This window comes from Gopherus evgoodei, chromosome 1 (assembly GCF_007399415.2).
Source record: "Gopherus evgoodei ecotype Sinaloan lineage chromosome 1, rGopEvg1_v1.p, whole genome shotgun sequence".
Classification (NCBI taxonomy): Eukaryota; Metazoa; Chordata; order Testudines; family Testudinidae; genus Gopherus; species Gopherus evgoodei.
Window position 1 is genome coordinate 303,206,313 of NC_044322.1, and position 288,358 is coordinate 303,494,670.

The 288,358-nt window shown below is 42.7% G+C and overlaps 3 protein-coding genes and 1 pseudogene across 14 annotated transcripts; 1 reads left to right on the forward strand and 3 right to left on the reverse strand.

Moving 5' to 3' along the window:
* Window positions 1-18,317: 18,317 nt before the first annotated feature.
* TBC1D30 (TBC1 domain family member 30) lies at window positions 18,318-114,890 on the reverse strand. 10 transcript variants are annotated; one of them, XM_030548825.1, is made up of 15 exons: window positions 107,336-107,408; window positions 65,157-65,219; window positions 64,663-65,069; window positions 58,603-58,664; window positions 58,095-58,160; window positions 55,441-55,566; window positions 52,620-52,805; window positions 49,164-49,332; window positions 47,219-47,387; window positions 40,146-40,251; window positions 23,478-23,590; window positions 23,132-23,271; window positions 21,083-21,289; window positions 20,803-20,859; window positions 18,318-19,348 (listed from the first exon to the last, which is right to left on the reverse strand). In XM_030548825.1, exons 3-15 carry the CDS (start codon window positions 64,820-64,822, stop codon window positions 18,567-18,569), a joined length of 2,343 nt encoding a protein of 780 aa, XP_030404685.1. In that variant the 5' UTR covers window positions 64,823-65,069; window positions 65,157-65,219; window positions 107,336-107,408; the 3' UTR covers window positions 18,318-18,566. The 10 variants fall into 10 exon arrangements, with proteins under 10 accessions (XP_030404685.1, XP_030404681.1, XP_030404689.1 ...); XM_030548821.1 differs by lacking the exons at window positions 64,663-65,069; window positions 65,157-65,219 and adding an exon at window positions 114,398-114,890 and having other exon boundaries at window positions 107,336-107,500; XM_030548829.1 differs by lacking the exons at window positions 64,663-65,069; window positions 65,157-65,219 and adding an exon at window positions 106,555-106,562 and having other exon boundaries at window positions 107,336-107,460.
* A 6,389-nt stretch (window positions 114,891-121,279) lies between these two features.
* Window positions 121,280-153,270, forward strand: GNS (glucosamine (N-acetyl)-6-sulfatase). Of its 3 annotated transcripts, none has more exons than XR_003998497.1 (15): window positions 121,280-121,616; window positions 123,603-123,662; window positions 124,350-124,556; window positions 125,494-125,559; window positions 125,996-126,094; window positions 132,068-132,235; window positions 138,669-138,751; window positions 139,481-139,599; window positions 140,184-140,287; window positions 140,801-140,902; window positions 144,290-144,397; window positions 145,564-145,674; window positions 147,814-147,974; window positions 149,239-149,373; window positions 150,888-153,270. XR_003998497.1 is itself a non-coding variant. In XM_030548832.1 (14 exons), the coding sequence occupies exons 1-14, from the start codon at window positions 121,461-121,463 to the stop codon at window positions 149,309-149,311; spliced, it is 1,617 nt and encodes a 538-aa protein (XP_030404692.1). In that variant the 5' UTR covers window positions 121,281-121,460; the 3' UTR covers window positions 149,312-153,270. The 3 variants fall into 3 exon arrangements, 1 of the variants encoding a protein (XP_030404692.1); XR_003998498.1 differs by having other exon boundaries at window positions 121,281-121,616; window positions 149,239-150,964; window positions 152,439-153,270; XM_030548832.1 differs by having other exon boundaries at window positions 121,281-121,616; window positions 149,239-153,270.
* Window positions 153,271-155,388: 2,118 nt separating this feature from the next.
* Window positions 155,389-168,032, reverse strand: LOC115645105 (annotated as a pseudogene).
* A 13,029-nt stretch (window positions 168,033-181,061) lies between these two features.
* Window positions 181,062-253,729, reverse strand: RASSF3 (Ras association domain family member 3). Its single transcript, XM_030548833.1, has 5 exons — window positions 253,443-253,729; window positions 191,441-191,548; window positions 186,654-186,921; window positions 184,474-184,589; window positions 181,062-182,499 (listed from the first exon to the last, which is right to left on the reverse strand). The coding sequence occupies exons 1-5, from the start codon at window positions 253,548-253,550 to the stop codon at window positions 182,350-182,352; spliced, it is 750 nt and encodes a 249-aa protein (XP_030404693.1). The 5' UTR covers window positions 253,551-253,729; the 3' UTR covers window positions 181,062-182,349.
* Window positions 253,730-288,358: the final 34,629 nt, after the last annotated feature.

The following is a 288,358-nucleotide window of genomic DNA, read 5'->3' on the forward strand; positions in this document are numbered from 1 at the left end:
AAAATGCTTCCCTGCAAAATCTATATTTGCACTTTGCGCTTATTTTACTATTAATCTAGTTAATCTTTATTGCATTAAATTCACAACACCAGCCCTCCTCTCTTAGATGGCAAGCCTTACGCACTATGTAGCGAAACAGACCTAAATTATGTCAGAAGTGCTCTCACCTCTGATTTAAAAGGCAAAACTGCAATGAATTCTGCAGCCACATTAACTGATTACAAGTTCATTAAATAGTCTTTGATTTTACTAAAATAATTTTAAAACTGTACCAGAATACGAAAATATAGAACTATGCATATTGTTCACTTGCATTCTAGCAGAAGAATATAGAGCACTGGTGGCTGCATGGCAAGGGAAGGCACCAGCTACGCAAAGCTCCTAAAATTTGCAAAAGTTGAGGTTTATTCATGTGTACTTTGGAACTTTGATACTTCCTGCCTCATCTGTCTCAATGAGACTGGTTACTTCCTTGCTGCCCTGAATTATGAATGATCTCCAGCTCCAACCTTTCAAGGACAGCAGTATAGTGTTGCCAACCCCAAATGTTCAAAAGTCAGCCATTCAAAAATCATGAGATTAGCTTAAAAATCATGGGATTTTTTAAAAAATCCATTTGGGGTTCTTTTTCCCTTCCGGTGTCTGACCATTTAGGGGACACATATGCATATCTTTCCCCTCAGCCAGGAGAGCTAGAAACTTTTGCTATTTATTTTAAAATTAAAGCTGAGATTTTCAGGTAATAACCTTATTTCAGTACTCCAAGAAAAACACCCAAAATTGCAGTACTCATAATCTGATTGGGAGAGTTTGTAATGTGGGGCAGGCCCAGGAAATATGGTGGAGGAAATAAAAGAGTCATGGAGAAGGAAAGTAAAATGGTGACTGTCCCAGTGGAGGAGGAGGACAATGGCAGGCAAATGGCCTGTTTTGTACACATTAGGGTGACCAGACAGCAAGTGTGAAAAATCAGGACTGTGGGGGGTGAGGGGTAATAGGATCCTATGTAAGAAAGACCCAAAAATCAGGACTGTCCCTACAAAATCGGGACATCTGGTCACCCTTGTACACATATACAATGCAAACAGATTCTTGTAGAATTTTGGAATAAAGCAAAATGATATAGCCATTTGCTTGGATCCATCATTGCCTTTGGGGCCCTAGAGGCATATCACAAATCTCATACTTCTGTGCAAGAAAAAGCAGCAGCCATGAAATGCACAGCTAGGTAAAGCAGATTTAACTCTGTGACAGCTACCACTGTGAAATTCTGTTGTACACAATGAATAGTCATAATGCTGTTCTTGGTAAACAACACCCCAGAGTATGGCATTTTATGTAAAAATTGAGTTGAAGAATCACTGAGTTCCCTTTCATGCCTTTACCAAAAACTTTTCCAACTCCTGAGATCCAAAAGACTGAAATAGTCTCTGTAGCTTTTGCAGCATTTTTTGACCCTCATATAAAAAGGGGGAAATTATATCTAATTTCAATAGGTATGACTGAGGGCAGGATTAAGAGGATGGAGACTGAGAAAAGGTAAAGGCAGGTGATCAGGCAGCTTTAATACTTAACATCTCTGCTCTGCTTTGAGTTTGATATGAACTAAGCAGCATTATAATAGATGAATTGTTCAAATACCTGATTGAGAAGTTGGTCTCACAAACGAAGATGGCTAAACACAAGAAATAGGACATAAGGGCCTGAAAACAATCAAACAAAATAAACAGGACATGGACACACTGAGGAGGCGGGCAAAGAAACCATCTAAACTGCATGTGTAAATGGGCATTCAAGTCTAGTTCATCACAATACATCCTATTGCCTTCTGGATAACTCTTTATATTAACATTCCACTTATAAATGGTTAGTAAATGGTTAGAAGCTGTTAGAAGCATGTTACAAACAGGAGTAGTGTGTGTTATAGACAATTATAAACACACTAGTAGAAGGTGTTAATATATTGATCATTATACACTGTGATTATATGCAATTAATTAACAATTTTAAAAAACATCTGTTAATCATCTCTTAACTCTTTATAAATGATATACAAAAGGAAGCTTAGTATAAAGGGTGATGGCCTTCTGAGTGTGATTCTGAGGGCAAGCATACAAGCTGTATGATGTGACTCAAAACTCATCATGAGAAAAAACACAAGGGTTAGTGACATTATATACAGTGCAAATCATCTATAGATATAGATGTAGAGAGGGAAATAAAGGGTTAATATCTACAGAATATAGAATGCCTATGGATATAGAGTTAACTACCTTCATTTTTTCCTTCTCCATAATTTTTCAATCATGTAACATAAAAGAGTGTGCATTCTTGTCCTCAGACTTCACAGATGGCAATAGCACACACTGCAGGGAAACAGTCACGTGTTAAAAATTAAAATAGTAATAGCAGTTTTCATTTATATTTGTGGGGTGTGGGGCAGGTGAGCAGTCACTTCTCATCTTCGTGTGTGTGAGGGAGTGAGCTGAATATTAGATTTTATTTTATGATGCATCACAGCAATGAATAAGATATTCTGGTTTTTGTCAGTTTTGATACACACCATTTAGAAAGTGACTGCAAAGGCTTCCATTTCAGTATAGATCATAGAAACAGATGCTGATTGCTAATACATCATGGGAAACTGCGAAAACAAGTAGACTTAGAAACAGCACGTTTAGTGATAGTGACAATTCAGAAAAAATAAACTAAGAGTATCACTCAGCGCAACTAGGGTGACCAGATGTCCCGATTTTATAGAGACAGTCCCGATTTTTGGGTCTTTTTCTTATATAAGCTTCTATTACTCCCCACCCCCATCCCGATTTTTCACATTTGCTGTCTGGTCACCCTAAGTGCAACACAGCACACAAAACCTAACTTTGTAACAAATTATGTTTAGGACCTGCAACATCCCCCTAGTGGGCTCAGCCCACTTGCACAGTTCCAGGACAATCCTCCAGTAAAGCACTGAATTTTCACTATGAAGTTTTTCTTTTGGTAGATTGCAGAGTTTTCAAATCTTAACAGTTCAATAAATACAAGAGGAGCTAAGAAAGAACCACAGGAGTACTATAGGCTGGAAAGAAGCCCAGCAGCCTAACAAGTACAGCACTTTATCCATAACAGCTGTATAATATTTCCTTCTAAGAAAATAGCTAGTACTTTTAACTAGTTCTTTTGAAACACAGTGTACTAGTTAGTCTCCACTGCTGCTCTTGACAAGAGCTTGTGCAATTCACCGCTAATTTTAAAGTCAAATTTTCCCTGCTGCTAATTTACCTTTAGATTTTGTCCACTGAGTCCAACGTTAGATCCAAAACCTTACTTTGTGTGGGTGAAATTCACCCATCTGCAGAGAATCCTTTTGAAGTTCTACACTGAACAGAACTGACCTGAGAACAGCAATTCTATTTAGTGATAACTCCACGTTTTGAAAATTGTTTTGCATCCACATAGAAACCAAAACAAAACCTTTCAAGCTTTCTGTCATTTTATTTTTCTTTCTTACCCCTTGTCACCCAAACAAACAAGCCTTTTCGAAGAAGTCTTAGTTGAAACCAAAATGTCTCTGCAAAATATCTTGGCTTTGAGAAAACAGCGTATGCCACCAAAATTTGGTCAAAAATGTTCTGATTAGCTGTAATACTAACAGCACAAAGGCGCTTTGCTCCTTAAGGCCTATTTGAGGGCTTAAGTGGAATGAAAGTGGCACATATCTAACCCCTTACTTGATTTTTCTTAGGGAAAATGGGTGCTAAGAAACGATACATTTTCTTGGCTGCAGTTCTGTCCTGCATGAGTATAAGCACCACCTCGTGTGAGCACTGAAACAAAACAAGCACTGGGCACATAAGAACTGTCCTTTTACCATTTATTTTTTGTAAGAACTACTGAAATTATTTGTTTCCAATATTCAGCGAATACAGAACTCATATGTGTGGGGAGCAGCTGCCACTGGGCAGCAAGGATGTGGGGGTGTGGCTTCAGAGACAAAAGGTCATCCTCCATTTTGGAAGGCGAGGTTCTGGACTTCAAGGAGCAGACCAGACCATGGCAGACTGTAGCTTGTTCCAGGCTTTCATTGTTTGTGTTGTGCAGTGTCTGAATCAAAATAATGTAATGGTTGAACAGATCTCATTATAATGTAAAGAACAACATGTGCAGTACAGATCAACAATACTTACTTTAAGATAATAAACATAACAGTTAAATGCCATACATATTAAGTTCTTGAAGGAAAATGGCACCATTGCAAAAGTCAGTATATTCAAAACAGATTAGAACAGAAATTTCCTGTCTACTTCACCCTGCAATTACTCCTAGCAAACCTCACACCGCAGGCAGCAACCACTGTAGCTCACCCAAAACAAAACAACAAATTCAATCTTTTCCTTGCTCCAAAATAGCCCAAATCGCTTGTCTTTCAGGATCCGTTGCAAGGATCACCTTTCTTCCCCCCCTAGACATTTGAAAATGGGGTGGAGGAGAAAATTGTTCATTGCAGGGCTGAGGATTTATTCCAGTGGGAGGGAGAATTGTGGTAGATCATTTTAAACTGCTGACACTTAAGGTGTGAGTTTTAGGGCCAGTGTACATGAAGAGTTAGCATGCAGTAAGTTGAGGTGTAAATCTACAGTGCTCTAGCATGCTGTACGCTAATTGCTGTGAGGACACCCCTACTGCACACTAAAATTCTGTGGTGTGCTTTGACCTACTGCGGTCACACTATGGAACTTACAGTGTGCAGAAGCAGAGTGTGCATGGTAACTTAGTGTACTGCAGGCTACAGTGCTGTAAATTTACTTTCCAACATGCCACGCACTAACTCTCTATATAGTTAAGCACTAGATAGTATCATTGGCACTTACAGAATTTAGGTGACCACCTTTCCTAATAAATCTAAATAAATAAATAATCCCCAGGCTGAAGTTACCCCCCCAACACAGCCTCTCTCTCCTTCTTCCAGTGCCCTGCATTTCCAGACTCACCGCCAGATGGAAAAAGGGAAAACTAATTGTCACGGGCTCCATTTTGATGACTCAAGCACATGACATTTCACAGAAGAGCCACATGAACAGGCAAGCACCATGGCTCCCACATCACTCATCTCATTTTAAAGAGTATCTCTTCTGCCCCCACATTATGCTTATCCTTTCCCTCCTTCCTTTCTTCAGATGTTCTGAAAGCTAATGCTCTTAATCCTTTGGTCAGCCTCCTCTGGACTGTTCAGCCTCTCTCCTCTCAACGGCTTTTTGTGGTCTTATGCCCCACATTGAATCAAAATGTGATCTCAAAGCTTTCACAGATTTTTAGATTAACTAATTAATGCTAGTAACAATATTTAAGATTTCATCCATCTAAAGCATGCCGAAGTTGAAAAATCCCATGTAAGTGCTGTCATTATTTCTAACATATTGCTTATGGCCCAATAACCTGTTTGTCATTCTGACTGCAGTCACAAATTAAGCTGATGGTTTCAGGGTTCTAAGCCTTTCAATTTCATTGCTCACTTTTCAGCAGATAAGCATGAGTATCCATCTGGACTATCCATGCAGAAAATGGTTCACTTTCCATCAGTTTATTGAGTGCAGTGGAAAGGGGACCAAGGCCATAACCCTGCTCCTCACTGTACATATGCACTGTAGAAATTGCCATTACCTCACTGGCTGTAGGTGTAGAAATCTTTACCCTTACAATCCTGGCTCCTTCTAAGCTGTATGCTTGTTGGGTAGCTAGGAAATACAAAATGAAAAGGCTGGCTTGCCTGATACAATATGAGCAACTGCACATACTGCTCTGCTGGGCTCTCTGCACAGCATATCACTAGTTTGAACGTTATTGCTCTGATTGAACACTGCAACCTTAACCTTAAAGTTGACTTTTGTATTCAGTTGTCATCTCCGCTGAAGCTCACAGTATTAGAAACAGAGGGCCAAGATCTTTTGTATTTATTTCCAAGCAGCCCCATTGACATTAGCAGGATTGCTCAGGGAAACACAAGAGAGTAATTTGGCCCAAAGGACGAATCAAGATAAAGCTTGGTGTGCTCAGCAAGAACAGAAAAATGGTTCTAAGATAATGGTGCAAAGTAACTCCATCATACTTCTGGTTTTTGATTTGCCTCATAGACCCAGAAAAATAAAATCCCTTTTATTGTACAATTAAAAAATATCAACTAATAGTTTAAAACCATTAAAAAGTTCTGTATAACAAGAGCCAGATCTGCAGGAACTCATGCCAGGTAACCAGCTTACTTAGCTTGTAAGCCAGGGCTGGACTTAGGGAAAATGGCACCATGGGCAAACTTATATTTTGGCACCTCTGGCCCTGCTGCCTCTCCCAGCCCCCATCTAACCTCCATCCCTCCTGGCCCCCACTGCCTCCCCAGGCTCCCCACCCCCTGCATCACCCCTAGGCTCCACTGCATCCTCCCACTCCCATTGCCCTGAGCTCCCTTCCATGGCCTCAGACCCCAGGCCCAACCTGCTCCTTGCCTCTTGGCCATGAAGCTCCAGGCAGTTGCCCACATCACCCACCCGTAAGACTGACTCTCCCTGTTCTAAGCTCTATGGGGCAGGTCTTTTTGGTCTGTTTACACAGCATCTACCACAATGGGGTCCTGGTCCTTGATTGGGGCTCCATTGGGCTACTGCAATACAAATAATAAATAAGCAGCAGGGTGGGATGACAAGGATCCAGCCTCTTCAGGAATGGGGGGGAAGCAAAGTCCCAGGTTTTCCCGTGGAAGCACTGTCTGGACAAATATATAAGCTTAGGTATTATTTAAGCAACATACAGTGTTCATGGAACTTTTAAAAAATTATTTTACCCTTCAGAGTGAAGTTGGTTAATGCTCGTCACAGAGACTTAAGTCAGGCAAGTTGTAAGCAGCCGCTGTGTGTTGCTATGTACCTGTCAGTACCCCTTAATTGACTCATCTCCTGCATTATACCAGCTATTCCATAGCTGAGTCCCTCTTAAGTAAAAGACAACATGAGTATTCACTGGACATCCAGTTGACTCCACCAAGCTTATTTTACTTGTGCCCTAAATCAGGTTTGCAAGCTAATCCTTCAAAGATAAGAACTTGCTTTGGGTCTTCCACCCTTCCGGGGCATCTGGTTATCTATCTACCCAGTATAAAATGTGAAGCACTGACGACATCCTTCTCTGGTATTTAAGCTATTAGACTGTCTTCATCCTGTCATCCCCAAAATGCTCAGGTTTAGTGGCCCTTTTCAATAGAAAGACTCACATAGGCCTCAGATGCTGCAACTTGAAAAAAGGGACCATGATTATTTTGAAAGCTGTTCCTTGCAGAGTTGAGGATCTAGGGAGAAATGTCCCAGCCACCTGTGTTATTTGCATACTTCGTTCCCCAAGAAATTACAGTGTTACTCTTGGAGGGAGCTGCCTCTTCAGCAATTTGTGAGTAGAGCAACAGTGGCATCTAGTGATCAGGCAGGAAAATTACCATTATTTACAATTAAAAAAACTACTCTTTCAGTAACTGTTCTTTGACATGTGGTGCTCGTGTCCATTCCATGTTAGGTGTGCGCACACTGCCTGGACCATCACTAGAGATTTTTTTCCCTCAGTGCTATCGGTCAGGCTGGCTCTAGTACCCTCTGGTGCCATGCATTGATGCACCAGTATATGGGCCTGGCCGGCACTGCAGCATCTCAATTCCTTCTTGCCAGCTAACTCTGATAGATGGGCAAGAGAGTGGGTCGTGGAATGAACATGAGCAACACATCTTGAAGAACAAAAGATACGGAAAGGTTAGTAGCCGTTTGTTTGTTTCTTTTTCTTTTTTGAGTGCTTGCTCATGTCTATTACACATTAGGTGACCCTTAAGCAGTACCCAAGGAAGTGGGCTTGGAATTCATGGACATGTGGATTGCAACACTGCTCTCCCAAACCTGGCATCATCTCAAGCCTGCTGAGTGATGGTGTACTATGAGAAGAAAGTATGCACTGATGACCAGGTTGCTGCTCTGTGGATGTCATGGATCAGGACCTGGGCCAGAAAAGCTGCTGATGAAGTCTGAGCCTCACTGTTCTTGGCCAGAATTGCTCCACCAGAACTACTGTCATGTATCATATTGTGTGCTGATTTGTTGCTGCCTTCCATCCCTGAGATGAAGTTTATACTTTGCGACATGCTTCAAGATCTTTTGGAATAAAAGGAACTCTCGCTTTCTCTCTCTCCCTTCTGCTGTCTTCATTTAATTATAATATATAAACTATTATGGGCAGAGGGCAGCGGATGAGTAGATTTCTTCTCAGGGTTGAAAGAATGTTTTTGAATGATTGCTGACATTTCTGCAGCCATAGTGTCAGCTGAAGCATGGATCAACACTTGACACAAGCATTAACTCATGATCAGCACTTCATCAATTCAGGATCAACACTTCATCACAGTGGGATTCAGGGACACAAGCCTTCCTCCACTCATCAATGTTTCAAGCAGGATTCTTCAAAGACAAATACCATGTCGCTGAGCAGATCCAAAGCAAGGAATGTTCAGAAGCCAGTGAACCTGAGAGAGTGTTTGCAGTGCAGGTCAGAGTTCCAGCGTAGTGCACAGAGGGTCAAAACAGGGAGATAGGAATACAGTGGAGGGAGTACTATCTCCTAACTGTATGAGATTCAGACTCAATTTGTTCTCCCCCTGAAGTCATAATCTACACCTCTCTCTCCCTTCTGCCACTATCTACACCTTATCGCTAGTCTTCTCTTACTCCCCAGGTTTTGGCCTACTGTGCTCTCCAGGGGTCCCATCCAACTCCTAATGGAGATAATGAGTTTTTCCACTGATTTTAATGAAATCAGATTGGGCTCCTAGTCTTCTCCTATAAGCAATTCCAAATTTTGTTCACACTGCCCTCTCCCACCATAACAACTTCCTTGACATTTTATACCACCCTCAAGAGTCACTGCTGGTGATTAGCATTCACATCTTTGGCTTCCACTTCTGCAATCTTTGGCCAATTTTGTTCCCTTGATCCTAAATCTATTATAACTAGGGCCCTACCAAATTCATAGTCCATTTTGGTCAATTTCACGGTCATAGGACTTTTTAAATGGTAAATTTCATGATTTCAGCTCTCTGGCCACCCAGCTCTGAAGGCAGCAACGCAGAAGTAAGGGTGGCATGGTATGGTATTGCCACCCTTCTGCACTGCTGCTGGCAGGGCACTGCCTTCAAAGCTGGGTGCCTGGCTAACAGCTGCCGCTCTCCAGCTGCCCAGATCTGAAAAGAGCACAGACATAAGGGTGGGAACAACACAACCCCGCTAAGATAACCTTGCATCCCCCCTGCAACTCCCTTTTGGGTCAGGACCCCCAATTTGAGAAACTCTGGTCTCCCCTGTGAAATCTGGTCTTTTGTAGGCTTTTACCATATACTATACAGATTTCACAGGGTGAGACCAGATTTCACAGTCTGTGACATGTTTTTCATGGCCATGAATTTGGTAGGGCCCTAATTACAATAACATAACTGACAATGTTTTCACAGTTTACACAGTGCATTGGTATTTAAAAACAAAACAGGAACTAACTACATGTGTGTGTGTGTAATATACACAAAACATTATCTCACTGTTATAACTTTCATCCTTTCTCAGACCTCCACAACACTTTGGATGTTACCATCCTTTGTTGTGCTATGTCTGAATCAGAGTGCAAGCTCCTCCAGGCAGGGCCCTGTCCTGGAAAGTAACATTTCTGACACTTTACAAATAATTCATAAGAGTGAAAGCAAATTATGACCATTGAGTTGTACCTATATTACAGGTGAGAGATCAAAGGAAAGAAGACAATGGAGGTTTGGGACGTTTGGCTTCGTATCAGGAACACCACTTAAATCCTGCTGTGGTTATTGACACTAAAAGGGTAACTGTGGAATCCAGGTGGAGGTACTGAATTACAAATATAGGGGGTTCCTATACAGCACCTTGCAACAAAATGACAATTCAGTGGGAATGAGGAAGCAAAGGCCTGAGTGAATCCTGACATTTACCATTTCAGTGTCTTTCATCTTAATGTGTTTATTGTGCTTTTTACCCTTCACTTGTCTGTGTCTCCATTTTATTTATTTTTCATTGAGTGAAATAGGAAGTGCTGCAACTGAGCTGCTGTGAATGAAGCTATGACCACCATCAAGCTAGCCTGTTCTAGATTCCTGCACTGAGCTATCAAATTAGCAGACCCACTCCCCCATCCCTCCCACACATACACAGTGAAATGTGCATAACTAAGGAAAACTCTCAGCAAATATATTATCGGTTAGTATATGTTGGGCCAATGGTGCACCAGGGCTCCCCTACTAAGAGCGGAAATCACTGAAAGAGCTGAGCTAAGAATCACTGAGTGCTGTGTTAACTAGTGAGGGAGCCTCAAGACCTATAGTTAAGCGACTGGCAGAGCGGAGCAGTTTGCAGTGTGTTGGAGCAGCCCATGGAACAGTGAGCGGAGTGAAGCAGTTTGCAGGGACAGCTGGAGGAGCGGCACAGCTGGTGTGGTGGAGCTGGTAGTGGTGAAGGCTGCAGCAGAACTCCATGGAGAGGCAAAGCAGTTTGCCCTGGCCCACGTAAGGTGCCCCTTAACACCCTGTGTGGAATTCCCTCCCCCCCATTTCCACCCAGGCTGGGGGGGGGGTAAAACTCTGCAGCTACAAAGAAATTGGGGATCCCAGATCTGTCAAAATAACCATCCCATGTTGCATTTCTGGTGCACGCCTACAACGCCACAAAGAACGATGCTACAGGAGTCACCCTATATCTCTTGATGTTTGGGCGAGAACCAAGATTACCCATAGATCTGTGCTTTGGTGTATCAGAGGATGGCGATAGCTATGAAACCCATCAGCAATATGTATCCTGACTACGAAAAAAGCTGCAGGATGCTTATCACTTAGCTACGTCTGCAGCTCAGAAGAACACAGACCGCAACAAACATCTATATGATGCTAGGGTGAGTCTTCAAGAGCTCCAGCCAGGGGACAGAGTCCTGCTGCGAAATTTGGGTATTGCTGGCAAACACAAGATAGCTGACAAATGGAAGGCAATACCTTACTTGGTGATGGAAAAGCTAGGAGACCTGCCGGTCTACAAGATCAAACCTGAAGAGGGTCCAGGGCAGACGAAACCCGTGCATAGAAACCTTTTGCTCCCTGTGGGGGAATTGGTAGGCAGCCCTTATGAGATGGACCACAACAGGGCAACTGGTCAGGATGAAGGTGCTGTACCAAAGCCGCCCTCCAATGTGGACAGCCGGCCTCCTGCAGCTAACTTACCCCTACTCAGCACATCTGACAGTGAGTCTGAGGATGAAGACACAACCATGGTGTATCCTGGGATGAAAACAAGATTTCACTCTCAATCAGCTGAATCAAAAGGCAGTACTTCCTCTTCCGCCCTAAACCCTATAGCAGAAGTATTTAGGCCCATTCCTGACACTCCGGAGCCACTGGTGGAACCATGTGATGACATACATAGGTTACTGGACAGTGGCGACATACAGACGGAGGATGTCCTGAGCACCTTCGACCCTCCACTGTTAGAACTAGAAATGCAGGGACCTATGCCAGTATCCAAGGAGAAAACTCACAGGAAACCTCCCCATCCATCACTCAAGAGGATGTCCCCCCTACCACACCAACAGCGATTCTCAATAGGCGAGACAGGGTAATAAGACCAGTGAAACGGTTAATTTACGATGCACCTGGGATGACTAGTGAGGAGCCAATACATTTAGCACACAGGTTTATGAAAGCTAAAGTGGGCTATCTAAGGCTGTCATAAACAGATAAGTAAGAGTTAATAGAACAAAACTGCTTCATATCTCTTTTGCCTGGAAAGGGTTAACAAGAACAGTGAGCCTGTCACCTGACCTGAGGACCAATCAGAGGACAGGATACTTTCAAATCTTGAGGGAGGGAAGTTTTTGTGCTGTGCTGTTAGTTTTGGTTGTTGTTCACTCTGGGGGCTCAGAGGGATCAGATGTGCAACCAGGTCTCTCTCCAATCTCCCTGATACAGTTACTTATAGATCCAGAATAGTGAGTACGAGGTAGATCAAGCGAGTTAGGCTTATGTTTGTTTTCTTTATTTGCAAATGTGTATTTGGTTGGAAGGAGTTCAAATGTGCATTTGGCTGAAAGGAGTTCAAAGTGGTATTTTGCTGAAAAGATTTTAATTTGTACTTGTATAATTAGGCTGGGAGAGTATTCCCAGTGTCTACAGCTGAAAGACCCTGTACCTATTCCATTTTTTTTAATTTACAAAGATAATTTTTACTGTTTTTTCTTTCTTTAATTAAAAGCTTTTCTTGTTTAAGAACCTAATTGTTTTTTTATTCTGGTGAGACCCCAGGGGACTGGGTCTGGATTCACCAGGAAATTGGTGGGGAGAAAGGAGGGAAGAGGGAGAGAGAGGCTGATTTCTCTCTGTGCCAGGATTACTTTCTCTCAGGAAGAGTCTGGGAGGGGGAAAAGAGAAGGAGGGAGGAAGATGAATTGTCCTCTCTGTTTTGTGATTCAAGGAGTTTGAATCACACAGTGATCTTCCAGGGTAACCCAAGGAGGGGAAGCCTGGGAGAGACAATGGTGGGGGAAAGGGTTTACTTTCCTTGTGTTGAGATCCAGAGGGTCTGGGTCTCGGGGGTCCCCAGGCAAGGTTTTGGGGGGACCAGAGTGTACCAGGCACTGGAATTCCTGGTTGGTGGCAGCGCTACAGGTTCTAAGCTGGAATTGAGCTTAGAGGAATTCATGTTGGTACCCCATCTTTTGGATGCTAAGGTTCAGAGTGGGGAATTGTACTATGACAAAGGCCCTTTGGAGGGGACCAGTGAGTTGGTATAGTAGGAAATGTGATTTGTCGGGACAACAAATTCTCGGCCGGGAGGAGGATGTAAGCAGAGTCAGGATGAGCTCTACCCTGACATCTGGTGGTGAATTATGGGAAGTGTGGAAAGAATGTCAGGAAGTCAGATATTTGCATGGGCACACCCAGCAAGGCAGCCTGGGATGGTTATTTTGACAGATCTGGGATCCCCAATTTCTTTGTATTGGAGCAGGATAAATAAAGTGTTGCCACCTGATTATGTGAATGAGGAACTAGGAGACTGCTTTATGACAGAGATGTCTCAGTATAAATTAAATGACACTTGCTAGACCAGGGACATGGGTTCCAACTCCCAGTGAATGGGGAGAGGTTGGAGACTGGTGTGTGTACCTGATGGCAAGGGCCCCCTTTGAGGCCTGGAACACCAATTGCACATCCTTCTCTCTCCACTGTTAAAGAGTAGAGCTAATTTTGATTCCATTAGGAGTCCATCCAGAGACTGCTGACCTGAATTCATGTTGGGCCAATGGGGCACGAGCACCAGGGCTCCCCTACTAAGAGCTGAAATCACTGAAAGAGCTGAGCTAAGAATCACTGAGTGCTGTGTTAACTAGTGGGGGAGCCTGAAGACCTATCGTTAAGCAACTGGCAGAGTGGAGCAGTTTGCAGTGTGTTGGAGCAGCCCATGGAACAGTGAGCGGAGTGAAGCGGTTTGCAGGGACAGCTGGAGGAGCAGCACAGCTGGTGTGGTGGAGCTGGTCGCAGTGAAGGCTGCAGCAGAACTCCATGGAGAGGCAGAGCAGTTTGCCCTGGCCCACGTAAGGTGCCCCTTAACACCCTGTGTGGATTCCCCCCCCACCCATTTCCACCCAGGCTGGGGGGTAAAACTCTGCAGATAAACTCTTGAATTCTGGGGTGGCACTGACCAGAGACTTTTGGATTGTTGGACTTCAGGGTGATTGGACTTAAGACCCTAAGGGGGAAAGGGCATTGCCAAACGTACTTGGAGGTGGGTTTTTGTTTATGGTTTGTGTTATAATCCTGTTTGTGGTGTTTCTCCAATGGGACGCCGCATTGTTTCCTTCCTTTATTAAAAGGATTTTGCTACACTCAGACTCCATGCTTGCAAGAAGGGAAGTATTGCCTCCTAGAGGCGCCCAACGGTGTGTGGTAATTAAGTGTCCCAGGTCACTGGATGGGGGCTCGAGCCGGTTATGCATTGTGTTATTGAAACAGAACCCCTGGATATTGAACCCCGCCCTTGTTGCTGCCAACTCAGAGGGGCAGAAGGGTTACATATAAATTAGAAGTGGACATTGGTGGGACACAAAACATAGTCGAAACCTAAAGAGGGACGAGTGTGCAACAGATGGTAGAGTGAAACAGACACCACTTCAGTGTCTGAAAAGTGAGAGTGTGAGAAAAACAATATCTCAAATGATCAGGAATCATAACAGATGTCTCATTAATGAGCAAGAAGGAAAATCTATCTGGGAGAAAGGAAAGAGATGGCATCATGCTGTGTTGCAGCCAAGCACCCGGTAACGAAAGGCTACTGCTGAGAAATGGACACAAGGATCAAACTCAAGACCTGTTCTGGATGGATCATGCCTCATTCTGACCAATATCTGGATGCTCTGTCTCTTTTTGGTTTGTCATGGCAACAAAGTCTCATAACTGAATCATACCATTTTAACTTGTCCTCTCCTCTTTTGCTGTAGTATTCTGGGAGTGACCACATGGCTAAATGGTCAGGAATTGACATCACAGAATGGCAACACCCTGAAATTTGGGCAACATCTTGGCAAGGCAAGGATTTTTTTTAAAGCATGTAGCATAATAGGAAAATGGGACTTTTGAGGAGAGTCCTTTCCTATGTTAAGACTTCTGTTTAAGAGCTATAGGAGAAAGGAAGCAATGCTTTTGCACCAGATGGTAATAAAACCGCTTATTATACTATATACATTAATTGTCCAAGAGCTGTTTAGTACAGTGTAATCTAGAGTTTTTAGTGTCATTTCACTTTCTCAGAGTAATTTTTATTGCCCTTTCAAGGCCTTTATTGCTCGAACAAATCTACTTGGTGTCCATCTAAGTTGTTCCACTACTTGACTATACTGATTCAAGAAAAAAAGACTTGAGCCCTCCTCATCCTGCAAAGGAAAAACAGAGATTATGCAACAGAGCCATCCCCAGGTTAGACTTTTGAGTCAGATACAGCGTGAACTTTACTCACTACTGAAAACTGGCTGAGGGTGCAACGCTGGTGGCACTAGGCTCACTTGAGATGATCACATACTGAAATGAGCAGCCCACAGAATCAGCTGATCTTTTTGGTCCTTCTATTTTCTGCCTATAGCAGTTTCACCCAGGAGGGAAACACAAACAAGCAGCAAGGAGTTCTTTGGCACCTTATAGACTAACAGACGTACTGAAGCATGAGCTTTCGTGGGTGAATACCCATTTCGTCGGATGCATACGACAAAGTGGGTATTCACCTACGAAAGCTCATGCTCCAATATGTCTGTTAGTCTATAAGGTGCCACAGAACCCTTTGCTGCTTTTACAGATCCAGACTAACACAGCCACCCTCTGATATTTGACAAATAAGCAGGAGATTTACCTTGCCCTTCAAAAATCCTTCTCACCTTAATTGCCACCGCCCCCTCCACACACACCCTGCTTATTTATGGAAACAAATATAGGTTTATCAAAAAGATATTTTGAAAGGTGACAAATATTTTTTAAAACCTGTGGTGAACCCTGTGACCATTGGATGTTGCTGTTGCTCTAGCTGAAGCTGAAACAGCATCTCTGACAAAGGAGCAGGGGAGAGACAGAACATACCGAATCATTTTCGTTCATGTTGCAATCTCTACATTCAAGCAGTCCTGGTCTTAACATTTATTAGCCACTCACATTTGTAAAGATGTTTCATGAAAAAGAGTTCACTTTTCATTGGCATCACCTCTTCAGAATAAAGCATTTTGAGTTAACATAGATGTTTTTGTACAGATTGCTTGGGAATTTATTTGCCATAGAAGACTGAAAATTGCAATCTTAAAACCAACTAGAAAGACAAAGTTTTGTCTGGACAAAACACAGTTCCACAGACTTAAAAGCCTGACTTCATAAGAATTCACAGCAAGCAACTGTTCAGAACAAGCATTTGGTTTATTACTACTTAAAGTGTACCTACTTCTATTACTGAGGAGGTGAAAGAAAATAAAGGTGGGGAAAATCTCACTAATTCTATGGCACAGATTGAGTCAGGTAAAGCAGAAGTGACTGTAGCACAGGGATACGCAACCTATGGCACGAGTGCCGAAGGCGGCATACAAGCTGATTTTCAGTGACACTCTCACTGCCCAGGTCCTGGCCACTGGTCCGGGGGGCTCTGCATTTTAATTTAATTTTAAATGAAGTTTCTTAAACATTTTAAAAACCTTATCTTTACATACAACAATAGTTTAGTTATATATTATAGACTTATAGAAAGAGACCTTCTAAAAATGTTAAAAGGTATTACCAGCAAGCAAAACCTTAGAGTGAATAAATGAAGACTCGGCACACCACTTCTGAAAGGTTGTCGACCTCTGCTGTAGCAAGACAACAGAGACTATGAGGAGTCTACTCTGAAGCAACATAGTGGGGAACCATGGCCAATATGTCCATAATGGTAGAGTCAACATTATAGGAGCAAGCTGAATTTTTTTTAGAAGTTGAGTGCTTGAGTTTTCAGCCTTGAAGTTGAATTATCCCTAGGGTTTTACATTTAGTTTCCCTGTTTGTCTGTTTGAATATATATATATATATATATATATATATATATAATGTGGAAAGAAATCTAGAGTTATTTGGCTCGGAAGAGACACAGTATTCTGGGCATTTGAGAAAAAATTATGAGCAATTGGCAAAAGAAATTAGAATAGAATTAATAATTAATCTTAAGATTCCATATCCTATACCACAGGCCTATTTCTGAATCCATTTTAGTCAACTGGAGTGGGCCCACTTGCTTAAATGGGTGGGTTGATTTCCAATGAGACCTAGGTTCCTAAATCACTTTTGCAAGTGGGGCTTAAATTCCTAAGTCACTTGAACACTTTTGAAAATTCTGCCCACTGTCAACAGTTAATGTTAAATTTGACTTACCTTAAAATGACAAGAAACTACCGATTTTATTTTTTAAATCCATTGTATTCAAGAAGTTTACCAATAAATCAACAACTCTCTCTATATATCGCTAATCTTACTACTCTATGACTCTCCACAGCTTTTTCCTTTGTAGTAGCAATTTGCAATGTCATGAAAGGGAGGTATGTTTTTCTTATTTTAGCTTAGCTGACCAGCTTCAAACTGAAAATTGAAAAGAACTAACACCAGCAGACAAGACTTGCCACAGGAACAGAAACATTAAATGCTGCTGAATAGTTTTTGAATCACCATCCAGCTGGTCCCATATGTTAGTGGTAATTTTCTGCACTGCAAGAGATGCTTTTGATTTCTATATCTGCCTGATTTATTGTTGTTTAATTGCAGTTCCGCCAGCTAGTTAGGGAGCCATATTGATGAGATCTAAAGGCAGTTCCACTTAACCAAAAGGCAGGTAGTCATTGTGACAGACCCAGGCCAGTGGGGTGCAAGAGTCTGGTAGAGAGCAAATATACTGGTCACCAGGTGAGTAGTTTTCTGTTCCCTGAGTGACTAGAGCAGGGTCTGCACTAGAGTAGCCAGGAACTTGCTAGAACCAATTAAGGCAGACAGGCTGATTAGAACACCTGCAGCCAATCAAGGCAAGCTAATCAAGGCACCTGGGTTTCAAAAGGAGCTCTCTCCAGTCAGATGGGGAGGAGCCAGAGGAGAGGAAGTGCGTGTGACGAGCTGGGAGCAAGAGGCGCGAGGAGCTGAGAGTGAGAGGGTGCGCTGCTGGAGCACTAAGGAGTACAAGTGTTATCAGACACCAGCAGGAAGGTCCTGTGGTGAGGATAAAGAAGGTGTTTGGAGGAGGTCATGGGGAAGTAGCCCAGGGAGGTGTAGCTGTCACACAGCTGTTACAAGAGGCACTATAGACAGCTGCAAATCCATAGGGCCCTGGGCTGGAACCCGGAGTAGAGGGCGGGCCCGGGTTCCCCCCAAACCTCCCAACTCCTGATCAGACACAGGAGGAGTTGATCCAGACTGTGGGGGAGATCACTGAGGTGAGCAAAGCTGCCAATAAGCGCAGGACCCACCAAGGTAGAGGAGGAACTTTGTCACATCATACAGAATGCTTTGTAGATGGGTATAGGCAACTAAGATGGAAGTTTCAGAGTAGTAGCCATGTTAGTCTGTATCCGCAAAGATGGAAAATTTATCTTCAGAGCCCTCACAGAGACATGGAGCACCCTTTGAAGAGGGGAAGGAGGCAGCCCTACAGTTTCTCCTACATTAGATTTAAAAATTAGAAGCATGCTTCACATTGCAAATCAATGTTTATTTTACCACAGAACCATTATAATCTACATGGTGAGCCACAGTGCATCTTCCCTAATCTATCCATACATTACAATAGCACAATTTTCAAGGATACATATTTATACATCTGTTAACCACTTTGTCCCCATTATTTCATTTAAAGAATTAAACTATTTAGAAACTTTTTTGGACACATATACACACAACAACAATCAATACATATTTATTTTCAGAAATATAAAGTGCTGATGGTACATCATCGTTTTTTAGTCCCGCTGTTCCCGTTGGCAGACTTGTTGAAACTTTTACTCATTTGTGGAAAGTGCACTGTTGGAGTTCTTTCAGTAGGGCCATATAAACCTAAATTGCGGGCTGCAGTTGACTTTCGAAGCGGTTTGACACTGGGGAAAGGGCTAAACACTTGTAATTTAGGATTGCTGGCTTGAGAAGATTTAGCCAGTGTTCCACTGTCACTGGATAAACTAGGTGATTCTGATAAGTGTGTTGGGCAGGACTGATTGGACATTGGCTCAGCATCAGGTTTGTTATTTTGGGTTAGTTCCAGTGCTTCTAATTTCAGCTGAACCACTGACATATTTGCATTGGTGTCCTTGTAAAGTGCCTCAGTTAACTGTCCATCAGCTTTCCGAATAGTCCTGTTATTCAAGCCACTTCCCTCTCTTTCCCCCAAATCAGAATTGCTTGGAGGATCCTCCTTTGCACTGCAGCTGTTTGGTTTGCAGCCTTCACTCTGCTCTTCTATGAGTCCTATGGTATCCCCATAGCTCATCTGGCATTTGGCTCTAGCTATGTTCTTTCGATGTACTCGGATGTGAGTGCGCCAGGGAGAGTTGAGCTTGGTTTTAAGATCTTCATGGGGAATGGGTGACATTTTGCCCCCTGTGTGACTTGGGATATGAATGACCGCATTCTTGGCAGCTCTATTAGTCACCCTCATCTTCTTTCCTAAAAGAAGGTGGTTTATCACTGGAGAATGGTTTACCTGAGAGGGGAGAAGACTGGTAACTGGCGCTTTGTCTGAAAGAAAAAGTAAAAAAAAAAAAAAAAAATGCAGTCTTAAAGAACAAAAACAAATCATTACATCAGTGATCACCCACCAATCAAACAGTCGCAATGCTGTTTTTTGTGATGATTTGTAGGACTGACCCTAGTGGAAACTGAATTCCTCTAACACTGTAGTATATCTTCAAGTCAAAAACAGAGAGGAAAAGTATGGCAAAAGCTTTCCCTCATCCCACCTCCTTTCTTACTGTTAATTTCTAAACCAGTAACTACTACTAAGATAATAGATAACTGGAAACTGGTTCCATCATTTTAGGAATTGCAGGTGGGAGCTTGACAGTAGGTGGGACATTGTAGAAATGTAGAAAGTATTGCCATTATGGTTTTGCTTTGTATTTGTTTAGAGCTGAGCATAGCCCTGCACAGGGCTTTTTACTCTTATAGGGTATCTATACATGCTACAATACAAAGGTTAACATTAACCTTGGCCTTAGCGAGTCCCTCATCTCTTAGGTTCTTCCTTCAATAGCAAGAGGCAATTCAGTCTCAACACTAGGTCAGTCACACAGGCCTCTCCTTGAGCAGAGGTCTGGAAAATGCACCAATTTATTTTTAATAGACATCTGTCCATGCTGAACTGGAACCAGGACAAACTAACTTATTATTTTCATCAGAACTTCCGATTTTACCAGAGTGACAGACTCAGAATTAATGTGTTAAAACTATAAATTAGCCCATTAATCATGATTAGCAAAATCAGAAAGGGTTTGGCAATCATTGGAAATGAGGATCTTACTATTGCATTGTTTCAGTTTGGCCAGAGCTTCTGTTTGCACTCGATGTATCACCAGTATTTTAAAAATCAATATTTTTTTTCTTTTCATGTGAATGTAACAATCATGAAACCTGCTGGACCGACTGTTCTGGGGACTAAAATCCTCCATGTACAGAACAGGTATAGCACTAATGGAACAAACTTCCCACAGTGGCCTATCAATGTGTTTCGACTGTGACTTGGAGGGAGCACCTCTAGCGGTGATATGGGAGTTTAGTCTCCAGGCCTATTAAAATCCTCACCCTGTCTGCTGATGCTGCCCCCATGGTTGCCAATCGGTGCCAATTGTGGTAGTAGTTTTTATCATGTGGATCTCTCTCCATGAGGAAATGGACTGGGAACAAACTCATTTCCCACATACTCACTACCATCGTGGACTGGATTTGAACTGTCAATCTTGGAGCTACAATTGACTATTTGGTGGCACAGTTCCCTTGACTTCAACAAACTGATTTAAATGGAGCTATGGCAATTTACACCAGCTGAGGATCTACCCCTTGGTTCTTAAAGTATATTATTGTCATTTCTTTAACAATGTATAAGTACTGTCAAGTCCAAGGATGCCGCAGATTTTAACACATTCAGCAGTGAAACCAATGTGATATACCCAGATAGCAAAGACATTTTTAGATACCATTATTCAGCTGGTCCCTGGGACCTAACAAGATCCCAGGGTCGTCATCTTCAGACCCTGATAAAAGAAAAACAAAGAAATCATCTTATATACGATTTGTTTGTACAAAATTGCTTCTGCCATATCACTAATGTATTGTACTGCAAGTTCATTCATTCTCTTTTGTTCTCTCTCTACATATGAATAATTTAAAGACACAAAAAACATTTTTGCCTCTCCTTTCAGATAGTGAAGTTGGCTTGTAAAGAATAAAGGGGAAGATCATGTTCTGATACATTACCTGCTCTGATATACACCTGGTGAACCTGCTGCTGCTGCTTCTTCTTTATTCGGGAATACTGCCTTTTCAATGCATTAATGTCAGTGGTCATACGCTCCATCATCATACTGTTAAAAGCAGCATGGTATTCACTTCTACAGGAGTCTATTGCCCCTGGACTTAGTTCTGCAATGTTACTAGAGCCCAATCTCTGTTCTTCATTCTGATCTGTACACAGTCGGAAAAAGTGAGGGGGAAGAATACATCAGAATTTTCTGTGCTCTACTAATCATTAACCAAGGAAATGCACGAGGAAATTGCATGCCGAACTCCTGTTATTTTAACTACATTGTGTAATAAAAACAGCTTTTATAACTGTATTGTAAGTCTAAATTTTTAAACTTAGTATAATTTATTAAAACTTTATTAAACATATAAACTGAAAATCTTGTTTGCATAAAAAACATACACAGCAGTCACTGAAGTGGGCATTTCACATGACCAAGTAGTAAACAAAGATTCTCAGTTACAAAGTGATTAGAAGTTGAGGCCACCACTCCATGAACAGATACATAACTTTGTTACAGTCAAACTAGTCATTTGGTCAAATGAGACTGACTATCTGACAGAGATCAGCAAGGAGGGAGGGAGCAGCAGAATCATCAGGCGTAGGGGGAAGCAGAAGAGGCAGGCTGCTAGGGAGTTTGTATGATCAAAGAGTGGCAGAGCAACAGGAGCAGCGCAACTTATTTTCCCAGCTGTTTCTGATGTGCCGCTAAAATGGCAATTCAGAGTCAAAGGGATAACTTATTTCATAGGATGTTTGTTTGGATTAGGTCTAGTTAATGGTTTAACATTCTGAGTAAGTGTCAGTCTGAGGCAGCAGCTGGGGACTTGCAGTCCTCCAGGAAAAGAAAGAAAACAACATCAAACAGAGAATTCTAGCATACAGATCTCGGCAAATACAAGCAGAAGGAATGGTGAAATTAAATACAACAGAAATAGTTTCGGGTAAAGAGGCAGACAGCATAACTGTAACCATTCCACTTGAAGGCAAAGGTCTGGGAGATCCAAGGAAGATTTTTGGTGTTACCCGAAAAATAATAAAAATTAACATTATTATTGGCTGCCAATCAGGGATACCAAGAAGGTTTTACTTGTAACCACTCCTGTGCATCTCAAGAACTATTGAAAGAAAATGATATAAAACCTGAGAAAGTTGTATGTTTGAGATAAAATGTTCAGAGAGAATCCTCCAGTGGGGATCACAAAAATCAGACTCTAAAGCTATTATATCACATATAGGAAAAGTATCAGAGGGTAGCCGTGTTAGTCTGAAGAAGTGGGTATTCACCCACGAAAGCTCATGCTCCAAAACCTCTGTTAGTCTATAAGGTGCCACAGGATTCTTTGCTGCTTTTACATATAGGAAAGCTATTTTAGATAAAATTTTAGGTTTCTAAAATGTATTAGAATTTTGCTCTCTTTATGAGGCTTGTACAGTAGGACTCATGATACTGAGTGAAAGATTGGGGGATATGAAAATAGGATCAATGAATTTTTGTATAACACTCTGAAACATATCAAAATAGTTTTCTATAAAATTTGTTATTTACAGAGTAGATGATGGTGTGGAATGGTATAAAGATTTTACAAGGGTAGGGTGGGGATGACCTGCATAACTCACTCATGGATTCTGATGCTATATAAACACATGGTACCAAAAACAGGATTTTTTTTTAACTTAGAGTCTTAAGGCCATATTTCATTATCTTTGGGATTCTCAAAAGTGCTAAGCACTTAACAGCTCCTATTCAGCTTAGTTTTAGGATTTTTTGGGTAATAATCGTGGCTAAAATCTTTATTCCACACCATCAAGTATTGTACACACACAGGCGTTCAATTTAGTAGGCAGAGTATCTAAAGATTGTACAGCAAGTTACAGAAGATCCACAATGGTCTCTGAATACAATTCAAACTACAACTTTCATAATTTCAATTAATCTGCAGGTGAATCAAGCTCACACAAATTGGACTGCATAATTCAGAATGAACTCAAGTTTCATTTACCTTTGATCTGTTTTTGGTACTTCTGTAGCTCTGGTGCCAAGAGCCCACTGAATGGTCCAAGGCAGCCAACTGTATTGGCAACCGAATCTTCATCATCCAGGTCATTCTCCTCATCACTATCTCTGGTTCTGCCTGGCCTTCTGCCAAATGAAAACAAATGGAAAAGAAAGCAGATCTTAGATACATCAGTGCATTAATTACTAATTGATCATTACTAAATGCCTTTATCTATTTTAGATGTGCAATGGAAAAAGCAACTGTATTAGCCTCTCTGCTGTACAGATGAATAGTGGCTATATTAGACTACAGGGAATAAAAGATTTTTCTGGATGTATTACAGACTTACCCTGAAACCGAAGTTGATTTTACTGCTGCAGGGAATGGAGTAATGTTGTATGTATATTTCTCCCTTAATTCTGCCAGTTGTGGAAAAGGAAACTGAGCCATGGAATAAACAGTCTAGGAAAAAAATGCATCTTTTAAAATTGTGCTGTTAACAATGGTCCCACTAAAAACTGCAGCACTGTACAGATTTCATAGGCTTGCAGGATTAAACACTGGACATTCACATGTAGAAAAGGAAACGTGAAAGGTCTGATTTTATGATGCAGTCGACACTTCCTCAAGGAAAAACAAAGAATGACTCACTAGAAAAATACATAGTCCAAAGAAGAAACATACATAACTGGTAACATGAGAGCTAGTGTATAAGCATATGCCTGTACAATGGTTTGTGTGTCTCAAAGAAATACCTCCAGGGTATATAGGATATTTTGAAAGAGACAGTTTATGAAAATGTGGTTTCTGACTCGATTGTTCATTTGCCCTAATACAAGAAGGTCAGAACCTTTCAGCTACTGTATTTATTTAGCATCACTTCTAATCCACTCACTGCCAGCAACTTACAAAAACCTCACACACTGATTTACATTAGAAATTACTAAAAAAACTGTCATTAAAACAAAAAGCAAACAAAACATATGGCACGTCACACACTTAGCAAGAGCCTGCAGGTGCTTTTGTAATACAAATAATAATTATAGCAGACTTACAGATGTTGTTTGCAGAGGCGGTGGAGAATAAATACAATGGAACATTTATAATGCATTTTAACCGATAGCACAAAAAGATTGGAAAACAAAACTTATGGAAAGTTACCCACAACAGAAATTCCACTTGTAAAAGCATCAAATTCATTATCTATATTGAGGCTGAGAAAGACACTGAATAGTTAATTAGTTTTCAGTGCTCCTCTTTAACTTCTGTTTTTTCCACCTGCCTAGATAATTACAGTTTCTCAATCCTGGGGGTGAAATTCTGCCTCCACTCAAGTCACTACGAGTTTTGCCATTGACTTCAATGGGACCAAGATTTTACCCCTATTTATTATTAATGGATTCCGAAGGGGAGCATGGGATCAGCATTCATGCCATGCTCCCCATCAGTACCCGGCTCGGGCTGGGGAAGCTAACAATCTAACCAGTGGTGGATGAATCCTGGTCATGTGCCACCTGAGGCAAGCTGGGGACATTCTAAGAAGAAGAATGGATTCCAACTACAAAAAACGGTTACTTACCTTTCTGTAACTGTTGTTCTTCGAGATTGTTGCTCATATCTATTCCAGTTAGGTGTGTGCGCACACCGCGTGCATGGAAGTCGGAAACTTTTTCCCTAGCAGCTACTCATCAGGCCGGCTGGGGAGCCCCCTGGAGTGTCGCCGATATGGTGTTCTATATAAGACCCTGCTGGCCCAACCCCCCTTCAGTGCCTTCTTGCCGATTACTCCTACAGAGGTGAAGGTGGATAGGAATGGAATAGATATTAAAAACATCTCGAAAAACAAGAGTTACAGAAAAATAAGTAACAGTTTTTTCTTCTTCGAGTGATTGCTCATATCAATTTCAGTTAGGTGACTCCCAACTCTTACCTTGGAGGTGGGATCGGAGTCAAGGAACCACAGATTGGAGGACTGCTCTTCCAAAGGCCGCATCATCCCAAGAGTGCTAGACAACAGCATAGTGGGACGTAAAGTGTGAACCAAGGCCCATGTGGCAGGCCTGCAGATTTCCTGGAGAGGGATGTGTGCCAGGAAGGCAGCTGACGATGCCTGAGCTCTCATAGAGTGAGCTTTAACAGCAGGCACAGGGACGTTTGCCAGGTTATAGCAAGCACGAATGCGCCCGGTGATCCACAAAGATATTCATTGAATGGAAACTGGAGCGCCTTTCATCTGCTCCGCAATGGCGACATACAACTGGGTTGTTTTACGAAAGGGCTTTGTTCAGTCTATATAGAAGGTGAGTGTCCTTCTAATGTCAAGAGAATGAAGATGCTGTTCACGAAGGTCAGCATGTGGTTTTGGGTAGAAAACCAATAGGAAGATATACTGACTCACATGGAAGCGGGACAACACTTTTAGTAGGAAGGCCGGGTGAGGTCTTAGTTGAACTTTATCTTTATGAAAGATGGTATAGGGCGGCTCACATGTGAAAGCCCATAGTTCGGACACCAGACGTGCAGAAGTGATGGCCACTAGGAAGGCGACATTTCAGGAGAGGTAGAGAAGTGAGCAGGAGGCCAGCAGCTCAAAAGGAGGCCCATAAGGCAAGAGAGGACCAAATTAAGGTTCCATGCAGGCACAGGTGGCTTTACTGGACGATGGATTTTCTCCAGGCCTTTGAGGAAATGCTGCACGACCAGGTGTGCAAACACGAAGCATCCGGCTGTGCCTGGATGAAAAGCAGAGATAGCTGCAAGGAGGACTTTAAGGGATCCAAAGGCTAGGTGCTGGTCCTTTAGGAACATCAGGTAGTCCAAGATGCACGGAATTGGAGCCTGAAGCAGGGGCACATGCCACTGAGCGCACCAGCTGGAAAACCTTTTCCACTTGGCTTTGTAGGTAAGTCTAGTTGACGGCTTGCGACTTTCGAGAAGCACCCGCCTTACCGAGTCCAAACAGGCGTGTTCAGCCTGGTTTAGCCACAGATCCTCCAGGGGATGAGGTGGAGCAACTGAAGGTCTGGGTGCAGGAGACGACTGTGGTTCTGAGAGATGAGGTCGGCACTGAGAGGGAGATGCAGGGGAGCCTGGATTGACAGATCCAGTAGGGTTGGGTACCAACACTGATGCGGCCAGGCAGGGGCTATCAGAATTACCTCTGCCTTGTCCCGGCGGACCTTGAGGAGCTAACCTTGTGTACTAACGGGAACAGAGGGAAAACATAAAGCAAATGACCCGACCATGTGATCTGGAAGGTGTCTGCTATTGAGGCCGGACTGTGGCCCCGGAAGGAACAGAAGGCTGGGCACTTCCTGTTGGTCCGCAAAGCAAACAAGTCGACTCGGGGAAACCTCCAGGTGCAGAAAATAGAATGAATGATATCCGGAAGTATCAACCATTCGTGAGTGAGAAAGCGCCTGCTCAAGCTGTCCGCCAGAATGTTCTGAACACCTGACAAGTACGAGGCCTGGAGACTGATGGAGTTGGCTAAGCGGAAGTTGGGCTTCTTGGCAGACTGGCAATGAGCAGGCTCCGCCTTGCTTGTTCAGGTAGCAGAACATGGCTATGGTATTGTCTGTTAGGACTGCCAGGCAGTGTCCCTGAAAGTGAAGGAGAAAGGCTTGGCACGCACAGCGAATAGCCCTGAGCTCTTTGATGTTGATGTGCAATGACATCTCGCTCTCGTGCCATAAGCCCTCCATTGTTAGACTGCCGAGGTGGGCTCCCCCTCCGAGGGCAGATGCATCTGTGACTAGGGTAAGGGTGGATTGGGGGAGGATGGAACGGGACCCCGGCACCCAGCACCCAGCCACCATTGCAGGGAGTCGAGTATGCACTTTGGGACTGTGACGACTATTTCTAGATTGCTGCATCCAGGCCAATAGGCTGAAGCCAACCACGTCTGTAGCGGTCTGAGCCGTAGTCTTGTGTGCTGCACCATGTACGTACAGGAGGCCACGTGACTCAGCAACCTGAGGCATTGCCTTACTGTGGTGGTGGGCAACTTGCAGAGGCTGGTAATTATGCCTGCTATAGCCAGGTGCCATGCTTCCGGAAGGAAAGCCCTTGCTTGGTTTGCGTCCAGAACTGCACCTATGAACTCTATTGTTTGAGTGTGTGCGAGGACGGATTTGCTGATGTTTACCATGATATCCGAGTGAACATGTCCATGACTAGACGTACGTGGGACTGGACATCATGGTGAGACCGGCCCCGTATAAGAGAGTCGTCGAGGTACGGGAAGACGGGCATGTGTTGATGTCGAAGAAAGGCTGCCACGACTGCCATGTACTTGGTCAAGACGCGAGGGGCTGTGCACAAGCTGAACGGGAGGGCTGTGAACTGATGGTACGTCTTGCTTACCATGAAGCGAAGGAAACGTGAGAGACGGGAGTAACTGAAATGTGAAAGTACACATCTTTCATATTGAGGACGGCATACCAGTCTCCTGGATCCAGTGAAGGAATGATAGTGGCTAAGGAGACCATACGGAAGTTTAGGTTGACGATGTGCTTGTTGAGCTCCCTGAGGTCCAGAATGGGCCTTAGGCCTCCCTTTGCCTTGGGGACAAGGAAATAGTGGGAATAGAAACACTTGCCCTTGAGCTCCTGAGGATCTTCCTCCACTGCCTCTAGGGCAAGGAGGGATTGAACCTCCTGGATGAGGAGTTGCTCATGAGAAGGATCCCTGAAGAGGGACGGGGAAGGAGGGTGGGAGGGCGGGATGGTACGGAAATGGATAGAATATCCCATCTCCACCGTGTGGAGGACCCAACAGTCCAATGTGATATGGGACCAGGCATAGTAGAATCAGGATAGACAGTTCAGAAACGGGTAACTGTCCGGGATGAGAGCTGGCAGTCCGTCCTCGGGCACACCTTCAAAACTGGTGCTTAGGGCCCGGGGGAGGCTTAGACTGTCCTTGACCCTGTCGGGGGGTGGGGGATAAGACGGTGTATGTTGGAAGTATCTGTTTCTCCGATGAGAAAAGTCCTGCCTCGGTCTAGGCGGGAAGGCACACTGCTGTGTGGTCTGAGGTTTAAATGCCTTTTGTGGATTAGCCGGGGTATGCATACCTAAAGATTTGATAGTGTTTCTCGTGTCCTTTAAGGTATGCAAGCGGGAATTAGTTTTCTCTGCAGATAAGCCCTGACCATCAAAGGAGAGGTCTTGGATGGTGTTTTGGACCTCCGGCAGGAGACCTGAGGATTGTAATCAGGCATTTCGTCACATAGCAATGCCAGAAGCCAGAGTCCGCAGCATCAACGGAACCCTGGAGAGAGGTCTGGGCAACCAATTTACCTTCCTCAGCAATGGCCCTGAGTTCCGTACGGAACTCCGCTGGGAGAAGATCTTGGAATTTGAGGACCGAAGACCAAGAGTTAAAGTTATATCTACTGAAGATCGCCAACTGGTTAGTGATCCTAAGTGAGATACCCCCAGTAGAATAAACCTCTCTCTCCAAAAGGTCTAAGCGTTTAGGGTCCTTTGATTTGGGCGCAGGCCCTTGCTGGCCCTGTCTTTCTCTGGCGTTTACCACATCCACTACAAGTGAGCATGGAACGAGGTGAATGAAAAGGTACTTGTAGCCCCTGGTGGGAACAAAGTATTTTCTTTCTACCCTCTTGGCTGTGGGAGGGATAGAGGCAGGGGTTTGCCAGAGAGACTTGGTGTTACTCTGAATAATCTTATTCATGGGGAGGGCCACCCTGGAAGGCCCCTCCGGGCCTAGAATGTCCACCATTGGGTCCTCTTCCTCCACAGCCTCCTCAACTTGGAGGTTCGTGTTAAGGCCCACATGCCGAAGCAGTTCTTGGAGGACCCTAAAGTCCACTGGGGGTGGACAAGACTTGGATGTGCCAGCCACAGCCTCATCAGGGGAGGGCAAAGACGACTCCACCGGGAGAGCGGCAGCAGGGACAACCTCTTGGTCAGCCACAGGTATCTCCTCTGGGGCCTCCGGGGTAGCCTCTACCATGGGTGCTGACTCCTTGGGTAGATCCGAGTCCGGAGGAGGGCTGCTGAGGGTTGCCTCGGGAGGATGGGTGTCCGAACGTGACAATGGCTGGGCCCCTGGAGGGGCACCTTGGGCCTGATAGTATGCCCAGGAAGTCCAGAATTGCCACTGATGCTGTCAATTGGGCACAGGGGGGTTTGTCCAAGGCTTCCCGGTCCTGACCGGGGAATATCTGAAGCCCCTGAAGCTCTCCCTGACCTCCCAGAGGGAGACTGGGACCGCAACGGCCAAGGAGGAGCAGTGCATGAGTGTAGTAAGGGGGGCACTGCACCCCTTGCTAGCTGAGGGTCATAGGGTGACCAGCGCCGTGAAGCCGATCACAATCGAGAGCAGTGCCACAATGAAAGGCGATGCCGTGAGGAAGAGCAGTGCCGTGTTGTAGAGCAGTGCCGCGATGGGAAGCGGTAGTAGGCCGTGGACCAGTGCCGTGGCAACAGTCGGCTCGGTGATTGGTGTTCCATGCGGCAGTGGTCCGTACGGTGCCGCGAGGTTGCTGAGCGAGATCCGGACCTCAAGCAGGACCGTGTTCCAGCAGTCAACCGCGACCTCGAGTGGGAGCAGCTCCGAGGGTCAGGGCTGCGAGACCAGTGCTGAGAGTCAGACCGGTACGTGGGATGGTGCCGGAACTCAGAACAACGCCGGGACTCCGAGTGGCATGGAGATGCTGATCTAGGGGCCGAGAGCCCGACCATCGCCAGCTTGCCCTTAGAAGGTACCGGAACTCAGGCCAGGGCCGGTGCTGGGGCTGTAGGTATCGGGGCTGTCATTTCAATGAGGTTTCTAGCGGCCTCGAAGGTATCCAGAGTGGAGGGCAATGTAATCTCCTCCACTTGAACAGAACCCTGTGCTGGGCTGGCATGTTGCTCAGCTGGGGCTGGAACAACTGCTTCGATCCTAACTGGGGGTCCTCCCAGAGGCCTGCTTCTTTCCAGCAACCAGGGAATGGGAATGGTGCCAAGGCAGGCGTTTCTGGGGCCCGGGAGATCGTCGGTCCCGAGGTGGGTGCAGGATCTTCTGCGGTGCCGGAATTGACACTGCTGGGGGAGCACTACACACTGAGGCGCTCAGGCCTGCGTCTTGAGAGGGCTACAATGCAGACTCCATGAGGTGTTGCTTGAGATGAATTTCCCTGTCCTTTCTTGTCCGTGGCTTGAAAGCCTTACAGGTTTTACACTTGTCAGCCTGATGGCCCTCCCCCAGACAGGAGTCATGGAGGTCGCCCGTAGGCATGGGCTTGTTGCAAGACTTGCAAGGCTTGAAACCCTGGGACGGCATGCCCCAGGGCCCCGCAGGGCAGTTGAAGAGTGCTAAACTGCCCTCAACAATTAACTCCGCTTAACACTACAGAGGAAAAACACTTAACACTAACTATTAACAATTAACTAACAATGATTGAGTTAAGCTAGGGATTAGTGGAGCACTTGGGAAACCAAGAGACCACTGTTCCAACAACCGTCACGGGCGGTAAGAAGAAACTAAAGAGGGGTCGGGCCGGTAGGGTCTTATATAGAACGCCATATCAGCACCACTCCAGGAGGCTCCCCAGCCGGCCCGACGGGTAGCTGCTAAGGAAAAAGTTTCAGACTTCCGTGCACGCGGCGTGCGCAAACACCTACTGGAATTGATATGAGAGATCACTCGAAGAAGAACTACTGCTGATGGAAGTGCAAGTGCTCAAGTGACAAACAAGGGCTGACCCCATCAGAAACACCCTGAGGTAGATCCTCAGCTAAGGTTGCCAGCCCTCCAGGATCGTCCTAGAGTCTCCAGGAATTAAAGATTAATGTTTAAATAAATAGTACATCATGTGACGAAAGTTCCATGAATAAGTCCAGCCAAAATTGGCAACCCTATCCTCAGCTGCTGTAAACTGTCACTGGCCCATTGACCTAAATGGAGTTATGACAGTTTACACCAGCTGAGGATCTGCCCCCATGAGTCTCAGAGAAGGAAATCCCAACACTTCCTCAGCCATGAAAACCATAGCCAAACAGGAAGATCTTTGGCAACACAAGTTTTATCAGAGTCAAGACAAACTCTGATCTTGTAACATATCATAGCATAAAACTTCTCAACATTAACATAAAGTGAAGCTTAGTAGAGTTCTACTACAGAGTGACCAGAGAGGGGCTGAAAGAATACAGATTTTTAAAACAGACAAGGAGTCACATTAGTAGGAATTTTACTTTGAAAGGTAACTGCTTCTGGAGGGTGATAAAAGAATATGGTTGCAGTGTGGACTGATGACAAACTGGCAGCTATTAAGTTATCTTTGACAGTAACTAAGGACCTGATCCAAAGCCCACTAAAATCAATGGGAATTTTTCCAGTGACTTCAAAAAGGGGTTTGGAACAGGCCCTAAGTGCCTGATCCTGCAAGATATTGAGAAATTCCTGTAAGCTGCTGAACATCCTCTACTCAAAGTCTTATTAATAGTAATGTTGGATCTGCAAGTATGTTTGGCATAAATAGCAGATACAAAAGAATGGTACTGCACTTCAATATAAAATCTGAAATAGAAGTTATTTGGCAAGCTAGCATTATTCTGTCTATTCTGCAATTAAAAAAAAAATTCTGTAAACACTTGTTTTTAGTAAAACCAATAATCCCCTTGTGTGTCTGATATCCAAACAGAGCAGTCCTTAAGATTAGAAATAAAGGTGACTGTAAATCAGGGGTAGGCAACCTATGGCACGGGTGCCGAAGGCAGCACGCAAGCTGATTTTCAGTGGCACTCACACTGCCGAAGTCCTGGCCACCAGTCCGAGGGGCTCTGCATTTTAATTTAATTTTAAATGAAGCTTCTTAAACATTTTAAAAGCCTTATTTACTTTACATACAACAATAGTTTATATGTTATAGACTTATAGAAAGAGACCTTCTAAAAACATTAGCATATATTACTGGCACAGGAAACTTTAAATTGGAGTGAATAAATGAAGACTCGGCACACTACTTCTGAAAGGTTGCCGACTCCTGCTATAAATAAAAGTTAAATGGATTTTATTGATTTCGTTGCCCAAGTGGAGATAAATACAAGTAAACAAACCATAATGACAAGTGCACTGAATTTTAAAATTCTTTCACTTTTAATCATTTTCTGATTAATGGGATTTGTGGTAGACACATTGTATGGTGGCATCTGTCACATTCTGGGATGCAATCCAGACCACTGAGAGGTTGTGTCACCACGTGCCCTACAACCTTGGGCGTCCCACAATGCTCTGTTGTTGTAGCTCCCCTCCTGGGCTGCTCACAAAGAGCTAAACAGCCTACAGGTCACACCCTGAGTGTCTGTGTAAAGCTGCAGTCCTGGTCCAGCAACAATGACTCCAGCAGCCTGTCAGCAACACACCAGCCACACTCTGGCTTCCACCAGACTTGGTTACTATCTGCAGGGTGACCTCAACACAGGCCATGTCTACATCTAAAATTTTGCAGCGCTGGTTGTTACAGCTGTATTAGTACAGCTGTATAGGGCCAGCGCTGCAGAGTGGCCACACTTACAGCAACCAGCGCTGCAAGTGGTGTTAGATGTGGCCACACTGCAGCGCTGTTGGGCGGCTTCAAGGGGGGTTCGGGGAACGCGAGAGCAAACCGGGAAAGGAGACCAGCTTCGCTGCGGTTTGCTCTCGCGTTCCCCGAACCACCCTGCAAACCGCAGGGAAGGAGACCTGCTTGCTCGGGGGTTCGGGGAACGAGAGAGCAAACCGGGAAAGGAGACCAGCTTCACCGCGGTTTGCTCTCGCGTTCCCCGAACCACCCTGCAAACCGCAGGGAAGGAGACCTGCTTGCTCGGGGGTTCGGGGAACGAGAGAGCAAACCGGGAAAGGAGACCAGCTTCGCCGCGGTTTGCTCTCGCGTTCTCCGAACCACCCAGCAAACCTCAGGGAAGGAGACCTGCTTGCTCGGGGTTCGGGGAACGCGAGAGCAAGCCGGGGAAGGAGACCAGCTTGATTACCAGAGGCTTCCTCAGGTATGCTGGGATACCTGCTTATTCCACGGAGGTCAAGAAAAGCGCTGGTAAGTGTCTATACTTGATTACCAGCGCTGGATCACCAGCGCTGGATCCTCTACACCCGAGACAAAACGGGAGTACGGCCAGCGCTGCAAACAGGGAGTTGCAGCGCTGGTGGTGCCCTGCAGATGTGTACACCTCCTAAGTTGCAGCGCTGTAACTCCCTCACCAGCGCTGCAACTTTCTGATGTAGACAAGCCCACAGTCTCAGTCCCAAATTTTCCCCAAAACATGTGTTCTGCACTGTCCAGTCCCCTTCTGGACAGTCCAGATATTAGAGGTTCATTGCCCTGTAAGATGTCAATAGCCAACCACCAGCTACTTTGAATGGAGTTACCAAACAGCTTTGTTTAAATACAACATTGGATCAGCTTAGCTTGAAAAATAAAAAGTTTATTTAACTACAAAGAGATAGATTAAGTGAGTATAAGACACTGAACTCAGAAAAGCTTACAAGAGAAATAAAGATAAAACGCTATGACCGAATGCACCCTACATGCTATTGTAACCATCTTTGTACAAAATATGATATGTGAGGTATCATTTGAAAACTAATAACTCGCTGGTTAACAATCTCCTGGTGAAATGTATGTACAAAATGCCTACTAAGAGTTATGAACGTAAACTGAAATTATGACTCAATGTGTTTACTAGCCAAGTCTGGGGAGTGGATGAATCACAGTCTCGAAGACAAAAGACAAGCTGACACCTCTAGTCAGGTGTCATCAAAGCTGATGGGAAATCACCTGTCAAGTGGCCATTCTTTGGCAACCAAGGGGGGCAGGAACAAATAAATCTGCATTTTAGCAAGCAACCACGTGGAACCTCTTTCACCACGAGACTTCATGTCTCCATTCTCACAGCAGGAAGGAACTTTATCTAGGGCAATGGTTTTCAATTTTCATTCATTTGCGGACCGCTAAAAAAATGAAAATGGAGGTGTGGACCCATTTGGAAATCTTAGATATAATCTGCGGACCCCAGGTTGAAAACTATTGTTCTATGGTAATGAAAACTTTTTGCCGACTTCTTACACATAGTCCACGGACCCCTCAGGGGTCTGCAGACCACATGTTGAAAGCCACTGATTTAAGAGGTAACCCTCAGAAAAATGCATTTCAAAGGGTGACTTGATTATAAAAGTGGAGTGCAAAAACACCTCAGGGTCTCTCTATCTTCCCCCATCCTTTTACTGAAGACAACAAAGGAACCAGCCTTTTGACTTCGGGGGGGGGGGGGTGTCCCAATCTGATAATCTGGTCAGCAGTGTTGCTGGGAATATGTGCAGTAGCATAGCTATGGGGGGAGCAGGACAGCGGCCACTCTCTCACTGAGCACAAGTGGCGCCTTTTCAATTTCTTGGAGCCTTTTTAATTTTTACTCACCCGGCGGCACTCCATGTCTTTGGCAGCACTTCAGCTTCGAGTCCTTCAATTGCTCTGGGTGTGTTTAGCAGCACTGAAGGGCCCGCTGCCAAAATGACACCGAAGACCCACGAAGTGAGTGAAGGACCCACTGCTGAAATGCCGCTGAAGACCCAGAGCACCGCCCAATCAGTAAAAGCGCCACCGGGTGAGTAAAAGAGCCACAGTGGGTGGCGCCTTTTTTTGTGATCGCTCCCCCTGAATATGTTGTGAGGATTTTACCTTGAACTAAGTCTAGCCTATTAAGTTTAGCTACTAGAAAGTGTTTATCACATTCCCAGGTATTGCCAATCAACTTTGATACCACCTGGCTAGAGGCGTTAGCTTGTCCTTTGTCTTTGAGAAACTGGTTTACATCCTCTTGCTGTCCTGAGGACCCTGTTTCCTACTTACATGTAAACTCAGGTAAACATATATTCCTTTTTTTAGGACAGACCTGTTTAACAATCTCTGCTACCAACATCATACAGAGGAATTCATAAACTTTACATATAATGTTACTACATACATTCTACCATGATATTATTGGCCAGTGAGTTATTAGTTTTCAAATGATAACTCACAAGGCATGTTTTGCACAAAGATTATTACACTAGTGTGTAGAATGTGAATACAGAGGTGCATTCGGTCACAGCATCTGTACATCATCCTTTGCAATGATATTGCTCAGTTTGTAACTACCTAATTCAGCAGCAGCTAAAGTTTCTCTGCTTTCATGTGTACAATTATTCAGGACTTCCATACTCCATTAGAAACTGATATTAAAAGTAAGAGACTGTAAATGAAACATTGTTTCAGAGCATTTTTAAAAGTATGACTTTTACCCATTTTGAAAATAAGTGGCTTCTCAAAGCCAGGAATTTTGAAATTTCTCATTAGCTCTGGGAGGAACTCTTCGTTTGTATGTTTTTCCTGTGCTATAGTCAGTGACATTTTGATCTGAAGGCAAAATGGTCTCAATTAAGATAAAAGTAAATTCTGAATGGTTTCCAAATATCTGTTCATGACTCTGTGTTTAATGCACAAAGAATGTCACAAAAATTGATTCAATGCCAAGTCCTTCCTGACAGAGGAGGAAAAATATGTTTGTCCAGATCCACTGATGCAAGCAATTAGAAGCAGGAGTTGGAACATTCATAGCTGGATTAGAAAAAGAGGACAAGTGGTGCAGTAGACCAGGTTTTGACATTAAGAAACTTTTAGAGCTTGAGGTATGTGCACATACCTCAGGTCAGAAGAATGCCTCCAAAATCCCACAGAATGAAATGAAGCTTTCCCATTAGATGAAACTACAGGACCTTCCTGCAACTGTGAAAGAGAATGTTCCCTGGGCCCCAAATAGTGATACTGCTCAAATCTACCGGACTAAGGCTATGTCTGCACTACCACTGGATTGATGCTCTGGTGATGGATGCACCAGGGGTCGATTTAGTGAGTCTAGTGAAGACCTGCTAAATTGATGGCAGAGTGCTCTCCGGTCGACCTCGATACTCCACCGGAACGAGAAGAGTAAGTAAGTCAACGGGAGAGTGTCTCCCGTTGACCTAGCACGGTATAGAAACTGCAGTAAGTCGACCTAAGCTACGTTAACTCCAGCTATGTTATTCACGTAGCTGGAGTTGCATAACTTAGGTCAACTTACTGCAGTAGTGTAGACATAGCCCAAGAAATTTTGTGGTGTGGGTGAGGGGGGAAATCATCTCCAGCCCAACATACCTACCCATTTTTGTTTGATCAGCATCACACCGTTCTGCTTCTTCACGATATCCCTCAATCCCCTCCCCATGAAGAAAGAACTCTAGATTTGTCTGGAATTTATCTTTATTCTTTATGTCAGTAATCTTTCCAGGCAACATATTCCATATGCTTGTTACCCTTTATGTGAAACAGTTCTGCTCAACTCCTCCATTTGCTCCTAGTTTCCAAAGTTTTAATTTATGCCCCATGATACACACTCGCCAAGTCCCCTCCCCTTTTTCTATTATCTCCTCTTCTCCTTCCAGAATAAAATGTTTAAAAAATACCCCAGAATTTTGTATGAATTTCACTACTTTCAAGAAGCAAGCATTGTTATAAAGGTATTAAGACAACTTGGCAGGCTAACACAAATTGTTGCAGATACTTGGCATGCAGTCTTGTGCCCAACCTCAGAACTAAGGTTTTTATTAACAGACCAATAATATTGTATTTGTTTAGCTTCTAGTCCTAAAAAAACTATTTTTGTCTATTATTTAAAACTTGTGGAACTGATGCTCACTCTCCTAAATTGTTTAATCTGAAAAAGGAGTTACTTTGGGACTTGTTTGCTCCTCCAGTCTAGCTCCTTCTACCACCACCAGACAAAAACCTCACCACTGAAGAGTCAAATTTCCAAAAACTTTCTTACGTGCTGAGTGCTATGTGTATTCATATTCTTCATGCAAGGGAAATAGTTTTTGGGTTTTTTTGTTTTTTTTTTTTAAAGGAGTGGCTGGGCATACACAGAATATGTGCATATGAAAATAGGTGGAAGAATACAGTGATTCTCAACCAGGGTTCACAGAGGTTCTCCAGGGGTACATCAACTCATCAAAATATTTGCCTAGTTTTACAACAGGCTACATAAGAAAAGCATTAGTGAAACCAGTACAAACTAAAATTTCATACAATTACTCGTTTATAGTGCTCTATATACTATACACTGAAATCTAAGTACACTACTTACCATTTATTTTATTATATGGTAAAAATGAGAAAGTAGGCAATTTTTCAGTAATAGTGTGCTCTGACACTTTTGTATTTTTATGTCTGATTTTGTAAGCAAGTCATTTTTAAGGTGAAATTTGGGGGGATGCGAGACTAATCAGACTCCTGAGAGGGGTACAGTAGTCTGGAAAGGTTGAGAGCCACTGGAATAGTAGGTGCAGAGAATGGCTGTCCTTACTGAAATGACTGGGAAAACCAAACAGATTACAGTACTATAGCCCAACCTTTCCCTTCTCCCCCCGTCAAAAAAACAACCCTCAACATTTGTTAGACTGGTGTTCACTATATTTTCAATTTTGTAAAACACCTGTCAAGAATGTAGGAGCATCACTCTCAAACATACTTCTGGCTGACTCTTTTGAAGATGCTGAAAACAACCTGCAACATTGATTCTAGTTAACATTCTTGGTCCTTTCAATACACTGGTTCAGGAACGCCTGCAAAAAAATTTCCACAGAGAACAGCCCAGGACTCCCACCACCTCTCTCTTGGCAGGCTCCCCCTTGTGGGTATATACCACCACTCCTGAAGCTGTCACAGAGTGAGTTCTGTGGGCAGAGCAGAGGGGACACTGGCTACTGGAAGAGGAGTGAAGCTGGGCAGGCCCCAGAGGTGATGGGGGAGCCCCTGTTGCGGGAACTGGCCTCATAACAACGGCAAGGAAGGGCAGCACTGGCCATTTCACTGCCACTTAGGTTTGGCCCTGCAGCCCTCTGTCCAAACCTGACCAGCACTGAGCAAGTTGCAATATCACTCAGTTTTGGCACTGTAAACCCCAATCCCATCCTGATGGAGGGGCCCTGGGGCCAAAGCTGAGTGGTGCTGCAACCCCCTGTACCAGGTCACACCACCACTCACTCAGATTTGGTCCCATGGTCCCCCTGTCATGATGGAGGGGCCACAGGGCCAAACCTGAGCAGGCGGTGAGGCAGCCAGCACTGCTCCTCCTCACTGCTGCCATTGGGCAGGCTCAACGCTGATGATTTGGCATCCATTGCAATGGTATGCACCATACAGGTGCCAGTGCACTGGTTTACTATTGTTTTCCATTTCTTCGTCTGTTTAGAGAAAAAATAGTTCAACAAGTGCATTGAGACATAAGACCAGGTATGCTTTCTTTAATAGGTCATGGGAAAATTACACATGCTATTTACACTTTTGAAGGGAAAAGTATCAGAGCCTTGCTGCGAGACGCTACAACATTAGCCTTTCCTAATGATTATCAGTGCAACATAAGTATACACTTCACACTGTTTACCACTTTAGCTGAGATCAGAAGAAATTATTAAGTAAGTTAAATATAAAGGGAGAATACCATTAATAATTACAACAGTTAAAAGACTCTACCATCCCTTCCTTTCCCTTAAGTCTAGTTACCTGTGGTTTGTCTTCTGTTACGCACAAACAGAAAGGAAAAGAAAAATCTGTTGCTATGAGTCACTCTACCCACTTCAGGTCCACTGTTATTTTTGTGACACATGCCACATCTCGATTTTGTACTGCGCATCAAGCCCAGAATTGAGACATAATGAATATAGAGAAAGCAACAGCTTGAACTGGCATTCATCATTTCCTCTTCAGTATTTGACTTATGTTGAGAGGATCTGTAAAATCTATTTAGAAATATATGGTGGCAATTCAGATAGTAAATTATCACTTTTTTTTTTTAAAAGGACACTAAAGCCAAATTATTCATCTCCTCCATCTCTAACACTTTCACAAGGAAAAAAGGAAGGCAAATTGTTCAAGATTACATATTGTTACAGTAATTCTCTGCTTCAACACTAAATTGGAGCTTGAAAGATGATTCTACTGTATAGTCAAGAAGAACTCTCCAAATGAGTGCACTGGTTAGAGAGTGACAAAAATTTACCATAGGCTTCTTATTTTGAGACAATCTAATTTAAGATATTTAGAACCAGAACTTTTAAGTTAAGCCTCAACACAGCCTCCAGTATTACAGTTGAATTATTCAGTCCCATAACTGCACCTATTTAGTCATTGAGGCCCTGATCCAGTATCATTAAAGTCAATGGGAGCTTTGCCACTGAGTTAAATGGTGTAGGATCAAGCCCCTAGCTCCCACGTTTATGAGTGCACACAAGTACTTAGGCTTCTAAATGAGTGCAACTGCAGGGGTAAGAAAAAAAGGTGTCTGCAATTTAGTGCTTGAACTGCAAGTGTAAAACTGCACCTGCAATACGAAAGGCCTTTTTTAAAAAACACACTTTAGGTTTCTGTTTATCATTCAATGACTTGAAGTTTAAGAAGGTAATTAGAGCAATCATCTACATTTTGTTTATAATTCACAACTAACAGTTCAATGGATTTCATTTATTTATTTTAAACAGAGGGATTTTTTTTTCAGTTGATGAGCAGTCAGCCACCCACAAAGTCTACTGAATACAAAGATTACATTGTAATGAATATAATGTAAGACAGAAAAATTAGAAATAAAATACAGAGAGCATTATATAACTCATAATTTAGATAATCCCACTGAGTGTAATGCACAAATATGTAATTGTTGACACTGCAGAAAGCAATTGACTGGCACCTTCTTGTCAAATGAGGTCTAGCTGTTTTCCAGATCTAACTTACAATTGAGTGGTATTTTAGCTTTGACCACTGATAATGTTTGTGTATCTGCTCCACTGACAGGTTAGTTTGACACTAGGGTGTTATCTTAATTTTTCTTCTTGAAATAACATTTTAACAAAAATCTCATCCTTTAGACCCAGGAAGCTGAAGACTGTGGACAATATACAAATACACAAACAAGAATAAAATCATTAAGCGTTGCTTACTAACCTGCATGAGTTCATTGCTGTCAATCAGACTGTCTTCCAGCATCTCCTGGGTTAGTTTGCCCATAGTACTGTAGAATTCATCTGCAGTTTCACAGCATTCAATCTGCCTGTATCAGAACACAAATTCTTCTGTGATCTAAACTAAACTAATTTTACATTTCAAAGTGAACTGTATTCTCTATAGGGTAATCATACAGAACATCCCCTATATTACTGACTTAATACCTTTGGTTTATTGCAAAGAAAACCACCATTATAAAAATCAGCAGATCCCAAGAAGTTCTATATGATAAGAGGGATGAGTGTGCACAGTTCACAATACTGAGATAGTAGGCCACTCTCACTCTGTGTTAGTGCATGTCAGGAATTCAAATACGGATTAACATATGAAACCCTTGATATGCTAGGAATGGCTGCCAGAGTCCAGTAGCAGAGCAGAGAAACAGGGTATTTTTGGTAGGGAGATTATTTTTGTAAATTCAGTCTAAACACTGTGGATAGTATGGAGTGGAAAAGAAAAATCTGCAGTGCTGTAATCAGCCCTCACTAGTGTTACGCACTCTTAAGACCCTATCAAATTCACAGTCCATTTTGATCAATTTCACAGTCATAGGATTTTAAAAATCATAAATTTCATGATTTCAGCTATTTAAATCTGAAATTTAATGGTGTTGTAATTGTAGGGGGTCCTGATCCAACAATAAGTTGGGGAGGGGGGTCACAAGGTTATTGTAGAGAAAGTTGCGGTACTGCTACCCTCACTTCTGTGCTGCTGCTGGCGGCAGCGCTGCCTTCAGAGCTGGGCAGCTGGAAAGCGGCAGCGGCTGGCTGGGAGGGAGTCCATCTCTAAAGGCAGAGCCACCACCAGCAGCAGTGCAGAAATAAGGATGACATGTTATGATATTGCCACCCTTACTTCTGTGCTGCTGCCTGCAGAGCTGAGCCCTCAGTCAGCAGCCTTCCCTCTCTGGCCGCCCTGCTCTGAAGGCAGCAATGCAAAAGGGTGGCATGGTATGGTATTGTCACCCTTACTTCTGCCCTGCTGCTAGGGGGATGCCTCTTTCAGAGCTGGGCGCCTAGCCAACAGCTGCCACTCTCCAGCCATGCAGCTCTTAAGGCAGCGCAGAAGTGAGGGTGGAAATACTGTGACCCCTGAAAATAACCTTATACCCCCCCCTGCAACTCCCTTTTGGGTCAGGACCCCCAATTTGAGAAACATTGGTCTCCCCTGTGAAATCTGTACAGTATAGGGTAAAAGCACACAAGAGATGTGATTTCATAGGGGGAAACCAGATTTCATGGGCCGTGATGTGTTTTTCATGGCCCTGAACTTGGTAGGGCTCTACACATGTTATATGGAAAGTTGTTGAATGTTACAGGTGTGAAGGCTATAAGGATTACATTTTTTACTTTTAAAGTTCCACAGACCTGCACTTTGTCAGCACAGCAGCACATACTGCATAGAAAGCTTTATATTTTAATGGCAGAATATGAGTCAGGCCTGTGACTAGACCCAAGTGTTGCTGTAATTACAGCAGTAGAAACCAAAGGTGCCAGGGAGCAGATTTTCAGGCTCACTTAATATATGCAGTCAGGACTAAATCACCTTAAGCAGTGTAAGTCCCCTGCAGAGACAGCAGCTGTCCCAGACATTATATACCTGTTGTGTAAATGGGAGATGTATTCTTCCTGTGTGAGAGAAATTATGTGGAAAGAAAGGTAGAAATACACTTAACAGAAATATGAAGAGAAAAGAAAATGAATATGTGGATTTAAGTCACCAAGACAACATCAAAGAAATAGTTATAGGCGAATATTTTCATAAGTGACCAGTGATTTTGGATGCTCAACTCGACACACCCTGAAAGGGCCTGATTTTCTAAGGGCAGGTGCACAATGCTTTCTGGAACGCAGGCCCTTTGTCAAGTGTCTCAAATTGGACACCCAAAATCACTAGTCATTTTTTAAAATCTTAGGCACTGTTTCTACTAAGTTTAGTTTATTTTATATTACCGTTAACCATGTCAAAGTTAAACAAACAAACAAAGAGGACTTTTACAAATGCCCTTACAAGCTGGCTATAGTATAGACTTCCCTGGCTTTCTAAAGAATATAGACACACTCACTAAATTTCAGTCTTATAGGGCTCGTCTATGAACAGCACTATAGCAGCGCAGCTACACCAGTGCAGCTGTGCCGCCGTAGCGCTTTAGTGAAGATGCTCCTAAGCCGACAAGAGCGCTTCTCCCCTCAGCACAGTGAATCCACCTCCCCAAGAGGTGGTAGCTATGTTGGCAGTAGAAGCTCAGCCACCAACATAGCGCTGTCTACACCAGGGGACTAGGTTGGTATAATCTCACTCAGAGGTGTGGATTTCTGACACCCCAGAGCAACACAGTTATACCAGTACAGGTCTATAGTGTACACCTGGCCTTAGCCTCCGTGCTACCAATTTAAATCTATTGACATTGAGGGGCACAGAGATGGTACTGTTTGAGAAGAATTGTGTCAATGGAAGGCATCCAACCCTGCAGAAAGCGACTTCCATTGGTCGGTAGAATCAAGGTCTCCTGGGCAAGCATGGAATAAGTAGTATCTTTCTAGCAACTCTTGACAGAAAAGGTATGGTGGGGTATCCACCCCACACAAGTCTGGAGTGGGTTAATGTGGGCCAGAAGGGACCAATTCATCTTATATGCTGCACCTGGAGGGAAAACAGAGCTTGATAAGCACTGATTGCAGATGAAGCCCAGTGTGGGGGAAGAGCTGGGATAGGAGTATAAGGCCAAGAAGTGAGAGCAGGAAGAGGCTGCAAGAAGGAGCTCTTCAGTTACTCCCTTGAGAGGAAGGGAATTGGCCAAGGACAACGAGAAGATCCAGGGGAAGAGTAAGCTCTAGGGCCCTGACACACACCAGGGATGTTTACAAGAGGTGCAATGTAGCCACACTTTCAAGCAGAACAGAAGTTGCATGTTGTGGCTCGAGGCAAAGGAGTCTAATTTGAGAAAGTGCTCATCTGGATAACATGCTATTGAACATCTGCTGATCCAGCTCCAATTGGTCAGTGACAGAATTCCTACTGAGCCAGTCTGTCTAGGAATTCAGTTCACTGACAATAGATCCCACTTTGAATGATTCCTTTTCATTTCTAACAACAACAAGACTTTTTCTGCCTCCTGGCTCAGCAAAGAACTCCAGGTATCTTCTTATTTGTTTACATAGGAGTTGTATGTAGTGCTCCTTCTGATATGAAGGAGAATCTTTACTGCCTTGACCTTCACATTTTTTCTTTCTACATTGTTGAGCAGGAGGAAGAAATCACTTATGGAGTGGTATTCCTGGAATTACAACAAATGAATCTTTCCAAGATCATCTGTGACTTCCAGCAGCCACCGAAAACATTATAGCCTGCTTTCTATAAAGGAGAATGAGTATAGAAAGAAAACCTGAGTCACCTACTGTGGGTGTCTAAGTTCAGGAGTTGTCATAGGACTCTGGAGCTGCTACTTCTAACTGAAATGTCAGGACATGTTAACTGAAATGAAGGCCGATCAGTACAAAAGAATAAAGACAGTAAGTTTTTCATACAGTGTTCATAAGTACACGTTCAGTACATGCATGTGATATTATAGCAAGGCTTAACAGCTACTTCGGTTTCCAGATACTTGATTCTGACAGTTTGTATCTGACGTTGATCTATGTATGTACAAGATCAGAAAAGCAGTGCTCCATTTCCTCCAAAACAGCACCTCCATGAGCTCATGAAGACTTGAATGCAAAAGGCTGACATTACTCACTTTTATTTCCAGACATTTCTTTTGTTGTTACTACTACTACTAGAAAGTGAAAAATTCTCAAAGAGAAAGGAGAGAGACAGTTATAGTCTAAGGGATTAAATACAAGACTGGAAACCTGCCTGTGCTCTTGGGGAAAAGTCATTTCACTTATTTCAGTTTCCCAATCTATAAAGTGGGGATAAGACATCCCCTGCCTACCTTACAGGGTTGACCAATTCTTACTATAACAACTACAACTATGGGTTAAATGTATAATTATACTTCCAATGAGAAGCACCAATCTCTGCAATCCATCACGGAGCTTAGGGCAGCAGTCCTACACATTTACAAATTAATTCATTTTAGACAAAAGCAGATCATCATGAGTCTCTGCATTATTTCAAAAGAAATTAATTTGTGAAAGATCATTTGAAACTAGATTGCAGAAGTGGGCTAAAACTGTCAAAGATAAGACCATAAATAGAATTGTGACTATAGTATACTGTTACTGAGAGTGGTAATCTATTAAAAATTGCTTTCCAGATAACACCTACCTCATGGGAAGGGAAAATAATATGTTCTCTTCTTCCAAGGAAAACTGCATGTGTTTTATCCTCCTCCCTTATCAGTGACACTGAAGTTTCTTGCCTCCCTTCCTTCTCTAACCCTTCACCTGCTCCTGTCAACCCATCTCCTCCTGCCTCATGATATTCCTTTTGCCCATTCTCCATACCACCCCTTTCTCCTTAACCTCTCACTCTCATTAGGTTCCTTTCCCTCAGAACACAAATATGTTATAGTCTCCCCCATCCTAAGTAAAAGCACCTCCTTCTCCAACTAACACTCCATCTCTTTTCTCCCTTTCACCTCTAGATTCACTGAATGTCACACATCTACAATCGTGGCCTCAAGTTCCTCTCCTCCAGCTCCAACCCTGATCTATTACAATCTAATTTCCTCTCTCTCTACATACTACTGAAATAAAAATCACTAACAATCCCTCTTCAGCCAAGTCTCAGAACCTCACTCTCTTTCATCTCTTGGCTGCCTTTGACACGGATGCTCAGAATCTCCTTCTTGAAATCTGGTCATTTGGATTCTGTGACTGTCCTTTCCTGCTTCTCCTCTTATATCTCTGGTCACTTCAGTATCTATTTCTGTGGAAGTCCCACAGAATTCTGTCCTTAGCCCACTTCTCTTCTCCCTCATGCCTCTTCTCTAGGTGACCTCATTTTCTCAAACAGCTTCAACTACCACATCTGTGTTGATGACTCTCAAATCTGCCTTTCAACTACTTGTCAGTCCTGCATTGCAGCCTACCACTCTGACATCTCCTCCTGGCTGGCAACTGTAACTTAATGTCCAGGCCAGGCCAAAATCTTACAGTTTGTTCCTCCATCTCTTTATCTACCCAAAGAGAACTCATCCAAGTCCTCATCATCTCCTGTCTCAGCTACTGCACACTCCCCTGTTTGGGCCTTCATGACACCCACTTCATTTTCTTTATGTCCACTCAAAATGTTGCGGTTAATATCATTTTCTTGGTCCATCATTCTGACTATGTCACTTCTGTCTTTGAGTCTTTCACTTGCTCCTCCTCCAGTACATCAAATACAAGCTTCTGGTCCTTACCTTTAAGGCCTTTCACAATATAGCTCCTCCTTGTGTATTAGTATCTTATTCTCCCAATCCTTTCTACTCCTATTTAGGCAGAATCTCTTGCCTATTTGACAGTTTCTCCCTCGAGTACCGTTGAGCTTTGTTCCATGCCCCTTACAGTTGGAACACCCTGCCCAAACTAGCCCAGAAGTACCTCATCACAACCTACTTCCACATAGCAAGATGGGGCTCTAATCCTGACTGAGGCCTCTAGAATTCCAGGTGAAGTGGGAAGTCTGTGCACAGAGGTCCTGTGGGACTGGGCCCATTGTCTGTAGATAACATAATGCGAAATAATAATAATCCTATGTCTAGTTTATTCTAAATGTAAACAGCTCAATTCATGAATAAAGCCTGAGTAAGAACAGGTCTTAGCTAATTATTCACCATTTGCAAGTTACAAAAAAAAGTAAGTATTTTTCAGATTAAACATGCAAGATACAAAACCAAATATAATACAAAAGCACTTGCCTGTGGTGCTGAAGTTTTAAGCGGTAATTTATTTTGCAAATTTAGAAGATCTCTTGGGATACTGCTGAATAAACATTTTGTCAATATCTTTAATATTTTAATTTTATATTAAAGGAAAAGTTTTGTTGCTAGGAAGGTAGGCGTTGCTGGGTATCAGAGGAAAAGATTGAATGCAGCTGCTCAATCCAACAGAGTTTTCCAGCTGACACTAGTAGATACTTGGCCTGCTCCTGCTCACATTTCACAATGAAGTCAGTGACAAAACTCTCATTAACTCCACAGGGATTTGGCCCTCTGTTTGGAATGTAAATATTTGCAGTGACAAAAGTAGTAGTTCAGAAAAGTCATTCCATTCCAAGTGTTCTTTTAAAAAAAAAAACAACACTTAGATTTGTATTCAATGATTGTTCCCTTACAAAATGAGACAGCTTGCATGATGTAGATTTCTTAGCACCTACACATTATCCTTAATAAAATCTTGGTTAAAAATGTTCTTTAAAGCAATTGCTTCCACAGATAGTTTCTAGAAAACTTGTTGGTTAACACCCATTCATCAGGCAATGCATTGTACAGAAGAATAGATTGAGGCTTGTAATGAGCTGAGCACTACTGTAACTACACTTTAGCAACATATGTTTCTTCCTGAAAATAGGCACAAATTTTAACAGGGAGAGTAATTAACCATTGGAACAATCTACCAAGAATTGTGGTGGATTCTCCATCATTGGTAACTTTAAAATCAAGATTGAGTGTTTTTTTCTAAAAGATATGCTCTAAACAAACGAGAATTAATTCAGAGAAGTCCTACGGCCTGTGAATCTAATGTGCCTTTCATCTAGTACAGACAAGGAGCCTCTATGCACAGAACTCCCATTAATTTCACCTAAAATTGTGTGTGCAGTGCGCTTACAGAATCAGACCCAACATCTGAACATATATATTATATATGCTATGTAATTAAATATAGAAATGTGATAGGGTGAAGACCAATAAGTCATCCCGCCCTTCTTTCTGCCATTGGCAGATGGTTTCCTAGAGTACATTTTATAGAATGCTATATTGCAAGGCCATTCTTGTTTATATCTGGAATTTTCACATCAGAAAAATAACACGTATTAAAACCATATATCTTGCATGCATTGCACAAAAAGGAAGAAAAGTCACTTACTCGCCTAACTTTGCCCAGATAGCCAGCGCTACTCTCAGTATAACTTCAGAACCTTCAAAGAATACAGAATCCCAGATCTTTAAAACTGTATGATTAGGAAGGCATGTAGCAAAGAGGGTCAGGAACCATTGCATTGTGAAGACATTGGTAAGCGGGGGTTCATAGCCTCCTAAAATGGAAAAATTAAGATAGCAAGTCATTAACAATTCATTATTCCCCAAAGTTACTTTATAATGTTGTGTGAACTGGTGCAGTGCTGCATTCTGAAGACTGCCAATAGTTCCAGGCCCTCCGCTGCTGCTCAAAACTTTCCCCATCTGCAGCTGTTTACAGGGTTCTGAATAACAGAAGTGAAAAGTAACATGTCAAAACACTCTACTGCAGTGTAGGAAAACTCAGACTATGCCTACACTAGAGACCTTATAGTGGCACAGCTGTACTGATGCAGCTGCGTTGCTGTAAGATCTCCCATGTGGCCACTCTCTGCTGATAGAAGAGAGTTCTCCCGTTGACATAATTAAACCACCTCCAACAAGCAGTGGTAGCGATGTTGGCAGGAGAAGCTCTCCTGCTGACATAGTGCTGTGAGCACTACCACTTATGCCAGCGAAATTTATGTTGCTCAGGGGTGAGTTTTTTTTCATACCCCTGAACAACATTAGTTTTGCTGACATAAGTGGTAGTGTAGACATGGCCTGAGCAGCAGCAGAGGTGCTGGTGATGTCTGTAGATCCCAGAAGGTAGCACCACTTAATTAAAACCCATTTCATATTTGGAAGGAGGGTTTTTTATTGTACCCTGCAATCACAACAGCTCGATTTTTTTAAAAATAAAACTCAAATTCTGCAGAAGTTGATGACAATTGTCCAAAAAAACCCCAAAAAAACACCAAACAAAAAAAACCTCCTACTTGCCCAATGGGGAATTGCTCTTTTAAGTCCTGTCTATTGTATTAAAATTCTAGTGTCCTGCCTCAGCAGATACAGCTGTAATGTATTTGGTTTTCCTTTTGGTTTGTTAGCACTTTCAGAAAATATTTAATCCTTCAGTTTGGAATTCTGAAGTTTTACTTTCTGGCGCTTGGAGCGTGTTTCATGGATTTTGGTAGTGAGGACTGCTTCACAGGAGGTCAGCAACACTCCCCATCACCCTCCAAGATTACTTGATCACCGAGCCAGCAAACATGAATTAAATGCTTTTTGTTTATCTGTTTTTATACTATTCAGGCCCCACAAGACTATCTCCTAGAAGACTCATTCTTTACAGGGCTCTTCGTAATGTTCAGGTTTGGAACTTAAGGGGCATTCAATTGTAGAACAACAAAAAATTAAATCTTGTTAAGTAAAGAACGTTTTGAGGAGTGTTACGCCTTAGAGCTCAGGGTGCAGAGCCATTTTCAGAGAACAAAGATCAGCTGTCAGATTCAAGGACATTTTACACCCTGTGTCACTAGGCAGCTAACCAGAAAAGTAACAACCAGACATGATCTACTGCCATGAATCAGTCTTCCCATAAGAATAACATAATTCAAATACAGATTCCACCAAGAAACTGAAGAGGACATCAAAGGCCATGCAATTAGGCACGGAACTTTCCAGGACATCCACTGTACTATGCTATGTGATGTAGTATTGTCAGATACATAATTTATGGCAGTCAACCCAATTCTGTCCACAGCTACTTATGGGGCTAAAGTATCTCCTCATTTGCTTCATCTGAAAGAGCTGTTGGTTCAAGATACGATTACCAGTATAAGAACAATTTCCTCTCGTGTTAACTATGTTAATCAATTAGTAAAAGGTCAACTGTATCCTTACACAAATTTTAAAAAATGCTGTTGTTCTCAAAGTTTTAAGATATACATATTTAAACCACTGTGTTTTTTAAAAATGATGCTCAACGAGGCAAATATGAAAATAATTTAACACCATTTTTGTGAACCCACCTCTACTTTCCCTGTTTGCAGCCCTCTGAAGTGTATCCAAGTGCTGGGACAGTTCAGGAAGTTTCATTCTTAAAAGATCTCGGAAAACAGCCATATCCACAGACAATGCACGAAGATTATTGACAAAATAGCTATCAGGAAGTACTTTATCGATTAGGTAAATCATGATCTGTAAGAAAATGAGAAAAAGATCAGTCAATCATTTAGGATTGATAAGGAGAGAACAAATGATCTTCCAGGAATAGCAAAAACTCTTACTCTAAAATGTAAAATGCACTAAAATATTCTGTTCCATTGAGCTATAGCTTACACACCCTGGCAAGATGTGCCTTAGGTGTCTGATGTTTAATTCAAGAAGGCAACATTACTTTAAGCAGGACCAGCTCCAGGTTTTTTGCCACCTCAAGCAAAAAACAACAAAAAAAAAAAAACCAGAGTGCCGCCCCTTGAAAAGTGCTGCCCTAAAGAGCCGGAATGCTGCCCCAAGCACATGCTTGGAATGCTGGTGTCTAAAGCTGGCCCTGCTTTAAGGATCCGGAGACATTCCAGGTGCAGAGCACCTGTAGGATTGGGTCCTAAGTGTCAACTCTTTAACAGCAGCTTGCACTGCTAATGGAGGAGTCTGGATAACTTCAAAAAATAACAGGATGTAAAAGACTAATAGAAACCACACCGCACAATAATTGAAGTAATATTCTATTAATCAAAGCCAATTTTTGATACTTCTGTTGTTGTATGTGCTAGTGAGAGGCTCTGAATTATTCAGGAAATTCTTAAATCCATTAAGTCTGTGCTGTTTAAAAGTTACAGATGGAAGACTTGCTATCCAAGTCAGCATCTAAATTACTGGCAATGTACGTGATGCTGCTTTTTAGAATGCTTTTCCTGCATTTTAGCTGATGTGATGCATTATTGTACATTGCACTTCATCTTATCATTATACAAGGTAATAAACTGAGCAATATAACAATGTGCAGTTCAACAAATATGTTTAATTATACAAAGAAGGCAACTATATTGACAATAATTCACCAACTGATTATGGTGAAATATTTAAGGATCATAAAATGAGACAAATATGATTGCTACCATCTCAATGGAAATTGTTATATGCAAGTATTTAGAGCACTGATGTAACACCTGCCCCTGCAATTTACATACAAGATGTTTTTGCACTGAATGACTGTGTCTTCCCTGCCTGTGACTTTTTAAGCATTAGAAATTTTTACACTTCTATGGATTTCATAGAATTAGTAGAAAAAAAGTGCTATATGTATATAAATATGTAATATATATACACATGTAATATATATAAATTTTGCAGCAATGCATTATTTTTGTCTGCATGATTCTCAGAACTACCTCTACTCTTTCTTTGCAATATAATTAAGAGTCCTTTATTTCTCAAAATACTTTTATCAGTCTTCTGTTTGCATTAGGATTTTTTTCTCCCTTGTGGAAAAAAAAACTGTGCCTTCTTTCTTTATCCTGTTCCCAAGCCTTTGGAACAAGTAATCTAACATTAATTAGAACTGTAATAAATATCTTTGCAGTTCTGCTAATTTCTTATTACTTCAGTTGTAAAGCACTATATTTAACAAAACCACATGCACAATGGGTTCTATTCCATGATGGATATTGCTTTAAATCAGGAGTAGGCAACCTACGGCACGGGTGCCGAATGCGGCACGCCAGCTGATTTTCAGTGGCACTCACACTGCCCAGGTCCTGGCCACCGGTCTGGGGGGCTCTGCATTTTAATTTAATTTTAAATGAAGTTTCTTAAACATTTTAAAAGCCTTATTTACTTTATATACAACAATAGTTTAGTTATATATTATAGACATATAGAAAGAGACCTTATAAGAATGTTAAAATGTATTACTGGCACATAAGACCTTGAATTAGAGTGAATAAATGAAGACTCGGCACATCACTTCTGAAAGGTTGTTGACTCCTGCTTTAAAATACTCCAGACATGAAACAGAGAGCTAGAAAGAAAACAAAGCTTTTTATAAGCCTTAAATATTCACTTCTGACTACTTCATTGCCATCAAAAGTGTTTAAGAGTGGGATTTTTTTAAAATAGGTGATGTACTTTATTAGCATCCTGTGGTACATTTTTCAGCAATTGGGATATTTCTCACTGGTGTTCAATTCTGTAATTTCTTCCCCATGCCAATCTGTTGTTTAATCTGTTTTTATAAAATCTCTTTAGTATTTTTTTTAAACTAGATGAATCACGTGTGATTGCTTTTTTCACACAAACTATGGCACTCATCTACCATATCCATTTCTACTTCAGTTAGGTTAATTTCATTTACTGAATTTATTAGCAGGTTCTATCCTATTGAACTGGAGATTTAACATTAACGTGCTTACTTTAACTAGTGACGTGTCTTTGGAACTGCTCCTTTAATAAAATGGAGAACATGTGGTTGTCATAAAATAAAAGCAATTATAATTGTAAATTATTTAGGCAACCACACAAGGCAATTATGTGGGGAGAAAATTATACAAGGCAAATTTTACTCCATGATATATAGTGGAACTATTCTAATATTCTCCTAATGTTACAATTCTCTCTCTATAATAAAGCAACATATCAGATATCTATCTAGAAATGTATACATGCTGGACTTTGACTCTGAGAGCTGTTATTCTGCCCACAGTTTCTAAGACTTAAATATCTATATAATAATACCTAGAGCAAGGTAAACACCTCATTATCTGAGAGAGTCATGATCTTTAACAATTCAACCCCCACAGTAAACTCCTCATTTACATGAACAAACTGTACTTTTAAGAAGATCATGCATAAACACTGGCAAATCTTGGTCCTGGTGCCCTGTAGCAAGGCAGGCCTCAGTTCTGTGGCTTGGACTCTGGATTCTGTGGCACTCTGGAAATATAGCAGCAGCAGCAGCTTTAAATTAAGATGGGAGGGTTTTAAACAATTAAACATGAAAATGAGTAATACACTCAGTACAACAGCACCAAGGATAATTATTTCGATATTCAATTCTACTTACTTCATGCTGATCTCAGACTTTGTTTCAAAGTGCTGCAGATTTTTGGACTGACATCACACAAATTCATCATAGTAGTTGTCAAGGAAAGTCGGAAGCTTGGGTTGCTGGGAAAAGGGCCAGTTGGTGCTTTGGGGGCACTTTGGGATTGGCTGAAATTCTGGCCCCACTGAAGCCAATGGGAATTTTGCCACTGACTTCACTGAGGCTAGGATTTTACCCATTATCTGGGTATTTTTGCAAAAATGGTCACCAGAGGATGTTAACAGGGGTGACATTTAAAATGACCCATTGAGATAGATCAGTTCTCTGTGAGCTGCTGTTTTAGGCTGTCTGCAAACTTACGTATTGTTTACACTAAGTTCACCTTTTAAAGGTAATCCTCACTATCACAAGGGTTAGAAACACAGCACGTGCTTTTACTCACTTTCAGGGCATCCCCTTCATTGCCTTCCATTACTTCTAAGATGAGAGCAGCTAGTATATTAAAGCCTTGGCAATATCCAACTGATTTGTTCCATCTAGCATAAGCCAGCAGAACTCGTTTCAACACAACTCGGTCCTGCTCTGCCTCCTGGCCACAGTAAGAACTGCAACCAGTTCGGTGAAGATCCTAAAATACGAAAGATATTTGAGATGTTCTTCTATTCGACTCCTTTAGTTCTTGTCTCCCCATTCCTGCCAAACACACACACACACACACACACACTGATGTTCCCACTGTTCGAAGAGATAAATTTTTATTTTAAAATGTTTAGCTTATTGAAGGAATGACATCGCTTGAGCAAAGGGTTGGTATCCAGGAAAGCCCTGAGTTCTAGCAGGAACTGAGCCACCAGCTCACTTGACCTCCTTGATCCCGATCAACAGAGCAGGAAAATTGGGTGTAAAGACGACCACGCTGTAAACCAGATGGTGCGTCTGAAACTGTCCTAGATAAATAAATTAACAAAAGTATGCCGGTATCTGACTGTCCCTGAAATATCAATAAGGTTACAAGCTATCTTTAAAGAGATAAAACATAAATAGCTGCAAAATTATTTTTAAAACAAACAAACAAAACAAACAAACATTCTCATTTGTAAAGTGTTGTTTACTTCTGAAAAATTATGAAATCCAGAAAAAAGTGTTAAAAGAAAGTTGTACCCATATCTTAACCAGAAGCCTAAAAGAGAAATATTACATATCTCCTTTTTTCAAACACTTCTCTGCATAGAGAATGACTAAAATTCACTTTATAATTCTATGGAATATCGTGATTTGTTGCCACTATAAAGTATGGAGCAAGGCACTAAACTGGGTGGTTGTAGGCAACTAACATTAAAATTAGCAGCTACAATTTCAAGTTCAGATCTAGAGCTGAATATAAATTTTATGCTGGCATACATACTATTTTCTAAAGACTCTTTTTAACACTGTGCATGAGCAAACCATTAGTCCTTTAGACGTTAACAGTGGCATTCTTTGTAATTGCACTTGTGTTAGCAAATGATAAAGCCAACATCTTTTTGACATGCAAAGAGAAAACAGGAATAATTTACATCAAATTGCAAAATATTGCCAGATTCCTTATTTTTTATGCCAGCAAAAAACACACATTGTTCTGGAGGTTGTAACTCATTTGTGAGTGAAAGGCACAAACATGTATAGCACTTTTAATGTTTAATAAGGCACTGTACAGGCAATATCTATAATTTAGTGTTACCAAGCTGGGTAGTGTTTTTCAAACAAATATTGAGAAATGTAAGCATCATCACTTAGGTATACTGGTGCTAAAGCAAAGACAGAATTTAGAAGATATTATTTTCATGAAATGATCAATGTAAAACAGACTAATCTGCAAGACACTAGAGCTATGTAAAACCATAATTTGAACTATGATATTCTCTTCCCAAAACTGGCTCTTATTTTAAAAAGAAATGATGCAACAACTGAAACACATACAGAGTGTAGGCTATTTCACTATTGTAGGCTACGTGACAATACGGTCAACTTATTACATCATAGCACGGTTGGATACCAGCAAATATTTTATTTATAGAATACAAAAGTCCACCAAAACCTTAATCAGAAATTTGCTAAACCATTATTAATTCAGCAAGTATGATCCTCAAGCGAGCAAACAAACATCACTTTACATACATATCAGAACATTACATCATCTCTAGGAGGTCTAGAAAGTTTCTTTACAAACACAACTAAAACAACTCTGAGCTATAAATTTTACATGACTGACAGTACAGTGGACAATTGAATGTAGACAAATGTAATTTACTGAAGGAAAAGATGAATTACCCTATAACAGCTGGTTGTATCTCTGCTAGTAGATGCAAACAAACAAGTATTTTGCAAAAATTCTCTCTTCAATACAGGCTCCTATTGTGCCCCCTACATCTCTGCATAGAGGGTCCCCTCCATACGCAGATCTCCCCACTCTCCCGAGTGGAAGAGAGGACTTAACTTCCTCCCTGGCACCACTCCCCTCAGGCTTCTTCACAGAGCCAGAGATATGAACTGGGGAAGGACTGGAGACTGGGTGGGCCAGAGGGGCTGTCTCCCAACCAGCTCCACAGACTTTGGGTAAAAATATTATCCAGCCCCAAGATATATATCATCTTTTCCATGTATCCCTCCCAACTGTTGCCAGGGTAGCACAGGACCAGAGGCAGGAGACCTTTAAAGGGAGTGAACTGTAAAGGTTCCAGGATTTCCTGCATGGACGTGCCTGGAGATCTGCAAAGTTTAGAGGTAGGTTATTAGACCATTTCTACAAGATGCTGAAAGAAGCAAATGGGCCCCTCCAAATAGGGTGATGTGTGAGGACCTCCACAAAGAGATCCCCACAGAGATTTCCTCCCCCAGCCCAACTCTGAGTGTTGGGAGGGGACAAACTGAGCAGATGGCATTACTGGCCAAAGCAACAGCAAAATATGTGCCTTTCATTAACCTTCTCTCCATTTACTTCTCTCTGAATAACAGGACGCTGGAGGTGGAAATCAGGCAAAAGATTTTCTCCAACAGCAACAGCATTGAAACAAATTATTTTCTTAATTTCAACAATTAATATGCAAGAATGCCCAGAGGAACAGTAACATTTGCCCAACGACCAAGGAGAAGTAAATTTTAGGAATGCAGTAGCAGAAAAATTAAACAATTCAACACCTCCCAAACAAACACTTATTTTCCACAGAGAAATTTTAAAAATTGTATTTTATGCCACATAACATATCAGCTGAAATGCCAATTACCTTTACAATCTGAATGCCCATGGAGTCATCATCAGGATTACTTCTGTCATTGAAAGTGAAGCGCATAGTTTTATCCCAGTCAATTGCTATACTATGTAGGTAATGATCTGCTAGGGTTAGCCAAACCTAAAGATACATACAACATGACAAGAAGATGCATTATTCCATTTCTACTTTAAAATAAGAGCAGTTTATACATACTGTTATGTAATTCTATGAATCTCACCAGTTTCAGCCAGGTGCGATTTTCCTTTAGATACAACAAATACAGAAGGAAGAAAAGAAGGATGTAAATCTTTTCTGTTGTCTAACAATTTCTATATAATAAAAGCAATATCCCCTGCTTTCTAAAATGCAAAGAGAGGGCCCAATCTTGAAGGTGTTACTCAGGCAGAACTCCTACCGACTTCCAGGGAAACTCTGTGTGAATAAACCCAAGGCCCCACTCATTTCCTGCAGATCCTCCTTGTGCTGTCTTCTGTGTACGAGAAGAACTGGGGGTGGTAGCTATCTTCACTATCCCACACAGATACTGGGGTCAGGAATCCAAATATAAGGGAGAGTCTGATCTGCAAGACTGGTAAAGGTAGGGCCAGATGTACTGCTCACACCATCCCTTCCACCACATGGTCATCAACAGGGAATCTGTTGAAAAGATAACATAGCCCCAAGCTGCACATTCCACAAACTTTGTCATGGAATGATCTGCTGGAAAACCTGCAAGAGAAACCTTGTACAATTTCCCTCTTCTGGTAGCTCTTTTCAGAGGAGGGAGGGTTCTGTTTTTGTTTTGTTTGTTTTTCAATACAAAGGAGAATGTGATTTGGCCCTGAGTAGGGACTTCAGGGTTGGATCCAAAGAATTATTTGGTTTATACTAAGCTACTGTGACTGTGGCTTCATGAACTGCTGGCATTCAGATGTTTCATTCCACTTGCTCCTCCAGCTAGCTAAACAATAAGTGCATGAGCAACAGCATGGATATGGTCTTGGTGAGGGGGAGGAAAAGAGTCTGTACATTGCGTCACTCTTTGCAGAGCTTCACAGAACAAGGGAGGGAGCAACAGCAGACTAGTTATTAGGGGGAGCAGGGAGAAAGACTTCATAATAGGGAAGAAAATGGCAACTGAAAGACTCCAATGTGATGCAAATGGATTACTTATTAAAAGAATTAGGGGGGAATGATACCCCTATGATTGTTTATTTTATTCTCTCTTAATCTGAAAGAGGAAATGGTTTGGGTTGGAGCAACAGGGAGTGCAGGACTATAGGCCCACGTGAGACCTAAGTGGGCTATAGTTTTAAACTGAGTTAGGATATTAGCAGGAGCAATAGGCCCAAAGCCTGTGACCAAAAAGAATGAGATCATGAGAAAGAAGAGTTGTTGTGTTAAACCTGTAGTGACTCTGTGAAATACCAGTCTTAAGATAGATAAGGTTTGGGTTGAAATAATAGAAATAAAACACAGTTAACTGGGCATGTGCAGTAAATAACTGTAAATAACGGTAAACAACATGTGCAGTAAATAATTGGCTGTATGAGAAACTACTTCATACAGCGGCCTTAGCTAAGGTGCGATAATTCGCAGTGACATCACTTGTTTGTTAAAGGGTATAAAAAAGTAAACTCTTAAAGGGTTCATTGCTAATACCTGCCTGACCACATTGGGAGTCAATCAATATGGGTCTAAGCATCCTTAGCCCATCTGTAAGTAATTTTGATCACATACCTATAAATATTTTGTTACTGTTTGGCTGGAGTAAATTGCTATTATTTAGGCTTTGCAGGCATATTTAGAGTAATTGTTTGCTCTTTGGATTTACTAAAGGAATTTATGGTTAAATTAGTGTCATGGTAATACCCAGCATAAATAATAATAATTCCAACAGGGAGTAAGAAAGGAAAAGGAGAACGATCCCAACACACAAAAGTTATATTAAACCATGTACATATATTACGTATGTTTTAATCCTTCTCTAGGGTTGCTTGGATGAAATTGAGGCCACAATATGTCCCACATTTAGTCCATACAAAAGACTATTTTAAATCTTGGGGATATGGCTTCAAATCTTATTTAAGGAAGCATTAAGGTGGATTTAGTGATCTCAGTGTAATTCGCAGTGGGTACATTTCTACAGCACTAACCCAGTGCTGTTTCACATTAATAGCAGTCTCTAATGAACATCATTCCTTACCCTCAGCTCCCCTATTATTCCAGCACTCTGCCTTTCCCTAACCAAATGTTTATGTGGGAATTCTTGTCAGCACTATGCCTTGGTGACAGTAGTTATCAACTTCAACTTCATAAATGTAAAGGCTTGCCTTCCCTGGAGATTTGCCCTGATTTCAGGCATTAATGTTCAGCTATTGGGAAAGATTCATCAGTGCAAACTCTTGGTGTAGACGGAGTAAAGTGGTAAAAGCCAAAATCTGCGCTAGTACAGCTTACCTGAGTTTTAAGAATGAGCAACACCACTAGTGTAAACAGCAGCTTTGCCTGTCTGTGCAACGTGCAGCTCCACAAGTGGCTGGTCCTTGATAGGTTTGAACCAGCAAAAATCCCCAGTGCATACAAAGCTTAAGACTCTCAAATTCATACAATCTCTAAATCACATGTGACTGCAATTATCTTGTGACGTGTACAGATATACCTACCTTCCTCCTCCACTCCTTTGGTATTCCTGTTGGCAGTCGGGCCACTGCTTTGAGAGCATCATACCACTAAAAGCAAAAACATCCAGCACAGAAAATATATGGAAATAGTTTAATTCAGAAATATGTGAATATGTGCAATACTGCAGGTAAGAAACATTCATTTTATTTCCCATGTTTAAGAAATTAAATGCTTAGCCATAAAATGGGCCAGTGCCTAGTGTTAATACATAAACCCTAATTAAAGGCAAAATATAATCTTATAAGACTAATAATTTATATATATAACAAAAAATAGGACTCTAACATTATGAAAATTCTGAGATGTCAGGAAAAACAAAGGAATTGCATTACAATTTCCAAAATGTTAGTTGGAACAAATATTTATGTAGTGGCAACTAATATACTCACGTTAAGATAAAAACAAAACAATGCACATTTCAAGTAACACAAGTAGAGTGAAAAGGAAATTTCAGTCTTTTAAAAACAAGTGGAAAATAAATGAAGTTACCTGCTGAAAACCATTTTGACCTAAAGATGGTTCAAGAGTGAACTTCAACTTTGTATCAACCCCTAGAGACAATAGTAAAACAAAAGAGAAAAAAGACAAAACCAAAATCATGATCACTATTTAGAAAAGGAAAAAAATTAAATCAAGTCAAAAGAAAATATAGAACTCTAAATTGAACTACTGTATGTAATTCTGAATGACTGCATTCTATTCTTGTTTCCATCAATTCCTGTTTTCAAAGTAAACTGAAGGAGTATGTTAAAAAGTATACATATAACGCTTTAAAAATTGAGTAATCCGCTGTTCAGTATATTACTGTGGTTCAGCATAACACATTTTGCTAAGAACACTGCAGACTGAGGGATCTCCTACATTGGCATGGTACATTGTATGCACATTGTGAGAAAGTCAGAGCTCTTTACCTTCTGTCTTTTCTCCAGTGGACCTTTCCATTACCACGGGTTTTATAATAAATAAAATGTTGTAACGGAATGTTATATAAATAAAACAAAAACTTGTTGCATTGGAAAAGTCCACCAGAGAAGACAGGGAAGGTAAAGAGTTCTGACTTTGTACACTGTGCATATATTGTGAAAATGTCCATGTAGGGATTCCTCGGTATGCAGTGAGCTGCATGACCCTTAACAAAAGTATCTTATGCTAAACTACAGTAATATACTGAACAGGGGATCATTCCATTTTTAAAGCATGATATCCATCTATAAAAATATAAAATACCTTTTCTTTCCATGTGCTTTGATTTATGGATATTAAAACACTAGATGCTCACTTTTATTTTGTTACATTAATAAAATCAGTATATTGCTCAGTATGTAATATTTAATATCTTATTTATCCATATTCTGGATAAGTTTGGCTAGTACTCCCATTTAAACTTAAGAGTTTCTTCTGGCTATAAAAGCAATTAATGTTAATTAATCTTTTTAATATAGATGACACATTTTTCAAATGCAAACTCAGGTGTGAAACTAGGATCTCAGGTTTGGCCTGTAATAGATTCTGGTTATGGCATCTGGATATACCATGATACATATAATCTGATTTATGTCATGCATGTTAGATTAAATTAGTCCTCTATCATTCAGAATGTCGCTGTCCAAAACCAAGGTGCTGAAGAGTCCAATATTTCATTCTTCACATTCTCTTGGACTAACTGTTATCAGAGGAATGCATACAAAAGAATAAAGCTCTTCTTAAAGACATTTTTCCAGTAATATTTGATTAATGGTATCATGTGTGCTCTGTATTTAAAATGTTTCCATATGAAGGTGGTCTTTCCTAAGATACAGATTCATGGATCAACACTTTGTATATAATTTTTATATCAATGTAAAGAGTTCAGTGCTGCAAGCTGCCAAATCCCTTAAATGTACGGTAATTCATCAGAAACGCGCCACATTTTACTAGATTAGGCCTTGTGTGTTTGGAAAACGATGTAGTGTCATATGCTAATGCTTGGCAGTTAAGCTTTGACAGTATTTCCATCTGAAACTGATTATGAGGTGTTTAGAACATGACTGGAGGGGGTGAGGAAGGGGTGGTATATAAAGGTTTAGACTGAAAGCAAAGTTTAAAAAAAAGCAAACAATTCTCTACCCTAGATTTGGCCATTTTAAAACTGTATCAGGGAATTTACCATTTGGATGCTTTTATCTGCACCGTTCAGCTAATAACAGCCTTACTGGGTTTGGGGATAATAAAGCATTTGTCTATATGAATATTTTCAATATTTTAAAAAAAGGAGATGTTTTTGAACATTTTGGCACTTACACCTGGCAATAATTACTTATTAGGATTCACCTCTCACCCCCCAGCACGCAAAAGGAGCCAGATCACATTTGCTGCAAACATGAGTCAGTACAACAAAACCAGGTCTCATCCGTAAACTGTCTATTACTGACTGCAGGACACAATAAGGACATGCAGCAATTTATGTAAATTCAGGCCAATAGCTAGCAGCAACTTTTGTTAAAGTGTAACTCCAGATGACACTTTAATGTAACATGTTCTGGTATCAGCAAAAGTTAGATGGAAGCAATAGCCCTCCAGAATATTCATGCACTTCCCCCCAACTTAGTAATCAAATACAGAGAGCATTCCAGCTTTCCAGAGCTTAAAGACCCGCCTAATACCAAGGCCTCTGTATTCCTGCAATTTACACAAGGAAAATACCCACTAGCAAAGCCAGCCAGGAGTAGTGAAGGGTGTGTCTGGACAAATACAATCTTGAAAACAGGCAGAAATGTTATCCACCTGGTGTTTGAACCTCAAGATCGAAGACCCCAGACATGGCAGCAGACACAGTGGAGACTTGTTCTGAATAAATGAGATCTAAGGACTACCAGATCTCAACTCACAAATGTCTTCTAGATGATGGCATTGAATTAACAAAGGTGTGATGTCACTAGGCAGAAGAGACAGAGAGCTGTCTGCAGATTGCCCAGGGAGATACACTGACATGGCCATCCTAAGTTAGACCAATTGACTGGGCATCTCTCTAAGATTAATTAAGGACTCCTTACCATATTGTTTTGCCTTACATAAAAGAGCCACAGATCAAAATTTGGAGGCACAGAGGAGGCATCATCTCCAAGGTGAGTGCCAGAATGAGGCCTACCAGGAACCCTAGCAATCCGCTCACTAATCCACAGCACGCCAAAAATTGCTGTAGAGAAGCCATTTGACATAGGAGAATCTCCCCTTCCCCACTCCCCACTAAGTTAGTCAACCAGAGGAAAGCTGCCGCCACATGTTCTAACAGTGGATTACTACTGGAATGATATCCATCCTTTCAGGAGTGTCAAAACCTAGTACAGCCCTCCATTTTCTGTCTCATGAGCATCTGACACACATCAGGGTCATTGCTGAAATTGAGGAATGGGGTTTTGATTATTCCACCAAGACTTCTTACTTGGCTACCATATCTTTCTGTGCTCAAGTAGCCACGTAAGAAGTCTTGGTGGAATAATCAAAACCCCATTCCTCAATTTCAGCAATGAACTACTTCACGGAGACAGAAATATTGCACCAAAAGTTTGGGAACTCTTCAGTAGCTCCAAAGGAAGGATGCACAGGAAGGTTGTATGTTATGACCCCCATGTTCTTGGTGGCATGGATTAGTCAACTAGCCCTAACCCACCCAAACATTTCCAATCCAATCACCACAGGCTCGGACTGTACCTTCAGACCAGCTGCTGGAACCTCTTCGACTGATAGTGTCTGAAAGTGAGCAATGCTAGAATCAACGCCTAGGCTGTACCTAACCAGAAACTGATTTTGTGTCCTAAACAAAGGAGGAAAAGCCCTACAGCAGCTGGGCTCTCAAAATTTAGTGATGCAAACTTCAGTCTAATTGTTGGTTCAAAAACAAAAAAGCCATGCAGTTTTGTCCCACAACTTGTTTTATAAAACTTATATTCACCCATGTAAAGGGTAGTTAAAGCAGTATCCAAAGCAATCCTCTGTACAATCCACTACCGTAGCAACCACCGGGCACACCAGGACATAATGAAGTATGCAATGAAACTGGCCCCCAGAGGCTTCCCAACACATATGGATATCAGCAGATACATACAAAGCCAGAATGAGACCCCTTAAGTTTATTCAACAATGAGGCACAAAATGTTCAAATCCTCCCTGATCTCCAGGATGATGATGTGGTAGCAGGTAACCCCAGCTATGGCATCACTGTGCTTCCTGCTAGCAGCTCACTTTGGGACTACAGAAATCCCACACCACCACTTAATCCACTGCTGGATGTGAGATGGTGATGTGCTTCTGGTATCAGCTCCTCTACCCTGCCCTGGGGATGAAGGATGGGTGTCACAGCTGCAGGCAGGAATCTCTGTGCAATTTATCTACAAAGCTTGACAGAATAATGGCAGTGTCTCCAATATTAGGAGGCTACTGCATGAGCTGGAGTCAGCTGGGGGCAGGACCCACAGAGCAGTTGGGACCTTGGGGCATATTAAAAAAATATACAATGTCTGTTAAAGAACCCTATTTTTGGTAACCAGCAGCCCTAAGAAACAGGTTATCCACAAGAACTTTGTAATATAAATATATTAAGCAACCAGTTCTCCAACATAACCAGAGACCACCCAGAATTGCTCTCAAATACAGAAGAAATCTTGCTTAAGTTATCAGCTTACTCACTTTGCACTTGAATTCTCATAAGGCACATTGTATATACACAATAGGAAACTGCACTTTGCAAAGTACGGTGTATTGCTTTAAATTTTAATACTCATTCATGAGACATTAGTTAAAAATAATTATGTTACAGTTTTACTTCATGTTCATGATAACCTGCAGACAAATTAATGTCTCAGCTACAAATGAGTGTTTATACATTAAACATCTATTATTAAGTATATGTATTTTGAGTATTTTATAAAAATAAAATTATTTAAATATAAATATTTTCAGTGTTTTATAAACAAAACAAAATTTTGGAATCAAATAACTGAGTCCACTTGGCTTTCTAGTAAGCTGCAGATCCACCTTTGTTAAAGGCCACCTTCTTAAAAAACCTTATTTTGTTGGTCCCCTGAGCAGCCACTTAATAAAGGTTTCACTCTATTTGAAAGGGAAGTAGTTTCTAAGAAAAAAAACAGAGGTGCAAAGTTGATGACTGCCCCTTTAAGAAAACAGTCTTCTTCGTGCATTTAGGCAATATACTTCTTCAAAAAGCAGATAGGCCAAGGGAATTTCCCCAGGTCAAGTGCTCCCAGTAATGGTGGGGAAATGTGGAGAGCAGGGCTCTGAGAGCATGGCTGAGTAGTACAGAAAGTGGAAGGGAGGGAGGGAGAAGATGAGATTGCTCAGCTGCAGGGAGCTCTGCCATGCAGAAGGGGATGAGTGATACAAAAAGACCCACCCAGCTACAGTGTGGCTGAACTGCTTTCACAAAGAAGGATGGGGTAGCAAAGCCGTGCAACGCAAAGAAGAAAGAAGAGGCTAGGGGGAGGGAGAGCAGGCACAAGCCAGATGGGCGAAGAGCCAGGGCAGGGCAGCTGGGCCAAGAACCGTTCCGAGAAGGTCGGGAAATGAGCGAGCAGAACTGCGGGTGGCATGGCCCAGTGGGGCAGGCCTCCCGATAGACCGCACACTGCTCGTGGGGCTGCTTCCGCCCATCCACGCCCAAGAGAGGGGTGGCAATCTTCCCTTCTGGGAGGGCCCGTTGGCCGGTGGGTCCTGCCATTGCTCCCAGGCGGTGAGGTCAGCCCTCAGGTACCACCCCCGCTGCCATGGCCCCACGTTCACGTAGTGTCTCTCCCTGTCCTGCTGGGTTGCCCAATGGGGCCCGTCACGCAGGGGTGGCAAAGTGCCCTCAGCCATTCCCCACAGAGCTGAGGACTCTCATTCGGCGGCAAAGCGCTGCCAGTGCGGGCAGGACCTGGCCTGGCCTCACCCCCGCCCGCCCCGCAGAGCGGCCTCAGCAGGACACGGCGATTCGCTGGCGCGTCCCAGGCCGGCCGGCCGGACCGACCCTCAGCAGGGCAGGAGCTGCGTGGCCGCTGCCCAGGGCCCGCGCCCGGGAGCTTTACGCGGAGTGGGCGGGGAAGGGACCGTCCCCTCTCGGCAGCCCGACGCAAGCGGCACGAGGAGGATTTTAATGCAGACGCCGAGTGCAATCGCTGCATCACGCCAAGGGGCCGCGCCGCCTCTCCCGGCACAGCCCTGCAGAGGCTGCGGCTGACAGGGAGCGGCCATTTGCCTTGGGCACGTCCTTGGCAGACACGCCCGAGGCACCCCCGGTCCCACATCCCCCCCCAGCCCCGCGAGCGGCGCCTACCCGGGGATTTCATCTCCGTCCTGCTCCCCGGCCGGGAGACGCGCGTGTCCGTGACGGGCAGCGGCCGCCCGCGCTCCTCTCCGCCGCCCCACACCGCTCCCCGGCCGGGGTAAGCCTGGCTAAGAGCATTAGCCGAGCAGCTGCTGCACAGAAGCGCCACTTTCAAACCCAAGCCCAGGGGCCCGCGGAGCAAAGGGAGCCCGCCGAGGTCCTTCCCCCGCCCCGGCCCACGCCCACGCTACCTGGCTCCAAGGTGCAGAGCAGGCGGGGAGCCGTCCTGGAAATACAGCTCCTCTTCTTTAACACATTGCTCAGGATGGTGCCCACGCCGCCGCCTGTGTTTTGCCTCTTTAAGCATCTTCCCCCACGTCTCAGGGAGCCCGTCAGCTTGTCCTGTCTCATGGGTGCCCACGGGGCTGAGACGAACCATCCACGCTGTGCCAGCAGCGGCCTCTCCCCGGCAGGCGCAGCCCAGCTCCCCCCGTGACGCAAATTCAGCTGGAGTTCTGCGCTATTCCCCGCTTTGCAAGGCTTTCCTTTGGGGCCGAAATCTCTCCCAACCAAGGCATTAGGGCAACAGGCGGGCCGGTCTGCGAGGCACTACACGGAGCCAGGGTGCAGGGCAGAAGCTCTCTTTGCTGGAGGACATCTGCAGTGCAGAGACAGCACAGTCGAGGTGCCGAAGAGAAGAAGGGGGAAGCGAAGCCCGCCCACAATCCCTCCCAGCATCACTTACTGAAAACCCAGCGGAGTTCCCTCCGCCTCCTCCGGCACCACCTGGGAACAAGCAGGCAGCAATCTAAAGGAAACAGGAGCTTGGTTTAAAAACAACATGGATCTCAAGAGTAACTGGATTGCAGCATCTATCAAAGAGCTTATCACAGTAACATAGGAAGGGTTGGGAGGAGCAGCACCACTAAACACTTGGGTACATTGGTGTGCTATGCATAAGCACTTTAATAGTGCAGGAAGGCAGCTGCTACTGTCTCTGCTTTGTAAACAGATAGCCAGCACAAGCTATAATGACATGTCTAAGAATCTATATACCTATTCTTTTTCAACAATGGTCAAGACTGATATTTCTGCAAAGGATTAATAGCAGTTACACTCTTACAAGCCCAGCTTAGAATGTTTTAAAATCACTCTCAGCATTAAATTCCAACCTAAATGCATAGAAACACATATGGTATGTGCTGTATCATCACCCACTGATGACAGCCCTCCTGAGAAAGAGGCTTATATGTGCTGCAATCCCCTGACACAATGAGAGGAAGGATGCTACAGCTTACTCCTTTCACCAAGTACTCCAGTCCAATCCTGGAGGTAGGGAGCCTGCCCAGAATGTCAGCTTGAAAAGGTTCAGCTCCATTTCTTTGCCTTTCTATGTTTAACACAATTATTTTGTTTCAGGAGAAGATCTTTATAATATCAACCTCCATGTATCTGAATTGGAACAAAGTTTACTACTACAGTGATACATCATATGCTAAATTCAAAAACTGTACTCTACCCTGTAAGCGTTGTTAAAATTTAAATTTGAAAATTTAGCTATTTCCAACAACATTTTAAGAGGGCTTGTTATACACATAAGGAGTAACTCCACAGAATTTCACTTCAAACCAGATTTTGATATAATGGATAGGGAAAAAGCACTTCAAACAGGGGTAGTTTTTACAATTCTTGCTGTTCTATTATTCAGTGAAAGGTTAATGGATTTATGTCAGTTTAATTGCATGAATCTCAAAAATTGAGTTACAAGTCATTCCAGATACTAACACCTGCTTCTGATTGCACCTGCCAATTTTTGTTGTTTAAAAACTTAAGTTTGCTATTTTTTAAAATACATTTTTATCTCCCTTGTTTCTTTGTGAAAGACATACAAATAACAGGCAAACTGACACAGTTAAACACACAGGTGAGTGAGGTAATATCTTGTATTGGACCAACTTCTGTTGGTGAGAGTGGATAAGCTTTTGAGTATACATAAAGGTCTTCTTCAGTTCTTCCCAGACCTGAAGAGCTCTGTGTAAGCTCCAAATCTAGTCTCCCTCACCCGCAGAAGTTAGTCCAATGAAAGATATTACCTCACCCACTTTGTTTCTCTAATATCTACTCCTGGGGGAATTCTGTGCCAAAAAACATAAAAATTCTGCAGATATTCTACGTTATAAAATTCTGCATATTTTATTTGTCAATATAACACAATAAAATCCCTCTGGTTTCACTTATTTCGGTAATTTATTTAAATTGCAGTACAATGGATAGAGAATGGGAGTGGGGAGCATTGGAGGAAATTCCCAAACCCCCTCACCTAACAGTAATATAACGAGGTTTGACCATCTATTTCTAGTTAGTAATGAACAAATATATGCAGCCATATGCTCACTGTTACATTATAGGTAAGGCTGTGAGTTTGCCAGTGGGAGCTGTGAAGCCAGCTCTCTGGGCAGAGACTGCACGCAGAGCTGCCTGGCCACATCTCTGCCTCGCAGCTGAGTGAGGAGGATGTCACTGCTTATGGGGAGCCCCCTAGTAAGTGCCTCCCAGAGCCGCCTCACCCCGTCCCGTTCCCCAACCCCTTGTCCCCTCCCACAACCAAACTCTGCTGCTGCTGCTGAACAGGGGGGAAGATCCAGAGACAGGTAGGAACCCTGCCAGCCCTGCCAACCGCTCCCTCCCCCTGCCCGCAGCACCAGCGGGGGTCCTGGGACAGACACTGCCCCCACACCCCGCAGCACCCAGGCCACCCTCCCTCAGCACCCACTTGCCCCCAGGTAGCCCCGCTCCACATTTTAGTCATAGATATTTTTAGTAAAAGTCATGGACAGGTCACGGTCTGTGAATTTTTGTTTACTGCCCATGACCAGTCTGGTCTTTTACTAAAGATACCCGTGACTAAAACATAGCATTAATTATAGACAACTGAAGAGCAAGTGAGGGCTGGAGAATTAAACTCACAATTTATACTGGCTACTGACCATCTCCAGAAAGGTCAGTAGCAAACAGTTTATGGAGCACAGTCTGATAGGAAATTATTTCAGTCCAAAAATTTAGACCAGTTCTAATTACTAAAGCACCATAAGAATTTATAAGGCCATACTGTCCTTTACACCACTCTGGTAATGTAAAGGAGCCTTAAACTTTTACACCTGTTTTAAACTCCTGAGGGAATTCACAAAGAAAATTGGAACAATTCACTAAGCAGGCAGGCTGCTACATTCTGCTCTGCCTGAGGGGACAGTGCCTGTCCCACGCCTACCTCCTCAGAAACACCCTGAAGCCCTGCTCCTCCATGCCAAGGATGCTGAACAACGAATGAGAGGGATAGAGTTTCTCTCTCCTTACACACACCCACGACTGCACCTCAGGTGGTGATTTACGTCTCTACTGACTGCTCTAGTGCCTGAACCAACCCGCCTGTGCTGCCAGGGAGAGAACCCTGACCGCTCTTGCAGCTTCCCTTTGATTCCACATCAGAAGTCATTTTTCTGCAGGGAAGCAAAGAAATCTGCTAGGGGACATGAATTCTGCGCATGCGTAGTGACGCAGAATTCCCTTAGGTGTAAATATCCCAGGACCAACACAGCTATAACACCACGCATACCACAATGTAGTTAAAAAGCAAAGCCAATTATACATAAAATGCTGTCAAAGCAAACAAACTAAAACAACGGATATTTTTTCTAAATTTTCAGCATAGTCATTTTACGTGTTACTATTAAAATTTCAGAGAAGTGATTTTTCATCATGTTCCTTTAAATAGTTTGGTTTTGTATTAAAAAAAATGCTACATCTGTGCTACAAGCTTATACATTAAGCAGATAATTAAATCTATACATTGGTGGTTCTTTTTAAAAAGTGACCCTTCCCTACCGATATAATGGATGACTCAGAGTTGCTTTTTATTTCAGTGCCAGCTGGAGGAGATGATTTAGTGGTCAAATCATCAAGTCTTAAATTTATCACACTAACTAGGAACTCAGATACCACAGAGATGGTAACGCTAGGAGTGTCTCAAAAATAGAAATAACTAAAAATCTCTCACTTGCTTCCTTTCCTCCTCCAATCCCTGGAGCATCACATCAGGGTCAGTCTTTCATCCTTCCAAAGTAGGTAAATTAAAGACCATTTAGTTTTACTAGGACATCCTTGGCCAAAATGTATGGGACCTGGCTTGGGCAGATAGCCTGGCTAATCTGTAGGGAGAATTAGTCACCCTATAAAACTGAAAATATATTTATGTAACACTCATTTTTCAAACAATTACAAACTGCATCCCCTAAAAGTATCAATATTTAATTTTTCTAGGCTAGTCAATTGTTTTGCCAACTAACTCAGACAGTGTCATTTTAACTCATTTATTCTCTGGGTCTGTCACTAACAACCACGGGCAGTTGGCCTCCATGAAGACTGGGACCAGAAACAGGACATGTATTCTATGGGTCAGGACTTGGCCACTTCTAAGGATGGGGAAGCCATTCCATTAATGTCTGCCAGCCCACTTCTCTTCCCTGCTCCCCAGAAAAACACAACAGCAGCCTTTAACAGCAGCAGACAGATAAAATGAAGAATAGTCATACTTAATGGGTTTGATGACTTGGTGGACCAGTAAACAAAATGCATTACAGTGATTCAGTTAAGCCTCTCGCCAAGCATATAATTTATTTTAAATGAAGCTTAGATTCTACAGGAGTGGATGGCATTGGTCCCTTCCCACACACCAGGCAAAGCTGTTTACTTCCCAGTGGCAAGGCCTGCTCTTTACTGTTCACTGATTGGGATTAAGGCTGCGATTCTCTCAGGAGGTCGCAGAAATCACAGATTCTGTGACTCCACAACCTCCGTGACTTCCGCAGCAGCTGGTGTGGCTGACTCCAAGGCTACCTGAGCAGCTGATCCCGGCGCCAGCTGCTCGGGCACCCCATGGTCAGCCATACCAGCCACTGCTGGAATGTACCAGCCACTCCAGCTGCTGCTCAGGAGGCCTGGGCAGCTGGCTCAGGGACCACCTGAGCAGTGGCTGCTGTCTCTGGTCCTGCGCACTGTCCAAGCAGCAGTCCTGGGGGCAATCCCAGGGAGTGCCTGAGCAGTGGTCTCAGGTGGTACCCCAGGGCCAGCCGCACTGGCCGCTGGCTCCGGGAACTGCTTGAGCAGCAGCCAGTGCAGCTAGCTCTGGAGAGTGCCCAAGCAGTGGCCCTGGGGACCACCCAAGCAGCAGTGGTCCCAGGGCAGCTACAGCAGTGGCCCTGGGATGCCTAGAGGCCATTCAGAGATCAGTCCCCGGGAGCAGTGGCTGGGGCAGTCAACCCCCAGCAATGGAGCAGGGCCCCCCAAAGCCGGGGCCCCCTGAAGCAGCGGGGCCGCAGAAATAGAGATTTAGTCAGGGGTATTTTTGGTAAAAATCATGGACAAGTCAGGGACTGGGAATTTTTGTTTTTTATTTTATTTATTGCATGTGACCTATCCATGACTGTTACCAAAAATACCTGTGACTAAATCTCAGCCTTAATGAGGATCCTTGTGGTTGCAGACACTTTGAACCTGGTACACTTCTGCAATAGAGCATATAATCTGCTGGCCTGCTCCACACCAAGGCATACAGATTTCCTGTGTTTCTCAGACTTCGCTGCTTTGCACATACACTGCAGCATCCCAGTGAGGGGATAAGTAACAAAACTTTGGAGGAGAGAGAGACTCGCCTATCAATGCTTTTGGATCCCACTGGTGGTGAAACTACTCAGAAAAATATACCCCTTAATCTTTATTTGGCAATTTCTGGGTTAGAAGACCAGCACTTAAAACAGAGGCCGCCAACCTTTCAGAAGTGGTGTGCTGAGTCTTATTTATTCACTCTAATTTAAAGTTTTGTGTGCCAGTAATACATTTTAACGTGTTTAGAAGGTCTCTTTCTATAAGTCTATAGTATATAACTAAACTATTGTTGTATGTAAAGTAAATAAGGTTTTTAAAACGTTTAAGAAGCTTCATTTAAAATTAAATTAAAATGCAAAGCCCCTGGACCAGTGGCCAGGACCTGGGGACTGTGAGTGCCACCGAAAATCAGCTCACGTGCCGCCATCAGTACGTGTGCCATAGATTGCCTACCCCTGACTTAGAATCTCTCCCACATTTAAACATCTGATGAAAATACCTACACACAGAGAAAATATCTGATATTAGGAGTTCTTAAATCTAGTGGCCAAAGGCATAGCAAGATCCAGTGTCTGGAAGTTGAAGTTAGAAAAATTCAAATTGGAAATAAGATGGAACTTCTTAATATGGGGGCAATTAGCCATTGGAACCAAGGAAATTGGTAAATTCATATAATTTTACACAGAGATTGGATAGCTCTTTCTCAAAAGATGTACAGACAGGTATTGGGCTTGACAGCATTCACTGACATGATAGGGAAGAATAAAATTTTCTATTATTTATATTATAGTAGCATCTAAAAGCTCCAACCAAGATCAAGGCCTCATTGTGCTAGGCACTGTACAAACACAGTGAGAGACAGCATCTGCTCTGAGGAGATTACATCTAAATAGTCAAGACAAACAGAATGTGGGAGAGAAAACACTGAAGAATTACTGGATGAAATTCCATGGCCCACGTTATGCCAGAGGTCAAACTAGAGAATAATGGTAGTCCTTTCACATCTTAAAAATCTATGAACATTTAATTGCTGAGCACTGGCTAAAAGCAGCAAATGAGATTTATGCTGATTCCCTCTTAATTAAGTAGCAGTAACTATTTGTTTCCTGGGAGATGCCATTATAAAGCAGCTGTCACAAGCAGCACTTACTGTAATAATATTTTAAATTTCTATAGCACCTTTCATCCCAAAGCATTTTACAAATTCTATACATACAGCATCACTCAACTGCACTTGCCTCTGAGAGAAGAACAGACAATGGACACACAGCATGGTGTACAACAGTGGAGGGAGGGGAAATTCTGTATAACACCAGGGCAAATTCTGCTTGTACAAAATACACCATAGGCCCTTTGGTGTGCACAGAGAATGGAAAGAATTTCAATGTGAAATCATAGGCCCTCTGAAGTCATTGGCAAAACTCACAGAGATTTCAACAGGGCCAAGATTTCACCCTAGTTTTTGTGGTTTTGTCTGAGAACTCTACATAACAGATTGAATGGAACTCAGAAGAAAGAAGGGGTACGCCAATCTGAGGCTGCCAGGAGACAAACTATTTGAAATGTGATATTTAAACCAACCTCTTGATTAGATCATAAAATGTTTAGCATACAGAGATCTATATATACTTCTGCCAAATATGTCTCTTTCCCAGAACCCTGTCTTCTTCTCAACTCTAAAAGCCTCCCTCCCTCTCACCTGTCCATGCTGTGTGGAAGACAGGAAGCTAGGATAGAAGGAACAATGTTTGCTCTCCCCTGTGTAGTCGTATTTCTTCCTCATACAAGCTGTAGGGGCACCTGATAATACTTTAATTAGTATTGATACCATGTCTTAAAACTGTAATCTTCTTATTTCCCCTATGAGGGTAGATATCTCCATTGTACAAATGTCAGGACTCTTGTATTGAACCCATGTCTGCAGATGAGGCTAGAGACACAGCCAATGTGCCATGGCGATGAGCTGACCCCCCACCCCGACCAATAGCCTTAGTGCTAAAGGCCTACAGGGGCCACACCCCAAACCCCTGATTAGATGGGCAGTCAGCACTCTCACTGGGTACCTGGACTGTATCAAGGCCCCAACAGGAAGCAGAAGCTGAGTAATAGATCAGTGCTTACTCCCCAGACTGCCTTGCCAAGCTGCTTCACCTGACTCTGCCTTGTTAATTGCTGCCTCATCCGACCCAGTCCCTTGGAGTGGATCTTCTAGCTATGGACCCCTGCGAGAACTCTGACCATTGCCCCAGACTGCCCCTGATATAGACTGACCTGCTAGCTACCTGACCATCTGCACACACTTGACTACTGCTCTGGACTGCCCCTTAGCCACCTGGCATTACAACAAGTAAACTGAAAGACAGGTTTAAGGATTTGCTTGAGGAAGGTCATTGTGGGCTAGCAGATTAGAACTTAGTTAATCTTGGTTCTGCCACCAAGTTACTGTGTCCTTGGAGGCCACCTGCCCTAGACAAATGCCCTGAGGGAGAATCACTGCATGATTTCCATTGCTTCAGCATGTAGCTGTGGGCTTCTTCTTCCCCCATGGTCATCTTGTTTGACTGACTCAGGACGCGGTTCCCTTCAGCCTGGACTGGAAATTTCGTAGCACCAGCTTGACTGCTCTTAGCTCTAGGGAGGGTTACGCTGTGGGTCCTTTCCTCTAAGTTCCAGATGCCTTGAGCTGTTTGGGTCTCCCCAGGTGTGCTCGTCAGCCCTCTAGGCTAGCATCAGTTGTGACAATCCGGGGATCTGGAAGGCATATTGGCATGCCCTCGTGGACACTGCACTGGGCTAACCACCCGTGCCGGAAACCTCACTTTATCTCTCACACATTCCAGGAAGTGGTCCCATACCTTTAAAATGAAGTCTTGAAGGTGCCTGTTGTGAGAATGAGCCTATGGAATGATCCCTATGCACAGTATTAGGAGATTGAAGTCTCAGTGCTAGCAGTTCCAAATCAATGCAAGGAGGTTTTGAATCTTCTGGAACCTCTCTAGAGACGGATATATCCTTGCTATCAAGATGCCTGTGTTCACTTCCAAGTGAGTTATTTGGGTGGATGGAATCAAGGAGCTTTTTTTGATGTTGATAATAAAGCCATCCACCTGCAGGAGATTCAAGGTCAGGGACGTAGCTCTGCGTGTCCTTGCTGGGGTTGGAGCTCTGATTTAGATTTCATCGTGGAAGTGGTACAGGAAGATCTCCTGTGACCTGAGTCTGACTATGATTACCACCAACATCTTTGTAAAGACCTGGGGGGGGGAAGGGGTGTCGAAGGACAAGCCAAACGTGAACATCTGATATTGATAATGCTTATTACTATAGGCAAACCTTAGGAATCTGAGATGGCAGGGTCTGATCAGGATGTGGACGTATGTATCCACCAGATCCACTGATGTCGGCAAATACCCCTGGGGCAAGAATGACACTGTAAAGACTAGGGTCTCCATCCAGAATTTCATTTTCTTCATCTGCTTGATGAGCTTTTTGAGATCTAGAATGGCTCAGATTTCCCCCTGAATGTTTCTGAACAAGAAAGAAAATGGAGTAGAACCCTGAGAATCTTTCTTCTGAGGGAACACTCTATTACGCCGATATCCAGCAGGTAAGAAATGTCATTCTGGATTAGACTATGCTTTATGGGGTCATTTGGGAAGGGAGACTCAAAGAAAAACAGATGGGGTGGAGCCTGTAACACTAGGGAGTATCCCTAAGTCGCCACCTCCCTGAGCCACTGATCCAAAGTCAAAGCAAGCAACCCATTCCTCTGGGAAATGGGAAATCCTGCTCCCAAACTTCTGCTCCGAGTAAAAACCTGTGCAGTCTTTGTTATAAAGCAGCTTTGGGAGTGACAGCGTTGCCTTGGGACTCTTCTTCTGAGCCGTGGTACCATGGCTTTCCATTGGAGATCCTGCCATCTCTTTGCTGGTATTTTTGCAAGGATGAAGGCCAAAAGAAATGCCTGTCTGGAGGCCAGTCTGTATGCTCTCTTAAAGGGCTGGTGTCATGCAGGGAAAGACAGTTTAGATATTGCAACATTGTTCTCTACTATCTTATCTAGTTTCTCTCCGAAAAGCAGGGCTTCTGTGAATTTAGCAGAGCACAGCACCTGCTTTGAGTGCCAGTCCACCTTCCAGGGATGGCGCCATAGGTGGAGCCTAGTCACTGAGCCAGAGCCAATGCCTTTAGCTTAGAATCTCATCATGTCCATTGAGGCATCAGCAATGAATGCTGTTGCTAGGGGAATTTTCTTTAAAATAGAGCCAAAGTTAGCATGATCTCTATCCTTGAGGGCTCTGAGGTTTTCCAGCAAGGAGAACGATGACCTCACAAAGCAAGCAGCTGCTAGGGACACCTCGAGGGAGGCTGAGGAAGCCTCAGAGTGTTCTTTGAGAGTGGCCTTAATTTTTCTCTGTGGGGTTCTTAGGATAGAACTCCCCTTCTAAGGGGATAACTATATCTTTAACCAGGGACAGTACATCAACATCAGCCTTCGGTATCTCAGCATGAAGGACTTTTAGCTCCGGAATCCTATAGAACCTGAGATCATTTCTACTAATGTGCTTGCCCTTGTCTGGATTATCTCACTCATCCCTGATTACATCCCTGAAGGAGGACTATAGGAGAATTGTGGCTTTCAGGAGAGGATTTTCAATTTGCTCAGAAACTTGCTCATGGGATTTTGTTCAGGTTGAATTGGAATAGTAGATAAAACTTTATTGCACATGGCCTCAAATTTCTCAGAGAGTGGAAAAAAACAACAAACAAACTGAGTCTTTCTCTGGTCTTGATCAGAATCAGAGCCTGACAATTCACCACCATCCGTGGAAGAGGAAGTGGAATCAGGACTTATACCTCCTAGATCTTTTATGAATTTTCTTCTCCCTTTTCACTTTCTTTGATTTTTTTTAAGTTCACCAAGAGTGGATGAGCTCCATTATGGCTTTGGTGAGGCCTTTTGTGGCTAGCTTTGCTGAGGGCCTGAAGTCCTCTTGCAAGATCTTCTGAGCCCTCACCTGTTGGGTCCCATTTCTTCAGAGAGAAGGGAGGGGAAATCCTTCCACAGTCATCCTGGACAAATTTGGAAGGCGCAGAGGATGCTTATGAGCCCTGCTTCTCTTCCCAGGGTGCTCAGAACACATATTAGGACTTGTGGGGGATGGATTTGTGACCCTGCAAGTCAGCTCTAAAAGCCCACTGGGGCTTATCCCCTGAGTCAGCTGCGTGGGAACCTCCTCGTGTTTGGCGACTCTCCCTGCTCTGCCCAGAGACTCCTGGTCCACATTTACCATGTCAGAGTCACGCTGCTCTACTGGACAGAGGATCTCATATGCCTGTGAAACTCATAACCCTTGAACCTCACAGAATTAGGGACAGAAGGCTGGGTGCAGGCTGGGCACAACTCACTGTTTGCGCTGAGTCTGGTAGGACAGTCATGATGGAGCACCATTTGGAGTTCATTTGGTGCTTTTTAGGCTGTGTTGCCATACCTGGAAGCCAGCAGGGAGGCATTGCAACTGAGGGTCTGGGGGGTTTAACACGTGGCTAAAAAACTGTGCTGGGGGAAAAGGGGCTAATGAAATCACTGCTCACCACTGCCCCAAATTTTGACAAAAAATGTTGACCATCAACAGATGTGAAGGTGGGAGCTGTAAAAACCACGATCCGCACATTGCCATAAATGCAGAGAAACTGAAAACAAGGAGCTGAGGGTACATGGCAAGAGCATGTGGCTCCAAAACTCTGATCTGCCTCTATAAGCTGCAAACAGAGGAGAGCAGCCTAAATGTCAAGAACTGTGGGAGACGCTGGGCTGCAAAATGCAAATATTTTTGCTGGGGGATCATTAAACAGAAGAAATCCTGAAAGAAGCCCTGTATGCAATCAAATTTTTGCTCAAAATCATGAGCATGAATATTAAGAAACATCCCTTTGTCTTGACCAGTGTTGACCAATGAGATGTCTTGACCAATGTTCAGGTCACAGAACACTACTTTAGCTAATGTCATACAGTCTTTATTAAAAATAAATAACCACATTAACAGAACAAGGAGCACCACATGTGCAAAAAAAACCCACAAAGAACCACCATTTTGATAGTTCCAATTCATAATTAAATTTAAAAAGGTATTTACACTGGGATGGGTCACAGTTATAGATCTTCAGCTCTAAAACAGAGCTATTCTTCTATTCCTTTAATTTGATTATTTGCTTGACAGCTGGTGTAGAAATTGAATTTTACAGCTAACTTAATTAGTTCTGGACTACTGTCACAAAAACAGTGAGGCTTTAATCCCCCCCAAACATAACAAATGAAAGCAAAACCAAATCATGTCCCCCAAAGCGTATTACAAGATCTCTCCACAGAGAGCACAACTTCAAAAGGCAGCCAGCAGTACATTTTAGACTTCTGATTAAAAAGTAACAGTCATAGCTACAGAAATGTTAGGACACCTTTCCACTTGCCTGGGAAACAAGGAAAGGAACTTGTTTAACATGCAAGTTTTCATATGTTATTTACTATTTGTACTGCAGTTGCTCCAGGGGCACCAATCAAAGATCAGCACCAAATTAGGCTAGGCACCTTCAGATACACAATCAAGAGACAATTCCTGCCCAAGAGAACTCAGTTTCTAACATGGAGCAAGATCATCCCTTTCCACAGTAAAGCAGTGGAAGGGAGGGAGCAGTAAGGAAAATTCTGCAAGAGTCCATTGGTGTGGTTTTTTACTTACCTATCATTCCAGATAGGAGAGGGGTGCATCCCAGTGCAATAGGCTGCAGGACCCACCTACAAGCCCCAGGGATCCCCAAGAGAAATCTTGCAGGAGTGGAGAGGGATCAGCATAGAGGATCTGTACCTCTATGCTAGCCCAAAGCTCCAGGCACCCTGGTCCCAGGGGAACTCTTCTGTCTAGGGCTGCCACTAGGACCCCGAAAGGAGAAATCCAATTCCTCTCAGCCTACCTAGTCACTGCCCCCATCCCCATATGGGCCACAGACCATCAAAGCACATTCTATAGTGTTTGGAAGAGCAAGTGACTGCTATGGAAAAAGCTGAGCCCCCACCCCCCAACCTTTGCAAGAGGGGAGATCCATGGTTGGTTCTAGGGAGCACAACCTAACCATCCCCCAGCAATTTCACTAGTCAGTGTGTGTATAGGGCCAAAAACTGGTTAGGCCAATCCATGTTGGATGGGATGCACTATACTAAACTGGGTTACAATAAACTGTTTTAACTTTGGGTTCTGCTGAAAGCCTCAGCTGCAAAGAAAACAGACATTATTGGCTTTTGGTGGAGGGGGACAGAAGGCAATGGGAGAAAGACAGACAACATAAACTTACAGTCTGACTCAAAATCACTCTGGTTTGCTTTAGGGTGACTCTCTTGAAACTATCAAAGTAATGACCCCAGAGCTGCACTGAGAACTTGCACTGAAATATTTACAATAGTCACAGGTGGAACGTGCTCATGGAACATTAGATTACAAATGAGTTTTACAACAACATTACAGGACAAATGCATTTTACATGTTAGAGTGGTGGTGGCTCTTGGTGAGTGGCTCTCTTAGTCTTTTGGACTGGTAACTGAAAGAAATTCCAATGCAATCTTTTCACCTCTCCATCTTTGCTATTCATTTCTGTTTCTCTCAGTCACTTCCGACTGTGTATAATGCATCTCTCTCACTTTTGGGTCAGATTCCATAATTTAATGGGATGCCAGAATAAAAATTTGTTAGCTTGCCTCTAGATTACTATAGAGTAAAATAACTTGTTCACTCAATTTTATCTTAAAAAGGTCATGATAGCAGAGGATACATTGATTCACCCTTTATCTGACTTCGCAGGATAGTAATCTAATGGATTATATACTACACATAATCAGAAATGAAAATGTGAAAGTTTCCCTGATCCTTTTTAAAAAGGGAAACTGCCACTTCAAATAATCAAACATCCTCCTCCAGGATATTAATCTTATAGTTCAGCAGTCAAATTCTGCAGGATTAGATTGGATTTGTAGACCACATTGACCACTATTCTCTTCTGTAAAATACAGCCAGCAATTATTCAGCATTGATCTGATACAAGACTTTGTATGATCTTAAATATGCAATTTGGAGGACCTTAATTAACAGGAATAGACTGCTATACATCTAAATGTCAACATTATCTTGCTAAAGAAGATCTATTTTAGATTAACCAAGTACATTTCTAATGTGAAGGGTAATTAGATTTTTACACCATGGCTAAGAACAAATACGTACCTAATGGCTAGTGGAAACTTTCAGAGCAATAAATATATTAAACAGCTGGAAACAAAACCAAGTTGGACCAACAGACAGATTCTTGGTCTATGTATAAGAATAGCATAGGATAATAGGTTATCATGATTACTCTTTTTATTCTGGCTTAAATTCCTGGGCAGATGAAACAAGACTCATGTTCTCCTTTTATAAGGCAAGTTTACTGATGTGACTATTCTGAAATCCAAATGTTGAAAATTAAATAGTTGTTAAATTTATGGTTGCTCAAAAGCTAATCAGCTACAGGTTTTACTATATTCAACCCACTGGGTTTGTCTGTACAGCACTTTGAACACGTACAGTAGTGCATAAAGTGCTAAGTATTATTATACACTCCTGTCAGGTTTTTCTATACGAAAGGATATCCCTCACCACTAGCACCTAGAACTACTGCTACAGCAAAATGGAGGACTTGCAGATAATTCAGTTCTTCTTGCTTCCAGAAATGGGAGAGATGGAGATATTTGACAGTCAAAAGACACAAAGTCAATACTGCAATTTCATTAAAAGCTACTATACTTTGCAGAAAGCTGATGCCAGATTTCTTTAAAGGGACACTGAAAAAGCTTTAGCCTCAACAAGATATACCATTTACATCTGCCTGTGGAATCCAATACATAACCAGAGTGCTCACAGAATCCTACTTTAATCATCACAGAGAGGGAACAAAGCTCATCAGCTACAGGTTTTGATCACTGGAAAACACAACATGCAGTTACCAGCCTCACAACAAGAAAGATACAAATAAATAAAATAATGTGCTTGTATGGATTTTTGTTTGTAAATAAGCTTTCTATAAAATGCATCTTCAAACTAAATGCAGCCTTCACATTCCTACCAAGTTGTGAATGCAACCCACAGCAAACAGTGTTCAGACATACACACTCTACTCTGCAAGTCCACTGCAGACTCAGTTAAAATGACCAATCTCAGAGTCATAATGCAACTACAGTGACCATAATATTTTAAAATCTAATGGTCACATTTTTCATCATCTCCAGAGCTTCTTTAGTAAAGTTATAAAAAGAAACTGATCTGAGTGGACTAAATTTGATATACAGTTTTCCATCACCTTGTTTTTAACGACAAATCTATCTTGCAAAGCTGCAATTCAGTAGCTGCTAGCACTTCCTGACTCTCCATAAATTAACATATTCCTTGTGCTAATTACCCCAACAACTGTTCCTTCCATTTGATCTTCAGGATCCAGGAAATCTCTCTTTCACAGAATAACTCAAACAAGCAACTTATACAAAAAAAGCCTGTTACTAACCTTTCTGTAACTTGTTCTTTGAGGTGTGTTGCACATGTCCATTCCAATATAGGTGTGTGTGCGTGCCCTCGTTGCTGGAATTTTTTTCCCTAGTGGTATCCATCGGTTCAGCTTCAGCACCCTCTGGTGCCATGCGCTCATAGCACCGGTATAAAGGGCCTTGCTGACCCTGCGCTCCTTCTGTTTCTTCTTACCAATAAGAGGTGAAGGAGGGCAGGTTTCGGAATGGACATGTGCAACACACCTCAAAGAATTGTTACAGAAATGTTAATAACCATTTTTTCTTTGAGTGCTTGCACATGTCCATTTCAACATAGGTGACTCCCAAGCGATTACACAGGAGGTGGTCTCAAAGTTCAAGAACAAGCTGACTATAAGATTGCACGGCTGAAGCTGGCATGATCTCTGGCCTGCTGGCTGAGGGCATAGTGCATTGAGAATGCACCAAAGACCAGGTTACTGCCCTGCAGATGTCTTGAATAGGGACTTGCACAAGGAAAGCAGCTAAGGAGACTTGTGATCTTGTAGAATGAGCAGTCAGATTAGCTGCTTGCCAGCAAGCTTGTAACACATACAAATGCATGATGTAATCTAGAACGAAAACCTCTGGGTGGAGATAGAGAGGATATGAGCCTTCCTATCACTATGAACAGCTGGGTTGATCTGCAAAATGGCTTGGTTCTTTGTATATAGCAATGGTTCTCAAACTTTAGCAACCTGCGGATCCTCATTCTGATTTTAAAATGTTTGGGGACCTCCAAGCCACCCCGCTCAGCCCCAGGCCCTGCCCCTGCTCCAGCCCTACACCTCCTCTTCCCACCCTCTGCCCCGAGTGCACCCAGTCCCTGCTCTTCCCCCTCCCTCCCAGCTGTTCCCCAGTGTGTAGGAGGCACTGGGAGGGAGGGAGGAGGGAGAGTTGATCAGTGGGGCCTGTGGACCCTGGGGGACCGCAGACCCCAGTTTGAGAAACGCTGGTATATAGAACACGAGGCATGTCTACAATTCATAGATTCATAGATCCTAGTACTGGAAGGGACCTTGAGAGGTCATCAAGTCCAGTCCCCTGCCCTCATGGCAGGACCAAATACTGTCTACACCATCCCTGACAGACATTTATCTAACCTACTCTTAAATATCTCTAGAGATGGAGATTCCACAACCTCCTAGGCAATTTATTCCAGTGTTTAACCACCCTGACAGTTAAGACCTTTTTCCTAATGTCCAACCTAAACCTCCCTTGCTGCAGTTTAAGCCCATTGCTTCTTGTTCTATCCTTAGAGGCTAAAGTGAACAAGTTTTCTCCCTCCTCCTGATGACACCCTTTTAGATACCTGAAAACTGCTATCATGTCCCCTCTCAGTCTTCTCTTTTCCAAACTAAACAAACCCAGTTCTTTCAGCCTTCCTTCATAGGTCATGTTCTCAAGACCTTTAATCATTCTTGTTGCTCTTCTCTGGACCCTCTCCAATTTCTCCACATCTTTCTTGAAATGCGGTGCCCAGAACTGGATACAATACTCCAGTTGAGGCCTAACCAGCGCAGAGCAGAGCGGAAGAATCACTTCTCGTGTCTTCAAGGAGTGTAGTTATTGCTCCTCCCTGTTCCCATGCAGCTTCGGGAAAAACAGTGGCAGGAAGATTGCTTGAGAGCACTGAATTGTGAAACCACTTTCAGGATGAACACCGGGTACAGATGCAGCTGTACCTTATCCTTAAAGATCATATATGGAGGCTCCAATATGAGGGCACATATTATCGAAACCCTTCTAGCTGAGATGATGGCAAAAAAAAAGGCCACTTTCCAGTATAGGTGAACCAATGAGCATGTCCCCAGCAGCTTGAACAGGGGACCTGTAAGCTTTGACAAGATGAGGTTTAGGACCCAAGGATGAATAGGCTCTCTTACCTGGGGGTATAACCTCTCCAGACCTTTAAGAAAACAGATAACCATCTCATGTGAAAAGATAGACTAGTTGTTGACCCAGGGATGGAAGGCCGATATCACTGCTAGGTGGATCTTGAATGAAGAAATAGCCAGACCTTGTCGTTTCAGATGCAATAGATACTCCAATATGAGTTGCAACGAGGACTGCATAGGCAGAACACTGTGTTGGGAGGACCAGGTGGAGAATTGCTTCCACTTTGCAAGGTAAATGGTCTTGTGGAGGGTTTTCTACTGCCTAGCAGGACTCTACAGACTTGCTCCGAGCAAGCTTGCTCCTCAGGATTCAGCTATGGAGCTTTCAGGCCATCAGATGAATACAGTTGAGGTTTGGGTAGAGCAGCTGACTGTCATCTCAGGAGATCAGGTCTGGGTATAGCAGGAGCGGGGTCTCCACCAAGAGGCCTAATAGGATGGCAAATCAATGCTGCCTGGGCCATGCTGAGGCTATGAGAATGACCTGTGCCTGGTCCTGCTTGATCTTCATCAGAACCTAGTGCATCATCAGGATGGGAGAAAGGCATAATACAGTGATCTATCCATGATGGCAGGAAGATGTCCTTAAGACACTCCGGGCTGTGGCCTTGCAGGGAACAAAACTGGTGGCATTTCCTGTTATCACAGGTAGAAAAACAGGTCGATAAGGAGAGTCCCACACTGTTGGAAAATGCCCCTTGCAATGTCCAGCTGAAGGGACCATTCGTGGTGAGAGGAGAAAGACTTGCTGAGGTGATCTGCCAGCTAGTTCTGTGGTCTCAGAAGGTACAGCATCCGGAGATGGATTGAATGCATTACGCAGAACTCCCACAGCTGGATTGCTTCCTGGCATAGGGGGGAGGCATGAGTTCCACTCTTCCTCTTGATGTAGAACATGGCAGTTGTGTTGTCCATGAGAACCAAAATGACTTTGTTCGTAACATGCGGCAGGAATTCTTTACAGGCTAAATGGACCACACCGAGCTCCCTGACACTTATATGAAGCGAGAGCTCTTCTGGGAACTATAGGCCTTGAGTCTTGAGGGACCCCAAGTTGGTTCCCCAGCCCAGCGCTGATGCATCCAAGACCAGAGACAAGGATGGTTGGGCTGCGAAAAGGGCACTCCCTCACCACAGACCATGTGGTGGTTCAGCCTCCAAGTCAGTGAAACAAGGACTTGAGCAGGCACGGTGAGCACTGAATCCAGATGATGCCAGGTAGGTGAATACACTATGGCCAGAAAAACTTGGAGAGGTCTAAGACACAGCCTCCCGTGTCACACTACATAAGTGCATGACACCATGTGGCCCAGAAGACTCAGACATTTTCATGCAGTTGTGACTGGATGGATCTGGAGAGACCCTACCAAGCCCGTGATTGCCCAAAACCAGTTTTCCAGGAGCAAGGCTCTTGTCTGAATGGAGTCAAGGACTGCGCCAATTAACTATCCTCTGCCTCAGGACAAGAATGGATTTCTGTTTGTTTATCAGTAGGCCTAGGGTCTGGAAGGTCAATTGGATGAGATGGATGTTGGATTCTACCTGAGTTTTGGACCAACCTTTGACTAGCCAGTCATCAAGGTACAGGAAGACATGCACTCCCTGTTTCCTGAGGAAAGCCACCACCACTGTAATACATTTGGTGAAAACCCGCAGAGCAGCCAACAGACCAAACAGAAGCCCCACAGACTGGCTGCCTGATGTAATGTACCTGATTCATGATGAATCTTAGGAACCTTCTGTGGCTTTGGAAAATCAGTATGTGGAAGTATGCCTCATTTAAATCAAGGGTGACATACCAAGTAGGTCCCTGGCTACTGCAAATGTCTCCGGAGTCAGCAGCACTGTGAACTGATCGGTGTGTTGTCTGTCTGAGGATGGCGTCTCTAATATTGGAGTCATTGGGGCCTGCTGGTCCTGATTGTTGCAGTGCCTGACGCAGGTCTCACTTTAAACCTGTCCCCACACCTGCCTGACTTCAGCACCGGGGATAGACTCTTCTCTGGCAGCTTCCTGTTTCTTCTTAGGCACCGGAGATGGGGACCAGCGCCAAGACCCATGATTGTTGAGGGAAGTGCTCCGCACCATAGCTGAGGTGCTTGGTGCCAAGTCTGAATGCGGCTCTGAAGAGAGTCTCAGGGCTGCCTCCATGAGCAGGACCTTCAATCTCACCTTCTGGTCCTCTGGTGGGAGGTCTGAAGTCCTTGCAGATCTGGCAGTGGTCCCTTTCTATGAGACTCCCGCAAGAATTTGAGACAATGCAAGTCCGGGTCACTCAATGGCATCGACTTGCTGCAAGAAGCACATGGCTTGAAGCTCGGTGACCGAGGCATGCCCTAGCACCTGGGAGTGGACCAACCTTGGTAACTAAGCATGAAGTAGTCCAACAAATATATAACTAAAAAAAACTGACCATCACTACTATAACAACTGCATATACTGAAAAAGAAAAGAAATAGCAGAAAAACCACTGGGAAGTTTGCCTGAAGCAATGAGAGAAGTTCCAGCAACCGTCCATCACGTCACATGTGGTAAGAAGGAACTGAAGGGGTGCAGGCTTAGCAGGGTCCTTTATACTTGTGCTATGAGTGTGTGGCACCAGAGGGTTCTGGAGCTGACCCAACATATATCACTAGGGGAAAAAATGCCAGCAACTGTGCAGTCAGGGTGTCCACTCCCCTACACTGGGATGGGCATGTGCAAGCACTCAAAGAAGAATATGCAGTTTTCTGAGATTAAATTCTTCAGTATAATTTAAAGCCCCAATATCCCAACATAGTTTGTTGGACATTTTCAGTTTTATTCAATCAACAGTCTCTTCAAATTTCACCTACGGAAAAAAGAGCTAGTCAGGAGTTTTTGACAAAACATTTTTTCATTGGCAAGGTTTCTTAGGTTCAGGAAGGAATGTCTAGTCAAAAAGAGAGAGAGAGAGAACAGCCAACAGTCTAGTGGATAGGGCACAGCCTGGTTTAGAGCAGGGACTTGAACTGGTCTCCCGCAGCAAAGCTGGGTACCCTAATCTCTGGGCTATTGGCTATTCTGGATTGGGTCTCTCAATCTCTCTTGTTGGAGCTTTTCTATTTTGTATACATAACTCTAACCCTCACATTAATCCTAAACTCTAGCCCTCAAATCTGTCCCTCATCCCTGTATATTGAGTGACAAAATGGTGACTTTACTGAAAAATCAGGCATTTCTGTTTTCACATAAATCAACAGGGTTCTGTCCACTGATGCCTTGAACATTCCTTGGAAGACAAGGTAAGTGAGGTCATCTCTTTTACTGGACCCACTTCTGTTGGTGAGAGAGACAAGCTTTCAAGCTTATGCAGAGCTCTTCTTCAGGTCTTGGAAACTAACTCAGGCCTGGTCTACAGTACAGAGTTAGATCAACATAAGACAGCTTATGTCAACCTAACACTGTAAGAGTCTACATTACAATGTTGCTCCCATTGATATAAGTCACTGTGGCATGGTGATGACTCACCGACATGGTGCCTCCTGCTGGTTGTCCAGGGAATTAGCTCTTTTCCAGCTCCAGAGCTCCCTCTGCCAGCTGATGCCTCACCTGCCGCTGGTCCCCGTGTCCCTCTCGGACTCCGGTGCCCTTTGCCCAAGGGTTCTGCCCACCACAGCAACCCACAACGTGGGTCTCCCCCATTCAGGGGAACCCCCAACCCCCTATCCTCACCTTGCCTCAGTGGCTACTGCCAGTCTCCATTTAACCACCACTTACTGGGGCAGACTGCCGTCTATAAACCACTCATCATCAGCAAGGGGGGTTGGACCAGCTGCCTCTGCTTATTCCTGGGCTGCCCCTCTGCAGCCCTAGTAACCTTTTGCGGACCTTTAACTTGGCCTGCAGCCTGGAGATTTTCTAGGCTGGAGCTCCTCAGCTCCCTCTGCCCTTCCCCAGCACTGCTCCACCCAAGGCACCCCCTTCAGCTTCCCAGACAGTCAGGTCCTTCTCTCTCAAAAAGCTAGAGAGAGAGTGTGTCTGTGTTCCTGGCTCACAGCCCTTTTATAAGGCCAGCTGTGGCCTGACTGGGGTGTGGCCTCATCTGTGGCTGCCTTTCCCAATCAGCCTTTCCTCAGCCACAGCCCCCTCCAGGGCTGCTTTTAACCCCTCTGGGCAGGAGCGGGGTGACCACCCTGCTATAGTCACTCACTACATCGATTTAATAACTCCATCTCCGCAAAAGGCATAGCGCTTAGGTTGGTGTAGTTACGTCGATGACTGTTCTAGCTAACAGCCAGAGCCAGGTGGTGGCGTTCCAGCAGTCAGAGCCCCACAATGACAGTTGGTGCAAGCACTCCTGGTGAGATGCACACTGCCGACAGAAGGAGCTAGTGTGGACACACAAAACTGATTTAATTTAAGTCGACTTAATTTTGTAGTGCAGACATGCCCTCAGAATGTCACTGCTAAATACAAGGTGGACCAGATTGTTTAGAATAAGTAGCTAACACAGTTTAAGGGGCCATTCAAGGTGAAATGGCCTGATAAGACACCTCTAGTCATAAGGAGGAAAGGAAGGTCGGTGGGGAGCAGCTGCAGGGGTTGTTAGTGGATTACAGATGGTTGTAACAATAAGCCATAAGTCCAGTATCTCTATTCAGTCCATGATTTTTCATGTCTAGCAAAGTTATGAATATAAGCTCCTAGGTTCATCTTTTGAAAGCGTTGTGCAGGTTTCCTTTGAGGACAAGAGGTCAGATACACCTTTGTGAAAAGTATTCACCTACAGGTGACCCGCAGGCATCTGACAAAGTGGGCATTCACCCACAAAAGCTTATGCTCCATACATCTGTTAGTCTTTAAGGTGCCCCAGGACTCTTAGTTGCTTTTACAATCCAGACTAACTCGACTACCCCCTGATACCTGTCAACATGTGGTGTACCTCATCCAGTGCTATTGTGGCATCTAGTGCAACTATGTGGGTGAAACCAGACAATCAGTATGCTCTCAAATGAACTCACGCAGGAAAATGGTACACAACACCTCACCTGTAGGTGAACACTTTTCACAAAGTGCTCACTCTATGTCTGACCTCTCAATCCTCATCCTTAAAACCTACACAACACTTTCAAAAGATGAACTGCGGAGCTGAAACGGGCCATCGAGTTGAGTGTTAGGCCTCACTGCATCTGGCTAACTAACCAACAGGTAGAAATAGTACTTGAACCAAATGCTGGTAATAGTCTGCTCCATTAAATATTAATACAAATATATCATATAACAAGTACTATATATCAGTTTATTAAGACACACTCACTTATATGTTTCACAGCAAATATATTAAAATTCACATGCATCAGATGAATCATCATAAAAAAAAAAATGAAGTCAACCATCAGCTTGTACCAGTACCCAATAATTTGTTCAGACAGAGGAATCTGGAACAGAAGTTAAGCAGTCAAACCGTGAGTGGTAATTCCACAAATGGATATCTAAGATAGAAAGTGAATAGATAAAATAGAACCTAATTTGCCATTTCAGTGTTACCATGGTAGCTAACAGACTGACAAAGAAAATAATGTTCATGACTGCCAGTCCCAAAAGTGCAAGGATATACATTTGGCAGAGATCCAATAATTCTAAACTGACATATGCTTAATGACCGGGGTACTCCACAACACACTGGGCCTAAACTCTGCAGCAAAACATACCAAATTCTGGAGGATTTTATTGAATTAAATATTCAAATACACAGCAAGCACTGTAGCGTCTTATTTATTTTGTTATTAAATACCATTTATTTTACTGTGTATCCGCATTCAGCTTTTGATAGTCAGCCAACTTTTGTATAATGCATAAGAGCACTGCAGATGTTTTCAGGGAGAACTGGAAATTGTGACAACTGGCTAATGCTTTAGCACCTCAGGAGATGGAGGCAACTTGATATTGTGGAATAAGCATAGAAGCTGGATGTTTCTAGTAAAGTGACCAGCACTGGAATGTTAAATTTAAGAGTCATCACTAGGATCCACAGTTAACAATCCATTGACATGACCTGAATGATTTGCACTTCCCAGGAGCTATTGTTTTGGGCAGTCTGCAGACTCATGAAGACAACTTGGTCATAAAAAACGTTAAACGTAAGTTAAGGTTTTCTTTATAACGATAAGGACCAAAAAAGAAATATTAGATTCTGGAACACAGTTCTGCAGCCAAGGATGAACTGTACAGCCACAGAATCTCAGAATATATCGGGTCCTACACAGTGTTCCCTCTAATTTTTTTCCATCCACGTGCGGAATGAATTTTTTAATGTGCACCATATTGAGGTAATATGTAGATGTGAGCCATCAGTAGAAACCAAAAACCTAGATATAATATACATTTTTTAAAAGTTACCATAGGGATAATTACCAGCCAGAACAGGTTAGGCATTTTAGAACTCACTACTCAAAGAATTAAATTTAAGCAAAAGAGAGTAATAAAAGTTATGAAATGCACAGACCAGTCAAAAACTAAAATAAACACACTTTGAAAGTAGTATGAAGAAACACCACCACCACAAGTATGTGTTGGGAGGTGAGTGTGAAAGAGTGTGTGTGTGTGTGTGTGAGAGAGGCGCATTTCCCCTTTAAGTACACTGCCCTTTTAAGTAGATAGGCACGTTCAGACACAGCAGCAGCTACTAGCAAGCTTCCTCCACCCTGAGCCCTGTTGTGTCGTTGTCCTCCTGCTCTGTGAAGATGGGGTATGGGGCAGGGACAGGGGGATATGCTGACATCAGCATGCCCCTCCCCCTGCACAGCAAGCAGGAGGCTCCCAGGAGCAGCTCCAAGGCAGGATGGCAGTGAGGGGAGGGACACCTGAAGTGCGTGGCACTTGATAGCCTGCTGGGCAGACGCCCAGCTGTGCAGCTTAGAGGGAATTTAGGACCTGCATATATTTTATGTTCAGTGGAAAAAATAGGGTGCTGAGCCACATAACAGGCAGTGTTATTGCATTAAACAGAAACAATTTATTCTTCAAATTAGGTAAAGTAAGTGCACACATTCTAGTTAGAAATTAAAGCACAACCGGGAAATTTTCCTGGGGAAGCAGGTCTCTGGGCAGGACATAACCATGCGGGCAACACATTTTTTCATAGTGCAAAGTAGAGCTATTGCTGACAGTCACAGAGGCAGTAGAGCAAGGTGCACTTTAGGGCAGGGTAGACCGAGGCTTTAGCAAAGGGCCAGGGATCATGAGGAGGGTGGAATGGAGCTCTGTGAGGAGCATGCTGTCCAGTCCCCCTCAGCTGCACAACCCAACAAAAATCTCATGTTACAAAGCAGAGACTTGCACAGGATTGTAAGGGATTTATGTAGGGCTATGCTGATGAAGGGGTAGGTGGGATGAGATTTATTAAGGTGGGCAAAGGAGCAGAAGCAGGAGTATCTGTAGAAGAGGTTGAAATAGGAGAGGTTCCAGAGTCTAAGGATATGTCTACACAGCAATTAGACACCAAGAGGGTGGTGCGTGCCAGCTGACTTGGGCTAAGGGGCTATTTAACTGCTATGTAGATTTTCAGGCTTCTAGTGAAATCTGGAAGCCCAAATCAGTTGGCATAGGCCAGCTGTGAGTTTTTCTCTGCAGTGTAGACATATACTGAGAGATTTGGAAAAGAGACACTGGAGCAGGGGGAGCTGGGGCTTATATGAGGAACCAGAACTTGGGGGCAGCCCAGGGGGATGTTGCACAGGAGAGTAGGAGGGTCATCAACAGCCTGAAACAGGCAGCAGGAGCACAGCTGGCTCAAGGAACAAAGTTTGGTTCCTCAGCAACCCGAACCAGCCAGGAAGTCCCAGTGCAGAATTACTTAGGGTATACCAACACTGGGGGAAAAAACCCAACACCACAGCAAGTCACTGTCTATGTCTGCACTACAGCCAGGACCAATGCTCTGAGATCGATCCACCAGCGGTCAATTTAGCAGGTCTAGTGAAGACCTGCCAAACTGACAGCAGATCACTCTCCAGTCAATCCCTGTACTCTACCCTCAATGAGAGGAGTAAGGTAAGTCGAAGGGAGAGTTTCTGCCATCAACCCCGCACGGTAACTCAACCTAAGGTACGTCGACTCCAACTACGTTATTCACACAGCTGGAGTGCGTAGCATAGGTCAACTTACCGCGGTAATGTAGACAGCCTCAGAGCCAGGGTCTACAGACTCGGGCTTGAGCTATGGCACTAAAAATAGTAGTGTAGACATTTCTGTGTGGGCAGGTGCTCAGGCTCTAAAACCCAGCAAAAGGTGTGGGTCTCAGAGCCAGAGCTCCAGCTTGAGCAGGAATATTTACACTGCTATTTTTAACACCATAGCATGAGCCCACAAATCTGAGTCTGTACATCCAGGCTATGAGTAGGACGGCCAGGTGCCCAGTTTTCAACCAGAAAGTCCAGTCAAAAAGGGGACCTGACAGTGTCCAGTCAGAGCTATTGACCAGACACCCAAAGTCTGGGTATGGCAGGCAGGGAGGTGCCAGGTCATCACATGTGCTAGCCCCTTCTCAGCCGGGGCCGCTTCCTACTTGTGTCAGGTGGCTGCAGCTCCCAGTCCCACCTTCGCAGACAAATCTATCCTGACCCAGGCGGGGGGAAGGGGAAAAAGCAGCGAGTGACAGGGCCACCCAGAGGATTCAGGAAGTTTGGGGCAAAGTGGGGGAGCTGCAGCACTTGTACTCACCCAGCGGCAGTCTGGGTCTTCGGTGGCATTTTGGTGGCAGGGGGCCCCTTCAGTTGCTCCACATCTTTGGCAGCACTGAAAAGCCCCCCGCCACCGAAATGCCGCTGAAGACCCGAACCGTCGCTGGGCCAGGGCTCGCGGGGACCCTGTGGGGCCTGGGGCAAACTGCCCCACTTGCTCCCCTCTCTGGGAGGCCCTGGCGAGTGATGGGGGGGCAGAAGAGTGAATGGAGTGGTGGGACTTTGTGGGAGGAAGAGGAGGTTCTGGCACTCCTGTTGGAGTATCTAGTTTTCAAACATTATAATAAGTTGGCAACCCTAAGAGCCATGAGACTTGCCGCCACCTTTTCTTGTTTGGTTGGTTAGGGTTGTAGGCTGTTTTTTTTTGGTTTGGTTTTTTTTGCAGAGTGGACGTACCCTAAGAGACTCCTGGAAATGAGCTGCAGAGGGAATCGGTTCTTTACTGACAGGAAGGCCACTGGTAGACCTGGCCCTAAATTTTCCAAAGGAACACTTTTTCATTGTAAAATGCTGATTTGTCAAAAGTGCAACATTTTGCAGAAACAGGTCATCTTTGACAACAATTAATTCTAAACAACAATTTAAAAAAGTGGTTTTATAAAATCAAAACATTCCACTTTTACCTTTTCAAAACTTTTTGATTTTCCATTCTGAAACGACTATTTCTTTTTTAAAATTTAATATTATAAAATGTAAACTTAAAAAGCCATAATCAGAACAAAATCTTTCATATTTTATCAAAACAAAAAATGTTTCACTTCACTGTTCTCTTGGGATGGACTTCACCTGAGCAAGGAGGGAAATCGACTTCTAGGATGGAGGCTCGCCGACCTGATTAAGAGAGCTTTAAACTAGAAATTTGGGGGAGATGGTTGGGAGATGGTTGGGAGATCTCCACGCCGGAATTTAACCTTGAGAGGGAAGTAAAGATGGGATACAGCCGTGGACAAAAGAATTGGCATAAGGAGGAAGGGTAGTGTAGATAACAGACTAACAGGTGATGTTGGTGGTAGAATGTCTGTGCCTAACAGGGTACAGAATGTTAGTGAAGCCAAACGGCAAAAATTAAGATGTCTGTACACTAATGCGAGGAGCCTAGGGAACAAAATGGAGGAACTAGAGCTACTGGTGCAGGAAGTGAAACCGGATATTATAGGGATAACAGAAACGTGGTGGAATAGTAGTCATGACTGGAGTACGGGTATTGAAGGCTATGTGCTGTTTAGGAAAGATAGAAATAAAGACAAAGGTGGTGGAGTAGCATTGTACATCAATGAGGAAGTTAACTGTAAAGAAATAAGAAGGGATGGAATGGACAAGACAGAGTCTGTCTGGGCAAAAATCACACTGGGAAAGAAAGCTACCAGAGCCTCCCCTAAGATAGTGCTTGGGGTGTGCTACAGACCACCGGGATCTGATCTGGAGATGGATATAGACCTCTTTAATGTTTTTAAGGAAGTAAACACTAATGGGAAATGTGTGATCACGGGAGACTTTAACTTCCCAGATATAGACTGGAGGACAAGTGCTAGCAAGAATAGTAGGGCTCAGATTTTTCTGGATGTGATAGCTGATGGATTCCTTCACCAAGTAGTTGAAGAACCAACAAGAGGGGATGCCATTTTAGATTTGGTTTTGGTGAGCAGTGAAGACCTTATAGAAGAAATGGTTGTAGGGGACAACCTTGGTTCGAGCGATCATGAGCTAATTCAGTTCAAACTAGATGGAAGGATAAACAAAAATAGATCTGGGACTAGGGTTTTTGATTTCAAAAGGGCTAACTTTAAAGAATTAAGAAAATTAGTTAGGGAAGTGGATTGGACTGAAGAACTTGTGGATCTAAATGCGGAAGAGGCCTGGAATTACTTTAAGTCGCAGCTGCAGAAACTATCGGACGCCTGCATCCCAAGAAAGGGGAAAAAAAACATAGGCAGGAGTTGTAGACCAAGCTGGATGAGCAAGCATCTCAGGGAGGTGATTAAGAAAAAGCAGAAAGCCTACAAGGAGTGGAAGAAGGGTGGGATTAGCAAGGAAAGCTATCTTAGTGAGGTCAGAACATGTAGGGATAAAGTGAGAAAGGCTAAAAGCCAAGTAGAGTTGAACCTTGCAAAGGGAATTAAAACCAATAGTAAAAGGTTCTATAGCCATATAAATAAGAAGAAAACAAAGAAAGAAGTGGGACCGCTACACACTGAGGATGGAAAGGAGGTTAAGGATAACCTAGGAATGGCCCAATATCTAAATAAGTACTTTGCCTCAGTCTTTAATAAGGCTAATGGGGAGCTTAGGGGTAATGGAAGAATGACAAACGGGAATGAGGATATGGAGGTGGATATTACCACATCTGAGGTAGAAGCCATACTTGAACAGCTTAATGGGACAAAATTGGAGGGCCTGGACAATCTTCATCCGAGAATATTAAAGGAACTGGCGCATGAAATTGCAAGCCCGTTAGCGAAAATTTTTAATGAATCGGTAAACTCAGGGGTTGTACCGTACGACTGGAGAATTGCTAACGTAGTTCCTATCTTTAAGAAAGGGAGAAAGAGTGATCCAAGTAACAATAGGCCTGTTAGTTTGACATCTGTAGTATGTAAGGTCTTGGAAAAAATTTTGAAGGAGAAAGTAGTTAAGGACATTGTGGTCAATGATAATTGGGACAAAGTACAACACGGCTTTACTAAAGGTAGATCGTGCCAAACCAACCTGATCTCCTTCTTTGAGAAGGTGACAGACTATTTAGACAAAGGAAATGCGGTAGACCTAATTTACCTCGATTTCAGTAAGGCATTTGACATGGTTCCACATGAGGAATTATTAGTCAAATTGGAAAAGATGGGAATCAATATGAAAATTGAAAGGTGGATAAGGAACTGGTTAAAGGGGAGACTACAACGGGTCATACTGGAGGGTGAACTGTCAGGCTGGAAGGAAGTTACTAGTGGAGTTCCTCAAGGATCGGTTCTGGGACCAATCTTATTTAACCTTTTTATTACTGACCTTGGCACAAAAAGCAGGAATGTGCTAATAAAGTTCGCGGATGACACGAAGCTGGGAGGTATTGCTAACAGGGAGAAGGACCGGGATATCATACAGGAAGATCTGGATGACCTTGTAAACTGGAGTAATAGTAATAGGATGAAATTTAATAGTGAAAAGTGCAAGTCATGCACTTAGGGATTAATAATAAGAACTTTAGATATAGATTGGGGACGCATCAGTTGGATGCAACAGAGGAGGAGAAGGACCTTGGGGTATTGGTATATCACAGGATGACTATGAGCCGCCAATGTGATATAGCCGTTAAAAAAGCTAATGCAGTTTTAGGATGCATCAGACGAGGTATTTCCAGCAAAGATAAGGAGGTGTTAGTACCGTTATATAAGGCGCTGGTGAGACCCCACCTGGAATACTGTGTGCAGTTCTGGTCTCCCATGTTTAAGAAGGATGAATTCAAACTGGAACAGGTTCAGAGATGGGCTACTAGGATGATCCGAGGAATGGAAAACCTGCCTTATGAAAGGAGACTCAAAGAGCTTGGCTTGTTTAGCCTAACCAAAAGAAGGCTGAGGGGGGATATGCTTGCTCTTTATAAATATATCAGAGGAATTAATATTAGAAAGGGAGAGGAATTATTTAAGCTCAGTACCAATGTAGATACAAGAACGAATGGGTATAAACTGGACACTAGGAAGTTTAGACTTGAAATTAGACGAAGGTTTCTAACCATTAGAGGAGTGAAGTTCTGGAACAGCCTTCCAAGGGGAGTAGTGGGGGTAAAAGACATATCTGGCTTTAAGATTAAACTTGATAAGTTTATGCAAGGGATGGTATGACAGGAGAGCCTAATTTTGGCAATTGATCTTTGATAATCGCCAGATAAGTATGCCCAGTGGTTGGTGATGGGATGTTGGATGGGATGGGATCTGAGTTACTGCAGACAATTCTTTTCCGAGTGCTGGTTGGTGAGTCTTGCCCACATGCTCAGGGTTTAGCTGATCGCCATATTTGGGGTCAGGAAGGAATCTTCCTCCGGGGCAGATTGGCAGAGGGCCCTGGAGGTTTTTCGCCTTCCCCTGCAGCGTGGGGCATGGGTCACTTGTTGGTGGATTCTCTGCAGCTTGAGGTCTTCAAACCACAATTTGAAGACTTCAATAACTCAGGCATAGGTTAGGGGTTTGTTATAGAAGTGGATGGGTAGGGTTCTGTGGCCTGCTCTGTGCAGGGGGTCGGACTAGATGATCACATTGGTCCCTTCTGACCCTAGAATCTATGAATCTATGACCCAAACCAGATTTTTTTCAGAATTCTGGTTTGCAGGAAATTTCTAAAAATGGTCTTGTTCTGTTCCAGAATAGAAGAAATTTTGAAATCGCAAAACTTCCCTCCACCTCCAAAAATAAAAAAGCTGTTTCCCACGCAGCTCTAGTCACTGGTTTCTGACACCTTTTGTGTTAGGACCACCTTGGCAAGTACCGAGACTACAGGAAATGTTTTAGGTCTCATATGAATGACCCAGGCATAGCACACATTTGTGCCTTTTCCTTTTTGACTAGACAGAGGGAAAGAGTAAAGTATTTAGCTCCAAAAACACAAAGAACCTTTTCTTCCTCTTGATAGCTAAGAAACGAAAATTAGATCCAGAGCCTAAAGTGATCTCAGAAGAATTCCAGATCTACCGTTGCCCAACAACAGAATTTCATTAGTATGTAACAAAGTGAGAGAGGTTGGATAGATTGTCAAATTAAATTTCTATTGATATTGCTTCCTTTAAAAGGAAAATATTAGATAGCAGAAGAATAGCCAGTGGATGTTCTAAATTAGCCAGCCAGGGTTTGTTATACAAGGATATACTTCCCTCACCTGAATTAGTAATACTGCTCTTTGCTAGAGGACTGAAAGTCAGAACAAAATAAACCTATAAGATTCATTGCCAATCTGAACTGCACACAAAGTACATACCCAGGACACATGCCCCAGGCAACATGCACACATTATAGTACCATTGATGGGAATGTTATGTCCTGAAACAAAAGCAGAAAATTCTTACAGGGAAATCCTCCAGGAGATATTTTGACGATTCACCTCTATGTTTGCTGGTCAGGGAGTTGTACTTGAGACTGTTAAATAACTGCCTCATAGGCAACGGATTCACCTCAGTTCTCAGAGTCCTACCTGTACTGTGTACACGCTAAAGATCTCAGGATACTTTTGATAAAAATAGGAAATAACCCTGGCATCTCTGTTGCCTAAATGTTCCCCTATGCTGTTCTGCATACTAGCTGGCCACCACCCCTGAGTACTGAGGGGGCTGTATTTCAGTGGTGTAGCGTGCACTGAGACTGTAAAATGCTCCAGCACCCTCTAAAGCACTACTATAATGTACTCAGCTTTCAGCATTTGTGAGGGCAAAGTGAGGTTTATGAACAAAAAATGTTGGTCACACAGAATTTATATTTTATAGTTCCCACAAGTGACCATCTTGTTGCTGAATATTCTATACCTCCTTCTAAACTTTTATGTTGTTGTATAGTATTCATTCTTCTCTTTCCTCTCCCACTAACAGTGATATTTAGCATTCCCAGCATAATTTACATTGTCAAGTGTTATAAATATAACAAGCAGCTGTTCACTGCAACACTTCCCCACGAACAGCTATGCAAGGAGTAATGGTGTAAGAGTGCTGCTGACAGTCCCCTAGGTCACAGAGTCACCATAACACCTATTTTGTGTTTCAATTACCTTCTGCCTGGTGTCAAAGGAATAATATACAAAGCTCACTTCTTATCACAGGAGCCCAGGCTCTAACAGCAATAGAACTGGTGAACAAAACGTGCTTTCAAATTCCCTGAAGTCTGGGATAGCTATAGCCATGGCTTAAGGAAATGTAATACTCCAATGACATTTTATTTTACAGTACTGTGTTTGTTATAGTAGTTGTCTCTTTTCAAACTTTTTTCCTTACTGTTTTTAACTACTGCACAATTTAGTACTTGTTTCTATGCTAGATAACATTGTGTGTTACTTTTGCTTCATTAAATATTTTGCACACATACAGTTACATTCACTTCAACCACATACAGTTTGAGTAACTGGACCCAATACCATCCCCAACACAGGTACAGACAGCAGAACTACAGCCTATAGGCCAGTACTCACAGTTGCCAATTGCAGTATGTTTGGGGCCACTAGATCTGCTTAAATATACATTTCTATGGTCCCCTTTCTTTCGCTGCCCCAGCACTCCACTCCTTATCAACCCATGTGGGGATACAGAAACTCTCTCCATGGCATTCAGGGAATGTAGAAGCCCAGTAGTGGCCACAGATGCCCTACTTAAGCCCCCCCCCCCCCCAGCTCTCCCTCAAGTAGCCCCAATGCAACTTTTAAAAAGTGGTGCTGAATGCCATGACCTTCCTTCTGTACCAGGGTTACCTTCACCCCTTGGAGAGAAACCGAGTGTTTACTACAGAGAGAGAGTAATGAAAAGCATAGGAGTGTAACAACATTCCATTTTCATTTTTTATTACGAACAGGCAACCGATCCTGAAACCCAAGGGAGAGGGGGAATAAAGAGTAAGAGCAGACAGCGATCGTGATAGCCCATCATCAATACCAGTCAAATAAAGTAACTAAATATGATTTTTTCTGTATGTGAGGTGTATGAGTCTTTCTGTTCCCCATTCTTCATAGACCCATATAGAGGACAGAAGATCAATAAGAATTAGAATAATAACCAGCCATTGTGACGGAAGAGAACCAAGCACACTCAACATTAGTTATGTCCGTATTTTTAAAGGACACAGGATCTAAGATATGAAATTCATAATACCTTTGAAGTGCAGGTGATTGGAATTTAACTGAATACAAATGGATAGAAAGGGAAAGGTCAGACAAACTTAACCAACTGAATCATTTGAAGATGCCTCATCAGAGATCAGTTTCTGTAACAAACAGTCTACTATAATTGCATCAGAAGATAATATGTTTTTGAATAGTTCAATTAATTTGTTTCTGTAAAAAGTTACTACAGAGAATTTGCTTTATTTCACAGATCAGAACTGCGTGTGTTTGTTTCGAAGTTCATTAACCAAACCCCGAGACAATAAGGGATGTTTTTCAAAGTGAGTGATCTGCTTCACACTCACGTGGACATCTAAAGAAGAATTAGACGCATCTACTAATCTTTAACTCACATTTGTGGAGGAAACAGCAAGAGAAAGACATCATGATCTTCTAGTCCTGAGGGCACTTTGTGCCAAAAAAATAAAAATTATGTGCACAATATTTTAAAATTCTACAAGTTTTATTTGTCAATTAACAAATGCAGAGGCTCCAGCATGGCAGTGGGGAACACAGGCCACTGGCTGCACGAAGGTGGGAGATCACCCTGCAGCCTCCCCAGCCCTGGGACATGGACTCAGTAAAGAGACTGCACTCAACCCTGATACAGCACAAGGCCTGGGCCTGCCCCAGAAACACCCTGGGGCCCAGCCCCTCTGCGCCAGGTGCAGGCACCGCCAGGCTCCAGGGGTTTTGCCGCCTCAAGCAGCCAAAAAAAAAGCCGCGATCACAATCTGCGGCAATTCAGTAGGAGATCCTTTGCTCTGAGCGGGACCGAGAGACCCTCTGCCAAATTGCCGCCGAATGCCTGGAGTGCCACTCCTCTCCGGAGTGACCACCCCAAGCACCTGCTCCTAAAAGCTGGTGCCTGGAGCTGGCCCTGGGAGCAGGGCAGGCAGGCTTAACCAAGCAGGATCCAAGTGTGGAGGGGCTCAGTGAGGGGGGATCCAGGCATGGGGTGAGAGGATTCTGAGTGGGACAATCTGGGTGCAGGCAACTCAGTGGAGGGTCTAGGTGTGGGAGGACCTGGATGCACAGAGGCTCACTGGGGGCATTGCAGGGGCAATGGAACTCTGCAGGGGGCTTCCAGGTGAAAGTGCTTGGGGTTCAGCGGAGGAGTCTGGGTGTGGGGGTCTCAATGGGGGGGTGTAGGTGCTGAATGAGTGGGGCTTGTTGGGGTGAGGGTTTGGGGGCTCCAAATGCAGGGGTTGAGGTTCAATGGGGTGGGATTCAGGTATGGAAGGCTAGGAGGGTTCTGGGTGTATGGCGTGAGGCTTGGTGGGGGTATCTGGGTATGGGAGGTCTGGATGCGCAGGGGTTGGGCGGATGGAGGGGGGAGCAGCTTCCCATATAGTGACCCCTCCCGCTGCAGCTGAGGAGCGATGGGGGCAGGAAGCAGGGGAGGATGCTGAGCTTCCTGCAGCTGAGGGAGGTTTCTCAAGGTGGGTCTGACACAGCCCCAGCCACTCCTGGCAGGGGAAGTAGTAGTCCCATCCTCTTCTGCCTCCAGATCAGCTGAGACTATTAGCTAATCCTAACTATCAGTTCAGGGTAGGAGCCACCTGCTGCTCCAGATGCCTGAAATGATGTACCTGGGCAGCTAGGGAGTGGTGCATGACTGCTCTTGCAGTTTCCCTTTGCTTCCCTGTCAGAAAGTCATTTTTCTGCAGGGAAGCAAAGAAATCTGCAGGGAACATGAATTCTACACACACACAGTGGCGAAGAATTCCTCCAGGAGTAATCTTACTTTTCTAAGGCCTTGTCTACACTATACATTTAAGTTGACCTATGTTAAGTCGACTGACAGCCACTGCAGAAATTACTGCGGTGGTTCATGTCCACATTGACTTTTTGTCGGTAGTGCATGTCCTCACCAGGAGCATTTCCACCAACTTAAGAGGGACAGTATGGGAGGCTGAGAACCAAGGCACCCAGCTCTGCATGCAGCTCCCTGCCAGCAGCCTGGCTTCCCACCCCCCCGGCTGAAAATGGGACAGGGCCCCCTCATCCACGTTCTCGGCTCCCAGCAGCCAACCAGCTTCTGGGCATGGAGCTCTTCACTGGGCATAGCTGTGCTCCAAGTAGGGATTGGGGAGACAAGAGCCTGGGGGGACAGCCAGGCTCCTGGCAAGGAGAACCGTGCCCAGAGTCCAGTCAGCTTCCATACTCCCAGTGAGCAGGGAGCTGAGAGCCCAGACAACAGCCCAGCTGCAAACAGGGACCCAGGACCTGGGAGAGGTGGGGCCAGGAGGGCTCTCTGTGGGGAGAGAGGACCCCAGGCAGCAGATTGAGCCTGAGTAACATACCAAGCCTGAGTGGCAGCCCAACTAGGGAGCTGGTAGCCAGCTTTCTTGTCAATTTCACAGCTCCAGTGGTGACTAAGACTAAGAATGACAGCTCATAGATGTAAGTAACGCAGTCTCTATAGGGACTCTGTGTCGCCCTAACTACAACGACATAAGCCCTCTGCCTCTTGTGGAGGTGGAACTATTATGTTGGAGTAGTTGGACACTTATATCAGTAGGAGCAAGGCTGCAGTGTGTACATTGACATAATTAGGTCGACGTAAGTTGTTTTACCTCAACCTAATGCTGTAGTGTAGACCAGGCCTTTAACAGAAACTTCTCTCTCTTCAATGAAGAGGCAGGAACATATTTAAACAAGTATGATATAAAATGAGGGTTTAAAATCAGCCACTAGCCTACCACAATGGAGACCAAGCAGAGGTGAAAGTAAGCCGGTAGGGGCCCGGTACGGAGTACCAGTAAAAAAAAAGGTGCAGTGGTGTACTAGCAAATAAGTGGAGCATTCAGTACTGGCTTACTTTCACCTCTTTTGGCTGCAAAACAAAAAGTTCAAACTCAAACCTAACAAAAGTTTGGAAAGGGAAAACTCACTGTCAAATTTGTTTGCTGTTTCTCTCCCTCTCCTCCTCCAGCCAGGCTGCCCGATGCAGGCTAGGCTCCGTGTTCCCCCGACCCCTGCATTTAGCAGGGGCTGCAGCAGCTCCCCTCTAGCTTGAAGCCTCCTGAGGTAGCCTGCTGCCTGCATAGGAACAGTTTAAACTTAGCTGTTCACTCCGTGGTCTGAATTGCAGGGTTCGGGGCTATTTCCGGCATCCTTATTAATTTCACTCTCAGCTATTGGGGAGGGTGGGGGTGACCAAAGCCGGAGCAGTTCATTTATATTCAATTTATATTACTGAAGAACGCCTCATCCAGGGGGCAGAAAAGAACTGCCACACACCCCACACACCCCAATAACCAAGAGTGAAATTAACAAGGATGCCAGAAATAGCCCCAAATCCCACGGTTCAGACTGCAGAGTGAACAGCTAAGTTTAAACCAGGTTTCTCAAACAGGGGTTGACGCTTGTGCGCTTGTGTAGGGAAAGCCCCTGGTGGGCGGGGCCGGGTGTTTACCTGCCCCGTCCACAGGTCAATCACAGCTCCCACTGGCCGCCAATCACTGCTCCAGGCCAATGGGAGCTGCTGGAAGCAGCGCCTCTGTCATAGTATAATTCCCAAATCTGAACCTTAGCGTCCAAAATATGGGTACTAGCATGAAATTTCCCTAAGCTTAATTACCAACTTAGATCCTGTACTGCTGCCACCAATCAGGACTTAGAGTAGAGCGCCTGATAGACTCTGGTCTCCCCCAAAACCTTCCCTGGGGGTCCCAAGACCCAAATTCCTTGAGTTTCACAACAAAGGGAAATAAACCATTCCCTCCCCCCTCTTTACCTCCTCCCAGATCTTTCCTGCCTGGGTACACCAGGAGATCACCCTGCTTCCACTCCTTGAAACACAACCCAGAGAGATCAGGTTTCTCCCTCCCTTCTCCCAGAGGCAATACAGATTCAGTTCCGTGAATCTAACACAAAGAAGAAATTTACCTTTCCCTCCCTGCTCTCTTTCCCTTCTCCCCACCAATTCCCTGGTATATACAGACTTAGTTCCTTTGAGCCTTAACTAGGAGAAAAAAAATCCGATAGGTCTTAAAAGCAAAACTTTTAATAAAAAAGAAAGAAAAAAAAGTAAAAGGTTTATCTCTGCAATTTAGATGGTAAAAAGTTACAGGGTCTTTTAGCTTATAGAGAATGGATAAACAGCCTTATCCAGAAAAAATACAATTTAAACTATTTCCAGCAAACTACACATTTGCAAATACAGAAAAACAATGTAAAAGCCTATATTGTCTTTCTACCGTTGTACTTACAAATTGGAAACAGAAGATTAGAGAGCCTGGAGATTCGTGTGGTCACTCTCAGAGCCCAGAGAGAGAACAGCCCAAGAACAAAGGACCCACACCCAAACTTCCCTCCACCCAGATTTGAAAGTATCTTGTCTCCTGATTGGTCCTCGGGTCAGGTGTTGCAGGTCACTCTTTGTTAACCCTTTACAGGTGAAAGAGACATTAACCCTTAACTATCTGTTTATGACAGCCTCCGGCGATCGGCCGGACCTGTGGACAGGGCAGGTAAATACACCAGCTCAACCTGAGAGGGGCTTTCCCTACACAAGCGCACAAGTGGCAACCCCTGTTTGAGAAACCCTGGTTTAAACTGTTCCTATGCAGGCAGCAGGCTACCTGGGGAGGCTTCTCCCTCAGCCAGTCCCCCTGCTCCCTGCCACAAGCTAGAGGGGAACCCCTGCAGCCCCTGCTGAGTGCAGGGGTCAGGGGAATATGGAGCCTAGCCACGTCGGGCAGCCTGGCTGGAGGAGGAGGAGGGAGGACAAGCTGAAAAATGTGACAGTGAGTTTTCAGTTTTTCAGGCTTATTCCAATAGTAAAGTTTTATTACAGACAGTACTGGTAGTAGTAATAGTAGCTTTATTTTCTGTATCTAAGTCATGTAATGGGAGGGATCCATGAAGTATGTAGGAGAGGTGGGTTGCTTGTGTTTGGACTGTACAGGTAAGAAATGTAACTTACTACCACCCCTGACCCCACCCCTTTCCCCTTCCAGGGGAGCGGGGGCAGAGTGGGACCCATACCGGTAAGAGTTGTATTTTACTTTCATCTGAGACCAAGGTTTCTTGAAGGCCACACCTGCACAGGGAGCAACAGTCATTGAGTACAGATTCCTCCTCACAGAGAAAGGAAGGAAATGGGAATTGTGCTTTGTACTATACAAGTCTAAGTGCTCTGAAAAAAAATCAAGTACTAAGTGTCTTAAATTGGGCACATAAAATTAGTGGATACTCTTGACCTTAATCATTCTGTCCCTCAGCGCCCATCTGTAAAATGGAGACGGTACCACCTCCTCACTTCACAAGGGTGTTGTCAAAATAAATTCATTCACGTTTATGAAACACTTAGATACGATGAGTGCCACAGAAAAGCTCCCATATATGGTGGCTTTATATCAGTTTAAATCAAACTCAAAGAGATTACCAGTACTGCAAGTCAGCAGATGAAGAAGCCACTGTGTAACCATATAGTCTGAGTTGTTCAGTCACTGAAATCCAGAACTTCTGAATACATCAGCAGCCGTGCTGAACATGCACAATCCAGTCAGCACTAGAAACAGTGGGAGATGGAGCATGCTCAGTGGGAATGGACTGTTTGGAAATTTTTAGCTGCTAAACCCAACGAAGTCTGTACTAAGCATGTGCAAAGAGATTTTTTCCCACCCCCAGAGGCTTCCAACTCAGCCATCTCCAAAGAGCAACTCAGCATGCTCCAAACCAGGACTGTAGCGTGAAGCCAGACTTTTCCAGGACAGGGTGATGCCAGACACCAGAACTGAGAGCAGGAAGCCCATCTCTCCAGTGCTCTCAATGATCTCCCTACTGATCCACAGGCAATATGGAGGAAAAAATCTGTCTGACTCTAATGGAGAGAAGACATGAGCCAGAACAGCGAGAATGGAAAAGAAATAGATTAGGACATGCAGCTTGGTCAGACTGTGACTGGAGAGAGGGGATAAAGAAACTGTGACTGGCAGCTAGAAGGTGAAGACTGGGACTGATTGGGCAGGAAGACTAGGACTGGGAGCTGGGATGTGGTGGGGAGAAGGAGACAGGGAGCCACTGAGGGAAACACAGACACTGGATAAGGAGCTGGGGCGGGGAGACTGGTACCAAGAACAAGTGTGGGGTGGAAGGTTATGTGTGTGTGAATTCACCAGCGTCAGCTATAAATTTAAAAGACATTTTTCTATTATTTTTATACCTGTTTTATACCTTATTTCTGGAGCCGAATACACTCTCCATTAATACAATTTAAAAATGTCAATCTATGCCTAATACTTATCAATGTGGTTCTTGTCTGATCACATATTTCAGACCAATCTAAGAAATATCATATTGCAAGTCATTTCTAAATCCTTTAAAAACAAAAACAAGGGACAATATAGCCATCATTGTAATTGGGGGGAGGGGGAGAAAAAAAAAAGACCACCACCTTTAAGTCTCCACTTCTTCATGAAATAAAATATTATAGCTCCCCTTCTGGCTCAGCAGTTCTATACTGTCACTTGACAGAGGAGGCTGGATAGGAAACCAGGAGAAGTGGGGGTGGTGGGGTGGAGAACCTGAAAAACTAACACATTTATTATGTCTTTAATGGAACCCTGCAGGAAAAAAAATGTTTGCAACACTGATAAAATAGTTTATTTTTAAGTTTCTAAAAAGGTGTTACAACAGAAAATATTTAATATTTTTTTAAAACCTATCAAAAGAAAAGTTTGTAACTTCCTGAATAAATTTATTCCCTATTAAATCTCATAAAAACATTCACAGAAAGGAAATTTCATTCATCTAGTTCTGCTAAGAAAGTATATTGCTTCAAGGGGAATAATACAAAAAAAAATGTTTGTATAAATTTCAATCCAGTTTATGCAATTTTCATTTTAAACATCCCTATTAGGAAACCAAATTAAATGTATGGAAATCTAACTAATGGATGGCTAACCCTTTATTTATAAACAAAAGTTAAATGGAAATAAAATTAAGCCACTCAAACATGGAGCCATTATATAAATATGTAGGTTTAGGCAATATTTTAAATGACTTAATTTACGTTTCCAAGCAATTTTTTAGCCCGTCACTAAGAAAAGCTTTTAGACATTTTTTAGAGAGCGATGTGGTTTGTCCAATTTTCCTTAATGAGTTCTTGACACAAACATTAGTAATACAAGACACTGCAATACTAATATGGAGCAACACATTAGAAAGCTTTACTGCCCATAACAAAAACATTGCAAGAATACATTTTTATTATAAATCTTTTGTGATGCTTACCAACATTTTTCTTTAAATACTTTAAAAATAATTATTGGCTCCTCTATCAGAAACTGGATATTTAAAATCTTAAGTTGAAAAAGAAATTCAGTGTCCATTAGAAACAACATCTGAACTTGCTGTGCACTTGGCTTTCAATTACAAGTACTTTTGATGAGTTTCAAAAATAAGTTAGGCTTCTAATACAATAATGTCCAGTGATTTCTACTAATATTTTAATAGGTACGGAGGCATGTAGACAAAAGATGCATTAATAAGCGTGTGTATAGCTGGAGCGCTATACATTAAAATAAATGATGACATTTTATTTTGGTTATTTCATATTATGCATTTATTTCAAGGTCATCACAATAACTGTGTATTCTAAAAAGTCTCTTTAAAAATTGAAGACAACCGGAAAAATCTCTGTTAATACCATAACATTTATGAGATTTTAGATGCACAAATGTCAGAACATTTAAAGTTATATTCCCACAGCAAATATAATTCTGTACATACATGGTGTTAGTATTTTTACATTAAGGCATAAAAATGAACACAGTGTGGACCTGCTCAAGAGCCCATTTAAGCCGACAAGAATCTTTCCACGGACTTCAGTGAGCGCTGGATTACATCCTAAATGCACAAGATGACTAAATTACAATTGCTTTGGGATACACAAAAATCAGGAAGTTCAGAAGTGTGTATCTAGATGTTAAACAAGTTTTACTAAATATAAAAGCCTAATTTAAAGAGATATAGCTAGGGCCCTACCAAATTCATGACCATGAAAAACACGTCACGGACCATGAAATCTGGTCTCCCCCCATGAAATCTGGTCTTGTGTGTGCTTGTATCCTGTATTATACAGATTTCATAGGAGAGACAAGCGTTTCTCAAATTGAGGGTCCTGACCCAAAAGGGAGTTGCACGGGGGGAGGTTGCAAGATTATTTTAGGGGAATCATGGTATTGCCACCCTTACTTCTGCGCTGCCTTCAGAGCTGGAGGCCAGAGAGCGGCGGCTGTTGGCCAGGGGTCCAGCTCTGAAGGCAACACCTGGCCAGCAGCTGCACAGAAGGATGGCAATACTAGACCATGCCACCATTATTTCTGCACTGCTGCCTTCAGAGCTGGGCGGCCAGAGAGTGGCGGCTGCTGAGGGCCCAGCTCTGTGTTCAAAACTGGGTTCCTGGCCAGCTGCCACAGCTCTCCAGCTGCCCAGCTCTGAAGACAACGCCACTGCCAGAGCAGTGCAGAAGGAAGGGTATTTGTAGACAGTATTTGGTCCTGCCATGAGGGCAGGGGACTGGACTCGATGACCCCTCGAGGTCCCTTCCAGTCCTAGAGTCTATGAGTCTATGAGTAGCAGTACCACAACCCCTACCTACAATAACCTTGCGACCCCCCGCCCCATCCCAACTGCTTTTTGGGTCAGGACTCCTACAATTACACCACCATGAAATTTCAGATTTAAATAGCTGAAATGATGAAATTTACAATTTTTAAAATCCTATGACAGTGAAATTGATCAAAATGGACCATGAATTTGGTAGAGCCCTAGACATATGCATGCCAATAACCAGACTTCAAACGTACACACTCACACACACACGGCTGTTAAACAATAACTGCATGTTTCAAAACTGAAATTGCTTTCTCAGGGATAGCTAGCTGTTTTTCTTTCAAACAACAGTGCCACTTTCCAACAGTATGAATAAAAACAAAAAATATCTAAAACTCAGATTCACAGTTCTTTTACACTCAGGGTGAGAAATCCTGAATTTAGTAAAGTCAATGGGAGTTTTGCCATTGATTTCACTGTGGCTAGGATTTCACTGTCAGAATTTAGGACCCAATCTTGGGACTACTCACAAGGTTAAAGTTATGTTTGTGCTTAAGCATTTACAGAATTGAGGCCTAAAGATTTTTCTGGGGGGGGAAAGGAGAGATTAGAGGAAGAGCATGTATTTTAAGTACTATATGTTGACTAAAAACTCGTTTGCTAAATTTCACATAGAGCACATCAACATTTATAAACTCTCAAAGATTTAATTTTACAATAGGACCAGATAAACCCTTAAACACACCACATTAGTATATATATGTCACTACAGTAAGTTTTTAAAATAAATCTTTTACATGCACCTCAAAGTTGCTGCAGGCATTTTTTTAAGTGGTCATGCTTATATTTACTTTACCTGAACATTTACTGTACCTGTCATGCTGCGTGTTAATAAAAAAACAAGACGGAATGTTAGGTAATTTTCATAATTGTTTCTAAAGCTATGATAAGGTTTTAGATATGACATTTTACAGTTTCGCTATACTAGAACCTACCGAAAGTATTTTAGTGCCTTTCAACAATGATGAAAAATCAAATACAAAAATATTCTGTTTAGTCAGAGAAAAAAACTAACTCAGAAAGCAACATTTCTCTTCTTCCCCACAGCTCCTATTTTGAAACCCTTGCATAAATGACAGATGTTGATATTCAAGCTTCCTAACAATACCTATAGTTCTGAATCCACTTAGTAAAGAAATGGCATACTAAAATACTATTCTGGAATGAAAAACATACATACATACACACAGTTACTAACGAAGAGAGAATAATGGTACTTACTATCTTCCCCCAAGCCATACAAAAGTTTACAATTAAACACAGCAAGCAGAATCAACATGTTTCCCCTATGCTAAGTTGAAAAAGCATTACAGAGCGTACTCTGTGAGAGAGACAACTTCTTCAATGCATTCATCTTGGACTATTATAGCATCTCTTATCAATTATTTGGACCAATTCTTTTTAACTGATTCACATGCAACTCCCATTGACTTCTGTGTGAGTTAATTATATGCATCTAATAGCATAAACTAGCCTTTTGATTTTAGAACTTGTTTAGAAGTCTCATACTATGAAATGCAAGGGTTTATTGAAATACTGCCATATTAATTAAAGAAACTACTCACAATACACACGTACGCAAAACAGTACTTACGGCGTTTTTGGGAAACAGCCTGCAAACATGCTGTGACAATATCACAGTTCTTCTGCACTTTATGTAAAAGCCTATCTTTCTGCTTCAGATGACGAAGCAGCTTTGCTGACTGAACACAAATTCTGTAATTCAGTTCTCGTACTATAGTTGCCAGTTCATCAGCATCTGTCAATAAGCAGAACACAAAATTATTACAGTCCAGCCTGAAACACATATGACTTGAGTTCAGTGTGTCATCTAGGGCAGTGCTTCTCAAACTATCTGATGTGGCGGACTGGCAGTTTTTTTTTTTCCCCCAATGTGCCAGGAACCGGTACGATATTTCCCAGGAACCGGTACCATATTTGTGCCATATTATCATCATTTTTGCATAGGCATGTAGTACATCAGATCAGAAAACCTAACATTCTTCACTGTATTAATTGGAATGGGAATGTGGCGTACATGCGGAGATGTTCCCATTTAAATACACTGAAGACTGACTGAAAGGCTGTGCACCTGGGCGGATAATATAAAATGACTAGATCCAAGAAAATATTATTTGAACATCTGTAGTAATATTAATTTATATCAGAAAAAATGAATAAAATAAAAATTGGCAGACATTTTTTATTTTATTTTATTTATCAGGATCAGGGCCAAAGTCAATAATTAACTTGCACACACACTAAAAGGGCAGAATTTTAATTTTTCTAATTTATAAATTTGTTTTTATTGTGATAGATGTAGCCAAAAATATTACTAGTTATGCTGTTACATGTATGCCTTAAAATATGGTTCTCTCTGAAAACCATGTATGGAAAACAGAAACATTCTTATTTGTATATCTAATCCCTGTATGTATTCAAAATCACGTTCATGGACTTAGAAGTAAGAATTTATTTTTTTTACTCTGGTTACCATGTAGAATCAACAGAGGGAGTGAGCTGGATTTTATTCTTTCTTGTGTATCAGAGACGTTCACTAAGTCACAGTTACATTCATGCAAACCCTGACAAGTTTTGATTCATTAAACATATTCTAGACTGAACTAATCATATGTCGAAATTGCAAGTTTCCACTAGAGCAATACCACTTTAATAGGCCAGAGACAGAAGCAAAAAGCTCTTTGCACAGATTTGAAGAAATTGGCAGGTTTCACTTCCTGGTTTTTTCCATGTCAACAACAAGACTGATTTAACAACAGGAGACAAGTGGCCTTTGTACAGTCCTCCTTTTCTTAATATCTAGTGTCACGGTTGCTTAGTTTTCATGAACATTCTTGGATAGATTCATTTTGCTATTGTCTGAGTTCAAGTTTTCCGAAAAGGCAAATGGTGTAACAGCTTTACTTTTTACATTTAAAAATCTGTTTTTTTCCCCCCTCAAACTCAATTTATTTCCAAACAAGCTAATATGTCAAAAACTTCATCAGAAATAAAAAAAAAAGTGATCCAAATATTGACTACTTTTAACAATATGGAATCTGTAATGCATGACCAAGTTTACAGAGTTATTATGCTTCGCTGGTTTAAAACTATAGAAATTGTGCATAAGGTCACACAGAGCTAAATAAATTCACAAAACCGGTTTCCTGAAGGCGTCCTCTATCTGGCAACATTAAAGTTAACAAATCTTTCAGGAACAAGTGACAGCTGGTCACTATTTGAGATTCATGTAATTTCATAAAGAGAAAAAATCTGGAACCCATGTTTTGTGTGACAGATTCCAGAAAAATATGAACATATGTAACTGAAAATAAAGGCCCAACACACTCATGCTGCACCTGACATTATCACCATCCAAGCACTGAATATTTTGATAAAATCCTGATTATCCCACCCTCCTTTCCCAAGAGCTATGCAGGTGGAGGAAGGGGCAGTTTCTGGGAGAGGAGAAACAGCTCTGGTTTGTTGATTTGTTTGTTTTGGCAAAGGTGGGGGGAGGCTGCAGAGGTAACTTTTGTGCAGATGGAGGAAAAGGTAACACTTGCACAGGCAGAGAGGGTGAAAAGGTGGGTGGACAAATAAATCCAGGATAATAGAGAGGAGGAGATGGGAGTGCAGGGAAAGGAGACAGGCTCAAAGAAGGTGTCATTCATATGCAAATGTGAAGGATCTGAGTGATATCACTGTGCCTCTGTACAAGGAAGAGTTTGACGCAGATCAGGGAAGGGGTTTACAGAGGGCAGGGAAAACAGGCTCGAGGGAAACGGACAGAATAGGTTACTCCCTGTGAAGTTGTGGATAATTTTGGAGAAATGTAACCTCCGTGTTGATGGCTGGCCAGGGATGAGTGCAGCTCAAGACACTCCCAGTGCCAGTGGAGCGGCTACACAGAGATAGACTCATAGACTTTAAGGTCAGAAGGAACCATCATAACCATCTAGTCTGACCTCCTGCACATTAAAAGCCACAGAACCACATCCACCCACTCTTGTAATAGACCCCTAACTCTAGCTGAGTTACTGATGTTCTCAAATCATGATTTAAAGACTTCAAGTTACAGAGAATCCACCATTTACGCTAGTTTAAACCTGCAGGTGACCCGTGACCCATGCAGCAGAGGGAAGTGAAAACTCCCCAGGGTCTCTATCAATCTGACCCAAGGGTTGAGGCTGGGGTGCACAGTAGGATACTCTTTGTGCCGGTGGAGTGATGGGGCAAGATGCTCCCCATGCCAGTGGGGCAGGAATTCATAGATTCGAAGGCCAAAAGGGACAATTGTGATCTTCTAGTCTGATCTCCTGTATCACACATGCCATAGAACTGCCCCCTAACTATTCTAGAGCATAGTTTTCAAAGCAAAATCCAATCTTGATTTTAAAATGGTCAGGGATGAAGAATCCACCATAACCCTAAGGAAATTGTTCCAATAGTTAATTACCCTCACTGTTAATTTTTGCATATTATTTCCAATTATGAATTTGTCTAACTTCAACTTCCAGTCATTGTATCATGTTATATCTTTCTCTGCGAGACTGAGGAGCATTAAATATTTGTTCCCCATATAGATACTTCAAGATGGCAATCAATCACTCCTCAAGCTAAACAGATTGAGCTCACTGAGTCTATCACTGTAAGGCAGGTTTTCTAATCCTTTAAACATTCTTGTAGCTCTTCTCTGAACCCTCTCCATTTTATCACATCCTTCTTTAACTGTGGATACCAGAACTGACACAGTATTCCAACAGCAGTCCTACTAGGACCAAATATAGAAGTGAAATAACCTCTCTACTTCTAATTGAGATTCTCCTGTACGTCTCCAAGGATCACATTAGCTATTTTGGCCAAGGTGTAACACTGGGAGCTCATCTTCAACCTATTGTCCACCGCAACCCCCAAATCTTTTTTCAGAGACACCACTTCCCAGGATAAAATCCCCAATCCTGTAAATATAGCCTACATTCTTTGTTTCTATATGCAATACATTTACATTCAGCTGCATTAAATCTCATGGTGTTTGCTTGCATGTAGTTTACTACATGATTCAGCTCATTCTGAATCAGTGACCTGTCCTCTTCATTATTTACCACTCTCCCAATTTTCATGTCTTTTGCAAAATTTATCAGTGATGATTTTAAGTTTTCTTCCAGGTTACGGATAAAAAAAAATGTTAAATTGTGTAGAGCAAAGAACCAATCCCTGTGGGACCCCATTAGAAACACACCTGCTTGATGATGATTCCCTGTTTACAATCACATTTTAAGACCTATCAATTTTTTAGGTGTACCATAATTTTATATCATTCTAGTTTTTAAATCAAAATGTCATGTGCTACCAAGTCAAATGACGTGCAGAAGTCTAGGAATATTACATCAAAAGTACATTCAAACTTGTAATGTCATCAAAATAAATATCTAGTTAGTCTGACAGAATCACTTTTCCATAAACCAATGTTGACTTTCATTAATTACTTTACTCTCCTTTAATTCTTTATTAATTGAGACCTGTATAAGCCGCTCCATTATTTTGCCAAGAATCAACATCAGGCTGACAGACCCAGAATTACCTGGTCCTTCTTGTTTACCCTTTTTTAAATATGGCACAAAATTAGCTTTCTTCCTGTCTCGTAGAACTTCCCCAAAACTCAAAGTCTTATTGAAAATCAGCATTAATGGTCCAGCGAGCTCTTAAGCCAGCTCTTTTTAAAGTCTTGGATACAAAATATCTCGACCTGCTGATTTAAAAATGTCTAATTTTAGTAGCTTTTGTTTAACATCTTCCAGAGATACTAGTGGAATGGAAAGAGTGTTATCACTTTATGATGAGACTATACTATCTGTGCTTTCTCCAAATACAGAACAGAAACATTTACTGAACACTTCTGCCTTTTCTACATTATTATTGATAATTCTACCATTTTCATCAATACCAGTATCAGAGTTCTTTTTGTTCCTAACACATTTAAAAAACTCCTTCTTATTGTCCTTAACTCAGTTGGCCACATATTTTCCCTTGTGTCCCTTTGTTTCCATTACCAATTTTCTACAATTCCTAAGTTCTGATTCATATCTTCCATTTGTTACATTAAAAAAAATTATAGCTACTTTCGCTTCCCCTCTAAACCAGATTTAAAAAAAACAAAAAACAAAAAGCAGCACAGCCTTCTTCTTCAATTGTGAGAGTGTCAAGTATCAGAGGGTAGCCGTGTTAGTCTGGATCTGTAAAAGCAGCAAAGAATCCTGTGGCACCTTATAGACTAACAGACGTTTTGGAGCATGAGCTTTCGTGGGTGAATACCCACTTCCTCAGATGCATGTAATGGAAATATCCAGGGGCAGGTATATATATGTGTGCTAGCAAGCAAGCTAGAGAAAACGAGGTCAGTTCAATCAGGGAGGATGAGGCCCTGTTCTAGCAGTTGAGGTGTGAAAACCAAGAGAGGTTGCTTGCTAGCACACATATATATACCTGCCCCTGGATATTTCCATTACATGCATCTGAGGAAGTGGGTATTCACCCACGAAAGCTCATGCTCCAAAACGCCAATTGTGAGAGTGTGGTTTTTGGAGCATATAGTATGATGTTCTTAAAAGATTCCCAATTATCGTTCACATTTTTCAGATTAAATCCACTCTCCCAGCTGATTGGGCTCATAGTTGTTTTCAGCTTTATGAAACTGTTGCTTTAATAGGGTCATGTATACATGTTGCTGGTCTGGACATTATTCTGTTTGCAGGGATGAGTTTGGCATGCAGGCAGCAGTGGAAGGGCCGGGCAAGAATGAGGCTGGCATAGGGGGAAGGATACTCAGTGCTGATGGGGTGGCCAGGCAGGGATGAAGTGGGGGTGTGCTGCAGGATACCCCCAGTGATGGTGGGGTGGAACAGACAACATGAGATGGGGGCCAGAGCTGGGTAGGGATAAGGTTGGGGTGAAGGACAGATGTTCTGGTGGCTGGGTAGGGCTGAGATTGGGCTGCAGGGCAGGAGACTCCTACTGCCGTGGTGTGGCCACAGTACTGGGTTTACAATGGTGCCAGTGGTACCAGACCAAAATTGGAAGGGGCCCATAACAACAACTTAGAGCCCCACAAACGGTTAATCCAGCCTAGCCACAGCCAAGCAATGTGTTGCAAGGTGTAGGGGGAGTTGTAGTTCGCGTGCCGTTGTCTTCCACTGGGGCCTTGAAACTGCGTCGCCAGCTACAATAGTAGTCCCATAATGACCCGCTCTGTGCTGTGAGCTTCTGCCCCAGTTGAAGTGAGTAGCAGCGCAGTAGACCAATTTTAAAAAAAAAAAAAAAAAAAAGGAAATGGTGCAGGGAGAGGATTCCCAGTGCTGGGGCACTGATCCTTCCCATGGAGCACAGGGGGCTCAGCCCCTCTGCCCTCGAGTCTCCCCCGCTCTCCTGGGATGGCAGCAGTGTTGTGACTCCCGGCATTCAGCCCCCCCGTCAACGGGCTCCTGGGCACTATCTTGACCCTGCAGTTTCGCACCGGGTGTGTGTATGTGTGTATATTCATCTCAGCTGCCAGAGGGGGGCAGTGTGGGGGAGACTGGTTGTCAGTGACCCTCAGGGCCTGGAGGAGAGGGGGCAGTGACAGCAGGGCTGGCTGCCACCCTCCCACCAGTGGGAATGCCCAGAAACTTCTCCCCTGCAATTTTCCTTCCCACATTCCACTCCCGTAACTTTATTGTTTCACTTAGAGTCACAAGGGATGGTGAGGCAAACGAAGAAAAGGGCTAAAGAAACTAACTTTAAAAAAAGAAGTTTTTAAACATTATTGTACCAAAACAAAAAATCTAGCTTTAAAAAAAATGTATTTACAAAACATACATGGAGGAGGAGGAGATGGTGATGCAGGTGCAACTCCATTGACTGCTACATCCAGGCTTTAAATAACTCATAAATGTGAAAATTAAAAACGTGTATTCATGTCCCCAAGCGGGCCCTGAGTGTTTAAACACAAAAGACAAAACTAACAAACAACCCCCTCCCACACAAGTAAACCAAATTCAAGAATATTCTGGGTGTATTGATGCTAGCCCAGTTTGTTCTCTATGGGCTATGGGGAAGTCTCAATCAAGCATGGCTTCAGATATCTTATTTTGGTTTTGAATAAATGTTTTCATCCCCATCCCAGCAGTACCGCATTTACTATGGCACCAAGGCGTCATCGTGCTGGGCCCATAATGACTACATGGGGCTCAGAAATGTTTAATGCGAGGCCTACAAAAGGTTAATCCAGCCCTAGGTGGCTGGGCAACATTAGGTGGGGCCTTGGAGCAGGGTACTCCCAGTGCAGTGGGGTGGCCAAGCAGGGTGGAGATGGAGGTGCGGAATGGGGTATACTCAGTGCCAATGAGGTGGCTGGGCAGAGGGGAAATGGGGGCATGGGGCGGGAAACACCCAGTGCCTTGGGGTGGCCGTGCAGGGCACAGATGGAGGCATGAGGCAGGAGACTTCTGGTGCCTTGGCGTGGCCAGGCAGTGAGGAGATGCGAGCCAGGGCAAAGTACTGCCAGTGCCATTGGAGTGGCTGGGTAAGAATAAGGTTGGGGTGAGGGCCAGGATGCTCCCAGTGCCAATGGGGTGGCTGGGTAGGGCGGAGGTGGGTGCAGGCGGTCCGGTGCCTTTACCTTTCTGGCCCAGATACTCGATCTGGTGTCGCTGGCTCGGCCGCTGCTGCAGCTCCTGGAGGAAGCGGGACTCGGCGCTGCTGCCTCTGCCCCCGGGGAAGACATCGGAGCCCGCAGACGCCTCGGTGGAGCTGTCCACGCTGTCCCGGTGCCGGGCGCGGCCCCCGCAACTATACAGCTCGGTCAGGAGGCCGCTCACTAGGGACGAGGTGCTGCGGTATCTGCCCGCGGGATCCTCCTCTTCCTCCTCCTCCTCCTCGGCCAGGCTGTCCGCGCTGCTGCCGCCCCTGCCCCTAGCGCCCTGCCGCTGCGGGCTGGGGCTCCCCGCTCCTGCCGCGGGTTCCCAAGAGTTCCCGCCCTCCAGGTCTATCTCCAGCAGCTCCATCCCCCGGGGCCGCCGGCCGGCCGGGCACAGCCTCGCCTCGCCCCGCGCCCCAGCTGCTGCCCAGCCATGCAGCACTGCTCGCAGTTCCTGCCCCTGCCTGCGGCCGTCTGGCCCAGTTCCGGGTTGAGTCTATTCTACACCGGGCAGCAGGGGGAGACTCTGTACCCGTCTGCCTGCAGGGGCTGCCGGCCAGACGCAACACCCCCCGCTGAGTGGTACACGCCACCATGGTACAGGGTTCGGGCATTGCACCTGCTGCGTGGGACCTCGTCTGGGGACATTGCACCTGCTGCAGAGGGGTGGAGACCCGGACTTTCCCCCTCCCCCTAGCACACTGCAGCTGCTGATGCGGGGAGGCGGGGGGGGAACTTTCGCAGGGCCTGTTCTAAAGGAGGGGCCTGGCCACAGGGCCACAAGCCCATCACCTGTCAGAAAAACATTATGGATATTTGAGTTTGATTAAATGTTATTTATATAAATCTGGTGACAGTAGGTTTGTACCTATGTATCTAGCTGTGTGGGATGGGGTGGGGTCTGATGAATTTGCTCTGGCCCCAGTGAAATGTTATTTGGGTCTACTGTGGAAACTCATCACTGAAGCACCAGGAGAAAAAACACACTCACTTTCAGTACTGGCTGTGCAGCTAAATTCTCCCCGGAATGAATGGCCTGGTTGGAGAGAAAATGGAGAATGAGTAAATAATGTTAGAGAGTACACTGATTTCTTTATTCTAATACAGTTCTTTGTTCAATATTAGAAGGAAGCAATTGTTTCTGTGATCTTTTCGCAACTGACACATGACATGACAACACAGCACCTGATTACCTTTCTTTTTTGAACAGCCTGCCAGATGTATACATTTGTGCTACTGTACCTGAGCCAGACATGAGGGGAGCAGCAAGCCATGTCCACTACTCTCTCTTTCCCTTACTCAGCAGTAGCAAGCTGCACAGATGGCATTGGCCTTTTTAACTTAATAAGTAATATTACGTTTTGTTATAATAGAAATTGTGATTATTTTCACTAGCTCTGCTATACTGGACTTCAGCATAGTGCTAACAAAGTCACTTTAAAAATTCTCTGTGTAGTATATTTCTAGGCTAGGCTCCTGTATAATTTTCTCAGTTCATAAGCTGCAGACTCACAAGACTGCACCTACATTTCATCCAGTCCTCAACTCTGCCTAGTCATTCATCCAAGTTATTGTTTTTCACAGTTAACAAAACAATTTTATTTTCAAAAGAAAGCAAAAGTTGCTGAAGATGACCTGTTCTACTGTACAGTTGTCCCCAGGGGGGAGCCATTGTAATAGCAACCTATTCCAAGCCTAACACAGTAATAGAAAACAATGCAAGAAACTGTCTTTTATGACAAGAGATCACCCACAGCGCATTTGCCTCAGCTGTTCACAACAGCACCCACTCCATACAGTATTTTTCCAAATGTTTTTTATGTTTGGTTTAATGTATTAATTACAACATACTGTGCAGCAACCCAAAATGTCCTAAGTTGCCCGTCACAGGCATCATCTGTAAGTTCTGTGTCTATCCATATTAAATGGTTAATGAAGGTTTCTATATTAAGATGTCTCCCACCTTTGTTATATCTTCACTGTAAGATGCACTGCTGAATCTCTCATATGCTTCTTTCTTCAGTGTTGTTAGTTATCTCAAAGGCAGACCAGAGAAAGGGAAATTTACTGACAAAGTATACCAATATATTTATACTACTATAGTTGTGGTTAAGTTTAAGATTTTGTCACGGTTAATAAAATCACGGACAGGTCACAGGCATGAAACAAAAATTCACGGAAGCCCGTGACCTGTCTGTGACTTTTACTAAAAATAACCATGACAAAATGCGAAGGAGGGTCAAACACCTACTGCTGCTGCAGCTCCAGGGTTCCCAAAGTGCCTGGAGCTGCAGCTGGTGGTTTGAAGATCCAGGGTCCTCCCGCTGCCCACAATGACTGAGAGCACCAAGATCTCTCCACTGCATACAGCGGCTCAGAGCTCAGGGATCCCCTCACTGCCTGCAACAACTGGGAGCTGCAGGGACCTCTCACCATGGCTCGGAGCTCTGGGGCCAGCGGTTGGGAGCTGCGGGTGCCCAGCTGCCTGTGGTGGCTGAGAGCTCCAGGGTCCCCACTGGCTGACAGATCCAGCCCTACTGCACCATGTTACCAGATTTACCTGTTACTTTGGGGTACACTCATTTACTAGATTACTTTTCGGGGGGGTGGGGTGGGACGGTTCTGTTATTCTATTAATGTACTGCTCGTGTCACTTGTGTTTTCATATGGAGCTCTACTTCTCCCTTCTGCAAGTCCCCTCCCAATGGAGCTATCCTGCAGGACCTAGGTTCCCTCCCAATGGATCTATCCTGCAGGACCTAGGTTCCCTCCCAGTAGAGCTGTCCTGCAGGACCTTGGTTCCCTAGGGCTGGATTCCTGCAGCCCCAGAACCAGATGAACATAGAAAAACACATTAACAGAGCCAGTCTGAGTAGTCAATCAGCACTCTCAAGCTGACCCCTTATATGTCCTTGGACTCAGCGGACTGTGTCAAGCAGCACTTTCAAGCTGCCACCTTTATATGCCCCTGGACTCGGTAGTCTGAGTCGAGCAGCATTTCCAAGCTGCCACCCTCGTATGTCACAGGCTCAGGACGTCCCTATCCCCACTTTCACGTCACAATTGTAATGGTAGTAACCCACTTGATGAGAAACCCCACAGTATTTTTGGATGCCACAGGGATCTTTAGCTTAAGTAAGAGGAGCGTTGCTGCAGAGTAAATGAGAAAGCAAAAACCACAAAAGAGTGAAGTTCAGAGGGAGAGGGAAGCAACCAGCTTAACCATAAAAATTATTTATTGAATAATAGTGATAACCACACAAGGAGAGTCGAAACAAACAATTGTTACATTATTAAAGATCACAAAAGTCATATATAGACAACTATACCTGATCAAACAAATGAGGGTTAGAAAGTTATACCTGAGGTAGAAAAGAAAACAGAGAGAGAGAGAGAGAGATGGGGATCTCACCATTCCCCATGAAGCTTGGACTGGTCGGGGTTCCCAGGTGATGATGGTAGCTGAGGGTCCTGAGTGCTGGAGACAGGCAGAGCCCCCAGCACGATCAGTCAGGAGAAGATGAAATCCCAGTGGAACTGATGCAGAGTTTGGATCCATGCATCAGAACACTTACTTGAGCGTGTGTAGGGTTTTTTTTTGTAGGGAAACAACAATGGTTCAAGGGAGAACACTAGATTTGTTTATGGGTAAACTGATGACTCAAGGGTTTTCTTTAGGTTAGACAATAGGAGCTGATCACTACCAGCAATGGGTGGTGTTCCTTCCAGGGAGCTCACAATGCAGTTAGGCTGCTTCAGTATTTTGGATATCAAGCAAGGATTCATCAATAGAATTGGCCTGATAACTGCTGAGCTGGGTGTGTGTAGAGATGTAGGTTCATTAACACTTCGGGAAGAGCTCCCCCATGACGCAATGCTTCCCAACTTTTCTGGTCCCAGAGTTCAGTGTGGTTCTTTCCTTGTAATCTCTGTTCTCCATTCTGTATGCTAATAGACAGTGCTGGCTCCACGCACCAGTGGAGGAAGCATGTGCCTGGGTGGCACATGCTAAGGGTCGGCATTCTGTGCATTCTGGGGGCAGCACAGTCTGGGCGGCTTTTTTTTTTTTTTTTTTTTTTTTTTTTTTTTGCTTGTGGCGGCAAAAATGGTAGAGCCATCCCTGCTAATGGAGATGCCTCCCTGTCCCATCTTTGATGCAGATGGGGCGAGGGGAGTTGCCTGAATCCTGTCACCCTTATAAGGAGGGGTCTAGGTGTGTCTCCCACTGCCCTTCACTGCAAGTCTTTTCTCTGATCGGTTTTGGTTCAAGCAGAGGCTGCGGGGAGGGGGTGTCCTTCATGAGTCAGACAGGCTGGATACTGTGCCCTGGTTCCCCAAGAACACAGAGCTGACTGCTATCACCCGGGGCTGAAGTGGAAAATGTCATGGAGGCTCTGCAGATTCTGTGACTTCTATGACCTCTGTGACATAATCTTAGCCTTAGTTATGGTTATTCTGAAATAAGAGTGTCTACAAGAAGAATTATACTGGTATATCTATAATGATATAATTATCCTGGTACACCAGGATACCAGTATAATTATGCCATTAGATTTCTGCATGTAGACATGCCCTTAGTCTTTGAACCTGTGCCAGCTCCCATTGAAGTCAACAGGATTTTTGCCAGTGACTTCCTTCAATGGGTTGTTTGTAGTGCTGTTGTAGCAGTCTTGGTCCCAGGATATTAGCGAGACAAGATGGGTGGGTAATATTATTGGACCAACTTCAAGTTGGTGAAAGAGACAAGCTTTAGAGCTACACAGAGCTTATCTCTTTCACAGTCCAATACTATTACTTCACCCACCTTATCGCTTTCTTCAGTTGGGGCAGAATTAGGAGCTATATACATCCACTTTTCCACCTTCACTTTGAAAAAACACTATCACTAGATATCATGAACAGCCCTTTCAACTCACTTGCATTTAGTGGGATCCCAAATAGTCACCCTCACACTCAAACAATACCTATCACCATAAGACCTAATTCTATATGCGGGAATCTCACGTGGCATCCTATTTAGAATTCCTCAGGGAGGATAAGCGGTTGTTGATACATCATAACCCTCTGGATCATCTTTGAAAAGAGGGTTGTTAGCATTACCTGTTACCGAAAGGAATTTTGCAGCAGCATGTACACATGTACAAAAAAGAGCTACCAAGACAAAACACTACATTGTGTATCACGTGACAGATGTTAGTTATATTGCTTAATGCACTAGTGGAAAGTGTTCAGATACTTCTGTCATCAGAGACAAATAAAAAACAGAGTAGAATAGAATAACAAGCACAAACCTCATAAATATGATATTAGAAGTTCATTTAGTGGAGCTGGTTTCTTTTAAAGGACACCTTTTGGTAGTATAACAAACAAAATTGAAAACAACAAGAACAAACAAAACCAACACCAAGAAGCAAAAATCAATTAACCAAAACAAATAATAAAAATAATAATCCTACCACAAACAGATTTTTTTTACCCTCAAAAGAGAAGAGCCAGAGGTTCCATGATGTCCATTAGAGACTTTGCAATTGTTATTGTTTTTAAGTGGAAGGTTCCAGATACTGCAGTGATGGGCAGCAGTATAAAACACTGAGCTAGGCACTCAGGCAGGAAGGTTTTAAAGAGGAGATGAACACCCACAGCTACTATTCACTTGAATTGGATCTGTGAGAGCTCAGCACATCTGACAAGGAGACCCAAGGTGGATACCGGGGGCCAGAGGGAGAAATCCCAGCATCCCAAGCAGGTGCGTGGTCATGGTGCCTTGTGAAAAAGACTCACTGGTTCAGCACAGGCCAGTTGCTAGCTTTACCCAGCATGCACCAGTGGGTGTATGGCTTGAAGCGTGGAGTACCAACAATGTCAAACATAGTGCTGCTGTGGGCTGTCACTGCCTCTATGGACATGCTGGACCTGCGTCCCTCACCTGGCTGTCTCCCAGCAGGGTGACACCAAATGCAGGGGCTTGATAAGCCTGCCTAACGAAGTCCCAATCTCCAGGAGCAGCACCAGGTCCGAGTAGGATGACCAGATAGCAAGTGTGAAAAATCAGGACGGGGTGGGGGTAACAGGCACATATGTAATACAAAGCCCCAAATAGCGGGACTGTCCCTATAAAATCAAGACATCTGGACACCCTAGGTCCGAAAGAGCATATGTCAGAAAACCCAGATTACACACTGTGGCTGGATGCCACCTATAAGGGGGGCAGTGAGGTGTGGTTGGGGCAGCTTGGGGTTGGGAATGAGGCACTGTAGGCTAGGGTGACCAGACAGCACATGTGAAAAATCGGGATGGGGTGGGGGGTAATAGGACTCTATATAAGAAAAAGACCCAAAAATAGGGACTATCCCTATAAAATCGAGACGTCTGGTCACCCTACTGTAGGGCAGGTTGAGAGGCTGGTATGAGGCGGGAGAGGGCATGGCAGGTTGAGGGGGGTGGGAGTGACGCAAGGGAGCGGTGGCTGGCTGAGGAGGTGTAGGAGTGGGGCCAGAGCTCACTGAGGGGATGGGAGTGAGGTGGGGGTGAGGCAGCTTGAGGGAGTAGGAGTGGTCTGAGGAGATGGGAATGAGGCTGAGGGCGGAGCTGGCTGAGGGGGGTGGGAGTGAGGTGGGGGTGAGGCAGCTTGAGGGAGTAGGAGTGGTCCGAGGAGAGGGGAATGAGGCTGAGGGCGGAGCTGGCTGAGGGGGTGGGAGTGAGGTGGGGGAAGGGCTGGCTGAGAAGATAGGAGTGAGTCAGGGGCGGGGCTGGCTCAGAAGGTGGGGGCGGGGCTGGTTGACGGAGGTACAGTGGACTGTCCGAGGAGAGGGGAATGAAGCTGAGGGCGGAGCTAGCTGAGAGGGGTGGGAGCGAGGCTGGGGCTGGAGTAGGTTGCTTCCCTCGCGGTCAAGGCCGCTGCTGAAGCCGGGGCGGTCACGTGACAGCCTGCTGCTCTCCCTGGTCATATGCCGAGGGCGGGGCGCCGCTCGGATCGGTTTCGTTCTGCGCTCGCCTGGGATCGCGCCGGGACGGAGGCTGCCGTGGTGCGCTCGGGTCCTGTGCGATGTCTCCCGCGGTGCAGGGGCTGGCGCTGGCCGCGCTGCTGCTGCTGCTGAGCCGCGATTGGGGCTGCGCGCAGGCGGCCGGGACCAGCGGGACGCGGAAGCCCAGCGTGGTGCTGATTCTCACCGATGACCAGGATGTCTGCCTGGGCGGCATGGTAACCTGCTCTCCCTAGCGCCCGGCCTCCTTCCTGGGCTGGAGGGGGCCTGTGTCCCCGTTGCGGGGTCTGCCCCCTGCCCAGGGTGGTCCTGCCTCCGGCTGTGTCACGCGTGGGCCTCGCGGTGCCGGGCGCAGGCAGCGCCGCGCTCGAGCCCGCGGGGCGCGGCGGCGTTTGCTCCTGGCCTGACCCGGCTCGCAGTGAGGGGCGGGGCTGTGCAAGGGGGGCTCCGGTGGGGCAGACGCCCCCGGCAGTTACCTCGCCGCGCCCAGGGCCGCTCATCCCCGCTTGGCAGTGGGGACCCTGAATCTTGGCAGAGGGAAAAGCGCCTTGAGCCCAGACACTTTGAAGGGGAGTATCTGGCTGGTGTTTGGAACAACAGGTGTTTGGAAGCTGTCGTGCAGCTTCCCTCTGGTGTGTGTCTGGGCCGGGATGTCGCCTCTCACGCAAGGAAACAGTGTGCGCTGGCTGACCGGGGGCTCGTTGTTAGTGCAGCGTCCCTGACAGATCGGATGGTATTGGGCTTGTTTGCCGCTTTATTAGACAGGCTGAGTGTCAGCTCACCTCTAGAAAGTCCATAGCATCAGCTAGGATGGTGTGTAAATGGAAATGGCTTTTTAATTCTGCCGGTGCCTTTCTGAGACCCCGCTTCTTTGGATTATTGCAAGCGGGACTTCATGGGAGTTTAATTTGTAGGGCAAATATTGAGACACAATTATCAGGCAACATATTGCATTTTAGGGTGCAAGTTCTGCACTGTTTCCCAAGAACATGAGGTAAAAGCATATATAATATGCCTTTTGGGAAGTGAACTAGTGCATTCAGAACTTCACACTTAGTTATCCATATTAAAGAGAGAGGTAATGACAAAATTCTCACAGTGCTTTGGACTAAACACTCTAAAAAAATCCTGGTCTTTTCATATTTTATTCTTCCTGTTTGCCCTTCACACTAGTTGAGCAATGAAGAAAATCATTTCTCTCTTCCTAGTCCACAGTTCTAGATGTTAATGGCAGAGGTAGTTTGAGTTTATCTTTCTTATTGTGCTGGGAATGAATTCTTGACCAAGACTGACAGTGTTCTGTTAAGTCTGGCACTCGCTCTAGTATATGTGTTCACTTTTCCTCACACCCTGAAGTAACAGGTCTTCATCAGTCCAGAATGTTAGGATTTGCAGATGACTGTCTTTAACTGGCCAGCATCAACGCACATGTGGTTTGCTATATGCATAGTGTTTATTACATCAGGATCACTTAATTAACCTATCTGTAGTAGTTTTTCACTTGGGATGTTGAGTGCTTCATTAAAACAGAAATCGGTCCTGTGACTTGACAGATTCCACAAATTAAACAATGAATGTTCCTTCCTTAGAGCACTTTTCTTTCAAACATCCCAAAAAGGCTCATTTTACTGTAGTCTTTAAATTCTACTTGCCCAGGGTGAGTACCTGTTTTTAATAGAGTAAAATATTAGAGTTTTCATTACCGTGAGGGTGGGAAAGTAAATCTTATGCCTGGGCTACTTAGTTTTAATGACCATTTTGAAAGATTGTTTCACTAACCATGTATGAGGAATCAAGTCACACTATGAGATTGTAGCAGTCTGGCTCCAGGATGAAAAGGGTCATTTTAAGAAAAACAAAACACCATTTTCTGGGTAGAAAATGATGTCTGATTGATCCATTTGAATGAAGAAACATTGGGTAGAATGTAATATCTTAAAAGGAGAATTCTGTCAAAATTGCATAAAGTAAATTAAGAATTTTGATAACTTTAGACTTGCATTTTAGATGTAGGCTTTGAAGTTTCACTGCAAAGAAATGGAGGCATTGATTTGGTCTAGCCAATCCTTAAATACTGTGGTGATTGGTACTCTATAAATGCCTCCCATGAAAATCAACTTAAGGTTGCCAGTTTAGACAGCACACTAGCATTTCAGTATGCAGATATTTTTAGCTCGTTGTACTAGTTACTACCTCTGTTACAGACGCCGCTAAAGAAGACCAGTGCCCTTATTGCAGAGATGGGGATAAGCTTCTCAAATGCAGTAAGTGGTGACATTGACTTCTGTAACCTTCAGTGGCATGTATTTATTGAAGCTATTGTTATTTAAATACCCATGGTTGTAATGGTATAACAGATGTAATCTCTAATTTAGCTCTGAAATAGGTTTAGTTTCAACTTTTTAAATATGGAGAATACAAGGGGGCAGATTAATTTCTGTGGTAAGGTATAGATCGGACCCAAGATTACTTTCTGTGCCTGGGATGGGACATTTCAGAACACTTAATTTAATGAATATTATTAGAAAATGAAAGTTTTGGCTATAAACTAATAAGGAAATCTTTCAAAGATTTGGCTTTATACAGGTTTGAAAATTGACTAATGGTTCCCCATTCTTCTTTACTGGAATTGTTACAGTAAGTAGTAGTAGTATTTAAATAACTGTTCATTCTCAAATAACTGGTACTTTTTGCTGCGTGTATAGCATGCATTTTCTAAATTGTAAACTCTACAGAAAATATAAACCCGATCCCAGGTGCAACCTCTAATTGATAAAAATATTTGAGTTGTAGTTCTATATGCCTAAATAAATGCGAGTAATCTGATCTTTGTGATGTGAGTGACTTATTTGCATATCTTTTAATGTGTTTTGCTATTGGCTAAAAACTAGATTTTTTTTTCCCCCCAAAGAGTCAATTTACAATGTGTATTTTTTCATTCTGTGTTCTAGTATGTGCCCAGTGCATTGTGCTGTCCCAGCAGAGCTAGCATCTTAACAGGGAAGTACCCACATAATCATCATGTTGTCAATAACACTCTGGAGGGAAACTGCAGCAGCAAATCATGGCAGAAAATACAGGAACCATATACCTTCCCAGCTCTCCTCAAGTCCATGTGTGGCTATCAAACATTCTTTGCTGGGAAGTATTTAAATGAGGTATATCTTACTCATATTTGCCGTGACACAGCTGAATTGCCTGTACTGAAAGTAACTTTGTGAAATAAAGTCTTAATCCTTATTTCAGTAGATAAAATAAACCCCCATAATATTTAAAATCCTACTGTTTAGATGAAAAGTTCCTTCTCAGAATTATTAAAGGAATGGAGGAAATAAGACATGCAACCTAACTTTTCTCAACTTAGTTTGGCCAAAGTATCAGCATCCATTTAACTGGTGGTCTTGAGAGTCAAGTATCAGAGGGGTAGCTGTGTTAGTCTGGATCTGTAAAAAGCGACAGAGTCCTGTGGCACCTTATAGACTAACAGACATATTGAGAGAGTCAGTAGTTCAGTCCTCTACTTCAGGAGTACTAGAATTTGAGGATTATATTTGGGAAAGGGATGTGGGACTGGACTTCTGTAGATGGGCGGGGGGGAGTGGAAAACCCAGCACATGCCCTACCATAGACACCACATGATCCAGGAGGTTCTGGCAAGGGAGAGAAGAAAAGATTTCAAATCCCCTACTGATGATACATCTGCGGGTTGGGGAGGGAATTGTTAATTGTATACAATTTAATTTTTCCTTTTAAAAAACTACATACAAACACTTAATTAAAAGAACATTTTGCAAAGTCGAGCATTCAGAAGTTAGGCAATAACAGATTTAAGGTTGCCCCACTATGTGTATGCATTTAATAGTCTTTAATATGACGATATACTATATTTTCTGCAGGACTCCTGTATAGTTTGGTGCACGGGTTGGATGTACAAGGGGATAGGATTAATGTTACATGAGCAACTGTAAATCTGGTATTGCTTGACCTTGCAACCTTTTAATGTAGGAGGATTTGTATGTTGTACAAGTCAGTGTGTATCTGTGACATCTGAGACTGTGCTGGGTCACTTTACCTTTTTTTTCCCCTCTTTTTCAGTATGGAGCAGAAGATGCAGGGGGAATAGGCCACGTTCCTCCTGGATGGAGTTTTTGGTATGCTTTGGTATGTGACAGCTCCTATTAAATACCTAGTTGTAGATATTTTACGAAAGTAAATCTAGCTTAATTGTGCTGAATCTAAGAACCAGTCTGCTTTATTTGCATGCTTCTGTTAACTAAAAGAGGAAATTCCCTTCCTTCATAGTGTGTTGCATTTTCTCAGCTTTGTTTGGAGGCTGTTGATGAGGAGGTATTTCTAATGAAGAGAAGTATCTGAAAATCTGATTTCAACAAAGAAAAACTTGCCATTATTATAGTATAGAATCACTTTGGTTTTACAAAAAGCAAAGCTTGTAGGCCTTTTGTAGTGCACATACTACAAATACTTAAATAGGACAAATTAATAAAATCAGGCTTAACAAATATTTGCTGACAAGTGGTCAATGAAATAGTAGATTCTTGTCTTTTTATGTAAGTGATATCTTTTTCTTCTCTCATAGGAAAAAAATTCAAAGTACTATAATTACACTCTTTCAGTAAATGGAAAAGCACAAAGGCATGGTGAAAACTACAGTGCAGATTACCTGACCGATGTACTGGTAAGAAACATCACAACAGCTGTATTACTGTTCCATTTGTGACCAAACACTACTTTTTGCCTAGTTGTGTTACTGAATGGATATTGCCTAATCTTGGTGTTGTCTTTACTTCAGGCTAACCAGTGGAGCCAGATTCTAGCTCTACTTAAGGAGGGCAAGGTTGTATATGCAAATATAGGAAAATGAAATTGTTAGATAGCTGTTAGCCAAGGGCTAGATCTGGAGGTGAACACTGACTTCAGTGGTAGTTCAGGGTGCTTGACCAAAATGTTGTTGATTGATAGGTCACAGACTTCCATTTAGAACAAGTGCCAACCTGTGAAATGGCAATTTGGCGTAAGACCTAGGAGGATGTGCTTCACGTCAGCAAACTGTTGTTGTAATTGAGTTACAACTAGCTCTCATTTGTTTTTAGATGTTACATTATGTCTATCTTTGTGATTTTGAGAGACCTCTGTTAACATAAGAACTTAAGAATGGCCATCTTGGGTGAAACCAATAGTCCATCTAGCCCAGTACCCTGTCTTCAGGCAGTTGCCAATTCCAGATGCTTCAAAGGGAATGAACAGAACAGGGCGCAGGGGTGGCCAAGAACAGGGCAGGGGTGGCCAACCTGAGCCTGAGAAGGAGCCACAGGTTAGCTGTGTACATTGCCAAAAAGCCACAGTAATACATCAGCAGCCCCCACAGCATCTTTCCCCCCACCCAGCACCTCGCAGCCCTGCTGATCAGTGGTTTTGTGGCATGCAGGAGGCTGGGGCGGGGGGAAGCAAGGGCACAGCAGGGGAGAGCTCAGGGAGGGGTGGAGTGAGGGCAGAGCCAGGGGTTGAGCAGTGAGCACCCCTCCCCCCCAGCACACTGGAAGGTTGGTGCCTATGTCTCCATCTCTGGTGTCTGCGCCTATACAAGGAGCCACATATTAACATCTGAAGAGCTGCATGTGGCTCTGGAGCCACAGGCTGGCCAAACCTGAAACAGGGCAATGATCAAGTGATCCTTCTCCCGTCAGCTAGTCCCAGCATCTGGCAGTCAGAGGCTTTGGGACACCCAGAGCATGGAGGTGTATCCCTGACCATCTTGGCTTATAGCCATTGATGAACCTGTTCTTTGTGAACTTATCTAATGCTTTTTTTGCCCCAGGTATACTTTTTGGCCTTCACAGCATCCCCTGGCAACAAGTTCCACAGGTTGACTGTGCATTGTGTGAAGAAGGACTTTCTTTTGTTTGTTTTAAACCTTCTGCCTATCAATTTGATGGGTGACCCCTGGTTCTTGTGTAGTATGAAGGAGTAAACAATACTTCCTTAATCACTTTCTCCACATCATTTATGATTTTATAGACCTCTATCATATCTGCCCCTTAGTTATTTCTTTTCCAAGTTGAACAGTCCTAGTCTTTTTAATCTCTCCTTATAGGGAAGCTGTCCCATACCTTTAATCATTTTTGCTGCCATTCTCTGTACCTTCTCTGTTTCTTAGATCTATCTTTTTTCGAGATGGGGTGAGCAGAACTGCACAGAGTATTCAAAGTGGGGTTCATCATGGATTTATATAAGGGCATTATGATATTTGCTATGTAATTATCTGTCCCTTTCCTAATGGATCCTGACTTTGTTAGCTTTTTGACTGCCACTGCACACTGAGCAGATGTTTTCATAGGACAATCCACAATGACTCCAAGATCTTTCTTGAGTGGTAACATCTAATTTAGACTCCATTTTGTATGTACAGCTGGGATTATGTTTTCCAATATGTATTACTTCTCATTTATCAACACTGAATTTCATCTGCCATTTTGTTGCCCAGACACCCAGTTTTTGAAATCTCTTTGTAACCCTTCCCTATCTGATATGGTCTTTACTATCTTGGGTAATTTTGTATCATCTACAATCATTGACACCTCACTGTTTACCCCTTTTTCCAGATCATTTATGAATATGTTGAACAGCACTGGTCCCAGTACAGATCTTTGAGGGAGACTGGTATTTGCCTCTCTCCATTCTGAAAACTGACTACTTGTTCCTACCCTGTTTCCTTTCTTTTAACCAATTACTGATCCTTGAGAGGACCTTCCTTCTTATCCCATAACTGCTTAGTTGGCTTAAGAGCCTTTGGTGAGGGACCTTGTCAAAGGCTTTCTGAAAGGCTATTTCCACTGAATTACCCTTGTTCACATGTTTGTTTGACCCCCTCAAAGAATTCTAAGAGATTGGTGAGGCAGGACAAAAGCCCTGTTGACTCTTCCCCCCAATAGGTTAACACAATTTATGTGTCTAATAAGTCTGTTCCTTTCTGTAGTTTCAACCATTTGCTTGGTACTGAAATTAGGCTTTCCAGCCTGAAATTGCCAGGATCGCCTCTGGAGCCTTTTTAAAAAATTGGCATCACATTGGCTATCCTCCAGTCATTTGGTACAGAGGCTGATTTAAGTATTAAGTTACATACCACAGTTATTAGTTCTGCAGTTCCATATTTGAGTTCCTTCAGAACTCTTGGGTGAATACCATCTGGTCCTGGTGACTTATTATGGTTTAATGTATCAGTTTGATCCAAGATGATTCAGTTATGGGAATCTCCCTTATATCCTCTACAGTGAAGACAGAGGCAAAGAATTCGTTTAGCTTTTCTGTAATGACCTTGTCTTCCTTGAGTGCTCTTTAGCATTTTGATCATCCAGTGGCCCCACTGACTGTTTGGCAGGCTTCCTGCTTCTGATGTACAGTAGAACCTCAGAGTTACAGATACCTCAGGAATGGAGGTTGTCCATAACTCTGAAATGTTTGTAGCTCTGAACAAAGCACGGTTCAGGCTCCAGATCCAGCAGCTCACACTCCAAGCTAGGATTCAGCAGCAGCTGAGCAACCTAATCAGCCCCAGCGGGGGGAGGAGGGGGCGTGTGTGTGAGAAAACAGCATGGTCCCTTCCCAGCCAGGAGAATGGGGGTAAAAACAATGCGTCCCCCTCTTGGCCGGGGAGGGGGAGGAAAAACCACGTCCCCCTCCTGGGGGTGTGTGCAAGCTGCACAGACCCCAGCGTTGCTCCTGCTCCACTGTCTCTGGCTGCGTTGGCCTGGCAGCTCCAGCATCTTGCTGTAAGTGGTTGTCTGTGAGGTGGGGTGGGGGTAGCTGCCCAGATGTGCTACTGTTAAGATGAAATACAGGCACAGTACAGTACTTGCTCTTTTTTATTAATCTCTGCTGCTGCCTGAGTGGTTACCCTGGTGTTCGTGTCTTTTTTGAGATTCTACTGTACTGGGGGCGGTTGTGGGGGGGATTGTTTGTCTTTTGCTGGTTTTCTCTTCAGATTTTTTGGCATACCAAATTATACTTTTACACTTGACTTGCCAGAGTTTATGCTCCTTTCTATTTTCATGGTTGGGATTTGACTTCCAATTTTTTAAAGGCTGCCTTTTTGCATCTAACTGCCTCTTTTATTCTATTTAGCCATGGTGACATTTTAGTCCTTGTATTGTTTTTTTTTTAATTTGGGATATACATTTAATTTGAGCCTCTGTTGTGATGTTTTTACAACTTTCCGTTTAGAGATTTTACTCTTGTGACTGTTTTAATTTCCATTTAACTAGCTTCCTCATTTTGTGTGGTTCCCCTTTCTGAAGTTAAATGCTACTGTGGTGGGCTTCTTTGCTATTTCACCACCACCACCATAAGGATATTAAATTTAATTATATTATGGTCGCTATTGCTGAGCTGTTCTGTTGTTTTCACCTCTTTGACCAGGCCCTGTGTTTGACTTAGGGCTAAATTAAGAGTTGCCTCTCCCCTTGTGGGTTCCAGGACTAGCTGCTCCAAGAAGCAGTCATTAACAGTGTCTAGAAACTTTTTCTCTTCATCCCATCTCGAGGTGATGCATCCCCATATTGACTGGATACAGTTGAAATCACCCATTATTATTGAGTTTTCTGTGTTTATAACCTCTCCAATCTCTCTGGTCATTTCACAATGACCGTCACCATCCTGGTCAGGTGCTCAGTAGTATATTCCTCCTGCTATACTTTTATTATTCAAGCATGGAATTTCTGTCCATGGAGATCCTGAGGTAATTTGATTCATTTTAATTTTTTTTATTATATTTGACTCTGTGCTTTCTTTCACATGTGTGGGTGGGGGAGTGGCACTACAACCTATTCTTTCATTGCTATATATTTCATACAGTGGTAGTGCTGTGTCCCGTTGATTTGTTGTCATTCCACCAAGTTTCTGTGATGCCTATTAAATCACATAGGATCACTAACTGTCTGTGTGAGGAGAACCCTCCTGCCCTGTTATACATTCTCAGGACAGTTCTCTGTCAATACTGTTGTAAAATGCTTAGTTGTCTGCCTTTATGTGATGTAACTGAATGGGACTTTTACATTTGACTGATGCTTCAGTTCCTACCAGTACTTCATTCACCAAGGGGATAGGCAATTTAGAAATACCAAAGATACTAAAAGGGTATGGAGCATTTTACAACAGTATTGACAGAGAACTGTCCTGAGAATGTATAGCAGGGCAGGAGGGTTCTTTTCGCACAGATAGTTAATGATGCTGTGTGATTTAATGTTAAATATTTCAAATTAACCTTGTCTGGGTTAGTGATTCTGAAAAAGGCTAAGTGTTGGTGCCTGCTAGCTTGTTGCTTTTGGCCATAAAGCAGTGAGGATTCTGGATTGACAGAAAACAGCGCTTCACTACACAGACTTCTGAGGAGGTATTGACGTATTGTGAACTGCATGGAAGATGAGAATTTATTAATGTGGTCACATATAGCATCAGACTACCAAACACCAGTCTTCTGTCAATAGCTGCAGTATTTGCCTCTTTGACAGGAGTCCTGTAGGCCACTAATCTTATTCTAACTTGCTTTGAGTTCAGTAAGGCTCTATTGGGGGGTGGGAGGTGTATAGGTTTATTACCAGTGAGCCACAAAATCCATAATTGATTTTAATAGCTTCTTTCAAACGGGCAATAGACAATCTGTTTATGTAGAGTTCTTAGTCCATTGCTTCCGAGGCAGAATAGAGGTTACTGCAGAGCTGGATGACTAATCAGGCAGAAAAGGAAAAACCTGAGACTAGAACAGGGAAGAGCTGAGATGTAAGTGGTAACTGTGCACGTCCGAATATTAGTTCTAATGAATGGCAAAGGGAAGACTACAGTAGTGGGCTGAAAGGAATAGTAAGCGAGACTTGCAGTCACATGTAGGCTAAGGTGCACAGGAAGTATTAAAGATAAGACTTGAAAATGAGTGGCTTGGTGAGGGAGATCAAATGGAGCAGCACAAGTGAATGAAGCTTAAAGCTATACCCTATTGGTGCCTCTTCCCTAATCACCTCTTTAAAATAAAAAAAAAAAGAGTGGATCATTCTCAAACTAGCGCATGTTTGGAGGATGAATGTAACAAATAAGTTGGCAGCAGCAGAGCAGGGAATGAAACACTGACCAGCAGAATGACTGCCTTTTGAGGAGAACAAACTGCCAAATTCCCATCTGAAAATACATTCAGGATCTGGATCCAATGTCCCCTGAAATGTAGAAAGATTTAGGAAGGGCATGAAATGGAATTGTACTTAACAGTATGAAAAAAAAATATCAGTGAAGGCAGGGTTTGAAAGGAAGCTCTGTCAATACAAGGACTGAGTGAGATGAGAGATCTGAGTCATTCTTTACATCAAGCTTTCCAGCTCTGAATAACATGAAGGTCTGAGGCAATTGGAGGTGTGAGGGACAAAAGACATCTTAGGTTGAAATAGGATTTATAAATAACTCAGAACATTTGGGATTGATTTACCACAAGTTCTACTTCAAACAGTTGTAAAAGTGCAATCAACAAGATTGTAAAATAGTTTACAAGTGCTTCTTGTATTCATACACTTCTAGTCTTAACTTTTTTGGACAGTTTTCATAGCTTAACATGAGGGTTTGTTATGACTTATGTTGGAGAGTTTTTAAACAACTATCTTTGTGTATGCAGGCTAATATGTCCTTGGATTTCTTGGAATATAAATCTAACTTTGAACCATTCTTCATGATGATCTCCACTCCAGCACCACACTCTCCGTGGATACCTGCTCCTCAATATAAAAAGAGTTTCCAGAATGTCAGTGCACCAAGAAATGGCAATTTTAACATTCATGGAAAGGTAAGATGATTTGCAAGAATCCAAACAGATTACTACATTAATTGGTGGAAATAGTCAGACAGTGGGTCTGACTTAGATGTGTAACTCTGAAGTTTAAGTGGTGAGAAGAATGGGTTAATGTTGTTCTATTGCTCATCTGATTCTAGCATCACATTTTTAAAGGATTGTGATCTTAATCTTTCAACTCTTATGTAAAACATCTGATGTCGACATCTGAGATTAAGATCACAATCATTTTAAAAACTTGATTTTTCTAACCCTGTTGGTGATAGGAGACTGGCTATCCTGACCTTCAATAATAAACACCTGTTGCTACGGACTTGTATTTCCAGATTCAAGAGCTTAATGTTTCTTTCAATTTTGGAGTGAATGTATTCAATAAGATAGAAATTATGATTGATACTAAGTTTATTGATGTTTTACCTTCAGCTTCCAAACCATTAAGAACTTTATTCTGCCAGAATATCTTGCACTCACGTGCATAAACTCTGATGTGCTTCCATAATCCGCCAATTTGTTCAGCTAGAGTGCCACCTTTAAATAGATTTCACACAGAATGAAGAGGAAAATGCCTTAAGTTGCTCTGTCAAGTGGCCAGTGGAGATGGGTGCTGATGGGCACTGCTCTTTCTACCAAAGAGACTCAGATCACTCCCTTTTTAATGGAAAACATTACCAGTCATCAATTTTACCAAACTAATTAGAAGACCTCTTGGTTAAATCATGAATCATGAGGTCCCAATGCCACCAAGTGCTGTTGACATCAAGTTTTATCATCTCTTCAGTAGACATGGTGGCACCATCCAGGTGTCAGCAGATGAAGTTAATGTAAATGAGAAGCAGTTGTCTTGGTAGAGTCAAACTTAAACCAGTGGTAAGACAGAAGCACTCGAAGGAAGTAGCTGGGCAATGACCTGACCTTTAATATTTGCCTTTCAGTTATCAAGGTAGTTTGCAGTCTTGGGTCAGACTCGCTGAATTAGTATCTGTTTTATAAAACACATGGATAATGAGTGGGACAAGATACGTTCGCTTTAGCTAGGAGATTGTAGCCATTCTTAGCTGAAAAGCCAGCCACAGTAATTCACGTGGTCAGCTCCGTACTTGATACTTGCAGTTTGCTCTACCTGTGGCTGAAGAAGACCATAAAAACTGCAGTTAGTAAGACATGCTGATGCCTTCTTGAGGCTGTGTTTGGACCAAGATGTACATTCAGCTGTGATTTGGTTCAAAATCCCAGTCCAAATCTTGAAGACCCTTAGTGGGCTATATGGAATCTCAGACTTTCTCACTGTTTGCAACCCAGTGACATCTGTGTGCGTTGGGGCTATTGTGACTACTGAAGCATGGGAGCAAAAGGCAAAGGGCTCTAGATCATGGAACTCTACTAGAAGGGGTTAAAATGACTCCAAGCTTAACTGCTCAGAGCATGATGTACCACCCAGTTTTTTGCAAGTCCTTTGATAATGATGGGACATGAATAGAAAGAGGGAAGACAGTGTCTAAACCAGGCAATAGGAAGCAGAATCACCTTTTTTCCATAAAAGGATCCTTAGTTTTATCTGGGATTTAGGTACTACAGTGGTTGTGGGCTTTAAAAATAGAAAGCTAGAAGTAGTTATTTGGTCAGCAACCGGCTAAAATTGCAATGCTGATTAGCTAATAGTGTGGGAGTTGCCCTTAATGCAGAGCAAAGGCAAAAACCTCTGCACTTGACTGCATAGCAGTGCAATGCACAAGGAAAACCATAGTGCTTACAGCACTTATTCAGTCTATAGATATTGAGGATTCTGCAACAGGGGAAGAAAGAAGGAAATGTTAGGCCATGTCTATATGTACACCGCTGCAGCGGTGCAGCTGTATCAGTACAGCTGAGCCATGGCAGTGTCTGGTGAAGACACTATGCCAATGGGGGAGAGCTCTCCCATCAGCATAAAAAACCTACTTCTGTGAGCAGCATAAGCTATGCTAGTGGGAGAAGTTCTCCCACTGACATAGTACTGTGCACATGAGTGCTTATGCCAGTGTAACTTACGTTGCTTGGGGTGGGGGGAATATTCAAATCCCCGAGGGACATACATTTTGCCAACATAGACTGTAGTGTAGACATAGCCCTAGTCCCAGCTAGAGACTGAAATGAAACAGCTACATATGGTCCTCAACAATCAAATGCATGTTGACAGAATTGTAATAGGTGAGACTGTTCCTTTAATTTGCAACAGGGTGTTGTAATGAGTCCTTGTGGACCCTCCCACTCCCTCACCTTCACTATTGGTTAATCTAAACTCAGTTAAATTCAGTAATAATCTTGTAAATGTGGCCTAAATTCATAAATAGGTTGGAGAGGTAAGACTAAGAAGAGCAGAGTACTGCAGGACAAGAGGAAGACTTTCAGCTCCTCAATAAATCTTTAGGTCTCTTGGTCGAGTCTATAACTGTAGGCTGGGTATTTGGTCTTAATTATCCTAAATCAGCTTTCTTGCTTGGCTAAATCTCAAGCATTTAGGTGTTTTGTTTAAATAACAGAAAACGAACAATTGCCAAAAAGATACATGGGTGCTGCACACAATTGAACTCAGTTATAAATTGGATTCATTAGCTCTGCCCCATGCTCCAGCACCAACCCCTCCCCAGTCTGGGCAAAAATAGATAAACAGGGAATCTAAATGGTCATAAATCCTTTTGAGAGTCATGTAATTAGGAGTTCTTACAGCCTCAGATTGAGTCTAGGGGAGGAATTTGCAAAGCTGAAGTTCTACCACTGAGAAGACCCTGCTCAAGCCAAATCCAGGCTGGTGTTTAGGATAACAAGTAATCAGCTCTGCTGATCTCGGTTGCTTTACACCTCGAAACTGAAAGTGTAAACTTACACAACTTGTATACACTTGATTTTGTCTCTTTCTTTCACTTTTCATTAGTATTGGTTTCAGATAGCAAGCTTTCTTTTCAGGGCTTATTTTCTTCCTGTGTGTATAGCAACAAGCACAATTCTGACTGGAGTGTGTGGCTTACCTGTCCTAGTCAGGTTCATGATTGTTACCTCAGTTTCTCACCAAAGAAAATGGTCAGGCTGGAAGGATAATTTGGCCTTTTGGTCAAAGCAAGAAGCCTTCTCCTTCTGGGGTTAAGTCCAAATAAAAAGCTATAAAATCCTTTCACCCTGTGGCAGGGCCCTGATAGTTTCCTGCCCTAAGTGCCTGAGCTTACCTTCTCTCTTTGTACCAGGGTCTGCCTATTGTTCCTGTTGCAGGGGCTCAATAGTTTTTCCTTCAGTGCAGGGGGTTTGTGCACCATCACTCTAGATAATGTCAAAAGGCCTCAGCAGCAATCTGTTCTAAGCCCAAAAATACTCTCCTCCACTATCCTAAGGCTGTTTCTTATGTTGCTAATCTCTTAGGCCTCTTCTAGCAGTTCTCTACTACACCCTTGCAGGACTCCTTCCTGTCTTCTTGCCAAGTAGAGAATCATCACTGGTCTCAGTCCAGAGAGTCTTCCCCAGGCAACTGCTACCCTTCCCAGCCCTTTCTCCAGGCAGAGTTCTCTTCACAGTTCTCTTTCCTAGGCCGCTAAAGTGATTCCCAGGCACTTTCTGCTCCCTGTGGGTATGTCTACACTGCATCTGGTAGTGAGCCTCAGTCTTGTGCTAGTGCTAAAAATAGCCTGGAGTAGGTTTGGGCTTAAGAGTCCAAGCTCCATCCTAAGCCACAATGTCTGCACAGCTATTCTTTGCATGCTAGTGCAACCCCTGCTACCAGACATCAGTGGACTCAAGCTTGGAGACTCACTTCTAGATACCATGTGAACATACACTATAGGGTCCCTCTCAAACTGAGCAGAAACTTACACAGTTCTACTGTCATAGTTCTCGAGGTACATGATCTAAGAGGAAAATTGAGTCTAACTCCCACCTGTACTTGAACTCAATGAGGGGAGAAAGACCATAACAGAAAATATGGAAATGGCAGAAATGCTTAATGACTTTTGGTTTCAGTTTTCACCAAGAAGGCTCCTGGTGACAATTGGATATCTAAAATAGTGAATGCCAGTGAAAATGAGATAGGATCAGAGTCTAAAATAAGGAAAGAACAAGTTAAAAATTACTTAGACAAGTGAGCTATCTTCAGATCACCAGGGCCTGATGAAATGCATCCTAGAATACTCAAGGAGCTGACTGAGGAGATATCTGAGCCATTAGCAATTATCTTTTGAAAAGTCATGGAAGACGGAAGACATTCCAGAAGACTGGAAAAGAGCAAGTGTAGTGCCCATCTATAAAAAGAGAAATAAAGACAACCGGGGGAATTACAGACCAGTCAGCTTAACTTCTGTACCTGGAAAGATGATGAGGCAAATAATTAAGCAATCAGTTTGCAAACTCCTAGAAGATAAAGTGATAAATAAGTCAGCATAGATTTGTCAAGAACAAATCATGTCAAACCAACCTGATGGCTTTCTTTGACAGGGTAACAAGCCTTGTGAATATGGGGGAAGCGGTAGATGTGGTATATCTTGACTTTAGTACGGCTTTTGATACTGTCTCGCATGACCTTCACATAAACAAAATAGGGAAATACAATCTAGATGGAGCTACTATAAGGTGGGTGCATAACTGGCTGGAAAATCATTCCCAGAAAGTAGTTACCAGTGATTCATAGTCATGCTGGAAAGGCATAATGAGTGGAGTCCCGCAAGGATCTGTTCTGGGTCTTGTTCTGTTTGATATCTTCATCAGTGATTTAGATAATGGCATAGAGTACACTTATAAAGTTGGCTGATGATACCAAGCTGGAAGTGATTGCAAGTGCTTTGGAGGATAGGATTAAAATTCAAAATGATCTGGACAAACTGGAGAAATGATCTGAAGGAACTAGGATGAAGTTCAAAGGACACATGCAAAGTACTCCACTTAGGAAGGAACAATCAGTTGCACACATACAAAATGCAAAATAACTTTCCTAGGAAGAAGTACTGCAGAAAGGGATCTGTGGTCATAGTGGATCACAGCCTATATATGAGTAAATAGTGTGTTACTTTTGCAAAAAAAGCGATCATCATTCTGGGATGTATTAGCAGAAGTATTGTAAGGAAGACACAAGAAGTAATTCTTCTACTCTACTCTGCACTGATTTAGGCCTCAACTGGTATATTGTGTCCAGTTCTGCATGCCACATTTCAGGAAAGACAAATTGGGGAAAGTCCAGAGAAGAGCAACAAAAATGATTAAAGGTCTAGAAAACATGACCGATGAGAGAAGATTTAAAATAAAAAAAGGGGGGGAGGGGGGGTTTCTTCTTCTGGAGAAGAGTGAGAGGGGATGTTACAGTTTTCAAGTACATAAAAGGTTGTTACAAGGAGGAGGGAGAAAAATTGTCCTATCCTCAGAGGTAAAGAACAACAAGAAGCAATGGGCTTAAATTGTAGCAAGGGAGGTTTAGGTTGGACATTAGGAAAAATGTCCTAACTGCCAGAGTGGTTAAGCACTGGAATAAATTGCCTAGGGAAGTGGTGGAATCTCCATCATTGGGGATTTTTAAGAGTAGATTGGACAAACACCTGTCAGGAATGGTCTAGATCAGGGTGGGCAAACTATGGCCGATGAGGTGGATCCAGCCTACAGGATTGCCACTCCTGTGGTGCTGCAGGGCTCAGGTATGTTCCCTGCTTGCCCTAGCCCTGTGCTGCTCCTGGAAGCAGTTGGCACCACATCTCTGCAGTCCCTGGGAGAGCGGGGAGCAGAGGGCTCCGTGTGCTGCCCTCACCTGCGGGCATCGTCCCCCGCAGCTCCCATTGGCCGGGAATGGGGAACTGCAGCCAATGGGAGCTTCGGGGGAGGAACCCACAAGCGAGGGCAATGCATAGAACCCTCTACTCCTGCCCCCTTTTCCCAGGGGCTGCATGCACGTGAGACGTCCGCTTCTGGGAGCTACACGGGGCCAGGGCAGGCCAGGAGCATGCCTTAGCCCCACTGTGCGCCGCTGCTCAAGGTAAGTGGTGCTGGGCTGGAGCCTGCATCCAAACCCTTCCTGTGCCTCAACCCCTTGCCCTGAGCCCCTTCCTGCACAGCATGATGCCTCCAACCCCCCCCACTCCCTCCTGCACCCCAACTCCCTGCCACAGCCTTACATTCATGGCCCTGCATGTAATTTCCCCACCCAGATGTGGCCCGAGTTTGCCCACCCCCGTCTATATAATATTTAGTCCTGCCTTGAGTGCAAGGGACTGGATTAGATGACCTCTGAAGGTCCCTTCCAGTTCTATGATTCTGTTATTAAAGTCACAAGTTACTCTTCTATTTTAATGTAAATACTTCATAATAATGCAAATACTTCACTCAAACTATTACTATTGCAATTAACAATTCAGTGAAGGTTTAGAACTTAACAAAAAAGGTCATTTTTATGTTTCTGTGCTAATCTTAATGTGTTCTCTTTTAGGACAAGCATTGGCTAATCCGACAAGCAAAGACTCCAATGACTAATTCTTCAATACAGTTTCTAGATGATGCTTTTAGAAAAAGGTAATGCTTGAGACCATTTAATAGATTTCCTGGCAAGACTAATAGCCCAGAGGCTATTCTGATGAGAAACAAAAATGAGCTGATTTAAAATGTGTAACAGATCTCATCATAAGAGTTAAATTACCTGCAGTAGTTCTCTGGGTGCTGCCTGTAGAGTCATGCCCCCACCCCTTTTTTGGTAGGCAGATTTATAAGTAGTCTGCTAGACCATACAAATCTCTTGTATCTAACTGCTACTGTCATTCAACATACAGAGACATGGGAAGTCCTGCTCTTTTTGTGCAGAAAAAATCACCTCATATAGAAACTGTTTACAGCATGACATACTTTTTAGGAACACTTTAGTTCTGCTTTTATAAACTGGTGACCTTGCAGGAGAACACTGTGATGCTAACGTGCTAGTTTGCATTACTTCAGAAATGGTCTGTGGCTACTTCTAGATAAGATTACATTTAATCTGCATTTTGACCTTTCAGGCACTAGAGAGTAAAACCAACAAAAGCAGAATAAGACAAAACAGAAGGTCTGTGTCTCATTTAGAATGGCTGTAGCTCATACTGTAAAATGGAGCTCGCTATATGTTTGGTTTGTTTCCAGAGGTTTGTGGTGATAGACGTGATATGCCTAGGGTGCATAACAGAATTCCAAATCGATTTGTAGCCTAATAGAAATGCCCATTTACAATTAATACTATACAATTTAATTGGAACATTTTTTGCTCCCATACAGATGGCAAACACTACTGTCAGTAGATGATCTGATAGAGAAACTGGTGAAGAAACTGGAATTGCTTGGAGAGCTAGATACTACTTACATTTTTTATACCTCAGACAATGGCTTCCATACTGGTATGTATACTTGTCCTTTGCAATTCTGCTCCAAACTTTTGCTGAAATCTTAGTTACTTAACTTCTGCCCCTGTTTACTCATCTGTGAAATGAAGACAATAATTGTATTCCTCCGGTGCTATGAGGCTAAACTAATTGACTGCAAACCTACAGTGCCATTCATCTTCAGAGAATTTTATAAAGTGGTGTTCTGTCCCTAAAATGTAATAATGATATGTATAAATATAGACCTTTCCTCCATTCCTGCTCTGAAATACCAAGATACTTTTACTGGTGAATTTCATTATAGCATCTCTTTCCTTTCTAAATGTTAGAGCTGCCCTCTGTCATCTTGTGTGTAGATTTGAAGTTGTACAAGTAGCCCAACTTGTACAGCATCAGAATCTGACTACAGTAATAGACTGAAATAAAGGAAATCTGTGGGTGAATATAGACTAAGGGTCTGTGTATATAAGGTCAATATAAAGGATCCATTTAAACAAGTCATTGTTCATCAAAGGCCAGATCCTGAGTCATGTGAAGCCCCCTTTTATAAATTAAACCACAATTAAGTGGAGTCTCATTCTTTTCTTAATGTTTTCTAGGACAATTTTCTTTGCCAATAGACAAACGGCAGCTCTATGAGTTTGACATTAAAGTTCCATTGCTAGTTCGAGGACCAGGCATCAGACCAAACCAGACAAACAAGGTAGGATTATAAGTGAAGGTGCAGTAATATAGGTCTTCATATTCTTTCGTAGTAATCAGACAGTGTCTGGCATATATGTTGCAAAGGGGTCTAGCAACACAGTGTTCTGTAGTATAAAAGGACCTCGCTTGTTCAGACAGACACTAAAACAGAGGTAGGCAACCTATGGTGCGTGAGCTGATTTTCAGTGGCACTCACATTGTCCAGGTCCTAAGCACTGGTCCGGGGGCTCTGCATTTTAATTTAATTTTAAATGAAGTTTCTTAAACATTTTAAAAGCCTTATTTACTTTCCATACAACAATAGTTTAGTTATATATTATAGACTTATTGAAAGATCTTCTAAAAATGTTAAAATGTATTACTGGCACATGAAACCTTAAATCAGAGTGAATAAATGAAGACTTGGCATACCACTTCTGAAAGGTTGCCGACACCTGCACTAAAACTTAACAGTTTCAGAACGTTAATCTTTTTGTGAGTCAGTAACACTTTGTTTCCCACCACCATCCAGATGCTGGTTGCAAACATTGATTTGGGTCCCACTATTTTGGATATCGCAGGATTTGACATAAACAAGACACAGATGGATGGGATGTCACTGTTGCCGCTTCTGGTAAGAGTTCAGGATTAGTAACCAAGCAATTTGCAGATTACTCTTTGTCATAACCTATTCCCAGATTTGGACCTTAGCGTCCAAAATATGGGGGTTAGCATGAAAACCTCCAAGCTTAGTTACCAGCTTGGACCTGGTAAAGCTGCCACCACCCAAAAAATTAGTGTTTTGGGGCACTCTGGTCCCCCCAAAAACCTTCCCTGGGGACCCCAAGACCCAAATTCCTTGAGTCTCACAACAATGGGGAATAAACCATTTCCCTTCCCCCCTCCAGGTGTTCCCTCCCTATTTCCAGTCCTGGAAACAGAAGTACTTCCCTCTTCACCCAGAGGGAATGCAAAGTCAGGCTAGTAAATCTAACACACACAGATTTCCCCCTGACTTCTTCCTCCCACCAATTCCCTGGTGAGCACAGACTCAGTTCCCTGGAGTTCCCCACTAAAGAAAAACTCCAACAGGTCTTAAAAAGAGAGCTTTATGTAAAAAGAAAAATACATAAAAATGGTCTCTCTGTATTAAGGTGACAATACAGGGTCATTTGCTTAAAAGAAATATGAATAAACAGCCTTATTCAAAAAGAATACAATTCAAAACATTCCAGCAACTACACCATGTAAATACAAAAGAAAAAAACAATAACCCCTATTGTTTTATGATCTCTGTACTCACAACTTGGAAACAGAAGATTAGAAAGCAGGAAACAGAAAAATCCTTCCCATAGCCGAGAGGGACAGATTCAAGACCAAAAAACAAAGGACTCGCACACAAACTTCCCTCCACCCAGATTTGAAAAAGTCTTGTTTCCTAATTGGTCCTCTGGTCAGGTGTTTCAGGTTACTTCTTTCCAGGTGTAAGAGACATTAACCCTTAGCTATCTGTTTATGACACTCTTATGCAGATTATTCTTCAGAGTGAATAAAGTTTCCTAAAATGGATTAGGAAGATGTGCATTCCAACTCCATTCTTCCTCATGGCATTTTTACACAGAGCCCTTCTGGCCTAATGAAAATAGTAACAAGGTGCAGGTATAGCATTTCATTGTTTATACATGCCAATAAACTCTGAAATTCCCTCCTAAAGGAGGATCACTTTTTTTTTAAATGGAAAGCTTTTTTTTGACTAGTTGCACTACTGGTAATGAATGACTCTTGTTTTGATGGTTGTACTACTTGGCTCTTCAATTCTGACATGCTCTAAGACTTGCATATGTGACCAAGACAAAATTATGCCTGTGATGGTTTGGGTCACAGGAACTGCCTTAGGAACTGCCACCTGATGTGCTGGAACCACCTCTGAGCCCGTTTTCCCTGGCAGCTGCAGTACCTTGCCTGGTTGTGCCAGACAAGTTAGCCTGCTACAAAAACAGACCCAGGTCTGAACCATGTCCCCCCAAAGCTTCAGGCTTGACTGAGGACAGCTTAAGAAGTGCCCCTGTCTCCGATACCCAGTTCCCAATGGGATCCAAACCCCAAATAAATCTGTTTTATTCGTATAAAGCTTATACAGGGTAAACTCATAAATTGTTCGCCCTCTATAACACTGATAGAGAGAGATGCACAGCTGTTTGCTCCCCCAGGGATTAATTGCTTGCTCTGGGTTAATTAATAAGTAAAAAATTTTTATTAAATATAAAAAGTAGGATTTTAAGTGGTTCCAAGTAATAACAGACAGAACAAAGTAAGTTTATCAAGCAAAGCAAAATAAAATAAAACACGCAAGTTTAAGCCTAATACAGTAAGAAACTAAATGCAGGTAAATCTCACCCTTAGATGTTCCAACAAGTTTCTTTTACAGACTAGATTTCCTCCTAATCAGAGTCCAGCAATCACTCGCACCTCTTTAGTTACTGTCCTTTGTTCCAGTTTCTTTCAGGCCTCCCTTTGGGGTGGAGAGGCTATCCTTTGTGCCAACTGAAGACAAAATAGAGGGGTTTCCCAAGGCCTTGGCCGTAGTCTCTCTTGTGGGTGGAAACCCCTTGTGTTTTTTTTCTATGCAGAATCACAGCTACAAGGAGTTTTGGAGTCACATGGGCAAGTCGCATATCCATGCATGACTCAGTTCTTTAAAAGCCGAAAGCTCTGAGAGACGCCAATCCACATCTGAGTCCATTGTCAGCTTAAGTGTTTGGGCACTTACTGAGAATAGTTTTTCTCAAAAAGCTGACCAAATGCTTCACCGAGGCTGCTTAAAATCAAAGTACATACCTAATATTCATAACTTTGAATACAAAAATAATACACACATACAATTAGGATGAATATATACAGTAGATCATAACCTTTGCAGAGATATGTTACATGGTATATCTAGCATAAAACATATTCTAGTTATGTCATATTTACACTCATAAGTATATTTTCATAAAGCATTATGGGGTGCAACATCACAGTGCCCACTTGATATTTATTTAAATCCTAATAAGTGGGATATTAGTCATCTTTTCCCCACTGACTGGGGTGGGGGAGGGAACTAATCTTTCCTACAGATGAGCAGAAACCTATTTAAATGAAACTTCTTGTAGCTGATCACTTTATTGTTGTTATACCTCATCTATAAATTGGAAGTAGCCTTCAAGAAATTGCAATGAGTTGTCATGATTTAGAACCAATGCACTTTTGTGGTATAAGGTTTAGCTAGTGAAACCTTAAAGGAACGACATCAACTTAAATCTCATGTCTGACTTAAAGTTCTACCTACTGTTACAAATAACAAAGATTGTGGGTGTTAGACTTCTGTCAGTTTATGGCGTGCATTTGTGATGGTACTTTGTGTAGTTTGTTCCTCTTCTGTAATCTGCTTGCCTCTGTATAGGTTTTATGTGCCTTTTTTAAAAATTATTCTAAAACTGCACATGTGGGAGGGATTTAAAATTTTCAACCCTTTTTAAAATACACTGATGGCTTTCCAGTTGAGTGTGCCCTTTTATGCAAGTATCTCTGATTGTCTTGTGTAATTCTTCATCAGTAGTGATACTCCTAAAGGAAGAGGCTATATTAAAAAAAAACAACAAAAAAAAACAACCTTTTTCTAGAGACTTCGGGTTATAATTTAGTAGTATTTGGCAACATGGCTTGTACTTCATGATGATCATAATCCTTCAGTTAGTGCTAGCTTATATATGAACTGTCATTAGCATTCTCTCTTCACACAAAACAAAATATCCACTTCCTAAACCAACTTATCAGTTTTTGAGACTGGATCTCTCCAGTTGTTACATAGCGCATTTTCACCAAGTTTCATTATGCTTTTGTATTGGTGCCACTGGATGTGCCTTAAATTACTATGTAACCAGCAAGGAGTATGTAATCTCAGGCATGCATGATTTTTACTTATGGCATTGTCAGAAGAACTAACAATTAAAGTAAATTGTACTATTTTCTGTTTTAGAGAGGAGACAAAAATGTGTCCTGGAGATCAGATGTCTTGATTGAGTACCAGGGAGAAGGACATAACAGCAGTGATCCTACCTGCCCTGCCCTAGGACCTGGTGTTACTGTAAGTAGAACGGAATTTAAGCATTAATTATTTGTAAATGTTTCCTGAAATTGCTTTAAACTAAAACCACAGTTCAGAGTCAGGTCTGTTAGTAGCCTAGAAATTGTGTCTTCCAGTGATGTGGGAGATCTGGATTTATTTCCTGGGACAGTAGAACCTCGATGTTACAAACACCAGAGTCTTACAAACAACCAGTTTTACAAACCGTTTATTGACAGTGAGTGGGGGCGGGGGGGAATAACAATAAAAGGTATATCAAAGAACAGGTTGATGTCCCTTCAGAACATTGGAAATTGCTTTGTAGTGGCTTGAAGGACAAGAAGGCAATGCAGTGTACTATACTGCAACTTAAGCGTGGTATCCGTTGTAACTTCAAGATCAATTTATGAACTTTAGTTTTATGAACTCCTCAATACCCAATGCTAAAATAGGGTTTTTTACTATATCTTGCTCTGTAAGTCAGTAGAAGCTATGCCTGTTCTGAGTAAAACATGCCTGGTTCAGAGTAGAATGTTTTGAATGGCTGAACATCTGCCTCTCTGATTTTAAAATAACTAGTGCTTCCAGAATCCCAATGGAAAGATGTCAAGTATCAGGGGGTAGCTGTGTTAGTCTGTTTTATTGGAAAGATGGTGGCTGCAACATAGGGCCATGATCTTTTACATCTGCAATTCTGATGCCCTCATCACACAATCAAATATTGATTTTGAAGCCAGTAAGTAGGTGGCTACATTCTGACTGTGCTCTGTAATTCTGTCATACTAATGCTTATTGTAAATAGACCCTACCATAATGTTCTGTTTTATGGTATTCTTCCCACTGTGTGTCTAAGTAGCCTGTTTGGGGTATTGAGCATTGTTTTCATTTCCTGGGCTACTGTATGTATTCACCAGAAAAATACAAAGACACTATCTCCCATTTAAAAACTTCCCTGACCAGTGATACTTTCTAATTTTTAGAAAAACTGGTATTTTTGTTCTATCTATCTCTACCTGGGATTTTTAACATTTAGTTTTCAGTATTCTGTCTAGTGTCCATGAACTACTTGCAGCTGGCTCCAGTGGGTACAAGTTCTGGGTAGGGAACGGTTGCTTTCAGTTTCACCATATGAAGTAAAAAAGAATATTCACTCTCCCTTTTTCTGTTTAACCTCTGTTTCTTTACAGCATTGTTTTCCAGACTGTGTGTGTGAAGATTCATATAACAATACGTATGCTTGTGTGAGGACACTGTCAACTTCTTGGGATCTGCAGTACTGTGAATTTGATGACCGAGAGGTAATACTTTCTGGCTCATTTACTTCAATGGCACAGTGTGTTAAATGTTCAATTCTCTTGCAGTTCTCAGTATTTGAGATAATTAACATCTATTATAGTGTAACTCCATTGATGTCTGCATGCAAAGGTTATCTGCTCTCAAGGTTGGCATAAACTACTCTGAAAATGAGACTGTAGCTTCGGTTCGTAGGCTAAATAATCAGTTGTTTTAACTATTAGTGGAAGTAGTTAACCAAAACATACTGCATGATCATGAGGGGGAAATGAGGGTTAAATTATCTAGGGCCAAATTCACTTTTGGTGTAAGTGGAGCTTAAGTAGGAGTTGCAGCAGGGCTGAATTTGGTCCTCCATATCTAAATGACAGAGACAACTTTATTGTAGATCATAGACTAAACTGGTGGCTAGCCACGTATTTCAGAGCTCACTACACATTCCTAGCAAGTTCTCAAGTGGTGCAAGTGTGTGGCCTTGCCAGCAAAACAGTAATTTCACCTTTCCCCTGTAATGCATTGTCATCAACCCCTTTCAGTTTAGCAAAAGACTAGGCAGTTCTTAGTCTTAAATTGCTTAATTCCTGAGGTAAACTGCTAAGTGTTAACAGCTGGGGAGCAGTTGGTATGGGGCAGCATGTAGTCACATGATAAATAAGGTAACAGTATTTGTCCCAAGCCGTGTGTTCAAACTGCCTGGTTAGGACTGCCAAGAAGAATCGGGAACCATACAATGCTTTACAAATCCCTAACAAATTGCCATCTTTGTGTTCACTGCAATGCCAAATTGGGACTCCTATTCCTGCACTACAGGGCATCCTCCAGTGAGCTTTGTGCATCATCATTGATTGGGGAATGACTTGCTCCTGCGTCCGAGAGATCCCACTAGACAAAAGCTAAGGGAGGGGTAAAGTACATGTCTCCCTAAGGAGATCAAGGGGGCTGGGTGGAAAAGTGTAGCATATAAAATGTGTTTGAGCACTTCCAAATGGTCTAAAGCCTACTGATGGGGAGATCATATTTCTACAGCTAACTCAGGCCATGACCATAGAGGAGAGACGAAGCAAGTTACATTTGAATAGGCTGATTGCTGTTTACACTGGAGGAATGCAGCTGGCTGGTCTGAAAATGACAGAGCCAGCTCTCCCGAAAGATTTAGGACAATTGGCCTACTAGGATCTGTCTCATTAGGACACAGACTTTCTCTCCATTTAGAAGCAAAATTCAAATTTCATTAGTAGGATGTTAGCTTCATGAACAGTTGTCTTCAGTTATCCCATGGAAGATACTTTAGTGTGTGTGGTGCCACCAGGAGTGTAAACAGTGCACTCAAAGTCTCAGCTCTTCTCTTAAATCCCTTCCCTGTTCCCATTCTCTGACAACCATGATCAAGCCCTTCTTCCCTGATAGGGGAGCTGTATGAGTACTCTACCCCTCCTAAAGGCAGACCTCAAAATTGATCTAATCTGCTGATTTAATTGCACACATGCTTTGGTTGAATTCTCGTGGTATGTCCAACCTTTAGTGTCCCACAGATTGGTCAGAGGTATATTTTGAACCAGTGTCTTACGTCACTGCATGCTAACCCATCACCAGACTGCCCCATAAACTCTTAAGAAAAAACAGTAAATATTGTGAATCTCTAAGCAGACCATACAAAGGTTTTACTGTTTTAGTTGGAGATTACATCATACACTTGTGTCCAATTCTCTGTTATATGCAGTGTCGTCTGGGTAAAAAGATGTACTCTGTGGGAGTTTCATTAACCAGAGCTATATGTCTGGAGTGTTAGTTATTACCTATATGTGCTTGCCTTAGGCTCCATTCATATGATGACAAACCTAATATTTGACATGTAGATAATTCACTAAATATTTGCCTTATTTTAATTTGCCACTGACCCCTCAAGACTGTCCCGAAATTGTGAGCTCCTCAAGGAAGAGTCCATTTCATGGCTGTCTAGTAAGTATTAGCACATAGTGGGCACTACAGGCTATCTGAAGATATAATGTAACTATAATACATAGCAGTAGAAAATAAGTTGTCGCTCTACCAACATGTTTCCCCACTAATTGTGTAGGAAGTATTCTGTTTGTAATCATTGACATTTAATACAGTACAGGAACTGTTTTTTCCACTTAAAACAGGTGTTTGTTGAAGTCTACAACTTGACTGCAGACCCACACCAGCTTACCAACATTGCTAAAACAATAGATCAAGAAATTTTAGAGAAGATGAACTATCGACTAATGATGTTACAGTCCTGCTCAGGAGCAACTTGTCGCACACCAGGTGTCTTTGACCCAGGGTAACCTTTTTTGACTATTTCAGCTTTTAGTTTTGGAATCATCATTCACAATTGTGTAGCAGTTTAGGACTGTGTCTTATAAAATCAGTTCCCTTTACATAAGACTCAAAAGTTTTACTCTTTTCGGAAGTAGGGCCTTCCCTTCTCTCTAAAGGAATGGTGCCATAAATGCTTTTAAACTTAAATCCCTGGAAATTGTCAAGCAGTGTAGACATTTGGTCTGAGGAGGAGACTGTATTAATGGAAAGGAAGCTGGGTATAGGACAAACTAAATTCTAAAGCTGAATGTTTTGTCTCAGACCTAGTATTGCATTTTTCATCCAGGAAACTCCATCTAGACTTATAATTTAGTGTCAATTAATTTAAATGTAAACTTGGGACTATAAAGGCTAAATGTAGATAAATTAACTGTACCTGGTGGCTGTAAGATATGATAAACGAAGGACATATCAAATGTATCTTCAGCAATGGTGTCATTAAACACCCCTTTCCAGGTAACTTTATCAGTCGCTGTTGGTTTGAAAAGAGTGCTGCCTGTAGAGCTCTTCAGCTGTGCTGACCAATCAAAGGAACAATGGGTTAAATAAGGAAATAATCACTTGCAGCTTATTAAAAGCTTTGTGTGTTGCTCCACACAGGAATGTTCTAACTAAAGTATTTGCTAGTCTTGTCTTACTACTTCTTTTGGATTCAAGTCTTGAATATTCAAAACAAGGAATACTGTCAAACTGCCATGAAAACAGAGCTTGTATCATGCAACAAAAGCATCTGTGTGAGTCAGTCATACCTGCCTTCTCTCCAGTTAGAAAGCTGCTGCTTTGTTTTGAGCTCAAAACACTTTTCTAGAATGTTTACAGCACTTAAAAGGCTGTTATTATTTATAAATAGGCTTGCATTTACATGCTAAACTGCCATAATATTTTGCTGCTGTAAATACTGCAAAATATTGAAAATGCAGCTCCTGGACATGCTTTTCCTTTATTCATATGTAATGCTATTGCAGATACACCCTAGTGTTGTACTTAGATGCAACATCTACACTGTTGCTAGAAGTGCCACTACACTGACTTTTGTCAACTTCTGAAGTATTGGTTTGTGACTAAATTGAAATGTTGTAGCACTGTGGTAGAGGAGAACTAGTTCCCTATTGTGCTCTGCTGAGGGAGGCTGCCATTCCGCTGTAGTGCTATATGTTAGATCTATTAGGTTGCTGGTAATTGTTGATCTAAATATAGCTCACGCAGATCCTTCTTCCCACTCTTAGGTACAGATTTGACCCACGCCTAATGTTCAGTCATGGTATTTGGGCTCACAAACTTTCCACAAGGTCTCTGTAACAGCATTTATCAGCCTCTTCAGTTGGCTTCCTGTGTTCATTTCTTCAGAGGGACTCCAGCAGGTCTGTCTGTATCTAACTACAATAATTACATCGGGAATACTCAATCAACTGGTTTTGTTAAAACTTTTATCGGTGGGGAATGGCAGAATCCCTAGTCTTTAGAGGGCTGCCTGGTGCCCAGTGTATATTTTTACAACTGACCTGTAATTCTGAACAGTCAGACATAGCTAATCTGTCTTGCTCATATACCTTGTCTTTCAAATACTTTTTTATATCAGAGGTATAGTGTTGACTTGTGACCTATAAATCTGACTTGGATTTATTTTGTTTTTGTATGAAATAAAGACAGAGTTTATAAATTGAATCATGTTAACCCCGGGCAGGACATATTGCACTGAAATCTTCACCCATCTTCATTCGCTCTTGTACAGACTTTCCTAAAAGCAAAGTGTTTAAGAGCAGTGTTGAACACCTGTAATTTAAGTTAAGCTGGAACAAACTACCATAGTATGTCATGGGAGAGTATAAGACAGAGAGCGTAGGGATCTGAGTAGAAACTGTCCATCTTGCAGACTTTAAAGCACTGTACATAATAATAATAATAATAATCTCAATTTCAAACTAGAGCAGTAAAAATATTCATCTCACAGGTCTGCTTAAGCAGCTTTCAGACACAAGGATACTCTTTCAGACTGTTTCCAATTCAGAACATTGTAACAGGTTATTATATATAGTGGTAACTACTTACTTCTAAGTTTTAACATAACACATTTTGAAATAGGCTTTATTAATATGTTAATACTAATATGAAGTGTTGGAATAAAACTGAGTGCCTGCATATTGGTCATGATGGACCAGCTTTGCTTCACTAATCTGAACAGGAGTAAACATCAGAAAACACAGAAATAGGCACCACAGTAATTGTCATGTGCATGTCATCTCCAGCCTTCTCAAGTACCTTGTGAATAATTGAACATTTCAGATTGACCTAATGCATACAGCTAAATTGGCTTTGCCTCCCAAAATATAAAAATCACAAATCCTCACTTAGCAGAGATCATGGTAGGATGACTACTTACGTCAGTTTGAGTGCCTCTGCCAGAGAGCTGCTTCTGTGCTGAAAACTACCTCCGTTAATGCCCTTCATGCCAAAGGATTCTGGTATGTTACTGCTTTTGGTATTTGAGTGAGGAGGTAGTTGTCTGTCTTCAACTTACTGATGACACTATTTTCACCCTTAAATACACTCATATGGAATTAATAAGTGATGTTTGCATTTTCAAAATATTGACTGCCTTTCTAAACTTAGAAAATCACCTAAATTCAAGAGCCAGCAAGCTTACTAAATTAGACTCCATAGAAATACATTACCAAACCAACAGCTAGAAACCTACTGAATTATCATCTTGATCTCACAGGATCCTATAAGAAAATCATCCTGCTTGAAGGCAGTTGAACTGTAGCTTAAGGAAAAAACTGATATTACATATTTTTCATTGTCAAATTAAAGCTCTCCTCATTTTAAGCTGTTGCTATTTACTGTTTGTTTTTAATATATCTACTTATGCATTTAGAAAACAATATCCTTAGGTCAGAAGAGTTGGTACTTCCTGAATTGGTGCATTGTCAAGTAGATGAAGCCCTATGCTAAGTAAGTATTATTATTTCAGATAGCTGAACCATAAGAATAGATCTAATTTCAGAAACCAAAAATTACACCCCATTTTACAGCTTCTTGAATCTGGTAAAAGCAACACTTACACACATGGTATTGACTACATTTTACTTCAGTATTGACAAACCTGACCAGCTGCTACTCATCCTTCTTCCTTGTGTGACTTCCAACAGGAGGTAAACTTGATTCCATCCATAATCATATGGTGAACAGATTTAATTTTGCCTCCCAAATCTGAACATATTTATTGTTGATCCAGAGGCATTAGAGATGCCTGGGGAAAACTAAGGGAACATACTGAGAGGCTGTTTCTCTCAAGGCACATTACAACACCTCACTACTTTCAGTCTCCTCCCATTAAATTACTTGGATCCTTTGAAATATTCCATTTTCTTTATCTACCATAATTATGATTTTCAACTTATTTTCTCCTCCATTCACCAAAACATCTTATCCCACTTCGATGTCTCTGAGTCTCTGGCCTCTTCTACAAACACCTCTCCTTCCTAATCAGTGTGTTCCCTGGCATCTTACCTTTTTCCTTACCCATCTGTTAGGTCCTGCAACAAGTTTTGCTCCTATTCTTTGACCAAGCCAAAAGTGATATAAACACTCATTTAATATTTGTCTAACACTACCACACTTAGATTTGTGTTCTGCTTTTTAGTTAAACTTGCTGGTGGCTGTACTTAATTGTAGGTTGTGAAGGGTCTGGTGAGGCAAATCTTCAGTCAGTGATGTATGCATTAAACTTTGAGCATCTCTGTCCAAACTATTCTAGCTGGTCATCGAATTGAAGTTCCAGTGTGATGTTTACTAAGTGTCCACAATGCAATGGTTGTCATTGTCTGCAACAGTGGTGTAGTGGTGGTCTCTTAAGTAGACACTTTCTCTTTTTGTAGAAAAAGCTAGTATATAATCATGACCAAAAGTATAATTTGATATAACCACGTTTCCTGGTATGGTATATTTGGTTAGCAGGAATAATTTTACTCTTTAATGATAACGATGTATCTTGCATATTCTACCTCTAATTCATTGACATGGAAATTGATTGTATAGAACTGGTGTAGAATATACAGTAAGTCTGATCAGCGGGAAGAATTTCACCCTAACTTAACATGCTGTTAGTATTTTCATGCAGAAAATACGGGTCAGTCATTTCAGTTGCAGCCAGACTTGTTCCCTTACATTGCCTTTTTCCTCAACTGACCATGAGTCTACCACACCCACATCTGAAGTTGGCCAGTTAATAATAATTTACCACAGAAAACCTTCACATCACTACATTCTACTCATCAGTCCTGCTGTGACTTGACTTAAAAATGCAAACACTTCTGAAGAAACATGCACTGGAAATGCATTTTAAGCTTAGCTGAAGGAAGGACAGTAACAATCTGCTGCCCTGTTTTTTGTTCTGATTTAACTGTTCAGTGTTTTTTTTCCACAGGCTGCAGTAAATCCTATGGATATTTTCACACTCCTGAATGATCAATATTCACTTTTTTCTTGAAAACTGAAATAGCATGCTACTTCAGTTAACTTACAGCTAGACCAAATTCCAGAAACAAGTGGTTCAAAAATTGAGCCTTCCTATGTTCCATTTAATAACTGGTTGAACATGGCTGTGTCCACTTGCACCTTATTACTTGAGCCATTTAATAGCTGAAAATGAATAGAAGCCTTACTAAGCACTAGTCTTTCATATCAAATGTGATTATAGGTCATTTTTAAATGTAAACTGTTTCTATTGATAGTCTAATCTGACTAAGCAGATACTGTATTCTGCAAAACATTGCAGCAGAAGCAAAACTATTGCATCTACTAACACAAATATCCTTACTCACTTAACTGAAAGTATTGTCACTTTAGCATGAGTGAAAAAATCTGATAAGTGCTTATAGGGCCAGGAAATTGACTTCTTGTATGTCAGGGAGTAAATGTTGCTTTCACAGATCGTTGTCCCCTTGAGTGCTGATCTTAAATCATCTATAGTAGGGGCAGTAGTCTCAGACTAAAATAACTTGGTAATGTCTAAATCTGTTTAAATTGATCCACTACACAAGGCAAATACAGACATTTGGTTGTAATACTGCTGAATCAATGAAGATGGCTGTTAAATTATTTTTTAATGTGCAACTCTATATGTATTCCTAACTTGTTCCTCCTTTGTACAGTGTCTGACTATACTTCACTGTGGACTTACTAATTTCTGCTCTCTATTGTACCATAACTGTTTTGTTTAGAAAGTGCCCTTCAAAGGACCCTGTTCACTGCTGCACCTTTTCAAAATAAAAATTGTCTAGTATGAAACTCTCGTACCTTTTTATGGTGAACTGAAATTGTGAACATATTGAAGGGAGGTAGTTTCGTCTAGAAGTCTGCTGCCTAGTTTAGAACATTCTAGTGCCCAGAGCTCTGGTATCTATCCACCTTGCAAGGCTTAAATTAAGACTATTGCTTTTGGTCTTAATGAAATATTTAATGTCTCTAGTAATTAATCACTTGGGAAGACCTAAGGAAAAAAGTATACCTTGCAGCTCTTCCTAATAGTGACCATGTCTGAACCTAATTCTCCATCGACCAGGAGCAGCTGCAGGCCCATTTAAAAGCTCCATCACTAAGACAAAGTGACTGATTTACCCCTGCAGGGAATGTTGGCATTCATCCAAATCCTGTTTAGAAAGTGATGTTGAATTGGTGCAAAACCCTGGGGCAGACACTCAGACTGGTTGAAGTGCCTTATTGATTACTTCTCCCTATGTTAAAATCTGTTAACATTGCTGGTAAAGTTCTTAAGTGAATTTGAAGTTGAGGTACATATTGCTACTATTGCCAACTCTTTAGAAAGTGCTGGAGCTCATCTTGTGATGACATAAGATGATCCAGCCCCCTGGCAACATAGAGCTGTGCTTGAAATCAGCAGTCTCACCATTCTGACAGCAGCTCCACTGCTGCCACCCCTGCTATAAGAAACAGACGAGATGGCACATCTGATCCTCCACCATGTGGCTCCCAGAACAGGAGGATGAAGAATCCTAGGAGGCACGTAGGGTGGGTAGGGACTGGGAGGATTAATTGCTGGGAAAGAGACAGTGGGGAGTGAGCTTCAGCAGCAGGGGCTAGAATCACTTTACCTAATAGATTCAGGAGAGATTAAAATATCATGACATTTGATCTCTTGAGGTTGGCCATGCTGTCTGGCTTTTCAGTATGTGGAAAGGGAAGTGAAAGTATTGCAATGCTATTTCCCATTGAAGGTAGCAATCTAGGAGACTTTTTTTCCCTTTAACTTACTACCATGTTTTTCAGGTTTTGGGTGGGTGTGGTGTCTGTTTACACAACCTTAGCTGTCACAAAATTAAGATTATGTTAATACCAATTTAGCAAAAGTTAATGTGTTCACAGGCAGTTGTATACAGTATTATGCTTGCTTTAATTATACCCATTTCTAAACTACTTTAGATAAACTAGTATAACAAGTTTAAGTGCATTTATACTTGTATCTGGATAAGGACCCAGTCAGGTACCTAGAGCATAGGTATGACTACTGGCCTAAGTGTCAGCTTTTCTATCAAAATAGTTCATACATAAGATTGCCAGCTATAGAAGATACCTTGTGGCTTACCCAGAAATCCTTGCCTACACAAACAAGCTGGGGTGTAAATATACCCCAGCCTAGCCTGACATGACATCAGTATCGATGTGGACCCTGCTGCGGTACACTAAAATTCCTAGCACACTTTGACATACTCCCATTTCAAAGAAGGGTAGGTCAAAGCACACTAGGGAACTTCTAGTGTGTAGCAGGCTACTAGAGGGTAGAGTTACAAACACTGATTTCATGGTAAACCGGGGTGTAAGTAACCTAGTTAATCAATGAGCATGAGTATTCTGTACTACTAAGGATTTGTAGTCAAGTTCTAACTTTTTTCATGCTCTTAAGGGCAAATGAGCACCCTACTGCTTTCCAAAATATAGGTAGGTGGTTTGAAGAACATGACATGTACACTTAAAGCAACCTCTAAGTCTCACTGAGGTCTAGGCCCCATGGAGATTAGCCTATATTCAAGCAGTCAGAGGAAAGCTTAACTTCTACATCTGCCTGTGCAACTTCACATTTTACACAATCCCGTTTTACTGGATTTCAACTTTCATTTAAAGTGGATAATTGTTTCAGTATAATTCCTCTGCAGCCAGAGCCAAAATGGAGCATTATCTGATCTAAGTTCTAGCTGAAATACTTGTACAATGTTGGAGGAAATTTCAATATTAAGGTAGTGTGCAGAAGAGCTGTATTTCTGAAAATGCTTTGAAGTCGTTTGAAGAAACACCACTTTTTTCTTTCCATGTACGTGAGTTGAGTTAGGTATGCTTACAATATACCTAAGTTTTGTGTATTAGTTTAGCACCCCAAGAAATGGCTCTTCTGTATTACCTCAGTGTATTTTCCCATTGTTCTCAAAGACATCCCTCATGGCCCATCATGCTACCGTCAGGGTCATGAAAACTCTCTACAGTTTCTTCTTGGTCATTAAGTCATGTTTATGTAGAAAGATGTGCCAGAGTGATACTGGAGTAACCTGTAAAAATGTAAGAAGGCATTGGTTATTTCAGAACATGTTCCATTAAAGGAAAATTGGTATTAATAGCAGGGGGATTTGTGTAGGTACAGCTCTAACCGTGCAGATTTGCCACTTGCCAGATAACATTACTCTTGTGGGCAGATGCAAATAAACCAACAGCTAAAGCACACTAACTACTTTCGCTCAACTGTTTCTGCCACAGCTGGATGTCCGATAGCTCTATGGTAAGTAACAGGTTGGTAACTCCTGAAATACAGCCACTGCCTTAGCATCTCAGGAAAGGTTGGGCAGTGGTGGAGATAATTATAAATTGCCAAAAAGGACTTACTCTATAATGAGAGAGAGACTGGGGTGCCAGGGGAGCCATACCTGAGGTTGCTCAATTAGGGCAAACTACAGAGAATGGGGCAGACAGTCCCCAAAGCTGATGGGTATTCCAATACAGTACTGAGATTTACCAAGGCAGCACAAAACAGCTTCTATACCACCTTACTGGTTAACCAGAAGACAGCCTGGTTGCCCTTTAGCAACCCAGCCACCCAAGTCACATATGATTAAGATTATTGAAAATTGTATTCATCATATAAAAAAGTTCTACCACTCCCAAAGGATTGGGCACATTACCTCCCAAGTTGATGAATATTTCAAATCTTACCAAAATGCATGTTTACAGCTAATTCTTAACTAAACTAAAAATTTAAAAAGAGAGTATTGGTTAAAAGATCATGAACATGAATAGAGTTTTGAGACCAGTTTCATAATAGTGATGGCAAGCTTTGTAGTTACAAAGAGTTATTTCACAATTAATCCATAGGCTATAGTCCAATGTTCATATCCAGGTGGGACTGGATATCTCAGTCTTATGACTCAAGTTTCCCCTGCATAAAGAATTAAGCAGATCTGAGATGAAAGGATCAGGTCTCAAGAGTCTTTATACAGTTTTCTGGCAGCCTCTTCACCATACAGTCCTGGGTGAACAATAGAAATAGGGTACTTTCAAAAGCCTAAACATCACCAGTAATTATTATATATGGATTAAATTAAGGAAATTTAGCCATTAAGCAGTTTGTTACAAACTTTAAAGAGACAGATAATGACATTATTTCACTCAAGACTCATCTAAATGTTAATATTCCCTTTTGATAGCTGAATCAATAGCTATAGTAAGAAACAAACTCTGTTTATATGGCTAATATCTAACAAGACACAAGTAAACATACAATTAGCATCACCTCTAATTCACTAATAATACAGGTTTGCATTTCAAAGTTCTAGCCCATCTAACATGGAATGGCTCTATTACCATTTACATACTTTTCCAAAATCCTCTAAAGGTTGACTCTGGGTCATTTAGCTTGCGAGCTGCTTAACCCTTTTTGGCCATCTGTCACAATGTGGACTTGCTAAAGCAGAGTTGAAATCACTTACCAGTCCCAATCAAAATTATGTATCAAGTACGAGGAAAGAAAAGATGAGCTCAAATTTCCCTAAGCAACTTGCTTAATCTCAGCCAACTGCAGGGTGATAATTTTACTCTGAGAGAAAGATTGTGCAGGCAAATAATGGCACTCCAATAGTAAAATCCCAGCTGGGTGTCATAGTTAAAGACTTCTACAACTGCCTTAGAATAGAAGTAATCAAAATGCAGAAGGAAGCATACTTAGGATATGTCTATACTACCCGCCGGATCGGTGGGCAGTGATTGATCCGACGCAATAAATCGACCCCCTGAGCACTCTCCCGTCAACTCCTGTACTCCAGCGCTGCAAGAGGCTCAGGCAGAGTTGACAGGGTAGTGGCAGCAGTCAACTTACCAGTGAAGACACTGCGGTGAGTAGATGTAAGTACATCGATTTCAGCTACATTACTCACATAGCTGAAGTTGTGTAACTTAGATTGACACATTCCCTCCTCCCCTCCCCCCCCCCCCCGCCAGTGTAGACCAAGCCTTAGACTATAAGTGCTTTTGAATGGGGACCATGTTTGTATGGCAACTCATACAATGGGGTCCATGATGTCTTGTCTACACTAAGGGATTGCTGCTATAGTTATACTGGTAAGCTGTAGTGGTTCACCTTCCTAGGTCAGACATTGCTTATACCAACAACAGTGCTTTCGCCAGCATCATTTACATCAATTCCCTGGCCAAAAAAGCCATACTGCCAACATCACTTCTTTGCTGGTAGAACTGTTTATACTACTGCTTACAGCAGCATAGCAAAGCCCATTTAAAACAAAAGACAACAGCCCGAACCAACAGTTCTCCAGAATAAGTTTTAGGTATAGGTCAGGCCTGAGATTTGAACATGCTACTGCAGTACTACTATTACTCAATGTCAGATTTAATTCACCTTTGCAATAAGTCTCTTCAGGGATAAGATCCTAAAGCATTCAGAAAAGGAGCAAAAGAAACTAGGAAAGTAAGGAGTAAATATTCTCAGTCTGTATGTGCCTTTTTTTGATAGTCTGATGTTAGGTGGATTGCCAGGTAGGTTTCAGACCAGCACTAGATCCACTCAGCCAATAGCTGCCAAAAGAAGTGAATTCATATTTTTACATCTGTTTAGGTACAGCAGCCATTGAGAAACACAGGCAGTGAAACAGTACAGTATATCAGTTGCTGTACAATTCACAAGAGGATTTTCAAATTGTAGAGGAAGGGGCTTCATCAGAACCAGCAAATCTGTTTGAACAAAGGGGATACTAGTTATTGGCTATCCATCACGATGCCTAACTGCATACAATTTACATAACTTAAATCTCTTCCTCAGAACAGCACCTTATAGTGGCTCCAGGTAGGGAAAACTACTTGCAGAACTCAACACATTCTTTGTAAAATGAGAGCTCTGCCCTAGCATGTTAAAATTACCTCTAATGTTGTATGAGATGACAAATTCAAGAGTAGGAACTGCTGTACTAAGGTATCCTTTTAATCGCACTTCTCCTCTCCCCCTGCCCATAAAATGTTTTTAAAAATGGAAAACCATGGTAAATTAAACATCTTAATTTGAAGAATGGGATATTTGGCTAATAATGCTAATCACACAAATGTTTCCACTTTCTGAGGGCAGCTTTAGGAAGTCCAGAGGTGCAAGTGTTTATAAGGAAGAATTATTTAAGCAGGACAATTGCAGTAAGGTTTGATGAAATTAGGAACCAAAGTACAGTAGCCTTATACGAGCAAGCATCTATAAAAACTTTATACTGGGTGGAGTGGCTTTCCACCTCCACTTAAAGCATACTTCCGTTTCAATTTTAACTAAACCTCAAGCTTTGGCCTTCAAAAAAGTTAAACACTTCCAATATTATCATTTTTAAATGGACAGTTTCAGCTAAAGCATTAGAAAATTATGCTTGTGACTAGAAATTAAATCAACAAATCAACAGCCTAACCTGATTTGCAATGTTTTAATTCCAGGAGGGAAAATTGAGCTTTTACATACGGGATAATTCTGCATGTGCTTGTTTCTGTGATTAATATGTAGTCTTCAGCTGGAGACAATGCATTTGCCATGTACAGGCCACCAAGCAGCGTTCTGGCTGTTCTTGTGACAGGGTCATAGGCCAGCAGACATCCAAGATGGTTAGTTTCTATGACCGTAACCAAAACAAGTCATTAAAAAATGAAAGGACTTAGTAATTGAATCCAGATTTCTTTTGAAATATCTAGCTAACACAAAATAGGCAGCAGTTGTTTTAACAATTTAGTTAAAAGCAGACCTTACACATAGTACCACCATCTTAATATAAAAGACACGTTTGCCACACTGTGAAGGAACAGACTGCTCTGTTCACTGTTTATTTCAGTGACTCTCCAGGGTTGTACACCTGGCTGATCACAGCCCTCAGGAAGTGAGAGGGAAGCCTCTCTGCTTCCTCTACAAGCCAGAGGAAAAAGTTTGGCAGTAAAGCCCTGAATCAGAACTCTGAGGCATATCCTGCTTTGCCAAGCTGCTTGAAGCCTCTCCCTCAAGCCAGGCAAATCAGGAAACAGCATCACATCTGCTTGTCATGGCAAATAAAGATTTGACATTTCACTTCAAAATACCCCACATAATTTAAGCAAGTTTCCTTTATTAAATAATCTGCATGACAAATTTAGATTGTTTTAACTGTAAACTCCGCAAGGCAGGGGCTGCTTTTATGTCTATCTCTGTGTTGCCAAGCCCTTTGTCAGCCTTTAAATAAGGATGAGACTACGCTATGCTATAGGACTGCAGCACTGATGAGTTAAGGATTATTAAATTCCATCACTTGATTTCCAATCTCTAAGAGGAATCTTCAGATCATAAAAAGCTCTTTGGATTCCCTGCACCCCAATATTCCTCTGATTTAAATTGCCAGTCATTAAGTTCTCAGACCCTTGCAGCCAAGGAAGACTGGATAAGACTCTGTTGAAAGTTAATTAACATCACTTCCCTAAGTGGCCAGTGAGGAATCTATAGAGCAATGCAGCATGTTCCCCACCTCCAGGGCTGAACATATAGTCTCTACAACTTGCTTAGTTCAAACCAGCCACACAAGCAAGAGACCAAAACTGGAAATCAAAGCTATTTCTTCCGGGTGGTAATTCAGATACCACCAGCACCAAATGAAGCTTTAAATATATATAATCACCCCTACAACTGGCTAAGGAGAGCATCTCACGTCATATCTGCAATGTCCCTATTTGCTACTTCAATTAGTGAAATAAATGGTCCTGTTACATGATACTTCCAGTCCATTCAAGAACCTAAAAGGAATTCCATCTACACTGGATTAACAAAAACACCCAACGATCAAATGCAATGGACAAAATCAAAGTCAGAAAGTGTACCTGATCTATCTTTTAGATGAAACTACCCACTTTCACTCATCCCATCAATCAGCTTTCTGAAACATATAATATGTGATAGAAAGTAAAAACACAATATTTGCAGTGTTGTATCCCTGTTGGTCCAGGCTATTACAGAGACAGGGTGAAGGAGGGAATATCTTTTATTGGACCTACTTCTGTTGGGGAAAGAGAGAAGCACTCATAGGGTGTATCTACACTGCAAAGAAGAAGTCACAGCACTGCATTTCAGAGCCTGGGTCAGTTGATTTGACCTTGCAGGCAGGGCCGACTCCAGGCCACAGTGTGCCAAGCACGTGCTTGGGGCAGCATGCCGTGCGGGGCGCTCTGCCGGTTGCCGGGAGGGCGGCAGGCAGCTCCAGTGGACCTGCCGCAGGCGTCCCTGCGGACGGTCTGCTGGTCCCAGGGCTCCGGTGGAGCATCTGCAGGCACGCCTGCGGCAGGTCCACCGGACCTGTGGGACCAGCTGACCCTCCGCAGGGACACCTACGGCAGGTCCACCAGAGCCGTGGGACCAGCAAGCGCCCCCTGCGGCATACTGCTGTGCTTGGGGCAGCGAAATTGTTAGAGCTGGCCCTGCTTGCAGGGCTAAAAATAGCAGTGCATATGTTCCCACTTGCGCTGGAACCCGGGCTTCAAAACTCCCTCCCCTCGCTGGGTTTCCGAGCTGTGAGGAAACACTTTTCACAAAATTATCTCTCCGCACCTGACCTCTCAATACTCATCCTCAAAGGAAACCTGCACAACAACTTCAAAAAGTGAGCCTGAGAGTGTAAATTCATAACTTTGCTGAACACTAAAAATCATGGCATGGAATGCCAAATTTTATATAATTAATGTCACAAAATGTTAGTTTTTAATTAAAAGAAACAAACATGAAATAATTGTCTCCTCATTTAGCATCTTGGTCTCCCTCAAATACTTCTTACTGAATCATTTTAAGCACTACATGCCTATGAGTCATTAACACATTGGGCTAAAAACTGGGACCAAGAAACTATATTCATAAGGCCGATATTCTTAGAAGTCAAATGTATCTTCAATTATAAAATAGTGCTGCTATATTCTGAGAATTTTCTTTTAGGAGAGAAGCTGAATAGCTCCAGTACCACATTTTTCCAAACTTCCTCCAAAGGTCAGAGGGGCATTCTGGAGGTGAAAGATAGGTGTCTAAGGAACTGATCAGTTGCTGTCAGTGAGGATGCATCTCTCTGACCTTTCACATGGATTTAGCACCAGTGGAGCTCCAATGATGCTAGCAATGTTGGAAGCACTAATGTAGCTCAAGAAAAAAGTGTTTTATCAGTGCATCATTTAACTCTGCACTTACAGCAATGCTGGACAAACTGTGCAAAAAGTCAAAATATAGACAAGACCTCAGCCTCTGCAGACATTTTAACAGTGCAGAAATTGTTTTAGTCCTCTGTACGCTAATAGTTAAACAGTTTTCAGCACTGGTTCAAGGAACAACCAATGAAAACAACAATTATTGGTGTAGATAGGAATGGAGGTTGTCCATAACTCTGAAATGTTTGGAATTGTGAACAAAGCACAGTTCGGGCTCCAGATCCAACGCTGAAACTCCAGGCCAGGCTTCAGCAGCAGCTTCCTTCCCTGGGTCCAACTGAGTTTACAAGCTTGTCCTCCTCCCAGCCCGTGGGGGTGGGGTGAGGTGCCTGGGAGTGTGTAAACAGCACATCCATCTCTGGGGGTCGGGGGGAGGAAGGGGTGAAAGTGGCGCAGACCCCAGTGATGCTCCTGCTCTGCTGACTCTGGCTACCTTGGACTGGCAGCCCCAGTGTCTTCACCTTTTGGCTGTAGGTGGCTGCCCTGTGCATGGGGGTGAGGTAGGGACAGAGATCCCACATGTGCCTACCTTTAAGATGCAATACAAGCACAGTACAGTATTTGCTTTTGGGGGGTGGGGGGTCTCTGCTGCTGCCTGATTGGTCACTTCCAGTTTCACATGGTCAATCCGTAACCCTGGTGTTCATATCTTTGAGGTTCTACTGTAGTTCTCTTTTCTAAATCCAGAACGCTCTTGTTTCAGTCACCATATGGATTTCAAACAAACAACAACTAGAAATACTCCAGATCTGAACAACTTTGAAATTTCTGAAAGTTCAGATCCAAACTTCATGGCTCGCCATATTCTAAAAGTGGCCCAAATTAAAATCCCACCTTTGAATGCCCTTGGGCTTTAGGAAGTAATGTCCAAACTGCAGCTCAACATTATATCTACGCCTCCCCACCCCCCCGCCAAATCCCTGGTTATTAAGAATATAGGGCACATTGAAGCCAATGAATGTTCAATCAGGCCCAGGCCCAGTATTGCAAATATGATGTTGGTCTCTAAGTATTAGAATTTCTTGCTCCTTTAGTCCACGTACTAACAGTTAGGGCAAAAAGCAGGCCAAATCTAACTCCCTAAGTCAGCAGAGTGGGGTTCTCTCTCCTGTCCATGGATTGACTCTATACAGACCAAAATAAAATCTGCCACAATCAAGTAACCATCCTGATACATTTACTCCATGAGGCCAGCCACACACAGCCATTGTCTGGAAATCCTGAGGAAAAAAAGGAGACGTTACAGAACCAGTGGGTTCAGAAACCAATGATGCAGTGGCACACAGATAGAAAAGCGTTAACATGAGTATCACCTCCCTCAATAACTCAGATCCTTACAAGGATTCTCTGGTACCCCCTCAAAGGTAACCTACAAAGGAAAAAAAATTGTTCTGTGCCCTTTTTGCTTCTTTATAAAGACAGGCTGAAAAACATTCTTTTTGTTTTGTCTGCCTCATTTTTATGGGCTTTGTCCCCCCACCATTTAAAAAAATGCAGGACTCCCTCATTCTTCCAGGAAGAGTTTATGGATGACTGAAGAATTGTTATAATTATAGTACCAGAAAGATCATGCAAGTGAAGCTGTGAAACTAACAAAAAATGATCTCTCAGACTGTTTAAAACTCTTTTTTGTTAATAGCTGTTTAATTCAAATCCCCAAGAAAATCTTGGAGAAAAGTTGCCTTTGTTAAAGATTCAACTAATACTCCTCTTCAATTAAGGGGTACAAAGCCCTACAAGTCACATATAAGACTTCCAGCACATCCTTCAGGAAACAGGAAACACCAGATTGGACATTCTCAATTATTTCTAAAGTAAAAACACAAGCATCCCCTCTGAGGATCATTACCTTGTTGTGGTGGAGGGGCTTAGGGGCTTGCATGTTTCAACAAACCCCAGGGCTATGTTGTCTGGAGCCTAGTGCTCCTGGTAGGGTCACCCTAAGCAAATAGGTCTGGGGGGAGGTTCCAGACTAAAAAAAAAAAAAAAAGATCCCCCTCAAGACTCTCATGAAAGCCCAAAAATGACCATGTGAACCTCCCCTGGACTAGGGATACTGGGACCTACCTGGGGGGTGGTGTCAGGTAAGCATCTGGTGGTCAGGCTACCTATGTAACCTAGCCTGGCCCAGCCTGAAAAGGGGACTTGGACCCATCTCGTGGGCTTACCACCTGCAAGGCGAAGGGTGAGGGTTGGGTGCGATGCCAGAATGTCAGCAGGAGAGACGGACCATGACAAACTGGCCCTCTGCAATGGAAACTGACTTTAGGGACGTGGAATGTCACTTAGCTGGCAGGAAAGGAGCCAGTTAGTGGAAATGTACCGACTAGATACAGTCGGCTTCACCTCCACACATAGCATTGGCTGTCTGTGGAAACAAACTTCTCTATGGAGGGTGGTCTCTCCTACTCAGAAGTGGCCCTGTGTTAGAGGCCCCGGACAGGTGTAGGGGTACTCACAAGTCCCTGACTGGGTGATGTGCAGTTGGAGTTTGTCCCAATTGAGGAGAGGGTACCCTTGATGAGACTTTGGGTATCAGAGAGGAAAACCTTGACAGTTGTTTGCGCCTATGCACCTAACAGTAGTTCAGAGTCCTCAGCCTATCTGGAGACAGTGAGATTGGTGCTCAATAGAGCGCCCCCTACAGACTCTGTAGTTCTACTGAGAGACTTCAACGCTCATGTGGGAAACGATGAAGATACCTGGAGTGGAGTGATCAGGAGCGCCTCTCTGGTCTGGACCTGAGAGGTGAATTGTTATTGGACTTCTGTGCTAGTCATGAATTGTCCATAACAAATACCATGTTCGAACACAAGGTTGCTCATAAGTGTACTTGGTACCAGAACACCTTAGGCTGAAGACTGATGATTGAATTTATAGTCATCTTGTCAGACCTAAGGCTGTATGTTCTGGACACTAAGGTGAAGAGAGGGGCAGAGCTGGCAGCCAATCACCACCTGGTGGTGGTGAGTTGGATCCGATGCATGGGATGCTGGCCTGGTAGACACGGGAGGTCCAAACAATCAGTGTGAGTCGCCTGAGAACATCTCGTGGAGGACCCTGTGCAGAAAGACTTCTTCCGGAGGTGGGAACTGAACTTCTCCTGCATTCCAGGTGAGGTCTTAGATATTGAGTCCAAGTGGACCATGTTCAGGGTCTCAATCGTTAAGGCAGCCATGAAAAGTTGTGGCCTGAAGGTGGTTGGTGCTCATCATGGTGGCAACTCTAGGACCTGCTGGTGGATTCACTCCAGTGGTAAGGGAAACTGTCAAGTTAAAGAAGGAGGCCTCCGAGCAATACTTGCACACTGGACTCCTGATATGGCTGAGAGGTACTGGCTGGCTAAGAGGGCTGCGGCTGAGGCAGTCATTGAAGCGAAAGCCCATGCTTGAGAGGAGTTTGGAGAGACTATGGAGAATGACTACCAGATGGCCTCAAAGGTGTTCTGGCAAACCATTTATTGCCTTAGGAGGGGTCAGCGAGACGTTGCCCAGGCTGTACTCAGCAAAGGTGGTGAAACTCTGACCTCAACTGAGAAGATCATACAGAGGTGGAAGGAGCAATGAGGATACCAGACTTGTCTCTGCCAAGTTGTCGCAATCAAAATGACCTTGGCCATGTCCTGCTTGATCCTGTTGAGAAAAGAACAATGACACTGGTGGGTCAGTGTAAAGAAGGACCATCGTTCATGAAATGAGAAGGCATCTACTGGTGACTGAAGATCAAACCTCTTGAGCAAAACTCTTGCACCATGCATTGGCTGCGATGGCAAAAAGGTCCACTTCTAGAAATCCCCAGATTAGAAATATGTTGTTGAGGACTCATGAATACAACTGTCACTTGGAATGCTGGGAGAAGTGTCTGATGAGGTCATCAGCAATAGTGTTTGGTGCACCCAGAAGGTGAGAAGCTGAGATGACTATCTGGTTGGCTGTGCACCAGTCCAGAACCCAAACTGTTTGTTGAGCCTAGGCTTGTAATAAGGTTCTGTAGATTTATAAGTCTGAACACAGGTAGCTAAGCTCTGGTTTACACAGGCTCTAGAGCAACTCTTATGAACTCTATCCATTGAACTAGGATCAAAATAGACTTTGAGATTGATCTGGAGGCCTAAATTGTAGAATAAGGACATTGTCATTTGTACAGCTGATAGAACCTCTTGCGTAGCCAATCATTAAGATAGGCGAAAACAGTTATGCCTAGATGACGCAGATGAGCAGCTACAACTGCCATGACCTTTGAGAATATTCTTGAGGCAGAGGAGGGGCCAAAAGGGAGCACTCAGTATTGGAAGTGGTTGTGGTTGACCGTGAATCGAAGGAACCTCTTGTGAGAGGGGTGAATTACAATGTGGAAGGTTGAGAGTTGCAAACAATCCCCGGAATCTAGAGGGGAAATTACAGCTGCAAGTGTCACTATCCTGAATTGTTTCATGTAGTTATTGAGACATCCGAGATCTAATATTGGCTCCATCCTGTTATTTGGGGGACAAGAAAGTACTCGGAATAGAACCCTTTTTCCCTTGAGTTGAAGCAGAACTGGTTCTACTGCCCCTAAATGTAGGGAGAGTCCTCTACACTAGTCTGTACCTTCCTAGAAAAACCAGACAGCTGGAGCCAAGATTCTTATTGCATCACGATTGCAGTGAATATGAATCAGACTGCAAAGTCGGCTGCATCAAGAAGGCCTGTAAAGATGTCTTTGTTAACATCTGACCCTCATATATGATGGTCTTAAATTGTTCATGATGTTCCTTTGGCAAATATTCACTAAAGGTGTTAAACTTATTATAGTGTAGATAGTCATATTTTGACATGCGTGCTTGATGGTTTGCTATTCTAAATTGTAATGTTGCAGAGAAATAGCTTTTGCAACCAAAAGTATCAAAAGGACTTCTAGGTTTTTGCTTGGTGGGTTAAGCTTTGTGTTATGCTGCCTCATTAACTGTATCTACAACCAAGTAATTCGGTGATGGATGTGAATAAAAATTCCAAATCCTTGGCTGGGACACAGTATTTATTGTCAGCATGTTTGCGAGCTGTGGGTGCCATAGCCAGTGTTTGCCAGATGGTCCTGTCTGGCTCTAAAAGAGCCTCATTAACCGGTAGTGCCATACGTGTTGAAGCTGAGGTGTGTAAAATGTCTAGGAGTTTATGACAGGAGACCATGTCTTCCTCAAGAGGAATCTGAAGCATATCCATGATTCACTTCATCGGTTCCTGGAATTGCCTGAAGTCATCTGCCCTGGAAGATGGTGGAGTCATTACAGTCTCATCTGGCAATGATGACGGTGTTACTTCCTTGTCAGCCTTTCCCTCTCGTTCTTCAAAGGTCTCCTCTACCAGTTCTAGCTGGAGAAGAGGGAGTGAAGGTACAGGAGAGCAAGAATGTCTGTGCTCCCTGTGGGCAGAACTCCGAACCCTCAGAAATTGTTGGTGGTATAGGGTCCCTGGAGATAGCCCCTGTTGGTCACTCCACCTGGTCAGAGGTCGAGGTTGCCTATCCTCCCTTCTCTAAGCATGTAGAGGACAATAACATTCCATTGAATATACAGAAGATCCATAAACAAAGAGTTGTGAGTCAGAGTCAGAATTTCCTTCATTATAGGCCATGGAAGGTGATAAGTGCTTTCCCTGGATGGTAAGAGTCGGGGAATCAGGGTGTCTCAATAAGAAAAGTGCGATCACTGATCTAGAGGATCTCAGTACTGAAAGATGCATGGAACCAGACAGCAGAGGAGACTGTTTTGCTGGGTACAAAGAGGTCTTTTGAGTACCAGAACTCCTGAGATACCAGCAGAACGATGTAGGTTGACATCGATACTGATATAGATACCTGGCTAGTATGCACTATGAGGTGGACCTGCGCAGGCATAGACTCAAATGCAGCAGTCCAGGATGCCAAAGTAAGTAACCAGGGCACTGAGAAGCCAGATAGTGCTGATCACTTCATCATAAAACGTCTGCTAATACAGCTGTGACCACCTGAAGCAGAGGTGGTCTTTGGTACCAGCTCTTTTTTTTGGAAGAGGCATGGCTCTTAGAAGCCACGTTAAACACCCCCAAGATACCAGATGCTTTTGGGGAGCCTCATTAATACTGCCCTTGGGGCCTGAGGTCTCCAGTGACCAGGACCTCTTTGAAGGCGATCCAATGGTTATGCTCCTCTTGACATTACTATCAGCTTTAAATTTGAGGCTGCCAGTACCATAGGCATGGGTGTAAATGTCTCGACTCCAGAGGCTTTCATTGACTGGCACCTCGAGGGTAGCGATCATCTTGTCCTTTGCTGCTCTTGGTGATTGGGACCTGACAGCAGATGGAGTAACAGCAGTTTTACCCACTGAAGCTCTTAGTGACTGAGATCTAAAGGTGGACAGGCACTATATACACAGTGGTTCTCATAACTCTAGTCAGACTCAGACTCATAGAATTTAGGGTCAGAAGGGAACAATATGATCATCTAGTTTGACCTCCTGCACAAAGCAGGCCACAGAATCCTACCCATCCACTTCTATAACAAACCCCTAACCTATGTCCAAGTTATTGAAGTCTTCAAATTGTGGTTTGAAGACCTCAAGCTGCAGAGAATCCACCAGCAAGTGACCCAGGCCCCACGCTGCAGAGGAAACCAGTCTCAGAGTTTGCTCCAACAAGAGGAGCTTGAATTTTATTGCCCTGTTCTTATGGGGTGTGTTTTTAAATGAACAACAGATTTTACTCTTTGAGGACATATGGGTATCCCCCAAACATTAAGGCATTGAGCATCCCCGTCACTAAGTGGGGAGGATTCCTGGAAGGAAGAACAACGTTTAAAGTAGTGGTTCTCAACCCACAGCCCGATCAGCACACAACTTCGGGCCATGTGGTACTGGACCTCAGGGCCATACAGGTAGTACTGGATGCAGCCTACAATGGTAAAGAGGTTAAGAACCACTGGTTTAAAGCCTGGGAATCCCAGCAAACGCCAGTAATGAGTCCAAAATAACCCCTGAAATGGGGGGAAGAACACAGACAAAGGGGAAAGAACAACCTTAAACTAACTAAACTACTATCTAACTAAGCCCAGTCAAGTGGGCATGCTCAATGCTCCAGCACAGGCCAGAGGCATTGAGAAGGAACTGAGGATAGTTCATCAGCACATCCTTATATATCCTCAGTACAGAGCATGAGATGTGTAGGGCGCGTGCACAGGCTGTACGGAGGCATATGCACACCTGAAGTGGGGCACCCATAAGAACATTACTCCTCAAAGAAGAATCAAGGTTTTTTTAAGTTGTGATTGTTTTATTTACCACCAGGACAAAGCCAAAAGAGCATTAAAACTACAGAAGAGGGAAGATTTCTCTCCCTTTACAGGCTGAATAATTTATAGTTACTTTTGCTCTGTTCTTAAAAAATAAAAGAAAGAGGAAAAATATCATATTAGAACTTGTTCTACTTCAAGTCCCATGACAATTTCTTTTCACTCCAAAAACATCTGTGGGGGATATGCAATGTATTTGTTTATTACATCACAGTGCTGGAAAAATGCTATTAATGATCTAGCTATACCACACCTTGGGAAAAAAGCAGGTACATTCTACAACCTTTTAGGCTGGTCTACCCTACAGTTACAGTTGCGTCAGGGTACTGTGATAGTCCAAGGCATGTTTCAGGGATATGACTGAAGTCCTATCTACACTGCAAAATGGAATGTGCTTTAACTATATCATGGATCAACCATGTTGGAAACGTTCCTCTGCCATGCCTGTAGTTGTACAGATTTGCAGTAAAGTTGACAGGATGATTTGATTATATGCTCCTTGCACTGCCACCTTGGCCTTGTCCTCTCTAGAAAAATGTGTACCTGTTATCCAGCGATACTGCAAGCACTAATGTTTACAGGGTTCAGGAAGTTTTACCACCATGTCCTCTCTGACATGATGGCCAGGAGACTGGTAAAAATGCTGAGCCCTAACTACTCCAAGTGAGCACTTTCACTAAGGCTGATAACAGTTACAAAAACTCCTAGCACCTACTCACTCTGGGAGTGTGCAAGCACATGGAAAAATGTTATCTTGCTAAACTGTCCATCAGCTGACATCAGCTGTCAAATTTAGATTTTAAAGCTTAAGGGAATGATAGAGAATTCACAGCATACAGGAAGCACCTGTTTGTCCAAAGTACTTGAGACACTTCACTTACTTCCCCAGAAAAATTAAGTCTGAACTTTGCTACTCTTAAATATATAGGCATTCAGCTCCCTCTCAGGCATGCTGAAAGTAGCCAGAATACATAGTGCTTTGCATACCAAAGTTCATATTTCCAAAGAGAAATATTAGACTTGCAGTGTGATTTCCTATCACCCTGTGTATTATGCTGATTTGCTCTATTTCAGTTAATGCAAAGACTGTAAGTGGATTTGCAGTAGATTTTTCTTAACAGTATATTTTGTTGTTTACAATTTACTACAAGTATTCATCACCATAGTATCTGGGTCCAGTCTCAGTTAAAAACAGTATTTCTCTATATCAGGGAACATTCCCAAATTTATTCCAACCTTCACCATCCTCTATAAACTCGACATTCTGCACCCCTCTCCCTTACCCCATAAACCCCCCCCCCCCCCCAAAAAAAAAACCAAAATAGGAGAACACCAGCTAAGTCAGACCCATGATAGGGGAGTGCAAACAGCCACAATTAGGGGAAGTCTGACCAAAGATACACGTCATACTGCACCATAAAAGAAGCAAAACTCAGCAAGACATACCACTGGAGGGAGTTAATTCCAAAGCTGAAAATGCACCCCTGAAAAGTTGCCATGCATTTCACACTGGGCACTGACAAGCCGGAGTGCTCCAGCTGATTTGCAGCTACCACTGTGGAACACAGTGAGAGAAGAGATCCTGGAGATAAAAGGGCCGAGGCTATGCAGGGGCTAAATGGAAAACCAATTTAATCAAAACTTAATTGTGCCGGAAATAAACAGTAAGTACAGAACACAGAGCACTGGTGTAATATGCGCTCATCATTCTACCCTATCTAAAAGGAAAGCAGCCAAATAATGGCACATTTGAAGTTTCAGAGTTTTAAAAAATTGTCCCCTGCAGAGCACAGTGCAGTAACCTACTTAATCTTCACAGTCCTGGAATCAGGAGGGTGCAAGCTACCAACTTCCCACCCCCATTCCATAAATTCCTTGAGTCCTTTCGGGCAGCTAAACATTATTAAAAAGTCATCGCTCTCTGCAATTACATGAGAAATTTAGAAACACAGATAAATCCAGTAAGACCCCAAAAATTGTGAGCAATTTTGACAGTGGACATATTCCCTCAATAGAAGGTGGAGTCACAGCACCTGTTAATTCCTTTAGAGCTTCTGTCTCACCTAAAAACATCACCTGTCTTTCCTGGACTGAGCCTCAACCAGCTAAACTTTCATCCAGGTTCCTACCTCAGACTGTGAAAGCAGGAAAACAGCTGAGTGAAAAAGCTTTATGAAAAAGATGTAAAGCCAATTTAATAATAGCATGCATGGTCCATAAAATCTCCCATTCATCTATAATGTCCCTGTACACACCATTCTGCTGCTTTACAGCTACCACAGAGAGACAGTGGATTATGTAGACATGTAAGCAGAAGTTTTGTATTACAGTGCAGAATTTTGCAAAGTTACTTTATATCCCCAAAGGGTTTAAAAATTATTACTGAACAATTGTGCAATGACGTTTTTTAAAAAAGCCCACGACCTACTCATCCCTCTCTAGTTCCATGTTCAAATGTGAAATAATGGTATTGTGTATGCTGGATTTGGCACCTAAGTGAGAGACCTGAAATGGAAAAAATTAAAGGTAGGTTCATAACTAGTCCTGTGCTGACTGTCTGTATTTTTGTAATTTTTGTAAAATATTTGCAGATCACCTTTAATGGGTACCCCATTTGCCATCTTATCATAAAAAGATCTTTTGAGACAGTTTCCATATAGACTGCCAGCTTTGTTTAAAATTCAGTAGTAGCTTTGTTGGCTGTACCCTCCTTGGAGCAGAAAAAATGTTGCCCTCCCAGGCAACAATAAATCATCATGAAATATTTTCAAATTTAAGAAAGGTAATTTATAAATACACAATAGCACCTGGGAAAGCAAACTATTGTTTTATTATTCTTGGATTGTTGATTCTGCAAACCAGTCATTACTACAGCCCTATTTTCTGCCTTTAAATTTCGTTCAGCAAGTTGACTTTTTTAATACTTAGACCAACTGGACATATCCATTATTTAACTCTTGTGCAGATTATCTACTTACCTTCATCATCAACAGTAAAAGATTAAGGAGCTTTCACATATCCTTGGAAGATCCTTCACCCTTTGTGAAGTTTCTTATTTACTTGCAAATCTGTACCAAATGAACAACAAACAAGGCTTAATCACACTGGAAGATATCAGACTGTGAATTGATTTTAAGTGGCAATTGACATGAAAAAGACAGTAATAATGTTTATATATTTTCTTCGCAAGATATAAGTAAGAAGATATTCTCTAAAATGTCATTGTAACTGGGTTAACACACCACTCTAGCACCTCCTGCTGATTGCCTTGGGAATTAGCTCTGCATAGTAGTGCCCTCTTTGAGTGTTGCCTCACCTGCTGTAAGACCCACATCTCTCCAAGAACCGCGGCATCCTCTTCAGTGATATAGCCCTCTGTCCGTGCCACAAACCGCTCTCCCCTTCGGGGGGGGGGGGGGTTGTCCTACAGTCCACTGTTCAGCCACTTCCCTTAGCGGCTACTGCAGTGTATTGTCTGGCCACTTCCATGTGGCCCCAATATCCTCTTTGCCCTTGCCTCAGGGCCTTAGCCTGCAAACCCCAGCAGCCAGCCAGGAGCTGTCTCTTGCTCTCCCAGGCCTGTTAGCAGCACTGCTCTGCTCAGAGTGCTGGCAGTTCTCAGCCCTCCAGAGACACAGTCCTTCCTCCCTGGGCCCCCAGCAGAGAACTTAATTCCTCTGCCCCGCAGCTCCCTTTTTATATGGCCTTGCTTGGCTCTCTTCAGCCCTTCTCTGATTGGCTGCCTCCAGCACACCCGCCCTAGGGCTGCTTTTAACCCCTTTTCTGCCAGTGAGGGGCAGCCGCCCCATCACACTAATCTTGAAACAAACTCACTCACTGTCATGTGTTTTTCATAATTTCCATTCTAATCATGTTTGTTAAAAATAATTGTCTACCTCTCTTTATATTCTAATTTTCTATAATCATGCAGCAGATCTCACAGATTTGAGATAATCACAGTCCTTTTAACATTGCATTAGATGACCCTAAGAGAAGTTTGTGACTGTGCTGTGGCACCAAGCAGAAGAATTGGATAGACTGTAAGAATGGAAAAAAGTTCTCTTTAAAAATAAAGCCTTCAGATACGTATGATGCTATTACAAAGCAGACTGCTGTTTAAATAGTCTTTTTTTTTTTCAATTTGAAATTCCCTCTTTATTTGAATATCTTACAATTTACCCCTCCCCATTCTCTCATCCCCGCAAAAATGCAACTGGCATCATTGCCTGCAGCTGTCTCATCTTAACCTCCACTCCTGCCAAAGCTCCACTATTCCCGGTACACATGAGGGAGATTTTAAGTCAGGCTGCATGAACAGCTGTGCAGGAGATGAGCTGCCTGGACAGCATTTGAAAAATCCATCCTCCAAAATACCATTGTTGAAAATATTTCATCAATGAATTTTACGTTGCTTAGTTAACAACAACAATTGATATTAGTCATGTTTAGAGAGAGGCAACAAATGGGAATAAAGAGTATTTCATGAATAAATTCATATTGCTGTGAAATTTAGGAAAGCTTGCTGTGGAGTTCACAGGGCCCAGATGAAAAGATATCCTACATGCAGCTATTTGGGGCCTTCTCCTGAAGTACTTGTGTGGGCAAAACTTTCATTGGCTTTGATAGGAATTTTATCCAAGTAGGGAGTCCAGGATCAGGTCCTCAGTCATTAGCCTCACTGTCACCAGCTCTCAAGCTATTAATGTTTTAATACTGTACTGGTTAATACTGTATTGATTTAAATACAGTTTTTAGCAATGTTTCTCTTGTCTAATTTCAGCTTTATTTGCTGCTACAACATGAATATAGAAAATGAATTGACGAGAAGGTTATGCACCTTATGCAATAACAGAGGTTCTTCGAGGTGGTTGTCCCTGTGGGTGCTCCACTTTAGGAGTCTTGGTGCCCTGCGCTTCTAACTGGAGATTTGTAGTAGCAGTGCCCCGGTTGGCTGCACACACAGGGCAGCCACCTCGCGCCACTTCGTGCGTGCAGCCAACCATCCCCAGTTCCTTCTCTACCTCAGAGGATTGATGTGAAACTCTGAAGTACAGGAGAGGAGAGAGGGTAGTGGAGAACCCACAGGGACAACCATCTCGAAGAACCTCAGTTACTGCACCAGGTGAATAACTTTCTCTTCTTCTTCAAGGAGTGTCCCTATGGGTGCTCTGCTTTAGGTGGCTGTAGAGCAGTGCTCTCAGTGGAGAGGAGGGGCTTCAGAGTTGATTTATGTACAGTGGAAAGCACCGAGAGTCCAAAGTGAGCATCTGCAGCTGACTGCTGTTCTAGGTCATAGTGTTGGGAGAAAGTATGGGGTGATGCCCAGGTAGCTTCTTTACAAGTATCAGTGATGTGTACATCTTTGAGAAAGGCTATCGATGTGGACATAGCTCTAGTGGAGCGTGTGCAAAGTCTGGGAGGAGCTTGCACATTGTATTTTTGTTAACATAATTGAATACAGTTAGAGATCCATTTAGAAAGTCTCTGTTTGGAAATGGTTTGACCTTGTGACCCTTCTGTTGTGGATATGAATAGTCTGGATGATTTTCTGAATGTTTTTGTTCTCTCTATATAGAATGCCAGCACTCTGCGGACGTCCAGCGTGTGTAGGGACACCTCCCTGTTGTCAGCATGTGGCTTGGGGAAGAATACAGGTAAGTAAATGGGTTGGTTGAGATGGAGGGGGAGGCGACCTTGGGTATGAATTTAGGATGTAGTCGTAGGACTACTTTGTCCTTGAGGAATGTGGTATAAGGTGGGTGTACCATTAGAGCACCCAACTCTCTCAACCTTCTTGCTGATGTGATCGCTACTAAAAAGGTGACTGTCATGGATAAGTGCAAGTACGAGCAGGTCGCTAGTAGTTCAAAGGGTTTGCCCATGAGAGCACGGAGAACAAGGATGAGGTCCTACATAGGGGTCAAGTCCCTTAGCATGGGATAAGTGTGCTCTATACCCTTGAGAAAGTGCTTGGTCAGTGGATGGGTGGACAGTGAATCTGTCCACCTTAGCATGAAAGATGTGATAGCTGATAAGTGCACTGTGAGTGAACTAGTGGAAAGGCCCGATTTTTTGAATGTCAGTATGTAATCGAGGATTGTGCGTAGTGGGGTCGATTGTGGAGTAATTTGCTTGTCCCAGCACCAGATGGAGAATCACTTCCACTTGTGCACATTTTTTTTGTGTGGATAATCATCGGCAGTTCGGTAGAATGTCCTGTACTTCCTTAAAGCAGCACGTTTCAAGTTCTGTCATCCATGGATTAGCCCAGCCTTGAGATGGAGTACTGGAAAGTTGGGGTGATGGCGGCGTCCTGCATCCTGTGTCAGTAGATGAGACACGAGGGAAAGAGTTTGTGGTGGTCTCACAGCAATCTGGTCCAGATATGGGAACCATGTTTGTCTGGGCTGTGTTGGTGTGGGCCATGCTGGTACAATTAGGATGACTCTGGATTTATCCTTCCTGATCTTGTGAAGGACACGGCGCAATAAGGGGGTTGGGGAGAAGGCACACAGAAGCGGGGCTTCCCATTTGATAAGGAAGGTGTCTCCCAGAGAGTTGTGCCCCAGTCCAACTCGGGAGCAGTATTGTGGGCATTTGGCATTGTGGTTTGTTGAGGGAGATCCCTATTGTTTGAATATAGTTTGCAGTATTCCTGGGTCCAGCTCCCACTCATGGATTTGTGAGACTTTCCTGCTTAGGTATTCTGCTGTGGCATTCTGGCTTCCAGGTAGGTAGGATGCCAGGATATGTATGTTGTTGGATATGTTGCAATGCCAGAGGTGAACTGCTTCTCTGCAGAGCAGGTAAGATCAGGCCCTCCTTGGCAATTTATACAAAACAGTTGCCAAGTTGTCCATCAGAATCTGGACAGTTTTGTTGCAGATAAGGGGGAGAAAGTGGTGGCAGGCGTTTCAGACTGCTTGTAGCTCCAGTAGATTTATGTGGACATTTGACTCCGCTAGGGACCAGCGGCCCTGGATGGTATTTTCAGACAAATGTGCCCCCCATCCCACCAGAGAGGCATCAGTGATGATAGTTACTGATGGGGGTTCCCATTAGAAGGGGACACCTGAGCAAACATTTGTTTGTTTTGTCCACCATCACCCTGCTGGGCATTGTAAGAGGTCTGTTGATGGAGTGTCTGTGAAGAATACAGACAGTGCATAGCCAGGTTTGTAGACATCTCATATGAAACCTGTCACATTTCACAACAAACATCATAGCTGACATGTGCCATAGAAGTTGTAGGCACTTTATGGCGGACATCTGTGGGCTGTGTCATATTGTTGTAATTAGGTTTGTTAAGGTAAGAAACCGTAGTTGGGGTAGCCGTGCTGATGCCGTGATACAGTCAAGGCGTGCCCCTATAAAGTCCAGTTGTTGGGCTGGAGTTAGGGTGTATGTCTGAAGGTCAATTTGTAACTCTAGATTTGTAAACAGGGTTATTGTCGTGTAAGTGGCATCAGCTGCTTCCTGGTATGCTGGTGCTTTTAACAGGCAGTTGTCTAGGTAGGGAAAGATTACCACACCCTGCCTGCAAAGATGTGCTGCTGCAACGACAAGAACTTTGGAAAATACCCTTGGGGCCATGGATAAGCAGAAGGGTTGCACCCTGTACTGGTAGTGCAGGTTCCCAACAGTGAATCAGAGGAACCTCCTGTGTGCCAGGTGCATAGTGATGTGAAAGTAAGTATCCTATAAGTTCAGAGCCAAGAGCCAATCTCCTTTCTCCAATGCCAAAATTATGGTTGCTAGGGTTAACCACCTTGAAGTGCTGTGTTCCCATGAACTTGTTTAGTTTGCTTAAGTCCAGAATGGGCCTCCATCCGCCTGTTTTCTTTTGTGTAAGGAAGTAATGTAAATAAAATCCCCAGCCCGTGCTGAGCTGGTATGGGTTCCACAGCACCTAATTGCAGGAGATGGTTTATTTCCTGCTGTAGCAGGTGCTCATGAAATGGGTCCCTGAAGAGGGATGGGGAAGAGGGTGGGTAGGTGGAATAGAGACAAAGGGGATGGAATAGCCTGTCTGTATAATTGCCAGAACCCACTTGTCTGAGGTGATGGTTCTCCAGACTGGGTAAAAAGTTGTAAGGCAGTCCCTAAATGGGCTGGAAATTAAAAGTGACTCTGGAATTGGAGAATGTGGGCTCTTGTGTTCTCGACCAACACTTCTTAACATTTGCCTGGAAGTGTATGGTTGAGACGTAGATGACTGCTCTTGCATTTGTCAGCGTCTCGTCTGGCTCTGCTTGCGGTGTTGGTCATAATTTATTGAGGCTGGCTGTATGGGGCAGTCTGGAATCGTCGTTTCCTTTTGTTCGCGGGAAGGTATATTACCAGTGTCTTTAAGTTGCACGGGAGTCCTTCAAGGTGTGTAAGGATACATCTCTGCTCTCTGCGAACAATTTTTGGCCTTTGAAATGCACGTCCTCTACGGTAGCCTGAACTTCCCTGGGAAAGCCAGTGAGATAGAGCCAGGAAGTCCTCCACATGATGACAGATACGGTGACTGATTGGGCTGAAATAAGAGGAATATCTAGAGTTGTTAAGGGAGCTGCTGTCATTCTGACTGAACGGGGGGATGGTTGGCTGCGCACCTGGGGTAACTACTTGGAGTGGGTGAGGCAACTGCCACACGTGTGCAGCCAACTGGGGCACTGCTACTACAAATCTCCAACACCGAGACACCTAAAGTGGAGCACCGACAGGGACACTCCTCAAAGAAGAAAGTACAATTACTTCTCAGCAAACATACACATTACTGAAATTAAAAGTAAAAGGACCTACATGAATGGCTCTGGATCAATAGGCAACGGCAAAAGGTAAATACCAATAACGTTTGCAATGACAGCAAGAAAGTTACCTCTGCCAATTGAGTTAAAGAGTTCTCCTTTGTTATTTACATACAGAATCATGATACTAACACAATATTAAAACCAGATCATTTTAAATACTCCAATCCCTTCTTGTTTTTGCTGTTTGGTTATTTTTTCCATTTTGTTATCTATTTGGACAGTGACAAAATCTCAATGTTGCAATGTTTAGCATTACAACCATTACCAAAGAAAGTGTTTATTTTGTTAAAAACTACCCTTACTATTGGAATTTTAAAGAAAACAATCCATGCAAACATTTCTTCTGGTCTCATGTTTCATAAAATTATGTCTTCCAAAACCTAAATTTTGGGCCACCTTTGAATTGAGCGTGTCCCTTACAAATTCAAAGCACCCTTAATCCAAGTGCTGGTGCTAGAAAATAATGTACTGAATTAAGCCTTTTCGTAACAAGATTCTTAGGAGACAAGGAATTTTTCTTTTGTTTTATAAATAATTAAATAGCAGCTAGCTTTTAAGTAGCGTTTTTCATCATTAGATCGCACAGTGCTTTACACTTCACCTTCCTGTTCCTTGTTACCTCCACGTTACAGATAGGAAAACTAAGGAACAGGAAGGTGAAGTGACTTGCCCAGTGTCACCCAGGATGACAATAGCAGAGGTGGGAACAGAACCTAAATCTCCAGAATCCTAATCCAATACTCTGTCCACTAAGCCACTGTGAGTGCTTATATTGTTAATCAAACTAGGAGACAAAATAAAAAATAAACTTTATGCTGATGGTGTGCACATATATGCCAAAGTAAATATTTCTTGTCTCAGATAAATTATCCTGGGGGAATTCTGCACCACTGCGCAATGCAGAGTTTTGCAGAAATTAATGTTGTGCATGCAAAATTTCCTTTCCCCCACAGAAATGAGCTGCAGTGGTGCTGGCCGCCACTAGGGACCGTTGGAACCAGCAGAGCTCAGCTCTCACGTAGAAGACACTGTTGGCAGGAGGGGAGAGAGCTAGAGGGTTCCCAGCAGCTTCAGTTCCCAGCATGCCCTGAAGGAAGGAGGCAGTGGTGCACAGGAAACCACACAAGCCCGGGATTTAGCATCAGGCTGTTTTTCCCTCTGGATCCCTGAGAGAGGGTGGGTGTTTGGGCTGTGGAGGGCCTGCAGCTGGGTTCTGAGGGAGTGAGGGTGGGTGTCTTGGCTGGGGGACCCTATGACTGGGCTCTGGGGGGGAAGAGGTGTGGGCATCTGGGCAATGGGGGGCCCCGCAGCTGGGCTCGGGATGAGGGGTTGCAGGTATCTGGGCAAGGGGAGCCCCGCAGCTGGGCTGTGTGGGGGGAGGGGCTGCGGATGTCTGGCCCCCCAGCTGGGCTCTGGAGGGGAGGGGGCAGAGAAACAGGAACTGGGTTGTCATAGGGGTTTCTTTAACTTTCTCCTCCTGGGGGAGTTTGTGTGCGTGTCTGTATTGTCACAGACATACTTGCTGACAGGTATTTTGAAATAAGTTAGTAAAATAATTGAAACTGCCATGATTATGTAGTATTATTTTGACAAATAAAATTTGCAGAATTTTAAAATATTGTGCGCAGATTTTTTTTTTAATTTTTTGGCGCAGAATTCCTCCCAGAGTAATAAATCTTAATTTGTGCTTAAAAGGAGGCTGTATTTTGCCAAGTAACTTCCTTATAAAGAGGTCTTGTTTAGCATTAAATGAACAACTTGAACTTCAGGTAATACAATATTAGCAAGGTAAGTAAACACCACACAAATGACAAAGTACTGCCAACTTCAACTTTAATAATGGAACTATCATTTGCCATTTCAATAACAACATCAAGGGGAATAAAAGCTTCCCTATAAAAATAAAATTAAACTTGTCAAAATTATAAATAGTATAATTTTTTTAAGACATAAATTTTAAAGGTTTCCCTGCATTGCCCCCTGGTCATTTAATCATAATTCTGGTACCATCACATAATGAATACAATACAGTTCTGCAACAAAGGTTTGACAGCTTGATTATTTGATAATAAAATTAAAAAGAAAAAAAATGGGCCAGATGTGACCATTTCATTTAAATTAAAGCTGTTGTAGTAACCAGTATGTAAAAAAAAACAAAAACAGTCTGAATAATTAACTGTGGACTAAGACAAAATTAAATACAGTAAGGTTTTTTTTCCAAATTAAAACTTGTAGTGCATAAGACACTGATTGAGGTTTTGGCTAACGCAAATGAAGATGCCCACTTTAAAGACAGATAATTTAGTTCAAGTAAAAAAATTCACATATCTATAAACTACAGACTCAAACAGTGTTGAAATCTGAAGAACAAATGGTTCAACGTTAACTATTATCTAATGATTACATTGTTATGGGTAACACTACATAAATTAAGTGGATGTTAATAGAATACCCATCCATATGCTGTAGTATTTATAGAAAAACAATGTTAACAAAATGTAAAAAGTACTCCCTGAACCATTGTGGTAAAGTGTCTCAATTTGATGATAAAAGTCCCACATGCCCTACGTTACATGTGAAATAAAATAAAAACAAACAAGATATACCATATATATTTTTATAGTTAGTCCTACTTTTTAAGTTCTCTTAACACTTTAAAATGTATGATTGTCTTGATGCGTCTGCAAAAAATATTCCTCCCCACCCCCACCCCCCAAAAAAGGAGTTGTCCATTACTAAATAAAGGAAACAAAGGCGCAATTATGTCAAATTCATATAAAGAATAGAAACAACTTGGAGTTTCACAGAGTATCCACTAGGTGTCACCAAAGTGTCAACTACTCCTTGGGAATTCACAATGAACATCTTTACAGTAAGAGAAACAATTGCTGTTCTTGAATCGTCATCACTATCCATTTATCCATTTGTTTACTAGCATAAATCCTGATCACCACCACCACCACCACCCCCTATGTGGTTCTGACTAAAACTTGTCAGTTATTCAAACCTTCTTCATGCTTTTATTGCACACCCATTTCTTTGGTATCTTTGAACGTGCTTCTTTAGATAAATATTTCTGAAAGAATAATAATTACATTTACAGTAAAGTACAAAATTTTATTTTGCTACATTTTTTTCCTACTCTTAATCAAGGAAATCAACAGTGTACAGAATTTGGTAACTAGCTGTTGGACCATTTTTTTAAAATATAATTAGTAGAAAAAAATCTAATCATCAGAACTGGAGTTATTAAGCCATTCATCTACAACATGACCAATATATTCTAATTCTCTGCTTCCTTGGAAATACAAACAAGAAATTCTACTTCTCTTTAAGTAAACACACTAGTGAAGGATGCTTTCATGTCTCCATAAGATCGGACAATTTCAAATTGTCCATCCTAAAAAATGTCTCTTTGACCTCAGTTGAAAGATCTGATTTCAGTTAGACCAGTGTACCTGCATCTATATTTCTAATCTAGACATTCAGTGACCAATTAGGTGTGGGTGTTCCTTATAAAAATGAGATATACTCACTATCTACGTTTCAAAATTCAAGCAGGTAACAGCTCATTAAGTTCGTTGCACATCTCAAACCACACGTTTTCACATGTTTAGGAACTAGCTTCTCCAATATAGGCAATTTAATTTCACTAATATTTAGCTTCCTTCCTTCCTTCCCTTCCAGTACTTGTATTAATTATCCTCATTTCTATTCTAGTGAGAATGTACACAATTCTAAAAACTTATTCACAATATTAGAACATCCTAAAACTTTTTTTTTACAACTACTCACTATAAAAAATAAAATTCCATTTCTTCTTCTATATTTGTATTTCCACTCTACATCAATCTTCCATCAGCTATTACAGCACTTCCTCAGCTCTTGCCTTCTTTTCAACTTGCTCTTTACTTTCTCCAGTAAGACTACTTTAAAACCTTCCACAATTTCACAGAACCTCAAAGGTTTTGCATCCCTTCCACCTATAACTGTTTTCTCACAAATTATACAGTAAATATTTGAAAACAGAAAGGTAGTGCAAATCTATTTAATCTCAAACATAGTGCTCCAATCTGATTTTTCTTCACGCATGGCTAAGCTGTTTTATTAATTTTTAAAATGATCAGTTTGCACTTCCTTACTTTTAAAGCTATCATTAATATTAAAGCAAATAATAAAAAGTGGTAAAAAAATTCTTATTTGTTAGCATCCTAGGTAACAGATTCAGAGCTTACACAAAGGCAACCTGGAAAGCCCTCTAAGGCACAATAGGGGGTTGCAAATTGATGTACAGACAGGTAGCATTCCTTACTTATAGGTGCAAGACTCTAAGTGCCCTGATTTATGGGTCTAAATCTACAGAAAAGCACAAGTAACCCTTGCTTCACAAACCAGTCTTCTGAATAAAGAAAACTAATCTTTGCCGCTGTTCTGTACGTTTGGGTTTGGCATGCTCCATGGCATTTTTCCTGAGTGTTCTTTGGCCCCACTTTAACCTGGTTTCCACACCCCACCAAGGGCTTCTTCAAGTTTGTCTTTGTAGGCTGCATAACGCCTCTTTAAGATCTGTAGTTGCTCATCTTCCTCTTTGTCCAGTATACGCAAGAAGTTCTGCAGTTCAGGAAGGCTAAAGGCTTCCCACTGGCATGAAAAAAAATGGGAAAGACTGATATAGTGAACCGGAAATACACAAGTTACTCAGATTGTATTTTTAAAGGGACACTGTTAACTCAAAACCTATTCTGCATCAAGAGAAGAGCTAAAAATAGTTTTTCATACTAGGCTGGAGGTCCCTCCTGCCAACTTCTATGGTTTTTTTTCTTTTTTAAATTTTTCTCTTCTCTGTTCTGTGAGGAACAATGGGGAATCTAACTACACATGAAGTGTCTGCAAATCCACAAAATAAACACAATGGGGGAAAAAAAACAGAAAAACATTTCTCTACACTCTTCTATAGCACTATCTGTAACAAATAATACATTAATACAATACATTTCCAGACACAAGACCGAGTTATAATTTGATGGTAGCCACTTAATCCTAACTAAGTCAATGAATGAAAGTTGGAACTAAGTAATTTCATCCACATCCTAATAATAGTGTTACTGTATGGCAGGGGTAGTCAATAGGCAGACCATGGGCCAAATCTGGACCACCAGACACTTTTGAATTGACCCTAGAATCTTTTTATTTAATTATTATTGTTATTTTTTTAATTATGTTTACTGGAGTTTGGACCTGGACTATACCTTGATCAAGAAACATGGACCTTGACAAAAAATAATTGACAAATTGGTTTTTGTACACCACATAGCAGGAGTAAACACAAATGTGCACAGTTAAAATAAAAAGGAAATATAAAGTTAAGTTCCCCCTACAGAAACGTCAACTTGGCCACGTTACACATATTTATAAATTTCTATCCCTGTTTTTCTTGTAGCATACATTTTGACAAATGGCAATATACTATAAACTATACAGAATGTGCAGAGTAGCAGTTAATGTTGCTGTATTTACATTAAATTTCATGCTTACTGACGATTTAAATTACAACTTGGAACTTTCAAAACATTGCACTGACAGAGAAGAAAATGAAATGCAAAAACTCCTTTTTTAAACTGTCTGATGCTTAATAATATTAATATTGACATGGTCCCAAGTAGGCTTTGCACTTCACATCTGACGGAGGTAAAAGGATTGGGAGGGAAGAATTCCAACCTTTACAGTTGCTGTAGTTGTCTGGTTAACAATGGTTAACAGTGGGACTATTCCTGTGACTAGAGATACACTTGTCCCTAGTTCCTAAGCATTTCCAATTGTTGATTCCCAGTGGGATATGCTTTGGAGGTGAGGGTGGAGGAGATTTTGTTTCAATGAAATATTTACAAATCAGAGTGATGCAAACCATTCCAGTAGTTGCCTAACAGCACCAGCCAACCTCCTGACCAAGTGAGGCAGGGAAAATGTACATTGTGATGTCACAAAGGGGGTGGGGTTTTTGATTAAATGCTGCTATAAATGTTAGATACCCACGTATGCTCACAAATGATTTACACACTAACTTCAATACTCAATTATCATAATTATATAATTTTATTATCCAACCACTTATTTTAAAACTTGGTTGTGGATGTACCGTACTTTGAGGACTATTTAATTTCAAATTTCAGTAACTTTTTAGTATTGGGGGAGCGGGAGTGTTTGTTTTCAAAACGGGAAGTTTTTCTCACCATTGCGGAACTCAAAACATGAAGAGATGTTGCTCATCCTTACCCCGTACTCCCTCCAAAAGTATGTATTCAACCTTGAACAGAGCCCAAGAATAGAAAAATTCAGCCCAAGGTGAATTGTTCAGAAAGGTGTCTCTCATGTGAAAGGGGGGCAGGGAGGGGTCTAAAACGAACACTCTTTTCTAGCTACACTGCAGTACTCACTGCTTTAATATTCCATGCTTGAAATAACCTGCATAGCTACTTTTGGTCAGTATTTCACAATTTTGTGTATAGTTATATAGACACTAAAATGGATCATCATGAAAAGACACTTTGGAGAGAGAGAATGAGTGTATTTAACAGATCAGTGAAGCTAAACAAAAAAGACACAGATGTAACTTACCATAACCTCTCCAGTTTCATGCTCACGCAGAACAAAACTGAGTGTTTCTGTGCTGGGACCTGCTACCAAACGCAGATAGAGGGGATGTTCTCTGTCTGAGAGCTTGCATGTATAAACTGCAGAAGGGAAAGTTACAATTATTATTCAGTTTTACAAATAAAAGGTCTCGACTATTAATAGAAAGTGTGCTAGGGAGCAAAATCTTTAAAAAACAAACAACCCACTCTCCACCCCAAAACATACACTTGTAGCTACAAAACCTTTGCACTGCTGGGGAGATTTGTGTACAAACAGCCGTTGCTGGGAAGACTGAGCAGAATGTATTGGGCATAATAGAGTGCAATGACTGACACTCAAAACTGAATGACCTGGCTCTTAGCCAACATTAATATTTATTTTAATGTATATTCAAAAGAAACAAGAAAAGAGAAAAAAAACCCAGGAGTATAATGGCACATAAGAAGAATAGACACAAATGTTTTAAACCTGGAAAATTAGCTGGCAATTTGCAGAGTTCCTTCCGCATCACCATTCTATGCAGGGTGCCCAAGGGCACAATGTGGCTACAGATATTTCCCAACCCCACCCATCCCAAGGATCCTTAAGTGACAGGAGAACAAACACAGGGCATAAATCTTGTAGAGCGAAGCAAGAGCCTTCCCTCCACTTCCATGTCTGTATGATGGGGGCCCTACTTGAAAGCTATAGGATTGGATCTTCTGGCATTTTGTATTTTTGGTCCAGTTCTTGCTGTGGCAGGTCACCGCCATTAGAACTTCTAAAGAAAAGGCTTCAGTGAAGGTTCCACATACACTCTCAGACATGCACATTGTCTACAAGACAACACTGCCTGTTTAGATGGAATGACTGCTGGCAAGAAGTGTCATATTTCAGCTGGCTGCTGTCATTGTCAGTTCAAGCAGCTGGATTCCAAGTGTGAGAGCAAGAAGCTGACAAAATGAAAATGCCCCTTGAGTATCTATTTTTGCTTTTCATTTGGCACTTCCTGATGTACATGCACTCTTAGCTTTTAACAGCACTTAATGCAAGGAGAGATTCCTGTGTGTACAGGTTAACTAACCCAGGAGAGAATCACATCAAGCACATTAAGAGCTGAAAAAACACCTGTTACATTCCAGCAGAATGTTACCTTTGAAACTCTACTGTGACCTATTTTTCAATATCACCAAGCATAAGTCAAAAAACATAAGACATTAATATTTTCTGTCTTAACACTGAGCCACATTGTAGACTGTAGGTGACAGTATATAGATGCCTATTCATTTTTGCAGCATTAGCTATTCAGCTAAACCAGTATTTTAAAAGAATAAGTTCATATAACTATCCAATTCTTCTGCATGCTTCCTCCAATTTATTAAACATTATCTCGGTCTCATCATAAATCTCAGCCAGCTACCAAGTACATCTCCTCCAAGTCCCAATTTCTAGCAGATATTCAATCAATCCATTTCACTGCACCACCAGGATCCACCATTATGGAAATCTACAACTGCCTGTACATTGCAGCCACCATAACTCATGTCTCTACTACCCACCCTAGCAACCTCACGTTCGCAATGAGAAGTATCTTTGATGAGACTAGTGGTCACCAAAATCACTCTCTGGATCCTCCTAGATAGGAGTGAAGCCACCTCAGAGTGATTCCCCACTCCCTTCTATGAGGGACCACAGACAAACTGCAAAGTCCTATTCCCACACATCACCTCCCCAAGAGAGACTTACACTCCCATCATACTATTACCCATTCCAGCAAATCCTTATTTCCTGTAAGTATAATTATAAAACAACAAATACCTCTCCCTTTATATATTCTTATCCCCTTATGTCCTTATTCCCAAAACATCTTACCATCCATTACCTAAACCAAGATGGCTCTACAAAGGAACAAACCCCAGGGCCTCACTCCTCAGATAATAATGCTCTCTCATCTTACTCTCCAAACACCTGAAAAACAGCCAATCCCGCCCACCCCCCACACACCCCATCTCTCACAGAACACAAAATAAGAACCTGTAACCTGAATTTATGGAAATGAGAGAGTTATCGTCACCTCTCCCGTATCTGCCCTCTCCCATCCTGCTTTTCTCCAACACAGCTATAGTACACCTCCCAACCCTTTGCCCATTCCAACATCAGAAGACAACAAATCTAAATTATACCTTGATCTTCCTTGTGACAGCGTTTATAAAGTGCAAACTTGGCAGGGTTGTCAAACACTAAAAATTTTTTGAGCAAGGCCTCAATAACTTCACGAACAGTGTTAATGCTGCTTATATGAAGCTTATTCACGTAGCCTGGAGGCAAGTAAAATGAAGTCTCATTGTTATTGTGAGCATGCTCTCCTGGATTCACAGAAGTCTGCACAGTAATAGGTCTGTATAGTTCCATCTGAACTTTGATGAAGCCAGTGTAAGTCCCATTTGAGTTCTGCAGCAGGAAGACAAGCACAATATTTTATAAAATTAATAGTGACCTATTTATTATGACAGCATCAATAGGAATAAAGTACAGATTGCAATGGACTCTTCAAAATGTGTTATGATACCTGAGGCAAATATTTTTTTTTGTAAGAGTCAGTGTTTTACATAGCCAGACACATTCACCTATTCCATGGCTGCCACAAAATTCACTTCAGTTTTTGGAATTACAGTTGAATTCCAAGAGATCTAGATAAGCATCAAGCAAATAATCTTATGAAAGCTAATGGTGAATTTTCAGTCTTGGTAGAAAAATTAAGCAACCATCTCACCAAGCTACCAACTGATGATGGAAACAGGGAAACAACTGCAGAGAGAGAGAACTGGTATTCCCAACAAGCTGTCAGAGCTCTGCTTTAGCAGGTTACAAAGGGGAGATTCCACTACTGCACACAAACAATTAATCCATCTTTTGAGCTCACACTGTGGTTAGTTGGGGAAAAAAATGATATAAGTTTGCAAGATACTGGCTTGTTATTTTATATTATAAATGTATTATTCATATTAGTCAGGAAGCACGTGAGATCTTGTAATTCAAACTGTGACCTCAAATTAACCTTTACAATTTATAACACAGATGTTAGAAAATTTACAATATTTTACAAATGAAAACTTGTTCAATGGATTCCTTACATTTTAAATATAAACTTTTTTTTAAAAGCACAAAGGAAAAAAATTAACTGGCTTGAGAAAAGTGCCACTGAAAGACTCTGTATGAAAGAAGAATAAAACCAAAGCATCTCCTTTTTACCTATCCTTCTTCCACCTATTTCACTTGTTCTATGGTATACTTCCACATGAAACCAAATTTAAACTAGAGAGAATACATTTTGAGATTGTCAAACTAGTATAGTCACAAATTCGCCCACAAACACATTCATACACTTTTTTAAATTTAAAATAGGCAGAGTTGGTAGCAATTCCTAATATTAAGGTTGCCCAACATTTCCCATTACAAGACCCTGTTTTCAGTTGCTTATAACTTTGCCAAACCCACTGTGAAACTCACTGGGAAAGCACACCCATCTGTTCTCCCTTCCCCCCTGCTCTACATGCTGGTCCACAAAGGATGACATTCTACTACTGCTAGCAGTTACTACATTAGCTCAAGTAGCAGGCGGATGAGTGTGTGTGTCTGTCTGTAGGTTCCAACCCTGCTAATGACCCATGTCAACATGGTTGAATTTGTTTTTTCCAATTACGTCTTAAAAAAAAAAACTAGGAAAACATACATACAGACAGAGTTAAACGAGCATCATTAAGGTAGCAAAGTCAAGCACTCAACAATTAGGAAATGCCACAAGTTGCCGTACATCCTTAATTTGGCCCCCTTGTACATATGTATTATCTTACAGTCTTTAATTACCTGATTATATCCTGTTTTTTCCACAGGATCCCTGACGGACTAGCGGTGGGAATAAGTCCAGGTTGTGTGATAAAGGACGCTGTTGTCTAAAAGTCCCCTACCTCATTTGTTGCCGAAACTGGAAGGTGTGTAGTAAATGAAGCAAGGGTTAAGGTAGTTGAATGCTTCTCTGGAGCACTGGATTCTATTCCTGCTTCTGCTGTAGAGTTCCTATGGGATGCTAGCCATGTCATGTAAGCCAAAAAAAACTACACATAGGTGGTCACTAATTGTGTGTTCATTTTCCAGGGGTCTGACTTGAGACCCTGGGGTCCGATTTGCAGAAGTGCTGAGCTCTCACAGCTGTAATGGAAGCCAGTGGGAGCTGTGCTTTGAATACGTGAAGTGCTATATAATGCTAATGACGTACTCCGAAAAGTCGATTTCAAGGTGTCTCAAATGGGGCATCCAAAATTAGTAGGTACTTGTGATCTCTCTGTGCTTCAGTTCCTCATCTATAAAATGGGGATAATATTAGTCCCTCACCTCACGGGGGAGTTGTGAAAAATACCTTCATTAATATTAGTGAAACAGATACTATAGTGATAAGTGCCACAGAAAAGCCAATGAGGAAATGAATAATTCTATTCAAACCCTGCTCTGAATATAATGTGAGTAAATAAGGCTTGGGGGCCAAACAAAATATTGAATACCTGCTCATTAAAGACTGCATAATGCATATGCACAAGAGAGTTGAAATTCTGGCATTTCCTAGCTTCTGGGCACTAGACTTTGCAACCAGAATAATGTTTTTAACAGAGTTTCTGTTTGTAATATTATATATGTGCAGATACATTTGCATACACATTATATTAAAAGCACACTCTACAATATAACTTTGCATACCCACTGTGACAAAGTTCCTCCTCTACCTAGGTGGGTCCTGCGCTTGTTGGCAGATTTGCTCACCTCAGTGATCTTCCCCACAGTCTGGATCAACTCCTCCTGTGTCTGATCAGGAGTTGGGAGGTTTGGGAGGAACCCGGGCCCGCCCTCTACTCTGGGTTCCAGCCCAGGGCCCTCTGGATTGCAGCTGTCTATAGTGCCTCTTGTAACAGCTGTGTGACAGCTACACCTCCCTGGGCTACTTCCTCACGGCCTCCTCCAAACACCTTCTTTATCCTCACCACAGGACCTTCCTCCTGGTGTCTGATAACGCTTGTACTCCTTAGTCCTCCAGCAGCACAGCCTCTCACTCTCAGCTCCTTGTGCCTCTTGCTCCCAACTCCTCACATGCACTTCCTCTCCTCTAGCTCCCTCCTCCCTGACTGGAGTTAGCTCCTTTTTAAACCCAGGTGCGCTGATTAGCCTGCCTTAATTGGCTGCAGGTGTTCTAATCAGCCTGTCTGCCTTAATTGGTTCTAGCAGGTTTCTGATTACTCCAGTGCAGCCCCTGCTCTAGTCACTCAGGGAACAGAAAACTACTCAGCTAGTGACTAGTATATTTGCCCTCTGCCAGACTCCTGTAACCTTGGCGCACATTTATTTGGAGTGCGCCAGGTTGCAGCCCCTGTTCCGGCTCCTCTTGAATATTTTATTGCGTTTTTGGTTGCACTTTCCCCCTCACCTTTTTATCTACAAGCTCCCCATCCGTGGCCCCACGAAGTTGCGGGATCTCCTTATCAACCTCCTCTTAGCCCTGGCCAGACTAGCCATCTACAACACCAGGGAGAGGAGGTTGGCCGACAGGATTTCCTGCGACTGTAGGGCCTATTTCCATTCCTCCGTCTGTTCATGCATCCGGGCAGAGTTCCTCTGGGCGGCGTCCACTGGCTCCCTTGACGCCTTCGAGGAGCAGTGGGCGTTGTCTGGGGTTCTCTGCTCGGTGTCCCCATCAGGTTCCCTTAGTTTAGCCCTCTGACCTCACTCCCGATCCTGTTTTTTCATTAGTTGTCCCACGTAATTACTTGGTGTCCCAGACCTGTGGGTCCTCCCCTTAGGCTGGGAGACTCCTGTACCACACTGTACCCTCTACCAGACTCCTGTACCACACTGGCCTGGGTCTGTCACAATACATAACACAATGTCACACACAGTTGTGCAATGCTTAAAGCTGTGATTGTCAAAGGGGGTTAGATGCCCAAATTCTATTGCAATTCAATGGGAATTGGGTGCCTAATAGACTTACCCCTTTGAATATCTCAGGCTAAACGCTTATGCTAACCTAACCAATATGGAAAGTTTCTTCTTGTAATTAGTTCTGAAAACAAGTAATTAGTCAAATGTTACTGCGTTACAGGGCTTTTGGCAACGTGATTTTACAAGTATTAATTCCAAACCATATGAAAATACATAACAAAAATCAGTTTAGTAGATAAGGGTTGCATATATAAAGTAATTTAGAATGTAAGAGAACTTCTAAGTTTGGATGTACAGTACATCTAATGGAACATAAAAGAATCTGACAATTTATACATAGATTGAGTTATAACATTTTAGCCAGGTAAATATGGATTTTATTAATAAACAATCACAGAAGATTTAGAAGTTAAGAATCAGTGTGCATCTTAACTTCTTTATTATGTAAAATATTTATTTATATTCTTATCACACTGAAAACCTACTTCTTAAAACCATCCCCAGAAATCAAACTTTCTGAAATTAATGTAAAAAGTGTCATAACTACAAGAGTTATTTTTGCTTGATTTAACATATTTGGGTGCCATGGTAATGTAGTTTTATAAGAGACATACGTATAGACAGTCTGATAAAAATAAACAGCCATATTCTCCCTGTGCTGGCTGTACTGGTATAATTGAGAGGTGGAAGGAATCCATTTATTTATTGACAGTTGAGCGTATTTTAAACATGTTAACTTTTCACAACACCATGTACAGGTTTGTGGTTTCTACCCTTATCCTCTTAACCCCAAACAAATGAGGGCTGAAAGTGGCTTAAATACATTTCAGGGCTAAGAAATGGCCCTTTTCCTGTAGTACACTACAAAGTCATTAAGCCACAGTTGCACATGAAAAATGCTAAAGACAAAGTGACAAATAATGCATTATATGAAGTTACATTCAGCTATTCAATTATAAACTATAGAGTTCTATGTGAATCTTACCAAGGTCATCTTTAATTTGTCAGTACCAGATGAATTATAGTTTTGAATCTTCTCTTTAACTTCGTCTTTACTGAGATACGTGTGGGTTTCTCTCTCTTTCTGAACATCCTAGAACAAAACAAACATTGGCAATCTTAGAAAATGCAGAAAAAAACAACAGTTCATTTACATTCTAGGCCATGAGCAAACAGTGCAATCAATCATTACCTTACACAGGCTCCATATACAACAGTTATCCATGCAGTAATACAAAGATCTAGCAAATGAGGTATGTCAAAAAAGCTGCTGTGCTGATATAAACAGTTAAACTGACACACCCAAAAACACATGTCATTTTTTGCCAACTATTTTTGTTCAAATATTTATTATCAGTATGCAAAGCAGCTCAACTAATTTCATGATTAGATTTTTTCATTTCAATGCTATGTAATATTTTCCAGTCAGTACAGTATTACATTTAAGGCATAGGTAATTAAAAGAAATGATCTCTACACAAAGCAGAAAAATATATAAGAAATCCAGTACCTGATAAATAAGTAAAATCAAGAATGTATAAGTATTGGAATATGGTTATCTCAGCATTCATCAAGTTATAATAGTCTATCTTCCTGCTTATATGATACATCACAAGTATGCATCTAGGCATATATTGCTTCTCCAAATTCAAGTTTTTTGTTGTTTTTTTAAGAAGCCCCTATCAGTTTTTCAACTGTTGTCTTTACAAGCGATATACTGATTTTACATGCCACTGTAAAACCAATCCTAAGCATTGGCTATTATCCAAAAAAGCATTTGTTCCCAATCCACATTACTGCAGCAAATCAGTATTATAAATACACTCAGATTTCTATCACTTGCATGAACACCATATATAGTATGAAACTGATTCAGCTCTCAACTTTAATGATTTAAGACCTCTCTTAGGAGAGGAATACATTGGCTTGGAAACATCTGGGTACCTCTGAACACAGGAGTACTCATTCACCACATGCAAAATGGTCAAGGGTCAGTATTTTAGATTACCCATCCAAATGGACCCTGGAGGAGTTTGGCCTAAGAAAAGGATTTTCCAGACCTCAAAACCCACTCCTATAACATAATCTCTTTGAGACTTCCCAGCACAGCTGGCAGGCATTTCAATTTGCCAGAACTGAACCCTGTGACATCTCCTCCCTGATCACTCGGTTACAGACCTAAAAGTCGCAATATTACAACAAAAAAACTTCAAAAACAGACTCCAACAGGAGATTGCTGACTTGGAATTAATTTGCAAAATGGACAGCATTAAATTAGGCTTGAATAAAGACTGGGAGCGGATGGGTCATCACACAAAGTAAAACTATTTCCCCAAGTTTATTCCCTCCCCAATCCCCATTCCTCACACCTTCTTGTCAACTGCCGCAAATGGACCATTTTGATTACCACTACAAAGTTTTTCTCTCTCCTGCTGGTAACAGCTCACCTTAACTGATCACTCTCATATGGTAACACCCATTGTTTCATGTTCTTTGTGTGTACGTTTGTATATATCTATATACAGATATAATCTTGCTACTGTATTTTCCACTGCATGCATCCGATGAAGTGGGCTGTAGCCCATGAAAGCTTATGCTCAAATAAATTTGTTAGTCTCTAAGGAGCCACAAGTCCTCCTGTTCTTTTTGTGACAACACTGTGTCTGATGCAGAGCTATACATTTTTGCTTGCCAGAAAGCCTATACAAAGCTGAGAGTTTTAGATTCTTTACTATATACATGAATAAAGACACATGACTCCGCCATCCTCCCTACAGCTAAAAAAGATGTGGTCTGAGCAAAGGATTGGAAACAAAGAACTCCCAAACTCTAATCCTGGCTCAAATACTAACTTCCTTTGGGGTCTTCGATAAGACAATTTCTGCCTCAGTTTCACCATTTGTAAAATAAGGATACCACTCACCTTAGATATGAACATTACAGGTTTTTATTATAAGAATGCTATTAGTCCCTTAATTACAGCATTTTTATCATGAAGTTAAAATATTGTGGCATAGTGACCAACTCCACTACAAGCAGGACCAAACCACCCGGAAGTTTTCAGAATCAAGACTCCCCCCTCTCACTAGAGAAATTAAAAATATTTATCATCCTTTTATTTTTTCCCCTCCTGTAGCCTGTTCCTAGAAAGCAGTAAGTACAGTAATACTTAGCACTTTAATATAATGCTTTTTATTCCCTTACTACTTTAGGGACATCTATAGTTTTGCAAAGGGTTCCCTTTGTGCGAAAAAAATAAAATAAAAAAACAATTTTTTCTTTAAAATAAGAACTAATTTGTTGGAGCAATTTTAATGTTTAGAAATTATTAAATATAAAAGATTGTAGCGATATTACATGTGTAGCAAATAATAAGAATTTGAAAACACCAGCATCCTAAACATTATGGTTTTTGTTTTAAATTTTAAAAAAATATTTGAGGCAACTACTGCACCCTCAATTTTCATCCCATTACAAAAGATATGCTATGAGTAGATAACGGTGTATTCTGCAATTATTTGGCCACAGAACTGTGCTCAGGAGCAAGCACCTGCCACAGAACTGTGCTCAAGAATCTAAACTTAAATTTTAAAAAAGTTTCTAGCCCTTATAGTTGTGAACATGTTCTTCCAAATTGGCACTGATTCAGACCCATATTCCTGAGGGGTAGACAGTCTGAAACATTAGCTTTGAGAGGTGTGAACTCCCTATTCATCTCAATAGTGGAAATTCAGAACACTAATAATGCCATTTGAAAATCAGAATGTGTAATTATTTTACTGCTGACTGTTTAGCAGATACTTCTAGCTGATGTGTTTGCCCATTGTTGTTGCATGCAGTCATGGATGGGGAAGGAGGGAGTTGACCACTGTCAAGGATTGCTGCATCACCATCCAAAACTACTGTCCAGAGGAGAAAACAACAGGGAACAGGAGGGAAAGAAAAGATTAATCCGCCTTTTCCCAGTGTCAAAAGCCTCAACCCATTTATCTGGTTCCAAAACCAGCTTCCTGTTTCCTTGAAAGGGCTACATAGATCATGGAGGGCATAATTTGGCCTGCAGAAATGCTATTAATGGAGATAACGAAAAGAACCCAACCTGCCTTTAACAGCAAAGGGTAAGCGTGCAGGGCTGACAGTTGGGAAAAAAATTATCTATCTGCAATCTGAGCAAATTTGGTATAGACATCAATGAGACAATGAATAGGAAAGCCCATAAAGCCATTTTAGACAGTGTGTTTTATTTAGGGAAGAACAAGACTTTAATCATTATAATATTCATTGCTATTTTCATATGAAATTACTCACTCATCTATTTAATTCAGTAAGACCCTCTGTTTTGAACATGCCTCAGAAATTCCAGTTTCTTTCATCAAAATGCCACAGAAAATCAGGGAGTCTTGCCATAGATTTTAGTCCAGCTTGCTGGAGAGTACACAGGGCCTTTCTTAGGGAAAGGTATAAGATGCATTATTACATGGCAGTAAGAAACAAAGCAATAATTGATTTTGCCACCATGTACATGTGAACTGTTAACGGAGCATATTAACAGTATGCAGATCAACTCCAAACTGCAAATTATATACAAAAAAGGACTGTGGGGGAGAAAACAAGTAGCAAAGCAATAAGGATCTGAACTTTGAGGTCTCTATGGGCCTGATCCAACTCCCCTTAAATTCAGTGGAAAGACTCCTAATTTACTTCAATCAATGTTCTGCACCTTATGTTAGTTTCAGGTCAGTTAACAGTAAGGAAGGTGATGAAACTGTGGAAAATATTTTATTTTCAGCCAAAAAAAAGTTATGCCTCCACTTCAAGTCCATTATCCCAGGAAACCCAAGTCTGGGAACTAGAAGCACAAAAAGCATTAGATTCAAATGATAAATCACATAACCAGAGCTCAAACACTGCAACTATTTGTGCACTGAGGGATGCACTTCAAACCAACAAAAAAATTCCTTCGCAAGCAATTTAACATCACAAGTTGTCTAATCAGCAAAGGTTATACAACAATTACACGGTCTGAAGAGGGGGGAAAATCCTGCACAACTGCAACTGAGAGGCAACAAATGAAGAAATACCACAAGGAAGTTGTAAGGAATGTTAGTACAATCAAGTCTACTGTCATCAAGGATCAGAGGGGTAGCCGTGTTAGTCTGGATCTGTAAAAGCAGCAAGGCCCTGTGGCACCTTATAGACTAACAGACGTATTGGAGCATGAGCTTTCGTGGGTGAGTACCCACTTCGTCGAGCTCATGCTCCAATACGTCTGTTAGTCTGTAAGGTGCCACAGGATTCTGCTGCTGTCATCAAGGAGTCAGTCATTCTGATTAAGTATCTCCAGCTAAATGTTAACACATCTGTCAACTCTTGAATATCTGTGGCACCCACGGATTTTGATCTTTAGTTTAATTCAAACATCCAACAGCCACAACTTGCTGGCAAGATGCCATGTCATTTCTTCCCAATACCCACAGAGCCAAATCACCTGCAGTATGTAATTAATCTTTATCATGGTCTCTGAGCCAAAGTTTGGCTAGACAAAGCAATAGTGGCAGAAGTAATCTTCTTTTGGCCAGCGTGCCCAGGCTAAAATCAAGGAAAAGAAGGATTTTGTGAGAACTGCTAAACATTTTCTTCAGCTTCCCACAATCCTCTCCTTGCCTCCTGTATTCTTTACCTCAGGGGTTCTCAACTGACCCATCTGTAAACCCTGATTGCCTGTCACAACCCAGAGACTTACTGAGGGCTTGTCTACATCACAAAGTTGCAGCGCTGGTGAGGGGGTTACAGCGCTGCAACTTAGGAGGTGTACACATCTGCAGGGCATCACCAGCGCTGCAACTCCCTGTTTGCAGCGCTGGCCGTACTCCTGTTTTGTCTCGGGTGTAGAGGATCCAGCGCTGGTGATCCAGCGCTGGTAATCAAGTGTAGACACTTACCAGCGCTTTTCTTGACCTCCGTGGAATAAGCAGGTATCCCAGCATACCTGAGGAAGCGTCTGGTAATCAAGCAGGTCTCCTTCCCCGGTTTGCAGGGGGGGTTGGGGAACACGAGAGCAAACCGCGGCGAAGCTGGTCTCCTTTCCCGGTTTGCTCTCGCGTTCCCCGAACCCCCGTGCAAGCAGGTCTCCTTCCCTGCGGTTTGCAGGGGGGTTCGGGGAACGCGAGAGCAAACCGCGGCGAAGCTGGTCTCCTTTCCCGGTTTGCTCTCGCGTTCCCTGAACCCCCGTGCAAGCAGGTCTCCTTCCCTGCGGTTTGCAGGGGGGTTCGGGGAACGCGAGAGCAAACCGCGGCGAAGCTGGTCTCCTTTCCCGGTTTGCTCTCGCCTTCCCCGAACCCCCCTTGAAGCCGCCCAACAGCGCTGCAGTGTGGCCACATCTAACACCACTTGCAGCGCTGGTTGCTGTAAGTGTGGCCACTCTGCAGCGCTGGCCCTATACAGCTGTACTAATACAGCTGTAACAACCAGCGCTGCAAAATTGTAGATGTAGACATACCCTGAGATGCCCGAAGATGTGATGCTGCTCCTCCCCACTCCCCGGCACTGCTCAGCTGCAGAGCAGGGGATACATCGGAGCCAGCACTTACTGGAGAACATGACCACCACCCCTCTCCTGGCTCCTGTCCCATGGGGCTAGCTGGGCTTGGCTCTCTGCTCTGGGTACTACAACCTCTGGGGTCGCAATACTGCTCACTGAAATGTGGCCCAGACACTCGTCCCCCCCCTACCAAATCATCATGATAGAGCGGCAGCTAGGCCAAACCTAGAGCAGTGCTGTGACTTCATGCACCAGGTCACAATGACCAGAGCAAGGAGTTGAGTCTGGCCAGCCCCGCAACCCTTTGATGCAATTTTGGGTCACAATCCCCCAAGCTGAGAATCCTGCTTTACCTTACAGAAAGGGTCCTCTGCTAATTAAACTTTGATTCGGTATAAGTCCATTTTAAGCAATTCCACTGACTTATAAAGAAATAAATATCCACCAGTTTGGAAATCTTGTATGCATCCAACATAGCATGTATAGTAAATTAACAATGACAGCAATTAAGTACCATGCTGTTCACATGGATTATGGGGGCTGATCGAGAGGCCAGTAAACTCTTCTCTGCAATGACTATGTGGGTGATATTATGTAAAAACATTCTTTCTGAGACTGGGAGTGCTGGCAAGGAACTCATTCATCCTCTATTGCTTTAGCTACTCTAACTGGAGGGAAAAACTATTGCAGATTAGGTGTTGCAGCTAAGAAGGTCTCACTCCATTTGTTCCTGCAACAGTTCTTGCTGGCCAGTGAGAGGACAGACCAATTCAGTTAATCCCCAAACAGATAAGAGTACTACCCTCAACTGTTGCTTTGTCTGTGAACTGAGCACCTGCTCTGTAAGTCCTGGCACAGCTCCTTGGAGCAGGTGCATTACACGTATACAAATAGTAGCAGATGCATACCTCACAATACATTTCACGTATTACACAGATACAACTGATATATGCATATGGTGCATTTAACCCAGCATACATCACTGAAACAGATTTATTTACGTTTTCATTTGCTAATACAGATTTTGCAAATAGTTGCTTCAGTAGTTAGTTCCAGTGATTGCTTCCAATGGTCTGTCCTACTCACAGTATGTGTCATGAGCACAGAAGTGAAACACAACCACGTCAAACCATCCTGACAGAGGCCCTAAGCTCTTCTTCACCCGGTGCTAGACAAGGCTACTATGCTGAGTGGGTTTAGTTTTACAGTATTTTTGTACAAATATATTTTGACTAAAACACGGGAACTATACGAAGTGTGGCGTCATACTGTCACTAACTGCAGGTCAGAATGGAATGATGTTCTCATTAACAGCCGCAGGCCACGTCATCATCATCTGCTCCTCCCAGTTCAACTGAGAAAATGTGTTTTGCTGCTCAGTGTTCTGGGCCTGTTTCCATTCCTGTGCCTCACATTTGTTGTTTTTTCCTTTTGAGGACAATTATGAATGGTGATAAAAACAATATTCAGTGCAATTCTAGGGAGCCTATGTATAATTTCTTCAGATCCACAACACCAGCCTCAGCCCAGGGCCAAGCTGTTAATTTGCTATGAAATTCAAGAAATATTTTCAGTAGTCTATGAAATAAACACACATCTCTGGTTCCCAGAATTTCCATTAAATTTGTAACAAACCTTCCAACTAAGTATAAGAGCTCCTTTGAGTCTCAAATACAAGTTTCTAAGCAGTAGTAGCAGGCAGGAGGGGACGGGACGTGTGTGCCTTTGTTTCTACCAGGGAGAACGGCTGGGCTGTGATTAAGATACTGGAGAACTGGGTTCAGTTCCCAGCTCTCGCACAGACTTCCTGCATGACCTTTCACAAGTCACCACTCTCCATGCTTCGGTTCCCCCATCTACAAAACGGGGAAAATAACACTTCTTTTTCCCCACCCTCTGTCCTGCCTACTTAGATCGTAAGGTCTTCAGGGCTGGGACTGACACATACTACATGCATGCACAGTCCATAGCATAATAGGACCCCAATCGCAGTTATGGCCTATGATAAATGAAGGAGGGGAGCTCCCTTTTATGGACACCCAGCCAGCCAATTAGCTATAAAGTCCCTCTTGGTGGCTGCTTGCTTTACCTGTAAAGTTAAAAAGGGTTAAAAAGTCCCCAGGTGAAGAAAAGGGAGTGGGCACCTGACCAAAACAGCCAATGGGAAGGCTAGAACTTTTTAAAATGGGAAAAAATTGTCTCTCCATTGTTCTCAATGGGCTGCAGGGACACAGAGCAGCAATGCTGTGCAAGGTTTGAACCAGGTACCTCGAAGGAATCATTGGGACTCGGAATGTTTAGATAGATGCGATCAGGTTTATTTCTTTATTTTGGCTTGTGGACTCCTCTGTGCTAACCCCAGATGCTTTTGTTTGCTTGTAAAACTTTTAAGCTGAACCCCCACAAAAGCTATTTTGGGTGCTTCATTTTTGAATTGCTCCTTTAAAATCTAGTAAAAGCTTAAGTTCCAGATGTATTTTCTTTTTGTTTTTAATAAAATTTACCTTGTCCTAAGAGGTTTGTGTATGTTTGATTAGCTGGTGGCAACAGCTAATTTCCTTTATTTTCTTTCTCAGCTCTTTCCCGGAGGGTGGGATGAAAGGGCTTGAGGGCATCCCACAGGGAGGAATTCCCAAGGTAGCTCCTTCCTGGGTTCAAAAGGTTTTTTGCATTTAGGTAGTGGCAGCATTTACCAAGCCAAGGTCAGAGAAGAGCTGTAACCTTGGGAGTGTAATACAAGCCTGGAGTGGCCAGAATTAATTTTTAAAATCCTTGTGGGCCCCACTTCTGCATTTGAAGTGCCAGAGTGGGGATTCAGCCTTGACAGGGTCTCTAGATGCTAATGTGATACAAGTGCACATGAACAGTATTAACATCATGCAAATCTCTGTTCAAGTGAGCTGCAGAACAAACCGTGATCCCACCCCCTGGCCACATACACACACACTACATCTGTGTCACATGAAGTCCAAGCTTTGGTCTTAGGTGAGCATCTTGTTGCTATACCCAAACAGCTAGACACATTAGTCCCTCACACTAAATTTGGAAAAAACCCAACAATCCAGGACCTGATCTAATGAGTTCTAGATCACACTCCAAACAGAATTCTTTCTACTTTTCTACTTGCATCCACAAGGGAAACCAACTTTTCCAGTGAAGCAGCGACCTGAAGCAATAGCTCTAGTCTAGGAAAAGCAAGCTCCACTAAACAGAACACATCACAAAGGCTTGATAGAAGAAGGGAGACATAATGGAGGAAAACTGTACTTGAGCCAAAAAGGGAATAAAGTATTTTCTTAAGAAATTCAAAGAACCAAACAGCCTTGGGAGCTAAAGCCAACTTTTAAACAATACCAGCACTCTACCCTCTCCTGTCATCAGACCCATGCTTACCACAAACACAAAGCAACACTTGATCCTGTCATATCATGAAGACTCCATGATCTTGGATTACACTATAAATGGTGACCTTGAACACATGGTTCAAGACAGAGGAGTTAAAGTTTGACCTAAGAGTATGAAGTCCATCTACTCTTCCACACCAGAGACCAAGACATGTATAGCTGTGAAGAATACAATGAGAAATAAACAAACTAACTACATCACATCTCCATTAGAAAAGGGACCTAACTAGTGCCAGGATGAACATGGAAAAGTCAGCCTTTGTTGGGGTCTTTTTTTCTGGAGCAAGGGAAGAGGAACGGGGGGGAGGGGAGAAACATATCCTGATTTCTTACGCACTGACCTCAATAAAGTGAGCTGCCAACTTAAATAAAATGAATGCACATTCTACTACCACCAAAGAGATATATATAATTTAAAAATCACTGACTTGAATTACTTTTGAAGTAAACACGTTGTTTCCTCCATACACTGATGTTCCTGGGAAACAAAGCAACTCAACACCACCTTCCCCCTACCCAAGAAATGCCACTCTGTCTTCAGAAAATGCCCTCAGACCACATTTGGCAACCCATCGGTGGATCATCAAGTGGAGAGACTGGCTGTATCTTTCTGTTAACTGACAGAGACTACCACCAAACCAAACAGAGGCAGGGAGGAGGTAGAGGCAGAAGATACTAGAGGTGTTAGGCGAGGGGCTGTGAGGAAGCCAGCTCCAAGCTTTGCTCCTGCCCAAGCCCATGATCTATTTATTATCCACAGAGGGCTCTTTCTGGAGTTGGGAAGGAGACATTTCTTGGGAAAGAGAAAGATGATAGGGTGGAGGTAACTGACTCTACCAACTGAGTTTTCTTTTTGCAGTCAGTGCTGCTTGTGGTCTCTGTCTCCTATTCCATTGCCCTAGGAATCGGAAGCAGTTTATGTAAATCCATCATTTTGCTGGGCAGACATGCCTCCTCTTATGCTGAATAGTAGTTTTAGAAGACAGAATGATTTCAAAAGCATTCTACACAACAGCCTGTTAATATTGAAACGCTTCAGGTGTCTGTGCTGTGTGGCCACTATGAAAGGGTTCTGAAAAAAGGTAAGAAACTCACATCATTAAATACTCAAATACAGGACTTTGTGGGGTTATATTGCTAATCAGAGGTGTAACTTTTTTTTTTTTTTGGCAGAAATGCTTTAAAAGATGTACAGACATTCTAGAGAGTATTTGTTACTTTACATTATTTAAAGAGAGAAAAACACTAGTTTGTGTGTTTACCAACATACTGTCAAAGCCCTGTCATAGGGAAAACTAAGGGCAGGTCTTCACTACCCGCTGGATCGGTGGGTAGTGATCAATCTATTGGGCGTCCATTTATCATGTCTAGTGTAGACACGATAAAATCGATCCTCAATCGTGCTTCCCGTCAACTCCGGGACTCCAGCGAGAGACGGAAGCAGAGTCGATGGGGAAGTGGCAGCGGTCGACTGGCCGCCATCCTCACGGCCAGGTAAGTTGACCTAAGATACGCCAACTTCAGCTATGCGTCAATCCCCCTCCCCCACCAGTGTAGACCAGGGCTAAGACGTAACCTGAACTGTGACAACCTGCTAGCACAACTCCAGAACCTATGTTTAAATTAGCTATTTTAAGAAGCACAGAATCAAGCCAAAAATCCTTACAGTTTACTCCTTTAAATATTCCTCTCCACAAACCAGAGGCAATATAAATACAGTATTCATTTCACTGTATGAGTGTATTTGTTAGAGAGATTAATTATATTTGCTAGTGACATTAAAGCAGCAGCTCAAGTTTCATTTAAGTTTATCATGACCTCACTCTGAAAACCCCTTAGCACAAATTCTGTCAGACCTTATATGGCTGTACTTCAAAACTGGGTTGCATGCCAATTGTTAAACAGCAATCATTTGTTTAGAGTCCAAAACTAAACTGTATGAGGAATAGCATTTGAAGCTATGGCCCTAGATTTTCTATCAAAAGGCATAGCAGGTTACAAGCCATTCTGACACCATTTTTAAAGTAATACATTGTAAAGTTTTTGAATTAACATTTCAAAACTGTTTAGGTCTTGCACAGATTTTAATCAATCTAGATTTATGAACCACCAAGAACAGAAAATAATCAGCCACTATCAAACACCCTGCATAGGAAAAGTGTAAGTTATATACTTGGCTATCCAAATACAAGTGGCTTAATGTAGCGAAATGGATTAGCAACCTCTCCTGACCCTACTCAAAGGGTCTGGATTTTAACTGATAAGGTTATATGGTGTAAAAGTACTTAACAAACAAGCTTATAAGAGATACAGTGTAAAGCTAATCACTGGATCTTGGAAAGAAGGTTAAGCACTGCCAAAATTGAACTATTCAGTTACTAACAGCACTAAAATAATGTCAGGGGCTCAGTTAATAACCATAAGCATAGTAGATTCAGAGGGAAAACTAAAAATCCAGCCCAACACTCAGTCTAAAACGCCCAAGGGGCAAAGAAGCCACTGGCTGAGCTCGAGTTTTACCATTTGCACCAACAGAGAATTAGGATGAGACCAAATTCCATTTCACTTGTAATCAAACCCAGAATCTGAACCCAGGCTGGAGTAGCTGAAAGATTAACTCATTAATTCTTTATTCCACCTAGATACAGGCTATGTCTACAAGGAGCCAAGTTAAAAAGAGTTCCCTACACCTTGGCTCTAACGCTAGCTTTGGTATTAGAACTGGGGAAAGTTAGAATGTAGACAAGGCTTTGCCTGACAAAACTTTTTTTTTTTTAAGTTACTGTTTTGATTAGACTTGTTTTAAACCAAATTTAAAATCACACAGTGAAAATGTTTCTGGTCTCTGGAGCCTTGTCTAACACTACATGAAATGTTATTAGACTCAGTAAGTAGGTAGTTTCCCCAGTGCAAGCAGGCCATAGCTTTAAGAGAAAACAGCAGCAATTAAAAAAAGACAGTCCTCTGAAGCAATTACAGTCCACTAGGTAAATTCCTCATAGGGGAAGTGTTAGCTCTTGGAATGCTTTTGAGAAGTTATGGGATCTCTTTTGTTCAATGTGTGTGCAACTCACGTAGACCACATTCACGTGCTGAACATTTTTATGAAGTCATTGCGACGTTTCACTCCATATTCTTTCTGAAAAATATGCTTATGATATGAATATGATATAACAGATATACTTTATGCAAGATGGGTCTTGTAAGATATCATTGGAAAGGTTACAAGGAGTCCTGTGGCACCTTATAGACTAACAGATGTATTGGAGCATAAGCTTTCGTGGGTGAATACCCACTTCGTCAGACACAGGTGGTGGAAATTTCCAGAGGCAGGTATGAATCAGTCTAGAGATAATGAGGTTAGTTCAAACAGGGAGGATGAGGCCCTCTTCTAGCAGTTGAGGTCTGAACACCAAGGGAGGAGAAACTGCTTTTGTAGTTGGCTAGCCATTCACAGTCTTTGTTTAATCCCCAACTGATGGTGTGAAATTTGCAGATGAACTGAAGCTCAGCAGTTTCTCTTTGGAGTCTAGTCCTGAAGTTTTTTTTGCTGCAGGATGGCTACCTTTAAATATGCTACTGTGTGTCCAGGGAGGTTGAAGTGTTCTCCTACAGGTTTTTGTATATTGCCATTCCTAATATCTGACTTGTGTCCATTTATCCTTTTATGTAGGGATTGTCCAGTTTGGCTGATGTACATAGCAGAGGGGCATTGCTGGCACATGATGGCGCATATTACATTAGTGGACGTGCAAGTGAATGAACCGGTGACGTTGTGGCTGATCTGGTTAGGTCTTTTTACAGATATTGGAAAGGTTATAATTTACTGAATATGATAATCCAATTTGTATGCTTGTATCATTTCTGTATCTCAAGTTAAGAATATTTTGTAACTGTATTTCAGCTATGCTACTTTGGGGTGATACCAGGGGTGAAAGTAACTTAAAGGACTTACCAGTACTCCGGAGTCCTTAGGAGGGGCAGGGGCCTCAACCGGAAGAGACGTGGCCTCTTCCAGAAGAGGTGGGGACTTTAAATCCCCAGAGTCTTTAAATCACTCCCGGAGCTACCAGCTGCACAGGCAGCTGGGAGCCCCAGAGCTAGGGGTGATTTAAAGGGCTTGGGGCTCCAGCTGCCCTACTGCAGCGCAGCCCCAGGCACTTTAAAACATCATCGGAGCCTGGGGGGCTCCCAGCTGCCACCCCAGGCTCTAGTGGAGCTTTAAAGGGCCCTGGACTCTGCTGCAGTAGCAGCAGCCGGGAGCCCCATGCCCTTTAAATCACCACTGGAGCCCCAGTGCCACTACCCCAGGAGTCCAGCAGCCAGACTCCGGTGGTGATTTAAAGAGCCCCAGAGGTAGCAGCAGTGGGAGCCCTTTAAATCAAAAACCACTGACTGGGCAGGATTTTTGCAATTCCTTCTCAATTGCATGAAACTAGTCCCTAGATTGCTGGGGAGAGGGGGAGGACCCAAACACCTATGAAACATTTAAAAATGTTCACTCAAAAACCATCCCTATAGCTATTGAGAGCAAACACTTTGCACTTTCTGGAGTTCTGAAATGTCCTATATTTCAAATTGCCTTGTTCCGCCCTGCCAACTGGTCCCCCTATCCCTGTGCCTCCAGCAGCACCCCGCCAACTGGTCCCCCTACCCCACACCTCCAGCAGCACCCCGACAGCCATTCCCCTCCTACCCAGCACCTTCAGCAGCGCCCCGCCAGCGGCTGGAGCCCCGGCCCTTTAAATCGTCCTCGAGCCCTGCTGCCAGGTCCCCGAGGAGGCGGCAGCAGGGCCGTGGTGGCTATTTAAAGGGCCGGGGCCCCGGCTGCTGGGGGCGCGGGGCAGAGGGGATCAGCAGGTGGGGCGCTGCTGGGGGCACAGGGCAGGGGGGACCGGCTGGCGGGGCAGCACAGGGCAATTTGAAATATAGGAAATTTCAGAACTCTAGAAAGTGGAAAGTGTTTGCTCTCAATAGCTATAGGGATGGTTTTTGAGTGAAAATCTTTAAATGTTTCATAGGTGTTTGGGTCCTCCCCTCTCCCCCCACCCCCCTCCAGCAATCTAGGGACTAGTTTCATGCAGTTGAGAAGGAATTGCAAAAATCCTGCCCAGTCAGTGGTTTTTGAGCAATTTAAAGGGGCCCCAAGCCTTTTAAATGGCTGCCAGGGGAAGCCGATCTGCCCCGGTAGAGTGCACCGGCTCTTGCCAGTACGCCGTATCAGGGCGCACTGGCTTACTTTCACCTCTGGGGGATACCCACTGCTAACACGTCAGGTACAACAACAGAAAAGCCAGACAGGGCTGATGACCCAGTCAGTGAGGACAATGGACTGTGAAAAGGCTTGGCCTTCCTGTGGATGCTCCATACTGCCACTGATTCATGGACGCTTGACACTATAGAGTCAGATGGTCTTGTCACCCGATACTAAACACTACCTGAGACTTCTTGTAACTTTCCACTGGAAGTGAAGGGGAGTCAAGTCTGGGAAATAAAGGATTCACACCTTATGTAAATCCTATTTAAGGATGAGGTGGAAGCCAAAAAGGGACTCTTCCTCTGCATGGCTAGGGTGCCCAAGAGAAAAGACTGCTAAAGCCAGCTGAAGGGAGGGGGAGTCCAGACTGAGACAAGGGTCCAGTCTGAAAAGAAATATAACAGGAACTCTGAACCACAGAAACTTTGTAACCTACCTAAAATAACATTTAGGGTAAGAAATTACATTTTGTAACCTGTTTCTTAAGTATACTGAGCTTAGCTTGCACATTTAGCTTTATTTGGTCAGTAATCTGCTTTGTTCTGTCAGTTACCTCTTATATTCACTTAAAATTCACCTGTTGTAGTTAATAAACTTACTGCTTGATAATAATATAATCCAGTTTATGTAATTTCTAATGGGGGGGAAGCAAGAAGATATGCACATCTCCCTCCACATTGAGGGAGGGGGCAGATTTCATAAAACCTTTGGGTTTGTACCCCTTACCGGGAGTGGGCACCAGAGTGTCGAGGTAAGCTCCTAAGGCTGAATCCTTCCAGAGCAGATGGGTCTTTGTCTCTCTGTGCAACTGGGTGTGGCCCTGCCTATGTGTTTGGCTGGAAGAGGCTGGGGAGCCTAACCCAGCAAGGCCAAGTAAAGGGGACCCAGGCTGGCAGAACAGGATGACTCTGTAGCACCCCAGCACATCAGGTGACACTCCAAGGGGCCCAAACCTGTCACAGTCATAACTAAAAGAAAAAAGCCCCCATTCTTTTTGAACAAGTGCAGCCAGCTATCTATTTTTAAAAATAAAGTCTACGATTTATTTTGCTTTTTTCTTTTATAAAGGACAAGCAGTTTATTTTATAATGTAATTGCTCCTAAAGCATTAAACAATTTATTTTTACAATGATGACCTCCTTAAAAAAGTATACCTGTCTCTGTCCCCCCAAAATACAAAACTTTTCCTTCATATTTTTAATCTGACCACTGCAGACAGGCATGTCTAGCTTCAGTCTGGTATAAGTTTACAGCCAACTTACATACCTTCTGAGATGTCTTTTTAAGGCAGCAAAGTTAAGAACTAATCTGAACTTCAAGCTCCCTTCCTTTCTGCAGTTTTTTTTCTTTTGCAGTTATTTTTCATTAGAATAACTGTCTTTTTCAGAAAACAGTCTTCACAATGTATTTTTATAGCAATGCTAACTGTCTCAATAGGCCCTGTAAAATAACTGATCTACTGAACGGCTACAGAAAAACTTAAAAACGTTGGATCTCTCTTCAAAACAAGCACCCAAGTCAAAAGCTTGATGCAGAAGAAACAAAACAGAAGCCTTTGCAGTTGAGACTGTATCTAGGACTTAGATTTGATTTTATGTTAGGTAATTCAAAGCACTTTACACCACTATTAGCTCAATGTTAGCAGTGTGCTGACTGTAAAAAGCAATATAAATTCTTCATTCACTCTCTCATAGTCTTAGACATCAGAACTTTTTTTATCAAGAAGATTGATATTTGTGCAATTATCAGTATTGGAAAATTGACAAGAAGTCCATAGGATCATTACCTTCACCTAGATAGCCCAAGATGGCACCTAAACATTGCGGACTTTTGCCCCAAGTACTGCATTTTTCTCCTCAATAAAGGAAGGCCAAGAGACTGCTGCTAAAATTGCAGAGGGCGAAAAGAGTAGCTTACTCACAACCTGATTCAATGGCTAGAGTCCAAAAGCAATTTATTCTGCTGTGCTGGAGAAAGGCCACCAGGAAACAAAAAATTAGTTGCTTTGTTCTTAAGCCGGCACATGGAAGAATGTGTTGATCTTATAACAAAGTTTAAAAAGTTATTCTCTCTTCATTTCAAACAGCAATTTCCCCATTCGTATGCACAGGAAACTAAAGTCACAAGGAAGTGTTGCTGCTACTCCACCTTTCCTTAAACCCAATTTATGTTTAAGGTAATTCAATTATGAAGCTCATCAAGACATGAGAAACCCATAATGGCTCATAGTGTGTGTGTGTGTGAGGAGAAGCGAGTCTATGCAAAATGCAAACTTTCTCACATTCTGAAAGTGACTAGAACTAACGACCAATATTAAAGAGGTAAGGTAGTCCAGTCTAGAATCAGATTCTAGCCTAGTCTTATGATAGGCAATCACAGAAGTTATAATGCATATGACAACATACACTACTAAAGGCTGTGTAAGCTTAGTAGCTGTGACTAGCACGGGAATGACCCAAAAGTAATAGCAACTTTAAAAATCTTAAAGGCTGAAAATTAACAAAAAAGCAGAAACAGTCAATTACTTTTAAAAGCCTCACAAATACTGTCTGACACTTTACTTTCTGCTATTGTCAGATATCATAAAATCTATCCTAGTGTGAAGCAATTTCACTGAAGCAACATTGTGATATTTAGCCAACACACTTAGAGAGAAAAGGAATGTGCTTGATACAAATAGCTAACTAATTTCAATACAAGAACAATTATTTTACAGACAATAAAACTGCATGGCTACACATATGCACCCCAGTCTAACGCCTAATTGAAAACATTATGTTGACTTATTTAAAAACATGGTAACTTCCTGAAAAAAAATCCCCTCAATGTTATATAAAGTCCTGAGTAAAATTAAAAAAAAAAAAAAAAAACCTCACACAACCCACAACTACCATCAAGATTTACAGAAAATAGAAGAAAATGGAGCCACTTTAAAGAGCTAGAGAGAAGATGGTAGAGTTCAGATTTCTAAACCACTGAACTCCTGTAATTCAAGTTGTGTGTTTGGTTTTGTGCACAAAACATTATGACTGGTATATCTACAGGACTAGAATTTATTTACATGCAATGTTCTTGGTGGGAGAAGAGGTTACTCACCTGTAACTGGAGGTTCTCCAAGATGTGTGGTCCCTATCTGTATTCCACATGTGGGTGCGCACGCGCACCTTGAGCCTGAGTCCGGAGGTGTTTCCAAGCAATACCTGTTGACCTGCACATGTGTAATGCATCTCCTCATGCTCCTGGACGAGGATATAAGGGGCAGTGTGAGTTGACGCCACTCCAGTTTCCCCTCTTACCACTGCAGAATTGAGTCTGAAGCAACGAGGAAGGAAGGTGGGCAGTGGAACACAGAGAAGAGCCATACATCTCCAAGAACCTCAAGTTACAGGTGAGTTGCCTCCTCTTCAAGTGATGGTCCCTATGTGTATTCCACAGGTTGGTGACCTACGAGTCATAATCAGTGAAAAGGTGGGTGCGAGGATGCTAATGACATAGCCGTCTAACACAGTGTGGCCCACGTCCATGTCCACTACTGCCGTGTGCGTTATGGTGTAGCACACTATAAACTCGTGGATAAAGCGTCACATCGCAGCCTTTCAGATGTCCTGCCATGGGACATCAGCTAGAGAGCCTGAGGAGGCAGCTTGCACTTTTGTAAAAGGTGCTGTCATACCCCCGGGAGGGAGTAGGTTAGAGCGTTTATGCCTGCATGCACCCTGAGACCCATTTAGAGATCCTTTGGGAACAGATGGCTTTTCCCTTTGATCTCTCTGCAATGGCGACGAAGAGTCTTGGAGACCTCCTAAAAGGTCTACTCCTGTACAAGTACAACACTAGGGCACAGTGAATATTGAGAGAGTACAGGGCTCTGTCAGTAGGGGAGGTATGTGGCTTCAGATGGAACACAGTAAGTGGATGGATGGAGTTGAAATTTGGACACCACCTTAGGAAGGAATTTGGGGGGGGTAGCCTTAAGGAATCCTTGTCCTTGTGAAATACCATGTAAGGAGGGTCTGTCATCATGGCAGAGAGCTCACTGACTCATCTGGCCAAGGTGACGGCAACCAGGAATGCCACTTCCACAGAGAGGTGGGTCTAGATAATACTTAGTCCTGCTCTGAGTGCAGAGGACTGGACTAGATGACCTCTCGAGGTCCCTTCCCGTTCTATGATTCTATGGAGCATGTTGTCATGAGTTCGAATGATGGTCTCATGAGGGCGAAGACAACGAGGTTAAGGTTCCATGGAGGTGTTGGCTTCACAACTGGTAGAAAAAGGTTGAGCAGGCCTTTCATGAAGCTCAGTGATAGGGTTTGTAAAGACAGAGGTGCCCTCCACCGGTAGGAGGGAAGGCACTAAGTGCTGCCAAGTGTACCCGGATAGAGTTGAGAGCTAAGCCTGATGTACGGAGAGCAAGGAGGTAGTCCAGGACAAGTGAGATGCTCACTGTGTCCACAGAGTGGGGGTGGGGGGGCCGGTTCTAGGAAGTGCTGCCAATTAATGCGATAGCACATTCTGGGGACTCTTTTCTGCCCTGTCTGAGGATTTGCTGACCCAGAGTGGAGCATGCATGGTCTAGGATCCATACCATGTTTACTATAGTATCTGTTTCATTATTCAGCATGAAATTACATTACAGTTATAAAGATAAAAATCTCAGGTCTGTTCACAATAAGGAGGGCAAGTTTTGGCTTAAAACAAATAGCTGCTCTTAGAACAGTGGTTCTCAAACATTTGTATTGGTGACCCCTTTCACACAGCAAACCTATGAGTGCGACCCCTCCCTTATAAACTAAACACACATTTTTTATATTTAACACTATTAAAATGCTGGAGACAAAGCAGGGTTTAGGGTGGAAGCTGACAGCTTGCGACCCCCCTGTAATAACCTTGCGACCCTCTCAAGGGTCATGACCCCCAGTTTGAGAACCCCTGTCTTAGAAGGTGGCAGAAATCTGGTCCTCACTTATGTTTAGTCCCCTTGAAATCAACAGAAATATTCATGTGGTAAAGGGACTACTCAACGTGAGTAAGGGAGGCAGAATCTGGCTCACAGTCAGGTACAGAAAAAGGCCATAGCGTTTAGCCAAGAGAATGTACTAATACCACAGATGTGTAGAAATAGTGGGATTTAAAGGAGTTCCTCACTAGTTACATGTTTTCTAATCAAACATATGTTATGATGTGAAGCTGGGAACAAACCAGCTGCAGCTGGCTGTGGTATCTAATTATTTTCAGAAGCACAAGGCTTCTGAAGCACAAGGCCTAACCAAGCTAATTACACAAAGTAAGTCATTTAAGAAAGAAATAGTGCTGTAGGTAATATATTCTTAAGATGCAAACTCTGCCAGTTTTTGCTTTAATAAAATATTATATACATCTCTCACTCTCAAGCTATTAGGTTTTACTAACAAGTCACTAATTATATTTTACATTTACAGGATAATTAACAAGTCTACAGGCAAACAAACAGTACTCTTCTAGCCAAGCATACATACTACAGCATCAGCCAGACTAGAAAATATCAGAGTACTACCAAACTGCAGCAAGATTCATAGTATCCAGTCAAAACATGTTAGTAAAAAAGGGCCACATCTTGAGATTAATGGCAACATAATGAGAAGATAAAGTAAGACTACATTTGTCTTAAGTAGCTTCATACTATTTGCCTACCAGTTCTATTAGAAATGAAGTGCATCAGCTATTTTTCCCACCACAGATGCAATCTTGTTAAGATAATGAACTAACCCACACTCACCCACCACTGAATAATAATGTCACTTTTCTAATAAGGGAATTTGGGGATGATTAGTAATCACTATTTGTTCTTCTTTCCCAGTGATGTCCACTCAAACTATCTGTATTTGATTTCATTTTAGAAGTCTACTTGAAATACCTTCCCTAAAACTTCATCTTTGTACAAACAGATAGGTGCAACACTGTCCAAAGAATCATACTACAATATTAATTAGTTCAGGTTTCCTAGGATAACTGCTAACTACTGTGATGGTAAAAATGGCAGTGTAAACATTTGGGCGATGGCTAGAGCCAGGTTCTGAAACACCACGAGGGGGATGGGTCGCAGAGCCCAGGCTCCAGCCCTAGCCCAAACATTTACACTGCAATTTTTATGCCCACAAGCCTGAGTCAGTTGACCCGGGCTCTGAAACTTGTTGCTATGGGTTTTGTTTTTTTGGGGGGTTTTGTTTTTTTTTTAGTGTACATGTACCCTTTGTGTCAGACTTAGGGATGTCAGGCATCCGTTTTTTTACTAGAACGCCTGGTGGAAAAGGGACCCTGGCGGCTCCGGTCAGCACCGCTTACCGAGCCATTAAAAGTCCGGTTGGCCACAGCGGGGCTGGCAGGCTGGGGTGCAGGAAAGGGTTCAGAGCACAGGCTCTGGGGGGCTGAGCTGGAGCAGGGAGTTGGGGCACGGAAGGGGTTTTGGGGTGCAGGTTTCAGGTGGTGCTCACCTCAGGTGGCTCCTGGAAGCAGCAACATGTCCCACCAGCTCCTAGGGCAGGGGTGGCCAGGGAAGCTCCGCACGTGTCCCTACCCTGAGCGCCAGCTCTGTACCTTCCATTGGCCAGGAACATGTCGCCTGGAGGGACATGTTGCCACTTCCGGGAGCTGCCTGAGGTGAGCACCACCTGGAGCCCTCACCCAATCCCCACCCTGGAGCCCCCTCCCACACTCTGAACCCCTCGGTCCCACCCCCCAGCCTTGAGCCCCCTCCCTTACCCCAAGCCCCTCAGCCTCGCCCCAGAGCCTGCACTCCCTCCCGGAGTCCTCATCCCCTCCTGTACCCCAACCCCCCGTCCCAGCCCCAGTGAAAATATGCGAGGGTAGGGGATAGCGAGCGATGGAAGGAAGGGGGATAGAGTGAGCGTAGGGGGGGCTTGGAGAACGGGCAGGGGTGAGGTGGGGCCTGAGGTGGCGCAAGGGTATTCAGGTTTCTGCAAATAGAAAGTTGGCAACCCTAGTCAGACTGTCCCTCTGGACAGCTCCTGATAATTCACCTGCCCCTGCCCCGCCCCACCCCTCCTCCTTAGAAGCGGATTTTAACTGTTTATTTCCTTTTGATCTTGTTTCCAGCATGGCAAAACAACTGTCAGTTCAGGCTAGAGCCTGGAAGTATACCATTGTTCTATAATTGCCCCCTCCCTCAATGTTTGCTAGAAGATTTTATCTGTAGCTATTATGATGTTTTCCTTCTTGTTTTTCCAAGAGCCCTCTATTAAGCCAGATGAATACATTTGTACAGGAAAATCTTACAACCCATTGTACAACAACTTCATCTCGCTGGTCAGATACATCATGTATAAAGTTATTACATCTCAGTACTCTTAAATTATTACATAGCAGCTCCATGTCAGTCTCAGAGGGCGTTATCCTGATTTTACAGATAGAGGACTGAGGCACAGAGAGAAGGCAGTCAGAAGAATTTGAAAATTAATGGTGCCCAGTTTGAGACACTTAGAATTTAATAGTTTCAGAGTACTTAACCTGATATAGCACTTCATATGTTCAAAGCAATGCTCCCATTGATTTCGGCTGTAGCTGTGAGTTGCTCAGAACTTCTGCATCTCAGACTGAAGTGTCCCAAGTTAGGCACACAGAAAAGGGGAAAAGCTTTGGTTTAAGTGTCTTGCCCAGCATTACATAGAAACTCTGTGGAAGAGGCAGGGATAGAATCCAGTTTTCAAGGGCAGAATTCAGCTGTCTTAACCAGGAGATCAGCATTTCTCTGTAATCCTCTGCCTCATCCACTACACCCCAACCAACTTCTGCCACAAATGAGGCATCGGTCCTATGGACAACATTCCATCCATGTTCTCTGTCCCCACTGTCTGCCAGTCCCAATCTCCCTTCCCATCTTCTGGTTTTGGTTCACTGAGGCTTATTCTGTACAGAATTCAAGTGAACTCAACAGCAGTATTTTATATAGTTAATAAAGAAATATCTGAGTGCAAAGTCAAAGTTTTGAATAATTTTAGATATTACAGCTATTCTATTTTTTTATTTTGGCAGGGATGCTTTTTTTCCCCACAGATGGTGGAAGAACAGTCCCTGGGTAAGCCATACTGATATCAAATGCACACCTGAACTTTTTAGGCACAGTTCCTGGCTGAGAACATAACAAAGACTCCATTGTGCTGTCACACAGCAAAGCCAATAAACGTGGATGAGTTCTTAAGTGGATGAGTTCTTAAGAGACAAAGATTGGATTTTCATGCACATGTATTTGACAAGGAAGAATGAGGAAAAAGAAATAGAAAAAAGTGACAGCTAAACTTATGTTGTTCTGAAATAGATAGTTTTCAATTTCCTGCATCAGTTTCTACCTTAAAATTTTGTAAGTAAACTTCAGACTTCGGGGTATGCTACACTTTTCTCTAGAAACGTGCTTAACCAACAGTTGTCTCCCCACATGCTCATTTCTAGTAAAACTATTGCCAATAGTTTAAGCAGCGTGGAAACTTGTGCCTTACTGTAACTCATGCTACCTCATACACCATCTCCCTCTCCCTCAAACATTTAATTGATGCAGGGGCGGCTCCATGCCCCGGCACCAAGCGCGTGCTTGGGGCAGCAAGCCGCGGGGGGTGCTCTGCCGGCCACTGGGAGGGTGGCAGGCAGGGTGCCTTCGGCGGCATGCCTGCGGAGGGTCTGCTGGTCGCGCGGCTCCGGTGGACCTCCCACAGGTGTGCCTGCGGAGGGTCTGCTGGTCCCGCAGCTCCGGTGGACCTCCCGCAGGCGTGCCTGCGGGGAGGGTCTGCTGGTTCCGCAGCTCGGAGGTCCACCAGAGCCATGGGACGGGTGACCCGCAGAGCGCTCCCCACGGCATGACACTGTGCTTGGGGCGGCAAAATGTCTAGAGCCGCCCCTGAATTGATGATTGCTAGATTAAAATCATCATTCTTTAAGCTCACAAGTATACTCATAGTAAAATCCTAACGGGCTTCTGTTCTTGATTAAAGTGGGGAAATGCAAACATTGAGCCCCCCTTATCCAGCTGTAAAGAGAGAAAATGGAGGAAGGTCTGTTAAGCAATTAGATTGTTCTTGTTTCTAAAAAATAAGCTTAGTGTTAAGACATTATAGGTTTGTTTGGATTCAGTGGTAGCTCTGTGTTCTCTGTTCCTCCTAAATCCAAATGAAGATGGCTGTTCCCTCCTGGCTCCTTTCACTACCATCAGTTATTAGTTTTTAATCTTGTTAAACTAGATTCGTCTGACATTTTTGTATTCCAGAAGCAGAGACAGATATATCTACTTAAGCTGTAAACATCAGTGGTCCTAACTAGTGCTAGGAAAACCAATGTGAAAAGGTGAGTTACACTGCTAATTATTGTGGTTCGGATAATCTTGTTCAGTAACATTCACTTAAGCAGACCAATGTAAGCTCTTAAGCACACTCTTAAATTGCAAAACAAAACAAGTTCTTGAGACTTTATGGGTTAGAGATAATGCAGCTAAGTTGTGTGATTAATTTTAAAATGGCTCATTACGTTTAGAGGGGCCAGTGGATTTTCAAAATATTCCCAGTAATCTTCAGAAGTAGTTTGCAAGTATGTTTCCAATTCCTGAAGGAATAGGAGCCCTATAGATGAATAACCACTGGCTATAAGAAGTGCATTTGATAACCAGAGCAGATGGGCTAATCCCATGACACCACAAATGTCTAAAACGCCTCTGCCTTTGTGAAACAAGTATGTCCCATACTCACAAGGTGACTACTGTTACACTTGCTCTGTGAAACTTTCCACTGTTGCTGAATCAGCTCTTTCTCCATTTTACATTTCCCTGTTCCCAAAGAGGGAGGGGGAGAATGGTTACATAGAAAACAAAATCATAACATGCTTTCTAGAGACTAAATTTAATTAACAAATTTTCTTCCTGGCTAAAGAATCTTCTCTCACCCAAAGTTCTTTCCAATGTTTTCAACCAAGCCTGGCTGAGATCCCTCTTTTGTGAAGCAAACTCGCTCTCCGTTTACTTCCTAGGTCAAGGATGACAGGGTGTCTTCTTTGTCCCCTAACCTACACTAGAACAAACCTTAAATGTGCACCTCAAGATAGGAAGAAGTAAACAATGGGTGGAGGGGACACACTGTTACTTCGCTCTCTCTGTGTAAACTTCAATCCTTCATTAGCATTTGGTTCAGACTGGCGAGTAGACACCCATTTTGAACCATAGATTCATAGATACGAAGGGAGTTGGGAAATATCACCTATAATGTTAAGAAGTTCCAAGGAAGTTTTAGCACTGGCAGCTTGAGACCCCCAGACTATGCCACTTTAAAAGAAGTCCCCCACAATCACACAGTTCTTTTTCCATACACATTGTCCATAGGTGGGTAAAGACAGGGTCATCCCATTCCCCAGTGTGATTTGGTAGCCTGTAGCAGATACCATCTTGTGCTTTATCTGTTAGGACACTGGCCAATGTGTATTCAAGATCATTTTCATCCTGGTTATCAGTGACTTTGAAACAGGGCATGCCATTTTTGACAGAGTGCCACTCCCTCTCCTCCTCTTTTGCACACTCAATCCCTCCGAAACAGGTTAGAACCATTAATTCTAACATGCCAGTTGTGCAAATCATCCCACCAGATTTCAGTAATACACTGAGATTGAATTTATGCTCATAAATGAGCAATTCCAGTTCCTCTTATTTATTACCCAGACTACTAGCATTAGTGTATGGGCAGTTGAAGAATATCTGTTCTTCATTTCCTTTTATTCGTCGATTAATTTTGTTCGACATCTCAATACTGTATTTTGCTAACCACATGATGTGTAAACAGACATATAGATAACCATTTATTGCCTGAAAGAAAACCTGTTTTTCCACTTTTCTTGACCAGTCCCGTAGACACAACTCTTAAGAACATAATTTTGCCTGTATATACATAACTCCTTACACAACATCTGCACATTCATTTCACAATTACTTTGATGCCCAGTGTGACACAAGCTTTTATTAGAGATCTCATATAACACTCTTTAGTGAACTAGAATGTAAATACCGTGCCTAGGAGATCTGTCACCCTTAATATCTCCTCTGTGCCCCTTGCCAGTTGGCACTAAGCGATTGCTAGTTCACAGTATCTGAATGGACAGAAGTGGACACAGAAAGAAATTAGCATGTAAAAGTTCTCCCCTTTGCCACCACTGGAGATAGATGTGACTAGAATATTATAAATAGGGCCCTACCAAATTTACGGTCCATTTCGGTCAATTTCATGGTCATAGGATTTTTAAAATTGTAAATTTCTGATTTCAGCTATTTAAATTTGAAATGTCACAGTGTTGTAATTTTAGGGGTCCTGGCCCATAGAAGAGTTCTGGGGGATCACAATGTTATTGTGGGGGTCGGGGGCTTGTGGTACTGCTGTCCTTACTTCTGCACTGCTGCTGGCAGCGGCACTGCGTTCAGAGCTGGGAAGCTGGAGAGTGGCGGCTGCTGGCCAGAAGCCCAGCTCTGAAAGCAGAGCTGCCACCAGCAGCATCACAGAACTAAACGTGGCATAGTATGGTATTGCCACCCTTACTTCTGCGCTGCTGCTGGTGGGGTGCTGCCTTCAGAGCTGGGAACCCGGCCAGCAGCCACCATTCTCCAGCCACCCAGCTCTGAAGACAGTGCAGAAGTAAGGATGGTAATACTGCTACCTCTCCTAAAATAACACTGTGACCCCCTTGCAACTCCCCTTTGGGTCAGGACCCCCAATTTGAGAAATGTTGGTCTCTGTATAGTGTAGGGTAAAAGCACACAAAAGACCTGATTTCATGGAGAGAGACCAGATTTTACAGTCTGTGACGCTTTTTTCATGGCCATGAATTTGGTAGGGCCTTAATTATATATATAAATATATATAAAAAAAGGAAAGAGTCCAGATTAACAGATTACTTCAAGTGAAGATTCCCCTGCAAAATATGCAACATTTTCAATGGAAAGGGAACCCACAGAAGGACAAAGATGCCACAAACAACATTGATGTTAGTATCTTAGTGGATAACTGCCAGGACAATTCAAATCAGTTTCTGGGGAAGAGAGATTGTCAAGTTCTCAAAGAAAGCCTATATGTCCAAAATGACAGCTTGGCACACATCTTCACTTAAGGCATCTCCCCTTTCAATCTCAGAGGCAGATGTGAAAGTAATACAGCTGGCTTTAATTATGACAGGGCAACAGAAATCTGCAATCCTGGAAGCCTCTGCAACATGAGAATGAATTTATTTGACCAGGACAAAATGAGAAGACACTTGTTTGCAGTCTTCAAAGAGCACAAAGATTCAGATTTCCTGAAATCTGCCACTAAAAACAGGCAAAAGTCAGTAACTCTCCAATACAGACTAAATAGTCTCTCTTTCTGCAAGAACATTGGAAAAGAAGCTAGGTAATGTTATGTTCTGATGTAAATAAAATGGGGAAATTCTGCACAGAAGTTAAGCCAGGGGCATAAAATGACCTTATCCCAATGGAAAAAATCAAAGAGGAGGAAATTTCAGAAAAGAGAAAACAAACGCTGTCACCTTCCTAGCTGCAGCAGTGGCTAAAAGAAAGGCCACTTTCCTAGGAAAGGAAAGGGGAAGGGGAGGAAGGAGAGAGAGAGACAGAGAGAGAGAGTGTGTGGATAGAGCAGGTCACTTGGTCAAGAGTTCAAAACTGCAGTCAGGTTTCAGGGATGCATTAGCGAGCTATGTGGAAGCTTAACAACAGAGTAGGACACCATCCTAGACAAATGAAAAATTATTGCGTGGAAACCAACAGGTAGTTTCCAATGGTGATGTGATGACTGTACAATTTATGAATTCTGACTGATGTAATGAAGTTGTTATGAAATTGCTGTATCATGGAATCTGACAGTGCTGATAAGGCTGTAAGCTTGATTCTCCCAGAGAAAGTACAAAGGAGGGGTTGGCAGAACTCAACCACCACAAATTCAGGGACAATGGGATAACACATGCCTGGGAGAAGCTAATTCCTCCTATTTGTCTGCAAGGGCTGCCTTTCAGATAATTGAAAATTCTCAAAACACACAGTACAATGAAACCAAGGTGTTGATGCTAGCCTTTACAAATCACAGAGATTGGGTGGGTTGAGGAGAAGCCTCCGAGTTTTGGGCAGGATGGAAAGAGCCAGGCATGCTTTCATAACTGGGGGCGGGGAAGAAAGGGAGGGAGAAGGAGTTTAGCTGCAGGACCAACCAAGGTTAGAATAAGCAAGCTGCCCTAGGGAGAGAGGCTCCATTGTTCAGAAGTCAAGCTGTGCGCAGCAGCAGGAGGTTCCTGACACACACAGAGAACCCTGACCTTAGTACAAGAATATTCAGAATGGGGAGGAAACCAAAGCAGGGAAGTGTATGTAGGGGTTTGTTTTGTTTTGTTTTGTTTTGAAATAGATCTGTGTACTTCTCAGGTCATAAAAGGCAAGAAGTGGTTGTTTTTAGATTCCTATGTAAGGTCTCTCTGTGTACATTTTGTGTGTTTCACCTATCACATGCTCCTAAAGAGGTAAACTACGGACCTACAGCCTGCACGTGGCCAGTGTTTGGTGAGAGGGTGTCCTTAAGCTACAGTGGACTCTGGGATGTCAGTAGTCGTCTAGGAGTGGGACAGCTGGATCACGAGGTCTCAGCTCTCAGGAGAGGGTGCTAGATGGAGGATCGGCACCCCAAGAGTGTGCTTGGTGTCCCTAACACCTCCACACATATTGTGGAGTTTTAAAGCACATGGGATCCAGCAGTTGGTTCCCTCACAGCAGTCGGGTAAGTGCCCAAGAGGGGCCAAGTGTTTGATGAGATCTGTGAGAAATGTTCCTTATGGAAGTGAGAACCAAACCTGGCCTCTGAGGTAACTACAGGCCAATCCCTCATTAGACACACATTGCAGGAAGTGAAATGCTGTTGGAGGTCAATTTTTTTAGCTGCAATCCTTACAGTAACACCAGTGAGAGAAAATAGTCCAGATTCTATAATCAACTATTGCATTTCCTTCTTTTTTGGATAAAATACATAGAACTTTGTCCAAAACCCCTTATTACACATATGCACAACAGCGAGAACAATAGATAGAGCTTTCTGTATGCTGGTAGAGGCAAACAACTAACTTGTACAATGGACAAATAAATTTGATGGTGCTAGGACATTTCCATTAGGCCTGTAAAAATAAAAAATCAAGCCAATCTTCACTTGGTCCTTTGAACATTTTTGCAATGCCTTTCCTAGTAGAGGGAGTAGGGGAGAAACCTGCTTGAAGTACCCTGGGACTGAGAATTCAGCTTGGGTGAAAGCCAGAGGATCCCACCACCTGTTGCATCTTGTAGGAAAGATCTATTTTAAAACAGACTATTCCAGAGACAGAATAGGACACAGCATTCCTCTGACAATACTCTCATGCCCAGGGGTGGGCAAACTATGGCCCGTCACCGCTTAGGATTGCCACCTCAGTAGCACCATGGGGCTAATGCGGAAGCGGCCGGCACCACATCCCTGTGGCCCCTGGGGAAGGGGGACACAGAGGTCTCTGCAGTCTGCCCTTGCCTGCAGGGGCCACAGGAACATGATGCTGGCCGCTTCCAGGAGTGGTGCGGGGCCAGGGCAGGGAGGGAGCCTGTCTTAGCCCCGCAGCATGCCGCTGCCACCCCAGGGCCTCTCAAGGTAAGTGGTGCCGGGCCGGAGCCTGCATCCCAAAAGCCTCCTGCATCCCAACCCTTTGCCCTGAGCCCCCGCAGCACCCCACACCACTCCTGCACCCCCAACCCCCTGCCCTGAGCCCCCTTTCCTGCACCTGAACTCCCTTCCCTGAGCCCCCGGCTGCGCCTGTTCTACACCCCAACCCCCTGGCCTGAGCCCCCAACCCTCACCCTGAGCCCTCTCCCACACTCCACACCCCTCCCTACACCCCAACTCCCTGTCCTGAGCCCCCTCCTGCACACCGCACCCCCTCCCACGCCCCGTACTCCCTCTCATATCCCAACCTGTGCCCTAGCCCTACATTCATGGCCCTGCATGCAATTTCCCCACCCAGATGTTACCTTCGGGCCTAAAAGTTTGCTTATCCCTGTCTTAGCCAGTGGATTGGAATGAGGTGGAAATGTGACTTACAGGTCCGGTGGCCAAAGGCAAACAAATTTCTACAAATGAAACCTGCACATCTCTACTTGTTTGCTTTAACATTGTGCTCTGTCCACACAGGCAGCTATGCAACAGAGCTGCCAGGAATCAGCCTCAGTCAAGGTTAGCCCTACAAAGAAGTTTGGGGTATCTGGCACAGCTGTCAGCATGACCAGGAAATAGCATATTTAGACTCAGGAGTCGTACTAACTAGAGCAGGGGTTCTCAAACTGGGGGTTGCGACCCCTCAGAGGGTCATGGGGTTATTACATGGGGGTCGTGAGTTGTCAGCCTCCACCCCAAAATCCCATTTTGTTCCAGCATTTATAATAGTGTTAAATATAAAAAAAAATGTGGTTATTAATGTATAAGGTAGGTCGCATTCAGAGGCTTGCTGTGTGAAAGGGCTCACCAGTTCCAAAGTTTGAGAACCAGTGAATTAGAGAGAATAATTGCAGTATCATCAGCTCTAAGACTTCAAAAAACAAGAGCCACACACTCCTCCCCAAATCATAAGATTAGCCTAAAAGTCATTATTCTTTAAAAAAAATTAAATCCTGATCTTTAGTCTGAGTTTTGAACTCCCCCGGCCTACTCTGATTGTATGTGTGAGACAAGTACAGTATTGCCAGCTCTTGCATATTTATTGCAGGTCTAAGATGATCTTGGCCCCTCTCAAAATAATGCAAAGAGCTCTTGCCTTTCCAAAATTTTGGAGCAGGTGCCTGCTGGTCCCACACCCTAGTTCACACCCTCCCAGGCTCTGGCAGCCACCTGTCCCCACAGCTGCCAAAGTCTGTGCAGCTCCACATATGACATTTCTTAACAGGGTGAAAGTCACTGATCTCGCCACCATTGCTTGAGTGGGACATTAGCGACTCTCACTGACGAGGAAAATCACACATGGAGCTGCACAAAACTTCACTGCCTCCAAAAAGTCAGCTGTTACAGTCACCTCCTTCTCCCAAAACACTCAATTAGTGCCCCCTAGATTTTTGTGGACCCTACTGCCCCAGATCTTGTTGCTCGTCTGCAGGAAGCCCTCAGTCAGGACAAGAGGGATGCAGAGGAAAGCAATGGAATACCAACTCCCACCCCATCCCTTTGATAGACAGGGCCCTCAGAAAGCCTTTTTTTCAGTATCAGGGGATTTACACACCCATATACAGGCTATCCCAGAGAGAATCCTAAGCCTTTAGAGCTCAGCTGGTTAAGTGTGGGAAGGGGTCCTTCCTCTGATGCTGATGACAGCAGAACCTCACTGGATGCATGGATGGGGGGGGCAGCAGGACAGTGATCCCCTTGGTGCAGAAGATGTGGGACCTGAGCCAGACACCCTCAGAAGCCTGGAGAGGGGACTCAAGACCAGACCTCCACCACACAGACTTCCAGGGCGAGGGAAAGAGAAGAAACAGTTTGGGAGATGGGGCAGTGTGGAGCTGATGGCATTTGGGAGAGGGAGAAGCTCTAGCTGGTTGGGAAAGCAAGTGGCTGCAGGGCCCAGGGAAGGCTCAGGATAGTAGGTTCCTGGTGGGGAGCCCAGACTGGGGAGGGAAAGAGCCAGGAAACAGGTACCTGTCAGGGCCGAGGAGTGGCAAAGGCTGAAGGGAGGGATCAGGGAAGCAGAAACTCTGAAGGAGGGAGTAGGTAGGGCAGGGATGGCAGGAGGGGATGGAATTAAGGGTCTGAGTTGCAGGTATTTGCCCAGGTCTGTGGAAGGAAAGGAAATGATCAGGAAAGCAGAGCTCTGAGAAGACAGCAGAGTGGGCTGGGGAAGGGGCTGCGTAGTAGGCACCTGCTGGGTAGTAGCGAGAGCGGCAACAACGAGGTGCGGGGGGAGAGGGAGCAGAGGGCACCAGGAGTTCAAGAGATCTGAGACCAATCATAGGGGAGGTTAGGTGGCAGGGAACCAGATACCTGGTGGAGCCAGGGAGAGGGACAGTAGGTGGCTGCTGGAACAGGAAGAGAGAAATCAGGTAGCTACTGTAAGTGGGAGGGAAGGGAGAGCAGCCACCTGCTCCCCAATCAAGTGAGGCCAGAAACTCTTCAAGCCATCATATAAGAGCTTCTGAAACAAGTGTGTGTGGGGGGGGAAATCATGTGAGAACTGGTAATACTGCATTTATGTCAAACAAAATTGTTTTCAAGTAAAGTAATGCCATAAGAAAAGGGGGTCCCCATTGACTCCAGACCCAGGCGAGGGAGCTCTCTAGAGGAGAGGAATCTTAAAAAGATTCACACTGGACTGTGCTATAAATGTGGATGATCAAAGAGATTATCCCAGGAGCAAGTATTTTTCTTTAGCTCAGCCTCTCAGTTTGCTGTGCAGCGTAGAAGTCCTGGATACCCACCACTTCACAGCCTCCAACTGTTTGGAATTCAAAAGATTTTTCAACAGAAGGCTCTGCCTTTGCTTGGAGGCTTCCCTGGTGTTGTGCAGTCTCGATTATCTGAGGCTTGTCCTTTGATCTCCCACCAACAGCCATGCCTCTTTGGAGAGGCCTCAGGCATTCTCAGAGCGCAGGAAGGAGCTGGCTATAGAGGCTGCAAAACATTGCAACCTCTTTTCTTTGGAGTTGCTGCTTATGCTGTGGAAAGAGCGGGTGGGGGTGAGGAACGGACTAAAACTAGACAGATTACCAAAATGGCAGATGCTTCGCTCTGCTGCTTTGCTGAAGCAAGTGTTAGGAAGAAAACTGGAGGCAGAAAAAGCAAGAGAGCTTTGTTTGACCAGAGGGAGCCAAAACTTGAAAGAATATGGGTTGACACTTGGTCTGACTAATAAAGGATCTGTTTGGATTGGTGGACACCAGGGCACAGAAATTAAACTCTTATTCATATGTAGTCATAGAGCCAAGGGATCTGGAATTGCCCATTAAAGAGGAAATGAAAAGTCGATTCTCCTCCAATGTTTGAACACATTAACTGAATTCTATTGTTCTCTAAAACCTGGGAGAAGCCATCACTCAAATATCACACCCAACCAAACATACCATTCAGAATGCACATAGCCATTCATATTCTCCAACTGGAAGTTGCCAAGTGTCATTGACTTGAACTCTATTTGTGTAAATTAAAGGTCAAAAGCAAGATTGCTCCTACTGTTATATTCAAGCAGCACTTCCATTATTAAATTTGTTTTGACTTCCTTGTTTTTAAAAGTGCCTATTACAATAGCTAGGGACTTTTTAGCACTGTAAATATGTTTGTTAAAGAACAAGCTACATAGAGTTTTAAATTAGATGTCTACAGGCCTGAAATGTTTTTTGTTACACTCAAATTACCTGTAATTTAAAAACAAAATTTATCAGCTCACTAGATCAGAATGCAGAGAAGGCTTTTTTGGAATTTAAACAAGCAAACCGGGACCTAATTTTCAAGGGTGCCACGCACCTGAGCTCTCACGGACTTCTGCTGAACTTGTGGTGCTCAGAAAATGATTAGGTCCATTTAAACACCAAAAATCCTTCACCTCTTCCCACAGGAATAAAAGCAACAAAAATACAGTATCTGCTTAAACAACTGTAATACAATTACAAGTGCCAAGAATTTTAAAGATAAGTCTTAAAGTCTGTTCTTAACATTTAAAATCACAGAATGCTTGTGACAGGGTGCCCACAAAATTGAAAACAAAGCGTCAGGCTTGTTTAGACCTTTATTATAGCCTTAACATCACACTCTTTCATGCTGCATATTAAACCAAGGAGTATTTCATGCAATTGATCAGCTTTGGTAAAAAGACTGTGTTCCCCATGTAAAAGGAAGATTGGGGTTTGTGGGTGTGAAAAGGGAAATAGAAATTTAGTTAGATTGGAGACTTTCCTAGTCTTATTTAAATATTATTCTGCTGCTTTATGGTATATTAACTACAGAAAGAAAAGACACATATACAGTGTTTGAAGCCTGGGAATGATAAATACTCATCCTTCCCTTCAGAGCTCATTAGGTTGTTACGTTCCTCACCAAAAGAGTAAATGAAAGTAACTCAAGTGCACATTAAAAATGTGAAATTCATATAATCAATTCGATACTGGAAACATATGCAGTGTCATGTGCATGGTCAGGCTCAGACCTAAAATCATCATTCTGTAGTGGGTTGCAGGATATCCAGCAGTTACAAAGGATTCCCAGTAGCTCTGCGTTCATGTTGAACATGGTAAGAGTAGCATGAGAAGAAAGAAATATCACATCCCTTGCTCCAGATACTACTAAGTAGTCCCTGTCACATGACTTCTGTCCAAGGATCAGAAACACACTTTTAAAGAACAAATTTTGTTGATTTTTTGTAACACCAGATTGCACCAAATGGCGGGTTTTCAGGTTAGTTGTGTTTTTTAAAAGAGTTCTCAAGAATGTTATCCTAGTCTCCTACAAAGACTTCATCCCTTCTCTCTCTGCTGGTTCTTCAGGCCAGACACTGCAAGAAGCAAAATCATTCTGTTCTCTTCAGTTATCTCATCAACATGTTTGCTGTGTAAAGAGGAAAAACAGGTCAAATCTATTTTCATAACAAAGCAATGCCAAGGTGTGCTTCACATAGAAGTAACTTGCGTATCCATTTTCCCCCTACACACAGATTTTAACAAACTATTGTAATTCTTTTTTAAAATTAAATATCAGTAACTTCTGGAGCTGCTCCAGAAAATTCTTTAGAAGCCTGCCACACTGTTTGCATCCAGGAGTCATTACTATGCTACAGGGTCCGTTAGGAAATATCTCCAATATTGTACAAAACGTTTATCATGGGGGAAAGGGGAGAGAACAGGAAGAGAGAAGACATAGCACAATACTGAGGTATGGGTCCAACAGTCGGTTCCAGGAGGGAGAAGACAAGTTTAATATTGGGATGCCTGCTTTAAAATGAAGACTATACCCTTCAGAGTTTGTAACTCTAAGATGCACATTTTGTCTTCCCCTTTACTCCACTATTCCTTCCTACAGCGGGACATCTTGAATGCTGTCCATCTGCTCAGTCTTTAGAGTATGAAGCATTCTTCTTCACCCAAAGCCTAAAAAGGCTAAACAGAAAGCTTTCTGGCCAAATAAAGAGTAGAACTTGAGAGGGAGTCATGTACAGTCTCTGTCTGGAAAAACAGATATCAAAATGCAAGACCTTTTTAGGGGGGAAGGAAGGCCACGTATGTGGAATTGGAAGGTGATCCTCTGCACTCCAATAAACTTATGGAATTTTAGGGAGGATGGGGAATAGTCAGACCTTTCCTCACTTGTCAAAGACATTCACATCATGTTTTTATGAGTTGTAAAGTGGAATGACTGTTCCTAATAAAAATAAAATAATTGAAAAGGTTATTAGGTCTGTCTACAATAAGAACTGGAAATACAGCAGTTAACTGTGTTAATACACAAAACAAAAAGCTTACTGTGCACTAGACTAGTGGTTTTCAAACTGCAGCACTGGCTGGTGGAATGTAAGGCACTGGGTAGCGGCGGCTCTGGTCAGCACCACCAACCGGGCCATCAGAAGTCCTATCAGCGGTGCTGCCCGGCTAAGGCAGGCTGTCCCTACCTGTTCTGACACCACACTGCGCCCCGGAAGCAGCCAGCAGCAGGTCCGGCTCTTAGGTGGGAGGGCCACTGGGCTCCACACACTACCTCCACCCTGAGCACTGGCTCCACACCGGGAGCTGGTGCGGAGGGACGGTGCCTGCAGGCGAGAGCCGCACAGAGCTGCTTGCACGATTCCGCCTTGGAGCCAGACCTGCTGCTGGCCTCTTCCGGGGCGCAGCGCGGTGCACAGTGCCTTAGCACCCCCGCTGCACTACTGACTAGGAGCCACCCAAGGTAAGCCCGCGCCCCAGCCTCGTACCCCAATCCCCTGCCCCAGCCCTGAGCCCCCCCTAAACCTGTATCCCCTTCCTGCACCTCAAACTCTTCATCGACAGCCCCACCCCAGAGCCTGCACTCCCACCCCAGAGCCCTGATCCCCTCCTGTACGCCAACCTTCTACCTCAGCCCTGAGCCCCCCCAAACCCAGAGCCCCCTCCTGCATCCCAAATCCATCATCCCCAACCTCACCCCAGAACCTGCACCCCCAGCCCAGAGCTAGGCCCCCTCCCGGACTTCAACCCCCTGCCCCAGCCCAGAGCACCCTCTCACATCCTGAACCCCTCATTCGCTGCCCCACCCCGCAGCCCTCACCGCAACCCTCTGCCCTAGCCCTGAGCCCCTCCCACACCCCAAATCCCTCATCCGCAGCTCTGTTGGGTCACAGGCATCAATAATTTTCTTCAGCTGAGTCGCCAGAAAACAAAAAGTTTGAAAACCACTGCACTAGACTCCCAGTATCAGTGAGAGTGGACGGATATAGGGCAGTCTATGTCTTAAAGACTTGAATGATGTTTGTATTCTGCAGACAGAGTAACAAGCTAGAGAGAGCTTGGGACTTTCAAGACAAATATTTTTAAAACTATTTTAATTGACTAGAATCATAGAATATCAGGGTCGGAAGAGACCTCAGGAGGTCATCTAGTCCAACTCCCTGCTCAAAGCAGGACTACATTTAGTACAGATCATAATGTTTATTGTTGATACTATTTTACTAAAATAAAAATATTTGTGAAGTCTTATCCCCCACAGCTCCTCAAATTATATTTAAAGGGTAAGTGCACAGCAAAACACAAACACAAAAATAACAGTCCCTTTTGCTCATTGGATATATTATTTTTTTCCTCCAGAGACAACAAAGTGATAAAAGGACAGAGTTTACCTGAATGGTGAGTAATGCACAGTCAGTCAATACAACACTACTAAATAAAATAAAATTAAATTAAAAAAAAAAAAAAAGGAACAGCTTCTCCACAAAAGGAAAAGAGCAAGAACTGAAAAACCAAAGGCTTCCAGAAGGAGAAAAAGCCAGGAGAACTGTAACTGCATACCCTCTGTAGGGGCGACAGAGAGAGATTACTTAGACATGTGACTGTGATAGTGTGGGCATTTGCTAAGTAGATGTGTATTCTCTGGCACAGAATAAAAATCTCAGGAGATAAGCACTTCAGACTGCGTAAAAGCCTTGGACACTTTTCCAAAATTCCGAAGGTCATAAGTAGAGAATCTAAAAAACTACAAAGGGTGACAGAATGGAGCAGCTTCCACTCAGTGCTCCAGGGCTGCCTGCCTGGCCCAAAATAAAATGATACACTTCTCTATAACAACGCAGCGGCAAAGAAAAAGCATGCATGTGCCTGTTCAAAGCGGCAATATTTCAGACTTCAGTCACCCACTCACTTCCACACAATTTCCTGGCTTCTATGTTTGGTCTCAAACAAGATATTTGTAGGAGTACAGCCTGAGCATGCTGAAGACCTGCTTGAAGGAGACCAGCTTGGTTCCAGGTTTAACCAATCATTTTCTGATAAAAGGAGCAACTACAATAATAATTACCCGAATACTCATGTTTACCAATACAATTGCTTAACAAAGGTCTGTCATAAAGTTGAATTTACGTTTTCTAAAAAGCAATTACACTGTAATGTTTTTTGACCTCTTAAGGAAGCACAGCCATGAAAAAGGCCTAAAAAGATATGCACAAATATCAAAGGCTGAAGTGATGGCACCAGCTTCAAAGCCAGTCCAACAGGTATCTGGACAAGTACAACCTCACACACACACACACCCAAAACATGTGCAGGGAAAAGATGACTAAAAATAATACACTGACCTGCTCTTCTCTGACTTGTCTGCACAGCACAGAGCCAATGCCATCTCTCAAAAAGGAGTATACACAAGGCTCTAAGCATTCAAATAAGCAGAACCACACTTCATTTTATAAACATCAAGATATTTAAACCCATTTCAAAGATTCCAAGTAAGATGTTGCTAACAACGAATCTTATCCTGCAAGTTGTTGAGACCACTTAAGTTGGTAGAGACTTATGTCAGTACAACTACGTTGGATTTTCCACACCCCTGAGCGATGCCATTGTACCGACCTAACCCCTGGTGTAGACACCACTATGTCAACAGGAGGCTTCTCCGGTTGACATAGCTACTGCTTCTCAGGAAGGTAGAGTACGTATGCCAAGGGAGAAGCCCTCCCATCGGTGTTCACAGCCTCTACACAGTGGCGCAGCTGCAGTGCTCCAAGTATAGACAAGCCCTTGGTGAAGTCAATTAAGAGATGAAAGCTCTAAGCCTCTCATCATTATCGGGGCCCTTGTTACCAACCTGCAGGTTGGGGTAACTACTAGAGTCCGTTTCAGAGACTTATCAGGGCAAATGGGAGGGAGGGGCAGGGAGACAAACAAAACAAAAAACTTTTCTCCTCTGCAATTGCTGTTTAAATGTTATCAAGGTAGAAACTAGCTTTAATCCTCATAAAAGAACAGATCATTTTACACTTTATAAAAATTAAGCTATTCCAGCATTGGTTCAAACTAAACCATTCTCCACGATCCTGGTTATGAGCAGTGCCTTACTCAGCTGAGTCTTGTCCTATTTTTTGTCTTCTCCCTTTCAAGAGAAGGGCTGATATTTAATAGTTCTGACCTTGGTTTTAAAAAAAAAAAAGTAGTAAACAATTGGTCAACATTTTGCCTGGAAAATATTGGGCAAAACAAAACAAAAATTGCTTCACTCCAAAAATCTCATAGAAATTTTTGATTTTACAATTAAACAAATAATAATGTTCAACGTGATACAAAATGAAAATGTTTTGATTTTCTTCAACCTTCGCTTCCCTGGTCCAATGGGGGAAAAAAGGGGAAGGAAGAGAGAGATTGGGGAGAAGGGGGAACACAAGGGAAGAGATACCAAAAAAGAAAACTAAACAACTTTTTTTTCTCCTTTAATTTATTTGAAACCTCCAAAAAAAACTCAAAGGAAATTAGCATTTTTTCCACAGTTTTAATTTCCTTAAAAATAAAAATTGTCACCAGCTCTAGTCAAAACCTTTTCTTACAGGTCTGAAGCAGGATTAATGTGTTTGACTTCCACTGTGCTTTGAAACTGTGTAAAAGAGTACACAGTTAGATCTAGTTAATGCAAATCACTTGACAGAGCCAATTTTTATGCAGATTAACAAATAAGGAGGACAAAACAAATTACACTAGTGGCACACTATCTGTCATCTTTGGATACACATCTGAATTAATCAGTTGTGACTGTACTAACTTCTACATCAGCCTATTAGCAACTAACGTACCAATTAATCCAATACTCTCTTACAGGACTTGAAAAAAATTTAACTAACACCAGGCTACCAATGAAGATTAAGCCTACTGGCCTGAGTGAAAAATACCTCCGCTCTATATCCTTACAGAGCAACAGCAGAGTGAAACTGAACTGAGAATTTTGTCGGTTTCATTGTTGAATTCAGAGAATTCTAAAAAAAACAGCAGTAAACATTGAGACCACTTAGGTCAGTTGTCTCTGCAGTAGGGTAGATGGCACTAGAGTTACCCATCTTCACCCTTAGGAAGACAGCACTGTTTTTCAAGCCTTACTTTATCATTCTATAACTTGACTAAGGCACATGAGCTTTTGTGGGTGAATACCCACTTCGTCAGATGCATGCATCTGACGAAGTGGGTATTCACCCACGAAAGCTCATGCGCCAAAATGTCTGTTAGTCTATAAGGTGCCACAGGATTCTTTGCTGCTTTTACAGACCCAGACTAACACGGCTACCCCTCTGATACTTGACTAAGGGGCAAATCTATGAATGCAATAATAATTACACACAGATGGCTTCAGATGTTAACCTTTTGTTATGTGAAACTACAACGATGTAATATGCAGTCCTTTCAACATGTATGCAACATATTTTCTCCACCCTGTACACCCATCTTCCGGCCACCCCCCAAAAAAAAAAACCCACCACCACCTACCTGCAGGGTTTAAAAAGTAAATCTAAGACTTTAGTACTAAATGTTTATTAGCAAATACATTATTCCAATGGAAAATGTGAAATATGTTTGAATAACTATAGTATCCAAGTCAGGCAAAGAGTGCAAGATGTAGTTTCCGATTTGGCAGGACTTTTTTTTTTTTTTTTTTTAATAAACAGAGTGTTACTAAGTTTAAGTGAAGTTGAAGCACTTTTTCATTTGTTCCCTAAATGAAAAAACAATATGGCTTCTAAAATCTTGCATCTAATTGCAGCCTTTAAATATACTGCAATTTTGAAGCCACAGAAGAGACTTATAAAAGATAAATATAGAATAAAGCAATTTTTTTAATATCATGAAGTAGCAAGTATAAGTTAAATTTATTATAGTCCTGCTCACCATATAACTAGTATTCTTCTTGTCTTATATGTATATAATTTTTTCCAGTGTAGCTAACCTTAATGTCTAATCAATGAAATACAGGAAGAGGAGCAAAAATAAATTAATAATATTCATGGGACAAGTGACAATGCCACCTTATGGTTATCTGTAACATTACTGTGAAACATTAGTAAAGATGCTTGTCCAAGTGCATGTCTTGACTGCAGAGTTTACTGGAGTTATCTGCACTCAAGTTACTCTTCTCAAACTAGCCTAGTTGGAGTGAGAGCAGTCACACTGCAAAGTAACACAAGCTACTGTGTCCATACTGGCGCTGTACTCACTCACTGCACAATTCAGTCAAAGCCTTAAAACAATTAAGAGATCAGTTATAATTAATATAACATTACCTTACATTTCCAAACTAAGAAAATACTCTTGAATGCACCAAAGCTTTGTCACCACTCATCTTCATCTCTCCCCACATCTCCTAGTACTCACTGTAGCATGGATCTCTGTTCCATCCTCATTCTTCTTTATCTGTCTGCTTTTTTTGACATGGTTAATCATCTCCTTTGTTGACATCTTCATTGAGTTTTTCCTCTTGCCTCTCTCACTCTGCCTTCAGCATCACCCTTGGTGGTTTGTCCTTTCTCACAGTATCTGGGGGCAACCCTTAGGCTCCATCCTTGGCCTTCTCCCCTTTTCACTTTACAGTCTCTCTTGGGACAACATCAAGCACACACAGCTTCAACTATCATCTCTACAACCCCCCTTCTGGTTTTAAATTGTGAGATGCTTGGGGTAGAGACCATTCCTCCCATTCTATTTGGAAAACATCCAGGTCATCATCATCTAGTATTTGTGAGCTCTACCAGAAATGATTACTGCAAGGAAATACAGCTATGTCTTGTCTTTTGTTTGCTTCACACAACTCAACATTCCATTACTGGGCCAATCATGAGAAAAAACAACTTCTATTCCCTTTTGTGATACTGCTTTGATGTTGATAACTGAGATAAGACTAAAACTAAACTCACTCTACTAGAGCCCCCAATTTAAATTTGAAACCAAGGATAGAGTATGAGCGCATTAAACATAGCCCCTATAGAACTATTTTGAGCTGTAATTACAAAGAGAAAAAATCTTTCCAAGTCTCCCATCAACTTTGTTTAAGGAAAATCACTAGGCTCTCTGTTTTACTTCTAGTAACTAAACACCATGCTATTTTCATGGAACATGTTATTTTATCATCTTATTCTTGAGCCACACACCTGTCTAGCTGTGGATCTACTATTTTCACAATTTAAAAGCTATGTCTTCATATCCCAGTGACAATTAGAGCTTTCAGAGCTCAGTTCTAAGAGAGGGGAGCATATCTTTATTTCTTCATTAAAAACAAATATGCTTTGAAGAATTTTTTTAATCAGCTGTGAATTTTAAAGTTCAGAACTTGATATTACATTTGGAAACCACTTTGATGTTTCACTGCATATAACAATCAGCCTTTCAACACAGTGTAAACAATGTTTCCCAGTCTTGAGATAAGACTTGTATCACGTGAGCTTGTAAATGGATCAAAAGCAGCTGCCAACTTAGGCAGAATATATCAGCCCCTACACTTAAAAAAACAAAACACCATCCACCAAATTCCTCTAGTATTCCCACTGTAAAATACTACATAATTCCATGGACCAGATAGATGTGTGCTGAAAAACATGCAAAACTACTAAAAAGATGCCAACAAAGGCATTTCATAATCTTCATCCCACTAGAACACTTTATATCATAGTTAGCCCTCTAATGTTTATTTTAAGACACAGCATGCTTCTTGCTATGCTTGTGAGCAGCAATGGAACAACACCAGAGACATCTGATGAACTAAAGCTCTTCTTCCAATAATTTAATTAAAGCTCTTAGATAAACCTGTCATAGTTGTAGAAGTGGCACAACAATTTGCAAGATGGCACATGAAAAGATGATGTAAATGCTTTCCTAGAACTCAACAGATGCTGCAGTGTTGAACAGGAGAATTTTGTGATCAGTTTTTGCAATTAAGTCATGCAATAATAACAGTTAAGAATAAACCAAATGTTTTCCCATGGGAACAAGCCAGCACAATGCACTGCCAACAGATTTCACCACTATTGAACATTATTATAACAGCTCACAAATTCACCTATTGATTTTGGAGAAAGCTATCCAGGAAATATTGTGACAAAACACAGGACTAATATCTTATGATTCTTATGTGTTTTTGGAATGAAAGTATTCTCGGGCAGTATTGTATTACCAGATCTGCCATGTGGTCAATGGGATCTCTGACAGCTGGACTTTAATGGAGTTTCCAAACAGTGACAGTTTCATAATCAAGCTCTTTCTAGCTCACATTGTGGAGAGGCTGAGAACCAATAACTCTCTCTCTCAGTATTTATATGTCCATCATATCATCTCCGTAGCTATTAATGCACATTTTATCATGGCTTATTGGTTTATTAAGCACTAGGGAAATGCCTTGTACCTGGGTCATGTCATGTCTGATTACTATCTTCTCCAAAAATTTGACCATTTGTCCAGATGAACTCTTACACCTTGTGACCAAGCTCAAGGGTGTGCTAGCCCAGTCTGGGAGCCAGTTTGCCTGGATTTAAAATGCCACTGAACAATCATCATATTAAATAAAAAATAACTTTAAATATATAAGCTGCCTGAATTTAAGTCACAAGAGCCAGAGAATTCAGAATTAAGACAAATAAGTCCAGGCTGAGGTCCTAGACCCATGTCCAACTCATGTCACCACAGCAAAATCAAAGTGCACAATGCCATGAACTAGCAAAGGAGCAGTCACAATGTGTTTTTACTTTTGATAACATTCTTTACTGAGGTGTGTCTTTAAACAATGCTGTAGTTACAGCACATATAAAACTATGGGTACCGTAAACATGAACTATTTTTCCAGTTTCTTTACTTCTTTATATTTGTATTAGGACCTGAATGGTAGGTACTTTTTAACTCCCACAGACCTTTATTTTTTTAAATGGCAAAATACCTCTTACATAATAACAGATGAAAGAATGTTCAGCCAATCAGATCACACGATCGGTTGAACATCCTAATACCATTTTTCAAATTTTATAAAAACAAATTTCTCAGGCTGAGAACATGTCAGACAAGTTAAAGCCCAGAGCAATCGTTCTAGCACAGATACAGAATCTCTAAAGAAGGGGTGTATAACAGAATTGCCGATAAACCTGGAGGTATAGCAGTGCAAAATGGGCTCAGAAAGTGGATAGTGATCCACTTAGGGAGCATATCAGAAGTTCTCCATCCTGCATCTTGAAAACAGAGGCCTTGAGGAAGAGGCAGACAATAGAGAGAAACAGCACACTGCATCTTGTCAGTTGTGGAGCCTCTGTTGGGCACCAACATGAGAGAAACACAACGTAAAGAGCAAAAAAAAGGAATTTAAAGGACAACATCATTAAATACAACTTGAGTTTAAATGAAGACAACAAAAATGTAGTGAAGAAATATTGTATTTATTTAACTCAGATTGTTGTCCTTCGAGCACTTACTGGTGCTTTAAGAACTGGCTAGATATATGGTACTAGCTCTTCATGGTTCTGGCTATTAAACTGCACTGAAAGACAGCTAAAAATATATTAAATTCAACAAATCTTTCCTGATGTTACTTTTCCATGTAAGCAATTGCTGTACATGCAAATGCAGTCATGAATGGGTGGAATGCCCAATGATAAATGGGAAGGATAGGTTACAGCTGAGAAGATAATCTTTCATTTTAAAAAAGGCTTTATGTTCTGCTTCACAAACCATATGGCAAAAGGATAAATTATGTGCAGTACAATACATGGGGCTCTGATTACTCACAGTATAAGAGATTGTTTGTACTGATAACACCCCCTATAACTGAACTCCAGGAATATTTCCAATGCCAATCACTGCGTATAGGGACTGGATGCTGTAGTTGCTGTGACTGTGAAGCTTTCCTCTTTTTGTACTGTGTGCGTACATCATCTAACAGAACAGGGTCCTGGCCCATGACTAGGCTCGTAGGCACTACAGCAGGGGTCGGCAACCTTTCAGAAATGCTGTGCCGAGTCTTCATTTATTCACTCTAATTCAAGGTTTCGCGTCCCAGTAATACATTTTAACGTTTTTAAAAGGTCTCTTTCTATAAGTCTATAATATATAACTAAACTATTGTTGTATGTAAAGTAAATAAGGTTTTTAAAATGTTTAAGCAGCTTCATTTAAAACTAAATTAAAATGCAGAGCCCCTCGGACTGGTGGCCAGGACCCAGGCAGTGAGAGTGCCACTGAAAATCAGTTTGCGTGCCGCCTTCAGCACACAAGCCATAGGTTGCCTACCCCTGCATTACAGTAACATGAATAATAAATCATAAGAACCTCCCTTTTAAAGTCAGTTATTGCAGCCAGAAGGCTGTAGTCCCCTTTCCTTCCTTCCTTTTTTTTCGGTCTGTTTTCTTAAAGTAGTAAAGAGACTTCAATCACAAACTCCCTCCCAGTCTCCAGGGTGACCCTTATTGGGCCTCTCATTCAACCCTGCCATTTTGTTCTCAAGGGCTGGCACAAGGTCCTATTGGCCACTTTGCAACAAGGATCCTCTGTTACAGAACATACGCCTGTTCTCACACCCTACACACTATTGTAATAATATCTGTACAAGGTATGCCCTGTGAAGTATCATTTAAATACTCAACTTGCGGAGCAATAATATGATGGCAAAATGCACATAGCAACATTATATGTAAAGTTATGAACATAAGCTGAAATCATGACTGAAGTATGTTAGCCAAATAAATATGGGGGGTGGCTAAACTAGTTCCTCAGAGACAAAGAGCAAACTTATGCCTCAGCCAGGTGCCAACAAGGTTGATGGACCACTACCTGCTAAGTGGCCATTCTTTGGCAAGGAAGTGGACAGGGTCAAAAATCTACGTCATAGCAAAGAAAAACAGTATGGAGTTTTCTTTCTTCATCAGACTGCCTGTCACCTTGCTGCCAATTGGAAATGCATCTCAAAAGGAGGAACAGGACTATAAAAAGAAGGGGTAGATGCCCCAAGACATCCTCTTCTCTTCCCATCTGCATCTGGCAATACACATAAGATGATACAGGAAAACAGCTGTTGGACTAGGGGGGAGAGGCTTACCTGAGAGACTGGTCAGTAATCTGCTGGAGCATGTGGTTAAAAAGTTTGTTTGAATCTAATATTGTTTATTACGGTAGTCACTAGTAAATGTTTTATCTTTATTTTTCTTGTAAGCATTTCTGACTTTGATGCCTCATTACTTATACTCACTTAAAATCTCTCTCTGTAGTTAATAAACTTGTTTTACTGTTTTATCTAATCCAGTGCACTCAGATTGAAGTGTCTGGGTTTAAAATAATAAACTCGCATATTATTCCTTTGCAGGAATAATGGACTTAATGTATACTGTCCTGGGCAGTAGAGGACATCTATTTCCGTAAGACAATCCAAGACTGGGGGGTGGAGGCGGCGGGTGTTGGGGTCACTGTGCAGCATAACCAAGCTTGGTGAGAGTCAAAGTGAGGCTGGCTGCAGCACACACAGACATAGCTGAGAGTGACTTACAAACATGAGGCTCCTGTAAGCAGTTCAGATTGGAGGCTAGAGCAGCAAGGCAATGTAAAGGGCACCCCAGGTTACAAGGTAGGGGTGACACCGCCCACACCTAGTCTGGATTGTGATCCAGTATGTCATACTCTCTCACACACTCCAAAAATATAGAGTGCAATACCCCTTTTTAACCTTTATTTCAAGTGAGGACTCCCTCTGTGGCTGGTAGATATATAAGATAAGTCTAATGTCAGTCCAGGCAAATTAATTGAAACAATAGTAAATAATAAAATTGTCAGACACCTCAAAGAACATAAATTGTTGGGCAAAAGTCAACATGGTTTCTGCAAAGGGAAATCATGTTTTACTAATCTATTAGAGTTCTTTGAAGGGGTCAACAAACGTGGACAAGGGGGAATCTAGTGGACATTTCCAGTAGATTTCCAGAAAGCCTTTGACAAGGTCCCTCACCAAAGGCTCTTACATAAATTAAGTTGTCATGGGATAAAAGAGAAGGTCCTTTCATGGACTGAGAACTGGTTAAAAGACAAGGAACAAAGGGTAAGAATAAATGGTAAATTCTCATGGGTAACTAGTGGTGTTCCCTAAGGGTCTGTCCTTATTCAACTTATTCATAAATGAGCTGGAGAAAGGGGTAAAAAGTGACGTGGCAAAGTTGGCAGATGATACTAAACTGCTCAAGATATTTAGGACCAAAGCAGACTGTGAAGAGCTTCAAAAAGATCTCACAAAACTAAATGACTGGGCAACAAAATGGCAAATTAAATTAATGTGGATAAATGTAAAGTAATGCACACTGGAAAAAATAACCCCAACTATACATACAATATGATGGGGGCGAATTTAGCTATAACGAATCAGGAAAAAGATCTTGGAGTCATCGTGGATAATTCCCTGAAGATGTCCATGCAGTGTGCAGAGGCGGTCAAAAAAGTAAACAGGATGTTAGGAATCATTAAAAAGGGGACAGAGAATAAGACAGAGAATATATTATTGCCCTTATATAAATCGATGATACGCCCACATCTTGAATACAGCGCATAGATGTGGTCTCCTCATCTCAAAAAAGATATACTGGCATTAGAAAAGGGCAACTAAAATGATTAGATGTTTGGAATGGGTCCCATATGAGGAGAGATTAAAAAGGCTAGGATTTTTCAGCTTGGAAAAGAGGAGACTAAGGGGGGATATGATAGCGGTGTATAAAATCATGAGTGATGTGGAGAAAGTAGATAAGGAAAAGTTATTTACTTATTCGCATAATACAAGAACTAGGGACCACCAAATGAAATTAATGGGCAGCAGGTTTAAAACAAATAAAAGGAAGTTCTTCACATAGCGCACAGTCAACTTGTGGAACTCCTTGCCTGAGGAGGTTGTGAAGGCTAGGACTATAAAAAGGTTTAAGAGAGAACTGGATAAATTCATGGAGGTTAAGTCCATTAATGGCTATTAGACAGGATGGGTAAAGAATGGTGTCCCTAACCTCTGTTTGTCAGAGGATGGGGATGGAAGGCAGAAGAGAGATCACTTGATCATTACCTGTTAGGTTCACTCCCTCTGGGCACCTGGCATTGGCCACTGTAAGCAGACAGGATACTGGGCTAGATGGACAATTGGTCTGACCCAGTACGCCGATCTTATGTTTTATGTTCTAAGATGGACTCTGCCATTCCCCATACTTTTTCTTCCTGTTCCTAACTTACCAGGTCAATAAGCGACCTGTTACAAGTTAACTCTGCTCCTGCTGCTAACCAGGGTTGCAATCAAATTAATCACCTGCTTCAGAAATGGTAAAAGTCAGCATCCAGATATTCTTATTTATGTGCATAAAAATTCAACAATGTAAAATCCCATTGTCATCAGTGGCACAAGTAACATCTATTTCAAGTAAGTCCTGCATCAACATGTATAGCAAGTCACCCTATGGTATTATACCACGCACAAACCCATACACTGCAATCATTGTGCACACGGTTAATGACCCAATACAGGTCACATAATACACACCATATTTTTACTCTTACATTGCACCACAGAATACATATGTCACATGACCATGTCACGTAGAAATCATTAGCACAGCTACCTATTAATTTACATAGAATTTGCCAGATATGCCACAAAAAGAATATGAAGGTTGATGTTTGCAATTAGATGGGATTAGTTCAACAAAGCAAAGAGGTTTCCATATTCTTAACTTCTTTATATGCGAGTATATGAAAGTAAAAAATAATCCCACCAAGTTTGTATGGGTTTTAGATAAATTTTGCTCTCTGATTAACATCATCCTTCAGAATGTACTTAAGCAGTAAGAAAAAGGAGATGCTCTGTATATTAAATACTATGGTTTTCCTTTAAATCTTTTCTTAAGTGGTGAGTTGTAATCCAGTGCACATGCTACTAAAAACAGGTAATAAGAGGACATGCGCTCCAATAAAGGTTACTACTTAACAACTTGGTATGAATATTGCAAAGATAGCTTAACTTAAGAAGCTTAATGTCCCCACTTTTTCACTAAAAACAAAAAACTCAATCCTGAAGTTTTTAACTCAACACCTAATCCTGTTGCCATGTAAGTCTATGGCCAAATTATCATTAACTTACATGACAGCACGATCTGGTCCTCAGGTTTTTACTAGTACTTTACTAGAGTCAATCCCCCAAGAGGGTGGGCTGGGGGCATCCCAGGATTTTGCCTGATATATGGAGTGATGTGGCCATTAAAATACTCCTGTGAGGGTCATGACTTAAGAATCTAGATGGCAAGTGTGTACACACACACGGAAATATAGTACAGCTACGATTAGATGAATACAAAGCCTTAATAAACATGAATAACCACAGTAGCTGTGGACAGAGAGTAATTATCAGTAGTACTGCACCGAAATAAGCGCTAAATAAAAAAAAATTACTCAGGAAAATTCAGACAAAAATTAAAAAATAAATCATTTTCATATAAAATTTTCACAGAAAAAAGATTTAACTTTTTTCTTTTTGGGGAGAAAAAGTCAAAAACTGAGTTTTTGAATGAAAACCAAGGATTTTTATTTGGAATTGCTGTCACAGTGCCTCATGCTCCCATTCTCCTGGGTGGGCTGGGCTCCCTAGCCAGACTATATCTCTCATGATGCATCACCATCTCCCCTCTTGCTGTTCCATCACGGTACATCATGGGAGATTTAGTCCACACGGGGAATCTGACCCATAAAATAGAATGAGGGCATGAGTCACTCAAACCACAACTTTCATGAGGTACCACAGCACTATTTCTGAATATAAATTTTTTGATTTACAGACAAAATTGTTGATTTTCATGTGTTTTTGTCAAAAAAAAAAGTCAAAATATTCTCTAGAAAGCAGATTTTTTTTTGAGAAGTTTCATTTTGGTGAAAACCTAATTTCCTGTTGGGAAAGAGTTTCAATGGAAAATTTTCAGCCAGTACTACTTAAAACTTAGTAACTAATGAGGCGAACAAACACACAAAAAAAAGACAGAAAAACATTATGGAAAAGTAGTTATTACACATGCTCTGTACCTCATATAAAAACATACATCCAATTGGTTTTAGAACATTTACTTTTATTGTTGTACACCTTTTTGAAGAGGAACTACTTCAGTTTAAAAAAGGGAAATGTCTTACCAAATGTCATTTTCAACAGTTACACAGTGTGGAATTTTCAAAGCTGTCTAGGAAAGAGGGAGAAAGAGAACAAGACCAGTCTTTGAAATCCTCAGACTTCCCCCTACCCCAACTTTAAGTTCAAAAAATGGCCAAATTACTTTTTCAGAAAATTTTGATCAAACTACACCAAGCCTAACAATGTCTGTTAATGAAACTCTATTAAATATGAAGCAGATGAAATGCTAACACACCGTAAGTACATCAACCCTATTGTAAGTGCAATCTTGAAGCAAAGGGCAGTGAACTTGATAAAAACACACACATACACACGGTAACTATAAAATACTCCCACCTAGGTGGGGATATTTTACACTTGCCATTTCTTCTGAACTAGACATGGATGAACTGCTATTGCTTTTACTCCAGCAGACTGTTTATATGCATAGGTTTCAGAGTGGTAGCCGTGTTAGTCTGTATCAGCAAAAACAAAGAGTCTTTGTGGCACCTGTTAGTCTCTAAGGTGCCACAAGGGTGCCTCGTTGTTTACATGCAGGCACCCAGATTCCTCTCCTGCACACTATGTGAGGTATGCTACAAAAAGCACATGACCATTTAACTTATCCAAATACAAGGCTGTACAGGACACTTGCTCTTCAAAACTGCTGCATTTTGTCGACCTTACAGAAAAGCAATTCTCAGTTCTTCACGGGGGAAAAAATGCACAGGATGTCTCTTGTCCCAAAGCAACTAAAACCTACCATATGGTAGGAAATTTGTGTGCTCATCTATGTGTGTGTGCGCCTCTTGACAACGCTGAAATAACTGCAACAGTAACAGAAAAGTGCTTTGCTGAATTTAGGCCTGAGTGAAGTACATGCTTAACTTGAAGCATGTGCTTATAGTTCCTTTCAAGTCAATAGGACTTAAGCAAGGGCTTAAGCTCTTTGCTGAACTGGAGCCGTACAGAGAAAAATTACAGCTACATGGATATTGCTTTGCAAATGCTCTTATTTCAAATTTGCTACACAAATTCTACCATTTTTACCCTCAAATAGAAACTGAGCATATAAAATGAGGGACAAATTCTGGCCTTACTTACATCCTGTGCAACCCCACTGATGTCATTCCAGAGTTACTTTGCTATGAATAAAAGCAGAATTTAGTCCAGATTCTTGGATGTATGGCAAGGGGATTTGTCCACCGCAATTATATCTTTATGACACTTAAATTGCTTAGATTGGCTCCTAAGGATACTGCTACAAGTCTATGCTGCATTACCGATCTATTGCCTCACCTCAAATCCTCTTCTAACATGTTTACCCAGAACTGTTAATCCACACCAGCGTTAATGGTTTTTGCAAATTGTGACAAGATATTTTTCCAAGTAGTATCCGTTTCAACTTTCCTTTTCTCATACATGTATATACAGCATTGTGTGCATCTCTGTGTGTCTCTGCATCTGTGTGTCTTAAACTCCAGCCATCAGTGAGTTTTTGAATCTCTTCCTACCTCTGGCTGCCCTGAAACTGTTTATACAGAGAGGTGTATAGCAGAAAAGAAGATTAGCAGGACAGGATTCCCCTCTTTCCCCATTAAGACAGTTATTAGAGGTTACTATTTACCTTTGTTTTCACTAATTGAGGTGTTCCTGGCCTACTCATTCTGTCTATAGTAGGTGCACTAAGAGGGACACATCCAACACTCCTACTGATTGGCTGGACACTGAGGGCTTGTCTACATCAGAAAGTTGCAGCGCTGGTGAGGGAGTTACAGCGCTGCAACTTTGAGAGTGTCCACATCTGCAGGGCATCACCAGCGCTGCAACTCCCTGTTTGCAGCGCTGGCCGTACTCCCGTTTTGTCTCGGGTGTAGAGGATCCAGCGCTGGTGATCCAGCGCTGGTAATGCAATGTAGACACTCACCAGCGCTTTTCTTGACCTCCGTGGAAGGAGGAAGCCTCTGGTAATCAAGCTGGTTTCCTTTCCCGGTTTGCTCTCTCGGTCCCGGAGCCAGCCAGCAAACCGCGGGGAAGGAGACCTGCTTGCTCGGGGTTCCGGGACCGAGAGAGCAAACCGGGAACGCCGCGGTTTGCTCTCTCGGTCCCGGAGCCAGCCAGCAAACCGCGGGGAAGGAGACCTGCTTGCTCGGGGTTCCGGGACCGAGAGAGCAAACCGGGAACGCCGCGGTTTGCTCTCTCGGTCCCGGAGCCAGCCAGCAAACCGCGGGGAAGGAGACCTGCTTGCTCGGGGTTCCGGGACCGAGAGAGCAAACCGGGAAAGGAAACCAGCTTCGCCGCGGTTTGCTCTCTCGGTCCCGGAACCCCGAGCAAGCAGGTCTCCTTCCCCGCGGTTTGCTGGCTGGCTCCGGGACCGAGAGAGCAAACCGCGGCGTTCCCGGTTTGCTCTCTCGGTCCCGGAACCCCGAGCAAGCAGGTCTCCTTCCCCGCGGTTTGCTGGCTGGCTCCGGGACCGAGAGAGCAAACCGCGGCGTTCCCGGTTTGCTCTCTCGGTCCCGGAACCCCAAGCAAGCAGGTCTCCTTCCCTGCGGTTTGCTGGCTGGCTCCGGGACCGAGAGAGCAAACCGCGGCGAAGCTGGTTTCCTTTCCCGGTTTGCTCTCTCGGTCCCGGAACCCCCCTTGAAGCCGCCCAACAGCGCTGCAGTGTGGCCACATCTAACACCACTTGCAGCGCTGGTTGCTGTAAGTGTGGCCACTCTGCAGCGCTGGCCCTATACAGCTGTACTAATACAGCTGTAACAACCAGCGCTGCAAAATTTTAGATGTAGACATGGCCTGAGTCTTGTAGACTAGAAAACAAGGCCCAGAGGACAATTCTGAACTTCAACCATATGTTACCACCAGGCAAATTACAGTGGAACACTGAAATCTATATGTCTAACCATACAGATATACTGTACACTTCTGACAACTTATGAACTCTTCAGCACAATAAGTCGTTACTGTATTTGAACATTTAGATATGTTAAACCAAAGGTTTTCTGTAACTGAACAAGACATGTCAGTGCATGGTTGGTGTACATGACTATCACCAGCCTGAAATTTCTAACAAATCCTATAGCACATGAGTTGGGCTCTGCATGGGTTTGCTCAAACAGATCAGATTTCAGGAGATGGGCCTACGTGTACTGATATGGTAGAAGGAAAACAAAGTAAAAGGATAACATTTTAGTCACCCCGCTTGCATGCCATCCTTTCTCCATGCCCTGTTCTATCTACAATATCACTGCATGGAAGTATGCCATGACACCTTTAATTTGATTTGCTGAGTGTAACAGCACAGGTTAGATGTTCCAATAACTCAAACCACCTTAGGGACATTACATTAATCACCTACCAGGAAGCAAAATATTTAAGACACAAGTTTGGAACTCTACCTCAATTCTGAAATTCAGGTATTGACATTAGATAAACCCCAAAAATACAACCCCGTGAATATCAAACCCCAACTGTGATCACTCTCACTTTATAGTAAGCCACTTGCAATAATTATGCTATGCACAAAAAAAGGACACCTAAATGTACATGTTAAGACATTTTGATTGAAAAGTACTCTGCGGGCTTCTGAGATTGTTACAAAAGCATGGGTGGGTAATGATTTAATGCTAAAGCACATCAACCTTGCTCTAAAGCAAGCAACGTGCACCTAAACTCCATACCAGTCTGCCCAATGACAGAAACAAAAAAAAGAAACAAACATGAACCTCAAAAAGGTTTGCTCCATTAGTGATGTTGGCAGACAGTGTCACTATATATGTAAAAAAGCTCTCTCAAATCTTTCAGCATCTCCTTTCCCAGCATTGGTATGGAAAGAAAGTAAGTGGTTGGAGTGCATTGCCTCCTGTTGGATAAAACAAGAGCAGTATGGACAGCAACTGATTTTTATCTAGAGTTTTATACTATGTTCATCACTATAGGGTAAAAGGTCTCTCTTGACTTTCAATTTTTTTAGCTGTAAGAAAGAATGTTTATAGCATAATATCCCCTGATTGCCAAAGGAATTACAAAGAGAATAAGCCACATTACTGGATATTTTTAGTTTTACTTTTAATAAACTTCATAACTGCTTGTCAAACAAGTCTAACCTTTCTGGGTAAAAAGAAAATCTAAAAACAGAATCCTCATTTGTTCTAATAATCAGGGGAGATGTTTTCTCCAGTGAATGTTACTGAGCAGAAACTCCATAGGATTCTGTAGAAAGGGTCACAACGGCCAACTGTGTGAAACTCAGCCTAATTGTGGACATTAAGGTATAAAGCCAGCATCAGATTCATAATGTAGACAGTGCAGAGGACAAAACCACAACTTGACTCTTGGGAAGGGCAAGAGAGGTCATGGAGGCCCTGTACCTGTAAGAGGAAAAAGAAGGAAAAGAATGGAGAAGTGGGACAAGGAAGACTAAGCCAAGACGTAGGGAATGAGGATTTGAGGGGGGGAGAGAGAGGAATATCTGAGACTGACAGAAAGAAATGGATATCACCTACGTATACGCTTCACAAGGACCTATGAAGTGGATGAAAAGTGCAATGAGAAAACCTTTAAAAGTCAAGCAAGTTGTAACCAAATATGGCTGTCTGCATGAGTATGGAGAAAGCCTTAAACAATAGCTCGGAGATATGAACTGTCCGAGGCATTTCAATGGAGTGCTAAATTATATTCCAGTGAGGATACTTTAAACTCCAACACTGTTAACTATTTCACCAGCTGTCATAAACAGATAGCTAAGGGTTAATGTCTCTTTCACCTGAAACACCTGACCAGAGAACCAATCAGGAAACCGGATTTTTTTTCAACTTTGGGTGGAGGGAATTGTGTGTCTGAGTCTTTTGTCTGTCTGCCTGCTGTCTCTGAGCTTTGGAGAAGTAGCTCTGTTTTCTAATCTTCTGTTTCTAAGTGTAAGGACAAAGAGATCAGATAGTAAGTTATATGGTTTCTTTTCTTTGGTATTTGCATGAATATAAGTGCTGGAGTGCTTTGATTTGTATTCTTTTTGAATAAGGCTGTTTATTCAATATTCTTTTAAGCAATTGACCCTGTGTTGTATCATCTTAATACAGAGAGAACATTTGTATTTTTTCTTTCTTTTTTATATAAAGCTTTCTTTTAAGACCTGTTGGAGTTTTTCTTTACTTCAGGGAAATTGAGTCTGTACTCACCAGGGAATTGGTGGGAGGAAGAAATCAGGGGAGGTCTGTGTGTGTTGAATTGGCTAGCCTGATTTTGCATTCCCTCTGGGGAATAGGAAAGTCCTTTTTGTTCCCAGGACTGGGGAACGGAGAGGGGGAATCACTCTGTGTAGTTTCACAGAGCTTGTGTCTGTGTATCTCTCCAGGAGCACCTGGAGGGGGGAAGGGAAACAGGATTATTTCCCTTTGTTGTGAGACTCAAGGGATTTGGGTCTTGGGGTCCCCAGGGAAGGTTTTTCAGGGGGACCAGAGTGCCCCAAAACACTCTAATTTTTTGGGTGGTGGCAGCAAGTACCAGGTCCAAGCTGGTAACTAAGCTTGGAGGCTTTCATGCTAACCCCCATATTTTGGACGCTAAGGTCCAAATCTGGGAATAAGGTTATAGAAACCATATAACTTACTATCTGATCTCTTTGTCCTTACACTTAGAAACAGAAGATTAGAAAACAGAGCTACTTCTCCAAAGCTCAGAGACAGCAGGCAGACAGACAAAAGACTCAGACACACAATTCCCTCCACCCAAAGTTGAAAAAAAATCCGGTTTCCTGATTGGTTCTCTGGTCAGGTGTTTCAGGTGAAAGAGACATTAACCCTTAGCTATCTGTTTATGACACAAGCTATCAAAGTCTGTCAGAACAGCAAGGAAGTATAATGAAGATCTACATCGGCATTACCCAAAATGGAGGAATGCAAGGACTAGCTGGGGAAGGAGAAGGCACAGAACAGAGGTTCTCAAAGTTTTGTACTGGTGACCCCTTTCACATAGCAAGCCTCTGAGTGCAACCTCCCCTTATAAATTAAAAACACTTTTTTATATATTTAACACCATTATAAATGCTGGAGGCAAACCAGGGTTTGGGGTGGAGACTGACAGCTTGAGAGCCCCCCTGTAATAACCCCGTGACCCCCTGAGGGGTCCCAACCCCCAGTTCGAGAACCCCTGGCATAGAAGATGTATAAAGGAAGATCTGTAGGCCTCTCACAACATGAAGGTTGGCAGACATGATTGTGTTTTCCTGAAGAAGGAGCTCAACTTTCATAAGTTTGAGAAACATTGCACAGGGAATGGAAAAGCCACACAGACTAGATCAGATAAAGCTATAAGACCCGATATTGCAGAGACTTACACACCGGAATAACTTCACATACTAATAATCTCAATCTCTGGACCCAACTTGCTACAGTTCTTCCCATTTCATCTAGAAAACATATAACAATGATACAAGAAGCTACAGTAGTCCAGGCCCTCCTGGATATTTATGTAGTCTAGTCTCCCCACAGTTCCTCCTGTCTCTGTATTACTGATACCACAGAAGATAAGAGAAAGCACAGAAAAAAGTAATATCCCCTTCCATGGGCCACAATGTGGCACAAAGCAAGATGCATTTTGAGCACCCTACCATAACCATGAAAACATTCTCTTCCCAGCTTAATTTCCCTTTTGATAAGATGACTGATGTAATTTGAAATATATATATAATTAGTTTGACCATTAAATACTTTAATTTACTTAGAAATCTTGTTTAAGCTACTGTGTTGTTTGCTTAACAACCCCTTGGAAGCTTAGTAGTGATTTCATTTTACTTTATATCAAAACTTTGTGTTCTTCCAGCATGCAGTTTTATAAGCGATAGGCTGATGGAATTTGGAAAAGTTATTTATTCTAGAAGAAAAGCATTAAAGCTTTTGATTTGGGAAGGAAAAAAGCCATACAGGCGAATAATGATACGGACATGGCATCCAAGTTGGGATTTACCACCTCCAAGAGTGCCCCTTTAACTACACCATGTCATATAGGTACGACCATTAATTGCAATCTGTACTACATGAAATGGAACATGGTTCTTATTTATAGAGTACCAACAGCATGATAAGGCACCTGACAGACTGCTATGAAGACAAGATCCCTGCCCTGAAGAGAGTGCACTCAAACTCAGCAACAGCAATGTGATACAACAAATAGTGTTTCATCTCATATTATTTTAATTTCAATACTTCTATTTAGGTTTTTTTTAAGGTGGGAAAAGGAAAAAAAAAAAAAGGAGACATAATAACCTGTTACCTTGGTTTTAAAAAACTCCACTGAAGACATTACATTTTATAAAGCTGTAAAGAGAGGCCATTATGAGATTTTTAAATTTCTAACCCAGAAGTGGTTTCATTTAATTTCTCTTGTTATGCAACTTAATTCCTGTTGTTACGGTGGGCAGACCATTGGCTCCAGGACAAAAACTCAATAGTCCACTAATTATACAGATTAACTGATCTTTGCTTCCAATTCCTTTCTCCCTGCCCCCTTAAACATGACTTAAAGATCCAGTGTGAGTGCTGATTTCTTTAGACAGATAAAAGAAGCCTGCAAGCCAGTACGTCTCTATCTGCATGCAAAGCTGTAAGCTAAAAGTTTTCACTTGTTCTTTTGGGTGGGTGTGTATGGAGAGGTGTGGAGGTGTAAAACAAAATTAAGATGGAGTACTTAAATTGGTTATATTTAAATATGAGTACCATTGGTTAGTCTTAGACTGGGGGAAAAAAAACACTTCAAAATTACAGTGTGCGCATTTGAAAAGAGACACTGGAACAGAAACTGCCCTCTAGCTATCAGGGGATTTACCATGCATTTTTGACTAAGCCTCAAACCCAAACCAAAGTAACATCCTCATATATACACAAAGAGTCTTATTATGACAGCTTCCCTTCCGAGGAAAAGAATCTTTCAGTAGTCACATGACCACTGAAATCTATGTTCGGTTAAAAAAAAAAGGAGCACCAATGCAACTGATAATAAGCATAAGCTTTGTGACTAGAAATATTTAGCTGAGTATTTCTGAGACTGCAGAGTCACTGATGTAGCTGAATTCTGAATTCTGCCCAATATCAAAGTCTCACTGTTTGTACTCTGTGACAACATGTTGTTGCACTACAAAGAGCTTTTAATGTTAGACACAGGCCATGTCTACATCTAAAATTTTGCAGCGCTGGTTGTTACAGCTGTATTAGTACAGCTGTATAGGGCCAGCGCTGCAGAGTGGCCACACTTACAGCAACCAGCGCTGCAAGTGGTGTTAGATGTGGCCACACTGCAGCGCTGTTGGGCGGCTTCAAGGGGGGTTCCGGGAACGCGAGAGCAAACCGGGGAAGGAGACCAGCTTCGCCGCGGTTTGCTCTCGCGTTCCCGGAGCCACCCTGCAAACCGCAGGGAAGGAGACCTGCTTGCTCGGGGTTCCGGGAACGAGAGAGCAAGCCGGGGAAGGAGACCAGCTTCACCGCGGTTTGCTCTCTCGTTCCCGGAACCCCGAGCAAGCAGGTCTCCTTCCCTGCGGTTTGCAGGGTGGCTCCGGGAACGCGAGAGCAAACCGCGGCGAAGCTGGTCTCCTTTCCCGGTTTGCACTCTCGTTCCCCGAACCGCCGAGCAAGCGGTTCTCCTTCCCTGCGGTTTGCAGGGTGGCTCCGGAAACGAGAGAGCAAACCGGGAAAGGAGACCAGCTTCGCCGCGGTTTGCTCTCGCGTTCCCGGAGCCACCCTGCAAACCGCAGGGAAGGAGACCTGCTTGCTCGGGGTTCCGGGAACGAGAGAGCAAACCGCGGTGAAGCTGGTCTCCTTCCCCGGCTTGCTCTCTCGTTCCCGGAACCCCGAGCAAGCGGTTCTCCTTCCCTGCGGTTTGCAGGGTGGCTCCGGGAACGAGAGAGCAAACCGGGAAAGGAGACCAGCTTCGCCGCGGTTTGCTCTCGCGTTCCCGGAGCCACCCTGCAAACCGCAGGGAAGGAGACCTGCTTGCTCGGGGTTCCAGGAACGAGAGAGCAAACCGGGAAAGGAGACCAGCTTGATTACCAGAGGCTTCCTCGTTCCACGGAGGTCAAGAAAAGCGCTGGTAAGTGTCTACATTGGATTACCAGCGCTGGATCACCAGCGCTGGATCCTCTACACCCCAGACAAAACGGGAGTACGGCCAGCGCTGCAAACAGGGAGTTGCAGCGCTGGTGGTGCCCTGCAGATGTGTACACCTTCAAAGTTGCAGCGCTGTAACTCCCTCACCAGCGCTGCAACTTTCTGATGTAGACAAGCCCACAAGGGCAAACGCTGTCTAGCCTTACTCACGTGAATAGTCTTCAACGGGAAGACTCATATAAGCCAAGTTTTGAAGGGGCATAGCTTGCAGGCACAGAGCCTAGAACTGCTAACAACATAGGAGAGGAAGATCAACAGTGGCAAGAAGGAGTAGTAAGAAAGTGAAAAGGAATACAAACTAAAGGCAAGTCTACCCTACAAAATTAAGTTGACCTAAGTTGCATCAACATACAGCCACTGCAGTAATTAAATCACTTTTGCATGTCCACACTCTGCTTGTATCGACGGTGCATGTCCACACTAGGAGTGCCTCCACTGATTTAACTGTCAGCATGGGGCATTGTGGGATGGCTTTGGAAAAGCTGCAACAGTTGATATAAGCAACGCAGTATCTACATTCACACTGCATTGACTTAACTACATCGACCTAAGTGCTATGCCTCTCGTGGAGCTAGAGTTATTAAGTTGCTGTAATGGGTGAATTACATTGGTGGGAGCTACATTTTGGCATAGACACCTACAGAGTTAGGTCGATGTAAACTGCCTTATGTCAACCCAACCCTGTAGTGTAGACCAGGCTTAAAAGGGAACATTTAAAAAGAAATGGATGGAAGCAGAGCTACCACTAAGAAAAGATACACAATGAAACAATGGCTCATCAGTTTCCAAAGACAAGAACAACCATCTCTAGAAAAGCCAACTCAGGCTTCCGGAAGCAGAAAGACTAATGAGGGAGGGCTGAATCCTCTGATTAAAGAGGATCAAAAAAAGAGGAACAAAGTTTACTATAGAATGTTTGACCTCTATTTTGCATCTTCTTGACATTTTTTAATTGAATCCTGGTACTGGTAGAGGTGAGTTGCTGCTGCTTCGTTTTCAAACCTCCAAACTTTCAGTATTTTGAACTCATAAGACTAGGGTACATCTAGTTAATGAAATATCTATTTGATAACACCCGAGTACTGACCATTTAACAGAGTTTAAAAAAAATCTTGTATTACTAAAGAAGACACTTTACATTTCTCAGATCCTCGCTCCCCGTCAAAAGGCTGAAATGGTCCTTATCTCAATTCAACTCATGTCTGCTGGGCTCAAAATAAAAGTACAGAGCCACACTACAACTAAAAGGAAAGCGGGAAACGGAAAGCTGAGAGCATGAATACCAGGAAAACATGATTTTTAATCTCAACATCTAGGCTCCATAACTTTGTTTTCACACTGAAGAATTTTGAGTTTATCTAAGTTTTTATAAGATTGTCATTAGCCTGGTATCTGGTTGCCTGCCACAAAATGTAAAACACAAAAGTATCCAAAAAAAATTAAACTCCCAATTAAAATATTTATTAAATTAAATTAATTATCAATCTAGTGTCAGTGTGCTCACTCTCGGTAGCACTCTTGCTTCTAAGCCAGACCAGAGAACTCAAATCCCAATTTTAACAACATATCCAGTGTTATATTTGTTGAGCACTATTAGGGGCTGCCACACTATTAAAACTGGTGTCTTTTCTCTACACGTATTGTATATTAAAGATTCCAAGACATTTCCCCAAATGGAGTAAGGATCTAGCCAACATTCTCTTTCTCAGTAAGCATTATTTCATATCCAGACTGTGGCCATGTCTACATCTAAAATTTTGCAGCGCTGGTTGTTACAGCTGTATTAGTACAGCTGTATAGGGCCAGCGCTGCAGAGTGGCCACACTTACAGCAACCAGCGCTGCAAGTGGTGTTAGATGTGGCCACACTGCAGCGCTGTTGGGCGGCTTCAAGGGGGGTTCCGGGACGAGAGAGCAAACCGGGAAAGGAAACCAGCTTCGCCGCGGTTTGCTCTCTCGGTCCCGGAGCCAGCCAGCAAACCGCAGGGAAGGAGACCTGTTTGCTCGGGGTTCCGGGACCGAGAGAGCAAACCGGGAACGCCGCGGTTTGCTCTCTCGGTCCCGGAGCCAGCCAGCAAACCGCAGGGAAGGAGACCTGCTTGCTCGGGGTTCCGGGACCGAGAGAGCAAACCGGGAACGCCGCGGTTTGCTCTCTCGGTCCCGGAGCCAGCCAGCAAACCGCAGGGAAGGAGACCTGCTTGCTCGGGGTTCCGGGACCGAGAGAGCAAACCGGGAACGCCGCGGTTTGCTCTCTCGGTCCCGGAGCCAGCCAGCAAACCGCAGGGAAGGAGACCTGCTTGCTCGGGGTTCCGGGACCGAGAGAGCAAACCGGGAACGCCGCGGTTTGCTCTCTCGGTCCCGGAGCCAGCCAGCAAACCGCAGGGAAGGAGACCTGCTTGCTCGGGGTTCCGGGACCGAGAGAGCAAACCGCGGCGAAGCTGGTTTCCTTTCCCGGTTTGCTCTCTCGGTCCCGGAACCCCGAGCAAGCAGGTCTCCTTCCCTGCGGTTTGCTGGCTGGCTCCGGGACCGAGAGAGCAAACCGCGGCGTTCCCGGTTTGCTCTCTCGGTCCCGGAACCCCGAGCAAGCAGGTCTCCTTCCCTGCGGTTTGCTGGGTGGCTCCGGGACCGAGAGAGCAAACCGGGAAAGGAAACCAGCTTGATTACCAGAGGCTTCCTCCTTCCACGGAGGTCAAGAAAAGCGCTGGTAACTGTCTACATTGGATTACCAGCGCTGGATCACCAGCGCTGGATCCTCTACACCCGAGACAAAACGGGAGTACGGCCAGCGCTGCAAACAGGGAGTTGCAGCGCTGGTGGTGCCCTGCAGATGTGGACACCTCCTAAGTTGCAGCGCTGTAACTCCCTCACCAGCGCTGCAACTTTCTGATGTAGACAAGCCCTTAGTGAATTACTGCTGAGTACTTAATGATGCCACGTTGCTAACCCAGCATCAGTATCTGAAGTGTCTGTAAGGCACTTTGGGACATCTAAAGCATTGAAGTCAGTAAACAAAATCTATTTTTATTTCATTTCAATTCAATACACAGAAGGAAAATCTGCCATACTGCCATGCCTCCAGCGCTAACACTAAAGAAAACAAGTTGTCAAGTCACACCTTAGTCTAACAGATCAGATTAAAAAGAGAACTGCAACACATTTAATAAATTAACCGTTTAGTGACCCGGTCACTAAACACAATGCGCATGCTGTTTTAAATTACTGATTATGGCTTATCTGTAACAGAATATTTAAAAATCTTTATTTCAGTATTGTATATCCACCTTAATCCAGAGGGGTAGAGGGTTTACTGGGAGGGAAAGGGTTGGGTTTGGAAGGATGCAGAGGAGGTGTCAGTGTTACCTCGGAAGATGAGGATGCCTCACTACCATCTAAGGCAGAATAAGGAGACAGAAGCTCCTGATTTCGGTGCCTGGAATATGTTACCCAATCTTGTCGGCTACCAGGGAATCATGGAGCTGGGTTAACGCCTATTCAGGTTTTGTGGCTGTTCCACGGCATCCATGCAACAGTTACTAACACGGCAGAACCGAGCAGCGGAGTCGGACTCGGACACGGAGCATGGCCCTGACCAGGGCGATCCGGATCAAGCTATGCATGCACTAAACCAGCCTTATACGGAGGAGCTTATTCCATAGATCCCCTAAAGAGCATTTTCTAAATAGGGGCGAGAGGGTGGCCCAGTAAGGACCAAGGGCAAATATTCCCTGTCCCTAAAGTGGGAAGGAGCTTCGCTGGGGTGAAAAAACATCGGCAACTTCTGCTGCTGCCTCACAGCCGGGCCCGGGACACGTGGAGGCCTGAAATTAGGCAGCCGAGGGCGGGGGGGGAGGGTGGATCAGCGCCTGGTAAGCGGCTACCCGGCGTGGGGAGGCAGCCTAGAGCCGGACGAGCCAGGGCACAGCCCGAGGATCTGGTCCCGACTCGGGCCAGCCGGCAGCACACGGCCCGCGCGCCGGGGGGAGAGGCCGGGGCTGCCCCGGCCCGGGGACGTAGCACTCACTTGCAGCTCGGGCCTGGCTTTGGCCGGGGGCCTCCCGAAGAAGGAGGTGCGGGCGGTGAAGAACTCCTCGGACTCCTCCTCCTCCAGGCTGCTGTAGCCGCTGCTCATGCTGCTACTCCAGGGCAGCGTCAGCGGCCGCCGCTGCTGTTGCAGGGGCCCGCAGGCGGAGACCCCCTTCCCTGCCGCCGCATGGGGGCTCGCTGCTCTCCCTCCCAAGGCCTCCGGGACGCGGGAGCAACAGCTGATGCGCCTGCAGCAGCCGGCTCCCGCCTGCTCAGCCTCCCTGCAGCACAAGTTCACAGGGGGCGGCGCAACCCAAAGGGGAGCTCCGGCTACAGCACCGCCCTCGCCCCGCCTCCTCCCCCGGCAGCAGAGACTGGCCTGACGGCCGGCAACGCCCCCGCCTCGCAGGAGGGAGCGGGTGGTGCAATACAAAGAGCCCGGAAGCCCCCGGCGCCTCCCCCTGCTCACCTTGGGCTGGGATGGACTTTAGTCCCCGAACAGCAGGTGAGCTGGACGGAGGCACCGTCTCCTGCAGAGCCAGCGCTGTGCAACTAGCTCCACATCCAGCGCTGGCCAAACCTTTGTTATGGACGCCTAGGGTGAGAGTGGGATCGGTAATGGGGAAGGAAGAAGACAGAGCAGTGGGAGGGCCAGTTTGATGGCTCAAAACCCCCCATCTTCAGTGCGTTGATTACTTACGTTGTGCCAATAAGCTGCCAGCCAGGCACTTTAGCAGGAAGAGCAAAGACAGAGACCCTGCCCTTCTCTAAGAGCTGCTCTGCTCTCAAACTAGCACCCAAGCAACAAAAACCATTTTAACCCACCACTTGTTATTTCAGGCGCAGTCTGGGTGTACACATACTCTTCTTTGGAAATACATGTGGCTTTTGTTTTTCTGTCTCTCTAACCAACAGGGTTACAACAAAACTGCAAACCCAAAGCCTATGACTGCCAGATGCTGGGGGACTGGATGATGGGGTGGATCACTCCATAATTGCCCTGTTCTGTTTATTCCCTTTGAAGCATCTGGCATTGGCCATTGTCTAATGACAGGATACTGGGCTAGATGGGCCATTGGTCTGCCCCAGTATGGCCGTTCTTATGTAGTTTGTCAGTTTTACTTCAATTTGGTTTAAAGCAATTTTCCAGTTTAAGCAAAATCAAACAGTGTTATTCCCCAAGAAGAATGTCCACCCCCAGACTGGCACTGTGGTAACAAAAGGTGTGAATTAAAACTGATTTAGCCATGTTGGGGCAAGTCTGTGCTTACACCTACTCTCAGATAGGGAATAGGGTGTCTGTCTTCACACATCTTTAAAGTGTCTGGCATGCTATTGGCACAATATAAATATCAATTAACTTGGAGTTTTGGGATCCTTGCACCAACAAACTGTCCATCCACACACATTGATTGCTTCCTTCCCCATTACTGACTCGGGGTATAAGAATTAATAACTGTCTTGCTGGGTCTACAACTTTTGTTTAGTTGTTTTTAAAAGTTCTCCCCTTGAAGGGATGATTAGGAGATACAGGCCTTTGGAAGGAGTGATATTTAAGGAGAGACCTGAAGAAGAAGCGGATGAAGGGATGGCAATCAAGTTGGGAATTTCAACTACAGCACTGGCAAAGGTGTGGAGGCAGGAGTAGGAGACCCAAAGGGGGGCAGCTATTTGTATGGCTTAGTCGAGGCAAGAGTGAAAAGAGATCAGTGCAGAGATGTAGGCTGATGGTTACTAGATTTTTTTTAAATTTTCCATTTCCATCATTCTCCACTGTCTTTGCAAACAGCCACATCCATTTCATGTAGCTCTCAATTTCCCCGCAGAGACATTTAAGTGGGACTGTTCTCCAGAAAACTCTGCAAAAGAAACAAAAGATCCCAGATTTTTCCCCAGCGATATCATATATTTGATCTTTTTTTAAAAAAAGGTTTTGAAGGCACACCGAGCTGTGAGTTACACTTGCACCAACACTTTGATCTTCCTCCTCCACCCACCTCAAGTGCACTTTTCCTCCAAGTCTTTTTGCTCTCTTCCAAATGGATTTCATTTTACCTAAATCTTCCTTCAGTGCTTTTCATTTGGTTATTGGGCATTGAATTGGGTCCTGCACAGACTACCAGGCACAGATTTTTTCTTACTCCACCCTGACAAGCTTTATCAATTAGTTAACCAAAAAAACTAATAGTGCATACTGAAAACAAAGATCCACAGTTGGAAGATATACTTACTGATAACTCTGCTGAAAGCAGGTTTATTTTTGTGCAGAATTAATGAAGTGTTATCTGAACATAATGACGTTAGAAGTCAAGGAACACGGCAAAGATTTAAACAACCAGGGCCGGCTCTAGTCATTTCACCGCCCCAAGCACGGCAGCATGCCGTGGGGGGCGCTCTGCCACTCGCTGGTCCCGCAGCTCTGGTGGACCTCCCGCGGCGTGCCTGCGGATGCTCCACCAGAGCCACGGGACCAGTGAACCCTCCGCAGGGACGCCTGCGGGAGGTCCACCGGAGCCACCTGCCGCCCTCCCAGCAACTGGTAGAGCGTCCCCCGTGGCATGCCACCCCAAGCACGTGCTTGGCGCACTGGGGCCTGGAGCCAGCCCTGTAAACAACACTTACAAGCATTATGCAGCATAAAGTTAGTTAGTTTGTGAAACAGATGTATAGAGCTGTATAAATGCTGCAATAAGTGGAAAAGGAAGGAGGCAAAGGGGTGAATGCCCATCTAGGAATGCTCAGTTCAAATATAGAATATTTTTCTATGGCAGAAGTGCTAGATGGTCAAGTGATTCCCAAGGTCAGATGGAACAAGTGTCACAGCCCACGTAATCAACCAGAACTCTTGCAGGTTTCTAACTGTTTGCTTAATGAACTGTCTTTACTAACCATATATTTTCTCTTGAACAACAATAGCAAATCACAATATAATTACTGGGTCATATTCTAGAGTGCACTGGCTGTCAATCAATCACAGAAAGAAAGAAAGAAAAACTAAATCTGCTGAGAAATAAGTCTGGCAATCCATTGTTGTGATCATTTGAGTAACTGGCAAGAGGACAATAGATAATGGAGAACACATTTTAAAAAATTAAACAGAATTTAATCCAAATAATACTACAGATACCCACGTAAGAGGACTAGAGAACAACATTCTTTAAAAAAAGCATAGTGTCTATAGAAATCTAATTTTAAAATAGGTTTTTAAACTACTGCCCTTCTAGGGTCAAAATAAGTTAAAAAGTTTCTGAACCAAATAAAACATCTGTGACCAGAAATAGTAACAGGCATACAGTGTTCTGGAACAATGTTCTCATGAATGATCATTAATATAAAGCAAGTGCAGGAAAAGAACTTTGTATAATACAACTGCATGTATTTTACACAAAGAACAAGATAAATATTTTCCATTACAGGTAGAGCTAACCTGCAACCTTATACTTGCATCAAGGATTTGAAAGTTCACTTTACTGAAATGCAACACCAGGTTCAGCTTCATAAGAGCTGCACAGTTAAAGCTGAGATTTTCCTTATAACAGGAAAACAAACATGAACATTTTGACTAACCTGGCAAGGACTCTGAATTGTCAAACATAATTTCATGAAGTCAGATATCTAATATAATAAAGGTGGACTGTTCTTCAGAGTCTAGTGACTTCATTATGTAAACATTTTTTGTTTGCTTGCATTAAAGTATTAGTTTATTCAACACTGTTAAAAAAAAACTCTGTGGAGTTTACATCAGTTCCAGCAATAACCGTGTTGTGTTTGCTCTTGCTTTCTGTGTCAGATGATTTAAGAGTGTGTAATCTCATCAAAAAGGAACTTTATCAGACACTCACTGGCCAGTTGGGGTGACCTAGTAATAGTGCTCTGCACCACCAGGCAGAAGACCCAGCTCCATAAACCAGTCCCAGTATTTTCTCTTGCTCACAAGGCTGGAGTATGGGAAAGGTACTGGGCCCTTGGAAGCAGCAAGGAAGTAAAAGATGGGGTGAGGAGTAGGCTTAGAGGGTCCTACATCATTTAAAATGACTGAGCCTCTAGCTAAACAACAAAACAATCAGAAGGACAGCAGAGTTTTAAGCATATACATGACTTTGACATTGAAGATAATAGATCTGATCCTGTGCTGCATCCTTAGATTCTAGGCTGCTCAAAAGTCCAAAACAGTCCCTGGTAATCTCCCAAGAGCTATGTTACAGCCCATAATCTCCATATTGCAATGTCCTACAGGCCCACTACCTCCCCAACTCTCCTGCACAGTATCTATGCCAAGGCCTGTGAGAGAGTGTAGCATTGGACCAATTCTGGTGGCTCTATACCATGCCTGTGTCAGAGGAATCCTTCCTCAGTTCTTTTTAGTGCTTGCTCCGTTCTCTGCCCAAGTGACATATGGGGGCAGAGTGGGAGACAGAGCCTGTCCCATAGGGACTACTGTGCACGAAGTTACACATGTGCTTAAGTCTTTGAAGGATTAGGTTAATGTCTCCTAAAAGATGTAAAGCAGGTGACAAGAGAGAGAACCCTAGGGCACTAAAAGGACTCCCAAAAGCAAACCCTTCACCATAAAACACCTCCCCAAAAATTCTGCTCCTGACATTTAGAAAGCTATATTAAAATATAGTTTAATGAAGGAAAATCCATAAGCACATGTTCAGCAAGATACCACTGAGCTAAGGAAGAGAAGGAATTGATGAGCTGCAAAAATCAGAGGCAATCAAAGTAAATTCATTCCCAAAATTAAAGAGAGCTCTGAGGCATGTCATTGATTGCATTATAAAAGTGACTGAGGAAAGATGAATTTGTTAGTTTCCTGCAATGTTGATTATAAATACAATATCTGTGATTCATACTGGGATCTACTGTATGTTATTACAACGTACACATTTCTAAAATATTGGTTTATAAGGATGCTAATAATTTCAATAGGATATAATTCTGAAAGCTAATTTTATTGTAAATAGTATTACAGCTAGTCTGCAATCAGCATTCTGAAATACTGAGAAGAATTGTAAACTAGAGGGTTGCTAATAAAATAGGAAAAGCTTTGAACAAAGAGTTAATCCTTCCTGCCAAATGAAAAAGATTCAGGTTCAGATTTTATCAACCTGATAGTCATTCAATTGGTAACAGAGCACTGATAAACTGTTACAAGGCTGCTGGGTATCCTGATTTTTCTTCAAAACTTAAAAAAGCCAAATATTTATATCCTCTAAATTCTGTATCACAAAGCATCTTATTGTCTTTTCTTGTGAGGTATGCTAAGAAATCCCATATAGTATTAATTGGTAATGGAGACTGATTTAATGTTTGGGTCTCTGTCTTGTAACTTTAAATAGTGTTTGCTATATCTTGTGTACCCAGATATCATGGCTGAAAAACATAATAATGAATAATAAATAACAATAGTTAGTAAAACTCTCCTTTCACAAAGTTGTTGAATGCTGCTGAGCCTCTCTGATCAGCTATCATCCAATAGTCTTTGTTCAGTGCTGATACCACTGAAACACCATCTATATTTTCCCTTCTTTTATCAAGATTCACACTTTCAGTAAAACACAGAAATTTCCATAATGATTAAACTATAACAGTGGTAGAGGCTCTATGTGAAAATACAACTTTAAGGAAATGTGTTCTATAATAATGTGTACTTAAAACAGAAACAAAAGTTCTTCTGCTTTTTACACTTTTCCTAATTGTTAACAACAGGCAAGAGTATTTGGAGCAATAAAAATGAACCAGACCTTCTGTTTTAAGTATAGACACCACAACTGTGGAAGCTTGCATGCTTATGAATACCAGGAAAATGCCAGTCCTAATATACTATAACTAGCAATTTGATTCCCAGCATCTGTCTTGAAACCAGTAAATAAATGAGAGGTGGGGCCTTCCAGTCAGGCAATCAAGTCAGCATTGTGATTTCTAAGGCAAAGAAAAAGAGATCCTCTTGTTACACTTTAGATGTGTCATTTTTTCTATTTAATTACAAACTTGCTTAGAGGTGCAGTGGAAACTTTCTAGAGATCATCCATACTACAGCTTGGAACTTAAAAGTATTATTTTAATAACCAGTATTGGAAACTGTTGATTAACACAGTCACAAGAGAAGGGGGTATAACTTTTGATTGGACCTAACTTTTAAAAGCCAGTTGTTGAAAGCCATTGTCTAGCCTTTTCAACTCACCCTCAACAACCATCTTAAAAAAAAAAAAAGTTTGAGGTCATCCTATCAACAATTCATGAAACTGAATTGCATCCTCAGAAGGAAATGATGCTGTCACTATCCTGACACTGGTCATCAACAACTCTGTATCTCTGTGATTTTGTGCTGAAAGTAATCCTGTGGAGGTCCTCCTGATAATCCTCTACTGAGAATACCTCCTGTACCTAGGTGGAGTAGGGCTTTCCTTATGATGCATTGTCTGTTTATTTACAAAATTCAGTTTACCAGTTGCTAAAACAAATTAATGATAGTTTTCTGTACTTCTACAGCACAGCTATAAGGGCAAAATTTTCAGGACTGTCAATGAGACTTAGGTACCTTTGAAAATTTTACCCTAATTCTAATTTTGCTTTAGCCAGGGCTCACCAACTCATGCCATATTTGGAAGCCAACATTTACAAATGTATTCCATCTCTTGCTCACCATACAAAAGTGTTCTCATCCTACCAAAGAGGATGAGGGTAGAAGTGGAGTGGACTACGGGTAAATACAGTGAACAAAACACACAAGGTAAGTATTAAGCCAAAGAAAAACCAAATCAGATAGGTAACATGTTAAAGAGAAAGTATTAGGAAGAAAGAGAAAGTACTGACAAAAGATGTATCAAGATACAGAAGGAAACATAGATATAGGAAAAAGCAAAGAAAGAAAATGGAAATATATTATTAAAATAAATTAAAGAGTGATGCATACAGTGTCTTGAACTCACATTTTAATGGATTTAAGATCAATTTCCTGGCTTAGAACTGATGGCAGGGGGATACTCAAATCGCAAGTTTTGACCTACTCATATACTACAGATGACATTCATCTTTTTAAAAAGCTGACAGGAATGTCTGAGATTGCTGTAAGACTTCCCTTGTACCCATTCACTCCTGAGTCTTGTCTACAGTATCCACTGGCGGAGCTCCATTGGTGGGGAATTATGAACTCTACTTTTCTTAGCCTAGATACTCATCCCTAGACAGCAGAAAAGAGCAAAGAAGAAAGGAGGGAAATGTCTTTACATTAATGAGTTGTCCAGCAGAGCTAAGGCCATTACACTGCTCAGGCACTGATGAAAGGTGGCTTCCTGCTTTTGCAGAGCTCTGATTCTTCTCTACTTTCCATCACTCAGCCCCAGCAAAAGCATGGCAGCAAGAACAGAGAACAAGAACAAGAAAAATCCAAGATTCTCACAAATTACATAGGTCAGAAGCCCTCACCAATATCAGGGGGGTGGAGGGACTAGGATGAGTTACTCTGGACTACCTCCTAGACAGAGCACATAGTGCTAGCAGCTTCCCCCACCACACTGAGCCCACGTCCAGACTACCCCGCCGTATCGGCGGGTTAAAATCGATTGCTCGGGGATCGATATATCGTGTCTAGTCTAGACGCGATATATCGATCCCCGAGCGCGCTTACATCGATTCCGGAACTCCATCAACCCGAACGGAGTTCCGGAATCGACACGGAGAGCCGCGGACATTGATCCCGCACCGTCTGGACGGGTGAGTAATTCGATCTTAGATATTCGACTTCAGCTACGTTATTCACGTAGCTGAAGTTGCGTATCTAAGATCGATTTTCCTCCCCTAGTCTGGACGAGGCCTGAGATAACAGCCTTCTCCTACTGTCACCTACAGTGGTGTAGCTGTGCTGAAGTTTCAGAGTTCAAACCTTGATGATTATGCAACAGAATTCACCTTTCCCTGAAAAGGCGCACCTCCCCTCACCCAGAAATTATGTACAAAAACTTACATCAGAAAAGAGTATAAATTGCAATGACAAGCAGTCAAAAACTAGGAAATGCTAAATTTCCAGTTGCTTGTGCATCTTTAATTCAGAATCAGCCCCATCATGATTTAGTTTTTAATTACATGATCACACGCTATTTTCCACAAGGCCCCTGCCTTATTCAGTCTATGGGTACAGCCAAGGGGTCAATTTAAGGTTGCACTGGCATCTGTAAATCTGGCATTTCCTAATTTTTGACTGCGTGTCTTTGCAACCTAAACAACTGTTTTCACAAAAAAGCAACAAACAGTCCTATGGCACCTTATAGACTAACAGAAGTATTGGAGCATGAGCTTTCGTGGGTGAATACATGCATCTGACGAAGTGGGTATTCACCCAGGAAAGCTTATGCTCCCATACTTCTGTTAGTCTATAAGGTGCCACAGGACTCTTTGTTGCTTTTTACAGACTAACACGGCTACCCCTCCAATACTTGTTTTCACATATGCTTTTTAAAAGGAACAACTAATAGTTTAATTATTAGCTCTATACTGTTAGATTTACAGAATTTGCAATATATCTGAGTTTGGTGCCTTGTATTGCATTCCTTGCCTATAATTTAAAAATGGAAAAAAAAACTTAAAATTGTATTTGTTTCACATATAATTTTCTTGTGTTTTAAAACAGAAGAGGAAAGCATGGTCTTATTAATGTTAATATTTAAATGATCCATATCTGTATTATGCTTTAAAGGTCACACCTCATTGATGGGAAAGGGTTGGAGTACAGAGAATGTATAAATTTACTCTGGTTATAGTTGGCTGGAGACTCTAATTTTTCCCACCCATGTGCAGAATGAATTTTGTTATGTGCACCAAGATGGAGGTAATGTGTGACACATCACCTTCATCTTGGTGCACATAACAAAATTTATGTAGTGAGGGTGGGGCTAAGGGGTTCGGAGTGGTGGGGGGGCTCAGGGCTGAGGCAGATGGTTGGGATACAGGGGTGTGAGGGCTCCAGCTGGAGGTGCAAGCTCAGGGGGTGGGGCTGGGGATGAGGGGCTTAGGGCTAGGGCAGAGGGTTGGGTGCAGGGGGTGAGGGCTCCGGCTCGGGATGCGGGCTTTGGGGTGGGGCCAGGGATGAGGGGTTGGGGTGCAGAAGGGTTCTCCAGGGCTACTGCAGAGAGAGAGGACTCCCCGTCAGCCCCCTCTGCCCGCAGCAGCGCCTGGGCTTGGGAGGAGAGGTGCCTCTCACTGCCACGGCAGCTCCGGGGCAGGGGCCACAGGATAGGCACCCATCCCCCAGCCTTGCAGGTCCAGGCCAGGGGAGGGGTGCCCCAGCAGCAGCTGCTCCGGGCGCCCCAGCCGCGGCAGGTTTGGGATTGGGTTAGTTTGGGGCCAGGGGAGTGGCGCCCCTTCCCGAACCTGCCCCAGAAGGGAATTTTCAAATTGCTTGTAAGAATCTTTATCCAAATGTGATCATGGACAAACTCCAAAAGAAGAACGATTTACATTTGTGCACTTCAGAATTCAAATGTTTTTGAGTTCTGGGTGAAAAGGGGGAGGGGGGAGGTTTTTCTCTTTTAAACATACAGTGGACACAGTTTATATTTCAGCACTGCATATCTAAAATGGTGGACAGATTTTCCTCAAAAACTTTTTTTTTTTTAATTTACTGTTCAGCTAACATCAAGTGTGGAAAATATTATATCCCAAAGGACAAATTTTTTTGGAAGTCTGTGAATGAGTGAGAGCAGGCACTTCTAACTCAAATTGTTTCAAAGCTGTATAAACTATAGCATTTGCTTTACACTGAAATGTTATGTTTTCCAGATGAAAGCTAACTGCCATTAAATTGGGAATTGTATGTGAATTGCACTATAAAATTAAATAGGCACAAAAGTCTGTACTAACTAGTTGTTTACCTCTGTGTTTTACTACACCACATAAGTTATAATCAGAGGAAGGAAACTCATAGGAGGTCTGAAGGCTTTTAATTGTTCTGGAGTGCAGATGGTTTGAATCACAGTGAATTGACATAGCTCAAGGTCAAAATTTTGAGTGCTAATAACTGCTTGAGTAAGTGATTTTAGCTTGTTTACACCTCTTCTGGGAAAGAGCTTTTCTAACCACTTTTATTGGCTTTGTTAGTTACTTTGAATAAGAGCTCTGTGAAGTTTGAAAGCTTGTCTCTTTCACCAACATAAGTTGGTCCAATAAGAGAGATGACCTCACCCACCTTGTCACTGTGAAAATAGTGCTCGGGTTGACAAACATCGTCATAGCAGAAAATGAAATTTAATGAGCAAAGATGCCAAAGACATTTTCTTTACTACTTGTACCGCTGCAGTAGCAAGGTTTGCAGCGGTAAATCTTGCTACTATATTTTAACACTGTTTCTTTTAACATACTTTCTTCTCCAGTTCCTGGCATTCTCATTGCCAGTATAAAATCAGGCTTTCTGCTGACATCTCTGCATTCATCACACTTGGTTCACAGTTCTGAAGTCTTCTTTGCAACCATAGAGCTAAAGACTTAATTTTAAAAAAGTAAGTGAGATTTCAGCAAACAAGATAGAAATTTAAGAGAGGTACCAATACCATGTACCAGCTGAATGTGAGCCCTGCCCTGCTGGCTACCATTATGTGTTAATGATAGTAGTATTACCAATCCAAGCATTCAAAAATCATGAGTCAGTTCTCAAAAAACAAAACAAAACCCACTCACCCCGACCCCCATGATTTTGGCTTAAAAGTTTTTTTCCTCTCTTGTTGTTGGACTTAAGTTCCAACTCTCCTGGAATGTTATAGTGGCAAGTTGTATGTCCAGGACTATTAAGCAATCAATAAATGATTATAATGTGCATGTCCATTTGAGACCTTCAAAGTATTTCAGAAAACATTAATTTGGCCTTGCAATACCGCTGTGAAGTAGCAAAAGAAAAAAGAATACTGCATGCTCAGCTATTTGCACAAAGCCATCTTGTTTATGTTTGGACTTTAGAGGCCTTTAAAAAAATTGTCACCCATTGAAAGCTCAGTTTTTACATGAAAACTGAACTTCTCAGCAAAACCCTGCACAATTTTTAATGAAAATATTTAGACCTTGTTGCAGCTTTAGTAGGGCTGTAGGTCTTACATGGAGTCTTACTTCTATCCTCATCATAAAGCGTCCCTCTGTGTGTATTCAGTATGGATAAGTCGAGTACCTGTTCTTATGGCAGCCTCTGGCTACAACATGGTTTAGAAGAGCTGCCTCACTTGCATGTAGTCCTGATGAACTGCATCCAGGGTCTAGTAGGTGGAGGAAGTTTCCTTACTTAGGTATGGCCTCAGCTGTTGAAGTCACTGAATACCCTTTTGAAGGTGACCAGAAAAGTCTCCAGCTCATTCTCAGGCCCTGTTTTCTTCAGTGGTCCTGTCACTAAAGATGGTATTGAGCCAGCATTAGCTAATCCCTTCATAGCCCTGCTTTCTCAAAGGCCACGTCCACACTACAGAGTAAAATCGAAATTAATAAAATCGATTTTATAAAACAGATTTTATAAAATCGATTTTACGTGTCCACACTAGGGCACATTACTTCAGTGGTGTGCGTCCATGGTCCCAGGCTACCATCGATTTCCGGAGCGGTGCACTCTGGGTAGCTCAGTAAAAGAATGGGACCAATAACTTCGATTTCCGTCCACACTAACCCTAAATCGATATAGTAAAATCGATTTTAGGGTTACTCCTTTCGTTTAGCTGGAGTACAGAAATCGATTTTAAGACCCCTTAAAATCGATTTTAAGTGCCTTGTAGTGTGGACGGGTACGCGTTAAATCGATTTAACACTGTTTAAATCGATTTAACGCTGTAGTGTGGACCTGGCCAAAGATGCCAAGCTGCTAGCTCCTCCTCTTCAGGACCGACAGTATATACAATCCATGTGGCAGGTACTTTTCCATCCTTCTTGGGAAATTTATTCACTTCATCTTCTTGTTGGGGTTGTCGTGTATTTACAACATCATCTGCCTAAAAACCATCTTTACAGGGTCCTTTTAAAATAGCTTCAGGAGCCAATGGCTGTGTATTCTTTGGTTTAATTCTTCATGTGTAACATTCTAAGAGCCACATCCTCGTCAGTGTAACACTGACAAGAGACTGCAAATGCCTGAGCCACCACATACTAGTCTCTACCAAAGTGAAACAGACAGATGGGAGTGGAGCAAATATTGAACTGTCTATATCTTGGCAGCAGATTCTGCAGGGCACTTATCAAATTTATTTTCAGCACACTTTGCATTTTGGAAGCAGCCATCACTGAATGACCATGGTGAAAATGTGGGAGAGTAGGGTAGGGGAATGCTTTTGAAAAGAATCCATTTCCTAATCAAAACAAGAAAGAAGGAGGGTTTTCCCAAATCTGGCACTGACAGCCGATCTGTGACAGGGAGATAATTCCTGGAAGTAACTAGAGTGAAACTGCCAAAACTAGAAGGGAGTTGGCAACATTTAGCTTTTTTTTCCCCTTTCCTTATTGTAGCCAAAAAACACAGGTGCCTTAAAAGAAATGAAAGTGCACGGAAGAGTGCAGAATGACCAGGAAATATTACTCTTGCAGCTTTTGCTATAACATAGCGTAATGGACCTCTTTGTGAAATGCTGCTGTAGCACATTGTGTAATGGGTAGATGTCAGTTATTCTTAAAGTTACAAAGGTTTTGGGAAGGGTGAGGTGCAGGCTTACATTCCTGACATAAGAGGTCTTGGGTCACTCAAGCAGCCTTTTGGCTGCGGAGGGAGGGAACAGATTCCTTCCCCTCAGCCCATGAGTGCTCTGGAACTAAAGTATGCTAATCTGCAGCAGGCAAGAACAGTTTAAAGAGGCAATGAAGTTATTAACAGAGGAGCATTAAAAGTCAAACTATAATTAATAAATGCCTACCGTCTCCAGGTGAAATGCTGAACCTACTGACATCAATGGGAGTTTTGCCATAGGCATCAATGGAGTCAGGATTTCAACCTCACTTAGTGACATGTGCAAAGTTAGTGTACCTATATGCTCAGTTTGAAGCATGAGTTTCAGGTGCTTCTAATTCACTTTTATGTCTTCCAGAGAATTACTTCTGCTGATCCTAACCTCAGCCATAATCAGCTATTGCAATATCACCACTCACAAAGGACATGATCAAAGACTGGACCCAGAATTGATACTCCTTGGAAATTGCCCTATTTGTAATACCTTAGGTTCAAGAATATCCTCCCTCCCCCCGCAAATAAATGTTTCTTTAACAGATACAATCAACGCCTCTTCCAAGATAAATCATTCTACAGCAGTTCTTGAGTGAATCTTAAGCATATCTAGAATTCCAATACAGTAAAAGCATACTTATGGCATAGAGATTAAGAAATAAATTTCAGAATATAATACTACTAACCATTTTATAGTATTAAATATACTATGAAAATTGTACCAAATGCTTTATAAAGAATAATCTTCACGATACAACTGTGAGGTATGTAGATGGTAAGTATTGCTATCCCCACTTTCTATATAGGAAACAAACAGAGGTAAATGCCACCATTTTAAAAATATCTGCTAATTTTGTGTGCCTAACCTGAGACATGTTGAAGCAGGACTGGGGGAGGGGGAAGGGGAATCAGACCCAAGTTGTCTCAGGTTGGGCACCCGAAAAATGGAGGCACTCAAAATTAATGGGTGCTTCAGAAAATTGTGGTATAAGTGACTTCCTGAAGGCCACACAGTAAATCAGTGATAGAACTAGGCCTACAAGTCTGGTCTCCCAACTCCTAGTATCATGCTCTAATCCCTACATCATTCCACTTCCAATAAATTGCTTCTTAATAATCATATTATTTCTTTCTGACTAGTTATATTTGCAGGCAGAGGAATCCTATAAAGAAAGATGATGATCAGAGTGGCAAGTAGAAAGAGGTTGGATAGTGTTGATGAGGAGTGGTGCTGAATGGGATGACACAAGAGTCCTCTCCCCCCAACCCCAACTCAGAAGTCTTCAAACATTTGACTGCAAGTGATGGGTTTACATTACCCAGTACCCATGCTGCCATGTCCACACCTTTTTAGCACCTATCTAAAGTGGCTTGTCTCCACTATGTTTTTATCATGACATAAACTAGGCAGGGTCAGCCCTGGGTTGGAGGTTTATAGCTGACATCACCTAGCTATCTCACAGTAAAAACTACAAGTGCCTTAACACCATTTCAGATTTTTCAGTCAGATAACTATTGTGCATTAGTTATCTCAATATTAAAAACACCTTTGTGTCAATGAAGACAAAGCCTTAGAAGGGGCATGGCCATGACTCCACACACATCCAGCATGCTGGCAAGCAAAACAAGGTCAATACTAAGGGGAGCACAGGCTACACCTTTTCAAAGGAATAGCAAATACTTCTGCTTACCATACTCACTTCAGCACATCTGCAGACAATATATCTTAAAACAAGTGTAATGCCTCTCTACAGGGTCAGACATCACAGGTCTTTCCCCCTGCAGTGCTTCACTGGCTTATAGGGCTACTAGTGATGTTCTAGAAGGGTTTCTGGGGTCCTCTCATTAAAGTTCTCCCAACAAACGGAAGGGAGGGTTAGGCTGTTTTTGCCTTCTGTCATGCAGCTTCCTGAAGTACAGGAGGGAGACACACAAAAGCCCAGTACTTCTGCACTCTTTCTGGGGCACTCTCTGGCTCTCAAGCAGCATGGCTTCAGGGACTCCCAAGCCATCAGCTGCCTCAGAACTCACCCTTAAGAGAGATTTACAGAGCAGAGGAGGTTCACAGAGAACCTGATACAGACTTAGAATACACACATTTTCCTCCAGATTCTCCATAAGTCTTAAGGGCAGAGCAATGTGCATTCCCATTCCGATATCTCTTCCCTTCATGACTCCACCTTGCTCCATCCGTCTACTAACTCCTGGCACTATGGCGGGCCTGTCCATGTCAGAACAGGATAGTGCTGTGGAGGCAGCTGCACCCCACCATACATGCACACAATATGAAGATAAAGTCTGCACAGTTAGTCTTTTCCATGATGGGCCAGTTGAGGAATGACTAGGGGGTTATATTTGAAATGTTTGTAGTGAAACCTACGGGAAATGCCTTTAGTAAGCAGGAGATTGCAAGCCAATTAATTTCATTTGCTTGGTGGATGTATCACAAGTTCCCAGCAGCACAATTTCCCCCTTTTGTTCTGACCGACTATTCCTGAGTTCCTTGTCTGGTCAGCATATCAAACAAGATGTAGATAATGTGGCTTAATAAATAAAAGGACCACTTGGATAAAAAATCATCCAAACCCAGAACGCACTTCTGGGATGAAAGATCTGATTAAAGATATCACAGCCATAGTATGAATACGTAGATCTTGAAGAAGGTTAGGTGAGTGTGCTGGATTTTGTTTGATGGAATGGATATAACATCCACATGATAAATGAAAACTAGAGAAGCCAAGTAATGGCATCTGTGAATCATCCTATCAATTTTCTGGCTGGCATTAAAAACAACAAATTCAGAACAGTGACGCTTGCAGGAAGATATTCCTTAGCATTGCTGTCACACCGCTTTTGAAAGTAGCAGCCTCTTGTCTTAATGACAGCTTCTGTAGCCCCAAGTGCTGCAAGGAACTTGTAGGGCAGTGGAAGATCATGGTCACAAGAATTAAGAGATGAAAAGTCCCTACTTGAGTTGAACCTACCTCAAGCAATGGAGGTATACAAGAGGCTGAATGAAAATCAAGACCAAAACATTATACCATATAAGGTAATTATGACCCTCAAGCCCATGAAGTGCTGATCTTGTTCCTGATGAGCTCAGAACCTCATCACAAAACCTCATATTTTCTCCAGGGAGAGTCTGCAACTTATTTACAGGGGCTAAACACAGTGGCTACACCCAGAAAGTTCAAACAACATGACATCATTGCCATTGCTTTTAAAAGACACATCTCTAGTGACAGTACAGTTTCCAATAGATGTGTCATTAATAGCTAGGGCATTAATACTACTTAAATAATAGAATTTTACAGAAATTGTACTAATTAATACACATTTTTATTACACAAATACATGTGTTTATATCCATATGTAGTTATTTGTTTTTCCATAGCTTTGCTAGGCTAAGACAAAAAAAAAGAAGCCATTCCTCACCTTTCTTATAATCAGAGTGGCGTTACTGGGCCACACCTAGGGCTTGATCCAAAGCACATAGAAGAATCTCCGTGACCTCAAAGGGCTTTGGTTCTGGCCCCTGCTGCACTGAGTCAATAGTCAGCAGTGACTATTTCTCTCTGCAGGTTCCAACAGCTGCAAATAGGATAGGTCGATAGACGAACACTGACATTAGAGCTGGTAAAAAATAAATGAATACAATTTCAAGTACATTCAATTTAAATTTAAACAAAGATGAAATTTTCACTAAAAATCTTGATAATTCTTTTGACCAGTTCTACTTGCTGCCTTTTTAATACTTCAGGGCTTGTCTTCACAGGGAATTGTCTGACACAGCTATTCCAGAATAGCTCTGGAATATTCTCCCCAGATAGACACACACTATTCCAGAATAAAAGTCACTTTTATTCCAGAGTAATTAGTGCACTTCCAAAGTTGAGTAATTCTTCTAGAATTTTTAAAAATCACTTTTATTTTGGAACAGTGTGTCCATCCGGGAAGCTCTTCCAAAATAGCTAGTCAATTTCTCTGTATAGCAAAGCCCTCATTCTTGCAATTAAGAGTTCTAGAAATTGTGTCCAATGAGGTATTTAGTCTCTCACTCATTACATTTTGAAATCTCACCCATTTAAACCATCACCAGCCTCACATGGAGCTTTCTGCAAGGGGAAAGCCGCATGAAGTCACAGCTGGAATTCCATAGGAGCTGAGCTGGTGCAGGCGACTGCAAGGATGCACTGACTTAGCATAACTGCCTGTTACTCTGCACACACAAATTCGCCAGCCAGCACCCATTCATTTTTTGGGTGATATTGGCTCACTGCCTGTGGATGTATGTTTTGAGTCTCATTATTTACCTTCACATCAGTGAGACACTTAATTATTTATCATACTGAGGTATTTATTGTGGTGCCACTCCCCAAACAACTGGGTGTCTGACACATATAAAAAGACATTCAATAATATAACAGTAAAATCAGCCTTCCTGCTTTCTCCACAATTCTTTCTCCAGGCAACCAAAACCCACTTGTCTGAACACATCCCCACAAAAAAATGTCTCTAGTGCTGCCCCAACCACTGCTGTCCTTGTTTGCACTATTAAAGACAAGAAATAATAATAAAACTGCAATCTAATCCACATAATGTAAATTATCATAACTGCATCTCTTAGCACCCTAGCAAGTTGCAGTGTTCCCCTTCCTCAGGCAAAGTATGGCTACCCCTGGTTATGTGGGCATGTATAATATTATATAATTTGCACAAATATATACAGCCAAGTTTTATAGAATCATTTCTGATTAAACTCTTCACTGCAGAAAGTCCTGCAACAGTTTTTTTTTCAAATTACAAGGCAGTACCTCCCACTTACAGAATTTCATAAACCTATATTGTTTCCTTAAGAAGTGTTTAAATATGATGTAGGTGCTGTTAGCTCTACAGTTGCATTTTGCAAGTTAATTAAGAACTTTGAGTTAGCAAAAAAAATTATGCCACAGAAAAGCACAGATGGTATTTTACATTAAATATATATTGTATTCAGATTACCCCTGGCCCCTGCTGCCTTCTCCGGTCACGGGTTTATCTCTCTCCCCCCTATCCCCATAGTCCCTGACCCCCGCTACCTCTTCTAGCACTGGGCTTTAGCCATGTGCCCTGTCCCCTGGCCGCAGGGCTTCGGAACCCAGGATTTGGCCACAGGGCTTTGGGCTTGGACCCCAGGATCCATCCACAGGGCTTCAGGCTCAGACCCTGGGATCCAGCCACAGGGCTTCGGGCTCGGGCCCCCAGCCGTGTGGTTGGCCCCAAGTTCACATCCCCCTCCTCCAATTGTCCCTGGTGCCGATTGCCACCCTGGGCTTTGGCTGCGCAGTGGTGGGCTCTGTCCCCCAGCCGCAGGGCCCCAGGCTCACCACCCCTCTTCCCCATCACTCCTGGCCCCCACCACCTTCTCTGGCCTGGGCTTCGGCTGTATGCTCCATCCCCAGCCCACAGGACTTCAGGCTTGGGCCCTGGGATGTGGCTGCAGGACTCTGAGCACCAGCCCCCAGTCTAATTCCACTGGTAGTCAAAGGAGTTACACTGGTATAAAAGCTGTGCAAGAGGATAAGACAACAGGAGATGCCCTTTTATGGAGAGGTAAGATCATCAATTTATTAAGCGACAGCCTGTGGAAGATCCTATGGTCTTGATTTGTCTGTCTCATGTTTTTTTGAATATTTGCCTAACTGTAACCCTGGGCCTTGCAGTAACCCTAACTCTGCATGTGTTGCCTTGTCAATATATTGCTGGTTTTGATTCATTCTTTGATGGCATCAAATGTAAGGCAATATAATAATCATGGGGGCTGTCTACATGTAAAAGTTGCCCTGGTTTAACTGAAGGGGTGAATTTAAACTGATTTAGTTAAACCAGTGCAAACTCCAGCGTGGCTGCTCTTATTTCAGTTTAAGGCTATGTGTTCACGCAGAAATGGTATGTTTTGATATTAGGATGACTAATTCAATATAAAATTGAATGTAGAGCAGCAGCCAGAGCCCCGGGCCCTTAAAATCGCCACAAGAGGCCTGCTGCTGGAGCCCCAGGATAGCGGCGGTGGCCGGGAGCCCCAGGGCTCCAGCGGCAATTTAAAGCACCTGGGGCTCCCAGCAGCGGCCCTTTAAATCGCTGCCAGAGCCCTGCTGCCGGAGCCCCGAGGTAGCAGCGGTGGCCAGGAGCTGGAGTACAGGAGTCAACGGAAGAGTGCTCTGGGGTTGATTTATCACATCTAGACTAGACACAATAAATCGATCCCCGCTGGATTGATCACTGCCTACCAATCCGGCGGGTAGTGAAGACATACCCATAGATTGTAAGCTCATGGGGGCAGGAACTATCTTTTTGTTCTGTTTGTACAGTGCCAAGCACAACAGAATCTTAATCCATGACTAGGACTCCTGGGTGCTATTAGAATACATACAATAAATAATAATAAATATATTGATATCTCTATCTTGATGTGAAATCCTAGTGGAGACAAGGCACAGGTAGTTTTTACCTTCATGTAGCTAGTCAAAGTCAACACAAAGTCCCACAGACCTCAACTAGCTACAGAAACATGGAGGTAAAAGCTACAGTGCTTTGTCTTCACTAGGATTTTATAGCAAGACAACTCTCTCAGGTTAGTTATCTCGATGTAAAAATACATTTTTTTGCAATGAAGATATAGCCAGAGACTGTGATTTTACCCCATTAGCAGGGCAGACAGAAGAGTTGGTCAGAGCTGGTCAGATAATGGTAAGTATTTTCCAGAATTTTTTTTTTGAAAGAAATGAAAAAAAAATGTTTTGAAAGAAATGAAAAAAAAATGGCAAAAACTTTCCAGGTTTTGATTGAAAAAGTGAAAACATTTTGGTTTGCAGGAACATTCGATTTTTCAAAATTGAAAACAATTACCCAAAATGGAACACTTTCCAGTTTTAGGTTTAAAAAAAAAAAAATTCTATTAAAAAAAACTCCCAAACCCCAGAACATTAAAATGGCCATTTTTTGTCTAAAAAAAGGTTTTGATGGAATAATTGTGACTAGCTGTAATGCAATGTGACCCATTGCCCAGAGCAAATCCCTTTGCTTACTCAAAGACAAGCTGAGGAGATTGTAATGGAGAGGGGTATAAACCAGCAATCAAGCAGAGGCCAGTACTGGTCAGACAATGTCAAGAGGCTTAGGAGGAGGGATTTCCCAAAAGTCAGCTGGTGAAGTCCGAGAAGAGGGTATCATCCCAGCGGTCAGGCGTGAACAAAGGCACACAAGCAGTGTCAAATTCTGGTTCCTCTGAACTTAACAGGGGCTTTGCCATTACTTTTAACAGGACTGAGATTTTGACCTTTCGGGCCTGATCCAAAACGAAGCATAATCAACATCAGAACCCGACCCCAGACCAGGAGCTGGACTTGGCAGGGCCATCTCTGTATAAAGAGGGAAGAAAGGGCGATTGGAATGTTCAACTTAGAATACTGTGTGGGGGGGAAGCTGCTGTGAGGTAGGGGAGGATGTCCGGTGCTGAGTATTTCATGGGCCTTCCTATCCCTGCATTATTTATCTGGCTAAAATGGCGCAGGCACCCAGCTGGTTCTATAACATCCATCAAAAAGGAAAACTTTACAGTAAGCGAGTGGCATGTGATTCACCAACAAGCCAAAAGGAAATGATCCCAGCCCCTCCACTTTGGACCGACAGCTCTGCCTCTGTCTTTGTTCATGTGTATTAAATAAAAACTTCAAAACAAACCCCACAAACCCCAGTCACAATGGGTACAATACACAGCTAAAAAAGAAAACATCAGAACGCTCCCCATGCCAAACACTTTGTCCTAAGAATGAAAAGGTCATTTTGATGCAACAAGGTCTTGTGCCAACTGCCATTTTACCAAACTAATCTGTTTGCTCTCCGCCACTGCTAGGAAATAACTGTAAGAATAGTCTGAACTAGAGTGTCAGGTGAGTCATCCTGTGCCTGAAAACAGGCTGAACAGCTTTGCTATATGTAACACAGAACTACTGAGTTAGCAACTGCCAGGGGCTCAAAGACACTACATGGCAAATGTCTGTTCTGCCTTCCTTAGCAAGGTAAATGCTGAATCCTCTGGTGCCTGAAAAAGTCCAAAAGCCAAGTGTCCATAAGCCTGCCCACGCAACAGTGAATCTCTCAGTGTTGAGGCCAACAGATTCCAAATGTTGACGTTAAAGGAGCAGCAGAGTATAAAGCATTCCATCGTCTCCTGCCCAGGGGTCAGTGGTAGATTAATGCAAGGGCCCATGGGGCTGATGCCCAGGGTCCCCAGCCAATTTGGGGGCTTCCATAGGAGCACCGGAACCTGTGTAGAAGTGGGGGGGTCACCAGTACCAGAACTGTGGCCTCACCCCCAGCCCCTCCTCTTCCCCCTCAGTGGCCTGCTCTCTGCTCCTCCTCTTCTCCCTGAGGCTCCACCCCCAGGCGAAGCTGGAGTCGGACAGCGGTAGGAGTCACCCAAGGAGCCTGGGTTGCTGTTTGGGGCCCTAGACCCTCCACCTGCCCTGGGCAGGGGGCCAGGAGGCCCAAGAGCAGTCCCTACCCCATGTCCCAATCTCCTGGGGTGCGCTGTCCGTGGCAGGTAGAGTGTCCGAGGTGGCCCACAGCGGCCCAGGCTCCCTAAGCGGCTCCTACCACTGCTCAGCTCCAGCTTCTGGCCTGGCTAGAGGGTGAAGACTTGGGACAAAGAGAAAGAGTATGTGGCAGGTCCCCCCTGCAAGGGGGGTCCACATGTTCTTTGTGCTCAGGGCCCCAATAAATCTTAATCCACCTCTGGGCTTGGCTTCTGACCGGTTTCATATGTACCCTGTGTTTTGAGTGGTGTCTCCTACTGTTTCAGGTATTTTGCTCCAAAAAGGAGCTTAACTGCTTCTTATATTTGTGCTGAATGAAGGGTGGCTGTCACACCCAACAGCTTCAATGAGATTTCACCCAACCCCTAGCACAAATTCCTCCTATCTGTCTCAATTCCACCCACTGTGCCAATGGAGTTCAAAATGGTGATGCCCTTTATGACCCAAATGTGATCAGGTGTTAATCTCATGTTTGGCCTGAAGAGGTTAATGTAGGCTAAGAAGGGGGACAGTTAACAGACAGGACATAGCTAAGGGGAATCAGGTGGCTTATGTAATCCCTAGAGTGACCAGGAGGAGGTGCACTAGCAGTGAGCTGTAACCTGGAGTAGAGGATGGGCCTGGGTTCCCCTGCCAGCCATTGGGGAAGTGGCACCTGATGGGCAGCAAACAGGAAGACTGCCTGAGCCTGTTTGGAAGAGACTGATACCCTGGAAGGGTAGGACACATGTGACTTGGCTGGAGGGCTAGGCCACGTACACAGAGCATCTTGCCTCACTGACAGCCAGGAAGAGAAGGCAGGGCATGTGGCAAGAGCTGGAAAGGAGGCATCAGACCTGGCATCAGCTAATCCACAGAGCGACTAGGAGGAAGTGCACTAGTGGTGAGGTGAGCAGACCCCGTAACATCAGTCCAAACAGAAAGAAAAGAAACAATGTACAAATTACAAATGACACAAGCATGCCTATTTACATAGTGTTTTTCTGCCAGGACTTCTTCAAATCACCAACCCTGGCTGATTTACTCCCATCCAAATCTCCTTGGGGTGTTCTCTCTCCCTGCCCAATTTTCTTTCAGCTATCCAAGGGGGGCCTCTTTCAATGAACCCCTGGGGATTGTCTGTTGTTTCTGTGAAATCTGCTGTCTGGGGAAGACCCTTCCTATATTGTTCTAATGGGGAACTCATTGTCATAATAACTGTTTCACCTCCCATTTTAAATCACACTCTACATTTTCTATTGAATTTGACTGCATTCCATTTCTTAGTGCTGCAAGTGCAAATGTTTTAATTTTCTCATCAGACTGTGGTTTCTTACCACTGCAGCCATCTCCTCATCTGTAAGCCACTTTAGGCATATGTTCCCCTAGTAACATAATTTCCATTAAGGAGAAGGAGCACAACACACAAGCATCACATATGTCCCTTAGTTAGCTTTGTGTGGGGGTGTATGTATGTATTACACACAGAGAACAAAACTATGTTGAAAGAACATTATTTCAATCCAAAGTCAATCACTGAAAAAGTTAAATGCCAGAATTAAGGTTGCCTCTACAACCTTAATTTGGCCCCCTTATGCATAAACAGTATGATGCACTAATTATATAATCACCTGCTATTTTTAACACAGGACTCATTCAGTGACCCAAAAGGACAGTACTCACTCAATGAGCAGCTATTCAATATTTTGTTTTCTCCTTGTTCAACAGGTGATTCCAGGCCTTATTTACAGCACACTATTCACACCCTGCTGTGAAGACTCATAGACTCATAGACTCATAGGTCAGAAGGGACCAATCTGATCATCTAGTCTGACCTCCTGCACAAGGCAGGCCACAGAACCCCACCCATCTCTGGAAAAATGTGATCATGTAATTAAAGATATCATAATGCAGACATACAGGGGGGTGGAATTATGGATACAAAAGCAAGCATTTCTTAACTTTTGCATGCTTGACTTAGCAATCATAATAATGTTCTCTTAGTGTAATTTTGTGTGTGTAATTTCCTTAGTTTTTAAAATAGAAATCTGAAAAAAAAAAACAGAAGTTCCATCTTGTGGCATCATATAGACACCAGCATGGGTCATCAGCAGGGTTGGAACCTTTTCATCCATCACATTTCCTAATGGGCTTTTCTATGGTGCTCATCACTATAGTATCTGTGTGCTCATCACTACAGTATCTGTGTGCTCATCACAAACATTAATGAATTTATTTTCACAACACACCTATGAGGTGAAGGGGTGTTATCTTATTTTACAGATGCGGGAACTAAGGCACAGAGATATTAAGGTCAAAAGTGTCGAAACTGACGCACCTATGATCTGATTTTTTAGAGTACTTAGCATTATATAGCACTTTATATGTTCAAACAATTTATATGTACAGCTCCCATTAACTTCAGTTGTAGCTGTGAGTTTTCAGTAGTTCTGCAAATCAGACCCAAAGTCTAAAGTCTGGCATCCAGAAAATGAGGAATTAGTGACCACTTAAGAAAATTCTGGCTTAAAGTATTTGACCAGCATCACATAGGAAATTCATGGAAAAAGCAGGAATAGAATCTAATTTTCCAGGGCAGCATTCAGCTATCTTAACCCTGAGGCCACTCTTTCTCTTTCTGCAGTCTCCTGTCTCATTCACTACACACCTGCCAACTTCTGAAACAAACGAAGCTAGGTCCTACAGACAACAGCCTTCTTCATTACACAACCTGGTTTACTCCCAGAGCTCAGTCCATCCTGTACAGTGAATGAATTGGGTTCTCTGGAAAAATGTGATCATGTAATTAAAGATATCATAATGCAGACATACAGGGGGGTGGAATTATGGATACAAAAGCAAGCATTTCTTAACTTTTGCATGCTTGACTTAGCAATCATAATAATGTTCTCTTAGTGTAATTTTGTGTGTGTAATTTCCTTAGTTTTTAAAATAGAAATCTGAAAAAAAAACCAGAAGTTCCATCTTGTGGCATCATATAGACACCAGCATGGGTCATCAGCAGGGTTGGAACCTTTTCATCCATCACAGACCTCTGTCACTTGAGCTAAGGGAGCGATAGATAACAGTAGTAGGTTGTCATCCTCTGTGGGTATGTGTACACTGCAAAAAAAGACTTGAGACAATAAATCTCAGAGCTTGGGTCAACTGACTGGAGCTCATGAGGCTGGTACTATGAGGCTACAAATAGCAGTGCAGATGTTTGGGCTTAGACCTGGTCTCAGATCCCAGGCTGCAGCCCAAGACCGAACATCTACATTACTATTTTTAGTCCTGTATTGCAAGCCCTATGAGCCCAAGTTAGTTTTCTCAGGTTCGGAAACTTGCTGTCCTGTATCTCTTCTTGCAGTGTAGACATACCCTACATGTACCAGCACTAGAAAGGAATGGGACCCTTTGCCAGTGGGTTTCACAGATATTTGCTGACAGCAGAGGCATGGTGAGACTCAGGAATCTTGTGTTCCATTCCTGGCTCTGGATATGAATGTTATAGTGGAAACAGACTTTTCTGCCTGTTTCTCCTTCTATCCTGTCTCCTCTGTGACGCTAAGAGCCCCTTTATGTCAACTGGCAAAGGGAGCACCCAACACACTGTTGTCAGAATATTTAGCCAAACAGCATCTTGTAAGATTTCATATAAAAAAATAATGACGTTGGTAATGGAGATCATTGAATGATATATGTATGGTTTGTGTATAAAGAGTTATGTATATATGCTGGAAATATAGTCTCAAAAATGTTGTGGAGGCAGCTAATAAACACGCCTGTCCTGTACAAAGGAATGTGCATTCCCCTGTCCGCATGGATCAAGCTAACAGGCAGATAAGAAAAACAGCATGGTTTGATCATAAGCAAAAGAAAACAAAAGTACATTTGCATCTAAGGTAAACAAAGTGACAACGCCAATTGAGAAAACAAATTGACCTGAGGAAGAAGCAATCCCAGTCCAAGTCTCCTTACCAGGGCCGGTGCTTCCATTTAGGGCACCAGGATTTGGGGGGGCGGCATTTTGCCGCCCTTGGCAATTCGGTGGCAGGGGGTCCTTCCGCGCTCCGGGTCTTCAGCAGCAATTCTGCGGCGGTCCTTCACTCGCTCCAGGACCCACCGCCGAAATGCCCCGAAGACCGGGAGCACAGAAGGACCCCTGCTTAGGGCACCAAATACCCTGGCACCACTCCTGCTTCTTACCCCACTACACCAATCTCCCCACAACTCCCAGTCTGAGTTTTTCTCTCTCTCCAGCAGCAGGCTCTAGTCCTACCCCCCCCCCCCGCCCCAAGGTTCCTTGCCCCAATCTACTCCCTTGATCACTCATATGTCCTAGTGCTCTGTATTTGACTTGTCTGCTTCCTCCTTCACCAGCAGGAAGTCCTTGAGAACACAAGAGAGACAGGCTCCTTGCTCTCAGGTCAGATGCCTGGACATAGCATGGCTTGCAATAGCCCAGAGCTACAATTGTAGGAAAAGAGTCCTGCTCAGCCCCAGGCTGGAGCATGCCCATTGAGGATGGACTATTTAGGACATTTAGCTTCTAAAATCTAAGAAGTCTTTACTAAGCATGTATGAACTGCCATTTTCAAAGCTTATGCCATTTGTCTTATAACTTGGCCAAATTTGGGTCATTTTTCATGGGGATGGCAAAAGGCACATCCCTGACATAAAGGATACTCCCTGCCAAGTTTCAAGTCCCTTTCCCAAAGCCTGGGGCACTAGAGCTTTAAAAAAAAGTCACCAGAATGTAACATGGGCAAAACAGTGTGTTTTCCCCTAGCCTTGTTTTTGGAAACAGCTGAACTGTTTTGGTTGAAATAAAAAATATAATAATAATAATAATAATAATTAATAATAATTTAAACTGAGGCAATGACCTGGCATGGAAAATTTCAGTCCAAACAGTTAAAGTTTGGCAAAGCTATAAACAATTGAAAATAGGGTCTTATCGTGGGAAGTGTTGGGTAACCTTAATAATAATAGGTGATGCTATCTGCCCTAGGTATACAGCTGATTGACAGAGAGTGCGTGCACGCATGCAGTAGAGTGTATTAGTCATAGAGTGTAAACTCCGTGCCTTTTCAGGTGAGGAGAAAAACTCCTCTATCTGTACTGTTTTGAAGACTACCACAAGTAAAAACAAAAACATTGATATGAGGCCCTCCTCAGGGGTGGAAAGCAAGCAGTAACATAACACGATAGTTAAGGAAAAGAAAGGAAAAAGCATATTGTTTCTATTTAAAATTTGAGAAGTATCTACGTAAGCAAATATGAAATTACCCAAATTGGAATTTGATCACAACAGAAGGATTAAAACCCTTATTCTTTCACAACAAAACTTGAGCAGGATCTTTATCACAAATGGTAAAGCCCTTGGCTTTATTTCTTATCCAAAATATAATACTTCCAGCAGCACAGAACTTCTGGTACATTTATTCTGTATTGACTTAGTAGGAAAGTATCAGCTACTGAATTACAAGTAGAAATACATTTTGATCTTGAATAGATGGGTGGAATAGGAAGAAGGTTCTTTATTATGTAACTGACAGTTGGATAGTAGCAATTCTGCAATGGAAAACATATTACCTGACCATTGTTGGTTTGATCCAACTCGTCATATATGGAGATGCATTCCATTAATTTTCCATTCTGCTGACAGTCTAGATGCACCAGATCTCGGCAGTGAGAGTGACATGTATATCTGCAATCTGAAACATATAGATAAAGAAAAGATATTTAGAGAAGAACTTGCTGTTGCTTTGAGAGCAACATAAATCATTTTAATGCAAATTAGAGTCTGAATGCAAATAGGTCTCTTTCCAAAATAGCACATGTTTAATGTAATGTATGCTATAATTTTTTTAAAATCCCTCTCAGAAAGTAAGCTACAAAGTGAAATTCCTAAGCTGTTTAAACAGTTTATGTTTAGACACTTATGAATTTCCTGAACTATCTAGTATACCTGTGAGAGGCAGCGTGGTCTTGTAGATAGGAGATGAAACTAGGAGTTAGAATCAGCAACAGAAACCAGATCTCGACACTGATTTCCTGTGTGAGGTCAGGCAAATTAATTAACTTCTTTGAGTTTCAGTTTCCCCATCTGTAAAATGTGGCTAATAATAGTACACACCCTGCCAAATGAAAACACACTTTTCTAGAGAGAATTGAGGTCTACAAATAGTATGCACTAGGTATTATTACCTATTATCATTTAATTACCACAGAGGAAATATTGTCCAAAGCAGAACAGGGGATTTTGTCAAGTTTCCTGCATTCTTTTCCTGGCATTGCCACTGACTTGCTAAATGATCTTGGACAAGTCATTTAAACTCAATTTACTGGTCTGTTAAATGGACATAACAACACTTAGCATTTTTCAGATCAAAAGTTCAGGTAAAAGGTTGTAGATGATCCCACCTTCAGTGCCCTTTAGGAATAAATTAATGCACACTGACAGCTGGATAACAAACAAACACCAAGTCACAGGTACTCTCTGTGGTAAAGTATTATCACCAGAAACCTGCATTCAGTAGTGATGTATAAACCTCACTTCCTGGCTCACAACGATCAGCTGTGATGACCACTGGATATTTAAATCAATAACAATAGGTATGTAAAATATAATTCTATTTTGACAAAAGGCTCATCAGGTTTCAATTTTCTACTCTCAAACCTATAAATATTTATTTTTATGCCATTTTTAAAGCAACTGCTGGCTTGCTCAGAAACATTGCTAGATTTGCTGTTTTCATGTCTATCAAAAACTGGCAGAGCTGATAGTGCCAACTATAGTTAAGTTTTCAAAACATTTTCCATTTTAAGACCTTGTTTTAAGTTTCTTACAGTTTTCCCAAACTTTAACCATTCTGACTGAAATTTTTCATGCTGGGTTGACTGCTTCAAGTTGAGTTTTTTCAAAAAGTTTCAACTAAAATGGTTCAGCCATTTCTGAGCATGAGGTTAGGAATGTTTAAAAAAAAACAAAAAACCCCCAACCATTTAGTTGAAAACTTTAGTATTTCTATCCTTTAACGCAAAGGTTTGAAATTTGGTAGGGGCTTTGCTCTGGTGACAGGGTTGTGCCTTTTCATGTTCATGCAAATAAAAATCCAAATTTGGCAAAGTTATAAGCCTTTGAAAAATCTAAGTTCACGTGTTTAGTAAGGACTTGGTAAGAGTTAAGCAGCTAAATTCTCCAAAGATTCCATCTGCAATGAGCATGGTCCAGCTTAGGGCTACAGGGACCAAGCAGGACTTTCCCTGAAACTGCCACATTTGTTGTGGGCCATATCATCATTAAATAAGGAGTTAGGTGGGAGCGGAGAGACTGGGACCAGATTAGCAAGGAGACTGGAACAGGGAGCCTTGGGGTAGGGAACACTGGCATGAGGAGCCTAAACAAGAAGATTGGGAGTGGAACCAGGTTTTTTGGGGGAGATGGAGAGACTGAGATGATAACTTAGTGGGGAGATACTGGGGCAAGGAGTCTGGAGGTGAGACTGGGAGCCAAGTTGGTGGTGATGGAAGACTGGCTGGGAAAAGAGACTGGGATCAGGGAAGGACATTCCTGAGTCTCATCATTCCTCAGCTATCAGCAAATATCTGCGAAGCTCACTAGCAAAGTTTGTGTGTCTTGTCCCTTTCTACTGCTATCAGTTACTCCATTAGCTCAACTGGCAAGAGAGTAGATCGGAAAGTTCAAACCTTGCTGATGACCCATGAGGGTGTCTACATGATGGAATTTGTGTTTTCATTTGGCAGGGTGTGTAATCAATAAGGCAGGAGACTAAAGGAAGAGAAAGGATAGTTCATGGTTAGGGCAGCTGAATTATCCCCTGGAGAATTAGATTCTATCCATACCTCTGCCACAGAGTTCCTATGTGATGTTGGGCAAGGCACTTCAACCAAACATAAACTAATTGTGTGTTCCTCATTTTCTGGATGTACAACTTGAATCCCTGGGTCTGATTTCCAGAAGTGCTAGGCATTCAGAGCTGCATCTGAAATCAATAGATGTACTTTGAACATATAAAGTGCTATATAATGCTAAGTCCTCTGAAAAATCAAGTCCCATGTGTCTCAAGTTGGGCAACCAAAATATATGAACACTTTTGACCTTGAACACTTTGAGCCTCAGTTCCCCATCTGAATATTAGATACTACCCCTCACTGCACAGGTGCATTGTGAAAACAAAACCATTAATGTCTGTGAAGACCTCAGAAAAGCCCACAAGGAAGTTAATAATTCTCTGTTCAGAGTAGGGCCTGGGTATCATTCAGTCAATCAGTCCTAAAGCACACACTCATGAATAACAAGAACAAAATAATATATTAAATAGATGTCAGCTAGTGAGTATGGTCCATGGTCCATTCAGTGCACTGACTGCGGCAGGGAGCCTGTGGTGGAAAAACAGTATGTGATCATGTAATTAAAGACTGTCTCATAATGCATATACACTAGGTGGGAGAGGGGGTCAAATTAAGGTAGCACTGGCATTGCTAACTTTTGGGTACTTGACTTTGCAACCTTAATAATGTTTTTATGTAGTTTGTGTGCATATATAGAGCATGTTCCCATTATATACACAATCATTTTGACAAATCATATTAGGGAACAGTGTGTTGGTTAAATAGTATTCTGAGACAGGATTAACTAATGAAATTAGGAAACATTCTCTTTCAATGCTATTTTGTTTCTTATTTATAATTCATTTTAATCTGTGTGTCTTTAATGTCATTTATAAGACAGGCCCATAACTTCCACCTGACTCTTAGAGACATAATTCCAGAAAACATAAAAGCTTCATCTCTGTAAATCCAATTAAAGCTTTCTGTCATAACCTAGATTTTAACAGACTGAATGTAAGTTTAATGAGTGACTGGAAAAGAAAAGATTATCTCTACTATAACAGAAACACAATTAGAACATTTTACCCACGCAGTTCAGTTTTAAAAAAAAACTATTCCACAGATTAGAGTACAATGTACAACAGAGGTACAAGTATTGTCAAACTAAAGGGAATTTACTTATTGGACGATCCTTTACTGAAATAGTTACTACTCCTGCTCTCAAAATATCTGTACTTCAGAAAAAATTATCTGTGCTTCTAAGATCAGTATTTTGCTAGATTATCAATGGACTTCTGCTTGGAAATTTATTAGAACCTGGTATTCTTTTCTGATGGCATCTGAAATGTCTGTTGCCCTGGAAGAAATCAAAACCTTTAACAAGTACTACTAACAAAAACATGCACTGACTTAAAAAAAAAAAAAAAAAAGACCTGCTCAAATTAATCAGTACAGATATTAAGTCTGTCTTCTGAAATAAAACTATTGTAAAAGTGAGGTATACGTATAATGAAAACTTTAGCTATACTTATCTCACTGGTGTTATATATTAAAAATGCAAATGTAAATGTGTAAATATTTATTAAATATACAAATATTATCTTTTAAAAATTGTGTTGTCAATTGCTGAGGCAAAATCTAACATTTTATGTTACTTAGCATTTCACTACTGCATTAGATTCAAGTTGCCTTATTCAACAGCCTAAAGTTGAAGAAAAAAACAATTAAATAAATTCTAAAATTATGTGATATTGAGACCACTTGTATTTTGCTTTTGTGGTAAACTGTGAGAGTTCCAAGCATTCATTTAGGTGCATAGTCCCTACCTGATGCTTGTGTTTTCTTCACTTGAAACTTGATTTTGCTTGATAGCTTGTAAATAGCAGTTCCCATAACCGATTCTCTGCAGCTTTGTGCAGAAATAGACAAGCAACTGAATAGGCAGGCAGCTGAGCAGATGCTACAACAAACAGACCTTGGTAATTGAGCTTCATTGGCTCAGATAGAAGCAAGGAAGAAATATAGTGCTCAAGTGCTCCCTACATTCTGATGTAGTCTTTTTTCTGGCCCTTGTAAATTAGAACACTAATTCCTGTGATGACTTGGGCAAATTTGACTTTCAAATGAATATGCATACTATAGACTGTGTGCAACCAAAACAAAGAGTACAGAGAAAACAGACGTATGCTTGTATCTTTTTAAACTGAAATAAATTGTTCAGAATAAGTCTTTATTTCAAGCTCTGAGGAAGCTATGCTGTATAGTTCTACTACTCCATAGATTAGGAAGTTAGCCAGTACAACGTATGTTACTTGATTGATTGTGGTTTGCTTCCCAACATCACAAGAAAGATGATTACTACAACTGCTGCAAGAGAAGTATACTTTTAGAGCTTCCTGGAAAATGCTTCATATTTTTATTCAAAAGTCTATTTTCAGGCAACAGATCACAGAAAGAAGGAGAAACCAATGTAATTTCCATGTGGCAATGACTCCTTTTGATTTACACTGTATTTATATAGTGCCTTTACTATTAATATCCTACATTTGAATTTGAACTTAACTTATACTTGACTTAAGTGTTTGGACTTGTTTTGGTTATGTTTACATTATTGAATAAGTCTCAGATGCTTACATTCCATTTTTCCATTTTTGTTTCCAAACTGGGGCTGGCTCACCAGGTTCATTAGAAGTCATGGGAAAATTAGAAAACAAATTGGATTACTTGGGTTTCAAGAAATTGCTAAATATAGGTTGTTTGCAGCTCAGTTCTGCTCTTATGCTGGTTTTACCTCTCTATAATTCCCTTTGCTAAATGGATTTATTCCTGATTTGCAGTATCTTTATGTTCCCAGCCTCCCCGCAACTCTGGGGCTGGCCCAGGGCTAGCTCAATCTGTATCAGAACATAGAACATTTGCCTGACTGCTGTAAATTGTGCCCATCTGCAATAGCCCTCAAAGGTCATTCTGCCCGCCAAAGATTGTCTGCAGTAATATGGCCACTCCTTCAGTCTTCAGGCTCACTTCAAAGGCCATGAGGCCTTCTTCGTCATCTGGAGAGAGATCCCCCATAGCCATTCCAGAGGCAGAAAGGGACTATGCAGTTGGCTTAACTAGCTTCTAAGGGAAATTTGCTAGGAAACCAGCTAAGCCAACTGGAAGAATCTCCAGGAAGGTTGTTAAACCAGCTACACAACACCTTTGTGCCACTGAATGGCACAAAGGGCATGTATCAGGTCAGAGGATCTGGCAGTGGGGGTATCTTTACACGGCAGTTAAAAACCCATGGCTGCTCTGTGCCAGCTGACTCTGGCTTGCTGGGCTCAGGATAGGAGGCTGTTTAATTGCCGTGTAGACATTTGGGCTCAGTTTGGAGCTCTAGGACCCTGCGAGGCGGGAGGGTCCCAGAGCTCGGGCTGCAGTCCGAGCCAGATCATCTACACTGCAATTAAACAGCCCCTTTGCCTGAGTCCCATGAGCCCAAGTCAACTGGCATGTGGCAGCCACAGGTGTCTAATTGAAGTGCAGACATACCCTAGGTCTCTTATCTTTCAAGCAACTAATGATCAATCATTCACAGCTCTTCTCTCTCTCTATAACTGTTCCAATCCACTTAAAAATACTAATGGAAATATATATAAGCAATAAATAAGTAACAGTTTAATATCTGGATGCATAAAGTTAGTCAACAAAATCCGTATTTAGAAACCTAGAAATGGGCAGGTTTTCAGAAGTATTGAACATTCAGAATCCATATTGACTTCAAGTGTCAAGTGATGTTTAGTACCTCTGAGAAATCAAATGATTATTTAGATGCCTAGGTTTGAAAACTTTGGCCAACATGCCAGGCATATCATCTGCTTTTCCTCATCTGCAATGCAGATCAGAACATGGGATGCTGCACAACCGACCTTCCTCTCTTTCCTGACTGGTATGCAAATAAATAAGCTCCAGTGGCCAAAACAGAAAAGGTGCAATAAGCTTATTCATTTATTGTAGAATAAGAATAAAAAATGGAACGGCCGATCTATTGAATTTCAAAAATATAACCTTTGCTCTGCAGCAGATAAAAAAAGTTGATCAAAAAAGTATGTAGTTATGATATAGAGGCTCATAAAAGGACACTGTGGGTTTATAAGGAATAAGAAAATACTGTATATAGAAATCCACTGAACTTCAAACAGAAAAGTGAAGGATGTAACTGCAAATGAAAAAATTGCTATTTGATAGTACATATTAATAGTATAAAAGGATAAAGTGCATTTTTTAATCATTTTTGATAAAATAATGATCTTTTTCTTCTATACAGCTGCCAAATATAATTATGATTACTACTATTTTTAATTCATGTAAAACAACAGCACTAATCCATTATTATGCCTGTCACGTACAAAAGCTTTTTACTGATTACACTGATAAGTTGTGTATTTGCTGTATAAAACTAAAATTTGAGCTAAAAAATCAAAGGGGTACAACTGCAGATAAATGGTTTAGCAACAAGAACTAAACTATAATCTTTCTGTAACTTTAAAGAGTTGTAACCTTGTTGACAGACATAGAAGCCAGGATGTAATATGCTATACCTCACCTTGAATATTGATTGGCTTCTTAGAGACGGTCCAGTTTACTAAAATCAAGTGTAGTACTGAAAAACTACAGTGAGCTAAATTATCCATTTTAACAATATTGTTCATGATAAAAGTGGGGGGAATAGGACAATGTGGAAGTGTTTGCATTTGAAAATAACTTCAACACAAATGTCCAAAGTTTAAAATGTTTTGCCTTAATCTGTACTTATAAGGGGAAAGGGCTATATATAACAATGTTTTATTCCTTCCTATATTTTTCTCCTTAATAGAAATTAGAAAATAAAGACTTTTCTATAAATCTATGACTTAGGCCTGGTCTAGGGTACAAAGTTGGGTCAACATAAGTCACCTAGCATTACTCTAGTTGTGCATGAATCTATACTCACATTTGTCTCCGGCTGATGTAAGGGCCCTGTAGCGAGGCAGTGTGGCTCCCCTCCTCCCCAGGAAGGATTGAGCCCCGTCAATCACCCCCCAGGGCGGAACCGCTGGGAGGAAGTCCCGCCCCTCAAAGGGTCAGGCGGCGACCCGGAAGGATAAAAGCCGGGCCTCAGCCCTCAGTCAGGGCCTGGCTGCCAGCAGGAGCAGATGTGCCCACTGACCCTCCTCATCGGGAAGCCGCTGAGGCCCGAGGCCGGTGGGAGCTACCTCGCAGTTGCTACGACGAGGAGCCTCCGGAGCTGCCCTGCAGTCGCTACGACGAGGAGCTGCCAGAGCTGCCCCGTCCTCACTACAGCCCTGAGGATCCGCCAGACCAGACCTGGTCTGCCGTCCTGGAGGTATTCCCGGACCTACTGCCCTGCCCGGACTGGGAGGAGCCCATGGTACTGGACACCCCGACAGACCAGGTAGGAACCGGGGGGGAGGCTGGAAGTAGCCTGGGGGCAGCTGACTATAGTTAGGCTGCAGAAGGCCCTGCGCCTATGTCAGTGTCTTTCGGTCAGGACCCCCTTCCCCACTGACTGCCACTAGCGGTGTCAGCCGCTATTATGGCCCCGGGCTGGAACGCAGAGGAGTGGGTGGACCTGCGTTCTCCCTGCCACCCGTAACCGGGTGGCAGACTCCCCCCACCCCTGTTGCCACTGCTCTGCCCTGCTCCAAAGGCCAGAGCTAGCTGAACTGTGTTTGGTGCCCCGCCCGAACCAAGGGCTGGGCCCCTAGTATTTAACTGTGTAGCTGTTCGGTCCCGCACACAGGGTCCGAACCGTCGGAGCGGACTGCGATCCCGAGG

Coding starts and splice junctions, on each gene's coding strand:
- TBC1D30 (XM_030548821.1), bottom strand. CDS start 114,782: ATGGAGCTGCTGGAGATAGACCTGGAGGGCGGGAACTCTTGGGAACCC. Junction 40,252..47,218: donor ATCTGGGCAAAGTTAGGCGA/GTAAGTGACTTT, acceptor GTTCTGATACAG/GCAGATTGAATGCTGTGAAA. Junction 21,290..23,131: donor GTACCAAAAACAGATCAAAG/GTAAATGAAACT, acceptor GACTGTGTACAG/ATCAGAATGAAGAACAGAGA.
- RASSF3 (XM_030548833.1), bottom strand. CDS start 253,550: ATGAGCAGCGGCTACAGCAGCCTGGAGGAGGAGGAGTCCGAGGAGTTC. Junction 191,549..253,442: donor AAGCCAGGCCCGAGCTGCAA/GTGAGTGCTACG, acceptor GTTTTGTTCTAG/GATGTTCAGAAAGAGAGAGA. Junction 182,500..184,473: donor ATGAAACTGGAGAGGTTATG/GTAAGTTACATC, acceptor TTTTCATGCCAG/TGGGAAGCCTTTAGCCTTCC.
- GNS (XM_030548832.1), top strand. CDS start 121,461: ATGTCTCCCGCGGTGCAGGGGCTGGCGCTGGCCGCGCTGCTGCTGCTG. Junction 124,557..125,493: donor CTGGGAAGTATTTAAATGAG/GTATATCTTACT, acceptor CCTCTTTTTCAG/TATGGAGCAGAAGATGCAGG. Junction 140,288..140,800: donor GACCAAACCAGACAAACAAG/GTAGGATTATAA, acceptor ACCACCATCCAG/ATGCTGGTTGCAAACATTGA.